We start from the raw sequence: 267,024 nt of genomic DNA, 5'->3' as shown, positions 1-267,024 counted from the left end.
TAATAGCATATGTGATTGTTTTTAGACTTGCCCTTTTTCATCGAAGATTTTATGTTGCATATAAACAACAGTTATAAAATGCAGAAACATTTTATTATTTTCAAGAGAGTGTACAAACATGAAATTAGGAGACGTCTTGTCAATACGTGTGTTGCTATTGGGAGTTATGACTATTATTTGGGTTTTTTTAAAGGCAGCATTTGTTATGATTTCTTTGAGCAATAAGTGCATAAGTCTCATTCGTTTGGAGCATTATAAGTTAACATGACAACCAAATGTTCCTAATGCCTCAGGGGTAGGATTGTTTTGGGATAAATAAAATACCCCCTAGAGTTGCCTTATTCTATTCTGGAAAAAAAAATAATTTTGGGAAAACACAAAGGAAGTGTTGGAAAAGTATGACGTTTCTAATATTTAACAGCAAATTTTTCATTAAGAATAACCCTCCTGTAATATTCACCAGCTTTGGGTTCTTTTTTTTTCTTTTTTTTTTTTTTTTTTACAAAAATGTTTTGTAAATTTTTTAAGTGATTTATACATTTTCTGTAGAGAAAGGGTTGTATTCTTCCTTCCAAATATATGAAATTTATGTTCTCCATTTCAGTTGAAAAAGTGACATATCATGAAATGAGTATTTGCTAAACCAGAGGAAAACCAGACACTCCATTGCTTTTAAATACTGTAGCATCCCACTCTTCTTTCTGATTCTCCTCTCCTATGTATTTCTTTTTTAAACTTATTTATTTAAACAAATTACCAAATGACAACGTTAGCTAAGGACCAACCTCATCCTGCAACTTCTTCCATGAGAACAGCTCTGCGTAGCCATACCTGCCCAGTCAGAGCCAGGAGGACCGCTCAAGCCAGGACTCCTCTCGTGACTGAGAGCTGCAGGATCAGGCCCCAGAGACGCAGCTGTATCTTAATTCTGCCTCGGAGTCCTCCCCGGCTGGGTAACCTGTAGGTACGAGGTCAGAGTTTTCCAGTGCGAAAATATACCAATAATATACTTGATAATATTATAATGTAGTGGTGCTGTAACAGAGGAATATGAACTATCCAGATCTGCTTTATTTAAAACCTAGACAAGGTGCTTTTTCCTTGAAAAGTTGAACTGTAAGTGCTATATTTACAGTTTCGGTACGAAAAGTACATAAATCGTATTTTTAACCCATAGTGCCAGTTAGGACCATGGTGCTACAAATACGTAAATGTGGCTGTAGATCAATGAGACTGTTCTCCTGTACGAACGTACACACGTGTAGCGTTTGCAGGAGCAAGGTCTGAAGTAGCAATCACTATGTAACCACCTTGGGGTCAATTCTACAGATTCCTGTCAAAATTATCAGCAGCGTTGGTGGCAGAGGATGGCCGAATTGAACCCATTCTTTGTATCTTACCGATTTTAAGTAAAATTTGTAAAAACCGGGTATGCTGCAAATTTTAGTTCAAAGCTTAATATTAGTTTAAATAGAGGATATGAAGGGATTGTAAATAATAAAACAAAAACAAGATTATGCCATCGTTTTGTACCAGCAGTTTTATGCTTCTTGACTATGTAATATACAGTATACATCAAATCATTATGGTATTTTGTGTGCCTTAGATTTCCATTTTAAAACTTGTATATTTTTGGTGAGCCGAAGATTAGTAAGAATTCCAGCTGTCCATACAGTCAGTAGTACTGTACGTTCTCTAGCTGTTCCATTCATGTATTTGCTATCTGAAACCCCTTGTCCGACACCACGATCCATCATTTACAGAAAAGATTAGTTTATCGGTTTCACTTACAGTGCCGATAGCTTTAGTTTCTATAATGCAAATTGAAAAAATCATTTATCATTCAGCGCTCCCCTGTGAATAACAGGTTTTCTACACAAAACTAGTAAGTTACAGAGCCTATCTCTGTACCTTTTAAAATGTTCAGATCATTAAAGTGGATCATTTTTACTTGGATCTTCCCCTATAAATGCCCATGTTTAACTTATGATTGGAAACTTTCAGATAAAAATGTTCCTTTGAATAACCAGCAGCTTCCCTCAAAGAAGTGAGAAACTGAAAGGTAGATCTAAAAGGACACCTCCAAACACAGCCCCTGGCAAGTCACTGCTCCCGTGACTGCACCAACAGACTTTCACTAAGTCCAGGTCTGCCTTTTTTGAAATGGCAATTTTAACAGAGAAAAATGTATTTTAACATAATAGTTAATGCTATTAACTGATAGGTGCTAAAACTCACAGTTACTACGTTATTAAGATTACTTACATGAGAAAAATATATCATCTATACAATAAACTTATCATTTGCGGTGCTCTTTCCTTGACTGTCACATAACTACTTTTTCAACGTGTACCCACCAGGCAGGTTAGCTGGCCACTTTTGTTTCCTGCTCTGGCACGTAGCAGGTTGTGATTTGAGAAGCTAGTATTTTCTGTTGCTGTACTGCGGTATAGAAAATGCAACTATTTACTGTTTTTACAACTGTGTGCTATTTATTGTAATATTTCAGAATATTTATCAGTCTTGTACACAGATTATGTTGTTTTGAGTAAGGTTATCATTTTGTAACAGTATTTGTCTCTTAAAATTTGCAAATCTGTGGGTCTCTTGCTTTCCTTTGCAGCCCACGCAACCACTTGCAATTTGCTCTTACCCCTTAATAAAGCCCTTCCAGGATGGCCAGATCAGGAGCTGGATCTAAAATTAAGGTAGCTGGCTAGGTCAGACCTGCACATGTTACTTGGTTTCCAACAGCTGCCACTATGCCCTGGGTGAAAATCTAGAAAATGGATTCAGTTCTGGGCTGGTGGTGGGGCGTGGTTGTCTTCTGATCCTTTTTCACAGTACGCCAGCAAAAACTGAAACTGTCGTGATCCAACAAGGGACACGTTTGACTTCCCAGAAGAAATGTCCCTCATCCCCTTCTCCACTGGGTCCAGTACCACCACTCCGCTCTGGAGGGAAGGAGTAGTGCAGGAGCCGGTTCTGTTTTGACTCCCCGAGTCCCTGTTGGAGTTATTGCAGCCATGCCCAATTAAATACAATTTTACTTGTGCAGTTTCTCTGCGCATACCAAATTGTAACATGCTATTGTGTTACAGGAAATAGAAAAAATTATTTCTATAAATATTTTATTCACAAGATCCAAAACACTTTTAAGAACTTACAAGTACTTGTGACTTTCTAGCTGTACCAGTTGTATTCAGATATATTTTTTTTTTAAGGACTTTCTAAGCTAACTTTTACATAGGAATAACTGCTGTTTAAAGTCCTTATTGTACCTATGACAGTGCTTCTCTGTACTGAGAACAGGAAATAACTGTAGTATCTTATGCAACATTTTATGTTAAGCATGGGTAAATGACGGCTTCTTTAATACTTAAAAATATTTGTAACATACAGCTGTTTGGGGTTTTTTAAAGACCTTTTTAATATCATTGCAGTGTTACGTTAAATTTGGATCCTGTTTATGTTGCTGCAGCCCCATTGACTGCAATGTGCTCTTTCATCAAGCTCATTAAGCTTTCCTGCAATTTTTGTATTTAACTGGATGGATATGGATACAGTTGACCAAAGTCTGTGCTGACTCAGACCGTTGCCACCCTTCCCTGATTAATAGGTTTTGCAAGGACAGATGGAGAGAGATTTGGAGTAAATGTTGTACTTCTGGTTAAACACAGAGGTTATATTTTTTGTAGCATAAGAAGTGATTCGGGGTCTGTAGAGAGACATAACACATTCACATCACGTTTCAGGCATGCAGGCAGGTCTATTTGCAACTACGTCAGGGCTTATGCTCTTGACAGCTTTTTTAATTTTTCTTATCTGATAGGTTGTTCAGTGAGAGATGTTATGGAAGCATGCTAACAAAACTGCATCTTCATGTTTTTGTATTTAAAATGTAAGGTCAGTCTTGCCCTTCCACTTCCCATGAAATTTCTCTCATGTTGAGATTAGCTCCTTTTATCGAGCAGTCATCAGCTTTGTAATCCATTTATATATACATTATTTTTCTCCTTTTTTTCCACAGAAATCCTATAGGTTTGGGTTAACAGGAAGAAATAACCATGCCCTCAGACATATGAAAAACTAAATTGCATGTCCACTTCCACGCCTTTTATACGTAACACCAATTACATTCAGGCAGTGTTGAACAAACTCTCTTTCAGGTTTATTGTGGTCGCCAAAATTCAGATCAGGGTCTTTGTGACATACCTTCCATAAAATGGTGGTTAACTTCTTGTGCGAAAGGTGTCAGCCCAACTGTGACCTGTGACGCTGTCTATGATCTGATCTTAAATGACACAATTGGAGATGAGGAGCAGTCCAATCACATTTGGAAATTCTGGTTTTCTTCTGCATTTCATCAGGTGTTGATTGACTCTGAGGAGGAAGCGTAGAGGGAAGATCTTTCCATAAAATTAAACTGTAGAGAAAGTTGCCATTAATTATTGTGGCACCGTGGTGCTGCACTGCAATGTCTGTCTTACAGATTGTTTCTAACCAGCAAGGATGTTTTGTCATGTCACACAGCTGTGGGTATATGTACGAATCCATCTCTTTCCACAGTTCCTCCGGAGACAATGATCTCTCCTTTGTTTTCTCTCTGCCTGTGGTGCTTTAAGGAAAAAAAACAGAGTGGAGGGAGAGAACTGGTCACCCTTTCTTTAATCTGTGTAGGCAAACGAGGTAGTGAGCACTGCTGTCACCACCACTCTGCTGCTCCTTCCCATGACCAAGTTGGAGAACGTGCAAAGCTGATGGGCTGCACAGCAGGAGTAAGTCGCAGGCAAAGCTGTGAAGGTACGGTTAGCTTTTGCGACAGCTTTCTCTGTACGCATGTTTTAGTTGCCAGGGTACTTCTTTATAATGACACTTTTTTTGGTACTTTGAACTTTAAGTTTGTAAGCTTTTTGATTTAGTCTGTGACACATTTATGTTCTACTTTAATCTTAAATGGAGCAGCCAGTGTTGGAAGTCCTGAGGATGTGGCTACTTAGTGGAACAGTACAGAAACTGGCTTTGTTGTCTTCTGGAATAGTCAGACACTCACAGGTTGTCTATGTGCTGCTCCGGTATGTTGCTGCAATATTATAATTGAATAAAGAGTTTTATACTTAAGGTTTTCTCAAAGACCAAGGATTTCTAATAGTAGTATCTAATCAGGCACCAGTATACATATGGATCACTTCAAGAGTGGTTGAAAATACATTTTTCTATTTACTGTATTAATTTCCTGTTGTTTCAGAGGAGTGAGCAAAACACTTTAATACTGTCATTTACATCCTTGACTAAATTATGAAGACTTAATTCTACATAATGCTGTGTTGTCTCCCTGAAGAGCACTGATTTGACTAGTGTTGATTAGTAGGTATTGCTTTCTACTCTGTACAGACAACATCAAATACTACAGCCACCTTTCTCACTCCATGGTCTCTCTATGGATCACCTGCTGTGGTTAGCTGTTGTCACAGTCAGCGCTAGATCCCATTGTAACCTGCTGCTTTGAATGCTTTAAACGCCTGTAACTACTTCAGAAGTTCTTCCTATTCCCCCCCTCCCCAATCTGCTGCAGTACTCGGCATTAGCAGTATAGCTGTCAGCCTGCTCGTGAATTCTCCACGCGCCCTGTCGCTCCCTTGTGTGTAAATCAGCCAACCTTCATCTCAGGAATATCATAAGAATTTATTCTCCTTGTGACTCTTCCAAAAATCAATTTCTTTCAGACATCTTTTATTCTATTTACGATAGTTCGGGGCGGGGGGGGGGGGGGGGGGTACTTCATGTTCTCTCATAGGGACCCTAAAATTTTGCAGTTGGATATTTTTTTCATTCCAAGAATGAGGGATAATACATTATCTGTCACAATCAGTGTTTTCTTACTTTTTAAATCCAATAATCAATTTTCCAGTTATTTTTCAGATTTCTTGATGTAATTGTTGCACTCTGTTCATATATCTACAAGTAGACAAACAAAAGAGGCTTTGCAAAACTAGAAGACTGCTCACCCCCGAGAAAGGAAAGTCATCCCTTCTCAGAGTACAAGATTTCTGCTTCTGTTGCTAGCATCTGCGTGGAATGCCCTCTTTTCTTTTGAGCTACTCTACCAGCTCTGCTCAAATCTTGACCTAAGACAGATGCTGCAGACCCTGCACATTTACAAGAGTATGAGTGTTTCTTTGCATCTTCCGGTTATGTCCCTCTGCAAAGATCAGTCATAGTCCTTGTGAGAAACCCAAGTATTGCGTGAAGTTAAATGCCCTAACTGACATAGGACTGCTTGGAAAAGAGGGGAAGAATGGGTAGTATTTTCTTTTTTTTCTTCCTCTGCAAGTGGAATTGATTGAGCTTGGGCAGAAAATAATTAAGGAATTAATGCCTTTTATTAAAGGGTATAGAGGTGTCAGCGTCACTGTTTTCCTCTTTCTGAGACAGAAATACTTTAGGATGCTTTTTTCAATCCAGTTTCCCAGTTCATCATCCCGACACTGTTTGCGGTGTTTAACCACATACTCGTAACTTCAGTTTTTAAAGATACAAGATGCTTCTCAATGTTGTATCCTTAATTCTCCCCACAACAGTATCTTTTTCTCTTTTCTTTTACTGGACCATTACATACGTATTTTTTCCACACATGCTTACATTAAAATGCTAGAATCTTCCAACAGCATACTTGCAGTGAATGCAAGGCTGGGGTGCTAAATATCTTAATGTGAAGGTGACTTGCTCCGTTTGGTGTGACTGATGAACAGTGCTGTTTCCAACACTTTACACACCTTTCCAGCTTTCCTCACAAAGTCAGAGGATGCAGGTGTAGACCTCAAAAAAATAGATCTGTAAGAAGGGGGATAGATTTGGCAGATAACCTACAGAGAGTTACCAGTTACAGCAGATGAACGGTGTTCCAAAGAAGTGCTGTTGCAGTGGAGCAAGGGAACTGCTAGTTTGATGTTCAGTATTGCAGTTGTTGCCACAGAACATTTTAATACTGTTGTGGAAAGTTTTGTGAGCTGATCAATATTTTACATGTATATCTGTATTTTTATTATAATATTGTAATGGAAAAGGGTCTAGGGTTTGGGAGTTGTCTTAAAGTAAGAATGAAGGCCCTGATTCTCATTTATACTACTGTCCTGCGCATCACATTAAAAGGATAAAGGGTCCTTAACTAGATGTTGGTTTAGCTTGCATCCTTCGGAGTACCCCGTTACACTGATGATGGTATGGTCATAAGGTCAGCAGCATAAATCAAAACCGTTATCAAATGACTGAGTTGTGCAATCATCTGAAATCAGTTTAATGATATCCCTATTGTGCACATACTGGCCAGTAACATCCAGATTGTTCTTAGTTTAGAAATACAGGTTGAAAAAAAAAAAACTGGCTTGGTTTTTATCAGGTTTTAAGTATTCCCTTACATTGGCTGTCCTCTTCCCAACATTGTCTACAAAGAATGTGGTAAAAGATTTGTACCCCTAGAGAATGGCCTGGCCAGAAATCTTACAGAATTGCCAATAATACTATTTCTAAGCTTTGGTAGTTTTTCTTAAAATACTTGCTTCTCTATCGTAACTTGATCCCTTTTACTTAATTATCTAAAATGAGGTTGTGACAATCTACTGAACTCTGTTCTTTTCTCACTTGAGACCCAACAGGGTGTGCAGTATTGTGTGATGATGTCACACTGGGGTGAGTTTTGAGACACAAAGCTAAAAGCCAACGCTTTCTGACTGCCCTAACTGTGGTGATACTTGACAGTGAAACCGCTGGCACCGCCCTGCGTGCTTGAGTCATGCAGAGCTTCCCTTGCTGCCAGTGGAAGCTTTATGTAAGCCTCGAGCCCCGCTACACTGCAGTTATGACATGCGACACAATGCAAACTTCTCTTTCAAAAAAAGTTTGAAAAGAAAAAGTTATTTTCTTTCTTAAATGTCTAAGCTGCAGTGATACTGGAGAGCCTAACGGGAACAGATTTCGTACTAACTTTGTGGATGCCAATCTGATCTAATGCGACTCAAAAGGCAGTGTCTGAACTTCATGAATCGCTCGTCCTCAAAATGAGAAAATAACTGTAGGCAAGAAAAACAAATGTGATCTCCCAATGCCACTAAAAGAAAGCCAGTTCTAACCAGTACAAACATTCAGACATTTCAGTCTTTAACAATTAATTATTCTATGATTATTTGTTCAGTTTGGAAGAGACAGCTCTTCTTAATGTGACAATATCCTACCAGGTCACAAATACTGTTCGGGATTTGCTGTTGTAAAAAAGAACATTATTATGTAAGGACAAACTGTACTGAAATGCTATGGCTAATGAATTTTTATCTGCTTTGCAAAATTAGAAGATTAACAGTATGCCAAAGCAAAAAAGAAAGGCAGCATTTTCCTCCTCTCCTCTTCTCTGTCTTTTCTCTCTTTTTCTTTCTTTCTTTGGGATGCATTTGATATTTATTTTTCAACTTTGAATTTGGGGTTTTGGGTTATTTCCAGTTACCAACCTACTGTATTTAGATCTGGAACGTAAAATTAACTTTTTTAAACAAAAGATGATGTACAGGGAGAAAAAAATCAGAAAGAAAAAGCACTTCATTATGTCACAGTATTTACAGGAGAAAGTATAAAAATTACTTCTTTTCTCAAAAAAAAACACATTTGGGGCCTGATTCTTTCCTAGCATAACTGAGCATAGCTCCATGAGGCTGGTGGAGCTGTGAAGGGTTATGCTAGCTGAGAAACTGAACCTTAAAATCTTCTTTGCAGACAAGGGAACCCTTACCAGCAGTACTTGAAGACTTGTGAGTTGTGACTGCATGTTACTTGAAAGATCTAATTAAGCTATGTTTTTTGGTGCAAGCAGTTGTTGTACATGATTTCATGTTTATGTAGCAAGATGCATTGAAATGTTGATACTAGTATTGAAACATACATGTAAAAATTGTTGTTGTGGAAATTGTCTGTTCTGTTCTATTTTTCTTGTGTGTCTCATCTGTTTAGAACGTAAACTTCTTTTTTTTTATTGTCCTAACTGAATAAGGCTAAATGAATACTGTAATTGAAAATATATTTTAAATCTTGTCATGAGTTTTTAAAAAGACTATTACAAATTGTATCATTCCTGATTACACAGAACTTTGTGGGTGGTTTTAAATAAATTTTATACTTCTATTTTGCACTTAGTCGTCTAATTTTTCTTTCCTGCATTTTTTATGCATTTCTTCTTGTCAAATGCTTTGAGAAATAAAAGATGTTTTCCTAATACAAACAAAAACAAAGTCATGCTGAAGTACATAAAGACTAAAAATTTAGGCCAGCAGAGCCTGTACCATCCAACTTGCAGCAAAGTTAATGCCCTGCTTCATAATACAGCATGTAATGCTGCATATATGCCCCATTTTAAAACCGTTACATGGCTTGAAATTTTAGACAAGCAATTTAAAAATTACAATTCTAAAGCTAGAAATAGTCTAGTCTTGCAGCGTATCTGAGGGTGCTGAGAACCTCATCAAAGATATTCTGAAAATAGCAAGGAAACTATTTTTGTTAACTAACAAAAATACTAGTCTTTTGATTCTGTATGTTGTAAAACATCTTTTTAAGGAAGCAGTAATAAAATAATTACTAATAAAAGTATTTAAATTTTATGAGCCATTTTCCCCTGCAGAAATTTTGCTCTTATCACTAATAACCGTTGTTGCATGTAGAAATATATTTATGAATTAACTCAGCCCTGTAGGACTGCAGTAGGTTCACCCAAGTCAGCGGGGTTTCTGCATTGGAAAGGGATGGGCATAAACCATCCTGCTCTCTGGTCCCTGTCATCAGTCTGCCTTCGCTTCCTGCAGGACTGACCTGGCCCAGGCAGAGCCGTGCAGCAAGAGAAGCAGCCAGAAAATTCTGAACATCATCTTCTGACTAGAAAGGACAAAATGGTTTCTGAACACATCTACACTGCATCTCTTTTTCCTACCAGCCCCAGCTGGCAGAGCAGGGTTTATAGGAATAATCTACTGTGGCTTTTAATTCTCATCCAGTGGAAACAGTCCAGGTTTTATTTGATTCAAATCAGAGGGTAATTTTGGTTTTTTTCCCTCAAGACAAAACAGACCTCAGCACTAGTCCACTTTACTATGTGACATTTTGGTGCAGAACAACAATACTAGACAGAATCCCTGTTGTCTAAATGTGAAGAAAAGGAGGAATACAACTCTGAATGTTCACATTTGCTGCTTTTCTTCCTCCAGTGAGTGCAGTCACAAAAGCTGCTGTTACAATAATCTTCCTGACAACTGGAATCTCCTAGTGGGCAGAAAAATGCTGTTCTCAGGCTTTGATAATTCCCTGGTAATAAACTGCATTATATGATCTGGTGCATCTAGTTCCTGGGAGCCGAGTGCAGTAATCCAACAGGAAGGCCTTTACCCTCCTATGTAATTTGCTGCTTGTTTTAGAGGATAATCATTACCGTGTTTTTGTAGCAACAGCTCCCAGCTTGCCCCAGGCCTTCTCTAAAGCATACTGTCTGAGCTTTCCGCAGAGCTACGCATTCCACGGTTTGATGTTGCAGCACAGGTGTCTAAGAAAAGGATGTAGATTTTTAATGGCACTTAGAGACTTGGGAGCGGACCCAAGAACATCATTATCGAGGGAAAGGCATTGATGAGAAGCAACATTTTCCAGCCCCTTTTCAGGTACTGCCAGCCAACTGCATATTGCCTCCCCCGGCATTTCCACTGCTTACCGTGTTCGCAGCAAGAGCTACATTTCTTCATACATGATTACATATAGAGATTTTAAGACACAGCTTCACCTGTAGCTTGTGGGAAAAACACCAAACGAAATTTACCTGCCCTGACATCGCAAGGTTGCCAAACATGAGTTTATCTTGTAGAGCTCAACACCTAGAGGTGGCTTCAATTGCTTTCTTGTTTTTTGGACTTCTTATATAAATTGTATAGGTAATAGAATATTGATGTAGTACAGTTGGTTGCTTTTATATGAAGCTTATGAAGCCATAGCCTTAAATTAGGATACTTACTAAAACAATATTAATTCTTAACATTTTAAACTGCAAGATAAACTGTTTTGCTAATGTTAGCTACAGTTACACATCTCTGCAGTATTCTAACACCTGCTAAAGATCATAGAACGGCAGGGTTTGACTGCTGTTGGATAATGCTAATGCTGATTACTATTGTCATATATTATTATAGAATATTAGTTTACATCTTCAAAAAGGGTATTCATTGAAATACAGGACTTCCTGTGAATTTTCTACATAAGAACAAGCATCATATTCAAATGTAATTTAAGCACAAGATAGTGCTTCAATTAGTAGTGTTTAGGTTCAAGAAATGTCCTAGATAGTCTAAAATAAAACAATTACCACCAATATCTATCTGTGTTCTCAATCTAAGGCACACTGGAAAAATATTTAAAATGTGGAAATTTAAACCCAGCTATTTCAATAACCATTGGATGGAGCACCGTTCCTAAGATGGGCCTCTTAATTCCCTGTCCAGTCTGCTTACTTCTGGATACTCTTGCTTTTATGATATACACCAATTATACAAAATTCTTAGCAGATGAATTCTTGAAAATATCTTTTTACACAAGGCCAAAAATTACTTAAAATCCCCACTGTCTCACGTGTACATCTCCATTCATTCATAACATAACTGGGTAACACTTTGCTGTTTGATCCTGAAGTAGTCCTGAACTGCTGCTGGAAACATTATGACTTAGCCTTATTTTTCAGCTCAGAACGGTAAAACTTTTGCCTCCTGTGGCGTAACAAGTCAGCAGTTCAGTTTCTTGTGACCACTTTGTTTTACACATAGACTTCTGGTTTTGCATCGTGGTGACTGACTCCCTTCACTTGAGGAACTCCTCAGGGAAATGAAGTACTAATCCTGCGCTTCATCAAGCAAGCCCATCTATAATAGACCCCAGCTCGCTACCACAATAGCGGAAAGCCTTGTAAGGATTCATCTGGGTTACAGCTGCTACAAATCTGAAGGGTGAGATTTGTTGGGCTGTTGCAAATTACCGTGTTCTACGAGGGTAAGAAGCTATAGGTGGCTCAGGTGTGCCACTGCTTAACAACCGTCTTTAGGCTGTAGCTCCTGTAAGATCTGACTTGCTATGTGGTAAAAAAAGAAAAAAAAAGAATGCTGTACTGTAGAGTGCTCACCAGCAAGCCTTTCAAGTGCTAAAGGCTCTGGATCACCCCAAAGAGTCCAGGCAAGTATTGCCTTTATATGTAATTTCTATTGTATCTGAGCGAGTAGTGGAGTTTTAGTGTTGCTCCGTTGCCCTCTCACACTGAGAGAGGCATTACTTGGGGCTGTTACTGCACACAGAAGTTCTCAAGATGTTCCCTGCTCGTTCTGTAACTTGCTGTGGTCCACAGCAAGTTAAATCTCTGAATCCCCTACACTCAGCTGTACTGCACTGGGAGTTATGCCTGCCGGTCCTTCAGATCAGTGGCCTGTGCTCTGCTATGGGAAGAGGCTAAATATTGCAGGCAGCAGTGGAAGGGAAATAGGTTCTCAGCTCTCAATCTTCTGCTTTTCAAGCAATGGAGCTAAGATTTTAAAAGCAGTCAGGATTTGTCTTCTGATCTGTCTTCTTTATTGCCTGTCTATAGAAGTGCTTAACTCCATCTTTCATATAGCTTTGGTTACCCCAAGATTATAAGGAGACAGATGAGAAATCCTTTCTCATATACACAATCAAATCTGATACAGCCAGAAAAACAGGGCCTTCCTGAAGGTACCAAAGACTCTCCCAAAGCGCTCAAAGACAAGTCAGCTTGGTTAAGAAGAAAGGAAACCTTAAAACCTGTGCTCTTAATGCAGGGCAGCTATTCCTGTGCTCCTTGGTCGACAGGAATCACGCCTCTCTGTCTTCCATAGATCACGAGGAATGATACAAACGTTATAGTTCTCCCTAGACAGGAAGCCTCACATTAAACTAAAATCCATAAAAATATTTTCTCCTTCAACCAACGTTAGGTAAGAGCTATCCTCTACTCCCCTAAGAACTATAAGACTCAGGTAAGTACTTCTGATAAAAGTCAAATGTTAAATGGTTAACCAAAAGCAAAAGTCATAAAATTTGAAACCAAATCTGTCCGATTAAATTCAGAAATTACTTTACTCCTAAAAGATAGTTACATTTTCCAAAAGGAGATTTCCCCCTTTTGCAAGAAATGTGTTTCTCTGAAATTTCATATTAACTACGATCATCCAAAACAATTTTCAAAAGGGTTTCCTTCTAATACATCTTTTCAATCATAAGAATGTTTTGGTTTTTTTTTTAATTTTGAACTGTCAAATGGGAGTATTCAGAAGAAAAAAAATGTATATTATACTTGGTTAGGAAAAAAATGTTTAGTTGCTTATATAAAATCACGGTGCCCAAGCATCAGTTCAACTGAATGAGAGCCAAGCTTTCATGGGCTTGGCAGAAGAATAGCTGTAAACAACATAGACCCTGCAGGCCTCTGTGTAGGGATGTGAGTTCAGAACTGAAATAGAAATGTTTTCAGTAGTTACCTCACTAGTGGTGAGTCGCCCCATTAACAGGGCACCGAGACAGTATTTAGGTTACAGTTCATCTTGGCACCGCTGACAATCTGTTCACTCTTCTATTTACCTCAGAATATCCTCTAAGTTATTAGCAGAAACATGTTAAGAGTTTCTTTTTCTTATTCTTACAAAAATATGTCTCCTCCTTGAATCTAATCTGTGTTCCACATTTTTCAGCTGAAGATTTTTATGTGTCACTTCAGCTTTTTTTTTTTTTTTAATGTAACCACAGAGGCTGTGGAAGGCTTTATGCCATAACTGCAGCCAACAACCACAGTTCAGGTAACAGCAAGGCTACATTTAATAGCACGCATCTCTTCTGTACTGCCACTACCATTGCCTGCACCAAAGCCGTTCTGTAAGAAAAGACCTTCATCACTTCCATCCTAAAGAGCCGTTTCCTTTCCAGCCCAGCTGCCACTGTGGGCAGCACTGTCCTATTAACAGACTAATTTTTCTACATAATTTTTTGCCTCATCTCAAATATTTTTTCTAAAGATGGTACTGTTCCTCTAAATATTTTTATTTGTTCATAAATTAATTTCAACTTTGGACATGACTATATTAGGATGGGAGTTGCGTCAGTTCTGTGTCAGAACCTCTTTGGAACTAAGCCAGCCTTGTTACACGCTCCTTGTCATACTCTGCTTGGCCATCACAGTGATAATTAAAAACCTTTTTGTGAACTATATCGGGATGTATTTCCAAATCATATCATGCACAATGCAGCTGTGGAGTACCAAGAAGTGCATTCTACCTTTTATATCATTCTGTAAACCTCTAAAGACCTTGAAAGCTTATCTAAGAGTGAATTCTTGGAGTTCACTGGGGTTTCTCAGTGAAAGTATGCCTTAGCCCCCCTGCACTACCATCTGTCAGCACCAGGAGTAGTGCCAGATACTCCACTAAGGCTAAATTATAGCTATGAGTACCTACTAACCTTAATAATAAAAGGTTTTTTCTCTGCCTGGGAAAGACATTCATCCCATTTACCTTCTAAATTCTGTGTAAATAAACATTGTACCACTTACTGAGATCACAGTGGGATTAAGTGCTGTATTCAATCTGTATAAACTACAGCAAAACGCAGAAACCCTTATTCTTGAGTTAGAGATACGAGGGGCATGAATGTGAGAGGTAGTAAAATGTGTTATATCAAGACTGATCCCCTAATAATTCCACTGTGTCAAAGCTCTGCATGTGATACCAATGCAGACAGCTGTGCAATGCTCTGTAAAACATTCTAGGATTCAGCCCTCTAGGACATAGGGTCAAACTTGAAATTAGGAAGGACCAACCTCTCATCAAATACATGTATTTTTAATTTAAATTTAAGGAAATAGTTACAAGTGCATCCAGTCGCACAAACATATATGACAGACTAGAGATGTGACAGAAATCTGTAGGACTGCAATTTTTTAACCCAGGGTGGTAAATGTCCTGATGAAAATCTACAAACAACCCATTCAGTAAAAGTCCTTACATAAAAATTCTAGAAACAGACCTTTTTCAGACTAGTATCTCCAACTACTTTTGCAATATCAATAAATGCTAACAACTTTCACCGAGAGAAAATTCTCTGAGCTCTCTGAAAGCACAGTCTTAAGTCATTTTATTCAATCACTACCAATTCCCTTAGACAGCAAACTTTACCAGTTAAATATATTGTATGTGATGTTCATAGATCACAACACCCCAGGTTGGAGGGGACCTCAAATACTCATCTGGTCCAACCTTTTGTGGAAAAGGGGAGTCTAGATGAGATTATGTAGCACTTTGTCCAGCTGTGCCTGGAAAACCTCCCATGATATGGACTCCACCACATCCCTAGGAAAGGTTCTTCCAGTGATTGATTGTTCTCACCATAAAAAATTTCTTTCTTATATCAAGACGAAATTTTTTCCCTGTGCTCCTGGTGTGTATTAGCTTAAAAATAATTTCAAATTGTTTTATTTATGCTAAAGCATTTATGCTAATTTAAACTTTGTCAGAAGTCTATTCTCAACCCACTTAATTTTGTCCCAATATAGTAGACCATAAAAGCCTTTCCCTCCTTACCCTGGGACTCTTAAAACAAACACGCAAATAAGTAAATAAATAAATGTTATTTGCAATCTGCTAAGCCTGATTGATTTAACTCTGTGATGTCCCTCCTATGTTCTTGAAGGGTCTAGCCGGTTCAGAAACACTTCTGTCAAATAGTTTATATAGCAGTAGGTAATAAACTTATGGTACTGAATGTGTCATGTGTTTGGGAAAGTGTACAGCTGCAGTACATATGACTACAATCATAAAGACTACAACAAATGTTTGTGCAAGAAAAAAACCTACAATAATTTGCTCAGAAGGTTATATGCTGCACTTGGCTCCTACCACTTCAGTGTCAAAGAAGCCATTAACTGAACTGTTGTTATAATCAGGTATTCCTGGATATCTAGAAAGGTAAAAACATGTTTGAATCTCTGAATTGTCTTTTCTCACCTTCTGAAGAGAATACATATATAAAACCATCAACAGCTACAAAAAGCAGGTTCCAGTAAAAACACACATAGATCTGAAAGTTAATTCAGGAATTGAGCAGGGTGCATAGAAACGTATTTCCAACACACACACACAAAAAAAAAAGATCTTTCATCACCAGGGTTATGTCATCAAAATTTACTGAAATAACCATCTCCCTGTAACCGGCAAAGGTCTTACATTTAGCTAGACAGATACAATATGCCCAGTTACTGATCTTTATTAGTTTTCTGCTCAGTAGCTTCATGTTTGGTATGAAACACTAATTCCTGTGTCTTCTCAATTGTACAGATTGTCAAAACTACGTTTATTAGAAGGTTATAATTTCTCCTCCCATTAATTCTCCTAAACACATAGTATGAATATAGTTAAATCCGTTTCTGGTTTGCTTCAAGCAAAAATAAGCCTCTTCCACATTTTCTTCTACATTTTTCTTTCACAGCATGCACGTAACATGCCACAAACTAGTTTTGTTCTACCTGCTGCAGGAAAATATCACAGTGCCTCTGTTACTGCTGTACAGTGACAACTGTTTGGTAAGTGCTTAATTTTTGGATAAAGGACACTATATGACAGGTGTTCAACCATAATGTACTTATTATGGTGTTGTGTCAATAATGTATAGTGATTTATTAAAGAGTAATAGTGAAGCAATCTGTGCTAGTGTAGGTAATAGGGGAACTTGCCTCTGAAGCACGCAGTTCTTACCGTCTCCTTACAACCAACCTTACCCATGTTCTCATTTTCAAAAGAAGGATAAGCATTATAACAGTTTCTTGTTTCACTGTACTTCAAAAATAGGACGTCTACTTGTCCAAGGATGTAAAGTAGAACTTAAAGGCATTTCTAAAGGCAATGACAAATACTATTTGCAGCTGATACCCAGCCATTCCTTTTAGATTGCAAAACCCCTGCAGCACACGCTTCTGTTTTGCAGTAAGTTTATGATACGGTCACTGTTATGAGACACCTTAGGGGCACTTTGAAGACAATAAAGATTTGTTTAATGACAAATGTGATTATTTTTCTGTTTCTTCAACGTCTCAGGGATCTGAAGTTGGACTAATTAGTCAGCTTCAATAAGGCCAAATGTGTTTGTATCTCTGAAATGAATTACAGGTGGGTTTTTTTTCTTTCTCAGCTGAAGGTGAGATACTGCACCAAACAACAAATATAACGTGGGAAATGATACACACCAACATCAGTGCAGGTCCAAAATTTACACCATATGTAGAAACTGTACAATTTCATATTCCTTGAGCTAATGGAGAAACTATCTCAAAGCAAGCCACACACTAGCTTTTTGAACTCCCAGTATGCTCATTAGAGTCCTCTGCTACCCATTTCTCAGTCTGCACTCCACCTACACCCAATATCAAGATCAGCATGTTTCTACTTGCTACTTCAGTGTTTACACTTTTTGGTGTATTAGCTTCTACAGTGCTGAATCAGTAATGCTGGGCATTGTTGTGGTAGTGGAAAATGTATATATTTCTGTGACTGTGTTAACTGGCATACAAAGAGGTGTTTCTGAGAGCTCTTTTAGTCATGGACCCTTAAAAAACAAACCAAAAAGCTGCTAGGTTTAAAGCTTTTTAAACAACAGTATTTCATCAAGTACCAAATAGGTTCTATTCAAAGGGGATATACATGTTTTCATTCCAGAAAAACTCTGGCATGTACACCACTGTGGAAGCTGACATAGACCAACTTCATGGCTTTCCTGAGCAAAGGTGGGCAGCTGAGTAGTAAAGGCCAAAGATCTAAACTATTAACTATTTGCACTATGAGATTTTACTACTATGTAACATCTCCTGATAGCAAAGTTCTTTTCTTTGCCCTTTTCCACTCATCTTTGTTAAATGTACTGATTGTACCAAAATACATATGACATTCTTTGATTATAAGTTCTAAAAATTATCACTTCTCTCCACAATATCCCCAGCTTGTTCTTAACTCCCGTAACCACTAAGAAGGCTACAAGCAGCATATCCTTTACGGTTTTTGTAACGTGTATTTCATTTGTATCTTTTTCCCGACTTGCACCATTATTTTAAAGTAACTTGTAGAAGTATCACAGAATCGCAGAATCATTAAGGTTGGAAAGGACCTTCAAGATCAAGTCCAACCGTTAACCCAACGCCACCAAGCCCCCTAAACCACGTCCCAAAGCGCCACATCCACACGTTTTTTGAACACTTCCAGAGATGGTGACTCCACCACCTCCCTGGGCAGGCTGTTCCAATGTCTGACCACGCTCTCGGTGAAGACATTTTTCCTAATCTCCAGTCTAAACCTCCCCTGGTGCAACTTGAGGCCGTTTCCTCTCGTCCTATCGCTGGTTACTTGGGAAAAGAGACCAACACCCACCTCACCACAACCCCCTTTCAGGTAGTTGTAGAGAGTGATGAGGGCTCCCCTCAGCCTCCTCTTCTCCAGACTGAACAATCCCAGTTCCCTCAGCTGCCCCTTGTAAGACTTGTGCTCCAGACCCCTCACCAGCTTCGCTGCCCTTCTCTGGACATGCTCCAGCACCTCAACGTCCTTCTTGGCGTGAGGGGCCCAAAACTGAACACAGGAGTCAAGGTGCGGCCTCACCAGTGCTGAGTACAGAGGAACGATCGCTTCCCTGCTCCTGCTGGCCACACTATGTCTGATACAAGCCAGGACGCTGTTGGCCTTCTTGGCCACCTGGGCACACTGCTGGCTCATGTTCAGCCGGCTGTCGACCAGCACCCCCAGGTCCCTTTCCGCTGGGCAGCTCTCCAGCCACTCCTCCCAAAGCCTGTAGTGTTGCATGGGGTTGTTGTGACCAAAGTGCAGGACCTGGCACTTGGCCTCTTTCAGACTTCTGCCCCTTTACCAATTTTGGATGAAATTGTCCAATGTACTTAAAAGATGTTTAGAGAAAAGACAGAACATGGAGCATTCACTTAAGCCTAGAGTTATTTTAAGAAGCAAGACTAGAATTGCTCACTTTTTTTACTGTGATTTCCATTACAACTGTTCTTCATCACAACAGCATGGTTTATCTTAAAAAGAGGATAGAGACCTAAAGAATTCAAATGGAGTCATTAGTGTACTATAAATGGCAGTGGCAACATTTGTCAGCTATGGTAGCAATATATATGTGGAAAGGAGAAAGTGCATGAAGTAATGTTCTACTTGAGGTACAGGAAATCAGGCTTGTGCTTTCCTATGAGCTTCTAAGGCTTTCTTTGATCTCTTTCTTAGTGATGAGAGCATCACTAAGAATTAGGCATCCTCTGATAAAAAGGCCCTGGGCCAAAAGACTGAAGAATAGAGTTACTTCATAAAATTCTGACATTTGCTGACAATTTTTTCCTTTACTACAAATTTGCCACTTTCTTTTTAATTTATAGCGTGGGAGAGAGCCCTGTTACCTTTTTAGCCTCTAATCTTATTTCAAGGTTAAAGAGTACAGATTCTGCTTTAGTTAACCAACAGAGTTGGATGGTGTCTCTTCCTTACGCCAAGAAGAGACATGAGCAAGGTTTAAAATCTGTAGACTTAAAAGAACTGCGCTTATCAGAGTAAAACATCTAAACCGTCATGTAACTTTCACTATACTTTAAAGGGCTAAGGTAGATCTGTCTTTGTATATTACCGAGTACCAAATGCTGGCAGAATTTTACCTTCGCTTGGCGGTCTGGCGGTCTCCTGCTTGTTTCTCTATTGCCCTCCTACAGCATAATCCAGCCAACTGCAAGTGAGAGTTTAAAGTTTTAAACTCACTCTGGAGTGAGTTTTATTCCATCACTTTGTTTTTAATTACAACAAACAAAACACTTCAAAGTCCCATGTTCATTTACCAAGCGTGTCTTGTTGACTTTACTCTCCAATGTTAAATAATATCCCACATGCCTGTTTCATCTCAAAGCAAACCTGGGTACAAAAACTATTTAAGGGGTGGAAGGCTTGTTGTCCTCCATCATCGAAGGATGAGAAATTACTGTTGCCTATGAACTACTGAACTACTTACTGCAATGATTCCTGGATTCAATTTCTGTTTCAAAGCATCTTAAGTGCTTTGATGAGTCCCTCTGGCGAGTCTGCTCTCCTTTCACCTCAGATGATCCTGTTAACCCCACCACATGTATCAGCCTGAATGCTTGTGCGCATAAAAACAACTATCAGGGGTTCAGGGCCTCATGCGTGGCTTTGCTTCAATCAGCGGGCTACCCACTTCCTACAGTGATAAGGCACTCATGAGGTGGCGCGAGAAGCGTCTCACTACTGCTCAGCCTGACGCCTGCTACAAGTCGTTTGTGGGGCAGGGGAAAGGGTCGAGCAGCCCACCTGCGGCGGTCGGAAGGGACCAAAGGGGAGGCACCGCCGCGGCTACAACATCGAGGCCCAGCTGCAAGATGGCGGCCCTCCAGCCCCGCCCTCCCTCCGCCTGTCTCGGCCAAGATGGCACCGGGGCCCCTCCCCTCGCCTAACTGCCTCTCCGCACGCGGCAGGCATGGCGCGCGCCCAACGGCCAGCCCGGCCCCGCCCCGCCCCGCGCCTGCGCGCATGGGCCCGCCGGCGTCGTGCGGTCGCAGGCCGGGACGTAAGCGGTGTGCGCCACCGCCTGCTGCCGTCCGCGGGGGTGGGCGCGCCTGCGCAGTGGGGGCGCGCTCGGTGCGGGAGGCTCGGAGGGGCTGGCGATGGCTCCGGCGAGACGCCGCTCAGGTACCGGTGGCGGCGGCGGCGGAAGGGGCCCGGGCGGAGCGCGGAGGGCCCGGCGGCGCCTGGGGTGGGGAGGAAGCACGGCGGGCACGGGCTTGCGCTCAGGCCCGCATTGTGTGCCGGGGGCGGCGGGAGGAGGAGGAGGAGGGGCGGGCGGCGGCCTCGCCGCGGCGGGGGGGTGGGGAGGTGCCTGCTTCCCGCCCGCCCGGCTTGCCGCCGCCACGCCGGGCCGGGAGGAAGGGCCGGCGCTGCGCCGCCTCCCCTTTTGCTCTGTTTTCCGCTCCTCGGCGGCGGGGCCCGGTTTTGCGGCGGGTATTTGAGGCTGCGCGCGCAAAAAAAAAAAAAAAAAAAAAAAAGGGGGGGTGGGGGTGGTTAGCGGTGCTGAGCGGGGTTAAAGTTGTTTTTGGAAATAATGGTGGCGGGAAGTAGCGGGCGGTCCCCCGGCGGGTGCGGCGGGAGGGAGGGAAGTGGCGGCGTGGGGAGGCCCTGCCATGATCGCGTTGTGAACTCGCCCTTGTTCGAGGCGAGGGAGGCTGGACCGTGGCTGGAAGCGTGCGTTGTTCGGCAGCCTAGCGATAGCCCTAAGGAAGATCTCATAATGAAAAAATAAAAATTCTTCTTCGTTCCGCAGCGTCACCTTAGTCTTCGTTGGAAACGTGAATAAATTTTTGCGTTGAAGTAGCGTTAGTCCCATTGTTAAGACGGGGAGGGTGGCGATCGTGCCTTAGGAAAATATAACTTGCCTTGCAACTTTTTGTGTTCCCCGCTTTTGATGCGTGTTGCCCACCAGGTTTAGGGGTGTAAAGATAATCTTTCAACACTTTTTTTTTTTCTTTTGTTTTTGACCCAGAATTAAACTAGCCTGATGGTATATGTTTCAAAGATTGTAGCTGCGCTTTATTTTAATAGATTGCAGTTATAGAAGATAGACACCCAGGAGATTTTGCCTTTCGCCATGGCTCAGTTTGGAGGACAGAAGAATCCCCCTTGGGCTACTCAGTTTACAGCCACTGCAGTATCTCAGCCAGGTCAGTTTACATATCACTTAATGTTTGAACCCTGACATCTAGTAGATTTGGAGATTCCGTAGTTGGGTATGCAGTTAAGAGTGGCACCATGCTAACTAACTTATTTAAATTCTATTTAAATGGGTTGAGTTGGGAGTTTTTCACACAATAAAGACATTAAAGATCATTGCCTAATACTAGCTGTTGGGTTAGTCTTTTTTAATGGGGTGAGAAGTAAAATCCCACGTGAATTTTCATTGATTCTCTTGGTCAGTAAACAAGATATTAAGTTACTCATATCCAAGGATGTGTAAATCAAATTACCTTTCATCAAATTGCATCGCTCTAGATTAGATAAGAGCACTAACAAGGTATTACAGATTTTTTTAAGTGCTGTCTGAGTTTCATTTCCTGGGCAGCCTAAATCAATGTTTACAAAGTATTTTGCCTTTACTAGTATATTGGACATCACATAGCGAAGAGGTCTCTGAAATTTGCTGCTTGGATGGGGAAGGGGTTTTTTTGTTTGTTTGTTTTAATGCCAAGTTAGGACTGAAAGATCCCTATAACCAAAGGTACCTCCCTGATAATGATAGAGGGTTTCCTTTGATTTAGCTAAGAAGCCTTATTTAATCACAGGCTAGTACATTTAAAAACCTAGCTGGCTAGATTTTCATGTTTCACATTGTTTTATAGCATAAAAAGTTTTGAGGCAAGAATGTGAGGCTTGCTGCATGGTGAATCATGGTGCTTCTATTTCCAGTTCTGGGCTGCCTTTTTGTCTCGAATACAAAGTGTTAATCCTAAATATTGTAGTTTCATTGTCTGATGTGAAAAGGCTTCAACAAAGCTGTGGTACTTTGAGGATTCAAGATGTCACAGGCAGTAACCTTGTTGAAGAGATGTCTTTCTAAAGAGTTGTATGTTTTTTGCTGTTGCCCTTTGCATCTTGCTCCAGTTTGATATGAAGTTGAATGAAAGACCTCCTTTGTCAGTGGTTTTACATCTGGGAGCTTAGCAAAAGTTAGGGAAGACTGCCATTATTTGGAGGTGCATGTCTGGAGGGGAAAAAAAGAACAGAACAAACCTTTCTCCTGACTTAGTTTTCTTCCCTGAAATGAATCCCCCAGCTCCAGTTCTTGCTTTGGGCACTGGTCCAATCTGTGTGTGTATCCTCAGGGAACTGCCACCTCCATTCCTCCATGTGTTTCACAGTACTCGGTCCCAGTGTGCCTTTTCCTTTTCCTCTTCCTCCATGCCCATTCAGTCCTACTCTCTACCTAAACTGTTGTTGTACCTAACCAGCCGTCTGCAGGACGTTTTGCACTGAGTAGCTTACACTTCCCATAAGCAAATGGCGCTACTCTCCTTCTGTAAGAAATTGCTTGACAGCTGGAAAGGGTCGGCATTGTGAACACAGGAGAGATGAACTTTGCTTTTGGTTCTTGTGTCTGGGTGATACCTTGGACCCATCAAAGGGTGGCAGCATCTTGGCTGGAGTATTCTTGACACGTTGGCTGATGTGACAGTAGTGCATCAAAAATAGTGGTGGAAGACTGAGGCCCAGCTTTGATGGCCTGTTTCAGAGGGAAAGCTGCATAAAACCTGCTGTAGGGGAGAAACTGGCAGCCATCTTAGACCTTGATGAGCTAGGACCAGAAGGGGGCCCTGGAGAAGAGATGGATGGAGCAAGGACACTAGAAGCACACACCAACTTCTTACCTGTTTTCCTATTCCTATGACTCTCCTTTTGGTTAGCCTACTTCTGAGCTTCTTTAAATTAAATGAAGTGCAAAATTTAATTGGGATAGGACTATCCAGCATCAGTTGCTGTGAGAGATTTTTCACCTGTGCAATGAGGACGGTATCTCTGGGGATTTTTATCTGTTCGTCTGATCCAGCAGCGCCTGACTCAAAACATGAGAGCCATTAAAGACTAACATTTGGTTGCAATTTTGTCTTCTTCCTGTGCTAGCTGCACTTTCCTTCATGTTTCTAGTGTCCCTCTTCACATTGTAGTGTCTTCTCTCTGGTCTCACTAACGCATTTAGCTCATTGTGTCCTTCTGTGCAGTCCTTTCCTGTTCCTACTGCAATACACAATCACCGTGTCTGTCCTTTTTCTTCCCTGCCTGTACTAGTGAATCCGGTCCCTGGGATTCTTCCACCCAGCTCCGGTTTTAGTACCCATGTACATACTTTGTCCCCTGCTTTTTTTATTGTCAGTGTTGATTTATAATACAGAACACAGGAAAATTTTTTGAAAGTATGCAGTGCTCTTTGCCCTGCTGAGGGGCTGAAGAGCAGTCTTTAGTGTTGAGCTGGCTGCAGCTAAGTAGTCACCTTTCATGCACTTTTCAACATGAAGCTATGACTGTCCAGCCAGGTTGCTTGCCTGATGAAGAGAGAGGCTGTCAGGCCTCAGGCATGCTGACTAGCATGTACTGCTTCTCACCTGTGGCTGCGCTCAAGAAGTTGTGCAGATTGGCTTACCCTTGTGAAGCTCAATTTTCATAAACTGATTTAAAAGAACTACATTTACCAAACTCTTACATATTTTCAGAGGGTTGGCAAAAGGTGGGTTTTTAAGATTTTTTTTTATATATATATATATATATATATATTTATGCATGCCAGCTGCTTTTATCCAAGTGCCAGGTTCCTTCCCCAAAGCATCAAGGTGCTTGGGTATGGGGGAAAGACATGTTGGTTTTTATAACACAAGCAACATGATACTTAGCTTTTTCTTAAGCAGCTGTCAAAAGTGGTGAGTGTTATAAACCCAGTTTGATAATTGCAAAAAGGTAATTTAAGGGTTGGTTGGTTTTGGGAGGGAGGGGGGGTGTATTACTGACTTGGATGCTGTCTTGGCCATCCGTGGTGAAGAAGTAACTATATGAGTTAAGGTTCTTAATTAAGGTGTGACACTTCAAGGTGGGTTGTAGAGTGACATGCCATGTAACGAAGGGTTCCTGGCATCCCTTTGGAATAGCTTACTAATTACTGTCTGTGCCTGCGGTATTAGAAGAGAGACGGGTAATTCCAGGTGTCAGCAAAGATCTATGTGTGAAGGGAGACTCCTACTTGTAACACAGTGAAATTGTTTCTCTACTCCTTGTCTCATGGTTTCGTGCATCACATGACTAACACCAGAATAAAGTCCCTGCTATGCTGCTTAAGCAGTGCTAAAGCATAAATTAAATCATGCCTACTACAGAAAACGAAAGTTTAAAAAATTATAAATTATAACATTCCTAGATAGCACAGATTGCTTTTTGCAAGTCCTCTTTATACTTTTAACTATCATCATCATGTGCAAGTTCCTGAGACGCCTGCAAAGGAGAATCCCCTCCTATTCTCTCAGCTATTGATTTTTGACATGTCTTTGGTTTGTATAGCAGCACTTGGCATATGCTGTTTTCAGGGTTAAGATTTCTGACTGCATAGTGAAGTGCATTTTTATAGAACTGTAGTGAAGGGGAAGTCCTAGCTGTGCTGTGATCTGTCTGATTGGCGTTGTCATCTTTGCTATCTCAAGACCTTATTGCGTTACAGTGAAGAACAGTACACCTGATGAAAGCAAAAGTACCTGAAGCTCAGTGTTATTGCTGGTGGTGACTAGTGAAAAGTGTAAGACTAGGACAGGGATGCAGGGGAGTCACTAAGAAATAGTAGCTGATACACAATTTTCTGGCTTGGTGTAAACAGATGTCCTGTGATAAATACCCTGAGCCTGGTTTCTATTGTGTGCCTGTTAAAAGGAATTTTTTTTTTTACTAGGTTCTGTGGTGTTTGTATTGCAAGGGTGTTAAGCTTGAAGAAACTTAAACACCCAAGGACCCAAACTCACAATTTCTGACAAATGTGAAAAGTGTCCAAAGCCCTGGATAGACTACTCCTTTACTGTAATCCTAATAAATGTACATTACTTACCAAGGAGATACATGCAGCTGCATGTATGATTAGAAGATGATTCCCTAATCCTAAAGGGCCTCTGGAATTTAGAAGCCGCCTAGGACTCCAGTTTCTACCCAAGCCGTTTCAGATGGATGTGCCATGCAGTATTTGGTGCGAGTGGAAGTTGTTTAGACTGCCTGTGAAGGAAGGCATCTCCATCACTGTGCTTGCTGAGATAATTACAAACGCTAAGAAGCTATTGTTTGTCACTGCAGATTCTTGTTGCCAGTAATACTAATATGGCGGTCAGATGTCAATTCCACACTCAGTCTGCGATTCATTCTCTGTCTCTTGTTTTTCTGTGTGGTGTTTTTTTTTTTTTTTTAACTAGTAATGCAAATACAGTCGCCTACTTAATCAGCCTGTTTGACTGAGATGATTACATAGTTGAAAGGTAGACAAATTAAACTGTTGGATTACTTCAGGGCAAATTGGTAGGAACAAGATACAGCTTTGAAAAACTTGTTACTACAGGTGTTAGCCTACGAGGGGATCTCGGCAGGCTTTTGTCTTTGCCCTTTGTTAGTAAGTTGACCTGCAGTATTGTAGATGACATGATACCCAGGTAATATTAAATGATCATAAAGTGATGGTAGAGGTGCCAAAAAAAATTCCCCCCCCCCCCCCTGCAATGGACAAAGTCTTAGGGTGGGCTGGGAATTGTTTTGAGATAATTATGGTTTCTGCTAGAGGGGAAATTGTCATAGTGGAAACTGAAGAGCGGAGTAACCCCAAGATCTGGTTTTGGGAGCAAGCATGTTAATATTTTTGTGGGTATACTTGGTACTAAAAGTAGGAGAGAACTTGTGAAACTCGCTTGATGATGCTTCCCAACTCCACCCCCCTGTGTTGGTACAACATTACAATAGAACCTTAGACTGAATGACAACAGCTAGTGTAGTCAAACAGATTCAAAGATAATAGCATGAAGTGGATTTGTGTGCTAATAGGAATTTCTGCTCAGCATGTGGAAATGAGGAAAGATGAATGCATTGGTTACTTGCCTTGAGTGAGCTAGCAAAGCAATGCAGCCAAGAAAAGTGAAAGTTGTCCCAGGATGCAGCAGCAGAGCATTTTCATTAGATTTGAAGGTCTGTTTAAGGTGTGTTATGTGAGGCATTGGTGAGGTTCCAGACGAGAGTGTGCTTCTGGATGGTCAAAAATGCATGTTCACATTGAAGCTGACGGACAAGCAGGAGGCAAGGGGATCAAGAGAATGGAGGGCCTGTCATGGGAGAAGCCTCAGATTTGGCTTGCTTGGCTTCTAAAGCAACCCAAATGTTGGAATTTTCCAGGGAAGAAAACATACCATACTGGAAATGCTGTAATTTTGCTGCACTACAGAAAGCTTGATTTCACTATTAAAACAGTATTACATATTTGATGCAGATCATAGTGATGGTGATTATTTTCACTGTTGCTTATATATTTCTTTCATGTTTCATTCCAAAATTGTAAGATGCTCAGAGCATCAACTTGCTTTCTGAAGATTGTGCTCTGCCGGAAAGAGCCGTGGTAGGGAGGATTACCGTATTCAGGATTTGCTGAGTTGGTTACAGCTGCATCCCTGGGTCAGGAATGACTGCTTCGTTTTGGATCAGTAAGAATAGTGTGGAGCACACACTCTGCAGGAAGAATACTGTAAATCTGTTCTTCATTTCATTGTGCCTCTTTAACTGCTTTGGAAGAGAAAGGAACCCTGTTCGACTTGAATGTTCTTCAGTTCTGAAGGTTGCCGACTGACCTGTTTTTGCTGGCAATATGTTTCCCTGCTGAGTTTCTCTTTGGTTTTATTTAAACATGTGGACTAGACTGATAGCTTGATGAAGTGATGTTTGATCGTGCAGCTGCAGATAACTTTTTTAAAAACTCCTGCCAGAGAGGGAGCAGGTTTCCAGATATGTTTGCAGTTCTTCACTCAGGTTTGCGTTGTGCAGGGTTCTTTGTCCCTAAAAGTTCTGTCTGTAAGGCATAAGCATATCTCATTTGGAAGTATCGTATGCATAAGAAGCATAGCATGGGGATAGCTGCTCCTCATAATTTGCTTAATCTTCTGCAGTGAATTAAAAGCTGATATGACAATAAAATAAACTAATTTTTTGTTCCAGGCAGTTTGAGTCTGGGCAGCACAAACCCTTCCTAGTAAGAGCTGGAGAGAGCTTGACTTGGTCCCTTTATGTGTGGGGGCCGATTAAACTCCCTGTTTTTATAAGGCTGTTCCTTCTCTGTCAGCCTGCACATCTACAAAATCCAGCTCACTTGGGGACAAGGACAGTACTGAGTGAAGCAAAGCCTTGTGCGTTTCCAGAGAACACGTTCCAGAAGCCTCTGTTTCACAGCTGCTATTACAGTAAAGATTTCTCTTGCCTCAGATAGAATGGAATAAACCTCAGCTGTTTAAAGTTGCTCTCAGTGCTTATTGTGTGTGTTCTCTTTTCAGCTGCTCTTGGTGTACAGCAGCCATCGCTGCTTGGAGCCTCTCCTACAATATACACCCAGCAGACGGCATTGGCAGCGGCAGGCCTAACTACACAAACACCAACGAACTATCAGCTAACTCAGACAGCTGCTTTACAGCAGCAAGCTGCAGCTGCAGCAGCTGCGTTACAGCAGGTAAAGAAAAAGGAGCATTTGCTGTTGACTGTATGAACTTTAACAATATAACCCAGTGGCTTTGTGAAGCTAAAGAATTGAGGAGAGAAGCAGAATGGGAAATGGTGAACATTGCTGTATAAACCTGTTTAAAAAACAGTGGGATTTTGGGTCTACAGCTATTAATATTGGCATTAATCTATGAAAGTGGGAATTTTGGCTATGGAGGTACTGACTTTTAGCTATGGAAAGCCTTTAGGGAAAAGGAGCTTCGCTGCACCTGAACTGAGAATCTCAAGTTCCAAGTATCTTCCATCACTATATGTATTCTTAATAGCATTTTGCATGATTTCATACTGTGCCCTAGATACTGTGTCAGGCTTAACAAAAATTTGTGATTTTTATCTAGAAAGTGTACATCAGAGTCCACTCTAAAGGCTAAAATATTTGTTATGAAAGTAATACATGTTGATACTATTAGTTATGTCTTGTATTAGAATTGTTAAATGTGAATAGTTTCTATCTAAAACTTGCTTAGCAGATAACTTGTATTTGGTATTATCGGGGTAATAGTACTTCCTGTTTATGAGATACTTTGCTTTTATCTGTTTCAGCAATATTCACAACCTCAGCAGACTCTCTATAGTGTACAGCAACAGGTTTGTCTGATTCTTACTGTGTACATCACAAATAACTTTAAAAATAATGTTGGTTGTGTGTCTTGTAGGGTATGTCTCCAAAATCATCCTCGTATGGGAAGTTCTTAAAGAAACTAAGTAATATTTTTTTGTAGTGAAAGAGAGCTTGAAGTTCATAATCTTGGAGAGATGTATCCAGAATGGAAGCCTGCCTACCTTCATGCAAAAAGGAAATTTAAAAATACATACTATTCCATGTGTACACGATTCCTGCTAAACTTTGCTCTAAACAGGGCCGTGTATTTTAACTGCTGGAAAGATCCAAAAAAAGTTCCCTTTTGCGTTTTTTTTATGGTCTTTGAACTTAACTGGATTTTGAAAAAGGATAAAAGGACATGGAAATTACAGGCCTAAGCTTCTCCAGCTGCCAAAACTTTTTTTGATATTGCTATTAATTTTCAGTTACAAAAAACCCCAGCATTTCTACTTACTGAATAAACCTGGAGTATGCAATCTTAAAATTAACCACATGAGCACGATTTTATGCATATGCAAACTGCTGAAATGACCAAACCACAAAGGACTATTAACTGACTCAGATTAAGCAAAAACTCTTACTTGTAAAGAGGAGGTAAAATTGTACAATTTCCTTAAGCATATAAAATTAATTTATAACTTTATTTATTTTAAGTTGCAGCAACCTCAGCAGACCCTTTTAACTCAGGTTAGTTTGGTTTTATTGTTTGGTCTTCATCCCCAAACACAGATAATGCAAGAGTGCAAATTTGTGACGTCTTGGGTAGTTTAATCTGTAAAATGAATGGACGTTTTGTTGGTACAGGTTTATTTTATCCAGATGTTAAAATATGCATAGCCTTGGTTTCAAAAATTAATAGCAACCACTTTTCCTTAATCTTGAAGGGAATATATTATGTTGATTACATCGTAATTTTGTTTGAACTTCAAGTGTTCAGTTGCAGTAAGTAACAAACTGGAAAAATCTTTCCTTTGAGAAGGAATTTAACTTTCTGTGTTAACAGTATTGCAGTATGTGCATAGAGAGGTTTAAAAAGAATCTTGCTGAGCTTGACAGGTTTAAAACATGCAACCATTTAACACTAAGTTGCTCTAGTTCTGTTTTCACTTAACCTTTTAAACATGCCTTAGGAAGAAAGGTAAACACAGGTTACTTAATTTCGTTATCTTACTCTGTTCTGCTTTTGCGAGAAGGCAAGCACATGAATTGTTGAGTTAGGGAAGGGTTCGTGTTAGCCTCAACCATTACTGACTTCTAACACTACAGTTGAGATATAAATGGAGAATAATCTCTGAGCATGTATTCCTAGCAAAGTTAGGAACTCACCTCCTCTTCAGGCCCACTGTAAAACAACAATGCAGTCTTCATTTTTGTTCTAGACAATGTGTATATCTCGGGGAAGTTGACTTTTTTAAAAGAAAAGGATAAACAAAGCTAGTCTTCATTCAAAGTAGAAAAATGTAATCTTAAACCAAACAAACAAAAAAACCAAAAACAACCCTTCCACCTTCTGAAAATCTTGATTCAGAATATTTGCTTTAGAGGCATTTTAAACCCCTGTCTACATGGGTAAAGGAACTGTTCCTTGTAGCTATGTCAGCTGGTTATAAGATTTATAGTTTGCTTTGTTTTGCTTACAGCCAGCTGTTGCACTACCTACCAGTCTTAGCCTGTCTACTCCTCAACCGGCAGCCCAGATAACTGTTTCTTATCCAGCACCCCGGTCAAGTCAACAGCAAACCCAACCACAAAAGCAGCGTGTCTTCACAGGGGTAGTTACTAAACTGCATGATACATTTGGTTTTGTGGATGAAGATGTCTTTTTTCAGCTTAGGTAAGATATACATAGTTGCCTGCAGATGTACTCTGTGATACCCTCACTAAATAAAAGGTTTAGATGATTGCTTTCTAATTCTGTGACTCCACTGATAGTGCCTGCAGTTAATATGGTTTTTCTGTCAATACTGAAAGTCAGGTGGTCAAAAATGTTAATAGACACTAGATCTGATGTGAATTTTTGAGTTTTCTTAATGTAAAACCCAAGCTGGGAGACTCAGAAGGTACTGAGCTCCTTTATAATATGAAACTGCTTTGTGGGTGATTAAATGCATGTAATTTGCTATCTGCCTGTCTAAAATCAGCACTGTTTAGGGAATTTCTGTTTTGGGGCCAAAGATGGGAATTAAATTCCTGTGCATACTTTGAACTGAAACATATAGTACTTTCACTGAATTTGGGGGTAGATGCTGTTCCTAAAAGCTTTTCTTAATGAACTTTATCTACTTTCTCTCAACTCTAAATGTAACTTGCAAATGTAAAACTAGCTAAATAAGACTCTCACAATACGTTTTCTGTAATGTTTGCAGTGCTGTTAAAGGAAAGACACCTCAGGTGGGTGACAGAGTTTTGGTAGAAGCTACTTACAATCCTAATATGCCATTCAAATGGAATGCACAAAGGATCCAGACACTTCCAAATCAGGTATATGGGGTTAACCAGTCTAACTTTTACTGACTGCTTCTGGTTCAAGCTCACTCACTTTCAAGCTCACTTGTTTTCTCTTCTGCTGCTAGAACCAGACGCAAGCTCAGCCGTTACTGAAGACACCTCCGGCAGTTCTTCAGCCCATTGCACAGCAGACTGCATTCAGTGTTCAGGCACAGCCGCAGCCTCAGTCCTTGTTGCAGGCACAGATATCAGCAGCTTCAATCACACCTTTGCTTCAGACACAGCCTCAGCCATTACTGCAGCAGCCACAGCAGAAAGGTGCTTCCTTCAGCGTACAAAGTTTTTTGTAGTCCTTCTGGTGCTTAGTGTGTGATTATTACTTTTTTTTGTTAGTCAGAAGATTGAAGCAGTAGTTGAAATACTATGGAAAGGACCCTAAAGAATTTTCAACTTGAATATGCATCTTCCTGCAGCTATGTGCAAGGCACATTGCCTGCAATAGCTCAAGAATCACCTGCTTTTTGAGATCGCGATGGACTTCTGTTCATACGAAGATTTAATAATCTGAAAGCAGATTCGGTGTAGTTTTTTATTCTGACACTTTCACAGAACAAGTTGGGGAGTTGAAAGTATTAATGTCAGCATAGTTCTTCAGCATCTTCTGCGGGTTTCGCACAGTTGTGTTGTTAAAACTGTTGTTTCTATATTTGTGTTTTATTTATTTGTTAGCCAAGTTGGCATTTGAGAGAAGAAGCACAGCCAAACATGGCAAATGTAAAACAAAGGTCGTTGTGGGGTCACTTAAATTTTGAGTGGCTGAAGAATCCGTAGTAGGATTGATAAGAAGATAAAATTGGGACATTGTCATCTTACCTGCAGTAGCAGCAAGGGGAGAAGATCTTAAGCTATTGCCTAAGCAGAGCTGTCGGATAAATGCTTATTACAATCTAATATAGTCCTAGCTGTTCATCAGTGTTTAGTAACGTTTGCTTCATTTCCCATCAGTTGGTTAAATGTCTTGAGACAGCAAAACTATGTGTTGGGGGATTAATGCAGCAGTATCATAAATAGATCTAAGAATAATTTTTCAGGAAGCTAATTGTTTTCACCTATGAATAGCCTCAAAAATAAGTTCTAGGTTTTCTTTAGTTCAATGAGTAGGTAGCGTATCTATCTTTAAACAAATTACTTTTACAAGAAAAGGCTTAGATATTTACGGTGATAACTTCTGTGTGCTTAGATTACATCAGCTTACATCTTAAGAAGATGCTTTTAAACCAATTTCACTTTTTAAAATAAATATTAGAGTCTCAGTTTGTATCAGTGAAGAAGAGCATAGGTCTTGAGTTTCTTGGGGTGGATGTTATTAATCAATAGATTCATTTGACTCTAGAGTTAGTTTAGAAAATATACACCAGTGAAGCAACTGTAAATCAACAGTGTTTGTAAAGCAAACCCTATTATGTATTCATCTTGCAAATTACTGTTTCAGGTGGTTTGTTACAGCCCCCTGTTCGTCTAGTTTCACAGCCTCAACCAGCTCGAAGATTAGACCCACCATCCAGATTTTCTGGGAGGAATGACAGAGGAGGAGACCCTATGCCAAACCGAAAAGATGACAGGAGGTATGTTGTAGCAGACTAGACTATAATCAAAGCATTCTGTAAAGCCCTGTCTTCAGAGCTGAGCTTCTTGCTCCAGAGTGAGTCAGTGATACACACAAGTGGCTTTACCATTAGGTATCGGTGAAGAGTTCTTTCTGTGTGAAATGAAGGAGTTGGATACAGTCTCTCTTGTAAAGAGACAATGTACTGAAACAAACTATGAGGAACTTCTCTCCTTTTTCTGCGTCATCTCTGACAAGTCTAGTTTCTGTTATGCTAGAAAGCTTTTCATGTTAATCACCATGCAAAAATATTTGTGTCTTGTATGCGTTTTTGAAGTCGTGAAAGAGAACGAGAGAGACGTAGGTCCCGGGAAAGATCACCCCAGAGAAAACGGTCCAGAGAGAGATCACCTAGACGAGAGAGAGAGAGGTCGCCTCGAAGACCGCGACGTGTTGTTCCACGTTACACGGTTCAGTTCTCCAAGTTTTCATTGGACTGGTATGTTTATGGTGCCAGATGTTTGCCTATGTCTCACCTTAAATGTGGGCGCGGATTACTGTGACTGTGAGCATTGTCAACCCACGTGTGTGTAGCGAGTGTTACATGACAATCTTAAAGGTCAAATATGTAATGGCTGAGAACGTTGTACGACAAACTTCTTCTAGATTATTATATTTTTGAATGCTACTGCAAAATAACCTTTGTAACACTGTTGTTTAATAAATATTCCCTAATACGCAGGCACCTTTATCAGGGGAGTGTTTGGTAGTTAACTTGTTTTTAAACTTTAATCCACGACTCTCTAATTTAAGAATGTTTCTCTTTAAATTTTAGATATATATAGTATTAAATACACAATGGTTGTGTTTCCTGTTAATATACCTCTTAATTATGTGCTTCTTAAGTGGTTCTTTTATTGCTGTATCTTTCAAATTATGTTGTTTATTTCAGCCGTAGCTGTGATATGATGGAGCTGAGGAGGCGTTACCAGAACTTGTATATCCCAAGCGATTTCTTTGATGCTCAGTTTACATGGGTGGATGCTTTTCCTATGTCTAGACCATTTCAGCTGGGAAACTACTGTAATTTCTACGTAATGCATAGAGAAGTAGATCCTATAGACAAAAACGCTGCTGTCCTTGACCCACCCGATGCTGATCATCTGTACAGTGCAAAGGTTTGTATGGGTTTCCAGTATTATGACTATTCATTAGATTTTTTTTTTTACCAGTAGGGTGAATAAGTGAGTGTAACTGAACTGAAAATATTCTACAGTGATTTGAGCAAAATACAGCATTTTAAACTTTTCAGTAAAGGGCTAGTATGTAGAGTTTGAAGAATCATGACTGAAATTCAGTTTGGTTTTTTTCTGTTACTAGAGTTGTCCTAAATCTTATTTTTACTGAGGTGTCTTTTTTTTTCATTCTCTGCACCCAGTCACACTGATCAGATTATAGGAAAGCAAACCAGCTCCTGAAAGATCTCTGAATGTATTTCTTAGGCAATTCATTCTGGACAGTTAATGGAGCCCTTTTCTTCCCTCACGGGTCCTTTCTGTGCAGTTTGTGCTCTTCTGTTTAGTGGTGTCTTCTTCCTTTCTTCTTTCAGATTCATCTCAATACTGTATTATTTTGTTGAAAGTAGATTGACCATATATGGATTATCTGAATGTCAAAAAATGCTGCATCAAGGGCTGTAATGATGTATAAAAGACCTCTGTGTCAGTGTCTTCCTAAAACACGTTCCATTTGAAAGCTCTTTCATTAAAATAGATCTGAGATTTCTAGGTCAATCTCTTTTAGAAGTACTTGATGTTAAAGACAGGTTTAGAAACAAAACTGTCTTTAACCCCTGTATTTCTGAAAGACTTTACTTGCCTTCTGTGTATAAAAACTTTGAAGCCTTGGCTCACGTGTCAGATGTACTGGTTTTCTCCGTCTGTTGATGCAGAGCAAGAACTCTTTCAGAAGGTTAAGCTTCAAAATACATTCAGTAACTGAGGAATAGCATCCTGTTTCGTAATATTAAGCTGTTTAGGTTATAAAGCAACCTTGTTAGGTTTGAGTGGGCTAATGGGATGCTACAGGTGTAGATGAATATGTTGGTCAGTTCTCTTGTGATTGTGACAAAATGGAAGGAGTCAGTTACTGAAACAAGAAATGTACTCAGTGTGCGTCTTGAGATAGGATGTGGCATATAGCGACGATATGCGAAACATGTTGCTTTCATATGCTTTCAGTTGATTCGGTTTTCTTTAATAAGATCACGCATTGCATCCATATGGGACAGAGGGAAATGGGTCCTTGGCAGACAATTTAACACTCACTTCTACAATTTTATTTTACCTTTACTTTTTCTGATCTTTTTTGTGACATTAAGGAAAAAGTACTGGTATGTATGTGTTTGCAAGTTGTGGTCATTGTTTACCAGTCATAATGGGAGACCTTCACAAGGCTGATCTGACTTGCACAACAGGTGATGTTGATGGCTAGTCCTAGTATGGAAGATCTCTATCACAAGTCATGCGCTCTGGCTGAAGATCCCCAAGAACTTCGTGACGGATTTCAGCATCCTGCTAGACTTGTAAAGGTAAATATGCTTCAATGCCAGACACTTTTGGCAATAAAGGTTGGTTATAGAGCTTTAAAATATTTGTCAATAAGGGAGGAGTTTGTAGGCAGCTAAATGATGGCTTCATTTTTCCTCTGAAGAGACCTGCTTTATATGTCAATTCCTTTTCCAGTTTATAGGAGCTCCATCTTGACTGCTGTTCATATTTATGGCTTTCTTCAACTTAGTCAAACTCAAACAATAGATATTTGGAGAAACTTATTTATATAAATAACTTTGTTAGTCTTTTTTTTACAAGCACTTAGACCTTTTTTAAGGGTTCAGCTCTGAAGAGAATACAAATGAAGCAACAGTTAAGTAACCGTTGTATTAAGAGAAATTTAACTATTGTTAAACTGAATAGCCTGTAAGTGCTATGGTGTTTCAGGACAACGCAGACTTGTTTTCCAATTAAACTCCATCATCTTAGAGCCAATAGGAGTACTTGTAGTTATAGATATAATGCTCTTGTGGTCATATCTTTTGTAGCTTTGCTTTATCACTTTTAAGCAGGAACCTCTATAAACCTCTAAGACACTTGTTTAAATTAGTATCGGTTTGTCTTTTTGTGTTAGAAAGCTTTTAATTGCAAAGGAACAAGCCTGTACCAATAACTTGATCGAAAGTCTTGCAAACAAGAATGAGTGATGATGTTTTAAACCTATTCCATTTCTGAAATAGTCTGTGGAAAAAAATAACTGAACTCTTTCTTGACTGACTTTCATTTTCAGATTTCAAAATAATGTGACAGTTTACTCACGGATTTCAGTGTGTGTGTGCGCTATGAAATATTCTTTGCGCTTTGGGAAAATGACTCTTTACCCCTAGCAGGGGAACATTCAGAAGACTCTTTTTGTCTAGTTTTTAGTGGGTATGAAAGGCAAAGATGAAGCCATGGCTATTGGAGGACACTGGTCCCCATCACTGGATGGACCTGATCCAGAAAAGGACCCTTCCGTGCTGATAAAGACGGCTATTCGTTGTTGCAAGGCTCTTACAGGGATTGACTTAAGTGTGTGCACACAATGGTAAGTACTGTACTGCAAAGTACACTGTAGAAATACTTGTCTGTTACCAGGAGCTTAAAAATAAACTGGAAAAACCTCTTTTTCTTTGTCGGCTGCTCTTGGTAGTGCAGGTAAACTACTCAAAGGCTGTTCCGTTTTGTAATAAGCTTGATTGGTGCCAACTGTGCTGAATACTGCATTAAGAACTAATTAAAAACTCTGGATTTATTTTGACATGTTATGCTGTAATTTTTTAATGAATGTGCATTGAAAATATTTTTCATTTTGTGCATAGCTGGAGAAGATCGTCAAGAGAACTTCATTTCATTGTTCTTTTGTTATAAATAAATAGCCGTTCGTTATATAGCCATATTTTCTCTTGAGGAGTTTTTGTCCTGTGTTTAACACTCATTGCAGTTTTACTAATACCAGGAAAGCCTGTTGTTTGCTAAATTTAAAGTGCTTCAGCAGCTTCTATTTGCACATTAAACCCTTGTGTTCTAAAGAACAAGTTATATAAAAAGAATTTTGTCGGTTTTCCTCCTTTTCAATTGTGACACCTTTTTACACATGTACTGAAAGAGAAAATATGGCTTCCATAATTTTTTTCTTTAGATAAACTTCGAGGTCTTGCAGCAAAGTTTCTTTACTTGATGTGCTACAAGTGATCTAGGCTCTTTAAAATGTATTGTAGAATTTTTTTTCCAACATGCTTCTTCCCTTGCAACAGGTACCGTTTTGCAGAGATTCGCTACCATCGCCCTGAGGAGACCCACAAGGGGCGTACAGTTCCAGCTCATGTGGAGACAGTGGTTTTATTTTTCCCGGATGTTTGGCATTGCCTTCCCACCCGCTCAGAGTGGGAAACCCTCTCCCGAGGATACAAGCAGCAGCTGGTCGAGAAGCTTCAGGGTGAACGCAAGGAGGCTGATGGAGAACAGGCACTGAACGCTAATCCCTTTTTCTATTTCTGCTTCTCACAGGCACAGGAACACAGGCACAAAATGCACACCACATACTACACAACATACATACATAGGAGGAACATAACTGGTAACAATGACTGGTAAACCAGCTTTCAGCAGTGTAGTGAATGTTGTTTTTTATTTTTATTTCAGCTAGTTCACTAACTTTAAATGTGTATGCTGATATCACAAATGGAATTAAATTGTGCTTATGATGCGCAGAAAATTTTTTACCATAGACGTAGTTGCTGGAATCTGGGACCAGTTGTTGAGTGAGATGCAGTTTATGAATAGCTGTCTTGAAACATTTTGCCATTTTCTAAAATTGCTAAATTCTCTCTTGTGGCCAGTTCTAATTGTGGTGTTTGAAACTGAACAAACACTAGTCTGAAACATCTGAATTTCAGGCCATGTGGCTGATCAACATCTTGGAATAAGGGAAGGTCTGACTGAACAAAGAGTAATTTTGGGGATTTAAAATCTGGGGGAAGATCACACACTGTGTGGTTAATGGAGACCAGCAGTGTCTGTGTAACCCCAATATTGTTTGTGGTGTTGCTTATCACCCTTTTGTGTTCCAGAGATCTGGCTTGTATTGGCTGAGTGGCACTGTGATCATTTATAAAGTGGTAGAATGTGTGTGTGAACTTGTCTAAATAATAACTTTAGGAGAAGACTATCTGAAACAGTTGTGACCTTGCACAGATCAGCAACAGAATTTAAAAAATAACTTAAATGCTTTCAAGCTTTCTGAATGATAATTTCTAAATTTTATTTGTCAGGATGAAGAGGAAAAGGACGATGGGGAAGCTAAAGAGATCTCTACACCTACGCACTGGTCTAAACTGGATCCAAAGACTATGAAGGTAGCTAATGCTTGTCTTAAAATTTGATTCCGTTATACGTTTTCATTTTTAAGGCACGGCCCAAAATACAGCAGTATATTCCCTTAACTGAGAAAAAAAACTTCCGTTGTGTTTTATAGTCCTTGCTTCTTTTCTAGATATTAGATGTGATATCACAGTATGCAAGTGTGACCCCTGATTTTAAGAAGTGAATACAGCTAATAGAAACTATTCTGAACTTTTGAACTTTGTACAATTGAAGTGTATCACACATGATACATTAAATGGAAAATGAAAGTTCTGCAATCTGGTTGTAGCTACGTGCATTAAAAATGTGGGGTCTAAAATACTTTAATGGTAGTTTAAAAAGGCAATAATTACACAGAAATATGTCAGGAGGCATAATAAAAAGTTTCCTTGAAAGGAATAATAGTAATAAACTATTTTACTGTAATAAAATCCCTGCCCCTGTGAAAAGTCCCACAAAAGGGTTTCTTTAAGAACAGAACTTTAAATGTAATATGTCTTATTATCAGTAAATACTAGTGGTTTTCAATACAGATCTAAAAAATACAGTTGACTTTTTCAGTGCTCTTAATTTTTACTTCACCTTTTCTGCTAATCACATGTATTGCAATGTCACTGGTTGATACCACTTACAGAGCTTTTATTTACCAGGTAAATGACCTTCGCAAAGAATTAGAAAGTCGAACCCTTAGCTCTAAAGGACTGAAATCTCAGTTGATAGCTCGACTGACAAAGCAGCTGAAAGTAGAGGAGCAAAAAGAAGAGCAAAAGGAGCTAGAGAAGTCTGAGAAAGAAGAGGAAGAGGAGGAGGATAGGAAATCTGAAGATGACAAAGAGGTTAGGTTTTGGACATATTTGGTTTAAGTCTTAATAAATATACATAAATACATAAATATTATGTATAAAAATTGTATAACTACATATAAGTATAAAAAGTGTAGGAATACGGCTAGTTGTGTTGGCTGTACTGGGAACTCTTGCTGTAACTGGAGCTGCTGAATTGGAATGAAATTTTGGCAAGTTTTGAATTTCTTCATATCAGCAAAGTCAGTTGAAACTGCACTAAGGGTGTGTGAATTAATGTCAGACCTTAAACGTAAGGAAAAATAAATGCCAAACTCATGGGAAAAACTATGCTCAAGAACAGGTGAACACACTTAACAAGACCTTAACTTCTTAAACCTACTTGAAAAGCTTCTGCTTAGTTATACTGGCTTTTAGTAGTGCACATGCCTTAGGGAGTTATTGGGGAAATGGGAGGAGGGCAGCTTCATGTCTGTAAAAGGTTATAGTGTCTCAAACTGTCCAGTTTCTCCACATGGCTAATGGTTTTCTTAGGTTTGTTACCCTTTTATGAAGCTTTTATTTTTGCTTTTGGATAAAATTCCTGTGTATTGAAGTTTCTCAGTTTTGCAGTTGGTAGTTTCAGTACTACTTAGTCTGTTTAGCTTTCATGAGGATAAATGAGATCTGTGCAATAAGGCCAAACAAAGCTCAACCGTAGAAAAGGGACGTGAGTGTCTGGAGAATGTATTCTGTCTTAGTTTCTTTTAAACCTGCCTTTTTTTGTATTCTTACCTGCTAACCAAGATGGCATGATGTGAAATTTTATATATCTTGTTGAGGGAGCAAAGGCCATGGGCTTGCTAATTCTGTCAGCTGCTGCCTTCTCCAACAGCATGGATGGGCTTCAGCTACCTTGGGGTTTCTTGCCACAGCTTTCTTTTAGGGGAGGGAGATTTGATTTGTGCTTGCTTCTTTAAAAAGCACAAGCTCTGCCATGACTCTTTTTTTCTAGACTCATAAGACTTTAATATTTCTCTCTTGACAATCAGTAAGCTGCTTGGTATTTTACCTTTTTTAAACTTTTCTTTGATTTGCATCAGTTGTATCTATAGATACTGCATTTCCTGTAATAGAGCTGAGTAAATTGTTATCCAGTAATTGCTAAAGCTGTGTTGGATATCTTTGCGAAGATGATGCACAAAAGCCTTTACACTTCCTACATAAGAAATAAGACAGCTTACTGTACAGCTCTAAAAACACCCCTAAACATACAAAAGGCCCCTCAGGATCCTTGACTCCTTTTCCTAGCTTGGATCCTTGACTCCTTTTCCTAGCTTGGATCCTTGACTCCTTTTCCTAGCTTGCATGCCATTTCTTGAAGTGAACTAGCCTGAGTCCTTCCAATGTCAAGTAAACGTGCTGCAGTTAGCACCATAAGGTAGCTGTAAGGTGCTCGTTGCTCTGCGCGTTAAACAACACTGCATGTCCTGCTTTGTGTTGCTCAAGTTTCTGGTCGTCTTAGGTGAGTGTTGGCAGTGGACACAGTATGCGTTCTGGAAATTCTGGTCTGTGACTCCTGTCTTCCGCATTGCATTCAGCAGCTTAGGCTTTCCTTCACTTTCTTTAAAGTAGTGAATCCTAAAAACGAATACATAGGCTGAAACTTCAGCATTGGAATATGCAGTATGTTATTTTTTTGCCTCTTTTTTTAGGAAGAGGAAAGAAAACGTCAAGAAGAAATGGAACGTCAGAGGCGGGAGAGACGATACATCTTGCCTGATGAACCAGCAATCATTGTACATCCTAACTGGGCAGCAAAGAGTGGAAAGTTTGACTGTAGCATTATGTCTCTTAGTGTTCTTCTGGACTATAGATTAGAAGATAATAAAGAACATTCCTTTGAGGTAATTTAGCTACCTACTTACAGTTAGCCATTCTAGTTTCTTTTTAATTCTGTGTGATATCTGCAGTATTCTTAAATTCTAAAAGCGTATGATAGCGGATAGCGCAGCAAAATGAAACTTAAATAAGTTAGTTTCTGCGATAGCTAGAAGAACTTGTCCAGTCTTTGGTACATGGTTTAGAATAGCGGTATAGTCGCTGTATGATATCCAGAAGAAATGTGCAGGTTTTCAGGTACGGAATTGAGTTTCTAATTTATACAGCTAGTCTAGGTCCTAAACTACTGCAGTACAGGAAAGAAGCATTTTTATAAAGTTGTTTAAGTTTTCCATGACTACATTAAATTCTGACGTGGTGAAGGTTGATAAGATATATCGCACCTCATAGTTATTTGTGTACAAATTTTTAATATATGTTCCAAAACTTGTGGTCAGTTCTCCCTTCATTCTTCTTTATGTGCAGGTATCATTGTTTGCAGAGCTCTTCAATGAAATGCTTCAGAGAGATTTTGGTGTCAGAATTTACAAAGCACTGATTTCTCTCCCAGAGAGGGAGGACAAAAAAGACAAAAAAAGCAAAAAAGATGAGAGAAAAGAAAAAAAAGAAGAAAAAGATGATGAAACAGATGATCCAAAACCTAAGAGGAGAAAATCTGGAGATGATAAAGACAAAAAAGAAGATAGAGAGGAAAAGAAGGTCTGCAGCTAGCTCATATGAAGTACTATCCTGTCTGGATCAATATTAAACTGTTTCTCTTTGAATGTTACTTTATTGCTTTCGAAAGCTCAGGTCTTGTAATGTTAGTTAATTGTTTTGACTTGTTGATCTATTTAAATACACTACAATCATGCTCTGTAATTTTAAGATTTTACAGGGGCATTGGGGGTATTTTAACATTCAGCTATATTGCATAGATTTGTATTTTGTTTTTAAGTGACTAGGTATGAACACATACAAATTTTCAATGAAGGATAGTGAGGTTTTTACTTCCCTGTTTTTTAGTTCTGACTGGATAAATTGTTAGGAACTTATTTTACAGAGGGAAGATAAAAGGAAAGATGATTCTAAAGATGAAGAAGAAACTGAAGATGACAATAATCAAGAAGAATATGACCCGATGGAGGCAGAAGATGCTGAAGATGAAGATGAAGGTATTTTGAATTAAGAATTTTGTGGCTTTCAGAAATTTTTTTTATTGCCACTGAATATGTTCTTTCAAGCTGGAGAATGCATTGGAACTAGAGAATTTGAAATTGCATTATTAAACTAATTTTATTGTAGTAATTCTGACCAGATCTACTTAAAATGTAAGTGCCTTTCTGCTAGGCGTTGTATGAACATAGTTAATATAAACTAGTTGTGGTACGCAAAGTAAGGCATGCATATAGAAGTGGTTTTATTTTTTTCAGAATGCAGACCACTCGCAACTCCCATTGAAGTCAGTAGGAGATGTGAGTATTCAGCACCTCTGAAAAACCAAGCCACTTTTAAGTGCCTAACTTCCTATTCCTCCGTTCTGAAATGTCATTCTGCTTTTATTAGGCCAGAATGTAGCGTGGGGTCCTCTTTACATGATGTTACGAGGAGTTGATTTCTGTTTGGGTGGAGTGGTGTTTGCATGAAGAAATGAGGATAAGGGGCTGGGGAACTTTCCTGTCTCCAGGGAGCAGCAGTAGCCCTCTTTCTCTGTTCAGAGATTCAGAAAGGTGTTAAGACATGGTGTATGCTTTTTGGTTTGTACTTCTTTGGGGTTTTTGTCCTTTTATGGAGAGTTTTTGCTAGAGATGTGGGTTTGAACTGCTTAGGTGTTGCAGTCCTAGCATTTTCTAACCAGCATTTTCAGTTGTATTTTTGGCAGAGTACTGCACCAGCCTTAAAAAATCGATGCTAATCTGTAGTTTCCAAAATAACTCTTACTTGCTCACAGTCTGGCTGTGAGAGTGCCCGGAGATTGTCTGTTCTGTACAAGTGCTGCTACTTCCCATAATCTGTCCTTGTGCCGTTCCCGGTCAGAGTTGCTGAGAACAATCCAACATGCCATGGAGGTGCAGGAGAAAGCTGTTGGTTCTCAGAAACATGTTGGCAAAATTAGACAAGTGTTGCGATACATAGTTTTTTCCAAAGTTTTCCTCACAAGAAAGGTGAGCTTAAAGCTGAACTTGGCACATGATTCTCTGACCAAAGACTTGCACCTGAGGTACAGAGCTGCATGTCATAATCCGTCCCTGCAGTTGTCATATTCTTCTTTCTCTCTTGATTTTAGGTTTAGTTTTACTGTACTGTCTACCTTTAAACGAAAAACCTGCAGTTTGTAATTCACATCTAATAAGCGATGTGATCTGTAACTTTGTGGAGAATCTAAATCATAGGATCAGTAATATCTCACTCAGACATGAGTATAAACACGTCCTTTTAATTTTATAGTTGATGGGGATTTTATGATATAAAATATTTGAGAGTAAACAGTACTGATTTTGTCCTCATAGGAGTGACCATAGTTGAATGCAGACTCTGCCAAGCTTCATTAGGGAGAATTGTGGTAATTTCCTGCACACCACTTAAATAGATAGTGGTGTTGGCGGAACTCATTTGGCCTAGTTAGCATTTATTTAAACTCTTCTATCCTGTGTGTGTGAAAGGAACACGGCGGGGAGGGAATGACAAATGGCTTATGTTAAAATAAGACCAGAGAAAAACCAAAATCGGGCAGGAGTCACTCAAATGCCATTTGTTGTTTGGTTTTGGTGTTGTGTTTTTTTAGGGAAATACTATTTCAGATATTTCGGAGTTTACGTGCACTTTTTTAATGAACATGTGTACTTTGAGATAAGTTACACAATTGTTTGCTGTGGGTATGTTGAGTTTTCTTTCTGTTTTACAGACCGGGATGAAGAAGAAATGAACAAACGGGAGGACAGAAGAGAGGGAAATAGGCATTGTAAAGAGAGGTCGTCTAAAGATAAAGTAACTAACACCTTTCTTAACAACTACATATAATCTTGTGAGAGGTGTCCTAATTAGAGCTTAACTTTATTTTCTTATAAGACCTACTTACACTCCTTGATTCCTTCAGCACTTCTGGACTGAAACTTTGTATATAGAAGTTAGGGAACATGTGACAGCTTTGGGTAAGGTGCTTACAACCTCCTTTCATTTACATTTTTAAAGTTCATTGGGTGAAGCTATTGGAAAAAGTTTTTTATATAAGATACTGATCTGTCTGAAAGATGTGAGTACTAATGCTGTATGTGCACGTAAGAGACAGCAGATGTGATTATTTTATCCATTATTTTCAACTGCTGCGCTCTTCCATAAGAGAAGCAGAAGCTTAGCTTGGTTGATAAACTGGCTTTTCAAATTGTGAAGCTTGGAATTATGTGATGTTTTTACATCTCCCTGCAGTAAAATGGGTGCTTTTTGTGTTCCGAGGCCAATAGCTTGCCTCCACAGTTCAGATTAAGGAACAGCCTAAGTTAGATTTGTTACGCTTAAACTTTCCTTATAAACGCAAGAACAAAACACGTTTCTGATTCTATTTTGCCTTGAAGAAAAAAATTGAGAGGAGATGTAGGAATAGGAATAATGGGCAAACACAGACTGCAGAACTGCTGTAGCCGTGGGAGCTGGATGCTCATTCATTACATGTTTATGGGTATTTCATTTGGAAAACAACTGTTCAGTAAAATACTTGATTGGGAGGAGAAGGGATGTTTACTCTTACTTGTTTAATTAGGTTAATTCTTCAAATTTTGTTACACACTAGCATGAAGAAAAGGGAAGCGTGTCTAACAGATGTTACTGTCCATTGTGCTGTAATTCTTTTAAATATTTGAGCTCAGTAAGTACGTGCTAATCATGTTAATCACTCAACTGAAAGTAACAATAAAGTGAACAGAGGAAAACTTACGTTAACTGAAAAATTTACTTGTTTTTAGTAGATGATGGGAAAATGATATTTTAACTTCCTAATGATACCATAATGAATTTTCTGTAGGAGAAAGACAAGACGCAGATGGTAACTGTTAATAGGGATCTTCTGATGGCTTTCGTTTATTTTGATCAAAGTCATTGTGGGTATCTTCTGGAGAAGGACATGGAGGAGATACTGTACACTCTTGGACTACACCTGTCACGAGCTCAGGTTTTGTATAGTAATAGAAATCTCTTTGAAAATATTACAGGAATGCTGTAAGTGGGAGGAATACAGGTTACCTTCTAAAGGCTGTTGCTTACGTACTTTACCCTGATTGTTATGTAGCCACTCATACTTACAATTAAATACTAGTTTAATCTTTTGTAAATGGTCTTGGAATGAAAAGTTGAAGTTTGCAGCTCTTAATATGCCCATATTGTATATGTAGCTTTTGTCTCGAAATTGTATCTCTTTGCTAGCTTGTTTTCATTTTAAGACCCAGTATGTTAAAATTCAAAAAGCTGTGCAATTTCTCTAAGTTTTCCAAGTGAAAACATTCTTGTTTAGGTAATAAAATGTCTGTGTATTAAGTAACACCATATTTCTTTCTCTGGCCATGTTTTAGGTCAAGAAGCTACTTAATAAAGTCGTGCTTAGAGAATCTTGCTTTTACAGAAGACTAACAGATACTTCTAAAGATGAAGAAAATCAAGAAGAGTCTGAAGAGCTACAGGAAGATATGTTAGGTGGGGGGTTTTGTGTTTATTTTTTTTTTTAATGGCACAAACTTCCAGAGAATCATTTGTGTGAATGATAATGAGAGTTCTGAGATACTTGTTTTCTTGGAGAAACTAATTCAGGTCTGCAGGAAACCTGCCAGCTTCTAAAAGTAAATCTTGGGCAGTTCATAAATTACAGGCTTCCAAGTCAGGAGAATCAGTGCTGTAGGGAGTACAACAGAGCCTGTTTTTTGAAGACAAATTATTGCAGAAAGGAGGCGTAGAAGAATGTCAGGAAAGAGCATGCTTCTTTTTGGGGAGTGGGTGGGGGTGGGAATTGGGGTAAGGAGAGAGAAGAGGAATGTGTGGGATAGACCAGCAAACTTGAATCTATATTTATTCTTCTAGGAATTTGTCCTTAAGAAGTTTTTGAGGTTGGTCACTAGAACTGAAAAATTGCAGAATGATAATTTCCTAATGCTACTTCATCTCATACAGGAAACAGATTACTGTTACCATCGCCTACTATAAAGCAAGAATCAAAAGCCATAGAAGAAAATGTCGGCCTCATTGTGTACAATGGAGCTATGGTGGATGTTGGGAGCCTTTTACAGAAGCTGGAGAAGAGTGAAAGAGTGCGGGCAGAGATAGAACAAAAGCTTCAGTTACTAGAAGAAAAAACAGGTGGGACATTACTTTGAAGGTGGTACTCCAATGGATGCAAGATGCTGAGACTTTTTAAGTAGATAAACCAATCTGAGTAATATTCCTGTTGTAAATTTCTTAGCTATTTGCTTACCATAAACTTTCTATTTTCTATTTCCCAAGCCCTTTGAACTGGCACACCAACTATTGTTGAGTATCATTGTCACCATGCTGAAATGCTTTTATCTTTTTTATTCAAGTTGAATGTAAGACTTCCAAATGTAGTTAGAATTGACTGACCTTTTTTCTCCCCTGCCCGCCCCGCCCCCCCCCCCCCTTTCTCCTCCCCTAAGACGAGGATGAAAAGACCATACTACAACTGGAGAATTCTAACAAAAGTCTATCTACGGAGCTCAAAGAAGTGAAAAAGGACCTTGGCCAACTGCAAGAAAATTTGAAGATTTCGGATGATAAAAAATTGCAATTTGAGGTTCAGCTGAATAAGACAATCAAAAATTTAGCTACTGTTATGGATGAAATACAGAGTGTTCTTAAACAGGTTAGAATTGTTTAGTTCCATTTTGATTATTGTATGCACGCTTCCTGTAGACTGAATTATCAGAACAAAAACTTCAGAATAAAAAATTTTCACATGAACTGAGGGCAGTAGTATCTTAACATGGAGAGAGAGAGAGATATGATGCTCAGTGCAATACAGATTATTTAAAGATAACAAATAAAATGTATTGACATGCTTGAAATGCATGTTCTTGACTTAAATGTTTTTTTTTAAATGTATAAAAATTAATGGAAATCTCAAACCATCTTAATGTTTTCCTGTCCGGATCTTGTCCATCCCCAACAGTCCAAATCTGCTCTTCTGTTTGATCAGTTAGGAGTAATTTTTCAAGGCAGAACTTAAGTATTTCAATTTATGTGCGGGTATTTCAGTAAAATGAGTTTTAAGCAAACTGCATAATGCTCCAGAACATTTCCATCCCTGTACAGAAAGATACTTTCATATTCCCTGGGAATGCTGTAGGGACCTGTTAAGTAAGGCTGAAATAGAAGTAGGTTATGAAGGCTACTGAGTGGCAAACTGGTACTCTGAGGGAGCCTTGCTTCTCCTTCTATCTACATTTATTTTGAAAAGACACTGTAGCATCTACCAAAGCTCTAAAAATGAAACAAAACCACACGCACAAAAAAAACAATGTAGAAAACTTGACAAATGTTAGAGCTGCCTTTTTTCCCCCTCACCTTGTAGGATACAAGTGATGCATCATGTAAGCCACTGTAGCTTATTAAACTGGCAATACCTTGCAGCTACCTGTCATCAGTATCGTTATGCAGTCCTGTGCTTCACTAGCTGTTGTAGACCTGCTACTCCACCAGAACCAGGAGCTGAAGGCACTGCATAACCCTCTTTTGCCGTGCTCTTAGCTCAGTTAAATAGCCATGCTCATTCTGTCTGGTATTTTTAGAAGAAAACGTCTTCTAAGCCTGGTGTTTTCAGATGGCTTTTGACCAATATAAGTATTTTATGTTTGAATTGTTATGGTAAATTATTATCCTAATTTAATGCACTTTGCAAAAACTGTTTTCACGTACTCTTAAAAAACAAACAAACAAAAAACAGCGCGGGGGCGGGGTGGGGGGGAGAAGCCCAACAACCCCCAAACGTTTAGACTATAAAGTGAGGCTTCTGGGGATGTTTTTTGTACTTTTCAGAAGTGCTTAGGTCACATTCAATTTCTGCCCCATCAATTTTTCAGGAAGATATTGGAAATGCAAATTGCTTATAACTAAACTGAGTAAGCTATCAGTTCGCATAATATTTAAAGTTGACACCAAACAGTGTTGTTGTCTCATGCTGCTTTACAGTTCACATGAGAAATACCACTTCTAGAATTCATGTTACCCTCTCCCTTTTTTCTTTTAAAGGATATTGTGAAGAATGAAGATAAAGATCAGAAATCCAAAGAAAATGGAGCAAACGTATGATAAAACTGCTGCTGTTTAGAAGAATGGTGTTACATAATGTAATATAAATCATGATACCAGAATGTATGGGAAGTGATGCATGTTTGATTTTAGTAGTATAAATATCTTAGTTCCAAAAGATGTATAAAGTTTTATGAATGTGAGTGTCAGCTTCTGAAGATTGCTTGTAATTCTTAGCATTCAATTTGAGACACTCCTCGAGTGAAAATAATTTTGCATTGCAAAATGTTTTAGGATGAACTTTGTTATAGTTTTAACCCTAACAAAGTTCATCAACGTAATGAACAGTAGCAAGTATTTAATTACCAAATGTTTTTCATTAAAGTCTAGTGAAATCAAAATTTTCATTATTTATAGAATTGCCATTTTTAGGTTTTTATTTTTATTTCGGTCTAATTAGTCTTTTTAAATTCGAATATAAATCACAAAATAGCATGCTGCTTAATTTTGCAAGTAAAGATTTTTTTTTTTTTAAAGAAAAAGCTTCTTGGATTTTTTTTTTACTTGTCACAACTTTCTTTTCCCTTCCAAATGTAACTTTTTTCCCCAAAGCTGCTTGTATTAAAGCCTAATAATATACAGTAGTTCAGATGAGTTAAGAAAGCAATAGAAACCTATCAAAATACTGATAGGGTTGCAAGATTTATATGAAAACACATGGACCTGTTTTAAATGTATGTCATTTGTGTTCCTTTAACTGTTGCTATCTTTGGATTAATATATATGCTCCTTTTAAATAACAAATGCAGTGTATTAAAATGTATGGTTGGATACCAGGCCAGTAGATGTCAGAATAATGCCTTACATGGAGAAAAAGCTACCATTGTAAGCCGCCTTTAATTAAATTTGGACTTCTTTCTTAATATGTGTAATTACTTCAAAGACTGTAGTCCAACAAAAGAATGGATACACAAGTATCAATACTGCATGTTACAGATACAAAGGAGCAGGACACAACTTGGTTTGTTGAAAGTGGGTAGGATTGCCTTCCTTTGTGTACCCAAATCACTGGCGAGCGAAACTTAAAAGTTAACATGACATCATTGTCAAAGGCAACTTGTTCAAATAATGTGAAATATGAACAATTGTATTTTGGTGCAACTTCTAGGAAAATTAAGGGTTTTGAAGGTTGGGACAGAAGTGTTTTCTTGCAGAAATGGTTCATTTTAGCAGACCTTTTCTTTTTTTAGCCTAGATGTCCTAGGTAACTAAATACCTGTTAGGAGAGTCCAAGTGCCATAATATGTATGAATAACCTACATGGAAATTCATGTAGCTTTACTGAGATGCACATTAAAATGCCTGAATTTATCTTCAGAAGAGTCTAAGCTGGTGCTTTTATCACTTAGCTTTCTTGGCTCTTTTGGAGCTAGACAAGGAAAGTATCTTTTCATTAAAATAACATGCATAAACTTCCCCCTCATTCATCTCAGTTGAGTCACTGTATAATATCTTAACTGTTCACACTAAAGTAGGAAGTACTATAAAAACACTAATTATTGCATATAAGTACACAGCAAATGCATGCTTTGTGAATTGAGAGATAACATCTCAGAATGACTGAATGAGGATGGTGATAAATTTATCTTTTGGAAAGCATTATCTGTGGTGTACAGGTGGTGTTAAATTCTTTTGTAATCAAATTATATTTTTCACCTTTACCTTTGTACAAATTGTTGACAGCATGTTTCATTTTTTACTTTGAGCACCATTTATTTAAATGGACTCGATTGTGTTTGAAATACTTTGTTCATGAATTTCAGCAGTACATGTGAACATGAAATAATTCTAGAATTCAAGGTAACATCTTTTTAGGCACACTGAAGCATCTGTTGAAATATTTTGCTGGGTTGTTTTTACCTTAAACTGCTGAGCTGAAAGCAGTTGTTGCAACAAGCAGGCCTCATACGGTATTTCAGTGAAGTGGCCCTGTGAGCTAGTTGCTGGAGCGATACAGATTTTTACAGTATTTAAGAAAAAAGTGTTTGTTAGAATGAGCATAATCCTTATATTGCTTTGATGTAATAGCGTTTCAGATACTATGTACAGTCTGCATTTATGTTGGAAAGGAAATTAAAAGGGTAAAGAATAAAGGAAAAAAAAAGAATATTTTTACAGCCTACACAGAGCTTGACCAGTCTCTGGAAGCACAAATAATCTGAAGAAGAACCTCTACAGCCTGTTTAAGTTGCTTTACCAAACAGCACAAGGTTCTGTATATCCCAACATCAATGCTGATCATTAGCTAAAGCTTCTTGGTAATATTCCCTGAAAGGTAACTAACTCTTAAGAAAATTGAATAGAGCATCAGTAACGGAGGTTTGGAGAAGCACTTTTCTGTCAGTTTTACTTTAGGAACAATGTTTTTGCGTTTTGTGTCCACACTTCCCACCTCACGGGCTTTCCACTTCTCAGTCTTTCATTACAAATCAGTTGCTGGCAAAAGGCTAGTAGAAGTGAGCCTAAACTGGGTCTTACATCCAATTTGTAGTTTTAAAGTCATTGTAGATGCTCTGTGGAAAGTAGTAAATCTCAGACTGCCTTTTTCTGTAGAGAAAGCACTGCTACAGCAGGCCAGTAAATGGAATCTGATCTCAGTTTATAGATACTTCCCTCCGCATTTGTATTTTGTCTAGTACGGAGGAATCAATGAGTTAAACCCTTACAAAGTGATACTCAGACTAGTGGATGTGTGTATAAAGCTAGGAAGAAAGTTCCAAGTGATACATCTGCATGCAAAATAGTCTAGAATAAAGTAGACTCTCTTGAGGGTCCTTTTGCTTTTGCTCTGGTAATGAAAAGGCAGAAGTGTATGGTTTCAGTGCTACATAGCAACAGTGGCAAATAGACCAATAGTGAATTTTTGCCAAAGTTTTTTTGAGGATTGCATGCGGGATAATGGAGCTGCTTCCAGCACTGCTGCATGTTCTAATATGATGAAGACATGTAATGTTTTCTTGACTCACCCAGTGCTTGATGCTTGTGCCTGTAGTGCCTGGGCACTGCTGCAAAATCACTTCCCAGTTGTTGCTTGGTTCATCTGGTGTCCTCTGGCTCAGCCCGGGGTGCCCTGAAGTGTGCAATGGAGAAGTTGGAATTCTCTGTCTCGTGCCTGTGGGTTTCCACAGATTCAGCATTTACAACTCAGTTATTTCAGAATCTAACATTATGAAGCCTCGTACTTTAACATAATGTTTTTTTCAATGTTTAACTGCTTTGAGAGAGATGAATGGCTTTCAGTCCATCTTTCTGCTGAGTAATGTACTGTGTGAATATCTGTTTGGACTTATGTAACACAGTTAATTTTCACTGATAATTTTATGAGGAATGTGCACAAAACGTGTTTTTTCTCTTGCTTCTCTGTAATCTTTGTGTACCCAGGTCAGGTTCTTACCTTGAATGCATTTGTTCAGTGCAGTTTATACTTAAAAATATAAAATATAAAATAATTAATTTTGAGTGACTGAGTCTTATGGCCAGCAATAGGTTGCAAAATGTGTAGGTAGCACAGTTAGTACACGTATGCTAATATTTTCCAGAAAGCAGAAATAGTTCAAGTAGAAATTCAACTGGGACGTGTATGTTGCCATGTAGTGCGACAATAAAAATGGGCCAAGTGATGAATACCTCTACTCAGCTATCAAAACTGCCAGTGTTTTCCCCCCAAACTTTTGTGTTTCTTATACTGGGTCTCATTAGATGTGTTTAACAAAAGCGGTTACAGTAAAAAGCTGTAATAACAAAATGCATTACTTTCAAGCAAAAATAATTTTCATTTTTTATTCATGCACTATATAATCCATGGCGTCATGATACAAAGTATAAATTTTGAGTTTGGGAACACACCAAATATTGCCTTAAGTCCCATGTTTTGTAGTGTTTAACTGTGGTTGGGAATAGTGCTTTTGAATATCTGGATATCTGATACCTGAATTTGTATTGAAAACACATGACACTGCAGTTGTATGCTGCTTTTTTTTATTTTTTGTATCCTGCTGGTTTTTAAATTGTTCTCTTTAACAAATGGATTCTAACTTGTCCTAGGAGTCAGGTCAAGTACCCTATGGTACATGTGAGAACCAGTATCAGGTGTGATTCAGTAATCCTGCAAGCTGTTGTATCTATCCCAATATTAGTTCAGTTCTCTTTATTCTCTCTAAAATGACAGCGGAATAGTGGTGCCGAGCAGATTTATTTGTTGCGTGCTGCAATCTGATCTTTTGAGGCGGGGTTATGAGGTTAAAACTACTAGAGGTTTTCTCTCTAGTTCCTGCAGTACTTTACTACACTCAGACCATTTACAGAGCATGTTAAGTCATGGGTGCATGTTGAAATACTTTGTTGATTGAAATTGTTCAGTGATGTCCTTCTGTTTAGAACTAATAGTCTTCCGCATCTCCCCCAGGCTGAGGAAGGTGCTTGCGTAGCTAGCTTTTATTCTTGCTAATAACTTGGTTGGCAGCGTCAAGGCATGTTCATGTGAAGTTCCCATAGGCAAGCAATCTCCTAGTATGGTGAGGTCTGACCATTTAATTTCTTTGTGGGAGGAAAATTGTATGGTCTGTGTGGTGCCTCTGAAAGTCCCTTCTCATATGCTCTAGAATCTTCCACCTTAGCAGATACTGGAGTGTGGTAGTGGTCTTTTGGAACAAGTAGGTAATGATAGTCCTGGGGCAGGGGGCTCAGAATATTTGGAGAAAGTACTCGAGCTGGATTTCAGCCAAGATGACATTCCCAAAGCCACATGTTTTGATAGGAAATTGATTCCTAGATTATTTTCCCTCAGTCTAGTGAGGGGCACAAGTGAAAGGATCCTGTTGACCAAATCATTGTTCACATTTCATCACAAACAAGCAGCTGAGTAGAAGGCAAGAGTGGAGAGGAGGAACGCTGCAGAGAATCCCAGCCTAAACTCTCCCCACTCTGCTTTTCAGCAAATATTTTTAGAGTACTAATTTGTTTTGTTATTTGCTTGCAACCTTTTTAGTGGTATACAGAAGCATTTGTTTGAGTGAATTGTTTTTTTTTTTTTTCCTGTCTTGCTTAATTCTTTTTGGTCTCCCTGACGCAGGGTCGTCCGGTTACATTCTTGTTTTGTCATGCAAGGGGCAGAAACAGCTGGAGAACAGCAACCTTCATTTTTGGTCCCTTTTTAGCTGGACTGGATGGTAGCCAGCAGATCTGCATACAAAAAAGCAGAAGTTGCTGCCACATATCCTGTAGAAAGGAGAGAAGTACCTTGCAATGCTGGTCTCAAAAACTACTTGTCTCGCAGACCAACCTGATTTTCTGTAAAACAGTCCATTGCATGCGTGCAGAGGAAAAGTTAAAGGAGAAGTAGGCAATTTTCACTGAAGTATAATGTCCGTGTGGGTTGGGGAGAAACGTTGTTACACCTTCAGCTTGGCTCTAACAGAAATGAGAGAATTTTGGATGTTCTCTTAAACATCTGGAAAGACTCCTTTCTGTTTCACAGGAGTTAGTCTAGGTCTCCCATGAGAGACTTTCCTTTTCAGCTTGTGACCTGATGCCTTGTTTTATCAAAGTACTATTCAAGTAAATTAGGTACTGCTATTAAGTACATTACATTAAATGTAACTATTAGAACGTCCATGTTAAAAATTGTAAAATCTTGGGGAAGGGTTTCCAAATGCAACTTGAGAGAATTCTTAAAGCATTTGTTTACAGGGAAAAGCTTATACTTGTCAAGCATCATCTCTGATACAAGGAATCCCTGTATAACGTGACTAAACAGATGAAAATGAGGATTAGCTGCTTACCAATATTGAACCGGATTTTCTCCCTTAGTGTCTTTCCTGAAATCAAGCTAATAACCTCTCTTTTTCTGGGGTGTGGGGGTATCTGCATTATACTGAGGAAAGGAAAAATAGATGACGTTTAGTACTGGGACACTTACGGGTGGCAGCACATCTATAAATCCTCTGATTATCTATGGGGTCCATTAATATGCTTGCAAGGAATATGCAGTCAGCATTTTCAGTCTTGTGATTTGGACATGTATTGATGGACAGCACCAAAGGGCACTTGTGAGGGTAATACAATGTACAGTAATTGTGATCCATCGACAAAACCAGAAGTTGTGTAGCGTGACCTTCGGATAGCAGGGGCTCAGAATAGGCAGGATTGATAAGAGATGACTCTGCAAATATTCTGAGCAGTGAATTCATTCCGATACCTACTTCATGCTTCAAGTTTCAAGAAAAGGAAAATTAATCCACTTTAGGTCTTTTTTTCAATGAAGACAGTTTGAAAAAAGATGATTCAAATGCAACCTGCAATTCAAGAACCTACACGAATTCCCTAAAGAATGCACTGAATTGGACACAAAATTGCTCTGTGAGCACCAGGTTCCAAAGCAAGAAGTGCCCTTATCTTGCTTGACAAGGATTTTCCACAGTAAATGAGAAGATGCTTTGCACAACAGGAACAAACTGCACGAGGGGCATGTGAAAACTCTGCGGAGCAGTGCTGAAGCGTGGCCGGTGTGTCTTTGCACCGGTGCCTGCCCTGCCTGCTCTGCCAGGGCCTCACTCCATGAAAGCGTAATCTGAGACAGCTTGTCCTGATCCTGGGGGAAGCGAACACGGGGGTGGGGAAGGAGTCTTTTGTCTCTGAAACTTCGGTGCAAAATAGAGGCAGGTTCCTCCAGGTCAGAGTGGGATTTCCTGGAGGGAGACTGCCCCATTCTGGAGCAGCAGGGACGGAAGGGGAGAGCTGGGGCAGGGCTGACCACAGTGGCTGCAGTGCACAGCTGGTGCTGGTGCCCTCCGGTGTCACTGAACTTACTTGCTTTCATCTTGAGTATTTCTTATTTTCGTCACTGCCTGCCTGTGTGATCCCGGTGGTGAGATCTTCTGTGTTTTGCAGAGCTGCTGGTTGATTCAAGCAGGGTAGCCTGAGCTGCTCTCAGAGGCTTTAGCAGCTGGAAGTACCAAACACCACTCTCCCACGGCAGGTAACTTCTGCCTGTGGCATTTTGTGATTAGCAGTGTCAGCGTAAATCCCGGCAGGCAAAAATCCTGCATCCGGGCTGGCAGAAAAGCAGGAAGCAAGCAGGGCATCGCCACCGCAGCTTTCTCTGGAGGCACAGCCTCCCCATCAGTACAGACACTGGGACAAACCAGGTTTCAGCTGCTGGTAGTCTGGTTTGAAGTCAAGTTGGTGGTGACCTGGTGAGTCACTGCAATGTAGACAGAAGCACTCGATATTTACGAAAAACCAGCAGGTGTGCTGGTTGGGTTCAGTGTTTTGTTGTGCATAACGTTGTTTCCTGGAGGAGGCGACTGGATATAAAGTGTCCAGAGACTTGATACTGCAATGAACTGGAAGGTGCATTCATAACCAGTGGAAGGCTAAATTGGTTTCTTTCGTCATGAGCGTTTTTAGACAAAAGATGATGCACAGAAAGAGCGCTGAGGCTGGGTGTTTCGGATTGACTCGGCACAAAGATTTCTCTGAGAAAGAGCTACAGAACGTGCTGCCACTGGAAAAGGTAAAGGTAGAGGGCACACAGCACTGTGGGTGGGGTGATGGCTGCCCGGGAGGGAAGGCACTTTGCTACCTAATGCAGACATGATGCTCTGAAGTGAGCAGCTGCTTTTAGTCTTAATTCTGCTGGAAATGTTGGCAAAAAAAAAACAAAACCCACAAACAAACTACAAAGGGATCTGCTAAACCTTTTCTAAAAATGCATGAAAGTGAAATTGAAGGAAGATCTAAGAAGAAATCGGGCTCAGACACATTCAGGTTGCTATCTTAAATATGTAATTATTCACATTAAAAATTCAGAAGGTGAGAATTTTGCAGAAGATGACATATTTCAGCACTGTCTTGTTTCCCCTCCCTTCATTTAAATTTGATTTATTAACTTTCATGGGATATATAAAGAACAAGCTATCAGATCTGGCAGTAGTAACAATGACAAGAGAACAACCTCGAGGGAAATTCCTTGAGTATTTTTTAACTAGATCATACTGGTGGGTATTTAGCCATCATTTCCGTTTGCTACCTGCGATTAGTTCATATTCAATTAACGGTGCTAGTGACCTCTGCAGTCTAATGAGGCCAGGCTGTAATCAAGGGCTTAGTCTATACGTAAAAGTAGAGCTGCTGCATTATCGAGTGCTCCTAATGCAAGGCTGCCATGAAAAGTCCTCTGAAACGCTAGTGGTTGCAGAATACACCATCCAGCATGATAATTGTGGTTCACAAACAGCAGATTAAATTTCTGTGTCTGGTGTTGACTGCTGCCTCAGATCTCTTCAGTTTTTACTCAAGGCATTGGTTTTGGTCAGTAAATCCCTTTAACTCTTTGCAATTCCTAGAGCGAGGGCAGACCTAGGTTATGCTGGGGTCATTAATCCTTGAGTCTGTTTTACCCTTGGTCCTGTGGGGCTTGTAGCGGTTCTAGCTGCAGAGCATCCTGGAAGGCTGCTCTTTTCTGACTGACCTTTAGCAGGAGGAGACAATATCATGGCACTTCTGTGGTTCTTGCAATTTTTTGTGTGATTTTGACATGGTTAATTAGGATTGTTCTCTGTTGAAGGTGATTATTGGAGATACCAAATTCTAATTACCAAGCATAACGCAGGTAAGTGATAAGCGAGCAGTGTAGTCCTTGCTTTATGTCAGCTGAGATGTCTGCTTTAACCTTTTGATGCGAATCGCTTGTGCTTTAACTTTCCTGAAACTGAAGGATCGGAAGCATTGGCAGCCAAATCAGGAATGCTGTTAACAAAGACCGAGTAGAAGATGCTGAAGTGAAGACGTAGAGCTGTTCAACCCCATAGTAACTACCAGGTACTTGGCGAAGTACGAACAAATCCCTTTTCAGTTATATTTCCAAAGGTTATTAGGATTTTCATAGCTGTTGTTATCTGAGAGGTTTATTGTTATTTTTCCCTGACTGTAGCTCTGTAATCCTCTCTGTCCAGGGATAAATTACAGTTTTAAGTTAGAAGTATGTTTTACCTAAGGCAGAACTGGATATAATTATATCACAAAAGCTCTTTGTTGAAACTAACTAGCAGTTCTTCAAGTAAAAGTGCTGGTTTGAATTCTTTCTCAAAGCATTAAATTTATCAACTTTTGGAAGACTTGAAGAATTCTTAATGTTCTGTTTCAAAATTTTTAACAGGAAAATTTCTGATGTCCTTGGACAGCTCAACCTCTTTATGCTTCTCTTAACACTGGCTTTAGCATAAATCACATAATTTACTTTTTTCTCTTTCTGGTAGTTACCCTTCTTTCCCGATAATTTGTATAGAATAGCCACTCCCTGTTGCAGCTACATTTTCTGACTGAGAAAATTGATCTCTTCATGCAGTCTCATTTCTCGGGCACTCTGGTAACTTTAATTGAATGCCTTTGAAGAAGCTTCTTTCTGAATTTCACTTTTTCAGACATTTGACATTGAAGTCATGTTTTCATGGGTTTGCTTCTGTTTCTGTAAGCTTAACTGAAACCAATTTGCGATTTAAGTGTCTTTATTTAGGTAATTTTCTGGTTAAAATCGATGTATTCTGTGCCTTCTCTTCCATCAGTCATCATTATGAACATTTTCCGCTCTGGAAGACTTTTCTGCCATTCCTTGTATGTATTTTGCTCTAGGAAAGCAAGTGACAAGTTAGACAACTAAAATGCAAAGCTTTCTTGGGTTTTGCGTTTTAAAGGAATTTACAACATGTAAAAATGAAGCTATTGGTATCACATTTGCTGTCTTTAGAGAGAGAGAGAGATTTGACTAGTGTGTTTGGGTTTTCTTGTTTGTTTGGGTTTTTTTTTAATCTACCTGTTTTTACGTTGTTCTTTGCAATAATGTGGAATTCAAACCACCTGGGTTTCTCATGCTTCATGACTAATGGCTGGGATATTGGCAACCAAGCAATGTCCTAAGTGGGTCTTGGGAAACATTTCCTGCAGCACATAGCAATAGCAGTGTCTGCAAACTCCAGTAGTGTTTGGTGAATTTTCAAAGATATCTGGGGGCACCAGATGTCAGTGATGGGACTCACTTGGCCTGCAGTATCTTTATCCTTGGCCATGGTACATGAAAAGTGTTGAGACTGAGTTTTCAGACTCATGGAAAAAATCAGCTGTTGTGATTTTTTTTTTTTCCTTTTTAATCCACAATCAGTTGTTTGCTGGACAGTAAATAAGAAGCAATGGGCATGCAGTGCTAATTTTGCCAAGTCACATTTCAGTGAAGAATCATACTAGAGTCTTTGAGATGCTCCACTCCCTGTTGCACACTGTTTTTAAAGCCCTTGGCACTCAGGAGTCCTCCTCACTGTGGTATCTCAAGGAGCTTTCCTGGCAATTGCTAGTCATCAGAAGACGCTGTGATCCCACAGATTTTTGTGTTACTCTTTTTATCCCAGCAATTCAAATGAGGTTTGTTTTAGAGAAACATATTGGGCTGTTGAAAATCCTGGCTTTATGGAATAGACTACACCTTGACTGATGTCAGCCACTGGAATATTAATCAAATAAAGGAAAAATCCGGTCCCAAAAACTTAAAGAGTCACAAACTGTCCTGCTCTGTGCTATTGATTCCCAGGTGAAACCCAAAATGTCTTTCTCTTCCCTTCTGAGGGGGGTCCCAGCTCTGGTTCGCCTGGTACACCTGGGACTGGGTAGGAGCAGTTATATTCTCCTCCTTGGGGAATGGAGGGGAAGAAGGGAAAATCACGGCAATTCAAATCTTTCTCAGAGGGTGAAGTACGGGCTAGTTTAAAAAAACCCTTTTCTTCTTGATCTGATAACTGAACAGGCTCTGTCAAAATGCTAACATCTTTCTGTCGGACCATCTCCTGTGCTTAGCTGAGTTGTTCAGTCAATTGTTAGCCAAACGAGGGGCAAACTGCTCCTTCCCACCTTTCCTGTACAGCCACGGGGGATGCATGCAGGGCAGGTGGTGGGAGCAGAGTAAGGGACTCTCACCTGAGATTAGATACATTGGAAATACTCGATTTGAGGGCACTGACCTCCAGAGCCTTTGAAGAGAGAAACTGGGGTGATCAGTCCGGGACAGTGCATCTCAGTAGCTGCTTGCTTGTTATCCTTGGTCATAACCAGCTCGTTTCTGTCATCCCAGCCTGCTTTCGCCCTTGACTGCAGCATTTTCGATGTGCCTGAACTGTCGGATTCCCTTTTTGTGGTTCCTGTAGGGTAGAAGTGAACAATAGAAAACTGAAACATTTTTGCTTAGCCTTCAGAGGCATTTAGAGGATGAATTTGCTGCCGGTTCAGCATGTCTGCTCCAGGCTACAAATTATTCGGAAGGAAAGCAAAGCAAGCCCTGCACTTCCCAGTTAAGCTAAGGCTGGAATTGGCATGCAGGCTGTGAATCCTGAGGTCCCGTAACATGTTGATCACCTCTCTTAATGAGAGGTCTACTTGTTGGTTTCTACTGAGCCTTTAAATCCCTACTGCAGGCTGCAAATTTATCTCACTTGGAAAATATGCTATTGAAGAGTGACATTGAAAAGACAGTACACTTTTCTGTGAAGTTGTAACCAAGGTGGTAGGGAATTAAATAATAATAATATAGGGTTAGAAAACAGGTTTGTGAATTTATAGTAAGTTGTAGCTATAGAAACGTGTCATGCACCAGCAATGCTGCTCAGGAGTCCACTCAACCCTTTCTATCTTGATTTAAATATCAAGGATTTGATTAATTTGTAAAATGTGATTGATTGTACATATTAGATCAAGATCAGGAGTAGTATGTTCTGTTCTTTAACAAATAAAAGACTAAGGAACAACTTAGTCAATGATATCTGAAACAATGATGTAGAAGTGTAATTTTCTTGTCTTAAAATGAAGACTTTGGGATGAATAATTACTTACTGTGCCAACGGCCCGTAAAGGTTTATTTAGTGTTGCCAAGTTCAAATGCACTTAGAGGGAAAGGTAATTCTGGCAAGGAATTCTCGCAAGGAATCGCGACCACCGACCCAAGAAACCCTCCAACCCAAAAGATCAAGGAAGTAAAAATCTTAGAAATTATAGTAAGCATGCGTAGCCATTTACATGATAGGCGAGGAGTCTTTAACCAATAACTACATAGAAGGATAATGAATATGTATTAACTATGCATTTGTACATCTATAAAAGATTGTTTCGTAGACTGATTGGACGAACTTGATTTGGGAAAACTACTCCTCGTGTTCCCGGCGCTGCCTGCCTTTTAACACTACATTGGTGTTACGAGGTTTATTCCCGATTTCGGTGACAAAGTGTTACGTTCTAGCCATTTTTGCTGGAGGTATTGACTGAACTGGGATGAGATCAGATGAGGAATTGTTTTGTGTTCCTGTTGTTTGTGCATTTGATGGAGTAATCTGATAGGTCTAGATCCTCACTTCTCTTTCCCTTGTATGAGTCTCTCCCAGAATTTAAGGAGAAAAGAAGCACTCAGAAAAGGAGCTAAAAAATGGGCAGAGATAGTCTCTGAAGCTCTTTAATCTTCGTGGCGGGGTGGGGTGGGTGTGTGGTGGAAATGGGTGTTAATGCTAATTCGGTATTCAGACAGAATCCCGGAATCCCTGTGATAGGAGAGGGGGTGGAATTGAATCTCCTAAAAAAGGTTCCACAACAGCTTGAGGAATAAGGAGTAAATCTTCCGTTGTATTTATGGTCTGCAATTACCTTCGCGGGGGGGTTGTAGGGAACTGTATTTGTTTCCGTGTGATGACTCCCAGGTGTAACTTATTTAGTGACCTCTGCAGTACTGAGACGTGGCTCTGCAGGCACTGGCCACCTCACTGTGTAGGTCCTCACATGCTGAGCCTCTCTGCATGTTTGTGCCAGCTTTCAGGAACAGTTTTGAAGTGCCACCTGCAGAACCAGTACACCTGAAGTCCATCTATAACTGTGTACTTGAGTATTCTTTACTTAGCAGTTCTCAACCTTGTTTAAAATGAGAGCCAAATTACTTTCCAAAATGGACCTGGCAAGCTTTTAGGGCAGGTTTATTTTCATTTGGATGATTTAAATTTGTTCACAGCAATTCATGTCAGTATCAGCATCATTCTGCTGCATGTCTAATGAAGCTGCAGATGAAATTATGGCCTTGTGAGTAGCTGATTCCTGTTTTGCCTACAAAAGGTCATGACTCTGGAGTGGGTGTTGTTTGTCAGGCACTCTGTAGTTACACGCAGGAACACACAATCTTAATGAGGATGGCAGCTCAGCAAGAAGCTGGGGATTCATGGGCTTCATGGGATTCCTTTCTTTTGCAGTCCCTTTCTTCCAGCGTCTTTCATCCTGCCTCACAAACAGGGATGTAAGTTTGCAAGTCAAAAGAGAATAATTTTGTACTTCAATGGCGCTGGCTTCTGTGAAGTGTAACTCACAGTATGTGGTCATATTTTTTATTGGACTGTTTAGGATTATTTAGAGTTCTGCTCGTTTTTATTTTCTTTAGGCCTGAAAAGAGTGGATGACCTAAAATGGTGCTTTATTTTGCACTGCTGTGTATAGGCTGCCAGAACACGAAGAACAGTTTAACTGAGTTTTTAACTGTTTTATTCTCAAACACTACTTTTAAAGTTATTTTCAGTAAGGTATCCGATTCAGAATTTACTAACTTGCATATTCTGTTGTAATCGGATTTTCCTGTTATCACAGTTGTTCCAGTGGTGACTCTGTTGATATATTTTCAGGAGGAAAAAAGGAAGGAATCATTTGTAGTCCTTGAAGGACAACTTTTTATCTACCTTACTATTATTTGCTTACTAATTTAATTGTCTCCGTGTAATGGCTATGTAAACTTTATATTATTTCATAACGTTTAGCACCTAATTTTAGCTGGCATTCAGCCCTTGCCACTAACTTTAGATGAGGTGATACCCCTGTACGTTTCCTGCATTTTATATCAAATTATTACTAAAGTATTAAACCTGTATTATAAAAGCCTTTTCTCTGTTTAATATGTATTGCACTAAACCAAAATGCTATATTCAAACTACTGATTGAATGCACAGCAGCAAGGTACAAGGTACTGTAACGTTCTCCGAAATCCTGATGCATTTGCCAGATCTGCTCAGATTGAATTACCTCAAAGGTGTAATCTGCAAAAGCGTTTGTGCATGCAATTTTTTTCACTCTTTTAGCAAGTAGTCACACTGTTTAACAGGTACCACTGAACAGGAGTGTATAATTTTTTATAATAAGCTCCATTCAGTTTAATTTACTCTGAATTTTTCTAAGAATAACCTCTAGCAAGATTAGTTGTGAAGAACTTGATAGGTATTGTGTATTTCTCAGCACTAAAAATTTTCAACAGAAGAAGCTCTTTTGTCTTTTGAGTGAGAAAACAAAATTCAAGAGAACAAGCTGAGTTGTGCTATCCTCAGTCTTTTGAATTACTGCACCTTGAATCCTGAATGGCAGATCTTAACTGCCTTAATGCTCTTTTAAGATGAGAGTAATTTGAACAGCGTTAATTTTTGCTCTGTCTCAGTCAGAAAAGACAACAGTTTGTGTTAATATGTAGTTAATGAAATAAACTGCATTAATTAGCAGTGCTGCCGCTATGGTCACTGATACAGTTTCAAAATCAGACTTCATTTCAAGGCTAGTTTTAGCTTTTCTATACTGCCATCTTGCTTTAGGACATGTCCACTCCATCACTGAGAGAGCACCAGCTCTAACAACTAGCCCGTACAGATGGAGTTCAGTTGTGAAAAACATGTTACGAAAACAGTAACTATTTATTTGAAGGTTGAAGAGAAAACCAATAGTTTTACCATACATATGCTGTTTTGCATGGCCTCATTAACAGTATGATGTAAGTGTAACCTTTTTTCTTTAACTTGATGTAACCCAAGAAAACTTCAGAGCTAATAGAGGTCAAAAGTGCCGTAGCATTGGGTTATGGAAAGCAGGGTGATCGAAGTGGGGGGTGAGCGTGGCTGTGGGAGGCGCAGGTACTGGCATCCAACTAAACCAGATGACTGGACTACTATTTTATTCCTGGCCTATCCTACCTCCTACTCAAAGCAGGGTCAGCTGTGGGGTCAGACCAGGTTGCTTAGGGCTTTATCCAGTCACATCGTGGAAACTCCCCAGGATTGGAGACTGCACAAGCTCTCTGGGCAACCTGCTCCACTGCTGCTCTGTCCTTAAAGGTAAAAAGGTTTTCCTTACAGCCAGTCTGAACCTCTCCTGTTCCAACTGATGCCTGTTGTCTTTCATCCTCCCACCACGCACTGCAATAAAATTGCTGTGGTACTTGCACGAAGTCTTTCTTGCTATCTGTTTTTTTGGTGGTTTTTTTTAAACATCAGGTTAGACAAATGTAGGTATCTGCATTTCTAAAACAACACGCATTCAGATCCAATGCCAATTCCTTACTATCTTTTATAAAAACACTCCTGGGAGAACTGAAGTAAAAAGATGCTAGTAGCGTGTATCATTAATGTGACTCACACAGTGATATCAAACTGCTACCAAACAGAAAGCTCAATATGCAAAACCCAACAAACTGCCTTCATTGGTGAGAATACGCTGAAGCCCTTGGGAATACTTAATATATGATGTGAAACAATTTTTTTTTCCTAGTATGCTTTATCTTATACTGATGCATCAGCAGCAATCCATGTTCCATTCACTGGCAGTGCACAGCTTCTCCATAAGCAGCTTGATTTGTACTGAAGCAGAAAGATTTCTGGGCAATGAAACACCTGAAACTGCAACTGCTGTTTGTTTAGCAAACTCGGCCTGTTTGGAAAGCTGAAATGCTGTTTATTTGAGAAACTGAAATAAACTGAACCTCTGCGAACTTTATTCTGCTTTTCTTACAAAAAAAAATCGAGCTTTTTTTTTTGTCTGGTAGCAATATTTTTTTTCTGGATACTGGATTTCTCTTTTGTGGGCTATGGACAGCAATATGCTGAGTTTCCAAGGTTGAAAACTGCATTGAAATTACAAAATATTTTGCTTGTTCCCAAGAAAATACTGCAGCAAAGCTAGCCTGTCATTCAGATCACTTGCTCAGGTACTTCATGGACTGCATAATTTACTTTTTTCCCCTGGAATTGTTCTACAATTTCAATATCCCACAGGCACCTGCTCATCTCTGTAATTTCTGTTGGAGGCTTCACCTCAGTCTGTGAGATCCAACAACCCAGTATCTTCACAGTAAGGGTCCTGCTAAACCGGCTTTTGAAAAGATTTTACTGTAATAGAGTAGAGGTGCTCAGTTCCTGTTTGTCTTCTATGGCTTCCTTTTGGCTGAAATTTAGATGAATTGAAACATGGAAAGGGTGTTTAATAGTGCCAAAGCCATGGAGAAAGGTTTGGGAACTGTGGACTAAGGTCCTAAAGTCCAAACTAGTGCTGTTTAATCTGCAGTGTCTAAACAACTCCTCTGAGACCTTCTGTGGTGGTAAAGATGCTGCTTATCATCTCTCAACTGGTTTTTGATTTTTTGTGGTTTTTTTCTCCTGTGGGCCATAAATTCCAGACCAATGAAACAGTGCAGAAACTTATTTTCTAGCACAGGGAACATCTTTAAAGTTGGATATCCATTTAGGGAGAGTGCAAGGAAAAGTGGCTGTACACATCCATCAACATCACAAGCTGCTCAGGCAGGTGTGAAGTTGCCCGTATACCATCAAAGCTTTGTTTTCAGTTAAATTAAAAAAAACTCCTTGCAGTGGCATATGCCCTGAAACAAGATCTGAGGACTGCTTTGTTTCCACCTCAGTGTGTGATGGTGGCTGCTGTCCTCACTGCAAGCCAGGGGCCGGGGTCTGAGCAAAGCTACAGCTGCACCAAGCTCTCTGACAGCTTCTTCTGCGGTGTTGTGGGATTTGGTCAAGTGTTGACAGGGAGTGAGTTGGACAAAATAGCTGTCATGTGTCCCCTGATTCATGGTTTGCTGGAAACCCTCTGCAGGGTCTATATTCTCTTTTGAATGGCTCTGTGGGTGCTGTGTCTCTGAAAGACGTATGTGACTTCACTTGGATAGCATGTGAGCTGAAGACAGGCAATGTGCAAAGAAGTGAATTTTGGTCCATCCTGGGGAGGGGATACGTGACCGTAGGTATATCTGACTCCTGTGACTGTAGCTTTATATTGTATAATTTTGTGACTGCCTTTTGTGTGACAGCACATTTCCAGGCAAAGGAGCTGGCCCTGGGAATACTGCAGCAGTTGCAGCTGACCTTTAGCTGAACAGGCCCAGGAATGTACAACTGCACAATGATGTTTTATACAGTAAGTCTTTCACTGTGTAGGTAAATACCTAACCAACACCCAGTAATGCTTTCCACTTAGAACAAAGCTTTTGACATTAAAGAGCTATTTGGATGGTCTGAGATTTATGGCAGAGGAGAGGACAGGGCTGGGAGCAAGGAAAAGGCAGAGCTGTTTTAGTGGAGAAATGCCAGTGTTGCGAAGGGGCTTTTTTGGACCAGGCCAAGTGGAAAAGATGTGCTTGTGTTAAATTCTTGTAGCAGTGGATGGCACCACCTGCAGACAGTTAAAGGAGTCAGAGACGTTGCCAGTGACTGGTTTATCCCTGTTCTGTTGTTTGGCTCCACAGGCTAGTCATTGACAAGTTTTGCAACTTACCTGGGATTATTTCATTTTGTGTTATTTTTATCTCCCTGCAATGAAGCTTTTGAATAAATCTCTCTTTTACGATCAAGACAGATGATGAAGACATGATGCTAAATGCTGAAATGGTTAAAGATGATCTTCCTTGCTATCAGCTGTGTTGGTTATGTTCAATACCATATGTGAATTGACTTAAAAGGTATCAGCATGCTACAGTATATGAAAAATAATGACCCTGAGTGCTGTTGCTCATAGTTCAATTTCTCTGCCAGTTATGCAGTGAACAGCAGGAGTGCCCCAAAGGCAGATGTGTTTACATGGTTTTGCTTGTTGGCTATTTTGCCAGCTGTTGTGGGTGAAACACAAATCTCCACTGGATAACTTGCCTGCACTCGCAATGGAAAAAAAAAAAAAAAAGAACAGTAGAAGAGCTGTTTTCTTTTTAACAGTCTGTTTGAAGCTGCATGCTTGCTCACGTGTTCGGTCAGCACCTTTGGAGCTTGAAACCTGTTCTTGGAGCATTTAAATGGACATGACAGTGGCCTCGGTAAGTGTTGAAGGGGTTGATCTCTCTGAAGATCAGAGATACACGTTTCAATGGCAAAAACTTTCCCACTGTGCTTGGCTTAAGGAAAACTGTACCACACTGCACCTGTTTGTGTCTGCTGTGTAACTTGTTCCTATCTGCGGGCTTGAGCCAAGACTGCAGGAGAGAGCTCTTGCCTCTCCCCTTGAATCCTGCTTTGTTTTCACCGTACCTTCCTGTGGGGTTTTTTTATGGCTGTTGAAAGAAAAGATGAATGTGGGTTGCCATTAGCCCTAAAATTAGAGTAAGGATTTAATGGCTCTTGGCTAGGATCCTCAGAAAGCATTTATAGGTCATGTTTTTAAAGGTTCCTAACACTTGCAGTTGGGACTAGACTTTTGGGTGTTGTCAGGAAGGCAGAAAAAGTGGTTGGTTTTTCTTTGTGTTTTTTTTAAGTTGCATGGCATCATCCTCTGTTTGTAAAGATCAGCAACTGAGTCCAAATGGAGGACCCTGTTTGCCTAATTGTCCCGATTTGGGAGTGTCTGTTCTTGCAGGAATCAGTAGGTATGGAAATCTGACATTTTCATGGGTTTGTAGCTTCTTCTTTAACATCAACTAAGAACAGTCAATGACCTTAACTGACACTTAACCATTTTGCTTCGCTCTTTGGGAGTTGTACAAAATAATCAAACAACAGAAAGATATTGTCTGCTGTTCCTAAGAGCTTTTGTTTGTTTCAGTAACAGATTAAACATGTTACAAGTTTTGACAGTTTTAATGCAATTGAACTATTTACTCTTTGCTTCAGTAAAAGGATGTTTCCGGTAACAGGATTTAGTACACAATATTTGTGCCAAAATAAGAGTTTCCCTGTTATATACTTAAAATTGAAAATGTTTTAATGATCTTAACTCTGTTTTTATAATCTAGATAGAATTTCTATTCTTTAATAAGGAAACACCTTGTAAAATCTTCATTAATGCTCAAAAAGTGTTTTGATACAGTTCCCAGCTTCCTATAATTTTCTTATTAACTTTTTATTCCTTAAAATTTGTCTTGAATTATAAAATGTAAATTTTGCTAGAAAATGTGACCACGATGTGCTCTAGTCTATAGAAAAGCAGCAACCTTGCAGTTCTAGCAGACCTGTACTTACGGTTTTCCTGGTGCATTTCTGCAAAAAGTGAAGTACATCAAACATACCAGGGCGCTCATGCAAAGAGACACAGGATCTGTGGGATCTTTTGTATGTTCAACTTAATAGAGCATACTTCCAAGATAGATCTTTCCAGTTACATAACAGAAAAGTCAACCTTCTATTTCCACATGCTGTGGCTTCTCTGTCTCAACAGATGTAAGTGGAATCATAGAAAGGAGTTTATTCTTGACTTGCATTTGGGTTTTTCTTCTGTAATGAATTTACTGTTAACCCTTTATTGTTATATAAATTGTTTACCTGAACTTTTACGAAGTAAGATGAACGCTAGTGTAATAAAATGCCTCTCTGTTCACATCCTCAGAACTAGCCTGGTTTTTACTCAGATAAAACTTGTCTTGTATGTAATTTTTCTTAGAGCCAGAAGATGAAAAAGTTCTGCAATTGTTAAACTACTCAGTGAAAAATGGTAAAGCTCACATTACAGAGATGGAACAAAAAATCACCTTGTGCTAGTCAAGAATACCCAGAAGCTTTTCTGTGCACTGAGTTTTGTTATCCGATGCTCGTATTACAAATGACTTCCCCACATTGTGACCAATATGTGCTCCAGAAGTGTATTCTTGGGTTTCAAGTGTCCAGGTAATGAGAAGAGTTTGAATAGACAGGTAAACTAAACTAAAGGATAATAATACATGAGTACTGGCAAGCTGCCTAGATTGGCATTGGTAAACATGATTCTGTAAGAGCTACGGAGCGTGAAACGGGAACTATGCTGTATTTAAATGATCAAGAGGATTAGCCTGAGTTCATTGACTGCTGACAGGTACCTTGCACATAGGCATAAGCAAGACCTTCATAAAAAACTATGTGGAAACAAGGAAGATGATTTTCATCAGATGATTTATGTAGAGTAGGGAAAGGGGCAGGCTCTTTTTTGAGCCGTAAAGGGACAGATATTGAAGATCTTTGACGGGCATGACATTTTGGTGATTTTTGCATCAGGCCTATCAGACATAGCTTGTACAAATTGTTAAAGCTGCTCCCTGTGCAAATCTAACTGATGCAGCTTCTATGTATTTCCATAAAACTTGGGAGAACATCTGAAGTGCAACTGCAACAGTTGTTTAGCTATGGAAAACAAGTAACGAAGTTTTTAATAAGAAATTGATAGACACTTGTAGGGTGCCACCTGGGCCTTTTTGCACATTGCTTATCAACGTTACCAATGATCTAATTATTGCTTTCACTATTTCAGATTTTTTTTCCAAGTGGGGTGGGAATGATACCTAATATTGATAAGCCAAAGATAAATGTTAACCATTAAGCTGAGTAGCTCTATTGTGTGAATTTAGCAAGACTGTGTAAACTTGCATGCCTTACTAATCACCAGTCTCTGGAGAAGGAACTGAAAAGGGGACTTCAGGAACTGATAAAAGAAAGGTCTTGCCACAAGGAAGATAATAAGAATTGGAGAACGCTACCAGCATGAAATCAGCGAAATTTTACAATACCTAGGGTAAAGGCAAAGGTGGCAAGGGGAGATCACGACCACCGACTCAATTGAGGAGCTATGCAAATTACACAACCCCTCCTTTCTAGGAGCATGCATGCTAATTTAAATATGTGTAACCCATAGCAAGTGCTATAGTAATCACTAATCCATGAATGTAAAGTTGGGCGGTTTTTTTTATTGTTTTGCTGATCATGGAACAATATAAATATGCTGTAGTTTCTGTACCGAGCTAAGCTAGCTTTGTGGGATACCACCTAGCTTCCAGCTTTGTGCAAACCTGCAATAAAAGGAATACCTTGACCCTGCGTGTAGATTGGCTTTGCATACCAGGTACAGATCCCACTTCTCGGGACAACAATATTCATGTTGTTAGCACGTGTGTACTCTGGCGCTATTGATCTACAACAATCATTTTAAATAGACTTGGTGTTTGAACACAATTTTAGGGGGATTTTTTTTCCTTTCAGTATCAAGCTGGCTTTTGCTTAATGCTTTGTTTTAAATATTATTCTGAAAGGGCCTTCCCTGAATGGAGACATGGGATTTGAGGCTGTGAGACAGATGCAGACAATGATAGCAAGATAATAAAGATACTGAATAAATTCTGATTACACTTGGTGTTTTACTCCTTAGCAGTTTGGTGCTCTGCAGGAACAAAGGGTAAAACTGGCAACAGCAGAGTGTGCCTAGAGCAGAGACTTGAGACAGCAAACTATTCACAAGAGTTATTACTGAATGCTGATGGTCTTTTCCCATACAAAAAGAAAGCTTGTAATGGTTTCTGCACCTGCAAGGAGTATCCTAGCAACATCACTGAGGAAACTGTATGCCAGGACTTTTTTCTGAGTGCTTTTTGTTGAACATAGCAGCAGTTGTAAAATAAAGGTCAAGAGCAATTTAAGCTCTTAAAAGCACTGTTGCTTAATTCATTTACTCAGAGAAATGTTTGTGTTGTAGTTTTCTGCCTAAAGGATAAATATCGGATTACAGAGTCATCCAACAGACTATCCAACCGAAGTTTAGTTAAACGTGAGTATCAATCTAAGATGTCACTTCATACTTGCGGGGAAAATTGATGTTAGCATTTAACTCTTGTTTTTTCCTTGTGAAGTAACCAGGAGTCCCTGCTGCCTTCTGCCTGCTCTGGCAGCTAAGGATACCCAGGGGCTTTCTGTACAACACTGAACAGGGAAGCACAGACCACCAACAGGCAGTGGGAACAGACCATTGATCTAACTAAAAAAAAAAAAAAACCCAAAACCAGAAGAAAGCCTTTTTTTTTGTCTGAGAAGGTGTATGCGGTCATTGTCTTACTGTATGCACAGACCTCAGGTGAGTCCCTGTTTTGTGCTTTGTCATTAGCTTTCAGGGAAAATATTTGTTTCAGGTTTTCCGACATCATTTACTGGTACTGTGTCGAAAGTACTTGCTGGGCTTGCTCTTACTGGCCGTGCCATCTTGCGAAGGGGAGAGGCCAGTGTTTATCTTTGTATTTCATGGATGGGGGTTAAGGTGAAGAACTAAGACCCTTTTTAGCCCCCTGAGCTGGGGCTGCAGAGTTACTGTGGGAGCTGGGCCATGCTCTTAGCCGCTCAGAGCGTCATGCAGAACAGGGACAATGCTCCTGTCTATCACCAGGAGAGATGGTGATGTAGCCTAAAAAATGCATGCAGTTGTAACAAGTTTTTGCCCTCTGCAAAAGTAGATCATCTCTAGTCTGGAGCCTGGTCTAAAAATGGAATTTTTACCATTTCTATTCAAATTTCTGTGCTAGACAAAGCCTGTTGCTAGTTTTTTCCCTGCATTCTGACTCGGTGAAAGATTTTGTACTTGGTAAATGTCAATATCCAATCATCTCTTAGCTACTTAGAGAAATACAGGTTCTGCATGGTTTCATATGTAAACAGTCATCTGAAAAGTCATCAGTCATCAGACATAATTCTCTCTCTCAGCTCCCTGTTTATTAAGCCAGAATTTAATACCAGACAAACTAATGTGCTTAAGGTAACCTTCTGTTTCCTTCATTAGAAAGGCACTTGAAAAATGCTACAGCCATTTCCCTTCCCTAAGAAATATTTCTGAGTAATTTGCCAAAGAAAATTAGCTGAGGATAAGGTGTTTGTTCTGAGGTAACACAAGAAATTTTCAGTGAAAATCTGTCAGAGCTAATAGAAAAAATGGAACACTATTCCATTGAAACAGTTTGTTGGTTTTTTTTTTTCCCTGTCTCCTTCTGAACTTCAGGTGATATGACCCCTGTTCTCATGAATCCTCTCTTGCAGTCGCACTCCATTTCTCTGTCAGAAGGAATATGCCGTACCATATCAGACATGAATGCAGATCATGTGATGGTCACGCAGGAAACTTTAATGGAGCAGTTAGTGAAAAATTATCCAGGTAAAGTGTTCATTTCTCCCTCCTTTTAAAAGTGACTGTATCATCAAGCTTGCATTTCTGATATCATTTCTGATATTGGGCAAGTGATCACTGAATGTTTACAAGCAAAGCTGGCAAGATGAAAGAATATAAATTAACAAGCAACTGGTAGAATACATGAATGTGTATACTACCTTCATTAATCTGTGTCACTAACGTTGTTTTGAATGTAATCCTTTTTACAGATTTTAGTAAATCTTCTTTCAGAGTAAGAGAGGGAACTGAGTGCAGTAGAATGTTCACAGTATGCCCTTTCTAGAGAGGGGGAAAGTATAGATGAAGTATGTAGGTGCCAGACATGGAACAGCGTAAGATACACTGTGTGTCAGATCACAAAGACTTTGAGTCCTCCTTTAAGAGACAGGAACATAGCTGACTTTGATGGCAAAGAGACTGCGTAGGAGTCTACATCTGGTGTTTGCTATCAAAAAAACTAACTGGCCTCAAATTCAGATTAGTTGGGTCACATTCCAGCTGAATGAAAATTACTTACACTAAATGAGCTTTATTCCTTCTCTTCTGATGGGGTAGCAGCCACTTCCCTTAAAGGCTGTGTTTTCTTTTCAATTTGAAAAATGTTCCATTTCCCTTAGATCCTCAGGTGCGCGTCCATGTGTGTGCACGCATGCGCGTGTGTGTGTGCATGGGCGTGAAACTTTGTAAAGGCTCATTATGGCCCTCTGCAGGAGGTTGCTTGATTTGATACTGAGCGTCCTCTTTTGAGTCTTTATAATATTATAGCTCTGCAAATGTTCCTGGTTGATCTGGTAGGCATTTTCACTAGTGGGAAAATTTTTAATGCAACCTCATAAACTGGCCCAGAACCCTGCCAAGAATGTGATGTAGTCCATATGTGCACTGAGACAACCACACGGTAGCATTTTTAGGTCAGCCAAAAGTAGCACTTTCAAAGTCTGTAGGGAAAGAGTGTATTTCTTGCTATGTTTTCATCTTGCTGGAAGTTTTCATTCTTGTGGGCAGATCAGCAGAAACCTGGGGCAGTAGATCAGATGTCACTAGACTAATGACTCTGGGACTGTGACACTGGAGGGGAAACTAGCAGCTGAGACCAGTCTCAGTGAGGTAAACTTTGGTAGCAATTGTCATTTGTCAAAATTATACCAGAAGCATCAAGCGAGAGTGATAAAAGCTGATGTTAAATAACCTGCCAAGAGAGAAATGCTTTGAACAACACACTGTTTGGCTTGTAGCTGGCAGAAGATCTCTCTCATGAATATCATATCCCAACAGACAGAGAGTACAGCCTAAGCTCCGTCACAGCAATGCTGCAGAGACAACCAGAAACACAGCTGGCCTTTACCTTCTTCCTCAGGGGTGACCTTGCTTCATCAGTGAGGAATGGCCCTGTCAGAGTTAAAAAGGGGTTTACTGATCTGTAAGACACCAGTGGAATTGCACCTACCAGAGCCTTCACTTGGCTGGGCCAGGAGGGCTCTCCCTGACTCAGGGCTGCAGCCTGTGCAGAGTCCAGGATTTGGGGCAGCCCTCGCTGCCCTCCATGTGTGGACACCGCTCCAGAGTAGGGCTGTCCCTGTTCTGCAGGGAGCCCAGGGGTGTGTGGGGGGGACAGCTGGATGCAAGCACAATTGCTGGCTCTGAAAGCTCAGTTCAATGGTGACATATTAAAAAAAAATAAAATCCTGCCTTTTGTCAGGTGATACTGGACACTTTCATGTTGAAATTGAGTATGCCCTACTCAAACTTCTTTCATAATCCTGTAAATTAAGTACATTGGGTATTTCATGTTCAGTTGCTTCCAGATCTATTATATGTAAGCTATTTTTCAGCAAGCTCCCATTTTATTTGGAAATTTATTTCTGATTTGAAGTATCTATATATTTGTTGCAGGCATTGCTGTTCCCTCCCACAGTATCTTATATAAGATCCTTGGCTCTCTAATTAAAGAAAGGAAAATATATCATACAGGAGAAGGATACTTCATTGTGACTCCCAACACATACTTTATCACAAATGATGCCAGAGAAGACAATAGAAGGGTCTTGTTGGAGGACAGTTGTTACTGTTCATCGCCTTCCATCACTTACGTTGTAAACACTGAGCCCTGTGCAGACCTAGTGAAAGAAAACATTCCTACGGTATCCTATTACAGATCCTGCCATTGTTTCCCTGACCAGAATATGCTCTGTGGACAAAGACATCAGCAGCTAATGAACCATGAACCTAATGGAGGAGGTAAGAAAGGCTGCAGTGAATTGATGCCTTCAACTCAAACTCAAGGGATCTCCACATCTGCTGAAAACCATTCCTGGGACACCATCAAATCCCTGACATCTGTGAAAGTGAAACTGAAATGTAAAAGGTTTGGCCTTGGCCTTTTCTGGAGAAGTGCTTCTAAAAAAGAAAAATGTAAGAAGGAGTACTCCACTTTTTCAGCACAATTTCCTCCCAAGGAGTGGCCAGTCAGGGATGAAGATGACTTAGATAATATTCCACGTGATATTGAACACGAAATCATCAAGCGCATTAATCCTACTCTTACAGTTGATAATTTGATTAAGCACACAATATTAATGCAGAAGTTTGAAGAGCAGAAAAAATATCTCAGTAGGGGTACCTTGGCTGAAGTGTCAACAGTCAGGCAAAACCATCTTTCAAAAGATTGTGCTCAAAAGACACAAAGTAAAACAGCAAAACACACCAGGAAAAACAAATCAAAGAAAGAGAAGCAGATTAGCAGAACCAACAGGAAATCTCAGGTACATGAGCTAACATCCCACAATGAGAAGCTGGAAGAGAACCTTTCACTGCCTATCAGAAACCAACAGCCGTCTGATGTACCAGTGGAATCCCATGTCATATATAAAAAACAAATTATGAACCCTTTTCAGGGTCTGTCATGGAGACACAACTTTTATGCAAAAGGGTACAAAGGTATTATTAACAGACAGCTGAAATCCAGGACTCAAAAGCAAGAAAGGGCTTTACAAAGGCCATGGTCCTTAGACTCCTCAAAAACCTTTGAATATGAAACTGAACGGCTGGCTACTGAAACACAGGCTTACAAAGCTAAGCAAAACAAACTACTCCATAATAACAGGTCTTCCCTCCAACTAAAGAAAGACAGTTTAAGTGAAAACGTTAGTTATCTGCAAAGCAGTACTTTGCAAATAGATGATAAAAGTAAATACTTTCTGGAGAGTAATATTCCTGAACAAAACAGCTACAGAAGAACAGTAAAAAAGAATCCTGCGGATATTCAAAAATCTGCTCACTCCTACACTGCTGATAATGGTGTGTGCAAAGAAGAAGAAAAATTTTCATTACATCTGAAAGATGAGTATTGCAGGTGCAAAGCTGACACTGTATGTCAATTATTAGATCAAACAGCAAATGAATTTCAAAATGTCTGTCTTTCAAATTATACAGCCAATGTTAACCTGGTAAAAAAAATTGGTGTGACATACAGACAAAAGACTGATAAAAAGAGTGAACTTGTATTTAAATATGACTGTGCCAGCCATCCCAGATCAATGAAGCTGGAAAGTGAAGGATTTACTGAGAACTGCCATCTTCTGTACCAAAAAGTACATGATGGTGATGCCTGTAGCTCATTACATCTGCATGACAGTTTTGAACGCTGTGAACCACCTCACCTGCCTCCTGGCCATGATTTTTCAGATACAAGAGATTGGAGTAAAGCTGTGCAAAAGCTGGGGACAGCTATGTCCCTAAAAAACTGTAAGGTTAATACTTATCTCGCTCAGTACAACCCAACTGTAAATAAGTGTGACTCTGGAGAGGATGGGTATAAGGAAGGTGCTGGTTTTGCAGAATCAGTAGATGGCTCAAAAGAGCATCCAAAAACAGGTTTCACAGAACTAAGTAGTTTGTGCAGTCAGGTTGTTCTGACAATTCACAGAAAGGAAGAAGAAAATGGCCTTACTGAATGGGTGGGGGTTTCAGCTGTAGCAGATTTCTGCCACACCAATGAGACTGACTCAGAGGCTGACACTTTGCAGAACTCCACCTATGAGACAGGTGAGGTAGTGGCATGCTGTGCTTTGGGCTTACAAACCAAAGAAAGAAGAAACCTTTTGGGAAAAAAAGATCTGTTTTTTAAGAATGCATGTTCTGTGATATCAGGACAGAAACACTGGGAAGGGACAGAAAACCACAGCATTACAGGAGACAGCAGAATTGACTCCCCAAGGTGAGAAAAACACATGTAACTATGTTAGATGTTTGATCTTCAAATTAACAATCAGATTTATGCAGAAATGTTGCTGTAAACTATAACCCTCCCCAACAAACAAAATTCTTATTATCTTTAAAAACTTCATTGTTATGTCCTGGAAATACCCAAGCTGTATAGTTCTACCATGTTTTGTTATGGGAACATCCCCTCTAAATCAGCTATACAAATGCTGCTGTTTATATTTGGCATTTGTTTTCATGAGGCAAGAAAACAGCATGAGCTCTGCCTTGCTGATGGAGATGTCCAAGTACAGAAATGTTAAGAAACATGGTGATTGATAAAGTCCTGTTAGCAGGCTGGTTCAGTTCGCATTGATCTTGCCATATGACATTATGGATATTGTCATATTTTCCCTAGTTGTGAATGAAGAATAAAAAGTGCTTTATAGAGGTGTTAAATCTAAATTTAAAGTACAAAATGCCATCTGACTTGCTAACGATAGACATGAGAATGTGTACATCACTTGTGCTGGAAGCTTCTGCTTCCTTTCATAAGGATACGTTTTGCCTGTAACTATACCTGAAAAATCCCTTAATGAAAAACAAATTGGTATGAAATAGTTTTTTATACAGTTGCATGTGGAGCAGACCTACAAAACTGTTAACTGAATTGGCAAGAACATAAGTTAAAATGCTGTGAGGGAAAAATCATATCAATTTTTTAAATAGCATCACATATTCTTAAGATCTTAAACGACTGGTATTTAAGTGCAATTAAACCATTTGAGTTCTTATTAGATATGTACTGTCACCTTGAGAAGCTAGTATATGAAGGAACAAATGACATATAACAGTTTTTAAGGAAATTCTGCTGATTTTTTTTTTCCCCCCTTAAGCAGCTTTTGGCTGTGTACTCTTTCAAGCACACTTCTAGTGTATTACTTGGACATGAACACTTGAAATCTGTTGGACACTCTTTAGTAAACTATATTTTGATTGTTTGTATTAATGTCATCTTGTGGTACCAGAAACTAAGCCAACTCAGTTTATTTGTAGAATGTGAAGTCTGACGTCTTATAATTCTGTTATTTTAGATGGACTGAAAAGATCATAGAATCATAGAAGATGAAGCTTCCTGCCAAATTCTGAAAGTATAAATATTAATGCAAAGAAGTGGACAAAGTGGAAGGACAATTGCAACAAAATTCCTTGCTTCAGCTAACTCTGGTCATGAATACTTGATTTTTTTTTTTTTTTAATTATCTTTGTAAACTTTCCCTTTCTAACAACATAACCATACCATAAAAGTGATCAGTCACATCTGTGAGGCCTTCTCTAAATCAAAGCTGTTAGTTATCAAAACTTTTGACCGTAGTATTTGGAGAGCCAATGTATATTTCTGTTGCTCTCATCTTTAATTAGTTTTTGTGTCCCTGTGATAATAAAAATGAGAATTGATATACTTCATTCAAATCACACCATTAACCTAGAAAGGGTATGTGTTGCTGTAATAGGAACAGTATCAGTTGCACCGGACTGTTTTACACTGTAATTCCTGAAAGTGTTTTCTACTTGTGCCACAGAAATAACAGCACGCTCCATCTCTCCTCTCAGAAAACAAAGCAAACGAACTAGATTGGCACGCACCTTTTTACTACAAAAATCGCTTGAATCCTCAGGTTCTCTCCATGTATCGTGAAGAAATCTCAGCTGTCCTTCTGAATCTACTTGGTGTGTTTATCTGGCAAGCAGGATTTAGTCTTTGCAAATTAAAGTGTGTTGGTGCAGGAGACAACAGGTAAGGTCAGTGGCATTGCTTAGAGAGGAACCCTGCTGCAGGCCGGCAGGCCCCCTCTGCTCCTGACCACCCCTTTCATTCTCTTAAGGAAACAACATCCTGGCAGCCTTCAGGATCAGTTTACAGCTTTTAGTTCAGAAGACTAATTTTGACGACTTAATCCTGATTTATTCCTGTAGCTAAAAGCGGATGGTGTGCGGTTCATGATGCTAATCACCAAAGGCTTGTGGTCCTTCTAAATCTTACAGAGGCACTTGGTCATACCGTTATTAACTATGTTAGGCTCTTTTACTATCGAAAACTTGTCTCCAGTAGTTACGGAGACAGAAGGCTAAAGTTGTAATTACCAGTTTTTAAAGTTATTGGAGATTTCTTTTAGGCAACGTGCCTCTGGCTGTGAAGAAGTGGAAGAAACTGCGTCTGTGCTGTCTGAGGCTGAGCAGAGCCCTGCAGCGCTCTCTCCTGTCCGCCTCAGTCCACGGCCGGCTGCAGTCACGCCGGTTCCGGGATTTTCCCCCTCAGGCTTGTCCAGAACTTCTCTGCCCTCAGCGCCTCACGCTGGCCACTGTCTGCCAGCAGCTTTTCCGCTTCCTTAAAACCCCTCCCAGGGGTTACACGCGCAAAGTGGGTACAGCATAACTCAAGCCCTCGTGGAAACGGCGCGGGTCGCCGTCTCCCGGCCCGCCTGATGGCGCTGGCCCGCCCGCGCCCGTCATGGCGGACTCCTCAGGGCGAGGGCGCGGAGCACGCCACGAGCTCCACTGCGTCTTTGGCGCAGGGCAGGCTGGGCCTTGCAGTCCGGGGGAGGGGGAGCCCCGAGGCATGCTGGGCCCTGGAGTCTGGCGGCGACGGCGACTGCCTATTGGGTGCCGGGCGACGGTTGAGCGGCGTGGCCCCGCCCCGCGTTGCCGGGGCAGTGGGCGGGTTCTGCTTCTGTCACACAGCGGCCGGCAGCGGCGTGGCGCGGCGCGGTGCGGTGTGGCCGGCGGGGAGCGGAGATGCCTGAAGCCACCCGGTTTAGCGCCAGCAGCGGGGCCGAGTCAGATCCTGAGTGCCCTATGGAGACCGAGTCAGCTCTGGAGAGCAGTCGGCGACGGCGCAAGGTACGGGGGAGGGCTCCGGGGCCTTCCGCGGCCGGGTACGGCCTGGCCGCGCCGCCTCGCCTCGCCTCGCCTCGCCTCGCCTGCACTCCGGGCCTCGTGTCCGGCGGGTTTCGCCTCGGGTCGCTTCCCCCCTCGCCGCGGTGGCGTGGGCCGAGGCGGGTCTGCGCGGCGCGGCCACGGGGCGTGCCGGGCCGGCCGGCCACGTGCGCGGCGGCGAGGCCTGCCGGGAGGTCGGCGGGCTGCACGGCCTGCGGCGCCGGGCCACGGTCCCCGCCTCGTGTCGGGACGGCCCCGCCGGAGGGTGTGGGCCTGCTGGAGCAGGCGTGTGGCCGTCCTCGTCGCGCAGCGGCCCGGGGAGCCCTTTTGGGTACAGCCTGCGTGGGGAAGAGTCCCGAAAATGAAGGCCTTGGTGTCTCGTGGTCAGGAAAATGCCTCCTGGTGGCACCTGCGCCGCGGCAGGGAGGGCTCCGTTGCTTTATACGATAATAACTAGAACATAGGCTTTTAGTTGTAACAGTTCTGTAACATCTTTGGTGTTTCGCGTCGCTTGGATCATGTGCGTGTGTTTTCATTTACGGCCGTGTTGCTCTGTGCCTTTACCAGAAGGAGAAAAAAGAGAAGAAATCTAAACGCCATGACAAATCTCGGAGGAGAAAGGCTCAGATGGATGAAAGTGAGCAGTCGGAGGATGACGTTGATTCCCCGAAACTCAAGAAATCGAGGACTGGAGTTAAACAAAACGGTGATACAAGAGAGGAAAGCCCGGAGAATACAAGATTATCTTCCTTAAATGCTAAATCCACCCGCAAAAAACGGCACAGCAATTCTAGTGAAACATCAAGTGGTGATGGTGACAGTGAGCAAGAGCAGGTAAAACTAAATGATTGATTTAGTTATAGTGATGTGTTTATCTTTCAACTCCTGGATTGCAACAAGGTTAAATGTAGAACGGGTTATCTTTCCTTTTTTTTTTTTTTACTCTAATCAGTGGAAAGACTGCTATAAATTTCCAGGTTTTAAAGCTACTTGAGCTGTCCTTTCTGTCGATTCTTTGCAAATATGTTAAATTATGAAAGACCTGAAGTTCTAGATCAGCGCACTTCAACACTTTGGTACTGTGGTAGCTGTTGGCAGATGGACAAGCTGCAGTGAGATGGTGCTTTAATATGATTCAGCATCACTAGATGTGATTGTAATTGCCACAAATGTAGCTTAATTGACTTCTTTTTGGTATTATGACTACTTTGCTAGTGAAAAAATAATTACTTGGTTTTAGCTAGTGGAAAAAGAAAAGTTGTGGGGTTTATGTATCATCTTATTAAATAGTAATTGTTAATATGATAAGATAGTTCTTAATGTAATAAAATATCATGTTGTAACAGTTGTGAAATCTTTTTAAGCCTTTCTGTAAGAATGTTTTTATTTTGTCTGACTATTTGTATTTGATTTAGGTTTCTTTAAAATTGCTTGACATGAACCACTTTTTTTTTTTTTAAGGGAAACACACTTGTTTTGAGAAGTCTTTATACCTGTATGTTCTGCTGCTGCTTGGTCTTGTTTCATGTTTCAGTTGATGCTTCACAAAGCATCCTGGGTTTCCATGGTTTCCAGGCTTAGCATTCTTTTCTTACACTTACATTTTAACAGTACGATGATTAAAATGCTATATGGAAGTGATACATTACTAAGTAGGTGCGTTTGATGCTCTACCTTGTAATGTTACTCATTTGGGAATCGATTTCTGTGTCTGTAAATCACTGTGTTGTATTAATTGTGAAGTAGGAAATACACTAGATATCAAGCCTGAATCTTGCATATTACAACATAATCTGTTAGGCCATTGGTAATTACTTAAAATAGAATGTTAAAATTTAATTATGAGTTTTCAGTGTTTTAATTTGGGTCTTTTGCATATACAGGGTTATGCCATTAGATATGAAGGTCACTTTTGTCTAACTTTGAAATATTAAGTAAAACAAAGAAGGCTCTTTAGGTGCAGCTGTGATACTGTTACTGAAAATGTGACCCTTGGGTATGACACCAGTACCTATGCCATTACCCTGAATTTTCTGATGGTCATATGATATTCACATGGAATGTTATCTGATTTATTGTTCACCTAACAGGAGATGACTGAAGAACAGAAAGAGGGTGCCTTCTCCAACTTTTCTATTTCCAAAGGGACTGTTCAGCTTCTTCAAGGTAAATTTCTTGGCATGATGTGACCACAGAAAGTAAATTGTCTTGTGTTTTTACGCTCAACATAATAGATGAGCTTTGAGATCTGTTCAGCTTGTGCGTATGCAAGCACAGATGCTATGCAGAAGGCATATTGATTCCCTACTCTAAATACATCTTTGAACATAGACTTTTCTGTTTGCAGTATTGCCCAGTTCAGTCTTTACAGTAGAATTTTAAATGACATAAAGCAAAACAAAAATAATTCTGTGCGAGAATTTTTCAATTAAAAGTTATTTCAGTGTGAGTAAAGGAAAACCAGTTATATTTAGTATCTTTGACATTAGTTTGTGCATGATTTAGTATGGATTAAGAGAAGAATAGAAGTGGTTTTGACACATTTTATTTGAAAGGAAGAGATTTTCATAGTTAGGTGGAGAGTATTATATAAATTAAGCCACACTACTTAAAGGCTTTTATTAAAGGCTGGTAACTTCATCTGTCCCAGCTAGAACTATGTTTGGTGGTATGAAGTGGGAGAACAAAATGTACAGTCCCAGGGCACTCTTTATAGATGACCTCTGTGGTTAAATAATTCAGCAGAGGTGATGACATAGTCCTGACTGACTTTAGAGTTGATGGAGGTTCTGCTTGGGATAACTTCCTCTGAAGAGCATGCAAGAACATTTCTAAAATGATCGTATTAAGGAAGTCTGTTGAAATTGTCACAGCTCGAGGAGTGACGTACCTGTTCCCTGTGCAAGTGAAGACCTTCGACCCAGTATATTCTGGCAAAGATGTAATTGCTCAAGCACGAACTGGAACAGGGAAAACATTCTCTTTTGCTATTCCCTTAATTGAAAAGCTTCAGGGAGACTCACAGGAAAGAAGAAGAGGCCGTTCACCGAAGGTAACTATTTTTAGTTAGAACGCTGATTTTGCTTTCTCTTATGTCTGAGTGATTCAAAATTTTAACCTGCTGGAAAAGTTCTTCAAGTTTATGCAGGGATAAGCTAACCTACATTAAAGATTCTTTGAAAGTCGTGTTTGTTGGGCTTTGCCTGCATCCTGTGCTGCCTCATACTCTCTGATCAAAAGTAAAGAGCCAAATAGCTCTATCCACTTGTCAATTCCTTTTTCCGTTTACAGAGAGACTGAAACTACAGGTGTTCAATGTGTTCCTATTCAATTTTGTTCAGTCACCTTATCTGTTCAGGTCCAGTGGTTACTGGATGCTTGTTTTTCTCTCAAATTAGCAGCAGATTAGTGACTTTTTCTGATTGATAAAAGCTGTCTACTTAAACATGTTTGTTTAAACAAGTAAATGGTGGGACGTTTTAAAAATAGACTTAGTTTTCACTAGGACCACCAGCAGCTATTGAAGCTTCTGCTCCAGAGAATGCAGATTCATTATGAGCTGTCCGCGTTCTGCTAGGGAATACCATGTTTTTTCACCAAATTCTTATGACACCCTCCAAAACTAGATAGGCCAAAGCTTATCGTATCACCATTAATAGTGGGCATATTTTATCAGTTTATTTTATCTTGTCACCCATCTAATAGATTACCTGAAACTCATTCCAAAACTGGTACTAGCTGTTTTATTTGCATCTGCCCATCATGTTGGCTAAGAACACTGGCTCTAGATTTGGCACAGTCTTGCGGAGAAGGGAAGGCTTTCTCCAAGGGAGTCACAAGCCTTAAAGATTTCAGGCCTCACTCTACCATACTACACTACTACTTTCTTTTTTGTAGTGTGTTTTAATGTTGAAAGAAGTAATAGGATAAGGATTTTAAGGTTCTTTTTGTCAAGCCACTGATGACAGGTTTAAGAGCAGTACTGCAATCACATGTTAAACTAAATCAGTTAAAACTCCTAGCTAGTAGCTTGTCCATCACCTGCAGTGAAGTTTGGTTGCTTGGTCGCTTCTGTGGGAATATTGGCACAGGCTCCAGAGCCATGCTGAGCACCAGCTTTGCAGACTGAACATATGTTTCCCTGAGTCACAGGGAAGCTGAGAGACTGTTGATCGCTTTTTCTTACACCTTCTCGCAGGACTGTGAAGCATTACTGAGCATGTGTAAAAACCTTTTATTATCCTTCAGTCATGTACTCAAACAGCACATGTGCATGTAGAAAAAAAACTTGTAGCTGATTTCTTGATAACAAGAGCTAAAGTTAAATAAGATTTAAGTATTTCCTGTCTATCACATTTGAAAAAAAGTTAACCCGTCCTAAATGAGTATGTGCTGAAGAAGATTAATGTTATGAGAGCCTTAAGCAGTGTGTTTCTGTAATCTTTGCTTAGATAACTATTTAAACCAGATTTTTTTAATTATGTAAATGGTCAGACCTAGATTAATTATTAGAAGTGTAGTGGTTTCTTGGCAGAAGCCATGTTGAGAGAACACGTGTTTGTCTTCTGTCTAGGTACTAGTTCTTTGTCCAACGAGAGAGCTGGCAAACCAGGTTGCCAAAGATTTCAAGGACATCACAAGAAAGCTAACAGTAGCTTGTTTTTATGGAGGAACTCCATATAATGGACAAAGTAAGTGACACTTATCACTAATAACTGAAATGTCATTTGACTGACATGTTTGAGGAATGCAGTTGGGTCTTTCCAAACACACGCTTTTGACTCAGGAACTGGAGAGTGTTCATGGGGAATTCAGTAGCTCAGAATGTATCTTATGGTGAGAAATAACTGTAGCACTCTTGTTTACTCATGCACTTTAATTTAAAGCGAAAGAGATTATACTGTGTGTATACAGAGTATTTGGGTTTAGGTTCTTGTAAACATTTATATTTTCTTTAAAAAATGTTTAGTCTTAGAGCTGTGAGTGGGTGTTGGGGTTTTTGTGTGATACAGGATATCTAGAGGATTTGTAAGGTAGAGAAGAATTTCTATATTGTGATGGTGTCATTTACTGTCTTGATGGTTGTAAACAAGGCAAATGAGAGCAGGAATGAGAATAAGCTCTTTCATTGTAGTGTATCCTGAGACATTAGGGATAAATTTTTTTTTCCCTGCAGAACTTCAGGAAGGAGGTGATTTCAGTAATTGGATAGTCAAATAAAGAAAAGTTTTTTTTAAGTTTCCAGTTAAGGTAGACAATTTGGGAAGAGCTAACTATTTCCAAAGTATGTTAAAAGCAGCTTTTTGTTTTGCCAGTTTATTTAAATCATGGGGAGAGGGAAGGGAGATGGGAAAATTTTTTTTCATTCAGGAAGAGCAGTAGAGCTTCTACTTTTTTTTTTTTCTCCCAAAGTTTTCTCCTCCTGTTTATCATTTGTTCTCACATTTGTAAGGGGAGTACTTATGAATGGTTTAAGAAGCCTTTGTTTCATTATTACTTAGCTACTATGTGTTTCTATTGTATAGACTGCTCCCTAGTTCACTGCTAATGCCTCTTCTGCTCTTTCCTGTTTATCAGTTGATCTCATGAGAAGTGGCATTGACATTTTGGTTGGGACACCTGGTCGAATCAAAGACCATCTTCAGAATGGCAAGCTGGACCTTACCAAGGTGAAACATGTTGTACTTGATGAAGTTGACCAGATGCTGGACATGGGATTTGCTGAACAAGTGGAAGACATTTTACGAGTTGCATACAAGAAGGGTAATCTAGATATTTAAACAAATAGTAGGAAATATTAGTGATAATTTAGCCTGCTAAAATTCAGATATCTTTTTCTGCAAGTTGCAAGGTGGCTTTGATTAGAAATGACTGAATACTATATATTGTAGGAAAGGTACTGTGAATGCGGTACATGAGGAAGTGTGGCGAAAGTGGGAATTGTTCATAGGACCTTTGCAAAGCTTAAAATACAGTACCTAGGGGTCTGTAAATAACTGTCTTTGATACCTATCTGTAAGTTGTACTTGGACTTCGTCCAGTTAAATGAATTAGAAGCTTTTTACCCTTTTCACCACTTGGAAATAGACTGGATTTTTGGTTATAGTAACTTTTTTCCTAATCCTGAGAATTATGTAGACTTTCTAGAGTATTTTTTTCTCCAGATATTAGTAGTGCATACATTTAAAAAGTAGAATTGTCTTCTTTATTTTATATACTGACAGTTGACCTCATATTTTTAATAATTTGTATAATTGACTTGTATACATCTGTAAGGTGAAACATACGAAGTTTGTGAAATGGTGTTCTGTGTTTTAAGATTCTGAAGACAATCCCCAGACGCTACTGTTTTCTGCAACTTGCCCACATTGGGTGTATGATGTGGCTAAGAAATACATGAAGTCTAGATATGAACAGATTGACCTTATTGGAAAAAGGACTCAAAAGGCTGCTACAACAGTAGAAGTGAGTAATGTCTGATGTGGAATGTTTTCAGGCCTTTTCCCTTTTCCTTTACACTACAAACAGTCGTCCCATCCTAAGGTACATTACCAGGGTTATGTTGCAAGTTGTGCCTTATGCTTAAAAAATAATTCTCAAAACATTACAGCTACTCAGACTGTTTCTAGGTTTAGGATCTGTCTCTCTTCTCACAGCATCCAGCAGCCTTATAGACATCTCGGGTAGAGTGAGGATTCAGTTAGCAGTTTTGTTGGTTCTCAGAGAAAAGCAGTATCTGATTTTGTGCAAGTACGAAGCAAAAGGCACATATTAACCATCAACATGGCTCTTTCAAATCACCATAGAAAGCACAGTCAAATTCTGTATTCTGTGTACAGGTTTTTTTTCAAACTTCCAGTGGTATCTCCGCTCACTAGGCCTTGGCTTGCTTTGCGGTAAATAACATAGCAAGGAATACAATACACGTATGCCAGAAACCTGAATTAATTACCTTGATAAAATAAGATACTGTTTCCGCTTAAGCATGGCTTAACAGTTACTTTGACAGATCAGTTGGTCACAACATAATTGTATCCGTGGGATTGAAAGAATGTTAATTTTGTGCTTGAAAAAAACTTTTAAGATACTGTATTTATTTGTTTCACTTTCTCTGACATAAAGTTGATAGAACTGGGATAAAATCCTGCACCCTTGACTGTCCTCGAGAGAAATCGTATAACATCTCCTGTTTTTTTTTCCCCCTTGCTTTAAAAAAGCAATTTGTAGACTGTCATCTTTTTTTTTCCTCTTACTGTAACTATTTTGCTTAATGTTATACTAATCATGGTGGATATAAGTGCCTTATGGATTTTATGTGTTCCAGGAACATGATTTAGCATATTTTGCCAATCAGGAAACTGTATTAACTCTTTAGTATTTCTGGATTTTTACAGTTTCAAGTGTATTAAAACAGAATCTTGTGTTTTTATGTAAGCTAAACACTGGAATTCTTTTCCATAGCATTTGGCCATAGAGTGTCACTGGTCTCAGAGAGCTGCAGTTATTGGAGATGTCATTCAGGTCTACAGTGGTAGCCATGGGAGGACCATTGTCTTTTGTGAGACCAAAAAGGAGGCAAATGAACTGGCTCTGAATGCTTCAATCAAACAGGTATGTTATCATCTGTATTAAGTAACAAAACCTGTCAGAGATGTATCAGCTCTATGTTGATACCAGACCTATGCTGAGTAAGTTTTAAAGTGATTAAAACACTTGTTATTGCTGAGATACAGGACTTTCACAATGTTTGGATTTAAAAAAAAAAAATCTTTGAAGCTGTAGTTAATTTTTTTTTTAGGACTATTTATATTTTAGTCCTTTAATTGGTAGTGGGGGAAATTAATATATTAAGAGAGACTAAGAAGCAACACTGTTTTGGAAAAGATGTCTAAATGAATACTAAGAAGGCCTGAGAAAGTTGCTGGTGACTATTTTGAAACAGCTAAGCCTTGCATAGATGGTGTGGATGACAAGTTAGAGCATAGTTGTTTTCACAGGTCACAGTAATTAGAGGTGGAGATGACACATGTTGCAATTCTGTTTTCCTACCTTTGTTAAAGGTCTTTGAGGTATATGAGTAAGAAATACTGAGTAAATATTGTAAGACACCTAAAATATAAACTCTGGTACTTCAGTTCTTCTGTGTCTTGTCAATAACAAGATGCTGTACCCAAAACTGACACATAAAATGGAGCACTGTCTTGGATTTTGGTACAGTCCTACAATAATACTGTTTTTCAGGATTGCCAGTCATTGCATGGTGACATTCCTCAGAAGCAAAGAGAGATCACGCTGAAAGGTTTTAGAAATGGTACATTTAAAGTTCTGGTTGCCACTAACGTAGCTGCCCGTGGTTTAGATATCCCTGAAGTTGACCTGGTTGTACAAAGTTCGCCACCAAAGGTAGGAGATAGTTATGTTACATGTCTTGTATAGTTTTGTTTTCAAGTAGTAAATGCTATCAGGTGATTGTATTCACCACACAGAGTATATCAGCATTGCATTTAAGGGTAAGAAATGTCCTGATATATAGAAGTAATTTCTTAAGAGGATTTTTTCAGACTGCATCACTGCCTAGTATGTTTAAAGATGGTTGTCTTAAAATGCTTTCTTTTAAGGCTGTTCAAAGCTTCTCCCTTCAAGGCCATGTATGGTGATTGCAGCCTGGAAGCAGTGGGAAGTGAAGAAGGCTGTTTGTCTTGCAAGAACGATTCACTAATTTGGGGCATATAAGAGGGGGGACCCCAACAGTGAGAACACTGGCTGAGTTAAGAGGGTTTAAAAGAAACAAGATAATTTTTCAGTGAATTTGCTATTAGTATCTTAGTAACTGTGCTCAAGTTGATATGCAAGAGAGTGAGTGGGACTGTTCTAGAGGTATACACACTCAAAATGCTTTCTCATGTTCTCTGTGGTGATGCCAAAACAAGACTTAGTTGACCCGTGCTCATGGTTCTGGCTTTCGAACTGTGATTTTTAGAGGGCTGTGGAAAAGCTTATTCACTTGACTTTAGTGAAACAATGGATTTTAATTTAATTTTCTGATGCAGTTATTTTGTGTTGTTCAGGCTTAACTGTAATAGCTTCTTCTATGTTACATGAATGCAATGAATTGATTAAGTTACTATAAATTAGATAAGTCATAAGGCTATTTATTTTGTAAAGGATGTGGAGTCCTATATCCATCGTTCTGGACGTACAGGGCGAGCTGGACGGACCGGGATCTGTATCTGTTTTTATCAGCGAAAGGAAGAACATCAGTTAAGATACGTGGAACAAAAAGCGGTAAAGTAGAGTTTTCTTCTAATCACGAGCACTCAAATGTAATGTGTTAGGGTAGCGTGTAAAATCTTCATGTTTTGTTCAATAGTCCAATTACAGAATAATGCTATAAATCATCCAGTTGAGGTTCAGTTACCTTGCAGAGTTCGGGTACCCAGTCAGTTACTGTGGAGCAGCGAGCGCACCGCAGATTATCATGTCCATGCTTTTTCAGCAAGTGTCACTAAGATTGTACCTGGGGAAATGAGAAAAAAGCCAGCAGGATTTCAGTTTAGTGTTCACCCTGAATTATTGTCCGATTAGTGATTTCTGTATGTATAGCTTTACTGAGAACCATTACTTCCATTTTTGCACTTTGCCCACTGTTCCATGTTTGTTTTCTTGCCAACGAAGTATTCATAATACTTAATTATGTGTAAATAAATGAGTAAAATATTGAGTAAAATGATTTAGTCTCAGCACAGAAAACTCAGGCTTATATTTAGAAAGGCTGTGTAACTTGTACTTATATCCAAGTAAACCATACTAAAATTAATTTGTAGGACTTTTTTTTTTTTTTTTTTTTCCTGGAATATGCCAAAGTGGTCTCTATTTCAGTTGAAGGTCACTGGATCATTTAAACTTGGTACATAAAAGGCTTTTAAGTGTCACCCATTTCCCTGTAAGCTTAACCTTGTAATTTCCACTAGCAAAAGTTGGGAGTTAAAAGATGAAAAAAGGAAGAAGAATAATAGATTTAAATGCTTGTTTCACTGGAGTACAATACTGTTTCTTTAGAACTAAATTATTTATGGTCCGCAACTTTCATCTGTATTTTGCTTTTTAAATTTCAGGGCATTACATTCAAGCGTGTTGGTGTTCCTACTGCAACAGATATAATAAAGGCTTCCAGCAAAGATGCCATCAGGTATGTTCAGTGACTCAAGCCCTGTTGTATCTTGCTCTTTCTGAAGGGCTGTTTGGATTGCCCATTGCTGTGTCTCTGAGCTCTCTGAACTGATCACTATTAAAGTCTTGGACTGGTGTTCAAAAAACGTGTGGATGTGGCGCTTCAGGACATGGTTTAGGCGACACAGTGGCGCTGGATTAATGGTTGGACTTGATGATCTTGAAGGTCCTTTCCAACCTTAGTGATTCTGTGATTCTGTGCTGTTTTTCTTCTATTCCAGAGCCTAGTAAATACTATTGTATAAGGTTGGTTTTGTTTGTTTTTTTTTTTTGCTTTAATTACTTAGGTGTCTGGATTCTGTTCCTCAAACTGCTATTGAATATTTCAAAGAATCTGCTCGGTTCCTAATACAAGAAAAGGGACCAGTTAATGCTCTGGCTGCAGCTCTAGCCCATATTTCAGGTGCTACTTCCATTGAACAGCGTTCCCTCCTGAACTCGGATGCGGTAAGGCTGTATGGCTTAATGTTTGTCTTGAAGCTGAAAAACACAGTACACGTCTGTGGTGTTTGAATAGAGAATCAGTTGTCTCCTTATGATTTTGTTTATGGGAACTGTATTTAAGCCACTAGGAACTACTAATTTAGTTAAAAGCAAGAATATAGTGGCTATAAATCTACTTGCTCTCCTGTAACTGTATCCACTTTAAAACTTAGTTTAGAAATTGTGAATTAGCAGGTTTTTCCTGTCTGATAGATGTGCTGAAGCTTATTCCGCTGAATGAATGGAGCATGCCCAATTTTTTACTCTTTAGGGATTTGTTACAATGATACTACGCTGCTCTGAAGAAATTAACAATATGAGCTATGCTTGGCGAAGACTGCGAGAATTGTTGGGTGATGATGTTGATAGGAAGGTGAACAGAATGTGTTTCCTCAAGGGAAAAATGGTAAGCTTTTTTTTGTGTCTTTGATACTGAGCTCTTCTGGTTGTAGCCTTTTCTCAGCAATTGTCAGGGGAGATATTTGGTCTTTTTTTCATTGTTCCAGGCTCTGTTGATAAGGTCATGACTCTGGTAGAAGGATGGGCCTCAGTGTTTTTATTAGGGCTTAGGCATCTCAGAGGCTTAGGGCTCTGCTCTGCTGACATGCTAAGGTGGTAGTATAATGCAGTATATAGCATGGCTGTAGGGATAGAACAGGTAAAAGGCGTGAACTGTGTTTACGGTGCCTTGATGAAAAAATATAGAAACAGGATTTGGTAGGACAGTCAGTACTGGGAAAGATCACAAAGTTACTTTTTGGGTTGTGTACTTGACAGTGTTGCAATGACTGTAGCAAAGCTTGCTGAGATGGCTATTTTGAACAAAAGGGATCCCCCTCACTGCTCTTTTCTCAGAATTCACGTGTTTTCACAAGGATGCAAACGTGTCTGTCCAGGATTATTTGTGGTGACACATAGGATAAGGAATGCTTGTGTCTTGCTTTTTGTGAGTTGTAAGGCATTATTGCTGATTTGCTCTGTCGTTGTGGTTTTTTTTTTTCTGGGTGTATTTTTTGATTCTCAATGTACCCAGATCAATAAAACAGAACAGAGACATGCTGTGATATTGATGACTTAATTTGCGTGCTGTCAACACATGCCATTCTCATATCTCTTCTTCTGCTGTTATTTTTTGGTGCTTTCACACACCTACATTTCCATGAATACTTCATTCATATCCATGTAAGTTTCCAAATGTTATTACAGAGAATGATTCAGTTTGTGTTTCCCTGTTTTTGTGTGGTTTAAGGTGGTGTGGGATGGGGAGAACAACAGACAAACTAAAAAGACCCCAAAACTGAAGATGAGTTGGGAGGACACTTCAGAGGCAGATGTTGAATGAACTTTTCTGCAGAGATTTGTCATAGAAGCATTAAGATTGCTATGAGAGCAGGTAGAATGGGTGCCTTTTGGGAGTACCAAAAGGAGAGAAATGTAAAAATGGCAGGTGTTGGTGGCACCGTGTTTGGCAAATCATCAAAATTACAGCACATCTGTATGCTAGTTGGTAAACTAGAAAGCCTAAAACAAGGGACAACCTGCACTTGAACAACAGTGGTTTTTGGTTTTGTTTTGTTTTTTGTTTTTTTTTTAATAAAAGCAATTCTTGTGTTAGGTGCTGTCTGTATTCCCTTCTACATTGCATCTTTGTGTAAAAGTTAACCTGCATGTCTTGCTGTATGAATTTCACACATAGTTCACAAGGTTTCTTGGCCAGAAACTTCTGATTTTAAATTTGACTTGAGGACACTTCTTTCTGTCAGTGAACTATTTTTACTATTTCCATCTCTGAAATTTTTTTAATGCATCCTTCACACATGATATTTGATGTTGCATTAATTGGTAATATTTGTTTTATTGTCCTTGCCTGTGCCCCTTTATTCACAGCGTTGTTCTGTATTTTATGTGTAGAACACTATCCACGGATGGTTTTCCCTACATCAGATGTATAATATTCAGGATCCAGATTGCTCATTCAGATAAAGAATAGCATTTTAACATGTTAATTATGTATTGTACTTAATCATTCAAGTAGTTTAACTTCAGATTTTTTTGTCTGAACCTAAATATTCAGTTTACTGGGGGTATACATTTCTTAGTACAGATTAAATCTTCTGATTTGAAAGAATTTACAAAATTACTAATGCAGAAGCCAATACACCACAGTTTAGGATGGAGGAGGTTATAAGCTATTGTTAAAGAGCAAGAAAATGTGAATTGGAAGTACTGGCTGTGCAGAGGAAAAAAAAATGTGTATATCTGAGGGAAACATTAAGGAAGTACAAGTATTGGTGTTTTGAGAAATATTGATGCAACTCTTTCCATGTTCGAAGATTTCAAAGTATCACAAATCCCTATTAAAAAAACCACTTGGAAATGTAAAACTGTTCTAGTACATAGATTTGTAGGCTCTCATTTTTTTTTTAGTTGCAGTCAATTAAAAGGCTAGACCTGTATCCATTAAAATTATTCTCTCTTTCTAGGGTGTGTGCTTTGATATTCCTGCAGCAGACCAAAAGGAAATAGAGGTACATTCATTGAAATTTCTGGTTACAGAAGACTGTAGATGAAACTGGCTGGACTGGGTTAAGCAGAAAACATTATGTTGCCTGTATTCTGCCTTTCCTAGTGGCAAAAGGAATGTCCTTGAAGGAATTGAAGAACAGAACAAGCATACAGTGTTCCTTTCCTAAAGTATACCCCGTCTCCAAAAATCTGTAGCTTGAAACTTTTGCACTGGTGTAAACAATCTACCCCTTGTTGCCTGCAAAGATTAATCCAGCAGCAGTAACAAGTGTCGTTACACTATAAAATCCCCTTTTTTCTATTCCTTGCTCCCCATTCTTTTCACCCAGACTTCTCCACAGGAAAGTGAATTCCAGGTTTTTGCTTGGCAGAACTAGTATTCCCATGCCAAAATACCCTAGATTTCCAATCTTTCCTTCAGGTATTTCTCCCTATACCCTCGTGCCCTAGCATTCACTCCTAAAACGATGTTTGGTTCTGGATTAGAGGGGAATTGAGGGGAGGGTGTGGATTTGTGATCAGTAATGATTACTGTGGTATTCTTAATGAATGAAAGGTGGGGAAAGAGTTTACTGATGAGGCTGCTCTGTAAAGCTCTAAGGTGGGTTTCCATTCTGTTCTACAGTATTGGAGGTGTACTCAGACAGCTGTAACTCTTTTTGAAACCAGTATTGACAACTTTAGTTAGAATCTTGAATCCCCTGTATTAGCTCACAATTTTGCTTTTTCAGTTGAGCGAATTTAGGAATTATGAAATACCCTGTAGTTGCTTTCCTAGAATTTAACTTGCTATGTCTGGCTTGATTTCAATAGGCAAGATGGGAAGATTCGAAACAATGGCGTTTGTGTGTGGCGACTGAGTTACCCGAGTTAGTAGAATCACAGCGAGGAGGAGGAGGAGGTGGAGGAAATGGCCGAAGCTTCTCAAGCTCCAGGAACGGGCGGCGTGGTAGCTCTGGTAGAAACAGATTCAGAAGCAGAGGTCAGAAACGAAGTTTTGACAGAGCATTTGATCGTTAACTTCAACAATCCAGAAATGGAAAAAATGGGACTGCAGTATTTTATATTACATTAAAATAGGCTGTTCCTCTGTGTTTGTACCACTTGGAAAAATCAGTTATTCAGATTTTTTTTTTTCTTCTCAGTACTACTTTGGTCATAAAGAAGATCCTGTTCACTTTAAAAAACACAAGAAAAAGAAAAACCTTACTGTTTCCTTTCTTTATCATATTGCCATCTCACCTGTAAGACCTAAATCTTTATTCTAGAATATGTCTGTCGCATTCAAAACTGTAGCCTGGCCCACTGTATAATGTATAGATCCTCACTGCTGGTCAAACCTGTACATTTTCCAAAAAAATAAAATCTTATTTTACAAGTTCATATCTTATGTTAGAAGGTTTTAAAAGCGCGTTGGGCAAAGGCGAGTAGCGTCGTTATATATATATTTTGAGTGTGTTTTTTATGATACAGGAGGCGTGTACACGCGTTTTTACATACCCGCGACCGGTTGCGTCGCGGCGGGAACCCCGTGAGGGGGGAAGCGGTACGGCGGTCGGGATCCGGTGCACGGCGCCGCGGGGGCGGAGGAAGCCGGCGGAAGGGGCGGGCCCGGGCCTGCGGTGCAGCGGCTGCATGGGCGGCGTGTTGTGTCGCGCGGGGCGGCTCGGGTTCCCTGCGGCCCGGGCGGCGGCGGCCCCGCTCAGCGATCGGCGGCGGCTGGGCTGGCTGTCCGGCGCCGGGGCGGGCCCGCCGTTGCTGTTGCTGCTGGCGGCGGCGCTGCCTCGCGGCCCGGTCCGCCCGCCGGCCGCGACTCACTTCCTGCGTGCCGGGGCGGGGCGTGGGTCCTGGGGCCGCCTGTGCGAGACGAGCAGCAGCGCGGCCGCACATCTCTCCGGGGAGCTGCCTGCCGCCATGCCCGCCGCCGGCCTCGCCACCAGCCCCGCCGAGCCGCAGGCGCCGGCGGGCGACGAGTCCCTCCGCCGCGGTCGCCGGAGGAAGGCCAAGGTGGGAGCGGGCGGCTGCGCGCCACGTGCCGCCGCGGGTGCGGCCATTTTGTTTGGTCCGGCCCGGTCCTGCGGCGGGCTGGGGGGGAACCGGGGAGCGTCCCGGGCACGGGGGTTCAGGCGTTAAAGCCGAATAACGATGCGTTGTCAGAGCGGGCGGGCGGGCGCGGGAGGCGGTTCATCCGCCTAACGCCTGCTTTCCCTCGGCAGGAGGAGACCCAGGAGAAGAAGCTGAAGCGTCGGGAGAAGCTGAAGCGGCGTGGTAAGGCCGAGGGCGAGCAGGCCCAGCCCGAGGAGAGCGGGCTGGCCGACGGTGACCTTGAGCCCCCCCGGCCCAAGAAGACAAAAAAAATCAAAGAGAAGAGCAATGGTCTGTCTGGAGGGAGCGAGGACTCTGAGCATACGGTGAAACCATGCTCTGCTGTAAGCAACGGTGTGACATCCCCGGCAGCCCAGAGCACGTCTGTTGATGCGGCCACTGGAGAGCAGGACGGTGATGCAGAGGTAGTAATGTTCTGCCCACAGAGCCCTTGTTTTGCTTAGTTAAAGTCCCACTGGTAACAAGCAGGCTTAATAACACATAGCAGGTGCTGTGTGGATACATGGTATGTGAGGGCTGTGGGAGCATTAGGCTGTGTTCTAGGCAGTCTTTGTCACTGTTCCCCATGGATTTATGGCACCCGGTCCTGGGTGTTGGGGAGTGCTTCCATCATGCTTGTTTCTGCCCCAGCTGCAAGTGGGTGAGTGAAGCGTAGCAGTACATACACCAACACGTGGTAGCCGTCTCTCCTTGTCACGCTTTTCTCCCCTCGTAGTATATACCAACCCGTTTGGAGTAGTTTATCCTGCAGTGGAGGAGGTTAGCCTGCAGGACGCAGTTTCCACACGTTAGCTCATCTTTGCGTAGCAGCCTGTTCTGTGTCTTTCAGCACAAGGGTTTCTCTGTGCTGCATAGGCAGTCATTGTCCCATAAATGTGCACTGCTTTGTGCTCTAACGGTGCTTTCTCTGCTGGCAGGCCCTTCCAAGGAAGTACTTGGCAAGGTGTCCCCTCAGGGAAGGTCACAGTTATCCTCATTAATTCCTGCTTCTGGAGTTCTCCCTGTTTGGATTTCACCCTTGGCCTTGAACATGTGTGCGAGGGGGTCCCAAAGTTTGCCTTCCCCTGTATAGGGCCTTCTGTGGGTAGTTTTCTCTTTTGTTTAAGATGGGAATGTGAATCAAGAGAGTGCTTTTTGTACATTGGGTGTAGATGTGGTTTCTTGGGTCTTTGAAGCAGAAGCTAAATAATGAGTTTTAAGGATCTATTGGTGTGCAAAGTTAAAAAGCTGTTCGCGTGGTATACCAAATAGGTGTAATTTAGAGGGAAAGTCCTGCTTCACCCAGTGAATTGTGACACCAAATAAGTTTTGCTGCGAAAACCAGTTTTTTAATGATTTCAGTGGACTCCAGGTAAGGTTTTTAAGAAGTAATTTCTCTTTCCTGGCTTGTCAAGCATATGTGCACGATGCTGTGAGATCACATGGAAGGGGCGGTTGTTCCCTTTCATTTGCCATGGGTCTTAAAAGGTGGTGCAGTTATATTTGAATTATGGATGAGATAGCAGTAGTTGTGTAGGAAGACCTTTGACAGGAAGTCTTTACTTAGGACTGATGTGAAAACGTCAGTCTCTCACACTGACTGGTGCAGTCTGTGTCAGTGTGCCTTGTCTTCTAATACAGGGTGGCTGGATTCCATCATGTGCCTATGTAGGGTATGTTATTTGCTTATCTCTTAGGGATAATAAGTTTTTTTTTTTTTCTTTTTTCCTGTTAGGAGCTGACAGAAGAAGCAAAAGAAGGCGCCTTCACCAATTTCCCTCTTTCCCAAGACACCATCAACCTTCTCAAAGGTTAGTTAATGTGACAAAAGAAATTTTCGTAAGTATTTGTCCAGAATTGCACTCTGTTACTACTCATGGAAGCAGAGACAGAAGCCACAGCTAAATTGTCCTAAATTGTCTTACATTTATTGTGGGATAAGAACATGCACATGAGTGGTGACTGTAGGTTCATAGAATCTACTGTTGTCAGTAGGAACAGAGTTTCTGTTTTGTTCCATTTCAAGTTCAGTCATTTTGAGGTGAGTTTATTCTTCCATGGCATGGTTATTCTTACATATACATTCTGGAGACAGTGTTTCTTTCCTCATCAGTATCGTTTTACTTTGTGTATCTTTATTTAAATTCCATTACCTGCTGTCTACAATATCACTTCTTAAATAAGTGTAATGGTGTTTCCCATATGAGGACTATTTGGCTCCAGTGAACAGATTGTCTCTGATTATTGTCATACTTCTGGGCATTTTCATCTCTTCTAGATTAGTTTTGTTGTGGACGTAACCACTGGAGAGTTCTTGTTCTCTGTGTTGCGAAACAGTGAGATTCTTGTTTCCCAGACAAAGTACTCCTAGTTGCTTTACTTTTTTCTTGCTCAGAAGTTTTTCTTGGATGGATTGTTTCAATTCCATTGTGCAAAATCTCAAGTTTTAGAATATCTTAAAATAAACATCCTCACCTCCTCCCTTGCCGTCAAAACCAACCTATGGCAAAATCTTGGGCTGTATTGGAAAAAACATGTATGGTTGGTGTTGTGTCGTCCCCCCCCCGCCCCCGAGTTGTCTTATGCCAGACTTTATAAAGAAGTCTTTATTTCATTGTGAATACTCAGCTGTTGTGTTTAAGGGGGAATACTTTTTGATCTAGAGTAGAAGAGAAGACACACAGGTGTGTGTTTCTTCTAACTTGTACCTTCCGTTGTGGACAGGATTTGACGTGATGTGTCCTACGTATTTGGGCTAGTTATATATGGGGGCTTCTAATAGTTTGTGCAGCTTGCAGTAGAATCAGCACCTTTTAATGAAACGCCTTTGGATTATCTTACAGCTCGAGGTGTAAAATACCTGTTCCCTGTGCAAGTGAAGACTTTTCAGCCCATATATGATGGCAAAGACCTAATTGCTCAAGCTCGAACAGGAACCGGGAAAACCTTTTCGTTTGCTCTTCCACTGACTGAAAAACTTCAGAGTGTCTCGCAAGATGGGAGAAGAGGCCGTGCACCAAAAGTAACTTACCACTTGAGGGTTAACACCAAAACCTTAGAATATGGCAGTTTTCAAAAGTGATTTTTTAATTGCTTTGGGACTTCTTTCTCCTTTATTGGTGTTTGTAATACTGAACACTTTCCTAAGCTGAGCAGCTACAGTGTGACAGAGATTTTGCAGCACCACAGTGATAAAACGTTTCATGTTAAGGGTTCCTTGTGACTGCATTTGGGAGAATGGTCAGGGCGCTGCAGTAGTAGCTAGTGGACTTCCAGACTGCTGTCCTCAGGAAGTAGCATGTGGCCTTGGGTTTCAATGCCCTGCCTCTTCTGAGGTAGCGGTTGAGTCAGCTGGACTTGTCTCTGTTCACTGAGGTTGTTTCTCACTATAAATTCAATGGTGATCGCTGAAGGCTTTTGGTTTTTTATTTTTCCCTCATGTCTGGAGATTCAACTTGATGGATGCTAGTGGTGTTTACATTTCTACTTAAGCATGAGATGGAATTGGCAACCAGATACCTGTGATCAGATACCATATTCCCACACAAATGAAGTGTCTCTGTTTATCATTGGACTGAAAAAATGTTATAGTCTGCAGATTTGTTGCCTACTTCATACTCCTATTTTATTAACTTTAAAAATGATTGTAAGTTTTAAAATCTTATTGTCTGAAAGATTTCTAGAGAAGAATTCAGCCCTTGGCTTTATTGTTTTGTTCTTAAAAGAAAATAGAGGGGGGAGGGATGGATATTGGAGGAAGGAAGGTAGGTGGAGAAGGAGGGTATATGGCTAGAGTGTGTCATGCTATGTATCTTTTCAGATCTTACTATTCCAGATTGCTTAGTGAGTGTTCCTATCCTTTAACGGTGAACTGCACCTTCATTGTCCTTGGTAACGTTACTGAAGTGTCTATTTTCTCTGGCATTAACTTAAGAAAAAAAAATTTGCTGGTCTATATCCCAGTTATGTTGTAATGCTTTGCCTTGTTTCCCCTCACTGGCTATGAAACCAGGTGGTTTCATAGGAGATGGCAGGAAACATTGCTGGGATGGTGGGGAGCTGTGGGCACCTGTGCAACCAATGTACTCCCTTTCTTATTCTATGAGCTGTTTGGTGTGAAGTAAACCCTTTTCTCCTAGCACTCTCTCCCAAGCGCAGCTGCATTTTTGTCTCTCTTCACTCCTTCCAGGTCCTAGTTCTTGTTCCAACCAGGGAACTGGCCACTCAGGTAGCCAAAGACTTCAAGCATCTCACCAGGAAACTGTCAGTGGCTTGTTTTTATGGAGGAACTCCGTATAAAGCACAGCGTAAGTAAACACTAAGGAATTACACCTGGGTTGGAGTTGACTTTCTCCAAAAGCATTCCATGAATAAAACTGGCTTTTTTTCCTCTTCAGAGTTTCACTTCGGACAGAAACCATGATATTGCTTTCAAAGGAAGCATACAGCCTGGGTTGAATTATTTTAGTTCCAATAAATCTTTATTTAAAAGAATGATTGTAGGTCTGTGAAGTGACTAGTGCTTTTAGTTTCTTCTTTATTGCATGTTTGTGTGGTTTTTCTGTGGAGATATACTGGGACGAGACGGCTGTCCAAGGAAAAAGAGACAACTGTGTATGTGTGTGTAGCTGTGTCTCTCTCCAGAGGTAGCTGTGAAAAAGAATTTAGCTGAAAAACTAAAGCATTTTTCTGTGATAAAGCTCTGGAGGATTCTAATACCAGCTAATGGCTGTTTGGAAATCGGCCTGTCTTGCCGTAACTTTGCTTGTGGCTTAGCTGGTATTCCTGACAATAACCTGGATTGCCATTAAGCTTACTTGTTTGTTACTTGGACTGGATGTAGTGCTTTATGCAGACATTAAAGTGAAGGGCAATAGCTTTTTGGTTCTAAAATTAGAAGTGTTACTGTGCATTCTGACACTGTCCTTGTTTTTCTGTCTTTTCTTCCAGTTGACCTCCTTAAAAATGGCATTGATATTCTAGTGGGAACTCCTGGACGTATCAAAGACCACATTCAGAATAGCAAGCTGGAACTTTCCAGCGTGAAGCATGTTGTTTTGGATGAAGTTGATCACATGTTAGACATGGGCTTTGCTGAACAAGTGGAAGAAATCTTAGGATTTGCTTATAAAAAAGGTAAATTCTGACATTGGGAGAGGAACAGGGGACAATGCAGAAAACACAATTATGCTACTTTGAAAACTGCTGGTGCACCCCTGACTTGAATCCTTTGTGCAATGCTGGTATTGGACCTCAGAGAAGAGGGTGAGGATCGGGTTCAAAGCAAGGTGACAGGTGGCTGAAGGGCTGGAATGGCATCTCTGGAAGGAGATGGGGGGGGGATGTTAACACACAGCACCTGCTATGTGTTATTAACCCAACTCCCTAAGCCCTAGTGTTCCTCATCCTGAGAGAGGTGACTGAGCATACCGTTAGGGTTATGGTATGTCTGTGTGCTTGTCGTCACACAAAGTTGGCAGCTAGGGAGTATTTGCTCTTTTCTGATATAATGGGCATTCAGTGAAGGCACCAGGTAGCTGGTACAGAGCAGAAGAAGGTTATTTTAATAGTGTGAAATTCCTTGCCACATTGTACTAATGCCAAAAGCTTTGAAAAGTGACTCGAATTACTGGAAGTAGAGATATCAAGGATTACGAAAAGCAAGGGTATTGCTTCTGGCCCTGGAAGCAACAAAAAGCTGATTGCTAGCAGCGTTTCTTCACATCTTTGTTAACTGTGCTTGACTTTGGAGAGAGTATATGAGCTTCATGGATCTTGGGTTCGACCTAGTACAGCCACTGTCATTTTTACTTGACTGTTACATTCTTCCCATTTCTGCAGAGCTGTTCTTTGTCCTGACAGCCAAAAGGTACAGATAATCTTCCTAAAAGGGAAATCTGTATAGGTTTTGGAAGAGTTGTCATAATTATACAGTGTTAAAAGTTTTCTTCAAAATGGGAAAATAAATTGTAGGGAATGATAAGCGTTCTTTTGCAGTATGTGTTTCTTTCTGTCTGTTCCTGTGGAGCTGTAAAGCTTGTTCAACTTTTTCAAGAGGCTGTTTGTTAAACTGTTTTTACCTGGGGTAATCTATCTTGTTTTATAATTCTTTCCGCCAGTCTGCAGAGTGTCCTTTTTAGCCTGCCTTTTTGTTTGCACATAGCCATACTGTTCACAGCTAGTTAGTATTGGAATACCACGCAAGGAGGGATTGATGCAAGAGTTCTTTCAGGTATGTGGGAGGACGTCAGGCACGGTCTAAGCTATTTTTAGCAGATGATGTAGAAATGTGTCTTGCACTTCTCGGGCAGGATGAAGGATTCGGTTTGATCCAGTTAAAATTACTGTAGTTTTGCCTTTGGTGTCTAAAGGGTATTAAAAATGTTTTCATTGCTTCTAAGTTTTCTTCTTGTAGCTGACTTACTGCATATATAAGCCTCTCAATTCGAGAGCAACTCTTGCTTTTTTATCAGTTCTCAAGTTTCATAGTCTGTTGTGATGACTGAAATAGGTGGCCTTTCCTCCCAGGTTCTGAGAACAACCCCCAGACACTGCTGTTTTCTGCAACTTGTCCACGATGGGTGTATGATGTAGCAAAAAAATATATGAAAGATGAATATGAACAGATTGACCTGATTGGAAGGAAGGCTCAAAGGACTGCCACGACTGTGCAAGTGAGTGATTCTGCTGCAGAGCCGTGCAAGTCCTGAGAGCATGTGGCCTGGATGAAATGGGTTCTGCATCGGCTTTACAAATGGACGTGTGGAATGACTTTTCACATGATTGACCCGTGTAGTTTGAGCAGTAGTTTGCAAGTGTAAAAAAAAAAAAATTATTTTTGCTTTCATTTTCTGTCCTATGTGTGGCTTAGATTAAACATAGATGTTTATCATGTTTCTTTCCCAAACAGCACTTGGCTATACAGTGTCGCTCATCTCAGAGAGCAGGAGTTCTTGGGGATATCATTCAAGTCTACAGTGGCAGCCATGGGCGGACCATTGTCTTTTGTGAGACCAAAAAGGAAGCAAATGAACTGGCTATGAATGCTTCGCTCAAACAGGTACTGGCGTCTGAACGGAGAGCAGCAGTTAAGGATATTCAGGGGTTGAATGCCCTGAAATAAATACGAGGTTGCAACTGTGTGGGTGAAGTTGTTTCTGTGGGTAGTTTTATGACATGTGAAAGCTGCTTCTAATTGTGATTATGAATTTACTCCATTGGCTTTAAAAATCATGCAGGACCAGATCAATGGAAAATACGCAGCTTATGCTGAATAACCAGGAAATAAAAATAATGGTAATAAACAGGAGCTAGTATAGCACTCTTTGGATTCCCATCTCTTAATGGCTTTTACTTTGAACAGTCAGTTTTCAAGAAAATCTGCCTAATGTGGTAGAACAGAATGTTCTGTTGTCCTTGGAAGGTCATTTAATAACTTGTTCAGACCTCAGGTGATCTGTTGAGCAGGTTTTCTACGCTTGCTTGAGTTAGCACCCTTTTTCTGAGCGTGGGGAAAGGTACTGGATTATTTTCAGAGAAAATCCTGTTTGATACTAAATACTAATCTGTGGTCAAAGAGCAGTGGTGGGAATACATGGTTTGCCCAGTGTTTGATAAATATCAGATACCACCCGCATTAAAATCTTTCAGCAACAATTCCTCTCTGCTGGACCTGCTGCTTTCACACTAAATCAGTGACTTTGTTCTTGTGTCAGTATGTGACGCGATTTTCTCTTATGCTAGTGAGTTGTGCTTTACTCTCTTGAATTCTGAGCTTGTGACTCTCCTCTTTCTCCTTGTCAAACACTTGGTCTCTCTCGTGTCCTATTAAAAGTGGAGGTCATTCAGTTCACCTGTAGGGTTTGGGAGTCCCCTGAAAACCTCCCTTCAGCTTCTGCCTGTTTTGGGATGGCTTTCCAGGGAATGGAGCCAAGTCTCCTGCTAGCTCCTGACGAGCACTACTTAAGTAAAGTTGCTTCCAGTTGTTCCAGTGGAATTGGGAGCTGAAGTGGGCCCTTGTTGGTGTGGCACGTTGCAAATTGTACAGTCTGCTGTCGGTATGCTACAAATAATAATGTTTTGGTAAAACTACTGCTTGTGAGTATTAATTGTCCCAGAGAAGGATCAAATCATGAAGTAGGTTGCCTTATATGGCAACCTTATATCAGCTGTGTAATTATTTTCTGTTGCTCTGCACAGTATTTTGGGTTTTGTAATTAAATGTCTTTAGATACTGCAGCCCAGACTCCTCTGTTAAATCACATGTTAATGGTTTGTTTCGCTAACAGGATGCCCAGTCATTGCATGGTGATATCCCACAAAAACAGAGAGAAATTACATTAAGAGGCTTTAGGAATGGTGTGTTTGAAGTTCTGATTGCAACGAATGTAGCTGCCCGTGGTTTGGATATTCCTGAGGTTGACCTTGTTATACAGTGTTCACCACCAAAAGTAAGTGATTAGGGGAGACAGAAATGGTAATTTATTTTTTTGTGGCAGAACAGTGGGTTATTCCTTTGTTTCACCAGAAGTATGTTCTGACTCACAAATAGAGTGGATTTTTTTGTAAATGCAGGCCTAGAATTTCCTAGTTAAGCTTTTATATTTTGAGCTTTGATTAAAGTAAAAGTGATGTTTTTTGGTTACTCTGGAAAGTTGTAAGATAGCCTTTGACATTTTTTCAGTATTTCTGAATCCCTTCTGAACGTTGTTGAGTTTCATAACAGTTCTAAAATACTCCTGCTCCCTTATTCTTCTTTTGGAACTCCAGTGGAGCTTTTTATTCTAAAAAAAACCCCCTTATGTCCATAGTGTTTGTTAAACCTGAGGCAGCATACGTTGGGCAGGGTAGCATACGCAAACCCGTGTGGTTTGTGTGTAGTTACAAGTTTGGGTATAGAGACATAATGTATTGCTCCTTAGGCTTCTGAATTAGAATTTAGCTTGCATTTTCTCTCTTACAATGTATAAACGTCAACAGTTTAAATGACATAAAGTTTTCTCATGTTACTCTGAATTTCTGCAGGATGTTGACTCGTACATCCATCGTTCTGGACGTACGGGTCGAGCTGGCCGGACCGGGATCTGCATTTGTTTATTTCAGAGAAGGGAAGAAGATCTTCTGAAACAAGTTGAGCACAAAGCGGTGAGTTGTACCTTAGTCCTCCGCTTAATAAAATTAAGCGGCTCTTAAAAAGACTCTGCCACTCTTAGACTTTGTAACCATGGGCTGCTTATGAGTCCAGCATGGGACTCATGGCCTGTAGTCCAGTAGGCCTAAAATGTTGGTATTTGGTAACTGTTTGTAAATGCTTTTGTATCAGCCTGTTCTAATGTCTCATGAGTTTTCCCATGTTGGCAGTACTGTGTTGATGTCGGCAAGGCAGACTGTGATAGGAGTGCATGAAGGTGGCCGTGCCTCGTGTTACAATCTGCATGTAAATTGGTGTAAGTTAGCTTCAGATTAACAAAGGCAGGAACTTAAAAGCTTTATTCTAGCTTTAGAAATAACTGAAGTAAGACTGTGTTGATGTTCTAAACAGCAACCGGAGGTCTCAATAATGTGATTTAGGTAGGGCTGAGTTGTAGAGTGCTGAAAACACCTTTAACTGTTATTTGTTTTCTTGATTTCAGGGGATTACATTTAAGCGCATAGGTGTTCCCTCTGCTACAGACGTAATTAAAGCTTCAAGTAATGATGCTAAAAAGTAAGTTTATTTGCCTGTTCTTAAAAGAGGTCTAGAGATCTTACCAACAACAATGCTGTTACTGCAAAGCTTTGAGGGATCAGACCATGTCAACATGTCTTTGCCTGTGTTGTAAAAGTCAGCTGGTTTGTATGTAGACGCTGACTTGTTTTTATAAAATTATACCAATAAACCTCTGTGTGCTTGAACATAGACCTTTTCACAGAACATAGTATTTTCTAAGTTCTTGCAAAAAATAACCTTTTTTTATTTCATCAGAGATCAATAGCAGAACAGGGAATTACTGTCATGCAGGGAAACCTATTTTGTCCACTCGGATGATGCAGTAGCAGTGTGTAAAGTGCAATACTTAGGATAATGAGGAGTTATGCTGCAGTAGGGAGGTTCTTGTAGCTCTGTCATGTGTTTCTTTGTGTTGTTTATTCTCAAGGATTGTGGTTTTTTTTTCCAGGCAGCTTTGTTTGCCTCTGCTGCCCATTGGTGGAAATTACATTGACAGAGATGATTATAATTAGCAAGGATTTGACCAGTGTAGAGGAGATCGTGGGCATGGTATTGGGTTCACTGCATACTGAAAAATGTTGGGAGGTGCTGATGTACCAAAAATAGCATTAGAGAAGTAGCCGTTCGCGGTTTCCCAGCTTGTTTTCGCTGCCTCTCCCAGAAATAACCAATTTAATCAGCTTTCACTGAGAGCAAGAAGTGCCTTGCCCCAGCCCATCAGCGGCATTGTAGTGGTTTGCTTCTCTTCCTTGTGAAGTAAAAGCAAGAGATTCTTGGGTTTGCTGGCAACACTTTCTTGTGGATTCTTGGGTATGGCCTTAAGAATGCTGATATTTTAGAGCCTTCCCTTGATGTTTTTATCCATGCTTTCAAATGTGCCACCTTGTACGTCCTCAATTTTGAACGCACCTTTCAAGATGCTTGGCTTAATGAACAGAGAAGGTGGGTATTCAGCATCGTGAAGGTGTGGAGTTAAATGAGTGGTAGAGAAGTGTAAGCGTGATAGCCAAGGCCTTTAGAGATAATTTGTTAATCTCGAAAGCTGTCTGAAATCTATGTCTTAAACACGACTGCACTTCACACTGGCCTTTGCTGTTAAACTATCGTTCTGTTAAACTTTTGTTCTCACTGTGTAGGTTGTTGGAGGCCATTCCTCCTTCTGCAGTAGACTACTTCAGAAAATCTGCTCAAGAGCTCATAGACGAAAAAGGGGCAGTTGCTGCTCTGGCTGCAGCTCTAGCCCATATTTCTGGGGCATCTTACATACAGCAGCGCTCCTTACTCAACTCAACTGCGGTAAATAACATTATACTTGTATTAACAAGAATGGATAAATTAATTGCTTGAGTCCAGTCCAAGTGTGGCATCTTCTCTGGTTCCTTCAGTAGGATTTCTGAATAGCTGTTATCCCCAGCTTCTGGTTTGTTGCTCTTTCCCTACCTGAAATCAGCTCTTGGTGGCACTCTGTGGGAAACCAGAGAAACTCAACAGCAGTTAGTAAATTTTCTTGTAATGAGAGTTAAAAGAATATCTCCAGAAATCTAAGTGACAGAAGACTTTGATGCTCTAAGAGAGTTTAACAAATGAGATTTTACAAGCTGGTAGATTGGTTCATGCTATTGTAGTTTTCCCTTTCCAGGCAGTGTTTTACATTTCTGTAATATTTCAAGTAAGCCTAGTATGTGATTACCTGATTTCAAAGAGATCTTGGCAGAAGAGAAGTACAGCCCTTCCTTTTTCTGATGCATTTAGGGAGAACTTGGCCCAGTTCGTTGCATGGTAACACAGTTTTGGAAATAGCATGTGACTAGGCTGTGCTGCTTGTATCAGTTGGGAGGTTTTTTGACCCCTTTTCTAGCCGTAACTTTCTGTATGTATTGAATAAATATGTCTCTGCTTTTGGCTAAAACGCAGAAATGCTCTTGGCCTTTATATCAACATACAATCCTAGGTTAAATGGATGCCCTCAGCTTCTTAGGAGGCTTTTAGTTGCTTCGCTTTTGGGAAGCGGATTTCTTAGGATTATGATCCTACATTATGATAACAAGTTGTTGCATAGTTCATTGGTTAGCAAATTACAAGCTGTCCAACCAAGTTCAGTCTTGTAAACGTTTTTCTCTGTTTCCTGAAGGGCTTTGTGACCATGGTGTTACAGTGTTCAATAGAAATGCGTACCATGAGCTATGCCTGGCGAGGACTGAAGGAACAGCTTGGTGAGGAGGTAGATGCCAAAATATCTGCAATGCGTTTCCTCAAAGGGAAAATGGTAAGATGGCCCGACCTTGGGGAAGGAGGGGCAGGGTGTGTGTGTGTACACACATGGCTAGTTTTTGCAGTGATTGAGGCATGAGTTCTGAAGTACCGTTATACAAATGTTGATACCTCGCTCTATACCTACTCAATCTCATCTCTCAGAAAATGGTAACCCATCATAAGACCCCCGTAACTGCTGCCTATGTATACACTATAACAAAAACCCCTCAACCCAAAACCTTATAGCTAATTGGTTATTTTAAAAGACACTTATTTGAATGGATATGTTGCTCCTAAATGGTAATGCAGGAATTCTCTCCTTAAAAAAAAAAAAAAAGGCATCAGAAATATGTATATTGTGGCAGTGGTTCTTGTGACCTTTATTCTTTCGTTGTAAACTCGTGCTAACACTATATACCACTGCATTGAAAAGATAGCTGTAGAGCAGGGCAGTGGCTGCCTGCCTGACCTGATCGGTAGGTACAGTATTCGCCTGACTGTCAGCCTGGCTCCTGACACTTATCTCCCGTGCAAGTCTGTTCTCAGAGAGCTTGTGGTGCCAGACGACGCCTGTCCTTCAAACAGGCGGGCTGACTGCAGGCAATGCTGCTGTCAGCACAGAGCATTTGAATCTGCATTTGGTTTTGCACTTCTGTGTTTTAACTGCTTTTTTCCTTCGGCTTATAAAAAGCTTCTCCCAAAAGACAGTGCTTTCTAGCATTTCTGGTTTCTACAGTTAGCATGTATGAGCAGTGGCAGGTGCTGCCTGTCTGGGGCTATGTTTCTCTTTGTCTTGGATATATCTTTGGAAAGCAAATGCCTCTTTCTTTTTTTTTTTTTTTTTTTTTTTTTTTTTTTTTTCATTCCTGTCATAGGGGGTGTGCTTTGATATCCCTGTCGGTGAACTGAGTAACATACAGGTATGTTTTTTGTAGCCAGAATTGGCTTTGGGACTTGGTGATTTGGAATTTGGTGATTCACATATATAGGATTGAATATAGGGTGGTTTGGGAGGGTAAGGTTTGTTTTAATACAGATGTTCCATAGACAACACAGTCATTAGAAAGAGCATACCACAGTCCTTAGAAAATACCCTGTCATCTTTCTCACTTCAGTTCTCACTATCTTACATGATTTCATTAAACAAAATCGTATGTTCTCTGGCTACTGTGGGTTTTGACCTCTCCAGTGTATTTGAGAGTTAGCCAGTTTTCTGTCAACCATTTGCTCTTGTCCCTTTGTGATCGTTTGTTCTTTGTCACAAGATTACGAGTTGTCTCCCAAGCGGGATCTGCCGACCTGTGTTGGCGAGGGTGGGGTTTGTCTGGAAATGCCTTTGCATTCAACGTTGCTTTTAATGATACAGGGTACCTTGGACACACCTGCGGGCATATAAAGTCTCGTTAACACTGGTCTTGTTTCAGGAACAGTGGAAGGACACCAGGCGCTGGCAACTGTCAGTGGCAAAGGAATTGCCTGAGCTGGAAGAGTACCCCCAGGAGGCAGGACGAGGCTTCTCCAAGTTTGGAAATGGGAGGCAAGGTGACGGTGGCTTCAGGAGAAACAACTGGTTTAAGAATGGAAACCAGGGACATGATTTTAACAGGTCACTTGATTAACCTCTGGTACAGATACAGGACTGAGCTGATTTTTATCAAAAAGTAAAAGCCTGTTAGACATTCCTCTTTGTCTTTATTCCTTGATAAAGCAGCCTGTCTTTGAGAATGGCTAAAACTCATGGTTGCTGAACTGACTTTTTTTAGGAAGGCTTTTCTTTTTGCCCAGCAAACCAGCTGCTGCCGTTTTCTTGCCATTAAACTAAATGCCATATGCATCTGGAGGGGTGGGCATTTCACCGGAAACTCGGCGCTGTGGGAAATCGGTGCTCTTCCGAACATGTAGTTACTGCACCCTGCTTGTTCAGCAGCCCTCACTTAAAAAAAAAAAAAAAAAAAAGTTCTAAATCCGATTTTTTTTTTCAGAAAAATTTGAGAACAAGCCCCTCGGCACCCTTCCTTGAGAGCGTCCCGTGGGCGCTGGGGCTCTTGGTGGCTGTGGGGGTGCTCCCGCTTGCACGTCTGCCGATTCTGCACACTTGGCACCGTTCGCCCTCAGCCCCGTCACGGAGGCTGTGGGGAAAACCGCTCAGAATTTGAAACGGCCGGAGAGGGGAGCGTGGGGAGCCCCCGCCGGGGCCGCTCCGCGCTCCGGCGGCGGGAAGAGGGCGCCGCTGCCGTCGCCATGACGGCGGAGCGCGAGGAGGAGGAGGGTGGGGCGGGGCCGCCCCCACAGCGCGGCAGTGGTTGGCCGGTGGCGCGTCAGGCGGTGGCGCGTGTGACGTGGGGGGGGGGGCCGGTGGAGGGAAGATGGCGGCTGCAGCGGCTGGCGGCGGGTGGGCAGCGGTGTGTGAGAAGTTCCGCACCGCCCGGACGCTCTCGGCCGTGGAGTCGCGCAAGGACCCGGAGACCGAGCCCTACCGCTCCAAGTATAGCGCCCGGGCGCTGCTCCAGGAGGTCAAGCAGCTGCTGAGCGCCGCCGAGGAGGGTGACGAGGCGCGGCTGCTGGCCGTGCGGCGGGCCGTGCTGGAGTACGAGCTGGGCGTCAACCACACCGACACCGAGGAGCTGTCGGCCGGCGAGGAGCACCTGCAGCGCTGCACGCAGCTTCTCGAGCCCCACCGCCTCTCCCCAGACTGCGTCTCCCTCTACATACAGGCCCAGGTGGGCCGGGGCTGTGAAGGCCGAAGGGGTATCGGTGGTGGGGGGCTGTGAGGTGTGCGCTGCCCTGGCAGCGTGCGGCCCGAGGCTCTGAGCGGGAGGCCGGGGTCTATCTGGGTGGCGTCAGGCGGAGGGGGGTGCTGTGTCTGTGGGCCGTGCTGCGTGGTCTCTGCAACGGGCCGGAAAGGGGGTAACGGGGGTTCGTGGCACTTCGATCCCCTGATGGGTATGATTTGTTTAATAATAATAATAAACGTCAGGGCTGTGGGCCTTTATTCCGTGCTCAAAGAAATAATTCACAGGTGAGGGCTGTGGAGGGATGCCGTTCTCTGTCAAGCTTGCTGCTGATGCCTCTGGGTGTGCAGAGCACTTAACTGTGTTCTCTTAATAGAAACTGGGTGTTGACAAAGCAGTGTACTCTTCAGATAGACTGAGACAGAATTTGTGAGAACTGAGCAAGATGAAATTAGTAGAAGACCTCAGTATGTCCAGAACTTATTTGTGATTCCTTACCTGGCATTGGTTGTCAAAGTAAAATTGGGAGATGCTTTCATTTATGCAGTATCCCGAAAAGGTAGATTGTTCTCAAAAGCTGTCGCTTGTTTGCTGTTCAGCCTTGTGGTTTATTTCTTAATCTATTATATTTCATTTCAGATGAATGAATGATAGTCTCGTAGGGTTAGAAGTAATAATATTAATCTCTTTATTCTGAAGCAATACTGTTAACAAAATTGGTTCTTACCATATGATGATTCACAAAAGGGCATTTGCTCAACTGCTTCATCATGGTAGCTGCTGTATATCAGCTACCTCTAGATATCTACCTCTAGACTTTAAATTAAATAGAGCAGTTGTTTAGATGTCTCTGTCAAAAATGGCTGCTCTAATTAGAAGAGGCTTGGTAGTACTTCCTTGTCAACCATTGCAAAACTGTCAAGGAATTGTGTGTTCATGCGGAAAGGAGCTAGTTAAACAGTGACTTGTCTCACGTTGGTTAAATTAACAGTCGTCTGGAATTTGTGAGGTTACACCTGCTGGTTGTCGTTCAGCATGATGCTTTGGGTACACCGCTACGAATCTATTACTCATTATAAGATTGGAGATTACTTGAGAAGCCAGTCAAAATAAGATAACATCTTCCCAGTGTGTGTTGCTGGGGAGTTGTTTTGTGGCTGAGGACCGGGGGTTCCACTGTGTTTTTGAACTGGTGTGTTGGAAAGTGGTGGAACTTTTCTCCATGGGACAAATGCTGTCCTTTGCATGGGCTTTCCTGTTCAGGGGGCCCTTAGGAAACAGCAGAATAAAGTTTATGTGTTACCTATGTGAAGTGCTGTGGTCCAACAGAAGACATGTCTGCTATCATCAGGCATGCAGCTGAGAGCGATGATGATAAATGAGCATGCCCTCGGCTTTCTGTCCCAAGGACTATAGAAGACTTGAGTATTTAACACAAAAAAAATCTGATATGAAAGCAGTAATTGTCAACAGTGGCCATACTTCTCCATCGGCGTGGTCTAGGTTGTATGGAGTATGTTGTCACAGCACTGACTTCTATTTTAAAAGAAGGAGCATTCCTTTTTCCTGCTGTGCCTGTTTCTGTAGCCCTGGTTCTAATTTCTGAGCTTCTGCATGAGGATGTGTATCACAGTATCGGTCTAATTAAATTTGGGCTATTCCACTGCTCAGCTGTGGGCAAAGTATTTTTTCAAAGAATTAAATTAGCACATCAGACATGGATTGTTATTAATGCTTTCATCTTTATTAATAAAATTAGAGGTACTTTTTTGTAAAAGGTGAGTTCACAGATGCGGTAACGTTACTGTGTATATTGCTGTAAAAAATTTGAAGGCAGGCATCTATAGCTTTTGCATCTTAATGGTTCTTACAATCTCTTTTAATTGTTGAAAATATACACGCATTCATTCCTAGCATATCTTTTTCCAGTTAAATATTTCTACAGTCATGACAGCAAATTTCTAATGGTTCTTTTTATGATACTGTATATGCTATAAAAGCTGCACGAATCTGATGCAGGACATACTGTATGGAAAAAGTTCATTATTTGAATACACCAGTCCTAACTTAGCAGAGTAAACACAGAAAATTGCAGTTTGTTAGGCGAATTCTGTATGTATTTGCCGCTGCGTGATAACCTTCCTTTTTGAGCAACTGGCAAAAAAATGGGTGGGCGCAATTTTTGCTTTGTGAAATCCATTGTATTAGAACACGTATACGTAAGGATAAAGACTGATAAATTGTTTGGAGAAAAAGTGTAATGTAAATGGAACATAATGGGAAAATAACTATCTTGTTTTTCCTTTTACCTTTAGAACAATCTAGGTATCCTGTGGTCTGAAAGAGATGAAATTAAAACTGCGCAAACTTACTTGGAATCTGCAGAAGCCTTGTATAATCAATACATGAAAGAGGTACTGTGTTAATTAATGTTGTGGCAGGTCTTACTTTCATGTGCCACTCATAGTTTTAGTAATCTTTGAAAAAGCATACGATGGAACTTGAGTTTCTGAGCTCTGTACTGGCTGCTATGATATTTCTGAAAAATTATATGATTTGTACTGCTAGTGTAGGAAGAGGCAAACTAGAGCATCACTTGCTAATTTCAAAATGGACTTACGCAGGAAAGTAATTTTGCTCAAGAAGTAATGGCCCTTTCTGAAAGCTCTTCTGGATTGATAATCCAAAGTTGAAGCCAGGTAGAATTAGCTTTTAATTAAGACTGTTCTTAATCTTGGCTTGGAAATGCTGTAAGTTGTCAATCCATTGCTTTCAGTGGGAAGAGGAAACAAGACTAATACTTGCATGGTTTGCTCTGACTGTGCACAGTATTTCATAGAGGCAAGTAGTTTAGTTCCGTGTCCAAGAGGACAATCTTATAAACAGCTAAACCCCTCATGCATATTAAATGACTTTTTGAGTTGTGGATTCTGCTGTGTATCAACAAAGACTCCCTTGTGCTATTTTTAAGCTCTTTGCAAAGCTCTTCCTACACTGACTTGCCTCAGGGACAGTTAACCAGTGAGCTGAAAACATTTGTGGCTTTAAAGGAGCAGTATCTGTGTTTCAGGACAGCTACAAAGGTTGGACAGAACTTAGTGTAATGAAATTGCAGTTCAGGTTTTACATGAACTTGGTTTATAGCACGGATTATTCTTGTGGAAATTTTAGAATAGGTTAGTCTTTATCGGTTGGTTACTGCTGTATTGCTACCGTTGTAGCCATGCTGGTCTACAGGGATAGGAGAGGTAGGTAATGGATCCAGAAAAAAACCCCACTTGTGCTGAAAAGCTTGCCTGTTTATTTTCTGCCCTCTGGATTGGTTGGTCTGACTAGAGATACTACATCTCTCCACAGACCCTTTCTCTAATTAATTCCTGGTGTTCAATTTAGATATTTATACCCAGCCAGGCATGATATTGTTGGCTTCTACATTGCCTCTAAAAGATTCGGCACTTGTTCCAGGGATTATGGAATTGAACCGGTACTACCATATATTTCAGTGGATTAGACAATACTTCCAAATGCTTCACATTTTTACTGTGGGCTTTTCTGAAACTGTTCATTTTTGTTAGTTATCTGCATGCATTGCTGGGTAATGGCTAGTGAATAATCCTTCTGGGACTTTGCTGCCTGGCTAAGGTACACGTACATGACTGTCAATAAGCCCACAGCAGATCTTTTTTTGCATTTTTTTTCCACAACATTTTTTTTATTTGACACTTATATTTCAGGGCATTATATAGTCAAGCATAACTATGCCTAAAGACTTTCTTTTAAAGGAACTACAGCAAAAGACTGTTTTTGTGGTAACTTTATTAGACTTTTGTCACGTTTCTCTGAAAGTACTGAACTGTATTTGGCGTATTCTGCAAAGAATTAACAAAAAAACCCAACCAAAAACACAGGGCATGGGGGAGCCTGTTTAACTGTTTTACGGTTTATAAAGAGGACTTGAGTTGCTTGCAGTGCTGTTTGATCTTTAGGATTTATACAACCATGACAACATTTGTCAATCACAAATTATGAAAATGTGAATATACTTTTCTTAACAGTCTATATTTTTGGGCTGTTGGGAAGCCTTCCTGTGTGGGAATCTTTGGTAAACTGTTAATGATTGAGGCATTTTCCTGAACTGATGGATTTAGTCGTTTCCTAACTGTGTCTAGTTAACTTACAAATTGGAGGGGCTTATTTTTTTCCCCCTAAAGCAACTAGAGCAAAACCAAGGCAATTGCAAGAATAAAATCAGTTTGGTAGAGATAAAAGAACCTTTTACTTTCTGCTCCTGAATGCTTTGGGTTTACATATATTTTAAATTTTTTTCCAAACAATAATTAGCTATTGTAACAACATTTTTCTTTTAGGAAAGCTGTTTGATTGTTTAATGCACTGCAATGAAAATCTGAGGGTGCTAAACTTCATGGGCAGGAGCTTGGGTTAATAAATTCCACCTGGAAAGGAGAGTTGTAGAACTCTTCCTAAGGATAATTAAAGGCATAAGGCATCAGAGGGTAAATCTGTAGATATGGGAAGGAGGCAAGGGTCTTGCTTACTGTGTCATTTCAGTTGCTTTCTTTGCAGGAGTGGCTCTAGTCTTGTTCCAGTATATTCCAAATGTTGTTAGAAGGTTTGGGAGCCTCTGAAAGGTTGTAAGCCTTTCTATCTAAAGAAAACAAGATGGGGGGTTTCAATTCGCGTCTTAAGAACTAATGAGGTATAAACAGAAAACCCTAAAGGTTAAAAGATCAAAGTATTTCTCTGGACTGCTTTTTATTTGTTGCCTTACTTTCTCTTGGGCTAAGAAATAAATGGGCTTAGGAGAGGGCTAGGGAAGTTGCCTACTAAGCTGGGCTCTGTTGCTAGCAGACATATTGAACATCCTTCAGGATGCACTGTGTAATGGAAAAAAAGCCACTTTTAGAAAGACACCTTCATTTGAAGTGTTTTAGAATTGGCATCTGAAGTTATTCACAGTTACAAAGGAAGTTAGATAAGCACAGACTAGTAGAACTTTGCCATAAGCAATGTTAATCTGTTGGGCTTGCCAGTTATGCTGACTCTAACTTTATTGACAGTTGTTTTAAGGCAAGGTTGAACAGACCGGCAAGCTGCATAGTTGTCACTGTTCTGCATTCATCTCGGAAACTAATGTCACAGAATGCACAAAAATAAGTTTAAAATCAGAGTTACTTCTATGTGCACAGCAATGTTTTACTTTCCGTTCCTGATGAGGGAAAATAAACTATTTCGTATGTGTCATGAAATCTATCTCAGGATTCTCACAGAACTCATGGTTTGAAAAACAAAAAAGCATTTCTAAATGTAGTAGTACACATCATTAATAGCTCGTGTGTAGGTCATGCCTTATATCAAGGCTTAGCAGTTTCATTCTCCAAAGACGTGGCCTGTTGTCTCATTCATATATTTGAGTAAACAGTCTTACCAGGTGGTGAGTAAAGGGAGTCATTTCACAGTGGTACGTCTTTACAGCAGGTCTGCCGAGCAGTCTCTGCACATAATGTTCTTTGCAGTACTTCCTGCAGGATGTTTTCTTCTTACTGATTAGTGCAGCTGGACAAATGAATATTTTACACTTGAAGGCATGCTTAGTATTAAAGTGATGCTTTAAAACCATTGTGTTAATGTACAAACTAAAGATACTGAGTTACAGTCCTGTAGAATCCAGGTTGAGTGTTTCTGGCGCAGACAGCGTGCACTGCTTCTGTAAGCAGAAGTCTCCTACAAGCTGGAAGCCTTGTAATTCCATGTGGAATTTTGTCTGTCTTCCTCTACATCTCCTGAGCTTTGTGGAATTGCTCCAGAGATGTGACATTCAGATAGGTGTAGGTGCATTATGTGAAGTTTTGTTGAATTTGGGCTTGAAAAGTGGTAAATCGTGTGCAGCCAGAAGAGGGAGCACTATGTTACAAATGAAGAGAAATGCAGTTTACTGAATGTCTCATGCACTCTTGCAGGATGGAAATCCTCCCCTGGATCCCAGTGAACATTTCATGGCAGAAGAAGAAAAACTTACAGACCAAGAAAGATCCAAAAGGTGGGTGCGTAACGGCATACCTAGGTTATGATTACTTTTTTTAATTTATGAGGGTGTATTTGGAGGGGGGGCGCAGGTAGAGAAAATCTAAAGAGACTGTTGTTTTTTCCAGATTTGAAAAAGCCTATACACATACTCTGTATTATCTGGCACAAGTCTACCAACACCTGGAGATGATTGAGAAGGCTGCTCAGTATTGCCACACTACTCTTAAACGACAGCTTGAGTATTGTGGCTACTACCCAGTAGAATGGGCACTCAATGCTGCTACTTTGTCACAGTACTACCTCTCTAAGGTAATATACCTAATCTTTTTCTGCTGTAATTATATCACAAATGTAACTATCAAGTAAGACAGTTGTTTAAACAGCTGTTTGAGACAGGGCTCTGTGTCGAATTAAAAATGTGCTCCTATAAAACCACAAGTTATTTTCTGACGTGAAACATCTGTTAGTTTTTTCTGAAGAAGACATAGTGGCTTTCCTATGCGGTTGTGATGGCAGTGGGAAAAATGAGCAGGGGTGTAGACACAAGGAAAGGTCTACAGTTTATGAAGTATCAGCAGTGACGTGACATGGTGCTCTTAAGGAAAACTTGAAGGTTATAATCACTTAAATTTAAATTGTTTCTTGTAATTATATTGTTGTCTTACAATAAAGAGTTTAAAAACAAAAGCATCTGAGGGCCAAAGTATCACACATTGTACGGTTCCTATAAATTATTGTCCTTTGTACCTTCACACGTGCTTAAGACTTGTCTGAGCCTATGTGAACGTTAAAGCGAATACGTAAGACGGTGGCTGTTTGCTTCCACGCATCTGTGTTGAAATGCTTCAGTTTTATTTAGGAATTTCTATATTCCAGACTATTCCAGTGCTCTTTTCTGATGCTTAAAAGACTTCTGCCATGCCTAAACCAGTTAATGCTAATTTCAATAGTAACTTGTAATTTCCATGTCTTTTTGATGCATTGATAGCACTAAGCATTAAGTAATGCGCTGCCAAGTATGGGTAAAGGAATCTAAATCTCACCCATAATGTTGACTTGTGTGTCCAGCTTATTCCGACTAACACCCTGTGATACAGTTTTTACCACAAGACGTCACTTCCTTTACCGCAAGGAAGCGATAGTAACATAGATCAGAACAGCGAAAATGTTCACAATGTGTCTATCTAATGTTAAAATATTAATTATTAAAGCTAATATTAAAAGCAAGCCTAGCTATTGTAGCTGTGGTAGAGAGAAAACAGTTGGTTAGAAAATACTGTATTCAGTAGCAGATGTGGAAAAATTGTGTGTTTTCTTCCAGTCTCCAGGGCAATATGCTCCAGACCCTCTCGGTTCTGTCGCTTCCTTTGTGTTCATGTATCTTTACTATCTGAGGCGAGGGGTGTAGCCAAGCTGAGCGCAGTGCTTGGGCTGCTTATACTAGTGATAAATGCTGCCATTTTTGTTTCTCTCAGCAATGCTTTATGGAGTCCCGACACTGTTTAGCAGCAGCCAGTGTCATCTTTAGCCAAGCTGGACAGGTGCCATCTGCTGAAGACAGTAAGTTCATATAAAATTTTTGAACAAAACATTGTGTATTAAGCATCACTGATATGTAATGTTAAAAGTGAAGTCTAACAATAGGTACAAAACTTATCCCAGTGTTAATTTCCTAAAATCTTTTTAATGAACAATAAAGTGGAACATTTCTGAAGAGCTGCTTAAGATTGGCCTTGATTAAACCCTGTGAGGAAAAACTCACGTTCTTGTTGACTGGTGTTTCAGAAAGCATACCAGAATAAAAGTGAAATTTAAACCGATACCCATTTCAATAGTGGCAATGTCTCTGTTCACCCTTTTGTTCTTGTACATGTGCTTCAAGTGCAGCTTGCCTTTGCTTCACAGTGATCAGAGGGCAGTGATTCAATGAACCAAACCACATGCTTCGTGGAATAGTTTTAAAAGAGGGAGGGAAATTGCAGAACACCAAATCCAGAAGTTACTTGCATTGTCTTTTGTTGCTGGATGCTGCAGCCTCATTAATGGCTATTTTTGGAGTTGTAGCTCCCCTCCATGTCATTTCGGGTATTGATGCAAAAGAACAACTGTGCGGTTCAGTGTGAAGATCAGTAAAAGACACTCAGAGAAGTGACCACAGTTTTAAGAACCTGTGGTTACATGATAGTGTCAGTACATAAAAGAAATCCTCTATTTTCGGCTTAGTCTTTGCTTATCTGCAGCACAGCCTTTTACATTCTGTGTCTTGGGCAACTGAAAGCTTCGAATCAACAGAGCTTTAACTCGTGGAGACTGAGCAAGTGCTCAGGGTGGCCCCTGTGTGAGTTCATAACTCTCACTTTGAACGGTGAATATATTGGCTAACTTTTAATGGTTTGAGCTGTTTAGAACACAAGCTCTTTAGTCCACTGATGTTGTTATTTCAGGTTAAAATATAACCTGAATAGACACAACCGAGTTTCATTTAATTGAAGTTCAGTGGCAGTACATTAATTAATTGCTTTTAGTATTTCTTTTAGCTCAAAAATACAGAACTCTATGCAGTTGCTTTTCTTTACTATTTAAGTACTTAGAGGGTGGTGTCACTCATCCTGAAACTTTCTAGTTTCAGGGAAACGGGGCTGTCAAGAGTCAGGTTATGCTGATCTAGGCTGTTTGAAAACGGTATATTATGAAATATTCAATAGGTCTGAAGCAGTGTTTGTAGGCTTCCATAGCTACCTGACTGCACGGTTGTCAGAGTTCATTTATATGATACTTAAGCAAAAAAATGATTAATGTTTTCAGTAGTTGAAACATACAGTCGGTTACAGTCTCAAATCCGGGTGTGAGAGTGGAAATGATAGATGAGTCCTGTTTTTAATTGTACCTCATAGACTTCTTGCGTGATGTTTGGGCAAGTCAACTAACTTCTGTCTCGACTTCCTCCCACGCCAAACAGAAGTAGTGATGTTTGTGTTTATTTCAATGGAGTGAATGTTTCTCCTATTTTCCCTTCTTTTTCACAGTACAGAGAGATGGGCTGTGGACTTGAAGATGATTTATGCAGAAAGTTTGAAGTTACAGAAAGACTAATACACAGTCAGCATTGGCCACTCCCAAGCACATTCATTCTGTTGTGTTAATTGGTATATAAACAAACACAGATATTTAGTAAAGGTGCTTTTTCTTAGATTAGCAACAATTGATTGTTTGATTGGCTCTAATGAAAGATAATAAACCCAGTAGATCTGAGTCTGAAGTTGGCACTGCACTTGGTGAACAGGAATGCTACCATCCCCTCATTGTTCAGCTAACTCACTGCCTTCTGCCCAGAGACTGGGAAATGAGTTCTTTTTGAAATGCGTTCGGTTTCTGAAAACCTTATCTCGATACATCGGCAGTGCTGCTACTTAGGACAGTGGAGAGACTGTGGGGAGAAAAATACAGAAGTTGTAGAGCTAATAAATCTTATGTTAGTACCAGGTAGATTAACCAAAGGCAGTTTCCCCTACTTTTGTTCCCTGTTTTGGTAGCAAGTCTGGGGCCTGCTGCAATACAAATACCCTGACCATCCTCAGAAACAATTACTGGACAGGCAGCCTGAATCTCAGGAAACAAATTGTCATGATTTCTTTCTCTTGTTACAAAGAGACATGAAAATCTTTTCCAGTAAAACACCTCCAAGATCAAAGGTCTTTTAAAACATAGATTGTGGTCTTCAGGGTTTTTTTTTAAGAATTCATGCACGACAAATCCATGTTAACCTAGATGTGTCCCTACCAGAATGACAGTGTACAGAATTAGCATATAAACTAATGTGGAGAACATATTTCTGTCTCAAACAAGTAATGTATTCTTTGCATGTAATATTGGAGGTTCTTGCTGGAATACTCGAGTTCTCTTAAGGTTTTTATGTGTTTATGTCCATTCAATAGATGAAACGGAGCAAGACCAACAGGACCTTCGACAGCGAAAAGCTGAAATTGCAAGATGCTGGATTAAGTATTGCCTGAATCTCCTGCAAAGCGCTCGGAAATTACTTGAGGTAACAGAGAATCTGTTCTGTAGCTGTCATTTTAAAAAACGAAACACAGTCTATTTTGATGTCTGTTAACAGGAAGCAATTCATACTTGGTAGCAAATGATGAACAGTTGCCCAAGGGATAATACAATAAATGCTTCAGTGTAGCAGGTATTTCATAGTAGGCTTTGACTTTAATGCAGCCCTTGGATAGAAGCACAGGTAGGAGACCAGCTCTCTAGCGTGATCAGTGCACTGCTTGTACAGCAACTTCTCAAATTTCCCTCCTCTCAGCTGCATTTTCTTGTGGCTTGATTTGGCAGATTACTCTTTATTTAACTGCTAGAAAGTTATATGCAGCAGTTTTCTGTGCTGGTGTTCTCATTCATTCAAGCATTTGACTCATTTAAACATTCACTTCATTCGTGTAATCATTCATTTGAATGCTTAAACTCAGCGTTTGCTGAAATGCTTTGCAGAAGCGGAGCCTTTGGCTTGACACTTGGGTAGGGAGACTAAATTGTCTTAGTCTTATGTTTTACAAAGTTGAGCCTGTAATTTACATGCTGTTTTGTGAACGTAAGGTCTAATATGCCAGTGTGTCTTCTCTTCTGTCTCATTGCTAACTAGTTTGTATTTCAAAGGTGACTTGTAAAGAAAATGATTCAGGGTAAGTCGCTCTCTGTAGTAAGCCACATGCATTTTTAATGAGTATGCTTTGTCATTTCAGGATAACATAGGAGAGCTGGATCCAGACAGGCAATTGGAACTTAAAGCCCAAAGGAAAAAAGAAGAGGATGAAAAAGAGAAGGGCAGGAAGAAAGCTGTCCTTTTTGGGACGAGTGATATATGTGACTCTGTCTTAGCCATGGAAGAGAAAGTGAGCAGTGTATATCCTTTAGATTTTCAAGAAGCCAGAGAAATCTTCCTCGTTGGTCAGAACTATGTTCAGGAAGCAAAAGAGTTCTTTCAGGTTGATGGTTATGTTACTGACCATATTGAAATTGTTCAGGATCACAGTGCTTTGTTTAAGGTACTTGCTTTCTTTGAAGAAGACTATGAGAGACGTTGCAAAATGCACAAGCGTAGAATAGACATGCTGGAGCCTATATATGCAGACTTGAATCCACAGTACTATCTGTTGATTAGTAGGCAGCTTCAGTTTGAACTAGCCGACACCTATTATGAGATGATGGATTTAAAGGTAGCTATTGGTAACAGGCTAGAGGAGCTAGACTCCCACACAATTAAAAAAATTAATTCTCTGGCTCATTTAGCAATCAAATATTACGAACTCTTCTTAGATTCTTTGAGGAACCCAGATAAGGTGTTTCCTGAAGAGCTTGAGGAAGATGTTCTTCGCCCGGCAATGGTGGCTAAATTTCATATTGCGCGACTATATGGTAAGCTTATTACATCGGATAGCAAAAAGCAACTGGAAAATATGCAGACATCATTGGAATATTACACATTTCTGGTAGACTATTGTGAGAAGTACCCAGATGCCGTCCGTGCTGTTGAAACTGAACTAGAACTCAGTAAGGAGATGGTGGGTCTTCTTCCAACAAGAATGGAGAGGCTAAGAGCAAAACTCTGTCCCTTTATATAAATACTTGCCTTGAAGGAAATGTGCACTGTTAAAACAGTATCTGTCAAAACCAGTGCTGTCAGACAGCTTTGTACTCATTGATAGACTCAGTTGTCTATGGTTCGGCAGTGCACCTGGAGCCTGCAGTAGTGTAACTTTGTGAAAAACGCCGAGCTCTCCTGTTCAGTAGCTCACCCACACTAATGGTATAAACTTTAAATGTGACGTGAATGTCCAGCTAATGCTTTGTATAGTTTGTCCTGTATGTAAATATAAACCTTTTCTCCCGTAGGGTTTTTTCCTTTGGCGTATGGTTCAGTTTCTAAATGTAGTGCTGTATGAAAACTGTTTCTTTTAAGAGAATCTGTTTTCTCTGGGAAAATTTTTCTAAGAAACCTGAGGCACGTTCTTCCAACTAGAATACTTTTTATCTCTTCTAACCTTTGTCTCCAGAAAACTTGATCTGTATGACGGGAATTTATGTTATTTTCAATATTTATTCTGTATGTTGCTCAGTGTTTTCTTTGTTCCCCTGTTAATCAAAACCAAGTTGATGGAGGCTCAATAAATGGACTAGCTTGGCTACATGTTTTTTCAGAGTCCTTAGAATTCTGTTTGCTCGTGTCTCACTAAGATACGATATACATTACAACTTTGGCCAAAATAAATAGCTGTGCAAGTGTTTCCACGTGAGTATCTTCAGCAAAAACACGTGAGCAACTGAAGTGCCAGAACCGAGAGCAAGAGAGTGGCAAGCTTTCCTGCTTGTGGTGGGAGGAGATACCCCGCTCTTAATACACTGTAGAGAATTCACAGGGTAAGAGGCAACTCCAGACAGTTGCTGAATACAGCTCAAAGGGCTGGGATGCCATGGGTGGTTTCTCACCTTGTGTTGGTCAGGGACCCCAGGTCCTGTCTTAGCAGGAGCTGCAAGTAGGGACCTCTCTGAAGCTGCTGCAGATCCCAGCACAGCAGAGGCGCTATTCAAAATCTGCCTGTGTGCCATTGATTGCTGACTTCTCTTAAAGCTCTCCTCATTGTCATTAAGGACCTGCTGACCTGGCAACATTCCTGGTCTTATACAACCTGTTGCCTTTGCCGCCTTCTAATTTAGGCACCTATTTACTCTCTGTGGAAGACCAGGCCGCATTTTTGACCCAAAATGTACATGGAGGTTGTCTCTGTATTTCTGGTGTCCGTAGAAGGGTTATGCACCCGGACCTGTTCTAGATAAAGTGTAGGCTGAGCACATTGTCCAACTGTGTATTAAGAGAGCACGTTCAGAGGTGCCAGGGGGTATGGGAAAGTGACGTGACAAGGTGACGGGGTGCGCAGTAGTGTACTGCTCCGTGCACCAGCAGTCTTCGCGCCGTCAAGTTCACGGGAAGACGTTCACAGCAGTAGGGGGCATTGAAGGAGAATAGTTAAAACAACTGGATCCTTCCATGAAAAGGAGGAGGGGAAAAAATGACGTTAACTTGGAGGGTGTGAGGGGGAAGCATGTGCAAGCAAGAAGTGGTTGTACATCTTGAAAGTGTGGTAAAAATCTTTAGCTTGCAGAATTCTCCACAGAAGACTTCTAACCACAAACAAATAGGCCAACAAATGGAAACGAGAGGCAGCAACACTCAAAACAAGACCAGCTACCTGCATGCATACAGAGTAAGGGAGAGAGTGTCTGCATGTGCATGTGTGCGGTGTTTCTGTCTTACTAAATAATTGTCAGCCTCTAGGAGTTTCTCTTCTGCTGTCAGGTCTTTAGTTTGCTTTTTCTCATGGCCTGAAGTTTTCCCTGAAGGGCAGCCCATAGTTTCTCAGTGAAACAGTTCTCAGCAGGCTCTACTGTGCGTTATTTTTGTCTATGATTTCAATTAAAGCTAGTGTGCACTTTTACTACTAACTTACAATTGGAAAGTTGTTTTTTTTTCTCAGGTTTAGCTTCATATTTGAGTAGAAGGTGATTTCTCCCCGCAGCCCTTCTTGTATGCTTTATTATTCCACCTATAAGGGCCTTTGTGCAAATCTTTTAAAGCAAGGATTGGCTCGTCGAACTTAGTTTACTTGTAATTTGGGGAAGGACGAACACAACACACTACACTGTGTGGTTCTTTTAAGGCCTGTCTTTTTAAGGAAACCTTTTGAGTAATTCCTGTTTGTTCAATGATTTGAGAGAATGAACTTAAGTAAGATTGTGTGTTTAGTTTAAAAAAAAAAAAAAGTAGAGGGCGAGCTTGTTGGATTAGGCAGCAAAGCTCCCTTCAGGAATGTTGAGTTTTAACTGTGAAGTATGTGAGGTCAGGCATTTATTTCAAAGATTAATTAAAGATTAGATTCCTGTGAACTCCATTTAACCTGCATTTCTATTCCTTTTTGTACAGCAAAAAATCTTACAACTGAAACCTTCCTCTGTTGTTCTACGAGGTTTTTTTCCTTACCCAGCATAAAGCAGCGAGGTTTACAAGAAGCCTGTGTTTGTGCAAAATTCGTATCAAGTACAAGATCTCCTCAACTCGGAGGCTATAACCTCAGCATACTTCTTCAAGTAATGCATAATACTCGGGAGAAGTAATTTGATTTGATTAAAAACACAGTTTTGTTTTAATTGAAATGCTCTTAATTCTCATGCTGGCCAGAGACATGGTATGTGTTAATAGAATGGATCGATTGGGAAGGTTATGCTGTGCTTAAATATTTCAGGAGGGAAAAAAAACAGTTCCTTGTTCTCAATCTCTCCCTACAAGCCCATCAAAGGAAACTCTTTCTTTTTTTCCCACAGGGACTGGACCGGAGGAGAGTGGCAGGAGGCGACAGCCTTGTCCTTTGCCATTCTCCCCTCTTAAGCCAGCTGAAATGCTGGGGGAATCGGGCAGAAGCAAGCCCTCACTTCCCCTTTGCAGCAGGAAAGCAGGTCCCCCGTGTTGCAAGGGGAGCAGCGGCAGTTGCTGCCTCGGTGTGGCAAAAGCAAGAGGTCCCTGGGCTGGTTTGCTCTGTTCGCTTACCCAAAGGCTCCTCTGTCGGGAGTTTTGGTCCTGCCCCGGCACAGACTCGTGTGGCCCTGGCGAGGCGGATGGTTTCCTTCTCCATCTGCAAAATGGAGATGCCTCAGGGTATCAGTGCAGCGCTCACGCTGGGTGTGATTGCTGCTGCACTTCCACGTCCGGAAATATTGCAGGAGCCTGATTAAGCTCGACATCAGGCAAGGAGAAATAAGGCTGATCTTGTTAACGCGTGGCTTTACGCATCTCAGTTTTGTTTGGTGTTTTCACTCAGCACTGAGAGTGCAAAGATGAGCTTTACTTGTGTGTTTCTTTTAAAAGACTGAGATAGCTGGTGTTACCTAGATGTCTTCCGTGGACCTTTTCACTATAAGATGCCCAGAAATAGTCCTGCCAAGGAGGGCTTAGGCTAGACTGCCGGCTCACGAGGCCAACCCTTCTGTAGTCTTGAAGTTACAGAACTAAAGACTGTTATGTTAAAATCAAGCACGTAAAGTTGTGGTGAGAAGTATTTGTCAACTTTCTTTCCTCTTCAATTGCAACATCTTTGGCTACTTTAGAGCTCGCCACAAATGACTAATGTAGATTTTAAATTTGGTTTGAAAACTGCTTTTACATACTTCCAGGGAACTCTGTCCAAAGTGCCTGCTAGTTCTTTTTAATTTTGCAGTTTGGCTGGTGGTTTCTAGCTCTTCCTTGTCACGGGTAGGCGTACAAACAGTCAGCGGTTTCCTGATGAAGACTCTTTGTCTGGCTGCCTTTTTTCCAAAACCATTGTATGATTGTGTCTTTACAGCTGAAGGTCTGGATGATGTGCCAGAGAGACTGCTGGGATACTAAACACAGCGCGTTTTGCAAACAAGCTGCTTGCCTTCAGAATGTAAAAAGACTTTTAAGTATTTTGTGCATACAAAATGCCAAAACCTCAAGCACTAGACTTTTAAAATATTGCTAAAACCACCTGAATTATTAAGGTCTTTGGCACTAAATTGTTATCAGCCGCTTATCTCTAAACAAATGCTCGATACCACGGTCATTTTCCATTCTGATTAGGAATTAGCAATTGTCGTTATAAAAGAGACGTATGAGTTGACATCAGAGAAGGATGCAAGGATTTCACTGTTTGAGGTTTTTAATGCAATTTTCTGCTGAAACGACGAATTGGGCGAGTGATTGAGTGAAGGATCACAGTGGGCATGTGATGGAGTGGATGGAGTGTTAGTCACTGAACGCCATAGAGGAGTACAAGCGCTTGCGTCAGCTGCTCTGAGATCTGTGGGTGAAATGCGTGGGGGAAAAAAAAAAAGGGAATTAACAAGATGATTTCCTGTACGTCAACTGTCTTGGAGGGGAGCAGGAGCAACTGCTTCCCAGGTGGGGTCTCAAACTGCTCAGAGTGTTGGCGATGAAATTCCTCCTGCTCTCCTGGAGCCCATCTCTGGGTAGCCAATGGGTTCAGCAAACACCAGAGAAGTTTCACAGCAGCCCACGAGAGGATGCAACCAGGTGGGCCCAGAGCCTCCTTCTGCTAGAAATCCAGGACTTTTTAAATCGCAGAGGTAGTGACACCTTAGAAGCCATGTCTAGTGTGGACAGGGAGACGAAAATGGTGATGCTGGACCTGATTGCCAGCACGTGGTCTGCAGGCTACAGGAGAGGAGGGGGCAATAAAGAACAACATAACCTCCTGCCGGCAAAGTTTACTCTGAACATCAAACATTTGCTGATGGTTTCTGCGCAGACACCTAGCCCTGACGCGTGTCCCACACTGCTACCCCTCCTGCCTGTCCACATCTGGAACTTTCGTCAAATAGCTTTCAAGTCTTTTTTTATTTTAACTTCTCCATGAGCTTTGCCTTAGTGTTTTCTTACGGCACCCAGCTGCTGGTGTTACATAGGGCTCATGGAAAGACATGCTTCGCTCTCTACACCGTAAAGGCACAAGGTATTGCAAGGGTCTCGGGTCTCGTTTCCCTGGCTGGCCTCTCCTGGCCTCCCCACTGCACTCTTTATTGGAATGTTAGATGAGACGAATCCTGCCCCAGGCTTCGGCTTTCCCTGCTGGCTAACCCCATCTGAGTCCTCTTCTGCACGAACAGAGATGAAAAAATAGAGCTGTTACAGAGCCTGTCTCTGAAGTAGGAAAGGCAAAAAATGCCTTTTTTCCTAGTTAATGGAAACTGTGTTTTCTAAAGGGATATGTTCATCTTAAAATCCCCTGTGCTGCCAGTTTGGTGTGTGCTGCTTCGTGCCGCAGCAGCGTCCACCCCAAGAGCACGGAGCAGATCCTTCAAAAGGGGCTCAGTGGGCTGGGGTGTGCCAGTCCCACCAGGGAGAAGCTTCCACGGCAGGCTTGCTTTTCATGCCTTTCCTCATTTTTCTCTTCTGCATGTCACATTTCAAAACAAAAGGATATTTCTACTAAAACAAACATGCTTCAAACTAGTTAAAAAAATGCCCAGCTCCTTTGGTCAATAAGAAATAGAAAAAACCTGTTCTCTTTAATTTCTCCTCTTTCTCCAAGAACTCAGTGAAGATCACAAAACAATGGTAAAAGTTTGGTTAACTGGGGTCCAAACACCAGCTCTGCTCCATTTTACACATGGGATGGGAAAAGCAGATCTGGTTCATGGGGAGATCTCCAATGGAGTGTCCGTGCTTCCCATTCCTTTTCATCTTCCCAAATTTACTGATGCCCTTTCTCCCTGCACACAGCGTGAAGCTTTCATGTGGCACCGGTGGTGCTTGTGCTTAGAAATAGGTTCACACTCATGCAGGGAGTGGAGGCAAGGTGAGCTGCTTGAGGTGGATCTATGGGGGAAGAGCCCAGGGTTGATAAAAAGCATCTAAAAGCTGCTGAGCTGCTCACTTTTGTGAGGTTGTCCTCTGCTGGAGAAACCATCTTACGGGAAAATAGCTGTGCCTAATACCCGGGTAACTGAGCTTGAACCAGCTACATATGCGGCAATGCTAACTGGTTTGCAATGAAAAGATGCTCACAAAGAAGCAACAGAGGAACAGGGCACCAGGCTTTACTTTTAAAACATCTTTGTCCCACCACCCTTCCCTCCCTAGTTAATTCCTTGTGGTTTTAGGGGAGTTTTCCCAAAGAGCAGCTGTGTGAAGGGGACTCCTTTCCCGCTCGCTCTGCTGCACAGGTCCTGCTCCCAGCAAGGGCCGGGCGCTTCCACCGCAGTGCCGGTGCTGCTCTGGGATGAGGTTTTAAAGAAGGAAGGATGGCTACTGAAATCACCTCCCCTAATCAGAAACCAGAGCTCAGCTGCTGTGTCATGTCTTAACAAGTTGTTGCTTTTAAATTATACTCCTGATTTTGCCAGCCAAAACCTGCTGCTCTGGGCTTCAGCGCGTGGAAGCAGAAAACGTTGCACCTCCCAGCACGAAGGAAAGATGCTTTTTGCCTCTCGAAGGACAGGCCTGTCACTCGGTTAACATTTTTGGCAGAGGCGAGATCGCTGATGGGGAAAGGTCATTGGCAGTTTCCCGTCAGTCGGTGGCTGTGTTCGGTGTCAACACAGCTGTGGCTTTCCAGGAAAGATCTCTCACCGTGCATTTGTTGACCTTCATCATGGGAAAAAAACGAGGAGTTGCTCTTCTGTGTGATCTAGATAGCAGCGAATGTCCGATTTCTACGTGATGCACGTGAGCGTTAACGATTTCTTGCAAGATCTGAATCTTATCTTCACGGGTCAGGTCCTGATACTGCCCTCGGAGGCGAGGCGCTGGCACAAGAGGCCGAGGGATGCCATGTACTGCCCTGCTGCGCGTGCCATGATGCTCCGGGTACACGGGCCAACACAGGGGCCAGGCGCTGTGCTCAGACGCGACCCAGGTTAACAATTCATCTTTGCTCAGGGCTGGATTTAGAAATCCCCCCAGGTCGACCCAAACCTGCCTCTCTGGGTTGCCAGCTCTCTGCTATTTTGAGGCAGGATATATTTTTGCTTTCAGTCCCCAAAGGTTGGTTGGTTGAACGTGAGCTGGTGGCAGAAAGCACCCTTAAATCTAGGTGGGTGGCCTGCCTGGGGGGAGCTCGCTGCTGAGAGGGGTCAGGGTGATTTCAGGGTGTTTAACAGGGCAGCTCGTGGGTAGTCTCTGAGGTGGATCGATGTGCTCAGGGCCCTTTGGACGTCTAGGTCTGATAGATCTTGTCCCACCTTAGCAGCAAGTGTTGGGGAAGAAACCTGTTCTGCCTTCCCAAAAAGGTGAGATGGGCAAAAAAAATGCTCCTCTTGTTCAACCCAGCTGCCATTCAGACCCCCTCTCCTTTGCTCAGCCTGGTCTCTATTTTTTCTCTGTTGCCATCATTCTCCCTTTACTCCCTTTTCAAGCTCTGCTCATAACAGGTGTAGCCTTTCCTGTACTGGCTGCTCCCCAGAGCAGTGACATGTACAAAATATGTATTTCCACTTTCCCAGCGGAGCACATAAAAGCTGAGCATCGCGGGCAGGGCCCAGCCCTTTGGAGCCTCCGGCTGCCCCAGACAGCTTTGCTGCTCCGCTGGGGAGGAGTGTTCGAGGGGTGCAGTGGTCAGCCTGGATCCCCCCCCGAAGCCAGGACCAAGCTTCTGCCAGCCAGGACAGGGGAAAACCTGGCCCCTGAGAGCAGAGTGACCCCGCAGCAGTTAGAGTTTATCTGATTTCCGAGCCATTATGAATAAGAAACTTCCTTATCGGGACCTTGCCGTCTGGACGGATACTGCCTCGCCTGCTTGCCTCGATGATAAGCGCCGGGACAGTGCGTGCCCGTGCACTCCTGGGAGCCCATCCACTGGCCAGCTGCTTGTTGGAAATAAAGGCTGCAAAGCAAACCTGCGCTGACAGGCAAGGAAAAGCAGCAGAGAGAGCAGCCTGACGCAGCTATGTCGGACCATTCCTTCGGACCAAGCTACGGTGACAGCGTTTATCTGGGCTGGAGCAGGGCAGGGGTTGGTGTCCACCAAAGAATTGGCCAAAACATGCCCATGATACCCCTCCGGGTTACTGAAATGGGCTCACTGGGATTTTTTTTCCCCTGCATCCCCTATCGTCAACAGCAGGATGGATGCCCTCACACCAGGCACTCCTGTGGTGTGGTCCCCGATTAGTGATGTTACTAGGTTACTCCTTATTCCTGAAGCCCATTGGGAGATAAAACAGCCCTGAGAGTTACGAGCTGTAACTCGAAGTTCATCATTAGATTTTGAAGTGTTTATTATAGCTTAGGGGGCTATTCCCAGATATTTCAAGCACATAAGGATGAGTGCACAGTGCTGGGGCAGCCCCCTCCCTCTGCCTGCCCCCCGCTCCCCAAATTAATGCCTTAGAAAAAAGCACAGCGCTTAATCTGCTTTGCATGTGATTTGAAAATAATGGCAGCGCTTCAGTGTGGTAGTTGTAAGGAGAGTGAGGGGTGGGTGGGAAATGTTTATGCAAAAACATAGGTGAGCAGAGATGGTGACATTTCCACCGTGTTGCTACGATGTTTGAAATCCTCTCTCTGGCCTCAAGGTGAGCGCTGCGTTCTCAAATATCCGCCCCTCGTTTCTTTTCTTCTTTTTATAGGCTTGCTTATTCTGTTGGGGCATTTAGTCTTCCAATATATACACACAGGATCTGTGCAAGATGAATATTATCCTATGAATCTTCCTTGCAGTTTATGTGAGGTAGATTTGAGAGAGCTGACCTAGGTACAGTGACTGTCCTCTCCTCTGGATTTAAAATATTAGACTTAAACACCCTCTCTCTCTTAAACTCTGATCCAATGGCACGTTTCAAGGTTAACATTCCAGTGTGGTACAGCTTGTGTGCAGTTTTCCATTTCAAGTGTGTTAACGTTCTGCAACTTGTAGCCTTCTAGCTCAAGATGAGATTTTTTTTTAATGCGTGCTGATTATTTGCATTTTATGCACTGAGTGGCTTACAGAGAGGTAAAAAATTGCACAGCGTTCTTTGTGCACCCCACGACACTCCGCAAAGGGCATGCTTTCCTGTTAAGACTTCCACATCCCAGATCGTCTCTGCTTCAGATCCAGGTCTCCAGTACCGCTTCCACATTTGCTGGAAGGTGGAAAGCTCTCTGCTTGCCAAGCGCAGCGAGGTGCGGGCACTGGCGGAGAGCAGCAGGACAGGAGGAGATGGGCAGAGGCTGAAGCTCCCCGCAGGTTTCTGGCCCCCATTACGCAGCTGTACATGAGATGGGAGAGCGGAAAGTTTGCTTTGGTCTTCCCATGGTTACCAATCGTAAAGCAATCTCATTTCCTGAGGCGTGCCGCTGCTACAGAAGAAAATAACAAAACTGCGTGGCAAAACTGCCAGCTCTACAAGTTCTCCCATCGGTTGATGATGACGAGACAGATCGCCTTGTCTCTGTGAGATCCCCCTCCAGATACAGAGGTTTTGCAACTCCCACCTTCCCCGGGCGGCTGCCCCTGTGCCTGCAGGATCCCCGGCCCCCCACGACTGTGCCCGCTGGTGGGCACCGTGCTGGCCGCATCCCGTGGATGCCGGGATGGAAAAAGCCCTGGGTTGGTGGGAAGAGCTGAAATATCCATCAGAGGGGTGCTTTCCCACACGGGAGGTTGTTTGCGCACGCTGGAGGGGTGTGGAAAGGTTTGGTGCATGCCTGTGACCAGCGGAAAATGAGAGGTGTTATTGCAGGAACGGTTTCCGCAGCCTTCAGCAGGCGGAGGCTGATAGCCTCCCCACATGTGTTCACCCAGCTTCCTACTGACGCTGAGCACTGCCTTAAAAAAAAAAAAAAAAAAAAAGAGAAGAAGAAGGAGTTATGTGAAAAATAGACAGTAGAAATGAGGCTGGTAGGAATAACTGCTGCATGCGAGTCCTTCCGTGCCTGCTTGGTTTGAGTCTCCTATTTTTCTTGTGCCAGCAAAAAATCCCATGTGCAGAGGTTCATAATAAATCGCATCGATGCTGAACATGCAGATTGATCCCTTGGTCTGGTGGTAAATCCCAGCCTGGAGAGGTGAGCTGCTGGAAGGGTCTCCTCTGTCACTTGTGGGGTTTTGGTGGAGCACCGTGCTCCGGGGAAAGTCACCGCTCAGCCCAGATCCCCACCGGAGGCCTGCATGGACTTTCCACCACGTAAAAATAGATTTACCACAGACGACTTACACTATCAGCTGCAGCATCGTCGAAGGTGCTGGCAGCACGTTAGGCCCACACGACAGTGCCCCAGTTAATCCAGCAGCTAATGGTATGACTAAGAAAAATCCCCATCGTTATCTATAACCTCGTTGTTTGTAATTTATTCTTAAGTGAACTCAAGCCTGGTTTAAAGACAACTAAAAGGCAAGCGAAAGGTATGAGCTAGCTGAAAGGCAGCTTCCATGTATCTGTCTATGTAAAGGCTTTCACGGCTTTCCAGACGGGCTCCTTGCGGAGCCACATGCTGTCCAAACCTTTGCCACATTCCCTGGGATGCTTGCACCACACGGCGATGATCTGGCTGAGCAAATCTGCTGTGCCCTTTCAGAAAGGAGCTGATGCGTTTCTACCAGAATATATTCTCAAAATTAATACATTTTTTCATTTCTACTGTGAATATCTAAGATCCTGCTTCCAAAAAAACCCCAAACCCAGTATAAGGTTCCAGAGATAATTCACTTTTGTGGAAAAAGATTATTTCCCAGTTGGTGAAACTTGTACCGACTGCAAGCAGCCAGCTCCTAATGCTCCTGGTGGGCTGCCATGGGCTTGAGGCAGGGAAAATCACTACCCGTGCCAACGCAGAAATGCAGTTGCCTGGAAGTTGGGGGACACGAAGTGCTCCTTTTTCTCTCCGGAGGAAACAGCAAAGGCCCTGGAGTCCTCTGAGCACTGGGTAGGCGCTGGGCAGGACACGCACCTGGACCACAAGTTGCCAGCAGCACACGCCTTTAGTCGGGCTGGTTGGTCCCAGGTTTGCTTTTTGGGCAAAACTGGAGATGAGGGCAGTGGGGATTTTTTTTTTTGGAGTGATGGAGGCCGGGAGACCAGAGCACTGTGCTTTTCTGTACATGTCTCACTCCTGTCAATCAGGAAGCAGTGACGCAGGTTATGGGTTGGGTTTGAGGTTTTGGAAACCTTTTCTAAAAGTCGATCTCCTTGCCCCGTTGTATTTCTGAAGTGTGAAGCTGTGCTGAAGGCTGGTGGTGAGCGGGGGGATGCCGGCCAAAATGCAGCTCCTTATCAGATGTAACGGGAGGATTTTCCTGGCTATTTGTTTAATCCTCTTTGTGGGATACACAGCACAAGGTAAAACGGGGCGGTTGTTCTCTCGGTAATCCTCTTTCTGGGCTATGCAGTGTAGGCCAAGTAGGCAGCCTCCGAATTTTGCAAACTGATCTTCTTCTAGGGGTAATGAGATCTACTCAGAAAACCTGTTGTGCTAACATTTCATTTTCTGGAGGGCGAATGGTAAGAAAAGGTGCTTTTTGCTAGTGGAGCATTTCTGTGTCCCTTCCCCAGCCCCTATGAGAAAAAGACTTCATAAAATAAGTCGCTGTATGTGGGTATACTTTCAATACATGTATTTCAAGATATTATTTTAACCGGCCCTGTCATAGTTACAGACAGAGTATGTAACAGTTCCCATGTCATAACTACTACGGTCTACTTTCTTGGGGAGGCAGGAAAGGAAACTAGTTGTAAGTATGAGGAAATTAAACGGTTTAGTCGGTACAATATTGCAACAAACAGCACTAAAACAACTAAAAGGAAATGTTGATTCATGGTGACATGTACCCTGTGGATTTCTTTCTTGTGAGGCAGAAGCGCTTTTCAAACATGTAGAGTATAATCTCTACCCAAACCAAGGCGATGGACAGTGACAGCCTTTCCTTATGTATCTGCCACTCAGAGGCTGATCTTTGAGAGATTATGGCCTGCCTTTTGTATGTTGTTTATTTGAAAATTATTCAGCTGCAGTTGTTTATTTTGTTGCCACTGTTGTTATTAAAAACCTTCTTAATAACATGCTAAGAGAAGGAAATAAGTATGAGAAAGGAATATGCTGTAAAAGAAGCAGGAAATGATACCCATGAGATCTTTTTTTCTCTTACAGAGGAGTGTAGGAGGTAGCTGAAAGTCATCTAGTACGTTATGGAAATACACAGGGCACTAGAGAAGTGTAATTACAGAAAGATATTCCCAAGAAACTGAGAAAAAATAGATAAAGTGCCAACAGGGGAAGAATGTGCCAGGAGGCTTCAGAGCAAATTAATTACATGAGACCAAAAGGAAGGACGAAATGCCGCTGTTTTTACCTTTACTTTGTGATCGTTATTTTCTCCTCTTGGCATTTTTTGAAGACTTGCTTTTCAGTGACAGCTCTGATCAGGCATCTGGGGGGCACCAGAACTGAAACCGTGGGTTTATGTAACCATGAGCTGTGTCTAGGAGATGCCTGAACGATCTCAACTGCAGTGACATGCTCCAAGAGCCTACGTAATCCCCAAATCTGGCGGCTTTTGGTACACCTTGAGTTTCCAACCTCCCCACCAAAACTCATCCCATCAAACTCGAAGGGGCTGAGCTGAGATGAGCAAAGCCAAAGGGAGGTTGGCCCTGACCCTCGCTGGATCCAACAGAGAAAGGAAGGGCACAGGAGCCAGCTCTCCGCTGGGGTGGCTTGTCCCCTGGAGATCTTGAGATACCTCCACCAGCTTCAGGGAGAGCTGAAGGTGGCTGAGCCTGTGGGTTCCCCGGGGACATGCTGTGCCTCAAACTGGGGATAAGCCCTGCTGTGATGTCAACGTGATGCGGTGGTTTCCCACGGGCTTTCCATTTCCAATTCCCATGGACTTCCCAGTGCTGCATGCAAGATGTGCACGACGTCTGTGATAGCAGGGGTGTTGCTTGGGGGTATCAGTAGCCGCTAAAAGAAAGTCTGCAGGGTTAATTTACTTTTTGGCAGTTGAGCAATCAGGGCCACACAAATTACTTTCTTCCGCTCCTTCAAGCTTTACTAAGTGCTCATAAAGTTAATAGGTCCTGGTGAATAACGTCCTGGTCCCAGTGAATAACACACGGCTGATTCGATCAGGTGCTCCGATGCAGAAGGCAAGGTACAAGAGAGTGAGGTGCCGACCCGACTCCTGGTCCGCTAACTGCATCGAAGAGAAGGGGCCCTGGTTTTATATGCCCACTGGTGGAGCCAACAGGATCCTTCCTCCCATGGCAGACCCATCCCTGTAAGTTCATGTACTGCACGTTTGTCATTGATGCTGGCACCTAAAAATGTCTGGTATTCCCGTCTTGGTGGTCCTGCCACAGCGTGGCTCTCCCACGGGAACGTGAGGCTTTGGTGTGTTCACTTAAGAGATAATAATAAAGTTGGAACAAACTAGCTGCCACTCTGCATTTCAGGTTGAAGAGATACCAGGAGCTGGGCGACATATTCCCGCTCTCGGATGAGGAGTCCGGCTCTGGGTCTGATGTTGTGGTGGAAGTGGAGCCAGCCTCCGGGTCAGGGCTCGGTGACAGCGATGGCTTCTCTGAGGCGAAGCTGCCCACCTTCCTAGCGGGCCCACGAGGCGGCGAGCTGAAGCGAAAGCTAACGGAGGAGGATTTGCTCCTGTAGGGCTAGGGACATCGGCCTCCTCGTGAGGGCAGTGGCCTCCCTTGCCCCTTCCCTGGTACCTGACCCGATGCGACGGCCACGAAATGGTTTTCAACCGACTCCAAATCAATAAAAACTTTGCCTTAAAATCTTTATTGCTTTGATTCACTGAAAAAAAAAAATCTTTGTTCGGTGTGAACTCGCTCCTTGTTTTTAGTGGCCGTGGCAGCCATCCCGCTTTGGGGAAAACAGGTTTCGAGGGCCCTGCCTGATCTGTGTGGATGTTACTGTGCTCCAGGGGGAATAAATTAAAAATCTCTGCGCGGTGGGAGTCGCCTGCACTTTTACAAAACTCAGCTAATCACGTAAAACCCGCCCGAGCGGCTGCCTCGCACCTCCTTGCCTACATTTCCCTAAAAAGCGCAAAATCTTGCTAAACGTTTTGGGGCCACGGCAGTTATCTCCTGTCAGCGACACCCGATCCGCGCGCTGCCGCCTCCCGGCCGCTAGGCGGCGCTCCCCTCCTCCCCCGTCGCGCCGCGCATGCGCCGTCGCAGCCTCGACCCTGCCCGCCTCCGGGCCGGCCCTCAGCGGGCACAGAGCGGGCGGCGCCGGCGGCGGCGGCGGCGGGAAGGGGGGGGGGTTGGGGGTGGGGGTGGGTGTGCGGTCACGTGCGGCGGGGGGGCGTGGCGTGGCGGGCTGTAAGGTCACATGACAGGGGCGCGGGCCAGGGCGGCTGGTGCTGGTGGCGCGCGGGGCGGGAGTCGGCCGCGGAGGGGCACGCACCATGGTGAGTGCGGGGGGACCGGCTGTTACCGCGCCGTTACGCGGGCCGTTACCCGCCAACCGCCGCTCCGCGCGCATCTGCCGCCTGAGGCGGCGGCCTGGGCTGGGCTGGGCCGGGCTGGGCCGGCCCGGGTGGCGCCTCTCTTTCCCCCCTCCCTCCCCACCTGTGGCTCCGGGCTGTGCGTGAGGAGAGCCGCCCCCCCCGGGCGCGGTTTGCCCTCCGGCGCCGCTGGTTGTCACTCCCTTCGCCCCCGGGCCGGCCGCGGAGCGCCCGGCGATTTCTACACCCCCCCGGCCCCTCCTCCCCGCCCGCCTGCCGCCGGCCTGGCCGCCCCCTCCCCGGGCTGCGTCACGCGGCGGCGCTGCTCCCCTCCGCCGCCGCCTTGCCCCGAGCTGCGCCCGGGCCTGGCGAAAAACAAAGGTTTGGGGTGTTTTTAAGTATAATGTATGGATTAAGGCTTGGGTTGTTCTCCTGCCGCGCCTGTGTGCGGACGCGCCCTCCTCTATACGAGGTTTAGTCGTGAAATTCGGCTTCCATTTTTCCTACACAGCTGCTGTCGGAGAGGCTCTGGGAAAAGTGCATGTGATAGTCCTGGAAACATCCGTAAATCTTTCAGCAGTCTCGTAAGGCAGCGCTTAAAATGACAGCGGCTGGTAGTAATCCTTCAGGGCTGGTGAAATAGCGGCCGCTTTCTGCTTAGCAGGTGTGGCCTAGGCGAAGTGCCTGGTGTGCTGTGATGTATAGATTTGAAAAAAAAAAATGGTTTAAAGAATCTGCTAGATCAATGCACTTTGAGTTTCTGAAGTCTGTGGATTCCTTAACGTGTGCCTCTATCTCTGTTAGACATGCAAAAGCTTTTAGGGCTCCATGTGAAGCTGAGGCTGGGATTTCTGCACCATGTATCAGCTGCTGGGAGTCCTGCAAGTCCTTTAGTACAACTGTACTTTAGCACGTGAGGACTGAATGCAGATTAATTTCAGTCCTGGTGTAGCAAAATCTTCAGCGTCTGTCTTTTGCATGAAATCAAGAACATAGCGTAGCGTTTGGCCAGCTTCTTAAAACCTTAGTTCTCTGTTTTCTTAAGCTGTACTTCTTGTTTTGCATAGTTTCCCCACAGCGGTATCTTCAACAGCAGCCGGGGGAGATACCAGCTGTGGATTTCTTTATTCCATGTGTTCTTGTCCTCTCTGGATGAGGTCATGGCTAATCTCTATGGGGTACACTTGACATATTCATACACAGTGTCTTGAGAAGTGATGTGTTACCAATGTTAGTTGTGGCTGACTGCTTTACATGGTGGTACAGCTTCATAATTTGGAAGACACCGTGAGACTTGTATAATGTTTACTTAGCGGTAATGTGCTTCCTTGTTGCTGGGGGGGGGGAAGTGCAAGGCTAATCTGGAGAATGAATGCAGAATTTCTGAGGAAAAAAATATGGACATGCGCAAAAATAATCCATGTAACAGCTTAAAATAGTCTAAAGATTTGGAATCTTTGTTGAAACTTTCTTCTTTCTCTGTCCCCCTTCCCTGGGAGCCAAAAATCAAGAATGGTTATAGTGTGGAGTTATTTTAAAAAAAAAAAAAAAAAAAAAATTCTTTCTTGTTTCAGCAATTAATGCAAATGTGTGCTTGGGAGGACCATTCGGTCTTAGTTTGGCCACCTTGTTGGTCATCTGCTTCTGCCTTCCTGTGAGAATGTGAAGTAGATATAACTAGGTTTCAGTTAGTTATATACATATTTGTGGATTGAACTGGGGCCACTTACTATCTGAACAAATACAAAGTCAATTTAGTCTTGTGTGAATCGCTGTTTTATAGCTCAGAATTGCATCATGTCTTTGCTTGGTTTGTACGGGTAAGCAGAAAGTCACTCAATGTTCTTACTGGTAGGCAGCAGCATTCAGATCAAACTTTTCTTCTAGACTTTTTGATATTAATGCTACGTTTCAAACTTCAGGTCCCCAGCATGTCCTGAAATGTGTTCTTACTCAATTTTTGAGGATAAATTGGTGAAGTGAGAATGACTGTTTCATGTATACCAAATCCATCTAGTTGAAGGGGATGCTTTTGCTTGAGAACATAGCGTAATTTCTCCAAAAACCCCCAAAATCACACTGAATTAGTGAAGTGTCATCTGCTCTAGTACATCAAAGCAGATTAGCGCCTAATTATTAGAAGAAAACGTGGGGGTTTGTGCTAATCTTGTTGAGTTTCCCATAGAGCTGCTAATGTGTTTTGCAGCTTCTTTTAAGAAAGGTTTGTGCAAGGTCAAAGGATGGTCTCTCCTAGTTCCTCGTGTTCGGTGCTGGTCAAAAGTTCGTGCCTAGGGAATGCTGTTGTAAGGCGAGGACAAACATTTAATTCCCATAATGGATTGGTGCCTGCAGCAGTATTACAGGTAAACTTCTAATATGCACTCTCTCTGGCGCCAGAGTTGTGTAGATAGCATAGATTGTGTAAAGAACAACAGTCTCTTGAACCTGCTAGCGCTGTCTTCATTTGCTAAGAGAACTATGGGGCTTAGGAAGAGGCAGCAAACGGAAGTCCCTATCCCCTTCGCCAACCTGGGGGATGCTCTAAGCCTTGTATTATACACCCTTGTTGTTTCTTTTCACCATACTTTGCTCTGTTATTCCTCCATCTGATTGTCCTTGTTACTGCTGTTGATGCAGTAAGTTATAGTGGGTATAAAGCAATACATAGTTTTTGGCATAATATCGGAAATCCTAAACAAGATGGAATAAATTTGTTAACAAGATGTTTTTTTTTTTGAAGTGTAGTTTGAAAATGATTGATTTTTTTCTAAAGTGAAATCAGTGGTTGGAAAATTTGCAATGACAGAAACCAAAGTTGTCTTTGGTTTTAAAACAAACAGTAACATTTTAAATATTCGTTAGTATTGTAGTGTAGTGGTAATAATGATAATGACACTGTGGGTTTTTTTTAATGAACATTATATTTTGTAAGAGCTGTTGCTGACCTGATTTCAACTATTTGCTAGATGAACTGTCTTTTGTCATCGCTGTTTCTTGGGTCTCTAATACATAATGGCTTTGAAACTTCATGGAAGCACAGATGTTTTTCCCCCAATGTATAGTATACAGCTGCAAGTAAACACCACATTTAAAATGGAGTGTTCGCTGTGTAGTAACTTAATCTAATTCTTGTTATTTCAGAGTTTTCTTGGAGGCTTTTTCAGTCCTGATTGTGAGATTAATGTTATTCTTAATGATGCTGAAACACGAAAAACAGCAGAAATCAAAACAGAAGATGGTAAAGTAGAAAAGCATTTTCTTTTCTATGATGGAGAATCTGTTTCGGGAAAGGTAATTTTTTTTTTCAAGTGACTATATTCTGTACTGATTCTAGTATGCAGATGTATATAGGAAGTTAAATGAAAAACTGATACAAGCAAGAGCTGCAGTTTCAGCTGGTGGTGTTATTCAAAGAGGAAGCAGTGTTTTCCTATATGTGGTCATTTATCAGTTGCCTGAATGACTACGGTTAAAACCGAATGTTTTGAACAGTAGGTGTTTATTTCTTTACAGTCATCTTGTATTTATGAATAAGCTTTTTGTGTAGCCGTATGCAATCCTATCATTGCGTCTGACAAGAAAACTGTTCCCAACTGGATCCCTTGGCTTCCCCTTCCTCTTGAACTCCAAAATCCACAACCTGACACACGTAACAGTGATTTTTGGCTGGTGCAGCAAACCTGCCTTGCATGCGCTGAAGCTAAGGCTTATGTTTTATACCCTGAAGTGGTTTCTGGAATTGCATCAGAGGAGCAACATACTAAGTTCAGCTGGCCGCTGAGTCAACAAGAGGAGTTCTTGTTGGGAAAAACATGAAGTTGAGATTGCCAGAGGGATTCCTCTACTTTTAGTATTGCACTTAGGAGCTCCTTGCCATCACTCTGGTTTTACTAGAACTATTCTCATTCTCTGAATATTTCTGTTATGATTTGCTTTTCCTCCAAGAAACTTGAGCTAGGTATTGGGTTCTGAGACTGACTTCTAAATACCTACTTTGATCTTGACCAACCTGTTGTCACTGGGTATCTTCCTGCTCTTAAGATATCTTTCCATGCTAAGATCTCTCTTCTCTAGAAAGATCCTTTCATGGATGTGAAACTCTGACAAGATGGGCCACAAAGTCAGGAAACCGAGGGCACTAGTGTTTGTATGTTCACTGGCCTGAGCGTTTCTTGCTGAGCAATGCCTGAGCGTTGCCTGATGGGTTTTGGCTAACACAAGCACAGTGGGATGAGGAGGTTTGGAAGACCACTAATTTACTGGACAACTTCCCCCTACCTCTCTCCTTTTCAGCGCAGATTATGCAAGTATTGTCCTACTTGGATATCAATGAGGTACTGGATTTTAAGGTACAGGAGTTTCTCTGGACGTCGCTACCCCATAAGGAAACATATATGCCTAATATTTACATGTTTCCATAGAAAGTAACCTTATGGTTTTCTTGTGAAGCAAGGTCTGATAGTGGGAATCAAATTCACAAATGCAGATCTTGATAGTAGGTTTCATTATCTGTTATTTTTCATTGACTTCTTTAACACCAGTACTTAGCTATCTGCTGAGGAAGGGACTTAAGTTCACTTGAATTGAAAGGAATGCATCTCATGGCAGTTCTTTTTTGGACTTCCAAATGTGACTATCAGAAGATGCTTTGAAGTTGTCTACCTTCAAAGATGGCAAGGGGGTCACGACTGGCTTCTGCGAATTCTACTGAAGCTCTGGCTTAGATTCTTAATTCTGGGACTTGAAGGTTTTAAGTTTACCTACTAAATTCAGTCTCGTGGATGATTAAGTTTTTCTTAAATGCTTTAGTAGCACTTGGGTAATGCTTAATTTCATAATCAGCTGTTTGATTTGGTTGCCTTCAAGGTCAGATAGTGCTGTTGAGAAGAGGTCTCTTGTTTTCATAGGCATGTAGTAATGTAGTGTCCTTTTTACTAAGATCATGTATTAGAGTGAAAGTGTTGAAAAGTGTTAACTGGTGTGGTGTTTTTTTTGCCTTGGTAGGTGAAAGTCTCCTTTAAGCAGCATGGGAAGAGACTAGAGCACCAAGGAATTAGAATTGAATTTGTAGGACAAATTGGTGAGTTTTGAAGCTATAAAAGGGATGTTAGGTACGTGGGGTTTATGGAACTTTGCACTTGCAACTGTCAGCAGTTTGGCTCCAAGATTGCAACCTGATGGGGTTAGTGGATGACGAGTGCCAAAGGAAGATTATATTCTACTCATTTTAACACAAGTCATGTACTAATTTGTGCTAGTCAGAAAATTATTGGGAGGGAAGATACATACGTGTGAGGGAGAACTGGGATGGTAAGTATCCCATCTGTCTCAGACCGGTTAAGAGTTTAAGAACCACTGGTGACTTCTAAAAACTAAACTTGTGACCGTGGTACACATGGTTTCTGCTTCATATACTTCAGACTATTAATTTTTAACTTTAACACATGTCTTCCCTCTGACTATAAATGATGAATGACCCTGATGTAAAAAAGCGAAATAAAAGCACTTTTTTTTTTTTCCCTGCATGTGCCTTGTTTTGCATGTATTTTAGGTTCCAAGCCAAAATATCAGGTATTACCTACTGTGCCAGACTTCTTAATTCTGGTCTTTAATTCTGGTTCTGCATAGAAAAGAAATTACAGGGCAGCCTATAGGAAAACGCTTCTAAAATAACTCTTTTGTTGTTGGTTTTCTAAAACATAGTTTAATACTGTTAACATAAAATACTATTGAAGCTTCAGAGGGTCTGTGCTTTTTAGCAAGATAATGTGGTATTGACATTAAAAATGTAATTTCCTTATAACTGTATCTAAGCCTGGTTAGATTTGAACTGTAAAGAATCTTGATCATGTCTAACTTCTTACCACTCAAGGTAACCTCTGCACCCGTAGACTGATGCTAAAATTCCTTCCTTCTGTTAGAGAGCTGTTCGCATTATAGTCCCCCTTGGAAGTAAATCTTCATGTTTCAGCTTCATACAATTGACTTTGATTAGAATTTCCCAAGTTCTCTATTTCTGATCAGTCAGTAGGCTCTGAACCCTACGTCTGAACTGTTATGTAGCAGGTATGACTGAGTTCTGACACCTGCTGCTTCATGCTCTGAGGTTTTTATCAGTGGAGCTGTAAAAGCAAACTTTCGGAGTAAAGCAGCAGTATGATGGGAACGAGGCATTTAGAGGTAGGGGAAAAAAATCGAGCTCACGTATGTCAGCTTCACTTAGTCTGTTGTCTCCTAATAGCTGTACAGGCTGTTTGTTCTTCATCTACTCTGCATAAATTTTATTCTCTGAATGACTGTAATTTGATGTAGTGTTACTTGAATTTTGTGTGTTTCTGGAACTTTCTGTTGTGCTACCATTTAGAAATCTTCAGAGTTATGCAGAAGTGGTTTAAGCTACTGCTTTTTGTACTTGTCCATGTTTTCTTTCATCCTTTCAAGTTCTAATATGGTAATACAAAAAGCATCCCGGTGTGATCTGTCTCTGCACTACTTGGAGACTAACTCCAGCTGCATGTCAAAGACATATTTTAAACCAGCCCTTCAGAATACAACTTTTCCGACTGGCACAAGAAGTATTGGATATGCAACACTAAATAATTTTTATATTCTATAGATACTTGTCATAGCAAACAAAGTACACCTTAGATAATTAGTAGTTGTATTAGAAAATAAGCAGTTACTAGTTAGTGTCAGTTTTGGCAAAATTGGCAATGATAAACTGTGGAGCTGCTGTGTTTAGTTAATTTTTTTTTCTTTTCTGCAAAGCTTCAGTCTGTGTAAAACCAGCTACCACTAGTGTTCTTAGCTGATATTGTCAGTTGTGAATTGTAGAGGAGCTTCTCTTTATATACTGAAGTGTTTGGATTTTTGTATGGTAATGTTAATTTTTTTCTAACTTTCTAAGTTTTTATCTTGGTGAGAATTGCATGACATAGATCTGGGGGTGAATAACAATGACGCTGGTCTGGGGACAGGAGATACTGTTGCTGTAAAACTGGTGCATCTATGCTTATGTATTAAGAACTTGTTTCCAAATGACTGATTATGACCAGTGGTCATAAGCCATTTGATTGTAGACTAGTAGTAATAATAAACCATTCGATAGATGTTGTTAATCTGTAGGAGACCAGTTGGGATTATTGGCCTGTCCTAAATGAGCCAGTCTTGATGTTGCTTAGGTTTTTGTCCCTTCAGCAATAAATGCTGGAAGCCAAAATTGGGCAATGCTAATTACAGAGAATGCAAGGCAAAGAAGTACTTATTAAAGCTAGCTAAACTGTCATTAAAAAAAGATGCCATACTAGTGAAGCTTCAAATATGTGTTCTGTTCATTTCAGTTAGCTCTTTAGGAGTGCTTACTGTAGGTTGCTGAAACTGCAGGTAACTTTGGAAAACTGGATAAAACAGTTGGTCAAATAAATGTAATTTAAATCAAATTAATTGCTTTTGTTTTCCTCTCCCACCTGTTCCTGCCAAATTAGAGACAGTTTTGTTTGCTGAAAATAAACACTGAAACATGTTTTCCTTTAAATTCCTCAACTTTAGAACTCTTCAATGACAAAAGCAATACCCATGAATTTGTAAACTTAGTGAAAGAACTGGCCTTACCTGGAGAACTGACCCAAAGCAGAAGCTATGACTTTGAATTCATGCAGGTTGAGAAGCCATATGAATCCTACATTGGTGCCAACGTCAGACTGAGGTTTGTAACTGTTAAGCCTTCTCTGCCCTCCTCCACTGCAGGAAAACCATGATTTATCACTCATGCTGCCCGCTCCCCCTGCTTCCTCATTTTGGATTTAAAATCAGACAAGTAACAGCCAGTAGCTAGTGTGCCTTGATTGGAGTTGTTGAGATCATGTTATAATGTAGCCTTTTCTACTTTATTTCGAATTGCTTAGTGTTGGTTGCATAGGTAAAATTCTTTCAGATCGATCAAGTGAAGACAGTCCATGTCTCTCCTTAAAAAAACAACAACAACAACAAAACCAACAAAACCCACCCAAAAAAACCCAACCCCAAAACCAAACCAACAAATCCCTCCCCCAGCCAAACAAAACACCCCGCACATTTCTATGTATAAGTGTTTTGTCTTGTGTTTTGGTGTTGTCTTCTTTTCTGCTTAGTCTTAAGAGAATGTACTCTTGTTTTTCAAAGAATACCCGTACTTCAGAACATAAGGGCTTTTACATATGCAATTCTGAATAATTATGGCTAACTCGGTGGCTTTCTTCCTAGGTATTTTCTAAAAGTGACAATAGTGAGACGGCTGTCAGACTTGGTGAAAGATTATGATCTGATTGTTCACCAGCTTGCTACTTACCCAGATGTAAACAACTCCATTAAAATGGAAGTAGGCATTGAAGACTGTCTTCATATAGAGTTTGAATACAATAAGTCAAAGTAAGTGTCACTTAGAACAAAACACATTCAAGTAAATATCTTGGGATAAAAAGGTAGAGTATGTAATACTTGATGAGCAACCTGGCATCTGGAGACTTAAAATGTAAAGCAACATTTTCAATGATTATTTTGTTGAGCTGTTTGGTTACTAACTAGCCAATGGCCTTTTTTGAGGAATACTTGTCTGTTCTGCCTTCAGGACTAATAGGAAGGTCACTAGCGAATATTTAGGACTTGTTTTCTGCATTTATGCTTTTTCTATGTAACTGTAGTATTCCCTTTACTAATACTGCAATGATGGAAAGGTGATAATTGCACTGGTCTGGCTGAGATGCTTAGCTCAGTGGGGAAGTAAGCTCTAAGTCATTAACAGGCAGATAAGGTAACTGCCTGTATAACATGTATTCAAGAAGCTGTACAAGTTGTGTTTACTCTTTAATGAAAACCCCCACTCTCTTCTTTTAAAGGTATCACTTAAAGGATGTGATTGTTGGAAAAATTTATTTCCTCTTAGTGAGAATAAAAATTCAGCACATGGAGTTGCAGCTGATCAAAAAGGAGATCACCGGAATTGGTAAGAGGAAGCCCAAAAGAAATGGCAACTTGTATGCTTAGGTTGAGCCTTATGCAAACCTTGCAGCTTTGGCTAAACCAATGTTGCATGTGCTTCTTTCTTCCTGGTGTTTGACTACCATTTGCATTTTGTGCTTTGGTAATCATACTTAGTAGGCAACCTTGTCAGTCTGTAGCATTGCTCTGGGATTGTGACTGTTGGGCTAGCTTCACAAACGTGAACCATTTTAAATGCAGCTTGGGCATAAATACGCAGCAGCTTAATCAGCCTTGGTAGATAATGAACAAGAGAAAATGTATAAAATGCATCCTGAAGACCCCCTTGCTTCTGCAGAGATTAGCTGGTAAAGTGGGCTTGGTAAAGATTAGCATGAATATGTCATGTTCTAGAAATGTGTCATTTTCAGTCAGCCTAAAACTGATATGATGGAAATATCAAGAGGCTTTGAAGCAGAAACAACTTGATTACTGCAGATCAGGCTTGTACGCACTGGAAGTAGGAAGGCAGCAAGAGGCTCTGGGTCACGACTTTATTCCCCAGTGGCTGGGGCCCTAGTGAGCTGCTTGTGTGGAGAATGAGAAAGCCTCCATAGCAATAAAGGAAGGGCAGAATGCTCTACTTCATTCTTCGCTATAGTGACTAAATTAGGTACTCTTGTTTCTTCATCCTAGGCTGTGGAGGAAGGCAGCTCTTGTGCTGGGTGATAGCCCTTCAGGTTTCTAGTCTGATCATGGCATAGCAGTATCTGTCGTTGGCACTGCCCACCAGACAACTGTTTCACAGGTCCTATGCTGCATGCTTGTCCCTTATTTAAAGCCTGTGTAGCCAGGGCTCCTTTGAAGTGCTGGCTACTGCCTCTTCTGTGGCAGCGTGGGGAGGAGAGAGCAAGAATTAGATGCTCTGCCTGGGAAAGGGTTTTGCTTGCTTTAGCTGTTTGTAACTTATATGCAACACAAAGGCAAAAAGTGCAGTGTTGTGTAATTTCAATACTGCAGGGTAGAAATTGCTGTGATGAAGCTTTGTAAGTGTTTAAAACTGAAGTTTGTGTTCTCACGGCAAAAACTTGTTTCACTAGGACCCAGTACCACCACAGAGACTGAAACCATTGCAAAGTATGAAATAATGGATGGTGCACCAGTTAAAGGTAAATAACTATGCTTGTCTTAAAAGGTAAACGTTTTGATTTAAAACTATATTTAAAAAAAATCTGGAGAAGAGATGACTTGTATAAATTTTTCTTGGAGAAACCACACTTCTCCTTAGGTTGCTGAAATGATAGTGGATTTTCCTATTCAAAGCAGAAATTTGTATTGACTTGGGGCATTTCACTTGGGATCCTAGTAATTCTTACCCTTATTTACCATTGGAAATTCTATGACTGAACTTTTTATCACTTCAAACCTGAGTCCATGGTGTAAACCAGCTCTACAGAGTTCAAGATACTGATCCTTTTGTCTTGTCTGGCTACCATGCTTCCACTGAGAAAGTGTTTCCACTTTTGATTTCACACTTGCCTCTGTGCTCAGTGTTGTTTTTGTGATGTTTTTTGGTGTGTGTCTTTTTTCTTCTTTAACCAAGGGAGGGACACAGACAGTGCTTGGGGAAACTGCCTTTATTTTGCATATCTTCTGAAACTGCATTAATGACATCTGGTTTTAAGGAACTAATTGAAACTTTCTTTTTTAAGGTGAATCGATTCCTATAAGACTGTTTTTAGCAGGCTATGACCCAACTCCAACAATGAGGGATGTGAACAAAAAATTTTCAGTGAGGTATTTCTTAAATCTAGTGCTTGTGGATGAGGAAGACAGACGATACTTCAAACAGCAGGTATGATTTATAAGAATCTCTTTGCAGAATTATCTGGCCTGTTGTACATGCCGCTTTGAATGTTCAGCACATTAGAAACCACCTGTGCTTTATGTATGGCATAAGCATTTCTGCTGGTGAGTGTATTGGACGCTGTATAGAAGATGTTACCTTGCAAAAGGGAGTTAAGGGGGATGATGGATACTATTTCAGTAAGGATAGGATGCTCAGTGCCATAGAACAACCTTGCATTGTGACATCCAGACAAAAATGAACTACAGGTGCATTTGTTTGCTTGCTTTCTTAAGTTACTGCAGCTAGATTTCTCCTCCCAGCACTAGCCCAGGTTCAAAATTGCAAAACTATGATAAGGGCTAAGACATTTGACTGAGAACCCAAAAAACGTTGAGGTCTTGCTGAGGAAATGAATAGCCAAAAGGGTCACCGGAATGAAGCTATGTGGGTTAGATCAGAATCTTCCTTTTAAAGAATAGACAAGGCATATGATTAAACGTGGACAACAAAAGGTAACTGAAGCATACAGTGGCTATGATGTGCTTTGGATTTTGAGAAAAGGAGGAAGGAAAAACTTCTTGAACCCTTCAATACTCTCAAAGGTGCTAGTAGGATTGTTAAGGAAGAGGTGACTGCTCAAGATTTGATTAAGGTAAGTGTGTTCAGGCAGTAACGAAATATGTAAATGTAATTGTGTTGTCTTTCTGTTACTTTACATATGTACTGCACTGTTCTGTAAGTAATGGGGATGCATTTTTTGTGATACTTTTTTTTCCCCAAAAAAGTCTTTGCCTATGGGGAACTTAAGATACTTGATGCTGCTGGCTTAATGGTAAATGGTGTTTTAAAAGTGTTTGCTTCCTCAAATAGGAAATAATTTTATGGAGAAAAGCTCCCGAGAAGTTGAGGAAACAACGAACAAACTTTCACCAGCAATTTGAATCTCCAGAATCACAAGCATCTGCTGAGCAACCCGAAATGTGAACTGGTATAAGGTGAAAAACTTTGCGATGCTTCAGCAGGTTAACGATGGCAGCAGCCTGTGGGAAAAGAAGGCCAAAATTCCCATTACAACTGTCTTCCTTCATCTTGCAGTGCTGCATTTACCATACTACTAAAGCGTTCTTCAGTTAAACATTCAAGTATGTATATACATTTAAAATAAAGCGCTTTCTCAAACACTGGAACTTTCTTAAGCTACTATTTTATACTGCACATTTACTTTTATTTGATAATGTTATATGCACTTGGATATGCATAAGCTTAAATCTAGTTATGTCCATGCATGGTAGGCTGGTAAATTTGATTTTTTGCTGATCACCTATACAGTATAGACTAAAGCATTTCCCTTCTGTTATGTTTATTGCATGTTTCTTTCCAATGTTGCTTATTTGCATTTGTTTTGAAACTACAGTAAGATACAATTGACTAAATCACACTAAAAATCAAGGTTTATGGTGAATTTGTCCTAATTACTGTGTTAGACAGGGTTTAACTGAAACTGCATGTCTGTGCACTATGACTGTGACAACTGTGGAGCCATCAGATACCTTAGCAAGGTTTCTAAGAAGCTTTGAATCTGTCAGTAGCAAAGAATGTTAGGAAGCATCTTTGCCCTCCCTCCCCCAATTCTCTCTTTACCGTACTTCTCTAACCCTACTGTTCGAGTCACTCTTGACTGGGGGGGTTTGTTGCCCAGTAACTAGTGACTGTAGAGATGTTGTCATGATTTCACCTTCAGGTGGTGAGAAGGTAAAGTATTTGAACATAATTATCTCTTACTGATGAAATAAATGCTGGCAACCATATTGATTATTTTGCAAATCCATGAAACTACGTGGTTCCTCCTGGCTTCATGCTTCCACTGCCTTCACAGTCTTGTCTCCTCGCTGTCCTGACATGAGGGGCAAAATGTCCTCGAAGGACATAGTCCTCCTAGTCCATCTGGGCCTGTTCTGAGGGCAAACAAGCTTTTTGTGGTCTCCTGGAAAGGTATTTTGAAGCCAGGCAAGCCCTGAAACTGTTAGAAGCTTGTCTGGCACAGCAGATCGTTTGTCTTAATCATCTCTTATGCATTTAGTGTTTGAAGAAATAGCTTAAAGGAGTTAGCCTTCATCTATTCATAACTGAGCATGTAGTCTGTTATCAGACGCGTGGCTTGGGCATAAAACGAAGCCTGCTGTGTGGAAGGCTACTTGCGCTTGTAGTTCACTTTGGCCTTTAAGCCAAGACTTCTCAACTCCGGTGCAAGTGTCATTGGTAACCTTACTTTATGAGTAAGTAAATAACCGAATTACCTTTCTGTAAGAACTGTTTTATTACTGTGGCACTTTGATAAAGCGAAGACTCTGTGTACTTTATGCTAGGATACTTCTAATGCGGCTGTCTTTGAAGGAGAGCAAATTTAACTCACTCATGTAAGTGCCTGTTCAGAAATTTAAAGAATAAAGTAAAAAGCCAAATATTTTCATGGTCACTTGCATGTTGTAATCCGGAAATGATTCCGAGAGAGTTTGAAAACTTGATTGTATTTAACCAGCCTCAGATTGTGCAACCATGTATAATAAACGGGAAACATACTGAGCTGCTCTCTGAATTATTAAAACAGCTGTATTCTCACTAACGTCTGCGTCGTCTTTGTTGATTGGCTCTGCCTTTTGCTTCAGGGACAGAGGGACGGAGGCGCCCGGCCGCGGCGGCGTCGCTGGCGGCATTTCTACCTTGTAGCGCCGCGGCCGCTTCCGCTGCTGCAGGCCGCCGGGATGAGGGCGGTGCTGCGCATGCGCGGCGGAGAAAGAGCGGTCGTCCCGTCGCCGCGCGCTGACGCGCGAGCCGTGCGCCGCCGCCGCTGCCCTTCGCTGCCGATGAGGCGGTGCGCGTGGCCGCTGCTGCGGCTCCCGGCGCGCGCCGGGCTCGTCCCCCGCCATGGGGGAGCCGCTGCCGCCGCCCGGTTGCGCCCAGCCGCCCCATCCTCCTCTTCTTCCTCCTCAGTCGGCGGGGACGGCAGCTCCCGGGCCCCCGACACCTCTCTCTTCGTGCCCGTGCCGCTGAAGCCCATCGGTGACGGGGCCGAGGAAGATGTGGGCGCCGAGCTCACGCGGCCCCTCGACAAGGGTGAGTGCGGGCGGCCGTGAGGCGGCGGCAGCCGCTGGGCAGGGACCGTGAGGCGGTCGGCGGGAAGGGGCGGTGGGGGCCTGGCCCGCCCTCTTCGCGCCAGGACCGCGGAGGCGTGCAGCTCCTCTGCCCCCGCTTGCGGGGCTGGGTCCTCGTGAGGGCTGAGAGGAATTGGCGGGCCTTGCCGCGCGGGCTCCTGGGCCCTCTGGGCGGGCGTCGTCTGGCCTCCCCCGCGGGTCCCGCCGCGCCGTTCGGCTTGTTTCCCCGGAGTTTTAGCTCTTGAGAGCAAGAGAGTTTTTCCCCGAGTCTTGTCTGACCGGTGTAGCTGCGCGTGCCCGCGAAAGTGGAAGTGGGATAAAAGCTGTCAGGTGAGGTAATACAACCCTTAGCGTGATTTTTACTAAGGCCCACTAGGCGTGCCTTGTGTGGAGAAAAAAATCCGTTGACCTAGTTCCTCCACTCTCTATTTCAGTCAGGATAAAGGTGCTTGGTGTGGGGACAGGTCCCCCAGGTAAACTGAAATCTTGTGGCATTCCCGAAACCGTCACTGTATCTGAACTTGAAAGTCATAGTTTTGTCAAGTACTGGTGTTTTAGAAGAGCATCGTCTGTGTGTGAATGGGCCTAGATCAAAATCGGGCAGAACATTCAGTATGTCTAGTTACTGGCCATCAGTGTTAGAAACTTAAGCTTAACTTTCAGTTAGAACAGTGCAGGTCTGTGTTTGTTTTCTTGGGTTTGCACATCTTGAAGTATGAGCAAGTAAATCTTAAGTGTGGGTTTCTGTGTATCAACTGGGAAAGCTGTGTCAAGAACTTTCTGCTTTCAGTGTTATTAGAGCTGCTGAGTATGTCAGAAGCGGAATGTGAGTTTGGACTTCAGTCCTGAAGTAAAATAGTATCTTTCTCAATGTTTTATGTTTCTCTTTTATGTATCTGCTCGGTATATATCCTGTCATTTTACTTGACACATTTTTTGGTGGAAACAGAAGAAATTCTGTTGTTGACCTTTAGATGCTCTGCACTTCTGTTCTTTGACGTCTTTATATTTAACTATATCTCAAGAACCACGGAGTGAGTTGTAACTACTTTTTCAGTGTTTTTTTTAATTATAAACCATACGTCCTGTTCTCAGGAATGGTCTTAGTTTATCTAGCTGTGCCAGAACACTATATTTAAAGACTTGATAAATAAGAAACAGGTTCTTGCTCCTTTTGATGTTTGGTGATCCCAAAGTATTGAGGGTGTAAATGGAGATTTTTTTTCTTTATATAGTCTCCTAATTAAGCATATTATGTAGCATATTATTTGTATTAACACCAGGTGTAGGAAACATGGGAAAATGATCTTAACTTGTTCAGAGCCCTTGAGAAAAGAATACTGGGCCCTGACAGCTAAAAAGCCTGTAATGCAAACAAAATCTGTGTTGTTTTCAGACTTATCTTTGAGTGTTGGTTTAAATTAATAGTGCATTCCTCAGATGCCAATAAATACGAGTAGTAGCATCTGGTACGTTACTTGTTGTCGTGTTTATTAGATGAGCGATTATGTTGGATTTCTTCAAAGTTACAACTAAAATGCTCTGGAAAAATAAATACAGATTCTGTTTGGTCTCTGCTAAATTGTTAAGAGAGAACGGATTGGCTAAAATTATTTATGTTCTCACGGGTGAAAATTAACTACTTCAAACAGCCTGAAGTTCTTTCATGTGAGGCTTGCAAGGAATATCAGCCAGGTGACCAGTATGGTGCTCATCTGGCTTGTTGGCCTGTAGCGCTGTCAGTAGTTTTGTATTTTGAAACCCGTTAATAGTGTTAAAGAGGAAACTGAACGAGACCTTCCTTAGCAAACATCATCTCTTCTTTTTTATGGAATAAATTGTCTTCCTCTGCTTCCCTGCCTCAGATTCTGACCACATGCAGTATCATGCATCTGTTTTTTTTTTTATATTTTGGATGAAGGTTGTCTGTCAGATTCTCCTGTCAAATGCTGAACTAGATTCAGTAAACAAAAAATTGTATTTACAGGCTTTCTGATTACAGCTTGTGAAGAAACTTTAGTTACTTACCGTGTACGTAATTCCGGTGTGAATCCCCTTTTTAGCTTGTTACTTACTGAACTGAGGCAGTGCTTATAGTTTTCACACTAGTCAAACACTATCGGTATAACAGAAGCCTTTTTATAAGCTTACTTTTGCAAAACCTTTATAACAAAACTTGCTGCTTAATGGCATGTAGTGGAATTCATTCACAGCTGCACCTGCTTTCTACGGCTTCATAGGAAGGTGGATCCTTATGTACGGTGATGTATGCTTTCAATTCTGGTGCATCAGATAGGTTACAGTTAAAAGGAGCTTTGCTGTTGAGCTTTTCTTACAGATACTATGGTAGAATATGTCTTTCTGTAGCCTTTTATTCCTTATACATTAGTAATGCTTCTGATACATTTGTGTGATGGTGATATCCTTGTGGTGAAAGCCCAAATGCACAGTGTTATGGGTAACAGTAGAACAGTATGAAATTCCTGTATGATGGAATGATTTACGATCTAAGTAGGTGTTGCTAACCCACTTGTATGATTGCGTCGTCAAACAAGTTAATTGTTGCATGACTGTCCAGGGAGCAGTTATGTAAAAAAAGAAACTGTGGTGTTAAATTAAATAGGAGGGTGAAAGGGACACGAGGGCTGCTCATGCATACAGTATCAAAAGAAAAGAGTGTAAAGAGCAATGAGAGAAGATGTTGTAAAGGTAAGAGATCTGCTATCAGTACAGATGTTGAAAGATTGGTGCCCAGCTTCAAGATCTTCAGTACCAGGCCTGAATGTTGCCAAGTCAGTGGGCAGCACAAATCGGGTATAGTTTGAATGTGGGCCTCCTGATATGGAGATGATCCAGTAACGATTTTTAAATAAATGTAAACAGAAAAATCCATTGTATGAAAGATCAGCACTTTGTGCTGTGTGACTTCACAGAATCCTTGATACAGTTGTTGATTTGAAGCCCTAGTGCTCAGTTGTCATACTGAGTGTCAGTTCTGTGGCTTCAATTGCTAGACCGCAGGGCTGTGCTTGCTGGTGAGAAATATAAGCTAGGAAAGACCAGGTTGTTGTCAGCAATTCATGCATCAGAAACAGGAGGTGCCTGAACAAGTGGGTTGGTTAGATGCACAAGGTCACTTGGACTGGAAGATAGAAGTCTAATAGTTCTGGAGAAATTTTAAAACAGAGCAGTTCAGCTGCCCCAGTGGTAGCATGCAAGCGTACTGAAACGGACTGTTGTCATCTCAGACGCAGGAAAATGACTGAAAAGTCTTCCTGCAAATAGGGCTGAAACACCTAAATGAACCTGATACATCGAAGGCTAACTGCGTAATTTCTGAATTTAACCACAGAGTCAGGCCGTCTTTTTACACAGAACCCTAAAAAACGCTGCCGAGGAGTCAAAGTCATTGAGGAGTAAGAGCTAAAATACTGTTCTAGAATGAGGAAATGGTAAAGAAAGGGAAATGTTAAACAGGGGTGAATGGTAAAAAGGGTAATGATAGAGGCAGGTCACAGATCCCCTGAGCGTGTACCCTGATTGCTAGCTGTTGCTGTAGAAATATTTAGTACCACATGCGGTTGGATTAAGCTAATGTGGGCATGTCTAGTTCGACTGCAATGCCAGCTTTGTTTTGTTTTGATACACCTTATTGTTAAGACAAGTGTTTGTGCTTAGGAAGGATCGTGACCTTGGATGTTGAGGGCTACGATGATCCCAATGTGGTGTTGCCTTGGATAGTAACAAATGTTATAGCATTGACCTTTTCATCTTGTAACAAAGCCAGTAGGTTGTGAATTTAGATACATGGCTGATGATGTGTTAACAGTTAAAACTTCTTGCGGAAGCTCTGAAGAGAATTTAGCCCTCTGCTTTCATTTAATGTAGTGTTTTCTGACCTGTCTTTGATTTCTGGGCCCTTAAACATTTTCTGATGAGAGTATGGATGCCTAGGTAGTAAATCTAAGCCTGCTGACAATCTTTCTTCGTTACCTTTGTGAACATTTCAGACTGTAAGTTAATCCTACTGTAACCATGCACAGGATATGGGATGTAGCCACTGCTCTTGTGCTTCTGGCTTTGTCTGCAGTTGAACTTTGCCATATTCTTGTCAGCTGGTGATTTTCATTATGTAAAGTGGGTCATCTCTGTTCTAGAGTGTGTTTTTTTAGAAAGAGAGTCAAGGTTGATCTTATGGGAAGCTTTCCATGTTGTGGCAGAGACTTCAAAGCGTTATGGAGTTAAATGCAGAGAGTAGGGCTTGGCAGTGTTGTGTTCAGTGACTTGTGCTGGCAGACCAGTGGTGTGCTGCATTATATATCAGTCCTAGCATTTCATAGTACAGGGTTTGTAGACTTGAATTTTGAGAATGACATAAGTTTATGGGTAGGCACTCATGATATTTGCTAGGTTGGTGTGAATTTCTGATCTGCTATAGATGGAGAGGGGACACAATTTTGCCACTGCAATTTAACTAACACTTAATAAATGAGATAAATGATTGAGTCCCAAACAGGATTCCAATTTAAGTTTACAATTTATTAAACGAATAGAGGCAAGCAAACAGTGCTGGGTGCGCCGGGAGTCTCCGCTCCCCCAAGACGCACACCGTACAGTTCCTGTTCTTGGTTTATATCCTGTCTGCTAATACATATTCATAAAATGGGTTGGTCTTTGCACATAAATTCCAGGAATAGGTGTGTTTTCTTCGGCACATGCGTTCTTCACCTTTTGGGGTCTTCATGACTCCCATCTGGTGGTCGGTAGATAAAGTAGGTAGTCTTAACACTTTGCGGTTATCTGCAAAACTGGTTTATACTAGTATATCGGGAACTAACAGACATATATCAGGAAGTTACAAATGTTCTTTCTTTTATATTTCTTCTCCTTTTTGTGGTTATACAAGGACATGCACACTCATGCTGTTTTAGCATTTTCCCATATCGACACGAATCAGATAAACACATTTCACAATCCCTCGTCTTCTTTTTTTATGGTATTGATTCGTGTTGTTGTTTCCAATCGGGTCAATACTTGTCGAATTGGTATCAGTTTTGGATCTTCTTTTGTTTTTATTATCATCAGGGAATGGGTTTTCTCATTCCCTGGTTCTGGATCAATAGGTACTGCTGATATTTGCATTCCTTGTATATCCGAGTGTATTAGTCTAGTAAAACAAGGTATTAAACATGGAATTATTAACAATTCTCCACATATCCCCAATACAATTATCCCGATTTTAGTAAGCCAATCGCCACTCATAAAGTTTCCCCATAATCCTCACAGATTGATTCCATTCCAAGTTTGAACTGGGACATGTGCAATTTTCTTCATTTCTTTTACACGTTCATTTACAGCTTTTCCCTCATCATCAATTTCTAAACAACAATTACTAAGATTAAATTTTCCACAAACACCCCCTTCTTGTGCTAGCAAATAATCCAAAGCTAAGCGATTCTGATACAAAGCAGTTCTCATTTTGGTGTTTTGTTTTGCAATTAATCCAAGTGCATCTCCAGTTTTATTTACAACTATTTCTACTACAGCTTGTAACCTAATTATTCTAGTAAGCATATATATTGGGGTCCTGTAGCCCCAGGATCCATCTTCTGCCCATGTAGCTGGATCATAATAGGCAATGATTCTCTCAGGAGGCCATTCATTATTTTTCCAATGTCCAATCTGCAGGCTCTGTTTATGGCATCTTTTTCTTACCTCATCAGCTTCAGTATACAGCTGGATTCCTAGTCGCTCTCCCCAATTTATGGGTAACAGAAAAAAACTAGGTCTTATAGTTCCTAATACACAAGATCCTGTCCATTTCTTTGGCAAATATGCATATGCTAGTTTGCCACAAACCCAATAATGTCCTTCAGGAGTTGGCCAACCATTTGGTATATTTGTTCCATTGGTCCAATTTTTAAATTGATTATTCAGTTCCAGTGGGCTTCCCCACTTATCCCAGCTATTCCGAGTTTCATTCCATAAATAACCTCCTTCACACTCCAGTTTTACCCACTTGTCTTCCATCTTCTTTCAGATTTTGCCAACAACTCCTTCCAATTATACTCGTTTGGAGGACCCATTGTTGTTTCCTAGTACCTTTCCCATTGTTTTCCAAACGTGGGGATTACTTATGTTGCTCTCCATAGCTTCCCATGGCCATCGTTCACCTTGATTTGTTCCACCACAAACATAACAATTAGTTATTTTCAATGACTTAGCAATGTTTTCAGCAAGATTTACAAATAGATTTTTAGCAACTGTGGGAATTTCATATTTCACTCCTGTTTCTATTTCATGATAAAATGAGTTAAATAACAGTCTATGCTGCACCGATTCTTTTGCCCTTTCTTTTTATTTCAATACTAATAACTACACCTGGGTCTTCTCCAGGTCCATATATCTTAAGTCCAAGTTTGGTTATTTTTTTCTGTTTCCAAATTTCTAAATTTATAAGGGTTAAATTTACTAGATTACAGGTATGGGCTGTACAATTACTGTCTGTTTGTACCCTTGTGATTGAAGCTTGTAAATTCCCACATTGACTATCCCCAGCCTGCAGTATCCCAACATACACAAGACCATCCCCTTCTTCCACATAGGTGTGCCGACTGATATCTCGCTGTTTGACTAGGTACATAATCAGGATTTATTTGGCATTGATATCTACCTGGGCAAATGTATTTTGGTTGATTACTATAGTACCGTCTCCAGTCTAAACTCCCGCAATTAGTGTCTAGATCATCATCTATAATATCGCATGCATCAAAAATTACCGATACTGATGTGCTCAAATTGGCTATAACCTTACTTATTCCAATTAATCTTCCTACTTCTGAATTTGTTTTCATTTCTACCCAATATTGATAAGGGAGTTCTTTTGGATCATAGCATACGGTCCTGTTGCCTTCTCTACATAGAGCGTACTGGGTTTGGTTATAAATGCAGGTTCCTATTTTCTGGCCTTTACAGTCATAGACAGTATGATACACCAAGGTGTGGGAACTTATCCGTCCCCTTCTAGTGGTTACTACACATTGACTACAGTTGTTTGCCGTAGTCAGGGTCAAGGAACTCTTCCCAAGTAGAACTAGAAGAGGTCCGGTCAGGGCCATAGTGATCGGCGGTCACAGCCCGAAGGGGTTGCAGCCCTTCGCAGACCCTTTTTAAGCCGCAACACCAGTTCCCCTCCGGTCTTGCCCTCTTCCTTCCTTTAAGGGGTGCTTTTCTTAGTACCCAAATTAATTGAGAGCTCGTTCCTTTCTCTCAATTTATAGAAAAAGAAAAACTACTTGATTAAACTGATAACAATAAAATCTAACCCATGGTAATTTTTCTAAGGGGGTGGATGTTCCACAGCGGATGCACCTAAAGTCTATATTATTTCTTAAACTATGTTCTTGTCTTCCTCTTGGAGAGATAATATACTTATTGCACTGAGAACATTTCGCTCTTACAAATAAACAACACCTTCTACACAAAGGACAAATTCTAGTTCCAGCTCCTTTTTCGAGTTTTAAGAAAATATTATTCTTTGCTGATCCTCCCATACACTAGTATATTTGCAAAACTGATCCCTGTTGTTAATTGTTTTTCCTAATGGATATCTACTCAGGAGTCTCCCTGTTCACCAGTTCTACAGGAGTAGCCACAATAAAATTCCCACAGCAACTTAGCTTATACTCTTTGATTCAGACCTCTTCAAGTTCGTCTGATGGTTAGCTTCTTCGGGTTCAGATGTGACTTTCCAATCCTTCACTGGACCTTTCATTTGCGACACATGTGTCCATCCTTTTTCAGCAGTTCTCACAGCTGTTTCTGTAGTTAATAAAACAAGAAAAGGTCCTTCCCAGAGGGGAGATAGGTTTCCTTCTTTCCATGTTTTTATTAGAATTTTATCTCCTGGTTCTAACTGATGAATTGCAAATCCTAAAGGTAGTGTTTGGGCCACCATCCCAATCTCTCTTAATTCTTTTAATCTTTTTCCAATGGTAATTATATATTGTTGGATACTATGATCCTCAATTACATTGTTCCCCAGAGGCATTCCTTGAAAATAAGGCATGCCATATAACATTTCATATGGCGATAATCCAGTCTCTCTGTATGGTTTAGTTCGTATGTTTAGAAGTGCCAGTGGTAAACATTTCATCCAGGGCATTTGTGTCTCAATCATTAATTTAGCCAATTGTTGTTTTATTGTTTGATTCATTCTTTCTACCTTCCCTGAGCTTTGTGGGTGCCACGGAGTGTGGTATTTCCACTGAATACCTAATGATTGACATAACAGTTTTATTATTTTAGAAGTAAAATGTGTGCCCTGGTCAGAATCAATGTACTGGATTATCCCATATCTAGGTATCAAATGTTCCAATAAAATTTTTACCACCATCCGTGTCGTAGCTTGTGCTACAGGGTAAGCTTCTACCCACTGTGTTAAACGATCTACTATTACCAATAAATATTTTATCCTCCCTACCTTAGGCAATTCAGTGTACTTTCTCAAAAGGTCTGTAAGCTGTTTTTCTCCCTCCCGTGGCTACTTGTCGAAACACCTTCTTATTTACCTTTTGACAAGTTAAGCAACCTTGTGTAATTTGCTTTGCTATTTCAAAAATTCCAATACAGCCAAATTGTTTAAGGAAATGATCACTTAATGCCTTTGTACCCCAATGTGTTTGCGTATGCAAACGTTCCAATATTTGTCTGGCATAGGCTTTTGGCAACATTTCTCGCCCGTCGGGCAATGTCCATTTTCCTTGTTCTAATTTAGCTCCTATTTTCTCCAATTTTGTTTGTTCTTCTGGGGTAAACTTCTTCTCTCTTTCCTCTTGTCCTTCTTTGCTGGTGTCATCCTTTGTTTGTATGGCATTAATTTTGGCAACTTTAGTCCTCAAGGCTGCTTCCTGGGCCTCTTTATCTGCTAAGTTATTTCCTCTGGTTCGGTAATCTAATCCCTTTTGGTGTCCCCTCACATGTACCACTGCTATCTCCTTCGGTTCTCTTAACGCCTTTAAAATTTTTACTATTAATTCTTAATGTATTAAATTCCTCTTATGAGTATTAATCAAACCTCTATCTTCCCAAATTTTTCCAAAAGTGTGGACCACCCCCTATGCGTATTTAGAATAGGTAAATATAGTCCTGCTTCTTCCTTTTAATAATTCCAGGGCTCTGCATAGGGCATACAGCTCACAAGCCTGAGCTGACCATGATGGACTCAGAGGTCCTGATTCCACAAGTTCTAAGTCCTTATTAATTATTGCAAATCCCGATTTTCTCTTCCCTTGTACCACTCGGGAGGAGCCATCTATAAACAGCGCTTCTCCATTTTCCAACTCAGTATCTCTTAAATGTGGTCTCACCTTAGTCTGGGTCTCAATTACCTCTGAACAGTTATGTTGTAATTCCTCTGATGGTTCCCCAAACAAAAATTGTGCTGGACTCTGAGCAGAAGTCACTCTCAGTTCTAAGTCAGGGGAGTCTATTAGTATTGCTTCATACGTTAGGATCCGGCTGTCCGTTAACCATTTTTCCGCTTTTTGTTGTAAAACATTTCTGACATTGTGTGGGGTATGCACCTTTAAAGGAGCACTAAAGGTAATCTTCCTAACTTCCGCTATTAATAATGCTGTACCAACCAAAGCTTGGAGACAAGCAGGCCATCCTCTGCTTACTGGATCAAATAACTTAGAACAATACCCCACGGGTTTTTTGATTCCTGCCCAGTCTTGAGTAAGAACTCCATATGCTGTCTGGCTTGATGTATTCACAAAGAGATAGAAAGGTTTTTCTAGATCTGGGAGGCTCAATACAGGTGCTTGTATTAATGCCTTTTTTATTTCCTTGAATCTCTGATCATCTTCAGTAAACCACTTGAGTTGGTTATTAGTTAATTTTTCATATAGGAATTTTACCTTTTCACTATAATTTTCAAGCCATGGTCTACAATATCCTAATAATACCAATAGTTGCCTAATTTCCTTTTTAGTTTGTGGGGGTCTTAAGGATAAAATCCCAGATACCCTGTCAGGATCTAACTTCTTCCTTCCCTTACTCAGCCAATGTCCTAAGTATTTCACTTCCTGTTCTACAAACTGTAGCTTTGATCAGGACACCTTTAATCCCTTTTCCCCTAGAAAATTTAACAATTTAATGGTGGCTTTTCAGGTCCCCTCTTCAGTTTCTCCTGCTACTAATAAATCGTTCACATATTGTAATAATTTCACCTCCTTGGGTATTGTGAAATCTTGTAAGATTTTCTCTAAAGTTTGTCCAAATAGATTTGGTGACTCCGTAAACCCTTGTGGTAACACAGTCCATCTTAATTGTTGTTTTTGTCCTGTTTCGGGGTCCTCCCACTCAGCACTCTGGTGCTGGATTATTGGTTGGACTTGATGATCTTAAAGGTCCTTTCCAACCTAGTGATTCTGTGTCTGTGTGATTCTGTGTGAAAGGCAAAATAATCTCTGGATCCCTCATCCAGAGGACAGGCCCAAAAAGCATCTTTCAAATCTATTACACTATACCAAGTATGTTTGGGAGATATATGACTCAATAAAGTATAAGGATTTGCCACCACAGGGAATTTAGTGATTGTTCGCTGATTTACAGCTCAAGTCCTGCACCATCCTGTGTGACCCGTCCGGTCTCTTTACGGGAAGAATGGGCGTGTTATGAGGTGACATACATGCTTCTAGGGTTCCTTTTTCCAAAAGTCTGTCAACTACAGGTTTTAATCCTTTTCGACCCTCCATAGGTATAGGGTATTGCTTGATTCTAATTGGGTGGTGCAGATCTATTATTTGAACGCTTATGGGGTCCATTTTTATCTTTCCAGTTTCCCCTTCTTTATACCACACTGAGGGGTTAATAGTTTCTTCATCCTCTCGTGTTAAAGTGTATAATTTAATCTGCAATTTGTCCCCTTGACTCTGAATGCTGAAGTTTAACTTCAAAATCAAATCCCTTCCTAATAAATTGTATTCCGCTTCAGGGAGCAACAATAAATCATTAAGACAAATTTTCTTTTCTTTTTCTACTTCTACATCTTTCAAGATACTTACTTTAAAAGGCTCTCCTTTTGCTCCTACTACTGACATATAACTCTTCCCTTTTTCTGTTCCTTTTGGAAGTTTTTGAATGGTTGATTTTTCGGTCCCTGTATCCACTAAAAATAAAACTTCCTCTTTATGGGGACCAATTAATAATTTTATCAAGGACTCTGTTGATGTTGAAGTCCCCAGAAGATATAGCCCCTGACACCCCTAATCTTCTTTGAACATTTTCTCATCTTGTTCCCGCTTACGGCAGTTCTTCTGAACATGTCCTCTCTTGTTACAGTAGTAACAGATGGGAATTGTAAATCTTTCTTGATAAGGTTGTCCCCGGGGTGTCTGCTCTATTCTTTTTTCCCTTTTCTCTCCAGACGGAGTCTTATTTTTCTGACTTTCTCTTACTGCTGCTACAAAAATTTTTGCTTTTGCTTTTTGTTTTTCTTCGTCCCTCCTAACATAGACTTTCTGGGCTTCTCTAAGTAACTCCTGTAATCCTCTTTCTTGCCAATCTTCCAATTTTTCTAATTTCCTTCTTATATCTCTCCCCCCCCCCCCCCCCAGGATTTAGCTACAAATTGTGTTCTAAGGAGTGCGGTCCCAGCCACTGTATTCGGATCAATTCCAGAATACATTTGTAGGTTTTTCCTCAACCTCTCCAACCATTCTGTTGGAGATTCGTCTTTCCCTTGTTGTTCATTAAATGCTTTATTAATGTTTTGCCCTCGGGGAACCGCTTCCCTTATTCCCTGTATGATTAACGTTCTCAAATCCCTCATATTTTGTCTTCCTTGCGGTTGTTGATGATCCCAGTGGGGATCCACATTTGGCCATTTCTGATCTCCCGGGGGTCCTGCCTGATTCTGTCTTTCCCAAATTCTCATTCCAGCTTGCCTAATCATTCCCCTTTCCTGAGCAGTGAATAAGATCCCTAAAATGGACTGTATTTCTTCCCAGGTATAAGTATTGGGGCCTAGGAATTGGTCCAGTTTTTCAGCTACTCTGAGGGGATCATCTAATAGGGTCCCCATTTCTTTCTTGAAATTTCTTACATCTGTGGTATTTAATGGGACTGCCACAAACCCGATGCCTCCCTGATTACCTCCGAGGGGTACTTCTCATAAGGGATATAGAGAAGCTCCATCACATACAGTAGTCCTACTTCTCGTACATGCAGCCGGAGGTCGATCTAATTCTAGTGCTGTTGGTGGTGGAGGTAGGGGCAACGGTGGTACAGGTAGAGGTACTACGGCCACCGGAGGGGGAGCCACCGGCGGAGATGGATTGTTAGGCTATGGAGGTGGTAGGTTATCCAGTGGCTCCCATTTATCATCTTTTTCATTTCCCTTTTCGTTTTTATCTCCTTCTTCTTCTTCCTCAAACTTTTCATCTGTTTTTAATGCAAGTATTGAGGCTGGAAAAGGACGTAAAGTTCTGATCCATGATCCTGCATAATCACTTTCCTCCTGACTAAAAGGTTCCTTTGAATTAACATATATATTTAAGGCCTGGCAAATCCAGTCTTCAAAAGATCCAAAAACAGGCCAAAAGACATGTGGCCTTAAAGGCTTCTTCGGCCATTCAACCATGCAATATAGAACCAATTTTAATTTACTTTTTCTTTTTCTGGGGCCCCTTTCATTCCAATTTCTAATCATTATTCCTAATGGACTTTCTGATGGTATGTCTGGTAATTTGCTCCCTTTCTTCTAGCCCTGGGTTTTCGATTTCGTCGGACCCATCTAGGAATTTTACTGTGGCAACTCCTACAGCCGTTGGTTACCAGTAAGAGAGTCTTGCAGGGGGTTTAGGACCTATCACCCACCCACGAATCCTATAGAAATCACTTCGGTCCTTCACCGGCCAAGTCCCTCGTGGGAGATTGGAACCGCAGTTAGAAGACCTCCACAATCGCTTCGGAACTAGGTTCCGTCTCAGTCACACTCTTACACACAGAGGCAACCGAATCCCACCCAACCGAACGGTATACGCCTTAAATACTTACGACTCTGTCGTCTTCGTTTGGATCTTCGCGCGCAGAATTACGGGCAAAATAAACTACTGCAGCCGGCAAGGGAGCTCATAAAAATTAAATTCTTTGCTTGCGCCTATTCAGGTTCAGGATGGTGTTAGTCCTGACCCGATCAGGAGCTACCAAATGGTGGGGCGCCCCTCCTAGATCAAGTCAGAATTCAGGAACCAAGACCATCCCGGACGAGCCCCCAATTGAGGTAAATGATTGAGTCCCAAACAGGATTCCAATTTAAGTTTACAATTTATTAAACGAATAGAGGCAAGCAAACAGCGCTGGGTGCGCCGGGAGTCTCCGCTCCACCAAGACGCACACCGTACAGTTCCTGTTCTTGGTTTATATCCTGTCTGCTAATACATATTCATAAAATGGGTTGGTCTTTGCACATAAATTCCAGGAATAGGTGTGTTTTCTTCGGCACATGCGTTCTTCACCTTTTGGGGTCTTCATGACTCCCATCTGGTGGTCGGTAGATAAAGTAGGTAGTCTTAACACTTTGCGGTTATCTGCAAAACTGGTTTATACTAGTATATCGGGAACTAACAGACATATATCAGGAAGTTACAAATGTTCTTTCTTTTATATTTCTTCTCCTTTTTGTGGTTATACAAGGACATGCACACTCATGCTGTTTTAGCATTTTCCCATATCGACACGAATCAGATAAACACATTTCACAATAAACTAAATTCAAAGTGTACATTAGTAAATACAGTTTTGTTGCAACTCTGAACTTGCCTTTCAGGGGAGGGAAGGCATTTATTGATAACTTTATAACAAGAGTTTTTATACAAACAAATCTGAGTAATTTATGATATATATGAAGACAGTCTGTTAAGTTTTCTTCTCTCCTTTATTTAACCTGAGAAATAGGAAGAATACTGCATCTGGTTTGCCTGATCATTCTGGAGAGTGTGTCTTGGAAGCAGTGTGGAGGGAAGAAGGTGTCTCGGGATGTTTAGTAAAAGTTGTCACCAAGTGCTTTAAGCAGATTTACTTTTCTCATGAAAACCTGCTGTTTCCTGATAGATGCTGATACAAAGCCAACAAAAAACCAGCCCAAAACCTTAATTGGTTTGTTCCATAACATGCTGGCTGCAGGTTCCCACTTTTACGCTTTCCTCTCAAATACCAGGGTCTCAAATACTGACCTCATCTTCACGGCAGTTCTTACTCTGCTACAGTTTCAGATTGTCCTTTTCCACAGTAGGCTCAATCATTGATTGTCTTTAATTTAGGAAGAAATCATTTGAGTCTGTTCAGCATGGCAAAAAGACTCACTCCCTCCAGAGTAATGAGACTGTAAGCCATGATGTTCGGGGCAGCAGAATTGATTTAATTTTGAGCAAACTAAAAAAAAAGTTACTCTCTCTCTGCAGGTGAAGTTCTAAAAAACTTAAATAAGTTCTACAAAAGAAAAGAAATCCAAAGACTGGGAGCAGAAAATGGATTAGATGGTAAGAAAATGTTCTAAGATTTTTATTTTTTTTAAATGTCAAATCTGTTTTTATTCTGAAATGGTATTAGGTAGATCTTATCTTTTATGGGTCTCACAACACTGCTAGTTTAGGTTGTTTCTGTCACTTGGTTCAAATAAACTTTATATTGACTTGTAATATTTCCTGTTAAGGTATAGCTTTTTAATGGACTACGTTAGTGTTTTATTGGGTGTTTACAAATATGGTTTAGTGATCCCACTCACATTTACTTTGTTCCTTTTTTTTGCAGCTCGCCTGTTTCACCAAGCTTTTATAAGCTTTAGGAAATACATAATGGAATCCAGTTCTGTGAGTGCTGATTTGCATATTATTCTCAATGATATATGCTGTGGTGCAGGCAAGTATCTGGAGTGCTTGTAAAACAAAATACACATTTTTTTCTTGTTTTTGACCTGTATGCTTACCTACCCCCCTGCTATGCTGTAAAAGAGGTTAAAAATCACTGCTTCCCTGTCAGAAACATTTGTGCCCATCCTATGGAGTTCTGTCCTTAAATCTTCTGAAATGGAAACAAAAGAGGTGGAGGTCATGGCAAGAAGCAGCATGTTGTTTTATAGCATCAGTTCATTGCTGAAGTGAAAACAGTACTGTTCCATTTATTCCTCTCTTAAAAATTCAGCAGTCACTAGGGGGCACTTGGGGAGCTTTCTCCTGGCTAGGTGGCTTTAAGTACTAGGGAACACAGCTCTGTGACTGTGCCCTGTTTCCCTGTGGCACTAATGGAAGTGAGTGTTGTTTGCTTGCTTAACTAACGGCTAACGGAGAGGTGATGCTAGCTAGTAACAGCAGAAACAGCTTTCTCCGCAGTTTTGAGCTGCAGAACCTTGGTATAATATGTGTGTTTTTAATGATGATATGATGATAATGTAAAGGTTACGGGGCCATTAGTTTTGTCTTAAAATGTAAATGTGTAGATTGTAAATATTTACCATCTTAGGAAATTGAAAATGTCTTTTTATACTAGTTGTGCATAAAATCTTCCACATGATTTCTTCACTTCCACTCCTTATTTACTTATATATAAGCATTGTTTATATATGCCTTAAAACTCACATCTATAGGAGTGTAAAGGGTTGTTTATGGTGGCTGTTTTGAAGTTTTTTAGTTGAGTTTTGCTTGTCCAGAGGGGATAATTGAAAATACTACAGTTTTTAAGTCCTTTAAATTTTTCCCAATAATTTTGATTCATTGAATTCTCAATTAAAAAACCAAAACAACAACAACCACCACCACTGCCTTTTGTGTGTGTTTGATAATAACAGTTTTTTAGATCCATATAATTCTCTGAAATTCTGTGAGAGCCGGACAATTGGAGTGTGACCTGAAATGAGACCTTTAAGGCCACATGTATATTCTGCAAACATTCAGAAGACTGAATTTGGATGTCGCTTCTGAGTTGACTTTTCTATTCTTGTTTTCTTACCTAGGGATTGGAGACTCATAATTCTGAACCAGCATCCTAAATCTTAGTAGCTTACGGAAGTGGCAAACTATTCTGTTTTTCTGTGTTTATTCATAAAAGCATTTTAGAAGCTTTTATTTTATTCTATTCCAAGGCAGCACATGAATTTAGGAAGAAAAGGCTAAAGTCTTTTTAGGACAGAAAAGCTATTTTTCATCCAGCTTTTCCATAGCTTCTCATTTTATTTAGAAGTTCTATAGACATGTAGGCCAACCAGAGTGAATATACTGAAATAAGATTTTATTTTTTTTTTTTTTTTTTAATGCTGTTGTATTGGCATTACACTGCTTAATGAGTCCCTGTATTCATGTTAGTTTACCTTTCTGCCATTGAGATAATTGTTGAACTTTGTAGAGAGCCAGAAGTTGAAAGAATTATGTGTGTGTGGTGGAAGTAGTAGATGTTTATTTTTTTTTAAAGTTTATTATGAAGATACACACCTTCAGACAAGTGTCCAAACTTTCTTAAAAGGGTTTGTTTTCTAGGTCACGTGGACGATCTCTTTCCATTTTTTCTGAGGCATGCAAAGCAGATCTTTCCGATGCTGGACTGTATGGATGATCTGCGCAAGATCAGTGACTTAAGATTACCGCCCAACTGGTCAGTGTGTTTAAGTGGTTGCAGTGTTTTCTTAGTGTCATAGAATTTCACAGTCTGTGGACTTAAGCTTTATGATATATAATTGCACTATATTTTCAGTTGCATTTCTCTGTTTTTACAATAATTTGTGTCAGGAACTCCTATCTTTGTTACAAGGTGTACTGCAATCAAATAAAAGGAAAATAAGATTATATCAGCTATGAAAGCCGCCGCGTTGGTATTTGCTTTCCAGAAAGCTGTCTTCTGGCTGTATCTGTTTGGGAGGTAGCACGCCAAAACGTTAAAATGTTAATATACCCAAGGAGAGAGATCGCAGTAATGAGAATTATCTTGAACACAATGTGTGAATTCCGCTCTAAGTATTTGAAAGCATTGTGTGATTTAGAAGATGAATATGTAAGACATAGTAACCTCTTTATACTGTCTTTATTGAAGAACTTGATCTTTCTGCTTTAAAGACACATTAAAAATTCTTTTAATAAGTACATGTTTAAGCTAATCTGCAATTTCTCCTGAATCAGTATCCAGAACACCAGATAAATGTTCAACAACTCCGCTTTTCTGTGTATGTTTTAGGTATCCAGATGCCAGGGCTATTCAGAGAAAGATAATATTTCATGCTGGTCCTACAAACAGTGGAAAAACTTACCATGCTATCCAGAGATTTTTGTCAGCAAAATCTGGAATATACTGCGGTCCACTAAAACTTCTGGCTCATGAGATCTTCCAAAAGAGTAATAATGCTGTCAGTATGTTATATTACTTACGTACATCCTTAGTACTGGAACAGCCTCATGAATGCATGTTTGTAAAGTATTCTGGTTGCTTAGGGTAGTCCATGAAACAGTGCGCTTGAACGGGTGCCTTTGCTTTGCAGTAGTGGCAGCTCATGTGAATACCAGTTGTGCATTTCTGCGTTAGGCATGCAGAATGGAACATCATTGCCCCAAACAGAACATCACTTTCCCCAAAGTGCATGCCGTGCAATCATCCCTGTAACCTGTCTTGAAAAAAGTAATTTTTCCCTCCCTGGGATTAACCAGGTTCTGCTATTAGCTTTTTCAGTGTGGAAACTGGCTTCTGCCCATGACCTTTATTTTAGCTTGTAGGCAAGAAATTACCTTTGCTTAAGGGGTAATTGCTCCCCTCAACCTTCTGCTTCAATGTTTAAATATTCAATTTCACTCAGCCATCTAATAAAAAGTTCTGCAGCTTCAGATGTGTTGAATTGAAGAGCAGTGGCCTGTATCAGGTCCCTAGCGGAAGCTTTCATTAGTACTTTTTTAAATTGCTTCCAGCATCTTTTTGAAGGCTCCGCACCAGGGTGTTTCCAGCTGCACAGAACCACACCAGTTCTGAAGCATTACAATAACACAATAACACATCACATGTTAATGCAGCATAGTGTGTATGTCCGGTAGTGTTAACCAAATGATCTTCCGATTTCTCTTTTTTTGACAAGTCTGATTTAGAATTTGTAATTTCTGTTACTGATTTATCAAAGCAACACATAGGAAAGATTGGCCTGTCCTAGGAGATGTCTGTAACGTGTACTGTGTAGCGAATGTGGATACCATGTACTGATGTTCCTTGTTAGTAAAGTTACTGCACTTTTTTCCCCACGTGTTTAGTGTCCGGGAGGACTTTTCACTTGGCAGCTCATGGATCATACATAGCCCTGGAGGCTTAAACAGGGCTTCCTGCATGGCTTTACAGGTGGCTGTAGATATGGATGGAGCAGCCATGTGCCTGAGATTTGGCGAGTGTAGAGCTGACAGAGGGTGGTGGCCCCTGCTGTCTCTCACAGCTAGTCCTCGTGAACTCTTGCTGTGTGAGTACAAGGCAGCAGGTGGGACACCCAACAAGGACAATCAAATGAACTGGAGGAGGCTGGAGCTTGCAAGGCTCCTTCACTGTTGGGTCTTGCTTTATGAGCCCCTTGTACTACAGCTCTTCTGACAGTTCCTTTGTTGCAGATGTGACAGCTCTCAAATGCTCAGAGGAAGATGGAATCTCCTACAGGAGTAGGGGGGCATCTAATTACAGATACTACCTCTTCATTGTACCCTTCAGTCTGATAGGACTTAAATACAGGGCACAAGTCTCAAAAGGCTAAGTAGTTATTTTCTGGGTAGCTTCCATTATACTGTCTTACAAGCTACTTTAATAAACTGGTTTTTTTTTCCCCTTTGCAAAGGGGATTCTGTTATATTAAAGAAACTTAACATGAGTTTTCTGAATTCTTTTAGAATGTGCCATGTGATTTGGTGACAGGAGAAGAGCGTGTGTATGCCAATGAAGATGCCAGACAAGCTCCTCATATTGCTTGTACCATTGAAATGTGCAGCACTAATACCCCTTGTATGTATACATAATTGTTTTGCTCATATCTATGGCAGCTTTATGTGTATTAGCGCTTGGACTCTGAAGCTGAGCTATTCCTTTTCACTCTTACTTGAACAGTTTCTGAACTGTGTTAAAACAGCTAATAAAACCTGGGTCATCTCAGAATACCTTCGGTGGTAGGGGATTAACTTGATTTGAGCAACCTTTTTTGGAAAGCCTTCGAGTTCCTTCGTGTGTTGTATTGCTGTTCTAGATGCTCTTCCTAGGTGCATCATATTTTTCTTTTTCGTTTTAAGATGAAGTTGCTGTGATTGATGAAATTCAGATGATCAGAGATCCTGCCAGAGGGTGGGCTTGGACAAGAGCCCTTTTAGGTAAGCTTGTTTGTGTTGACGATGAACTAGTTTATTGTGACTAAAAATGGCACGTTAAATTCAAGCTTAGCAGTCCGTTTATTCATAAGTGGTTACGGTATGTGATGCAAAATGAAAGCAAGTATTATGTCTTCTTACAGCAAGTTAGAGAGATACTCTGCCTCAAAGGATTTGTCTGTATGGCAGCAAGTTACCTGTCATGTTTTACATAATGAATGTTTTTTAAAAATTTTATTCTCTAAGTTACACAGATGCCACTTTCAGTTTTGCTTCCTTGGATAATACAGAGTCTTTGTCTTGTTACACCGTGCTGTGCTTTTACATTGATTATTTTCTAGAAGTATGCTTTTTGTTCAGTTAAAACACCATCATTTTTCAGAGGTTTCATTATGAAAAGATACATGAAGAGATAAATGTATGGCAACATGATGATCATTGAATATTTCACAGTGTTAATTTCAAATGGCGCATTTATAGAGCTGTACTGATCAGTCAAATTCTTAGATGAATGCTTTTGATAATTTTAGAATTTTTCAAGAGGAATTTTTGAAATTCGCATTTCTTCAGATTTTGAACAGAAGTTTGGAATCTGATTCTGCCCCACCCTTCCCATCCTTGCTTTTGATGCCAAGTTTAACAGGATGATTCGTCACACTTCCCCTACCTCCTATTTTTTTCCCTTTTTCTATTCTGATTGCATTAGACACGTATTCATAATTTTCGAAGGTCATGCAGAAAACGAAGCTTTTCGGTTCTGCTGTGGTTTGGGAGTTTGTGAAACCTTAGTAGTAAATAAAAGATACTCAAAGTTTTGCTCCATTTGTTCAGTGTTTGAGGGTACCTCTTGTTTTGGCTGAAAGGGTTCAACAAGGTATTAGCTGCTCTGATTATCGTACTAATGGGTGTCCAATCATCACTTGCTGATGTGAAATCCAAGAGCAACTCTAAGGATATAAGCCCTCATTGATGTCTTTAGCAAGCAAAACGTAATTTTTGGGTAAGTTAAAAGTCAGCTAAAGCTACTGTTGTCTATAAATATGTAACATTTTGAATTTTATTTCAATGGATTTTGTTCAGGACTCTGTGCAGAAGAAATCCATGTTTGTGGAGAAGCTGCTGCTATTGACTTGGTGACAGAGCTCATGTACACTACAGGGGAAGAAGTTGAAGTAAGCTTTTTAATTCTGTAAAGTTACAGAGAGAACATCAGGTTCTCCTTGCTGGAAAACAGGCAAAAATTTAGGGTCTTTTGGGGTTATCACTGATCAATCATATTCTTTCAGGAGTTCTTGTTAAAATGTTTCTCAATTTCTGTAAAGCAAAGGAGTTGTTGCAAAGTCATTTTGGTTTTGTGTGGGTTTTTTTGTTAATAGGGGTATTGTTTTGCTTAAAGAAGGTAAGTGCTTTGCTGAGTTCCCCTCAGAGAATGCTACAGCTGTTTTAGGGGCTTTCTTTACAGTCCTGTTTTTCCTGGAGGGCACGGTGCCCTCAAGTTTGCTGAGGTTACTGGATCTGTTGATGATTATTCTCCATACGATGAGGAAAGGAGTTAAAAGAGCTAACACCTCCAGAAGAAAGTAATCAAAAGATCTCTGAAACCCAACTTTACTGTCATAAATATTTTTTTTCCCTTGGGAAGATTCCTTTGTGAAGAGTATTTAAAAGCATAAAATTTGGTCATAAGAAAGTCCAGCCTGCATGATTTCCTGGTGAATTAGCTGTAGCTTTATATATCTGTGTGTGGTGGGTGTGTAATTATGAAAGGGGACCAGTTATAACATTCAGATGACTGAGTGAAAACAGACTCTGATTTCTTGATAGAATTGGTACACAGCTTGTATACTTCTTTTCTTGAATCTAATTTACATGTAAAAATATATAGTTCTTCTGTTTCTTGAAAAGGCTGTGTAGTTTTCAGCTTGGGAAGTGCTACAAGTATGCAAGTGCATAAGGTGTATGTCAGCTTCTCCCCAGTGATTTATCCCTTCAGGACTGTGAGAGGTCCCTCAGTGTTACAATCAACTGTGGTAATAACCATGCTGGCTGGTATTCCACAGGAATTTTTCATTTAGAAACACATTATGTTTGACAACTCCTTTGATTCTAGGTCCGAAACTACAAGAGACTCACTCCTCTTACTGTGCTGGATTATGCCTTAGAATCTTTAGATAACCTCCGTCCTGGGGACTGCATTGTCTGTTTCAGTAAGAATGACATTTACTCTGTCAGTCGACAGATTGAAGCCAGAGGATTAGAATGTGCTGTCATATATGGCAGTCTGCCACCAGGTAAAGCACTCTTCCTTTTATTTTTAAGGGAACGTTCTGCTTCTTGCTGCTTTCTTAGAAAAACTTTTAAAATGAAGCAGTACAAGTTTTCCTAGTTTTGCATCTCTATATAGTTAGAGAAAGTAATCAACTTTCGTTGCCTGATGTTTTAATCTTGGGATTAGACCTTTATTACGTACTTAATATTGGTCTTCAGATACATGTAATTAAATGAGGTCTATCCACAGCTCTGGGAATGATTTAAATCTCTCCGTCCTCCTTCCCCCAACAACAGCCAAATATCAATGGAATACCAATATTTTTTTTTTTTCCTCAGCCTATTACAAAGACATCAGGCTTAGTGATAGATTGTTTTTGTTTTGTAAGAAGAGTTTGCTATGTGAAGTGTTTTGTCATTCTGCTTTAGGAACAAAACTTGAACAGGCAAAGAAATTCAATGATCCTGATGATCCATGCAAAATTTTAGTTGCTACAGATGCAATTGGAATGGGACTCAATTTGTAAGTATTTGGAGCAGGTTATGGTATGATTTTTTTTTTTTTTTTGGCAGGTGTGATACCTGCATTGATTTCCTTACTTGTTTCTCCCCAATTTGCCTAATTTGGCTAGGTATCTATTTAGATATCACAGTACAGACATTTTAATTCTGAGGTCACTACCTCGATCAATTTGATTGGGTAGAACTAAGGTTTAATTTTAAAACTGAAGAATTTCAGTTTCGAAAGAATTTCGAAGAATTAAATGGCTCACTTGGCCCAATTCTGTGCAATAGTAGGCACTGCTAAGATCCTTTTGATTCACTGGGGTCAGATGTTCTAGGTTGTCAGACTATCAGTCTCTTGCATTTCTGAAATGTAGAGCAAGTTCAGTCCTGTTTCAGATGTATTTTGTTGCTGAAGGCGATGAAGTCACGTTGTTACAAATTATGGAGGCAGATGATGATGGATGGACTGGGACCCCATTAGAACATGATTGATGTCTATAGGGATGATGATTCTTCAGCAGCTAACCAGTAGTCTTATGCTGCCCTTTTTAATATGCTGTGTCCACAAGTCATATCTGTGGTCCCTTAATTTATAGAGGGAAGAAAACTATTTAAAAAAGTGTGCTTTAGTTCTTCTGTAGTAGGTCATATATTGGAATTAATTTGCAAAAAATGATTCCTCTTTGTTTTTGTTCAAATATTTCAGGTGTATAAAAAGAATAATTTTTAACTCTATAGTAAAGCCAACTGTCAATGAGAAGGGAGAAAAGGAAATAGACTCAATTACAACCTCTCAGGCTCTACAAATCGCAGGCAGAGCTGGGCGTTATGGCTCATCCTTCAAAGAAGGAGAAGTCACTACGATGCATCGTGATGACCTCATGCAGCTGAAGGAAATTCTCAGTGAGACTGTGCGCCCCGTGAAGGTGAGAGGCTCAGTACTCAGTTTGTACGGCTGTGCTCTGGAGCTGTTTTACTATATTCTGATCGCAAATTATTTTTCCTTGTGTCTGTTTACAAGTTAGTAATAAAAATGGATTGTGTCATGCTGGAGTGACTCTGAATATATGTCCCATTTGGAGGTTTGCAATATTTCATTTATATTGAAGCTGCTTCTTTAGGAATTAAAAGCTCAAACACAAAAGTTCTTAAGTTCTAGATAAGTGTGATAAATAAACTGGATTCTGTAGAGTGCTTTGGTTTCTTTTGTCTTTCTAGTTTTTGTTTCTGATGCACTGACTTAGAACAATATTGAGAATTAACTGAAATTCTTTTTCTTCATTTTCCCTTTAGGCAGCTGGCCTACACCCTACTCCTGAGCAGATAGAAATGTTTGCTTATCATCTGCCTGATGCCACTCTATCCAATCTAATTGTAAGAATGATAAAAATATTAGCTTCCACTTCAAAAATTAAGCATTGTTTATAGTCACTGCTTTTGTGTGAACATGCACTTTGGGAACCTAACAGCCAGACTTGTATGTATCTTTTATCAGTTGGATTCTTCTCTCTGCCATAGCAGTGACTGCAAATATGTTTAGAATGCTTAACTTTTCTGTGTTACAATAAACTTGAAAGCTGTTGAAGTCTGTAAATATGTTTACATGTGTTGAAGAGTGTGCAACAACCTATTCTTTTCACCTTTCCTGTGTTTTAAATGTAGACTTTTTGGTCTGAGGCTGAAAATATTAGAGATTGAAATTTTGGTAAATTGATGTGAAAATTTTTGGGAAACTGGGCTGGTTGTGTCAGGTTTCTGTACATCTGAGAGCGACTTGATTTTTTTTCATGATTCTGTGGTCTTTGTGGTAAAACAGTATCCGCTTAACTTTGAGAAAATAGATTTTGTGGGATCTACTTGATCTCATCATTAGCTGGATAGTAGAATTCATGGAAGTGCCTAGATCTTTTTAAGTAGAAAATAAGCTTCCAATACTGTATTTAAAAAATAGTATCACGGGTTTTAGTACACTGAGAAATTCTTAGCAGCTTTCATGGATTTAAATGCGCATTACTGTTCTCTGCTGATGTGCGGTTATATACAAAAGTGTATGATTTCTAACCTTGAAGTAAAAGATTATACTTGGAGACCTCCTGGAAGACTTAGGCTGGTAGGGTAGCAGCATACCTTTAAAATTTTACTATTGAGAGTTTCTGGGCTAGCATAGAAGTATTAAGATAAAAAAATCCATGTTGTTATTGGTGACTGAATACTTAAGAAGGTCAGTGTTTCTTTAAAGATCTTTTAAAAAAAATCTTTCAAAGATTTATGCTAGAGAAATAAATTTGGGGGCCCATAAAAATTCTCCCTGCAATGTGCAGTGGCATCTCCCGTTTCTCCAAATTGTGGATATATTTCAGGTATTCTTTGCACTCCTCTATTGCAATACCATACTTAGCTTGTGATTTCTTTCTTCCTAAAATAGATCTGTTCCTGACACTGGGCTGAAAATACCTCAATTATGGAATTTTATGCTGTAAAGTTAGCTTTTTGGGTCATGCTAAGTGACAAACTGGAACAAGTTCTAAACATACTAGTAACTGGTTCCTGTGATGGTGTTCTTTGTAACTAAAGCGTACACTTCCAGAATATTGTATTTATTACTTAGGAGACTAATTGAAAATGCTCATAGGTGTTATGTCTTCTCTTCTGATCCTGTTTTAGAGAATTTAATGAAAATCCTGTTAAAAGAGCAGAGGGAACTCCCCTGCCCCTTTTTTTATTACTGTGGCCAAATTCAGTATTTTTAACCGTTCTTTCAGTATAACTAGCCTTTGAAACAATGAATCATTTTTTGGTTTGGTAATACAAAGCTTAACAACAGTCTTCTGTAATAACATCCTCTTCATTTGTTTATATTTTCACAGGATATTTTTGTGAGTCTCTCACAAGTTGATGGCCTTTACTTTGTCTGCAACATTGACGACTTTAAATTTCTAGCAGATATGATTCAGCACATTCCACTAAATTTGCGCTCACGTTATGTCTTCTGCACTGCACCCTTGAACAGAAAAGAGCCTTTTGTGTGTACTACGTTGTTGAAGGTCCGTTATTTTTTTTCCTCAAAAAATGTGCTATTTGTATTGGAGCAAGTGGGTCTTGGTGCATTGATACTGTATCTAGGTGCTATATTTATTGTGGGTTTTGTCATTAGATCATTTGAGAGCATTCTTAAAGTGCTCGCAGGTAGTAATATAAAATAGCTGGAGAGAGAGATACATATTTTTTTTAATTGTATCCTTCACCATGTTTATTGGCCAAAGTCTTTAACTTCTGAGAACTGATTCTTATTTTATGATGTGAATTAAAATTTGGATAGCTCTTCTGCTGTTTGCCACAGAGAATCTTACTGCTTGCCTTGCAGGTGGTCTTTGAACTGGGAGAGATCAGAATTGTGTTACGTAGTCACTTGTGCATTGTTAAGCTTTGCACTACAGTGTGTCTAAAAGTAGTCTTTAAAAACCAAGATGTTAGCTTGTCAACAAAAGAAAAGAATGTGGAATTAAGTGTGGTTGCTGATGTTATAATAGAGTTACACAGAATTAAGACCCCAGGAAATACAGTGCTGTAAGCTGGTCTCAGAATTACGTCATTTCACTTCTCAGGCCTGGACGAACTGTTTTCCACTCCCCCGGAGTGATTATTTTGAGGAATTTGTAGTCACCTGATTTCAGTTTTTCAGGATTAATAATTTTGTTTGGGACTGTGACTTTGTTAGTATTGCCTTTGTCCTCTTTTAGAGACCGCATTAAACATTTTTATTAAAATAGTGTAAAAATGAAATGGATGTAGTGCCCTTAAGTCACAGATACTAGACCTGTGCGTTTCAAAAAGGGCTAATAATGTTCTTTAAAAACGGAGTGATTGATTTAAAGGGTTTAAAAAAAGTGCCTCATTAAGAAAATGCTGAGCATTCAGTTCCCAAGTAATGAAGGTGCAGAGGGGCATAATGTGATGTTGGAGGGAGGTAGGCTATTGTGAATGCCTGCGTGAATTTAAGCCCCTTTCCTTGGCAAAAAACCCCACCTTCTGGTATCAGGCAGTTAGGAAGCAGTTATTCCAAGTCATCAGTGCTCCTGAAAATTTTAAATTTAAATCTTATTTGGCTCATTTATCTGTTGGTAAAAGAGCTGAGATGTCTAGGTTTCAGAAGGGCTGATTTCTAGTGCAGATTAATCTGTTTGGGTTGTGAATAGTGTTTTTTCTTAAGTCAGGGAACATGTTTAACATTTCCTCAATACTGGAGATTCTGAAACAAGATAATTAACAGAATAGGAGCAGGAGAAGAAAAAAAGACAAAGTTCATCTGCTTTGCTAGATGAAATCATATGCCTTCTTCAGTGTTACGCTTTTCTGGATAGCTCTGTACTTTTATTGCTTAACTTTGTGCATGGCCCATGGACAAATTGTGTTAATGAGGCCCTGGAAAGGAGAGGTGACTCCTGCGTCGAGTAATTAAGTAAAAGAATGTGTGGCACTTTGGGCTGTGTAAAACAAAGCAGGTATTTTCTGGAGTATTCTATGTATACGGACTCAAGAGAATTTAACTAGTTTGGGATTTCTTCTTTCCTGACTGAGGACTTCACTGAATCTGTTTGTTTTTCAGTTTGCAAGACAGTTCAGTAGAAACGAGCCTCTGACATTTGACTGGCTCTGTCGGCACACCAAATGGCCGTTAGCTGCTCCAAAGAACATCAAAGAACTTGTACACCTTGAAGCTGTTCATGATGTTTTTGACCTCTATCTGTGGTTAAGGTATTGTCTTTGTGCTTGAAAATTATTTTTTCCTAGTATTTATGACTTGCAGTCCTAGAAAAGCAGCGTCTTCAAGCCCGTGTGTATGTGGTGCAGTATGGGCTCCTTTGGCCCTTTAGAGGACCTTGACAAATGCAAGTGTAGCTATGTTGTAGGAGCAAGTCAAAGGTTCTGCAGAGAACAATTTGTGACTGACAGAGAGAGAAAGTTAGAAAACAAAGGTGATCCTGGACTGGAGCAACTGAAATGCCACTTCAAATACAGTGGCCTTCCCATGCAACATGTAATAATTTTTTTTTTTTTACTTTACATAGTATGTGTCTCATTTTTGTCCAGTCAGCAGTCCTTTAGTAAAAACGTTCAATTCTGTGTTTTTTTGCCTCTCCAGTTACCGCTTCATGGATATGTTCCCTGATGCAGTCCTTGTAAGGGATATTCAGAAAAAACTAGACAACATTATACAAGTTGGTGTCTGCAATATCACGAAGCTGATCCGAGCTTCACAATCTGCAGCTGCTCCTGGCGCAGCAGCAGTTGTGTCAGACGACTTTCCTTTTTCAAGGACTAAGAGGGATACTAGGGCAGTTTCAGACCATCATGGAGCAAAATCCACAGAGGCACTGTCTATTGCAGTGGAGGTTCCGGAAGGAAGAAGAGCAAAGAACTTGAAAGCCTATCGGTCTGCTACAGGACAGGAGGATCTGAAGAGCCATGGACGTGGATCTCTTGCCAACAGATTGCTGCGAGAGGGACTTCTAACACAAGAAATGCTGAGACAGCTGGAGAGTGAGTGGCAGGATCAGCACAGGAATGGTAGATCTGGCCTTGGTTCAAAAAGAGATGATCAGAATCGTGCAAAGGAAATGGGGAAAAAGAAAAAATAGAACCGTGTCCTAATTCTGTTTAGTTTTTATTCATAAAATAAAATACTATTTTATTAACTTCTTTGGCATTTCATGTTTACACTGCTGCAGCTCCTTGATGTTTTTCCTTCTCCTGTGACCAGTTCATGAAGCACTCAAGAGAAACGGACTCATAAAAGCTCAGAGGCCATAAGTTTGGTTTTACCAGTCAGCTGTACACTTTTTCAATCATGGTGTTCAGTGTAAGTGTATGATCCACTGCTATGTGAAAATTTGGACTTGATATCTTCTTGCAAGATATCCTCACATTGTTAATAAACATCAGATGTTTCACTGGTAATGAATTAGCTACTCATTCCGTCCCTTCTGAAAGGGCAGAGTTTAACAGATAATGAACAAGTGATGAACAACCTGGCAGGAAATTGGGTCAGAATGGTGATAGGAGTCATGCGCCTCTAACCTTCTTGTCCCGTGAAAATGTGGAAGGAGGCGAAAAGCATTTGTGTTAATGCGTTGGGGAATGATGAAATTCTGGCCACAGGAATTTTTGAGTAAATTCCAATTCTGTCATCTGAGGGCTAATTACTGAAACAAAGCAAAATCTGCCCTTGCTCTTTAAATTGTATTCTTTCTCCTAGGAAAAACTCATCACGTTGATTCATGCAAAGTTTGGAGGAAGGGGAAAAAAAAAAAAAGTTGGATTATGATTTGGGGGGGGAAGGATGAGATGTTAGAGGCGTAGGTATAATTTATTTACTTTTGAGAAATTCAGATGTCTGTTTCTCCTGGACTTTTCTAATTCAGTTTCCTACAAATTATTTTGTTCTGTTGCACTTCATAAATGTGTTTTTTTTTTTGCTTCACATACCATTTTGTGATATCTGAATTTTGAGAGGAGACCTAAAATATTTTACTTAAGCTCATACAGCAGCTTATAGTTTAAGTAACAGCCTGTGGGTTGATATTGGTGCCAGTAGTATTTCCACATACCTATTTTATCGTGGCTGTCCTAAACTGGAAAAGTTAGGTGCTTACCACCTGGAGAAGGGTTTAATTTGTTGGAACTAAGTTCTTGGGCAAAAGGACATTTTTTTTTGTGATGCAGTGTCACTGGATAATGTTTAAGGCGGTGCACGACCAGGCTATGCCTCTTTCATACACAGGCAGATGCTTTGTCATTTGTTTTTAGTGTGAGCAGCTTTAAGGTACGCTTTTGAGCTCCCAGTAGGGTTACTGGAGAGTGGAAAGAACAAGATGCTGAAACTGCTGTGTATTCACAGAAATGGGTTTCAGTGCTAGGATATGCTGGGGCCCCCTGAGGAGAATAATGCTGCAGCAACCATATCTCTGGGGTTGGCTATATACAAATCTGCAGATCCTGCCTGTGTTAATATTGGGATACTTGTAAAAGCCAGGTTAAATTCCACTGGATCAAATACCTGACTTTCTAAAATGGTCAACCACGTATTTCTGCAGGTTGAAAGTTGGCTCTGAATCCCCTTTGCTCCTTTCTAGTATCAATCCTTTAAGCTGCCGTTCAGAAAGAAGTTTGAATAATGTCTTTGACAGCTGTTTTCTGTGTATTTCTTGTACTTTTCCCCCATTATTTACTAAAAAGCAAGCAGTGCATAAATGTTTCTAGTCTACATGATCTCCTGCTGATTTCAGTACCAGACTGGTGGGGAGGGAAGGTTTTAGGTCCTATCTGCAAACCCCATCTTTCTTTCCTCTCCCAAGAAAAATTGAGCAGCCATGTATGTGTGGCAATGGCTGCGTGAATGTCATGAATTTTCTGCTTTGTGGACGAGTAAGTCTGCTTTGCTTTCCCAGAGTCCTGACAGCCTCTGCTTCACAGCAACATGACTTGCACAGAATGCGAGCTTGCAATTAACCCTTACAAATATACTCCATTTGAAACTATACAGATTGTGTGATGTGGATTACGTGACTCAGTGGTATCAATTACCTCCTTGTGTCCTTTGCACTTGACGGACTCAAAGGGAAGTTGCAGTTGCTCAAGCTTGCACATGGGTTTTGATAGCATGCATTTGCCCACTTACCTCTTCGACTGCAAACTCCTTGCTGAATCTGCAAACCACTGTTTAAAACCACACTCGTACAAGGATGACTCCTCTGTTTTCTCTCCCCCAGTGCCTGTGGGCTTGGGTTGCAGGAGACCTGCATTGCTACTGTACTTTGCTTCTAGTCTGTTTTGATAAATTTATCCTTTAATTGTATGCTAAGCTGCATACTAGTGTATATTTTTGAGCAAGGGAAGAGTGGCTGGGACTTTGGGGGATAAGCCAGCCTTGTGTTTGAGCAGCAAGCCTTGCAATAAGGAAGCTAAATGACTATAAGCATTCTTTTTAGTATTTTGCTGAGATTAGCACTTGGCTTAACTCATTGCTTGTTTCCATAGTGACTCCATAGTAACTGTTTTAAGAGCTCTGAAGTTTATTCAGGCGTTTCCAGGCTGACTTTTTATGAAAGTTTTCTTTTCTTCTGAGCTAATGGTGTGGCTGTCATTGACTCCCGTTAGAATGGCTGCCAAATTGGTCCCATGTGGTACAATCCGGACTGGTGTGGTGCAAAGCTATGCCAGCTGCACATTTTTAACGTGCCCTGTGCAAGCAAGCCCCTGGGGGAGGATTGAATGGCCTCTTGCTCTTCTTCACAGGGCTGTGCCGAAACTTTTTAAACAACATCAACAACATTGTTCACTTGATCTGGGAGTCACATTTGCAAACCTGTTTATTTCAGGTTTTCAGATTTCCAGACTAATTTCAGGCATTCATGTTAGAGATGTTTGGAAGTTTATTGGTTACACAATTTAATTTTTTTGTGTTTATTTGTTATGCTTCAAATGTAAAATCCTGATTGTAACAGCACTACTTGGTAAAAGACTTCTTAAACCAATGTGCTCTTTTCTGTCTGTGCTGTCTCCTTCTCTTCTAAATAGTGTCTATCTCTGGAGTGGATTTTCCAGTCAGTCCCCTCAGGTGTTCTGCTTTACATTGCAGCCTGATGTTGCCCTAGGAGGGGCGTATGCAGGATGAATGCAGGGACCCCGCTTTCTGTTCTGAGTTTTGATGAACTTGTGGGACTATAATGGGGAACAAAGCTGCTGCTACTGGGACAGGAAATGTGTTCTAAGGGTTGGTCTTGGAAGCATAAGCTGTAACGAAGAAGCATTTCTCCTGATGACTCACCTGTAGCCTTGTCTGCTGTCTCCTCGTTAACTTGGGTGCCAAAATCAGCAACCAGTGTTGCCACTGCTTCTGATACCAAAGATAGATGCATTCTTCCAGCAATAAAATGCTCATTAATATGGTACCTCTTTCTGGAGGTAGCTGGTGTGTGTTTAGCTGATGTACTTGGACGTTTATGTGAATTTCCCCCTTTGTAGCTGTGAGCTCCGTTTCTCTGCAGGCCTTTGACTACAACGCTGTGGGAGGCAGATGGGCTATGTGAGCACCAGCTTCTTCAGGATTCTCCATTGTGCCTTGAGACAGGGTTCGGAGGGAGAACTGCAAGAGAAGAAAGTAGAGAGGGGGCTATTATAACTTTGAAGTCTTGTTGGCCCTTGCAAAGGGGGAAGGGGGGGCTTGTGACTAACTTTTATTGGGTCCAGCGCTAACAAAGGGAAAAAACAACATTGTCTCAAGCCCAGTTGGAGCTGATCTGTTCACTTGGTCCTGGATTGCTTCCCCTGTACTGGCTGGAACACATACAAAATGGCTGTAACGTATTTGGGTATTGGGCCCTTAGTGCATTGAACTGCTGTCTGTGTGGAAATGAGATAATGTCTTTTCTTTTCTTGCACAACAGCCAGCCTGAAGCTAGGATGCACCAGGGATGAGTGAACAAGTTACGCAGTGATTCTGACATGTCAGGTATTTAACAGAGCTTGCTGCCAGTTTAGTAACGTTTAGATCTTTGAGACCCTTTTCCAGTGGCATCTGTTAGAGAAAGAAAGAAAAGAGAGAATGAAAAATAAATCTACTGTATTACAGACACAATGAGCTCTGGATCAAAGTGGGATGGAGCTTGAAAGGTGATGTTTTCAATTTTGCTGGCCAGAGGGGTTGTGACTCGGGTGGCATGGGTAAACAATGAGGAAAGAGACAGTCCCTCTGGGAGTCAGTGTCTGACTTAACGAGCCAGCAGTTATTAAAAGATGAATACAGGAGAAGTGAACCGTGCTTTCTGGCTGGTAGTGTGACTTTTTTCTTCTTTCTTTTCTCTCTTTCTCTTGAAGATCAAAGGCCTAATTTTAGAACAAGCCCTATTTATGGACTGTTTAGTCATTCTGTCTGCTTTACTCTTGTTCTAGAATAGTGGAAAATAAATACACGTGGCGGGTTCTCCCAGTGTCCAGAGATCATCTCTGATGCAAGGCAGGAGAGGGGGGGGAAAAAAAAAAAAAAAAAGGAAAGAAAAAGACCTCAGCCTTTCTTAGCAGAAGTTCTGTACAATTTGTTTCTGCAGAGGGAGTTCCCTTCCCCTCCCTCAGCTCTTTTTGTCAGCCTCTAATCATGAGGAAAGACTAAATGTAACCTGTGACTGCTCCTGATGTTCAGCAGAGGTATCTCCTGATCCATGCCTTCTTGATGTGCTGTAGCTGCCAGGACTGGGCAGAGTCCTCTTCCTGAGACTGGTGCTGAGAGTCGGGTGTTGTTTGGTGTGTCTCTGCATTGTACTCCTGTACCTACAGCCCAGCATGATGATCAATTGTACTTTCTTACAGTAGCATGAGATTGTTGGGTCCACTTTCAGCTATGAATTGATATAACCTGAGATAGTTTTCTGCTAACTGGCTGCTTCAGCCCCTCTCTGGACCTGTGTAGACAATTTTCCACTACTGCTCGGTAGTTCCTTGTGTTTCCTCCCATTACTTGGCACCCCCCATCCCTTTCCATCTTCGTCTTCTCCCCCTGCCCGGAGGCTGTTCTTCTAATTTATCAAAATAATTTTTAATGGTAATCTTTTTCTGCAAAATTTTGTGTGGCAATTGTCTGCCAGTGCAGTAAGTGTCCTCGGTTCCCACTGAAATACTCAACAGTAATTGGGGGGTAACTACACCAAGTGTAGCTGTAGTTTGAGAGTGAGGCATTCTCATGGGGTAATTGGAGGCTCTTTTTTTTTTTTTTTTCTTTTTTGTTTCTCTCCTTCGTGTTAACATTTCATCCACTTTCCTTCGGATGACGTCCAAGTCTGTATCATTTGTTTCCAAGATTTTGTCATTGTATCATGTCTGTATTCAGAATGAGCTTTTCAGAGTAACAGTTAAAGGCTGTGTCAAATTCAGATCTGATGGTATAAGGAAGCCGCTATTGCTGTAGGCACTCTGTGCTGCCAGTTAAAGGTATTAATCAAGTGAGGCAGTTTGATATAAACACTGTTGGCTGCCAGGTAAATCTATCCCCTCCCCAGGTTTTGCAATACCGAGGATCTGCATTGGTCTGAAACTTTGTCTTCAGGAGGGGTGAAGGGAGAATAATCTGTAGAAAACCTCTCTGCTGGAAATTGCGCAAGAGGTATTTCAGCTGGGGGCAGGGGTCTGTGTGTCTCTTCGCTTCTTTACACGGCTCAAGCTTAATTGGAAAAAAGCCGCAGATAAGGGTGCACTGTGTGGAACTGGAGCGGAGTTAATTCATGCAGAAGAGCTTGTCTCGCAAGTGAGAGTGCTGAGCAGAGGGAAGAAACCTCCTAAAATCCTCTCTAACTTTACAGATTTCCTGCAGCACTTTGTTGCGTGCTGTGCTGGTGGGAGCTTGTCAGACCCCCGGGAGCGAAGCGGGGCGAAGCAGGGCAGGCTGCATAGCAACTACATTGCGAAGTGGTAACAATTCCCAAGTGGGACAGTAACAAAATCGATTTTTCTCCCCTTCAGCTTGGCAGCTCTCCAGGTGCCTGCTCTAGCACAATGAAGTGTGTAGCTGGGGAGGGAGGGACTTTGGGTTGGTGTGGGGGGTGATACAAAGAGACAGAAGTTTAATCATTTAACTGATCACACTGGATGGATTTATTTCTGGACTCAATTTCCCAGGAACTCCACTATCTCACCCTGGGGGAAATGCCTCAGCTGAAGTTTCTCTAGCTCCAGCTTTGTGAATAAAGACCTGTCGCTTTGGAGTTACTCGCAGCAGCTTTGTCACTACTGACTCATCCATCCGCTTCAAGAAAATGTTTGCCGTCCACTTGCTAGCTTTCCATTTCACAAAGCTAAAAGAGGATCAAATAAAAAAGGTAAGATGCAGCATTAGCTGATTCCTATTTTGAGAACTGTGTTACTTGGATACTGTAGGGTCTGCAGTAGGTAATGCAGACTAGATGATGGCGTTATCTACTAAAGGCATACAGCCAGATGGGGTAAGAAGTATTTGGACCCTAAACCATCTGACAAGTGTGAAAATAGGTCTGGTTAGTGCTTTTCCCTGCACAGTTATAAGTTCTCTTCCAGTAATGGAGCAGATGATCTTCGGTGAGGAAAAGTGGTGCTTAAACTTTATCCGACATGGTGTGGTGTAGTCCAGAGGGCAGAAAGGAACCTCTTGCTGAATCGCTTTGCAAGTGTGGCATGAAGGATGGGATTTCTAAAGCTGAGTAGGAATTGGAGTCACTCACATTGTAGCAGGGCTAGGGAAGACTCCCGGGGTCTTTGGGCCAGGTGTTCTGGGACTCAGAAGACAGTTTCAGCTAGTGTTGGTGTGGAAAAAGTGCCTGTGCCTCCTCTCTGATTGTCCAAACCGGGTTGATCACTCTGATGTTTATAGATGTGACCTTTAATTACAGTCAGAAGAGCTCAAGATGGCCCAGACCTGAAGCCATCAGTACTGGGGCTGAGCTGCCTAATGGTTGCTCTTCCCTGATCTACTTTCATGGCCATGCTGTAATGGGTTTTTGGCTGTCCATCATAAGACCATGTGGGACCTGTAAGCTTCTTGGGTCAGAGGTCCTCTGGTTTCTAGACATTTTCTCTGCGGGTCCTCTGTTGTCCTGTTGTCTCCATTGAGTGCTTTCTGGTGGCCATTGCTGCCAGGGTCTGTCCTCTTGTTTTCCAGCCAGCTGGAGGGCGGGGATGTCTGCAGACACGTGGCAGTGCGGGAGATCCAAGGTCCTGGTGGGTAGATCCACCTGCACTGCTGAGCTCATCAGCAAAGCGAGCAACACTGGGCTGTCTTCTCTGTTCCCTTGCTTAAACATGGAGTGGCTCGTTCTTAGGGAGGGCTTTTGACGCTAATTCGTATTCTAAGAGAGGTCCTGGTACCTCAACAGTCAGATGTCTCTGACTGTCTCTTGGTCATAGCCCTTTCATCCCCAGGGTTTAATATGATCAGAAGGGGGCCCCAATGCCCTTTCCTTGTGTGAGGGTCTGATCCAAGATCTCTAATCTAGACAATGCTATTTATTCTTACTTTTTACTAAGAAAGGGAGAGACCTTGTGGAGCAGTGCTTGGGTGGAGTGGGCTCTTCAGAGAAACATCCAGAGTGTAGTTGAGGGAGGACTTCCCTGAAGTGAGGACAGTGGAGAGGAGGCTGCAGAGGGATTCTGTCAAAGCAATTAAAAAAATTAAGTCTTTCTGCTAGCTGCAAACTAGCCCTGCCTGAAGGCAAGAAACCACATGCTTTTTAGAGTTCGCTTTTAAGAAGCCCAGGGTAGACTGTATGGAGCAGAGTTGAGTTCTCCCTAATTAGAAAGAAGGAATGTCTTCCACCTCTCCCTCTCCAGGTTTATTTGCTCTGTGGTGGAAAGAACAAGAGCCTCCCTGCCATGAAAACAGTGCTGTTTCCATAATTGAGGCAAAGCATTTAAAAACAAGCACTGTCCTTGTGCAGTGCGAGGGAGATGGCGAGACAGTTTGCTGGTGCATGGCCTGGCCATTCCTGTGTTTACAAGCAAATGGTATGTGAGCAGGCCCTTGCTCTGGTTGTAAATCAGGCTAGAGAGTCAGCAGGCTTTCCTGGGCTCAGCCTTATCTATTTCCTCAAAGAGGACTGTCTCCTCCTATGGTTGTAGATAAACAGGGTGGGGAATGCAGTTTCTATGGGGAGCAGGGAGCTAGTGCATGTTTTCTGCAAACAGATAGGTTAATTTTTATTACTGTGGGTTTTTTTTTTTGTGTGTGTTTTTTTTTTCCACAGGGACTTCTGTCACAAAGTTATTTGGGTCTGTGTGAGAGTGCGTGAGTGCTTTATGTCTCCAGTTGTTTGGTTTTTTTTGTAGGCCCAAAAAAGCAGTGCTGGTCCTTGGGTTGAGATTGTGGATCCTACACAGTGACGGGGCCTCAAAAAAGCCTTAGAGGAAATCAAGTGCTTGTGCAAATGAGGGCTACAGAGAAAGATCTAAATAATGGCCTTTTCAAGGCACAGCTGTATCCAAAGGCAGCTGCTGCTCCTTGCCAATTGCATCTTGTAGTTTAAGAGTTTCTCCCCTGTGTGTATATGTTTTGCTGTTGGATAAGTGTTGGAGTTACTTTAGGATCCTGGCTCTTTCAGGTGGGTCATTGCTGACCATCAGTTTAAAACGAGACTGTGAATAGGTAGGTAGTTTGTGCCTCATTAAAATAGGTGGCCAGTCCAAATTGCAGAAGAGGCCGGTTTGTCTACAACCTGTGTTCTGCTCTGTTTAAACAATGCTACCTTTTAAATCCTGCCTTGTTGCCAGTGGGGCCTTGTTTTGTGCGTGTTCTCCCAACCCTCCAGACCTCCCTGTGTAAATGGGACTGATGAAATGCTCTGAACAAATAAAGCACCGTAATAATATAGCCCATGGTGCAAGAGCTGTCTGTACTAGCGAAGTGTTGGAAGCTGTCTCACCTCTCTCCCCTGCCCACTGCCTCTGGCCGGGAGTCTCACGTTGTGGGGAGTAGGATGTTAACACAGATTACCCTCCAGGCAACATCCAGCTGTTTGGAGCACAGAATTATTATGCCTGCATCATGTTTGTTCATACAGCACCAAAGTCTGGCTCCCCAGTGGAAAAGCGTTTGGATGTTGACAGATTCTTATTTTGCTGCGTTAATCCTTGTTGTACCCAGTTATGTAGTTTCTAGGCCACCTTACTTACAGCTGTGTATCCAGCCCTGTGGGTAAATGTCAGACCAGGCAGTGTGTGGTCCTGTAGAAGAAAACCTTAAGCTTTGCACTGGTGAAGCTGTACAGAAACACTGATTAGCTTCTCTACTAGTTTAGCTGAATGAGTGTCTGCTACTTCATAGATGCTTTTGATTCCTTTTAAATTCATCTGGCTTTTATTTCGATGTATGCAGCAGGTTATAGACCCTTAAAAAAGGATATTGTTTGCACCCAAAAATGTGTTTTAGATGTAATCCTAGAATCACAAGAGAATGGAGGGCAGAGCTGGAGTGAGAAAAAGGCTTTGCGCTCCAGCCTGGCATGCCAACAAAGTTAATTGTCTGTGGAGTGAAGCAGTAGCTGAATAGATGTTTTCAGGTTGTGGCTGACACGCTTGGGTACTGATGGCATTTTCTGGACCTGACTCAGAGAGGGCAAATTCTCATCAGGTCGAGACACTTTACAGTTCTAGTTCATTACATGTATAGGAGGAAAGGATGGTGTAAAACAGCTTGTCTGGGTCTCAGGCAAGTCTCATGAGCTTGTGTATGTTGGCAAGTTACTGAGACATCAGAAAAGATGGCTAACTTTTTGACAGTAATTCACCAAGGCTGCATTAAACATTTGCAAAACAAAGTTTTTGTAACAGTAAATGTTCTGATGATGTCCTGGAGGTTGCTTGCACTGACAATTGTGGGAATTTAAGTGCTGAGGTCAAAAATCAAATGAACCTGTAGAATCAGAGAGGTGGGGTTTGCGTAGGTGGTATGCTCACCTTCAGTTTGTTACATATATGAAAGGAATTCTTTTGTCTCCTTAAGATCTGTTTAGCCTTATGTCCACCAAGTGAGTGGGAATGAGCATAGTAATTCTTGTTCAGCATAATGCAGGGGTGCTGCTGGAATTGGAGTTCGGGATTTTCAGATCCTTCATGCCAAACTGCACTCCTCGTGGTTAGAAAACTAGTGCAAGTAGCTAGGAAGTTCCTGCATTTTCTCTGCTCACAGAGATAAAGGAAGCCTCCCCAGTACACGTAGGAGAGTCCTTCTGTAGTGTGGAAGCAGTGCTCACCCCAAGGCAGTTGCTGAGCACTGAGGAGCCTGCATGCCTCCTGAATAACACCTTTCATCTTTCCAGGTTGACAGGTACCTGTATCACATGCGTCTGTCCGATGATGTCTTACTGGACGTGATGGCTCGTTTCCAGGCTGAGATGGTGAAGGGCCTGGGGAGAGACACGAACCCCACGGCAACAGTAAAAATGCTGCCGTCATTTGTGCGCTCGCTTCCGGATGGCTCAGGTGAGTTCCCCCTGCTCCATCACAGCAGTGCTGGTTTAGGAAGATGGTGGGTTGCTGCCAGTACTCAAGGACAGCAAAGACACAGGGCAGCCAATGGCTTTGGGTTACTCCGTATCTCATGTCGAGAAAGCAGGTGCCTATGGAGGAGACAACAGACAACTTGGGGGAGTGCTGGCAGAGGGTTTTTTCCCTGCACCAGGTGGATTTTGACCTAGTGTTGCGTGTTTGAGGAAAGAACCTAGTAAGCGCTCAGAAAACAACCTCTTTCATCTCAAATGTGGCTGTACCTAGTGCAGGCCTTGCTGCAGGAGCTGTGGCTGGACACGGCAAGGGCAGCCTCTACAGCTCAGACCCTGCAGTGCAGTGTGCTGCAGGTGTGAGGATGTGGGCAGTGCTGTGGCCCTGGCATTCATGGAGCTAGAGGGAAGGCAGGATGCTGCAGTGAAACCCCTCAAATTGCAAAGTGGCAGCAACGTTGCGTTCCCGGAGCTGTGATCCCCTCTCGGCCTCTGACAGCAAACTCTGCACTGCTTTCTCTATTGGCCCAAAAAGTGATCCCCTCCTGCCCTTCATTGCCTTCTGCATTGAGAAAATCTGCTTCTGGATGGGGTCTACCAGGAAACAGCCTGCTCTGCTTCTGCAGCTGATCCTGGTTTCCAGTTGCCCCTGAAACTTAAACAGAGAGGGAGAAAGTGCAGCGGTGTCCTTTGGGAGTATGTGAGGTGAGGTAGGATCTAAAGGCCTGCCTTGTTCGGAGAAGTATGCACATCCAAAATAACTCTTCTGGCTCAGCTGGCTCCCAGCAGTGCAGGCTGACAGAAAATTATGTTTTTCACAGATTTAACCAAGTCTATGAATTTGTGCAGGACTCTGTGTCTGGCATAGGTCAGGACTCAGTGTATAACAGCTGTGCAGAAAACTTAAGCTAAATGTTTGCTTTGTACCTCATTTCTACAGGACTTTATTCCTTCTGAAGGTAATTTTCCTGCAATTAGATGAGAAATAACAGCTTTAATGTCATAAAGAGAACATTTGGAGGCTAGTCCCTTGAATGAGGTGTGTCTGAGAGAAATTATATACAATCCTCTCAAACTACCTGGCTGGAACTGGGCACTCTTCCTTTTGCTGCTACCTTCATCTAAGAAAAAGAAGTATTAGCTTAACCCTTGCTATCTTAGTGACCATCACTGGTCCTGAGGTCTCACATGGCACTGACCCTGTCCTGAAATAGCAGGGAGCCCCTGAGGTCAGGAGACTTGGAAGGTTGCATGTAGTGTCGTCACTGTTGCAAGACTTCATGTTCCTCGAGGCCATGCTTTCCCGGCCTGTGTGACCTTTCTGCTGTGTCAAGGGCGTGCTGCAAAGTCAAGCTGGGCTATGTCTTATTGGCACATTGCCTATTTTAAGTATCACATTGATTTTTCTATTTTTGCTCTTTTGCAAAATCCTTACTTTGTTTCCAGACAAAACTTCCAGTGTATTTAAACACCTCAAACTTGCCTGGATTTTCCCATTTGCAATAGCAATGAACTTCCAGATTTTTCGGTGCCCTCAGTGTAGCTACCTGAAATGACCCATATGGAGCATCATCACTTTTTAATCATTCAGGGATTAATGGTCTGACTAATGTCACAGTTTACTGAGTAACCCAATTTGCCTCCTCGCCTTTGTGATATCTGACTGTGGTATTACAGGTAGAATTTCCTGTTTGTTTCCCTTTCAGGGTCAGATTTGATAAAATTTAGTCAGGTGTTTGTACTGTGGAACAAAGATCACGCAAGCCTATGCACATATCACTACATTTTCCTTTTGGGAAAGGCCTTCTCCTGTGTGTGGGATAGATAATTGTTTTATTGTAGCAGTGAGGCCACACTGTCCTGATCTCTGGCTAGAGAAGCATGTGTTTGAGCCAAGGGTGCTGCTGACTGAGAAACAGAATGTTACTTCTACAGAAACACCTAAAGGCATTTGGAAATTATTGTGTTGGTTGACTTTGGGTGGCAAATTAGTCTTGCCCCACTTGGAAGTTGACTTCTGCAGTAGGGCCAAGTCTTAACATGTGACTGCAAATCCTGCATTCTTTACTGGATGTAGGTAATGCTCTCAAACTCCCATTTCCCCATGTTTCAGGTGTACGGTTTTGCAGCTCCTGTATGTTCTGGTTGGCTTTGCAGTTGCTTTGGGCCTCTCTTGCCAAGAAGCTTATCCCACTGCAGCTTGAAAACATGCTGTGGTGGAAGGAGCAGGGCAGGCAAAACCAGACTGCTAAATAAAAATGAAATTAGCTGCCACATAGCAAGCTAACAGGAGGGACCTGATACCCTTGCTTGGGGTTGCCAGCTCTCAGCCTTCCTGGTGATGCTCCTGGGCCCACAGGGTAAGGACCTGCCATGATGGGGTAGGTGAGGCAGGGGCCCTGGGCTGTGGCCTTTGGCATGGCATCTGGGCCATGCTTCTCGGCCATCACCGGTGATGGTTGCCCACTTGTGTTGCAGAGAAGGGTGACTTCCTTGCTGTTGACCTGGGTGGCTCCCAGTTTCGTGCCCACCAGGTGAAGGTGTTTGATGACGGGAAGCAGAGCAGCCAGCTGGAGAGCAAGTTTTACCCCACACCCAAGGAGGTCATACAGGGGAATGGAGCCGAGGTAGGGCACACAGGGTCTTCTGTGGTGGTGCTGTGCTTGAGTGCATGCCTGCTGGAAGCAGCCTGATTCTGTCCTCTCCTTTCTCTTGCAGCTCTTTGATTACGTTGCTGACTGTCTGTTAGACTTCATGGAGACCAAAAACCTGAAGCACAAGAAATTACCTCTTGGCTTTACATTTTCTTTTCCATGCAAACAGACCAAATTGGAAGAGGTAAGATGCAAAAAGGAATATTACTGGCAAGCAGAACCCAGAGAAGCTATTGCATGGGAGTGTTACCCTGTGGCCTTTTTGTGGTGGTCATGTTTACATAGCTCTCTGAAGAAGGCGTGGATGACCATTAGCATTTAATTAGACTTGACTACCATTCAGACACTCATTTATCACCTCAAGGCAACATGATCTTTAAGCTAAAGCTGTTCTCTGTACTTAATTAGTACCCAGTTCCATAGTAACCACATGCCCTTGTATGAAGACTGCTAGACTGTAAAACACATACTTTTGTTTCCTGAAGCATGTTTCTTTTTTATCACTCTCTTTCAATTTCTTTTTTACAGTTGATTCTAAATAGGGAAGACCTGTACCTGAGCTGTTTGAGAGAGGCTGTGTGGGGAAATGAAGGGCTGGTTGCAATTATTTTGTGGTCTCTTATTCTAGCCTCTCTTTCATTTTTAGGGATCTGTGCTTTGGGTCCCGGTCCTGCAAATGCTTTGTGCTTAGTGCTGTTCGTTTGTGATGAGCCACACATGCTTTAAACAAAGCACAGGGAGAAGCATTTTTAGGATTGGGACTTTATTACTGGACCTGTTTAGTTGTGTTTGTACTGACAGGCACCCCAAGGTGAGATGTTCTGCTGTGACTTATTTGGGCCCACATTTTAACGTGTGGAGAGCCATAGTGGACTTCTCCACAGGCTTTGGTCTTTGTGGCAGGTTTGTATGCTACAGTTGGAGCTTTTGGGTCACTGGACTGTTACTTTGCAGGGGGTTCTTCTTTCCTGGACGAAACACTTCAAGGTCCGAGGCGTTCAGGACACAGATGTGGTCAGCTCTCTGCGCAAGGCCCTCCAGAAGCATAAGGCAAGTTTTGTACGTGCAGGAGGTAAACCTGATCAGCCCCAGATTATCCTCCTGGGAGATCAGCTCTTGGTGTGTGAGTTGTTTTGGGAGTTGTCAGACATCCTTCAAGGACAGCCAGTAACAAATGTCCAACACGGCTGTATATCTGGTAGATCTGTCTCTTCCTTGGAGCTGAAGCCATGGGAGGGGACATACAACTCAGGCTGCCCCAGATCAGTCTAACAGTGATGGCAACTGCACACTGATAAACTGGACTGGCCTTGACGGTGGACGAGTATGGCCCCACTGTCTGTCTGAGCTAAAGGGATTCTGTTGTGAACCTCTTTGGTAGGTAAGATGTGGGTACACACTGTGTTTCATAGCCTGGCTTGTGGGATGAAGGTTGGGAGGGGGAAGCTATTGTCTCAAATTGGCATACCTAACACTGCCAGGGCTTGCTGGTCCACTTCAATCTATGAGATGGGCTGACCGACTGTAATTTTTAAGGTCAGCAGCAAGACATGATTAAATGTGCCCTCAAACTAGTGTATACTTTTGAATAACACTGTGTTTTAATATTTTGAAAAGCCTTGTTTTTCAACATGTTTGGTGCTATGGGTAGCACCATTCAAGAAATACAAAGCATCTTTCCATACCTTGACATCCTTGTAGTAAAGAGGAAATTCTGTTTTCTCACACAGTGAAAAGCCAGCCTTGATTTTGGTTCACCTCTTTCTCTGTATCAGTCTTTCTGTAGTTAGCAGGAACAAAGGATATGAGACTTCTTGGGTGAAGTCCACCCCTCTGCTAGTTTTGGCATCGGAGTTACAAGAATCCTTTGACAACTATGATTTTACTTTATCAAGTTACCTCAGTGTGAAAGGAAAACTGCACAGCTTTGATGGAAAGGCTTTTTACTTGAGTGTGATATTGGTGCACAGCCTTGTGTTGAATAGCTGCTTTTATGTATGTATATTTTTCTGTCCCATTTGGTGGGATCTGCTCAGGTGGTAGGACATTGTCCTATCATGCAGCCCATAGGGACAGATACATAGGTGCTAGCACATCACAAAATTCAAACTAATAACATGTTGCTCTTCTGGCAAATGAGGTTGGATTGGGAAAAAAAAAATCCTGCAAGCAAAAATCATGGCTGGCCAAGCACTTGGGAATTCAGAGATGTTTGTTACTTTACGGGGCTGTGGGAATAGTGTTATAAAAGGAAGTAGTGTGTCTTTCAACTGAAGATCTTTCCTGAACCAGGCCTTCAAAGTACCGCCCGGGGAGTATGTCTGCATGCTGTTGCTTTAACACACAGGAGGCTTTCTGAGCTTTTTTTTCTGTTAATCACTCATCTTTATGCTATTAGGACATAGATGTTGATGTTTTGGCACTTGTCAATGACACCGTGGGAACCATGATGACTTGCGGATATGATGACCAGCGCTGTGAAGTTGGACTCATAATTGGTAATTTTTTCTGTTCGCTAAGTAGTTTTTTTCCCCTGTCATTTGTTTAACCCTAACAAATCTAGAGTAGAAGGGAGTGTCCCAGTACAGGAAAGAGCAGGAAGAAAATGAAAAAAACAATGGTCAGATTTTCCAGCCTGGCTGCCTTCTGTAAAGCAGCTGTTTTTATGCTGATCACATTGCCATCAAATACCACAGTCCCCATTTTGTCTGGGTTCAGTTGTGACCAGCATACTAAACTTTTCTGCTGACTGTATAGAAAATTACTGTCTGTCTGTCCAGAGAAAGCTGAATTCCTCTCACGTCTGGTAGTTAGGATCAGCTACGCTTTCCACAATGTCTCTGCTTTGTGCACCGTGGTGGCTTTTCTAAGGCACGTAGAAGTACATTTGAAAAAGAAAAAATGTTTTTAAACAAGTCAAGCTTTATATTAATTTCCAGGTTTTTTTTCATTCACTGTGAAATGATTATTTAACAAGTGCAGGTGGCTTGATATTAGCATCCTGTACCACAGGGTTATGTATTTATATTTTCTTCCAAAGACAATATACTGATTTATTCCCAAACATGTGGACTTAAACAAAAAGCAAACCTGGAACAAACAGGTAATTTATCCACACTGTCTCCAACATGCACAGGGACTGGCACCAACGCATGCTACATGGAGGAAATGAGGCACATCGATCTGGTGGAAGGTGATGAAGGGAGGATGTGCATTAACACAGAGTGGGGTGCCTTTGGAGATGACGGTGCTTTGGACGACCTCCGCACAGAGTTTGATCGGGAGCTCGATCTGGGATCTCTCAATCCTGGAAAACAATTGTAAGTGATTCCCTGGCTGATTTGCCTCGGCAGTCTGAGTTCTCTGAGTGCGTTTCCAGTGTATGCCAGGAGCCCCTTTGGAACAGGAAGTGAACCTGAGTTGACTTGATCCTGGTCCTGTCCTATCCAGACCTTTCTCTTCTGGGAAGGGTGGGTGCCTTTCACACCTCCCTGTCCCAGAGGCCGAGGGATTGCTGCTGCAGTTGCTAATATGTTAATGTGCTGATAGGTGGTTGCTCTGGTATGATGCTGTGGAGGGATAAAGAGAGGAGGAAGGTAAACAAAGGGCTTATTTAAAGCCTGGTTCATCAAAACTGCTTTTACTGGCTGAGCTGCTCACAAGCCTTTTGAAAATTCTCTTTAATCACTCACTTATTTTAAGGGGCTGTTGCTGGGTCCTGGGACCTCAGAATGGCATCCCATCTACAACTTCTCTCCCAAACCGCTTTTGTACATGCCTAAATGTGATCAACCTGCATAAGAACGTAAGATGCTCATACTTGAACTTTTCATAGCTCTGGCTAGCTGGTGAATACCTGTAATGCTTCCTGTGCCCCATTCCAGGTTTGAGAAAATGATCAGCAGCCTGTATTTGGGGGAACTTGTAAGACTCATTCTCCTCAAAATGACAAAGGAAGGTCTACTCTTCAATGGGAAAGTGTCAACAGCTCTGCTTACGAAGGGCAAGATTGAAATGAAACATGTGTCTGCAATGGAAAAGTAAGAACCTGCAATATTCTGCTTGAGAATGACTGTTAGTCTTTCACAAGCACAGCAATGGTAATGAACATATAGTTATAATCTGTGAGTACTGGGAAAAATCCTGAACTGTTCACCTTGATTTTGCTTTTGCCTAGGATAAAAGTTGATCTTTCTGTAAGTGGGAATTGGTGGAAGCTAAAGTTTTTGCAAAGAGCCACAGTAGCAAATCCATTGTTAACAGATGCAGGTTGTTTGAATAACCACTTTGGAGACCTGAGTACATGGGATGATTGTTGCCGTTTTCAGCTTCTGAGATGTAGGAATACTGGCGTTGTGGAGTTGTAGTACAAACTCTGGATCAGCTAATGGAGCACTACATGGAAAACGGACAGATTCTGGTATTTTGAAGAGGAATCTTGGTCCTCATTGTTACTCTAGGAATAATTTTCTTTGTTGTATGGAGTGAGGCTGTACATCTGTTCCTGTGCTCTCCTTCTATGGACTAAATATTTTATCCTGTTCTCTTCTTGGCTAGCTAATTGGTATGTCTCACCAAAAAATGAACCCCAGGAAGCAGGCTCTTAAAAAGCTGGTCTCTCCTCCAGGTACTTTTGGGAATAGTTCGGGAAAGACATTACTGGTTTATGGGAACCAATTATGATGCTGCCTGGTAGGTTCTACCCTGGTCTCCACTCATTTCTTTTTAAGCCAACATGCAGGTATTGATTTCTGTGTTGCCTTAATATCCTTCCATTAGATGATGTATTCTTTTGTTTTGGGGTAGATATAAGGAAGGTCTGAGCAACACAAAAGAGATCCTTACAGAGCTGAATCTGTTTCCCTCTGAAGAGGACTGCATCGCTGTTCAGCATGTCTGCACCATCGTTTCCTTTCGCTCGGCCAACCTCTGTGCTGCCACCTTAGCAGCCATACTGACCCGACTGAGAGAGAATAAAAAACTGTTAAGGATGCGAACCACTGTTGGGATTGATGGGGGACTCTATAAAACCCACCCCCAGTAAGTAACTAAAGAGGATTTGGTAATTGCTGGCCACATGTTGGTATTGCAAAGAGTCTTCATCTGCATATATGTGCGGATTTTCAGAGAACTGCTGGTCTTGCTGCAGAATTGGGATAAGATCTGGTGGAGTGCAGAGGATCATACTGGCTTAGTTATTGCAAACCTGTCTCAGGAGCTTTTGAACTTGGGGTGGGGTGGCAACAACGTGACACATGGGACAGTGGTGTCTGGGGAGGAGCAAATGATTCCTCAAGTGACTCCTGGGCCTTTGGGGCACTTGTAGTTCACTGTGGGTTTTTTCTTTTCTTTCTTTCTTCATCCTCTCCCCTGTTTTTGAACCTATGCTTTCCCAAACTGAAACTTTCCCAAACTGGATGGAAGTCTGATTCCAGATGGAGACTCTCACCCTCTCTGTGATTGTGACTCACCACTCTTGCCTGGCTTTACTCCAGTGCTGCTCTCCCTTGGCACTGGCACTTGTTTAGAGGTATCTTCACGTTCCTGTAAGTGTACAGGTTCTTCAGAATAGACAGAAATCAGGTTCATTGTACCTGTCTCCTAGGTCAGTTTCTGACCTTGTGCTCCTCTTGACTGTGCTTCAGCACTTGTGCTGTAGGTTGTGTGCGTGCATGTATCGGAAGTGTATGTGAAGTAAACCATGCACGAAATGCCTCCGAGAGTCTAAAGAAACGCTTTGTTCCTGTAGATATGCCAAACGTCTGCACAAGGTGGTGAGAAGGCTTGTCCCAAACTGTGATGTTCGATTCCTCCTGTCTGTGAGCGGCAGTGGGAAGGGGGCTGCCATGGTCACAGCGGTGGCATACAGGCTGGCTGCTCAGCGCAGGCAAATCGATGCCACTCTCGCACCGTTTCTGCTGTCCCTGGAGACCCTCAGAGAAGTTAAGAACAAAATGAGGACTGAGCTGGAATACGGGCTAAAGCGAGAGACGCAAGCTAGCGCCACAGTGAAGATGTTACCCACGTATGTCTGTGGGACACCAGATGGAACAGGTGAATTCCATTTCCTGATCACCTGGAGGTGGTTCAGGAAAGTTGCTTGTCTGTTTTCTGGGGGGAAAATGCCAATTATTCTGGTAAATGCCAGGGTAATTTATGTTGGCAAACGTGTGCTTCCTGTGATGTTACCTGGCTAGCCCTTCAGTCCCATGCTAGCAGACTGATGGGATAAATGCCATAGGAAGCAGTGTGCTATCACTGGCACAGATGAAGTTTCGTGGGCATGTGTGGCAGAGTATGCCATTCTGACTGGCAAACGTGCTACAAGAAGCACCGAAATTGAATACTTTTCTTCTCTTACAGAGAAAGGAAAGTTCCTTGCCCTTGATCTTGGTGGGACAAATTTCAGGGTTCTGCTGGTCAAAATCAGAAGTGGGAGAAGAAGATCAGTGCAAATGTATAACAAAATCTTTGCCATTCCTTTGGAGATCATGCAAGGGACGGGGGAAGAGGTAACCTCTAAGGAATGTTTAACTGATCCAGCCAAGGCCCATTGCATGGGATTACTGTGAGATTTATATGCTTTTTTTTTTTTTTCCTTCCAGCTCTTTGACCATATTGTCCAGTGCATAGCAGACTTTCTGGAGTATATGGGAATTAAAGGTGCTCGACTGCCTCTGGGCTTCACCTTCTCCTTCCCATGCAGGCAAGCCAGCATTGACAAGGTAAGAACTGCAACACAGAATGGGTCAAATGGCAGCTGTGCATCTACTTGGTAAATGACATCATTTTGGGAGAGGATGACTTGTTGGTTTGGAGAATGCAAGCAAAAAACTATTCTTCTAAATTGTTTCTTCCAAGTAGGACTTTACAAGGTTGAAGAGAGAGAGAGAGAGATGCAAATTAGTCTTTGGAGAGAATATTTCACCTGTTTCATGGGAATTTTATTACTCTAGTGTGCAAATTAGTTGCGTTTCATGAGAAGATTATCCTATATGCATATGGGAGGTAGAACTTTCACCTCTTGTATCTGATAAGAGATGGATGTTACTTGCTTTTATTCTCTAAAGATTAAACCCTTATGATAACAAAATGACTACATACTTTTAATAGTCCAGGAATCTCTTATGCTGCCTTAACTCTTCAATTGCAAGAGATAACAGACGCCTCCTTCCACTTGGCTCAGCTACAATCCCAAGGTGTTTTCCTAACTGTGCTGCACAGCTTTGACTGTATAACTTCTGCACTATATTAGTTTCTTTTTGTTAAGTGTCAGTGGGCTGAACTGAGCTCGCTTGTTCAGCTTGGAAGGGTTGGCTTTTTGACAGAGATCATATCTTCATCTTTCCAGATCTGATGTGAGGAAAGAAACAGAATAAAAAAAATTAAATTCAGGAAGAAATAATGCTCAATTATTTTTGATGTATTTCCAAAGAGGGGCAGTGGCGGTTGTGGTGCTTAATTCTAGTCAAATATGTAGGTTATTGGGGAAATGAGACACTGCTATTTTATTTAATATTTTATTTAATGTTTTCGTGTCCTGGTGGGTTTCCCAATAGCTTCTAAGTCTAGAATCTAGTCTGCTCTGTCTCAATATTCAGATCACAGTTGAGACTATACCAATAGGACTTGGCTTTTTGTGGGGAGACCACTCAATATGCATTCCAAACCTATGGCATAGTATTTAGGTCTTGACAAATTATAACGAAAGAAATTCCACAGCAGTGGTGGCAAACTGAGTGAGACACATCTGTGTCAGGGTCCCATAGTATGTTGCCCTGTGTGTTTCGTCTTTCACTGTTGCTCGAACTTGAGTTGCTTTTTTTTTTTTTTAAAGAAGCTTTTTCTTCCAGGTACCCTATTTTTTTCTTATTTGAACAGACAGTCCAGAGCCAGTTACCAAGTGGAAGACTAATTACTTCATGTAACCTGGAAATCTACTTCTGTCAGGCCAGGTTGCTGTCCAAAAAAGAAACAAATTAGTGTTGCCTGGAGTAGTGGGATCGTACAAGTGTCCTTCAGTAAATGAGCCAAAAATTAATTAGTAGCTGTTCATTAATGTTTGTTGGGTGTTTAATTATTTACAGCAAAAGTATTTTTTATAGTCTTTCCCCCACAGATAACGTAATGACTATGTACTACATAGTAATGACTATGTGCACAGGACGTGAGATGAGAAGGTTTTCCAAATGAGCCTGTTAGAAGGCACTGAGTTGGCAGTGTCTTGGTAAATAGCTGAGTAGACCTGGAGTCACTACAGTCTTTGTTACAGTTGAGTAACAGAGATACATGTGCACACACTCTACCCTAGACAGTCACAGTAACTTGTCCAGGGAAGGACATTATTAAAAAAAGAAAAAAGGCGGGGGGGAGGGTTGGAGACAAGATAAGACTGATGCTTGGAATTTAGTCTTCTCTCTATCTTCACTTAAGATTTGCTTTCTCCTCTGTTTCAGGGAACACTTGTGGGATGGACAAAAGGTTTCAAGGCAACAGACTGTGAGGGGGAAGATGTTGTTGATATGCTGAGAGAGGCCATCAGGAGAAGAAACGTGAGCTATTCTTTTCTGCTCTATTTGGTGTATTTAATACACCCTCCCTCTTCCTCTGAGACCCCACTAATGATTGTGACTTGTGTTTTAGGAGTTTGACTTGGACATTGTAGCAGTGGTGAATGACACTGTTGGGACAATGATGACATGTGGATACGAGGATCCAAACTGTGAGATTGGCCTTATTGCAGGTACAGTGATGCTGAAGTGACAACTGTAAGAAGAAGGCATGTATGCAGGTGCTAGGTTTCACACCATATTTTGGAATTTGTCAAACAACGTCTTTTATTTGAGTTTGATATATGGTCTTATTAGTCACTTGGGGTTCTTGGCAGATTTCTGTAGTATTCAACGCAGAACATAATAATACCTGTAGGAGATAGGATCCTGAATGTGTTGGACTTTTGATCATATCTCTTATGGTGCCTAACAAGTGTATGCATGGTAGAAGAATATGAGAACAGCAGATAGAGCGTTAATCCTTGTTTTGACAAGTGTGTTGATATTTACTGTGTAGCCAGGTCATAGGCCTTGGAACAAGAAAATATTTTAAAAAATCTTAATGAAATCTTCTTGGGCTTTCTAGATGATTCCCCCAGTAGGTTCCTCCCAAGTTTTCAGCCAGAAAGATCATGCTTACATCTAAGCATGTAAGATGTGAAGCCCCAGTTGGAAAATAGACTCTTCTGTCTGGCTAACTGCATCAGCTATGTCATTTTGTTTGGAGAACCGGTCCTTATATTAGTTAATGTAACCCATGTTGCAAGTGGTGAGGCCCTGTTCCCCAAATCATTTGCGACTTGGTAGCTGCTTGGCTGGCTGCTAGGCTTTTGGCAGTGTTTGCTTTTGGGAGCATGCTGTCATGCAAGATGATTTGTGGTGCATTACAACCAGACTGGTAGCAGTGACTTATCAGTGCTTGCCAATGACTTCCAAAGCCATTTGTGACCTGTAAGAGAGAATCTTCATTCCTCTATGCTGGGGATTTTCTGCGCGGGACCCATTTTTACTTCTGTTGTGGTAAATTACAGCACTCTTAACATTATTGCCTAGCTCTTGCCACTTGTGAGATATGGAGAGATCTTTGACATTTGGGATATGGAGAAGAGAGCTTTTAAGATGATCGCTGCAATCGTCTTCCATGTGTTTCAGCTGCTACTTCACTTTTCCGGCTGAAGCTGTGTCATTTCTTTCCTCCTAGGAACGGGCAGCAATGTATGCTATATGGAGGACATGAAAAACATAGAAATAGTGGAAGGGGATGAAGGAAAAATGTGCATTAATACAGAATGGGGAGGATTTGGTGACAACGGCTGCATTGACAACATCAGAACAAAATACGATAAAGAAGTAGATGAAGGCTCACTAAACCCAGGGAAACAGAGGTAAATGTGATGGTCCTGATGCTAAGAGCCTGATGAAGTCAGTCTTCAAGACACACTGGCTGCTTTTTAAAATGTGCTTAATGAATAATCAGAAAGGAAATTTTAATATTACACTTACATGGTAAGTAATGCCAATATCCAGAAAAAAACCAAAGATGTAAATTGGTTCTATTACCGCGTATTATTTTCACCTTAGGGCGGTTACCAAACAGCACAGCTCTTAAGATTTCCCTGCAACATGTAGACCTTGCTGTGTTCCTCCTCTTGGAGTGTGTTTTCAAAGGTAAAATACAACTTGTGCAAGAGGATAAACTGAACTGGACTGTTCTTTGTTTGGTAAAGACAGCTTTGATTACATATGACTCACTGGTGAATGCATGGTGGGGAGACACGGAAATGTTTCACTTCAGTGTGGACTCTGGCTTTAACACTATGTTCTGTTTAATATTAGAAGCTTTTTTCCTAGTTCTGTTACCTTTTAATATAGGTAAATACGTTGTAATTAATGATTGCGCTTGAAGTCACTGCAACAGATTTTTGGTGGTTGAAGGATGGAGTTCAATGGCTATTGCTCTGCAAGCCTTTACTCCTTTTTTGAGAGTTGGTAGGGCGTGTACATACCACTCATGTTAAATAAAGCTAACATGCAATGTCTTTAAAAGCACTTTTTTTTTCTTTTATAACACAACAGGTATGAAAAAATGACCAGTGGAATGTACCTAGGTGAAATAGTAAGGCAAATTTTGATCGACTTAACCAAACAAGGACTGCTGTTCAGAGGACAGATTTCGGAATCACTCAGGAAGAGAGGCATATTTGAAACAAAATTCCTATCTCAGATTGAGAGGTAAAGCTGTTAGATTTACATGGTGTCGTGGTTTAATCCCAGCTGGTAACCATCAAGCATGATTACACTTAGAGTGTTTCTTGTAGGACTTAAAATAGTACTTATTTAAAAAATAAAAAGTCAGTGATAATATGAACACTTCACAAATATGTTCTTACTTACATATCAGTGCGTGATCGCAATGGTCTTCCAGACTATTTTGAAATGCTTTCTACTGTTGAAAACCTTGGAAGGTAGTGTCTCAGCCTTGAGATCAAAAATAAGTCAGGTGGCTGATCTGGCTCAGCTCCCTCATGATGTTGGGAGTTGGGTGAATAACTACCATTTGTGCCTTCTGGAAATAGTGTCTAACATAGCAAAGGACGTGCCAGGAGCAAGTTTTCAATCTGAATTCGGACTGGAATCTGTCTTAAAACAATTGGAGAGTGTTAGAGTCGGAGAGGTGGTCTCATTTCCTTTGAATCGTGGCAGAGTCTTGGCTGTAAGATTTTCATTTGCATGCCTGCCAAAGCTTCCTCTGATGCCTTGCTGCTGTATGTGTTTCCCTCTGTGTAGCGACCGGCTTGCCCTCCTCCAAGTCCGGCGTATTCTTCAGCAGCTCGGCCTGGACAGCACGTGCGAAGACAGCATCATTGTGAAAGAGGTGTGTGGAGCTGTTTCAAAAAGAGCTGCTCAGCTCTGTGGGGCAGGACTGGCGGCTATTGTAGAGAAGAAGAGAGAAAACCGAGGTGTGGAGCACTTGCAAATCACCGTTGGAGTAGATGGGACTTTGTACAAGCTCCATCCACAGTGAGTGCCTTGGTACCGCTTTCCTTTGCTGTTTGCTCATTTCCACTGTGCCAACATACCAAGCTGTACCAGCTTTCTGCCGAGATGATAAAACATGAGAGAGGGGATAAAGATCTAACATATTTCCCTGCATCCTGTCATTTCCCTTGCCTAGACAAAGGATCACAAATTGCAAAGTCAAGTCCAGTTACCACTGGGAGGCTCTTTTCTCTGGGGTGATGAGTGAACTTACTCTTCTAATATTTATTTTCCAATGTTTTGGGGTATTTCTGCAGTATCTGTGTGTCCCAGATGGAAAGCTGTGTTGAGTTTTTGGAGTTGAGTCAAAATTTTGTGAGCAAGGACTAGAAGTAGATGCATTAGCTTTTAAGTTGGGAGAAGGGAGTCTCCTCCATGATCTCTAAAAGCAAGGCAGGGGGGGTGTCTGGCATTATGCTGAAGAAAATTAAAGTGGAGGAGTATCAGTTAGAATCTGATTGTGGGCAGAAATTTGTCTCTCTCATGAATAGGAGGAAAAATAAACAGAAAGAGATGCTGTGGAGAACCAGTGGAAGACGTTGGCTGAGGTTATGGTTTCTTCTTAATAGATAAATGTAAAGATCCTAGACCAGAAAGCAGCTGCTAAAATGTTCTGTTCTTCTCTCCCTTTCCTTCCAGTTTTTCTAGGGTCCTGCGGGAAACAGTGAAGGAACTGGCACCTCAGTGTGATGTGACTTTCATGCTTTCTGAAGATGGAAGTGGGAAGGGAGCTGCCCTCATTACTGCAGTAGCAAAAAGACTGCATAATGTTGGACAGAAGTAAAAATGAGAGGTCAAGTCATTTCAGCACTGCCAGGCGTGTGCACTAGAGATTTGCTGAGCGGTGATTCAAGATAGCTTTGCCAGACGCCAGTACACAGGTACCTGTTTTCAGGGAGCAGCTGGTTTTTGACCAATGAGGATTCTGGATTTTTGTCCTTTGGTAACTTGGATCAGGTGTTTCTGCTCCCCACTGGCATTATGTCTTCACATACCACAAACTACTCAGTTCTGTACTTCCTGCAATGTATCTATAATGCACATGGGAGAGTGAAAACAAAACAAACAAACAAAACAACAACAAAAACCCCAACCCCAAATGTGTCTTTTTACAATGGCTTAATTAAGCTATTGCACCGCAGCAGAGTTTATCACCTGTTTTTTAGGATTTGTGTGTGGTTTAGTTTTGGCTTGGCCTGGCTCAAGGAATATTGAGATCCTGATGCTGCACCTATCTAGTGGACATATGTGTTCAATGCTTCACAGGTTTTACAATTAATCTGCAGGTAAAATAAATTAATGGACTTTGGTCAGTGATGCTCCCCCACTTTGCTACACCGGTTGCAAGCGTATTGTAATGTAATACTTCCCTGAGTACTGGAGGCATGTTTAATAGATGAATGTAAAGGAAAAAAATACGATTCCACAAAATACCAGTTTGTGTCAAAACACATTAGTGCATGTGAGTGCACATAAACTTAAACCAACGCTGGATGGATTCTGACTGTGACTGATTCTGTTGATACGGGGGAAAGGGAGAATGTAGAAGCAGCTACAGGGTCTGCTATGTGTATGTCATGGCTACACAGAGAGTATAAAGTCTGTTATTCTTTGGGCTACCAAAATAGCTATGTAGAGAAAAAGAAAAAAATCACCTGAATTTCTGAAATTCTCCTCTTTGTTTTCCCTCAGTTATCTCCTTACCTGTTCATGAAAGGATAGTTTCCATTTTGTGGAAGGGAGTTTATCCTTGGTTTTCATTCTCTGTTGCTCGCTGCTCTGCCTGTCTGTAGACTGTTGTAAATAAATCTGTGGTGCGGTGAGCCTTTGCTTCTCTGTCTAGTGCCTCTTCTGAGTTGTGGGAAGAACATGCAGGCAAGTGGGAGCTTTCTTTAAACCTATCTATAACAGTACTCAGCAGCACTGCAATTATTATGAAGGTGGCTTGTGGATAGAGCCCATGCCCTTGTGTGAACGAATCTCCCTCACCTGATTTATCCATCTCAGAATAAACCAAAACAATAATATGGTACAGAGAAGCAGCAAATCTGCCTGCTATTCTCTGCTCTCAAGTATTCCTGTATCTCCTTTAATCCTCTCTTCTTGGGTATTTGCTTCCTTTCAGGCTGGCAGCAGATAGTGGGGCCAAGAAATGTGCTTTAAGCCTAGTTAGGTCAAAAGTAACTATTGTGCAGGGGGATAAGAAGTTGGGTTTATGTAATAATCTGTAACAAGGACGACAGTTTTAATTTTAGCAATGGCAAATTCAAAATTTGAAGCTACAGACCTTTCCTGTTTTGTAGTTTTTAAAAGAAACACATCAACAGCTTTGTGTCTGTGTCGGAATCACTGGATGGGTAAAAAATAGTACTTGGAAATAATTTTCACTTCTGAAGGAATTCCTCATGGTGCTGAGCTCACTATACTGAGCAGTTGGAAAGAGACAAGTTGTGAACTAATATTACGTTTAATGTTTTCCTCCTTTTGTTAAGAAACTTAATATTTTACTTTTTCTTTATATTTCAGAATCCACAGAGCTACAGAAACCAAAGCATGCAATGTAGTGGGGGCAAGGTTATTTGGAATGGATGTTTTTTCCTGGTCGTGAACAGGCTAAATTTGGAGGGGCTGGATATAGGAGAAAAAACCACCAGGTCTTGGGGCTCTGTGGGGCTTAGAATTAGCTTAGAATAGCTCTTCTGCACTGGCTCTTTCTCCCCATGGCACTCTGAAATCTTGTACTGTCTGCGTAGTTTTGGGTCCTTTTGGGGGAGTGGATTGTGCTAATCTGCAAAAGTGCGTCTATGGATGAAGTATGTCCCTGTATATCTGGAATGAGGCGATGTGAACTTGCGCCAGGATGGCCACGTGAGTATGGTGCAGAGTATCTTTTGCACTTTTATTCTAAAGTCTGTTCTGCACAACTGGAATGCAAATCAGTAACAAAATAAGGGAAACGCCTTGCGTGGATTCTTGCTTTAAATTTAGAAAGGAATCCTATAGTGCTTTGATTTTTCTTCTTAGTCTTTTTTGGAAATTAAATATTAGCATAGAGTCAGTTTACACCTCAGCTGCAGTTATTCCTTTTCTGCAGTAGATTAGGCCCACACAATAATATTTTTTGCATCTGCAGCTTTTTTCCAGTGAGTCTGTGGGTGTCGTGGAATCCGATCACATGAACCTGAAACTGCTCTCAAAGTGCTCGGCGACCTGCGGCTCTTGTTGAGGTCGCTAAGGCCCAGGACACGCATGCTCTTGCCTTTTCCACAGGCTGCTGGCTTGCTCCGAAGCCAGGCAGCTCCCACACGGCTCTGATACACATCTGCTGGACAGGGAGATGGCATCCAACCTGGGAAGGCTGCTGCTTTCTGAAAGGGAATGAGCAAAGATTCGCTGGGCAGCCCCGGAGAAGGAAGGGTTGGCCACTGCGGGATTTTACTGAGGGTACCAAATTCACTTGTAGTTTTCCAGGGATCTCATAAACACACTGATGCCTTGGCTGACCTTAAAACAGAACATTCTCCATTTGGTTAATGATGCAGCATCATGTTCCTGATCATGTCGACATATGGAAGCTCAAGGACTGTTGCAAACTTGCAATCTCCCTTGTATAGATTTTAAGCCGCTGAACCAAAACCCTTCTCTGCACATCGTATGTGGTGATTCATAGTTTAAAGCCCTAGCTTAAAATAAAAGTAGAGGCCTTCCATTAAATGTAACACAGTGTACCATATGCTGAAAAATATGTAGTACAATTCATGACATGAAGTTGTTAGTCAATTTAAAATAAAATTACATTCTTCTGGTTTCACATCTTAGACGTGCTTTTCTACTGCTTTTTGGATAGCTTCGTGATGCTTCATATCTGTGTGTTTTGTGGGTCTTCCCTCCAGGAAATATCTTTAGTACTTCTTGGATTTACTGATTTTGTTTTGATGCTTCTTGAAGACATGAATATCCTTTTTCAGATCTAGGTCATACATTTGATTTGGAAAGTTGAAAGATCTTTAAATCACAGGTGTGATAGAAGCATTACTGGGTGGAGGTACTAAGATATTTGTGCTTTTCAGAAAGTCCTGGTAGATGGTTGCAGTCACCCTTTCATCTGTGGGGGAAAAGATGATCCTAAATATGTCGGTTTGCCTGCTAGAGAGACATTTTGGTGGCTATAGGTTTGGACAGCTCTGGTGCTTGACTCGTAATCCAGGGAAAATGCAGTAGCAGCTCAGTGGTGACATATTGCCTTTGTCGCTCTGACAAAGTTCAAACGTAAATATAGGATCATCTGTAAGTCGTTCAGAAATCCTGATTAGCATAACCTCCCTTCTTGGGAGATCAATACAATATAGGATTAGCAGATTAGTGTAAAGGAGTTTGAGGCTAAACTGTAGGTAATACCAAAATGAAAGTATTGTTGTAATTTGTTTTGTTGTGTTTGGTGAAATGAGCTGGCTTTTGTTTGGGGGTCTCAGATACAATGTCACCGTAGCAGTCAGTGGAGAAGGAGGGAGGCAGGGAGCAGGGGAGACTCAGTGAAAGTTGTCCAGCTATAGATAAACTTACAGTTTCTCTAGGAGGGACCTCCACTGCCTTGCACTGTCATTGAGGGCTTATCCAGAGCATTCCTCAGATTTGTCAAGTGATGATTTCCGCCCCCCTTCCCCCTAAATAATAACAAAAAGACGACCTATTCCTGTACATGAGTATGGATGGCCTGTTGGGGAGAAAGTGGGAAGGGAAATCAGATGTGTGCTTTGTCCCAGCGCTGAATCCGCTCTAAAACTGATGTAAAGAAAGATATAAAACCACCAGAAATTTAATTAATGTTTTCCCCTCTCTCATTGATACTATCATATTGCAGGTGCACACTGAAGGTGCTGTAAACATGATGGGTCATGTCTACCTGGGAGGGGAATGCCAAAATAATTTTTATCTTGTTGCATGCTTTTTTTTTAATGTCCTCCAGATGCCAGCCCCTTCCCTACTCAGCGTTATGCTTCATCTGCACTCTGTGTCCGAGGGCCTCGCACAGCACAGGCACCTCTGGAGATAGTAAAAGCTGCGTGCTGTGAAAAGAGAACAGATTTGGTAAGAAACCTGGTAAACATGGGTTCCTCCAGAAAATCTTTGCCACTGGCACAAGGAATTGGCTACAGGAAAATGGACAAAGGGCTCCAGGCTGGAGGTATCCTTGTGCAGGAGTTGAAGACCCAAGTGCTGGGGAACCTTAGCGCACAGGAGCTTGCTGGAAGGAGTGAAAGAAGTTCCTTTCACCCTTGATCTTTCCTGACTGGTTATAAAAGGAAAAAACAAAACCCAAACCCCAAATTCTTTCTTTTATCTAGAAAAGCATAAGTTAAAACAAAGAAACCAAACCAAAGCTATATTTAAAAAAGAGAAGAGAGATGACAGGAGACTGAGACTGTTTCACTGCAGCTATATTTTCTTTTCTCCTTCTGTTGGGAAGGATAAAGGCTGTTTGGAGAAGAGAGGAGAGATGTGTGAAGAGTATGGCACATCAACAGTCAAAGCTTCCCCATAAATTTGTTACTGCTTACCAGAACAGCTTTGAAGTAAGTTATGATAGTGGGGAAAAGGGGTGACAGCAATGCAAGGTGTGTTATATTCAAAGCAGTGAATTGCAAGGACTATTGAAGAATGTAACTGAGTTAACTGGTTCATTTTTTTATTGTTCTGTGGACAGGATAAAAGGGGAGGGAGGCAATGTGGTTGCTACCTTACTGGCATCCATTTTCTTTGGACTTGGAGATGAGACGTAGCTCCCAGCCTCAGGCGTTTCAGAAATACAGGTTCAGTTCTCAAAACCACCAGTGTTGTTGATTCAGTTTACTTTTCTGGAGGGCTGCTTTTGTTGTTCTTAATTTGCTGCTTGCTATTTGGATGTTCAGCTTGCTAAAGGTTTCTATGCACCTGGGAAGTCCCCATTCCTACAGGGCTGGCTTGGCCAGTGCCAAATCACATAGGATGCTGGGCGATCTGCTTAGCTGTGGGAGGCCATTGTAGAGGACTGTCCTCATCATTGCAGGCTGCATCTCCTCCTGGGATGGAGGGGAAAAGGAAACAGGAAAAAAGGCTGTCCTCTGCTGTCACTGAGAGTTGGAGAGCAAGGAGATGTGTCGGGGATGCGACCTGTGGGGCTGAGTTTAGCACAGGCTCTCCCTCAGCAGAGGGGAAAGGCATTTTATGGGGTGAGCTGAGATCCTGAGACAGCAGCCATCTCTGGCTGCAGCTGCATGAAAGCAAAAATAAAGCACAGTTAGGATGCCGAGAGCAGTTATTGGAACGTAAGCGGTTAATGGAGCAGATTAGCTGGTGATGGACAACTTTGTCTGTAGAGGGGAGCTCTCTGCAGGAGGAGAAAATGGATGGTGGAAGGGCACAGAGGGAAAGTCTGTGAGGGTCTAAGCAGGTAAACAAGGAAGATGCTTTTCCAGCAGGCGTGTCCTGAATACTTCAAAGCGGAAAGTTACGGACGCTGATTTGGAAGCTGCAGCTGATTCTGGAAACAAATGGGATAAATACTGGCATGAGAAAAAAAAAAAAAAGTTGAAATGCCTGAAGGGCACATCTGCTGTGGCCAGCGATTCTGCAGGAAATGCACTGAAACCAGAGAGAGGCGAGGAAGCCGGACATAAACACGGTTCCCTGTGAAGCCAAATGAAAGCCATGGGCCTGAGAAGTGCCTGTGATAATGTGCTGAGGATTTGGCTTTCTTTCCTTGGCTCTCCAATGAAGTAGCTGTGTTTAACGTGGGCCCGAGTCCGGCTGTGCTGAATGAATTGTAAAGGTGTTTTGTATTCTGATCTTGGAACTTCTGCTCTAGAGACTTTTCTGTTGCTTTCAAGTGTGTATTTTCAGAGCAAGGGAGCAGCGCTGTAGGTCTAAAGACCAGTCTGTTGGTCTGAAATTTGAATAATCGCATGGTCATTAAATTTTGCACAAAAAGGAATTGACTCTAAAAACAGCTGATATGTTATCACGATAGAGCAATAGCAGTGCCTTCTTTCATCACAATGAAGTTACATTGTTAGAGAGCATAACTGACATTTTTTTATTGAAAGATTAAGAAGAATTTGTTTACAGCTTGCAAACAAAGAGGTTTTAATTCAACAAACTGCAGCAGGAATAAGCAGTAAGTGGCATTTTCATCTGCTGGCCGGCTAGTGCTTTAGCTGCAGAATGCTGTGGATAGAGAAGTATGAAGGAATTTGCAGCTCAATATCTGCCCAGTAAAGCGTGCACCACGCTGGCAAATACCAGAAAGCTGACAGGGAGAAACCTTGAGTGCAAAGAAACAAAGGGCTATAGTTAATACTAGCACCTTTTGGGAAGACGCTACGGTTTATTGGAGATAAGCTTCATGCCGCCTGTTGTGCAAAGGTCAAGGTATGGCATTTCTGAGGATGCTTTTGCCACGGAGCCCTCGGGATAACACCTGTCAACTCAACTGGGTGCTAAAGTAGGTATCTGGGTTATTTTTGTTTCTCTGGGTTTATTGCTTCATGGTCTAATAGACTCAGGAGCTAAGTGGTACTGGCATTTCAAAGTGGCATGTTGTGATTGGAAGGGGGTGCTGTGCAAGTGTTTGGAAAGCAGATCCAAACGAAGCACCATTGTTACCCGACTGCAGAGAGGCTCTTTTCCTCTTTAAATATATTTGGGATCCTGTTTGTGCTGGTGGTTGTATCTTACTGTCCAGACTGCTCTCCAGATAAAGCCAAGGGTATGTGAAAAATTCAGTTTTATTTTTAAGCAAATTCCTCTTTTGCAGTTGGAAATCGTTTTGGATTTATTGTCCCAGCTCTGGTCAAAGTTTAAGGAGTCCAAGTCGAACCCTGTTTTTCTGAATATGCAGTGCTGCAGCGAGAGGCAAAAATCCACTTAGGATACTTGGGGTGCTGGCAAAGTTCTGCAAGGAGGGTGCTTGTCCTACCACCCAGGAGAGCATGTGTTAAACCATGTGCAATGACATGCTGCGCACGGGGAAGGAAGGGGTTGACCAGGCTGATACTGAAAAGCATGAGACCTCCTCACCTGCACCATACCTGCATCCCTGCAGCTTCATGCTGGTGACCTGAATTAGTAGCATCTGATAATAAGGGCAGGTGATAAGACAGCTGAGGGTATTTTCTGGGTCTTGAATGTTGACTGATAGCCAAAACATGGTTATAGATAAAAGTTGTGATTAAAACACTTGTTTAGATCAATGTCAAATGTCAGAGTAGAAATATCTGTAACCCTGCTGGGAAGACAGAGATGTCCTGAGCGAGACCATGGGTCTGTCGATTCTGGGTCGAGTCCCAGATGGGACTGGTGAACTCATGGCAGCTGTCAAAGGAGCTTAGCCGGGGACGAGTGGTAGTGGCCTAAGATTTCGGGGCTTTTGTGAGGGTACTTTTGCTTTGCCAAAAATGATACCTTCCTCGGGGAAGGAAGGGTAAGACAAACAGCATGGGGTTATGTGTTGCTGCAGCAAGTACTGGGGACCACTGCTGAAATCTGGGGCCAGAGCTGTCAATCAGGAAGCCCGTAGAGCTGGGTTGGCCATTTAAAGCACTGAGATGACAAGAAAAACTTCTTGGTTTTAGATTAAAAAAAAAAAAGTGATTCTCCATCACACATCTCTCGTAGCTATGCTGTGAAGTCAGAGTTTCAGGTTTACTACCAGGAATGGGTCAGAGGGATGGCGCAACCTATTTAATTAAAATAAGAACTTTCTTTCTGACGCATGCATGAATTTTTGAAAATTGTTTATTCCCCCTCTACTTTCTTTTGGTGTGAAAATCTGGGTATGAAAATAGTGGTCCAGAACCTCTTCAAGGTTTGTATTTGGCCTGGTGTGGCAGGTTGACTGTGGCTGCCTGACGCCCACCCAGCCCACTCTCGATCTCCCCCTTAGCAGGACGGGGGAGAAAATAGGAGGAAGAAGCTCATGGGTGGACATAAGGACAGGAGATGGCTCACCAATCACCATCTTGGGCAAAGCTGACTCCACATGGGGAAAATTAATTAAAATAGATTTGGATGGTGAGAAACAATGACAAAATTAAAACAGCACCTTTCCCAGTGTAGAAGGGATATCAGTGTGCACCAGTATCCACCAGTACAGATACCTGTCCCGCTGCAGCCTCCCCAGGGGCCACAGGGGAGTCCAGCTCAGGGCAGCTCCCACCTCTCCTCACAGAGACCCCTCAGTCCCACTGCTGTGCCCAGGCAACGGGCACCTGGAAAGACCCGAGAGAGCCAGAGTGGCTTGAGGGAACAAATGTTGGCGTGGAGAGAGTAGAACCCTGAACAGGCCATGTAAATGCCCCAGGACCTGTCCAGGGCTGGCCTCATTGGGTTTCTGATCCCACCCTAACATGTTTCATGACGACAGCCTGTAGAATTGCAGAAGCCAACATTTTCCTCAGAGGTGCCGTTTGCATCTGCCTCTAGTCTCTGTTGAGACAGGGTTGGACTTTGGCCAAAAAAAGGGATCGCTAAATTATCACAGAGCAGCTCAGAATCTGCAGTTGCTCCTGGATGATGCTCAGCTGCAAGTTTAGCATCTGTGACCATCTTCCTGTACTGATTTTTCACATGAATATTTTGTATTTTCAAGGCCTGGTAGGTTCTTCTAATATGGATAACAAACTGTTAGCAGGACTCAGGTGTTTTATTGCATAACATTTACTTGCTAAGCCCTCCTTCCCTGTGTGCAGCAGGAATCCCATGGCACCACTGTTTCTTGGAGCCATGCAAGGGCCAGTGCTTTGCCAACACGTTCCCCATTTCCACCATTATTCTGGGTTACACTTGCAGTCCAGAACCTATATGCCCTAAATTTCCTCTCTCTTTTGGGGTGATGCTAACCGTGGGTCTGCATCTGCTGTATCCCAGCCGCTGGATGTGTTTTTTAAGGCAGCACCTGACCGTGGGACATGTGGTTTTCAAAGGCATCCTGAGGTTGAGGGGCTAGATGTGAAAAGCTACAGTTCTGCCTCCTTTCTTGCTGACAGCACCCTGTGATGACAATGTGACATGGCAAGCGGTGCTCCTGCTATGGCCACGTGGAAGGAGCTGAACGCCCTGGATGTGCCTGGCTGCTGCTGCTCCCCGCTGTGCAAAGTAAGTACCTGCTTTGCAGCCCTTCTGGGCTAAAGGGTGAGGATCATTAATTTGGTATGGGGGAGAGCTCTGTATCGTGAGGACATTAACCTCGCCTGGGAGGAGAGTCTCTTACGCTGGGTTGTGCTGGAAAAGGAGCACAAACCTAAAGCCTCTGCAGTTAATGCCTGCACCCCTGTGGGTTTGGGACTCATGATGCAAACTGTTTTCCGCTAGCATCAAAATGCTGGGTCAAGGAGAAAGACATATACTTTGTGGAAACTGGCCTCTTAGCCTGGGTTGAGAGGTATTGCCTTGTTTTGAACTGGTTATTAGTGGATAGCCAAAAGAGAGGGGCAGGTCCTATTCTCTATGCTGAAAGTACAAGCTCTTCATTACTGTTTTACTGCTTGTGTAGGAAAGACGCACTAGTTAAAAGGTTCCGATTTGGACTGTGCCATTAAAACCTTCTCAGCACAGTGCACTCAGTGCACAGAAACCAGCTGTTTGCCGGAGGTTAGCAACTCTTTGCAAGGACGAAGGATTTGCTTTGTTTGTGTAAGTCTTCCCACACAGTGGATGTTCTCAAGCTGAACTTTGATGAACAAACTCTATGATCTGTGAGTAGCTGAACGCCATTTTAGGAAAGCTGTCTCTATATAGTACAATACATTAGGTAACTGCCTCATCACTTAAGTGAATTGCTGGTTATGCAGACATCCTTTAACTGGTATTGAACTGCCTCTTCTCAAGACAAAAGATTTGAATTGAACAATTGCAAATACTTTAAACTTATCCCTTGACTTCTGAAATTTCAGATCAGTTTGTGTGCTATATTTTGCCCGTTTTTCAGCGCCTTTTAACATTTTTTTACTAGTATTGGAGATTTAGCAGAGTATCAGAAATCTGCATTTGTGCTCATTTCAGTTTGCTGGAGTCAAGAGATGTTATGAAATGAAACAAATGCTTCACCTCCTGGTCAGGAAAGGCAACTCATTGTCATTAGGTTTACCACTATAACACCACTACCCTTCTATTGCCTTATAAACTGAGTTTGTTGGTATGCTTCTGTGTGCATACAAATATATGTGTGTGCGGTCTTCTTTACATATGATGTCTTCTCTGCATCATATACATATCATATATGTATATGATCTGCAATAATGACTTATTACCAATGCATAGCAAAAGCGGTTGCTTGGTGCAGCAATTCTCACCTCAGTGGAAAAAAATGTTAAACTAATGCAGGGCCCCAAGTTGAGTCAGAAAACTGGGATGTTTATTGCTTTCCTTTGCAGACATGTAAAATGTAATTCTGGCACTGGGGAGAGAGAAGTTGCTGTGGTCATTATCCAGGACAGGAGGGGAAAGAAGGAGGAGATGAGTTTGGATGGATTACACTTGTATTTCATTTTTAGTGGGTAAGGGAAGAGCAAAGTGAGTGGACTTGCATTCAAAGTGCCCAGGGATGTGAGCTGTCTGGATCTATGTTGGGAAAACACAGTGGGTTGGAAAACCTGTTGACTTAATTCATTGTCACTCACAGTAATACATGACCCAGCACCTTGCATGGACAGGAATGCATTGTATTCTGTGTTGGCTGCCTATTTTTAACCTGACATTGCTTTAACCACACACTTCCTTGTCTGGGATGGATGAGTAACAGCAGCATGGCTGTTGGCAATCTGGGTGAACAGGGGCTCATGCCTGCACTCTCCAGAGCTATCACCGAGCCAGACATGTTGTCATGGCTGGGGACTCTTTCTTTTGCCGGGGGGCAGACGTCTGTAATCATCCACAAAGCATTTTAGCACAACATTCACTCCACTTTCTTTGGTGAGGAGTGAAAGCTTTTGGGGAAACAGTTCCCTGGTTTATCCGTCAGCCCCACAAGCAAAAGGGTTAGTCCCCATGCTGCTTTCAGGGATGCCTGTGGCACAAGGGAGACGGTGTTCTGAGAAAGGTGCCTCTTTGGTACAGCTGCTGCATGTTGGAGCTGTTGGGTGCACTGCTATGGGGAAGAAATCCATTGTGAGACAGTGTGTGGGGTTTCAAGTTGCTTTTAAACATTATAAAATACCAGAGAATAAGCTCCCCTCTGTAAAATAGGGAAACACCTCTCCTTGTCCCACTTAACCTCTAGCCAGCAGGGGAGGCTTGGATGCAAACAGTGCTGCTCATCCTCCCTGCAAGTCGTGACCCTTCGGCTGTGCTGCCTTTGGTGCCCACTCATGTGCATTGGGTTTTTTTCTCTCTTGAAACACTGCCCAAGAAACCTCTAAAGAGCTTAGAATTTTTAGCAACTTCCTCAGCTGCGTAGAGTAGCTCTGCTGTGCAATGTAGGAGCTAGAGCTTAAGTTTTGTGGCAGTGTGACTCCTGGGAGCTCTTTCCTCTTTTCTCCGCGTATGCAAGGCTTTGGGTAGAGAAGTCCTTTGCAGTGCAGCTCGTGCAGCCCATAGCTTTTGGAAGTATCATTTAACTAAAGATGGAGTAATCGGTTTTGCCCCCAATTTAATGAAGCTTGCCATCACTGAGAGGTTTAAAAAGAAAGTCAGCCAGGCCTTCCAGATAGTGGGGCTTTATCATAAGCCATGTATTTTGGGTTTGTGCTTATCTACTTTCTGGTTTGCACCTCTTGATTTTGTGGGGGTCATGTACTCTGCATCCCTCTGATGCTGAAGAACAGCAACTACTTCAAGGAAATAAAAGCAAACACAGCTGTCTGATGCTCAGACGTGGGGAGTTTAGACACGGAGCATCTCCATCTGCCCCATGAGTCTCTGTTCCCGTGTGAAGTAGTAGACAATGCTGCTCCTTTCCTGGTGGATTTACTTCCTTCTCCACTCTTCTCTCATCATGGCCATGGACTAGACATGGCTGCTTGTGGTCTTTAGTCGTGTAGTGCGCAGCTCACAGGAATACAGCCCTGTCTTTGGAGGTCACTGGGATTTGAGTCTTGAAAGCCATAGCCCTGCGTAGTGTCATTTGGCTCTCAAATGCTCATCTCAGTAAATAGTGCTGAACTCCTTCCAAAGGGACTACTTCATTAAAAAGTAGCTAGAGCAGCTCCAACAAAACAGGGCAGAATCCCTTGTTAGCCTTTGTGCCTAAAACACAGCTGGGTATTGCAGCAACCCTCTTGAGAGGCAGAGAACTAAGTATGTGGGATGATTTCTCAACATTATCCTCAACATCAGGTGGGCTCTGTGCCCTGTCCCCTCCCTGAGGGACCCGACGAGGGCAGCGTTGGGGCTGGGCACAGACCTGCGTGTGCTGTGCCCCTGCGGCACGCGATGACAGTGGTGTGTGTATGGTGGTGATGCTGCCCGACAGTCTGTATGTGTGGCCAGGCATGGAAAATGGTGTTAGCTTTTTTAATTAAATTATTTGAATTCAATTATAATTTATAATTTTGGTAGTATAAAAATATATTTATTTGTATATCATGTGTATAAAATAAATATAAAACTAAGTTATAAATTAAAAAGAAATACCAGCTGTTAGCCAGTCGTTAGCCCTGGCAGTCTGCAGCCTTTGTCACAGGAGGGCTGGAGAGGGAGACCCTGCTTTCCTGGGGCCAGAGGTGGTCATCCTCTCTCTCACCACTCTTGCCAGAGCAGGGCCCAGTGGTCTCACACAGCCCCTGGCTTCAAGCCCTGCCGGTGTTTGGGTGCAGGCAAAACCTGCGGCACTTTCTTGATGGTGGTGGTTAGCTTGGCGAGACTCACCGAGCCTGTCCTGGCCCTTTAATATCCAGTGCCTGGCTCCATGTTTCCCAGGGGAAGCGCTCATCTTTTTGGAAACATACTCCTGGTGTGCTGTACCAGGAGCATAAAAACCACTTTGTAAGTGCGTGCTGCTCTGTCTGCGCGTGGTGCGGCCTTTCCTGTGCATGGAATGAGCTCCCCTTGAGGCGTTCCTAGCTCATCTTTTTTTTTTTTTTAATAGGGAAAACATGAGATAAAGCATTGTGGCTGGCTGTGTGGTAGTGCCTGCTTGCTGTGCCTCCTGGCAAGGTGAAATTGCATAATGCATTTAACCTCATTCGGCTGAATTGCTTATCAAATCGATATCTCTGCTGCTTTTAGATTTTCTTAGTAGCTTCTGCACCAGGTTCAGCACAAACAAATGATGATTTCTGTGCAAACACGTAGTTTCCTACCCTGGAACAGGAACTTCAAGGGCTACTTAAAAATTCCCTTGTTAGTCAGAGGTGCTGTCATGAGCTGGGAACTTACTGTTTCTTAGGGATGGTGCTTTCTTTCATTTTGCTTTAAGTATTGTGAAAGGAAAATGCAATGTGGGAAAGGTAACTTTCCAGACACTTAAAGAAAGAACAACAAACACCACTGCAGCTTCACTGTTTTCTTACAAAAGTAGAAAGCATCTAGCAATGTGTACATCAAAACTACGTGGTGGGTGTGATTAAAAACAAAATCCCCTCATTGTATAGGAGTCAAATCTGAACACAGACTTATATTGAGAAGTAAAGGTGTAATGAAGAAATAGGCAAAGCAGAAAAAAACCCGCACCCTGGAGACCTGATGCACTGAATTACTTCAGTCAGTTGAAACACCTGAGTACTGTTAAACCTGGACAATAAGATTAGAGCGCAATCAAAATAGCTGCAAGTCATCGGGTGTCACGTTCAGCCTCCAGTAATTTGTCTTAAAGGACGGTGGCTTTCAAAAGAGCCTTGTGGATGCCTGGCAGCGTACATTAGGTGCTGGTAATTAATTGGCTGCTGAATTGATCTCTTCCAGTAAAACAGAAGGGAAAATGCAGGGCGAGATGGTAAGGAGGTACGAGAGACTCGCAGAGGCGGAGAGGAAGAGCTGGTTGGTTGTGCCGGGCAGCCTGTGCACAGCTCCTCCCGGGCACCCCCAAAATAACACCTGTGTGCTCACTGCTGACCTGGCAACACAAAGAGGGCTTGCAAATTATTTGGGTGTCCATAGGGATACTTAGCTGCCCTTGCAGCTCTGTGGTAGGAGGAAAGCTCACTCTTCCCAGTGCTGGTTACAGCATCAAAGCTGGTCCTGCGCCCTTATCCTTGCAAGGAACAGTTTAAAAATACTGAATGTTTAAACACTGTAGCTGTTTTGCCTTGTAACAGTCTTTTTCTCTAGTGGCTTTTAGGTTGTAGAGTTCTTTTTTTCCTGAATGCCGTGCTCAGCAACTGAAGACAAACCAAATTATATTTGCAATACTTGTTTAACCGTCCCTTAATTACTTTTGACTTCATCATATGAACCACCTCCTGCTTAAGTGTATACTTTATTCTTTAATTTATTTGGGGGTTTGTAATGTGTGTGGGTTTTATTTTCATTGCACAGAATGAAGAGGGCTTCAGAGTAGTGAGATTTTGAACTTACTTCTTGCTTTTTGTAGCTTAAAGGAAACCTGAGGCAGTTGTTTCTGGTGAGTTTTGAAATAAGCTGTAATACAAATGGTCAGTGGAGCCAAAATCCACCTTAATGATCTGTGACATTTTCAATTCACTTCTAAGTCACAGTTTTGGCAGATGAAGAAAAAAACCCTTGTCTTCCTCTTGCATGTTCTTAAGACAGGTGTCATGTTAAAGAGAAGACCATTCTTATTCATAACCTCTTGGAATATCTGGGCCTTCCCAAACTCTTATCTGGCTGATTCAAATTCCTTGAGAGCCAGAGGGGATGGTTTGAATTGCTTTCATTTGGTCAAAGATTAGTTGAAAACAACTTGAGCTTGTGTCCAAATGTTTTAACTGAGTGAGTAAGCATTCCTGCAGCAAGGTAACTGAGGTGAGTATTGTGTATTTAGGTGGTGTTCAGGTATCTGAGCTGGAGGGGGTAGAAGAGAAGAGCAGGGCTTGTAAACCTGGTGTAGAGGCAGCTCCATCAACACAGAGCCTGCAGGAGTTGAGCAGTGCCAGGCTGTGTTCATACAGCAACAAAAGGCAAATGTAAATGTACACGTGCAGAAAGCAACTTTTTGCTTCTAAATTTTGATCTGGGCTGCTGCAGGGCAGCTTTTTGCTGGCAGCCAGGACTCCCTTGGCCGTGCTGGGGAAGGAGGAACAGGGATGTTTTTCAGCATGGGGTGAAAGGTCTGCCATCTCCTGGGAGTAGTGGCTGATGGCATTGGGGTATCTTCGTACCCCAGTTAAGCTCGGGAGCCTCGGGGTTTGTACTTGTTAGTGGGAAGGGGTCTGGTGACATAATTCCAGTAGGAAAACCAGGAATGTCAGTGTAGGGGTTTTGGCCTTCTCCAGAGTAACTTACCCAACTTTAGCTGCTGTGTTCGAGGCTGTAGCAAGTGTGGAAAAAGGCTGCTAAGCCAGCCTGGGCTTTTCAGGGAAAGGAAACCAAAAAAGAGCTAGGTCTGTATTGCCTAGTGAAGCAAAAGCTGAGGACGTATACGGTTACTTTCCTCTGTATTTATAGAAAGCGAACACCCGAGAGCGAGGGAAGCAATTTCAGCTGAAAGACAAGGTTTACCAGCTGACAGATGGCTCAAAAACAGGAGCGAGCCTGGGCTGGGAATTAATGATAGTTTCTAATAGGCAGAAGAGGAGGAGCGTGGCTGGACAGTGAATTACATCTGAGTGAGGGCTCGGTCGGCCTCTATAAAGGATTGGGTGATGTTGCCAGATGCTGTAGGGTCAATGCCGCTCAGCCCCACGTTCCTGTGCTGCCTGTGAGCTCCAACTGTGCCTTGGTCGCAGGGCGATGCTGCTGCACCTGCGGTGAGGCAGCCCGCCTGCGCCGGGGAGCGCAGGCATGTTTGCTCATTAGCTTGCCAAACAAATGAGCAGGAGTAACACATGCAGATCAGTGAAACGCTTGATGAGAATGAGCTTAAAGCTAATGCGGTGAGGTGGAGAAGGAAATCCTGCCCACCCTGCCTGCAGCGACTAGGGCAGTCTAAAGGAAGATGTGTTTGCCAAAGCAGCTCGTGATTTTGGCCAGTGCAACTATTTAATTAAAGTAGCACTGAAAAGGAAGCCGGAAACTCAAGAAACAGGTTTTTAATTACTTGGACTTGGGTAGACAATCTCCATGCAAATCACGCCTCCAGCACCACCGCTGCTTGCCTGGGTGTGTGTTGTCCCTGCAGATGGACAGGGCGCCGGCAAAAACCTTGCAGGCTGCTGACACGTGTCGCGGTGGCACCTTTGGCCTTCAGCTTTCAGAGGAGCACTGCGTCTCTTCGCTTATGTGGATGTGGGGCCTTCAGAGGCTTCACCGTGGGTGGATGCCTCCTTGGGGTGCTGGGGAATGCACCCCAACATGGCAAAAACACGAGCAGCACACGCGGGGAGGAGAGGTCCTGTGTATTTGATGTGGGGATTTTGCTGACAGGATATGAATGTGGGATCCCCCAAAATACGCCAGTTGAAGTAATTATCCGCCTTTCAGGGTGCCCCGCAAGTCTCCCAGCAGCTCAGCCCGCAGCCCAGGGCGTCCGGCTGCGTCCCACTCGCTCTGGAGGAGGCATTGCACCGGGGCAGGGGGTGTTCGGTGTTAGTGGGGGTCCCTGCAGTTTTGGTGTTTTCTCAAAGATTTCTGAGCGAGAAAACACTTTTGGTTTAGGGTTTTTTATGTTTTTTCTCAGTTTGCTCTTCCCGTACCACAGCAGAATTTACAAAGTGGCGGAAAGCCCTTCAGCAGTCCCTCTCCAAGGCTGCTGTATGAAGACTCTTTGGGGTACGTCACGGTATGGCCCTCCTCTTCCTCGTCCTCTTCCTCCTCCCCGCTCTGCCTGCCCGAAATAACACCGAGAGCGCTTCACGCCGCGCCGCCGCCCCACGTCCCCGCCCGGCCGTGGGAGCGGGGCTGCGGGCGGGGCCGGGGCCGGCCCGGAGGAGGAGGAGGAGGAAGGGGAGGCGCTGCGGCGGCGGCGCGGCCATCCCCGGGCGCCGCATCGCTGCGTGCGCGGAGCCGCCCGCTGCAGCCGGCAGGATGATCGCCGCCCAGCTCCTGGCCTACTACTTCACGGAGCTGAAGGAGGATCAGGTCAAAAAGGTAGATTGAAATCCCCTGAGGGAGGGCTGTCCCGCTCGCCCCCAGGCCAGATCCCTTTTTAAAAAAAAAATTTTTTTTCCCCCCCTCCTCTTGGTTTTGTCGCTTTGTCCCCATAGCGACCCTGCTATGGGGAGAAAGGGGAATAAACCCGTTTTTAAGCCCAGCCAAACGGTCCTTCAGAGCATCCCTGGTGGGGAGCGGAGTGGGGTTTTGGTGTGGAGGCTGCCGGGCGTGGGTGATGCTGGCTCACTGCCGGTCAGGCCATGGAAACCCAGCTCGGCGAAGTTGGGGCTGCACGACTTTGGGGATGAGGGTGGTGGTGATGGTGATTATCCTTTCAGGCTTTGTGTGGGCACTGGCATCCCTGGAGAGGGGACTTCCTCTTCTTCCCCAGGGCATCTGTCACTCCAGCACGGGGGTGACGAAGATGAAGAGCAGGTAGTTTTTTAATTATGTGTCACTGCAGGTTCTGAATTTGCAGGAAGTGGTTGTCAGTTGTGCTTAAAAAGAAGAAGTGTTTCTATGGGCTTTTCTTTCGCTTTAGCGTTAGGCAACCGTTGCTGTATGGTTGGTATAGCCCTGGGATTTAGCAGTGCCATAAGGAAACGGGTGCAGAGGATAAATTAAAAAATGGCAGTTAGGTCCTGGCTGAGCATATTGCAGAGCTGTAGGGAGCGGAGAGCCTGCGGCTAGGGATGCAGGGACACAAATTGGGAAAATAATTGCAAATATCACCAAGCCCTGTCACAGAGCTGAGCTGACATCAGGAAGCAGAGGCTTCCCCTCTGCTACCTCCTGTGGTGGTGCTGCGTGACCCACCTAGGCGCATGGCTGAGCGCCTCCTGAAGGCATCCCTAAAATATTTTGGGGAAGCCTCAACAACAGCGTTAGCGGGGCTGATGCGTAGTGGTCTCAGGGCTTGCCCCAGCAGGAGGAGAGCACCTCCTCGCTTTGGACTTCCAGCTATGCCCAGGGAGATCTCAGCTCCTGTGTGTGGGTAACCCATCCTGCCCCGCTCAAGACATGCTCACCCATGCCCACTCTTCTGGGCAAATATCCAAACCCTCTCGGGTTGGGTAAAACCTGAGACAGCACCCCATATTTTCCACATCTCCTTCCATGGTTTAGGTCTTTGACTTTTCCGCCCAGTGGTTCTTGTGGGGAGCTGAAGGCTGCGCACTGCCTGCAGCTCTCTGCATCTTCTGGCCCCGCATACGTGGCTCTCCCTTTTCCCCAGGCCCCTTATTTTCTTGGAGGATTTGTAAGTGCTGCTGCTGGCACCAGGCATGCATGCCTGGGTAAGGCCTTCTCTGTCTCGCTGTGCCTGTTATATTTAGAAACCCAAGATAAGCAGAAGGGTGCGCGCTGGCCGAGGAGCAAGCAGAAGGGTTGCGTGGGGAAGGCGTGGTGGGAGCGTGCAGGCACGGGGGATACTCTGTGGTATTCCTAGGGTTTATTTATTGCAGGCTGGTTTGGCACCATGAGGGCAGCTATTGTCTGATGGCACAGGAAACTGTTTGGCCAGGGAGCTGTAAAGCATTCTTAAGGATCAATCTGGTTTTGTCTGAAGAATAAAATTAAAAAAAACAAACAAACCACAATTTGGGGAAAAAAAAAAGAAAAAAAAGGCAGGTTACTGGTTTTGGAGGATGTAAGACATCTTTTCCTGTTTATATGCCTTCGGAACGGATATTGAGCCCCCTCACTTTTGGCTGTCCTGCAAGGGAGGGTTTATGCGGCAGTCAGAGGCTCTGCCCCACTGCTCTGCTGCCCCACAGCTGCTGGGAGCCGGTGGGCTCCGCTCTCTGGTAGCCCGCGGGGCAAAGGGGTTTGTGTTCCATCTCAATGTGCCGCTTACGGGAATACGTGCCTGCATGGCTTCATTTCAGGTCCCTCCCTCTCCTCTCTGCTTCCGGAAGAGCGGCACTTGCTGCTGGTACGTGCTTGCGGCCAGGGGCTGCCGACCAAGGCGTTGCCCCGGCTCGCCCCTCTGCCCTGCGGGGCTCCTGGCTGCGGAGGCTGCTCCTCTGCCTCGCTGGTCCGTGGCAGCGATCAACTCAGCGTTGGGTGACACAGGTGGCAGGTCACCTTGAGGATGCTGCTGTGGGTTACAGGAGGGGTGTGAAAGGGTTAAAAGTACTGGCGAGGTGAATTTGGGAATGGATTTGATACCGGGGTCTCCGCTGCTCCAAGACTGAATGTCCTTCTTCCCTTGCGACCCCATTTCATCCTTTTTCTGGGTTCCCATCCGTACGTGGCACTAATGCTTAGTGCTGATTTCTATGGTGGGATCCCTGCCGAGGGGCACAGATGGGGCTGGTGGTTTCAGGCTGTCAGGATACTCTGTGTCTAAGAACTAGCATGTGCTGCTTCCACACTGGTTTTGCTGGATTTTAGATGCTCCCTTAAGTTTCAGAGTCTTTTTTTTCCACTTTGCCATTTCTGGAACATTTTTCAAGATGAGTTGTGGCGAGCGGGAGGAATAGGCAGGGTGGATGTGTAGTGTCGAAGATGTGGGTGGTTCTTCATGGCCCGGCAGCCCCTGCAAGGGAGCATTTTCCCATGAAACCACGCGTACATGCACTTGCACGTGACCCTGCTGTGCAGAAGCAAGCTGGTGATGTACAATGCCCTGTACCATTATATATAGGCATGTGGTTTTACTCCAAAGCAGGTTAAATTATCCATATGTTTTTGAAAACGTCTGCTCCCTGAACGTTTGTGATCCTTCAGGGGCAGCAGCTCGAGCTCAGCATCCTCGCTGTGACAGGACTTTGCACAGCCCAAGCCAAGGCCTCGATTTCTTTAAAAGGCTGACTTCCATCCTCAGGGGCATGGGCACCATGGAGCGTCCCTGGCACAGGGGAGCTTTTGTAAAACTGCCTTTAAGTGCCTTTGTTTCCAACAGGTTTGTACCTGCAGTAGCTGGCCCCAGCAAAGGGAGCCTCTACCTGTTGCCTGGTTTGTCTTTCAAGGGAATAATACCTTTTTGTTGTATTATCTGATGAGAGAAGAAAAAAAATCTTCCAATCCAAGAGTGACATTTAAATGTAGTTTAACCTTGAAAAGAACGTGATGGAATGGGTTGTAAAATGTAGCAACTGGCATCAAAAGCCCTGTAGCGGTGACCTGCCAGTATAAAGGCTTTTTAGGAACCAATCTGATAAATCATAAGTAAGCACAAACAGTTTCAGATGTCTAAACTACTTGTTTTAGCATGCCTTGGCTCCTGATGAATCTTCCTGGTGCTGAAAAGAGTATGGAGTATGATTAGCTCTGCAGAAAAATGTTTACATGCTGAAGGGTTTTGGTGCAAAGTCTGTGTCAGTAAAATAATGATTTCTGAAATTGTTGTGGGAGTGCTGTGTTCCTGGATACTATTGACTGTTGTCAGTGTCCGGGGAGCGAGGCATGCATTTAAGGAATGGCCCTTAGTGCTGCCCGTTTCATTATGTGCTTACAATTAGTCACAACTTCCCGTGGAGGCTGCTGCAATGGCTGGATTTTCAGAAACTTCTTTTCCCCAAGTACAAAAAGTGTCTTTCCTGCGTGACCAAGAAAAATTACGTGCATAAGGTTCAGATTATGAAATCCTATTTTAAAAAAATTCCTCACATATTCTCTCTGGCTGTTTTTTTTAAGACAAAGGAAAAAAAAAAAAGGGATTGAACCCTTGGAGGGCTCCCATAATGGCACTCTGGGAAGATGCCCTTCTTGGGGGAGTGGATCCGAGATGGCAGCTAAATAAAGGAGAGTTTTCTGCTCCTTGCCCACAGAACCGCTTGCCTGAAATTGTTCCTGCCCTCCGCCATCTCCCGGGAAGGACTGGCACCCGTCTTCCACGGGGCCACAGCCACAGGAGCCTCAGCGAGGCTGTGCGTCCTGCCGGGTGCTGCCGGCAGCTCCCGTCTCTGTCCCTGCCGGCCCCCCCCACTGCTTCCCTTTGGATAAGGCTGAGATTTGCATTCTGATCGGCTTTTATTGCAGGCAGAGCAGGGAGTTATTAAACCTCCATCCCATCATCCAGCCTCCAGTTCCTCCCCCCCCGCCCCAGTTATTTATGGCTATTTGCTGATGGTTTTCCCTCAGAGCGCTGTCGTCCCTCGGAGGGCTGCCTGTAAGCCAGCACAGGAGAGCAGCGCTTTTTCTCTTACAGCTGTGCTGCCAGAATGACTAACCCTTTTCCTGCCTGGGATTAAAAAAATTGCCTTTTTCCCCGCCTCCCCCCCAGTTTTGGAAACTCTAACACACAGGAGTGATTTTGTTTCAAACCCAGCTTTAGTCCCCATCTCTCTCCGCACCCCTGGCCCCGTGAGCCTCAGCGGTGAAGATGGCCTCGATGCAATGCAACGCAACGCGATGCAGCGCGAGGCGATGCTCCCTGCGTGCAGGAGGGTCCAGCCCAATTATGTAAGGGCGCTGACGGCGCTCATTGGTTTTCCACAGAAGGAAAAAGAGCCCTCCCTCCTGCTTTTCCTCGCTGCTGAGGGTAGCACAGGGGTAGAGGTGGCGAGAATGGGCTTGTCTAGTCCTGACACTACAAATGCCAAGACCTGCGTTTACAACAGGGATTTTGGTGGGGAGGGAATCCTTCAGCCCTGTTTTTGGGAGGAGGATGCAGCAGCGGGCGTTTGTAGAGGGGTATTTTAATTGCACGGTGAGGTCTGACTGTGTGAATGATGTGTCAGTGTAGCTTTCGCTGGGAGATTTGGGGAATCAGGCTGCTGAGCGGCAGTGTAGGCTGCTGAAAGCTCAGCCTCAAAAGAGGTGTGTTTGGGTTTTTTTTCCCCCTTTAAAAGGGAAAAACCTCATGCTCTGACATCATGGCTTGACAGTCTGCTGAAAAAAACCCAAAAAACACTATGGCAGGGTTTGCTGCGGAGGAGAGACCTTCCTGCCAAGCCTGACACCAGCCTCTGCGTCCGTCCGTTTAGGGCTGCAGAGAGGGTACATCCCGTACAGGTTTTTGTTCTTGGAGTGAAATGACACCAGTGATTGGCTGTGGTTGATGCTGCAGCAGGGCTGTCAGCCCATCGGGGCAGCACAGGACTCAGCTGGGATGTGGGGACCCAGCTGCCCTGGTGTCTCACATTTGTCCTCTGCAACGGAAAACCTGGCCTCAGCTCTTCTGCTGTTCAGCTCTATGCCTAGCTCATGGAGCAAACGCATGGTATCATGTTGTTGCACTGTTAACTTCCCCTTAGCGTCTATCTGATGATTGTTTTGCTCTTCCTCGGCGAGTGATGGCACTGAACACTTTGCAGCTTGTGCAGCCTCTGGCTGTGGCTCTGTGGTTCAGGCTTGCCTGGCCCCAACCCCAGCCCCGTGGCTCAGGATCAGGCCGGGTAGCTATGCCCAGCAGCGCCTTCCATCCGTGCCTTCTTCCCTCGGCTCTGTAAGTGCTTGGTCACAGTGGGAGGGCGTCTGGCTCGGAGAGATACGCTATCTTTGGTGCAGACCTCGACTACGTGAGGACAGAAGTACTTTCTGCAGGAGCAATTAAATTGGTGCTGGTTTTATGGTCAGTTTAGGGTTTAATTACGTTTTGATTGTCTGCATTTCCTTCGCGAATGGCATTATTCATCGCTTCCTGTCTCAAAGTCCCCCGTATATGCAGCACTTGCATGCACACATTTCATGTAGGGTGTTTTATGGTGGCATTGGTCCTGTTAGGACATAATGCCGTCCGAGAGACGAGTTGCTTACAAGGCTTCCAGAGCAGCAAAAGAGACGCAGGTGACCTTGGCACAGAGATGGCCTGGGGTTTAAAATGAGGTGGCTGTTCCAGTTTTGCTGAGGACGGAAAACATGGGCAGGGTTCTGTTTTCTTGGTCCTGCTAAGCTGGAAGCAAAAGTGATCCCAAAGGTGTGGCTTCGGTCTGAGCTGTTTGCAGAACCAAATTTCCAAGGCAGATAATGAAACAAGGCAAGAATAGACTGGCAGCTGAGGTAAAAGGGGTGGGACGTGCATTTAGCAAGAACCCCCCAAGGCCAAGTTGTATTTTTGAGACATCAAAGCACCTCTCACTCTTCCTGATGCTGAACATGGGTGTAATATTATGGAAAGCAATACTATTGGAAAACTGGAACCGCCTGCTTTTTCCAGGGAGGTAAAGAAAGTTCCCGTCTTGGGAAGCCACAAGGGAGAAGTCAACAACTTTTAATTTGATGTTTTATCTTGAAGAGGAAGACGCTACCTGCCCACAGCCAAGTTCTGCCTCTCCTGACCCTCTGGCTGTGATAGCTTTGGAGTGGGGTAGGGAAAATGGTCTGCTACACAGAAATAATTTCTCAGCCTGGGATGTAGCCCCAAAACCGCTCTGGCAAGTCCTTCGTAATGAAAGGCTTTAAATACTGGGCACCTCTGTGGACTGCAGCGACACCCACATCACCCCAGCTGGGACAAGGTGCCAAAAGAGGGATTTTTAGCTTTAGTGGTTCAGCTCATGGACAGTCAGGAGAGCTGAGAAGTGGGGCAAGGGCTGGAGATGATGGTGTGAGGCTGTGGGTCAACTGTGTTGTGTGGAGGCAGAGTGATGTGGGACTGGGAAGGCAGTAGGATGTGGTGGGCTTCAGCTCACATAGGTCACATTGCACTTGCACATTTTTCTTGATTTTGAGTCAAAAGACAAGGTAGGAAGTGTGTGGCTGCATTGTTGGCTTGGCCAGAGCCCCGGGGCCAAGCTGGGGCTATACGTTATTTCTGCAGTTAAAGGGAGGTATAGGCCCACTTGGGCACCTCAGGGCAGTCTTTCACTCCGTGGTGGTGGTTGTCTTTTTCCCCAGATTGATAAATACCTTTACGCCATGCGGCTCTCTGACGAAACGCTGATAGACATTATGGCTCGCTTCAGGAGAGAGATGAAGAATGGCCTCTCCAGAGATTTTAACCCAACAGCTGCAGTGAAGATGCTTCCTACATTTGTGAGGTCTATTCCTGATGGTTCAGGTAAGGAGCTGAGTATTTGTTTTCTGTGTTAAACATGGTGTGCTTCATGGGAAACCTGCTAGAAATACACCAATGCGCTACCAAGACCAATTTGCTTTCTGGCGAGCTCAGACATTTCGAAGACGGCCTCCCCTCTGTGTGCAGGTCTGTTCCCACAGATGCTGGAGGATTTTGTGATTCCTGTGTCAAACCCACTTTGATGTCAACAGAAGAGCCTTTCCTAGCAATCAGTCCACTAACAGTCAATCTATTTACAGTGAGATTTGTCTGTCAATAATTGGTACTTCACATAGGAAGGTTTTTCATTTATATAGTTCACACTCGTGATCTAGAGTCTTAACAAATACAGTGGCTTTTAGTCACTTGCTGTTTGACTCAGCATCTCTTCTCCTCCTTATTTTTTCCCCAGTGGAAGTGGGAACCCTTATAGGCTGAATGTGAGTTTCCTGGCATTTGTTTTGCTTTTTGTAGTCACCTCTTGCAGACTGCCTTAGGGCAAATTCGCAGAACTCAGGGAGGCTGCAGTGTGTGCCTCCAAAGCTGCTGCTCTGGTATACTGAGATTTTTCTATCCAGATGTAGGGTTCTTTTTTTCTGTGCCTGATAAAAGTGGCAAAAAGAGCTATCAGAAACCAGAAAGATGTTGTGTTGGTATTTGAGACCAAGATTGCCCCTATTACTTATCTGAGTGTTTATAGAAACCCCAAACATCTACATATAGAATATATAAATAAATTTATAAACAGTATATAATAGTGTTTATTATTTAGGGGTAACACTGGATTTCCTTCTCATGTAGCACGAGTTGCTTAACTGGAGTTTGGTGACTACCACAAATTATGTCCCTGTGTGCCAAAATCGGATGGTTGCAAGAACTGCGTAACAGAGTTACCTGTTTTTACAGTTAAGATCAAGAATTTATTGGGTGAAGGAACATGAAGCCTGGTGCTTTGTGTTACTTGGCGCTGTCTGGCAGGTGGAAATCTTTGACAGTTCTGCTTTGCTGTTGCTTTCTGCCACCTTAAGCTTTTTCATTGAAACGTGATCCTCTGCCTAAAAAAAAAACAAAGGGAGAACAAGCTTGAATCCTGTATTTCCCTTAATTTAGCGATGTTATGTTGAAATGTTGCATTGAAATTCGCAGCCTGTTGTGAAAGCCAGAAGCTGCCACACACAGCTGAGTCATAGGCAGGGGTTGCTCCAAGGTTTTGCAGGTGAGGTGGCTTGAGGGCTAGTGCGTGGAATCCCAGTATTTTTACCAACTCTGAAATCTCTTTTTTCCTTCATGCGTGTTTGAGTTCAGTTGAGTACAGACCTGTCCCCAGTAACCTGGTCTGTCAGGCACTGCAGGTTAGCAAATCTGAGCTGCTTGCAGCGAGTCAAATAATTTTGCAAATTTTTCCATGGCACAAACTGGGGAGACTTTGAGATGCGGTATGGCACAGGGAAAAGGGAATCTGCGCCCGGCCAGGAGAGGTGGGAGAGATTGCTGAATGCTGCCGAGACCGAGCGTCGGCCAGAGCAGCGGGTATTCGTGGTCCAAGCGTATGCGTGTCTGTATGTCAAGGCATTAGTTTCAGATCACGTATTACACACCTACTTAAAAAAGCAACCTTGTGTGCTGTGCACAGGGTGCTCAGTTCTTGATCCTGTGCCCGTTTGGCTCCTGCCAGCCTCTCCAGGACAGGCACACTGTGGGCAGTCTATTTGCAGCTTGGATTAGAGCAAGGCAGTGCTTTGCCCTAGACAAGTTCTGTGTAACAGGGTAATAATCCGTGTATGCATGTCCTGAGTGTCTCTTTGGGTAGCTGGTAGAAATGCAGGCAAAACCATTCTATTATTTGCCTAGAAAAGGCATGTTCTGACCCCAGGTATGAGCAATATTTGCTGTGGGTGGGTGTCATGGCATTTCTTTCCCTGACTCACCTGCATGTGCCTGCCACGTCTGGCTCAGCCGTCGCACAGATGCAGCCAGGGCAGACACAGAGCCCCCTCCCCTCTTCCTCCAAAAGGCGCTTGGGAGGCCCTCGCGGATGTGTCCGTGTCGCTGTGCCCAAAGCGTGGGTTCGGCTCCCGGCCGACAGCAATTTCTGCTGTCAGCTGTCCCTCCGTAGAAGCCAGAGGCTGAAAGCCTGCCCTTTTCTCTGGCCTGTCTCTAATTACTGCCTTGTAAGCTCTTTCCTCTGAGTCTGATTATTATTATGAGAGCTGACTATTCAGAAAAATACTGCTGTTTAGTTTCAGATCTGTGCTCATCTATTTTATTAACAAGGAGCCTTTGAGTAATAATTTTGGATGCTCTGGAGAGGTTGGTGTTAGCAGAGCTTTTGCTTCATTCAGAGTTGTTTAATTTATGAAAGCCACAAGATTTTTTTTGTCCAGAGTGCCCAGAACAGTATATCAAGCTAATCCAAAATACTTTCAAAAGATCTTCCTAAATTAATTTACAGCGGTTTTGATTGCATCTTGGTGTTATAAAGCATAGATTAAATGCTGCTGCTTACGTTTAATTCCTGAGGTACTCTGAAAGAAAGCTGCTACTTTGCGTATGGAAAACTTTACATTCTAGTTCAGAGTTCTTTTTTCTTTTTAACTGAAAGGGATAATTATTTATAAATATTACCTTGCGATTAACCCGGCAGTGCTGGAAATCAAACATGTTAATATCTTAATTTACTGCTGGGGAAGATATTTCTGAAGTGCATTATTTGTTTGAGGTATGTACTAAAGTGCATTTAGGCTTGAAAAAGGGACATCTGGTCCAGTGTTTATTTTTCCAATAATTTATGGCTTACCTTCAACAAATGATACTCGTAGGATAAAGCTTATTCGGTATTTGGCTTAATGAGACACTTGTGGTAAATGCTTTCCTTCTGGTCTTGTTGCGGTGAAGCGGGTTATGAGTTACTGAATTTCTTATGCTGAACCCAATAGAGGGAACTGCATCTACAGTTTGGATATGTTCATGTTTTAAATGACATTCGTATTGGAGAAAACTGATGTTTAAAGCCACTCTGTTGAGAAACAGGTAGGGAAGCGCTGCAAGATCTGTATTTCAGCAAACTCTGAGTTTGCTCGTGTCTTAAGCAGCAAGAAGAAAAGGTTGCATTGAAATGCAAAAAAAATTAGGAGGATTGTTGGGATTTGAGGGCTCCCACTGTCGTGCTGCTACGTTTTTCTGTACAGAGCTTTGTGGTTTCGTGCATGACAGTGTTTTGTTTGCTGTATTACACTGAAACCTTGGAAAACCGTAAGGGCTTTTCCAGTGTCTTAGGCTGTTCTTGTGAGAGGTCCTGCCCCAAGGGACGCCCTGTCCAGCTCATCAGCTTTGCTGAACAGGATGGGGCTCCTGGAGGTGCACGGGGCGATGAGGAGGAGCCGTTTGCTAAGCTAGATTTGAGGAGCTTTAGTCTGAGATTGGGCAGAGTAATCTCAGAGGCAAGTCTGGGCCTGTAAATCCTCATGGATAAATTGCATACCCCATATTTTGGTGACAGTGTGGGCTCAGAAGGCTCGGAGAGCTGAGTCAAAGTTTGAGGTAACACATCAAAAGGTGCTGGTCTCCCCAGCTGTTAAGAGGTCTTTCCACATTGAATTTAGGTAGAAATGGAAAAACATTGATGTTGGGAACGGCCTTCCCAAGGTTGTAGTTAAGAGTTGGAAGGCAGAATGAAAAGAGGCTGAAGAGCGCTGCAGGATGGGACTGGGACAAAGAGCGCTGCCCACGGGACAGTGGGCAATACGCATTGGTAGTGCAGGATGTGGGGGGAGGCAGCTTGTCCTGCCATGGCGTGGGGTGCTTCTGACACTGCAGAAAAGCACAAATTGATGAGGAAACCAGGATGAGAACGCGCCGTGCACCTCTGCTTCACCACCCTCCGAGCAGCCTTGGTGATCCCGGGGATGCCATGAGCAGACACAAACACTTGCAAAGAGCCTCGGTGATTAACTGCAGCCTGGACACGCACTCCTGTGTGATAAGTTGTGCACACTGATTCCCTAAATATTATCTTTTCACAGACTTTAACGATCTCTGTCTTTGTTTGCTCCCTCTTTGATAAGGCAAGATAGCACAAGCGGTTCAGTCAAATATATTTGCCTTGCTCTCCAGGGTGTGCTGAAAGTGTCATTCCTCGATAGCCAGACCGGGTGTCTCAGTTGCCTGAATTATTCCCTGAAGTCTGTTTCTCTGACTTTTGTTATCTGACTGCAGTTTGCAGTAAATCTCAGCTTCCGGGGGAGAAAGAAGTGGTTCCTGCTGTAACTATGTTTGTGTGTAGTTTGTTGATTTTAGAGTAGGGCACAATCCAGCCACCATGCACTGCCAAAGTGACACAGGTTCATTTACAGCAAAAGACTGATCATCAGTGGTCTGGCATACCTTCATTTTACTCTCTCTGGTTTCAACATCTTTTCAGCTTTCTCCTGAGATCTTTGCTCTGCCAGTTTCATCACGAGACCTAGATACAAACTGTCCACTGTTAGCCCATTCTTTTTGCATAAACCCTCATTGCAGTTGCCTGTGTATCAATGGTGGTCAGTGCTGCTGCTGCAGCAACTTCATGTTAAATTGTAGGGAATCAGGCTGATGCTTCACATGGACACCCTGCAGCTAGAACTATGCATTATTTTTCACAGAGCTTGATGTTTACCAGATTTGTGTTGTGTACAATTTTTAATCACTTGTCTCTTGTTTTCCACATAGAGAAAGGAGATTTCATTGCACTGGATCTTGGTGGTTCTTATTTCCGCATTCTGCGGGTGAAGGTATCGCATGAAAAAAAGCAGACGGTACAAATGGAAAGTGAAATTTATAATACACCTGAAGATATCATGCACGGCAGTGGAACACGGGTAAGCACCTCTTCCTTAGGATGTCTCGCTAAAGATTAGCTTCTTTCACACTGCCATTTTAGGAAAACACTACAAGAATGACCTTAGCATCTTAAAAGTTGCACCTACGGCATGCACAGAGCTCTTTGTCGATACTGAAAAAAATAAGTAATAGTTAGTGTAACAGCATGCATGGGTGCTGCAAACCTGCTGTCATTGTGTGGGAGACTTTTGGCTGAGTTAGGGGAAAAATGGCCTAGAAATGAAAATTCTCACTTGTATAGTAAAGTTACTTTCCACAGGTAGGAATGGAGAGCAGGAAAACAGCTTAGTCTTTGTAAGCAGTGAGCCTGACCAGCCCTGCAATTGTAATGTTAGATGAGGGATAGAAATACCCATGACAGCCACATATCTGTCCTGGCAGTCCGAGCAACTCAGCATTCATGAAAAGTATAAGTACATTAGAAAAGTTACAGGAAACTGATAGAATGTTTTGGCACAACTTCGACTTAATTTTTGCTGAATAAATGACAGTTTGTTTTTTTTAGTGTCCCATGTTCCAAGACTAGAAAATATTTGGATCCGTTTACTTGGATTTCAGATTGAGTTACTTGGAAGTGTTTATTTTCTTTTTATGATCAGGAAGTGGATTACAATGAATATTTTACTGACAGATTTGTCTCCGTGTCAGTGTAAGACAAAACAGGTAATTTTCACTGTTGGAAAAAGCAAGGTTTTTTACACTTTTTACTAGAATGAGGTGCTATTTAGGAGTATGAGAGACCTGCAGGAAACTTATAGCTTGTTTCACAAGAATAAACAAAAGAGGAAAAAAAGAAAAATTATACAAACAGCATTCCTAAATATATTTTCTGTAGACGCCTTAATGCCCTTAACATATGTATCTAATGACTGTTGCTGCATTCTTATGCAATAGTGAGCATAAGATGGCAGTTGTGGCTTCTAAGTACCACTGGTACAAGCATCGCTGCGATATCTGAACCACAGCAATAAAATACCTTTGTAAAGACTTTTCCTAATGTTACTCCTTTGTTATCTGGCCAAAAGGTCATGCAGAGGCTTTCCCAAGAAATGGGTTTGGAGGGGAGCCTGAGCTGCCTGTTGCTGGTGGAGGCAGGGAAGTTGGGTGGGCTGCCCGGAGGCAGGTTTGGAGCATGGGCTCGCTTGTCCATTGAGGGGTGGCAGGAGCTGGAGACAGACAAGCAGCATGGCTGCCCACACACCCAGGGAGCAAGTGTCTGTCCCAAGGAGGCAAGGCAAGGCTGACTTCAGGTGAGACTTTGATGGAGACATGATAAGGGTAGTAGGGAGAAGCCAGAAAAGGAGGCATCAGGTCTGCATTTTTTCTGGGGCTTTGTTGTGTTTACATTTTAATTTTTAAATATCTGAAGGCTATTTGGCTGCTGGGAACCAGCAGTGTGGAGCTCGGGCTGATAGGCTTTGTAATGGCTTTTAAACTGAAAGAGAGGCGAGCGAGGCTTCCACTGACCCTGGGGGGGACAGTCGCTCCCAGTATTTAAGTACCAGGAAAAGAAGAGGAGGACTGGAAGCATCATCAGAATTGCATCCGGGTTCGAAGTTGTCCCATGACAATATCCAACCGCGACTAAAACGCTTGCTGTGAGACTTCAGAGGGAAGCATGGCGGATGCCCGGGAGGCACACAGGCAGGTGATGATTTGGTGCTTATGACTGATGCGTACGGTTGAGGCTCTCTGAAATCTCTGAGCTAGATTAGTGGAATACTTGGACTGAACAGCCCGTGTGGGGTAGGCTACTAATATGTTTTTCAGCAAGCTGTGAGTTATACTCTTAAAGCCTAATACATAATCAGCTTATTGAAGGGATTACCATTTACAGCTTCGTGCCTCACTAGCATGGTTCATTTTGATATTTTCTGCTTCATTGCATTCAAACTTCTATTTGCGCCCATCTGTCAGGCACGGGCTGACAGCTTTGCCAGTCAGAGACAGTTCCCTGTCAAAGTCAAGGGCAAAACTCTCATTGACTTCAGCAGTGTAATAGCAGGTCTAAAATGTGTAAGAAGCCTGTCTTCCATGTCAACTCAACGAATAGGAGTGTGCCCGAGGCTTGATTTTGGTGTTGCTTTTTGTGTTCTGCTGCCGCTGGAGGTAGGTTATAGGTTTGTGGCTGTTCTCCCAATCTGAAGGTGTGGTTTCCTTGCTCCTTAAATTTTCCTCATTCAGGGGCTTGGGCTTGAGCTTGAGCTCAGATCTTCAGTTGCTTGCTGAAGCCTGCTGGCTGACAGCCAAATGCATCCTTGTGGAGACTTCTTGGAGCCCAATTTGAGCAGGCAACTTCATGGCCAGAGGAAGTAATGAAGCCTGATATCATATTGCTCAGTGTCTCGTGGCTATATCGCTTCAGGTCTATAAAGGTGTAAAACCTGGCTGTCGCTTTCCTCTTGGCTGCGATGTTCGCTCTGTCCATCTCTTTTTGACATTTGATACAATACTGGGCTCAGGCTGTTCCCTACCGCGCAGTTGTGGGTGGGCAGGAATTTGGATTTTTCCTCAATCTGCCTGCCCTGCTCTAATGAAATCCACGGGAACTTTGTAATGTTGTCTCTACCGCGCTGTCAGAGTTATTTGGCATTTGTAAGGTTTGGATGTTAATATGGGCATGGGCACATACAGACGCTGCCTTGAGTCTCCTTAGGAAAAATCTTACTACTGCTAAGGGTAGCAAAATTAATAAATGCCTCTCTCTTTCTTTTTACCTTTTGAGTAGCGCCTTCCCTCTGTGCTTTATTAAAAACAGTAGCACAGCCAGACCGTACATCACTGACTAGACACTGCTACCATAGTGTCAAGAATGTGGCTAATAGTTAACTGCACTTGCCCGTGCAGGCTGCGGCACGGGTTATGCTTGCGCGCCCCGCTGCCAGCCCAGAGCCTTAATGACTCACGGTGCGTTGGCTTGCAGCGAGCGTGCGCGCTAGCTGACGGAGGCGAGCTTCGGCAGGTCGTGCCGGGACTGCACGGGCAGACGCTGGCAGGTGCGTGGACTTTCCGGAGTGCATTGGGAATGGCAAGGGATCTTTTGCAGTCGGACTTAAAAATCAGGCCCTGACTCTTCTCTATGTGGTTGTGGCTCATTGCATAAGAGCGGAATTTTAGTAGCAACATCCACAGTCAATATTTCTGCTTCCTGCTCTCTGAATTCCTGAGGGGTTTGTGGTTGGCCCCTGCTTATTGTCTGTAATCCTGGGAGCAGCTGAAAATTTAGTAGGACTGAGTATTTAGCAAGATACTTTCAGATGGAAAGCGTAATAAAAACGTACGCTCCTGTTGTTTCTGTGTTCCTCCTGGAGAAGTTGTCATATTTTATTACTTAACTATAGTTCTTTTTGTAACTCCTTTTTCCTTCTCCCTCGTCGGGACAGCTGAAAGCAGTCTTACAGAAGTGCAGCAGCCTAGGTTGCTTTCCCATGCTGTTGCACTGCGTGCGCTCAGTGAAATGTCCTTGGTTTGCCCAGGACAATGAATGGCAACGTTTTCCCTGGAAAACTACTGTACTTCTGCTTAATCAAATCTGACCTCATTTTAGGAATGAGTCTAAGGTGTTCTGTTAAATTGTAACGTTACAGACACCACTTCTTCATCTGCTTTGAACAGCAAAATATTCCTCTGTTTTTTTGTAATTGCTACAGCCTGTCTGTAGTGCTTTCCCGTGTCTCCGAGACTCTGTAAATTGTTCTTAATAAAGCTGCGCAGGCTAATTGCAACCAACAGCTATCTTTTTGTACTCCCTCCCAATTATCCCCAATCTTCTGGGCAGTTTTCCTGGCGTCGTCCCACCAATGCTGCAGAGAAGTTTGGTTGGTGGTGTTTGTTTTGGGTTTTTTTTTTTTTCCCCAGGGAGTTAAAATGTGAAGCACAATTATTATCTTATGGGGAAGGCAACGACTTGTTAACGGGTTTGACATCCATTGCTGCTATGGGTCAGTTCAAGGCACATCGGGCTTTTTGGTACTGGTAGATACAAAGGTGTGCTTTTCTTGCTTCATTGCCAGGGCTTCATTTTGGCTTTGAGTGTTGCAGTCTACCTGCAGGGCTTTCCAAATAGCTTGGTGGGAGAGACATCCCCCATCTTCGTGCCCACACACTCCCTGGCACGCCCGGCCACCGGCGAGCATGCATGGTGCCCTTGTGACAGGGCACCGCTGAGGGGCCGTCGAGGTGGCTGGGAGGAAATTGGTACCTGCAAGCCTCGTGCAGGCTGCCTGCTTAGTTCTGCATTATAAAAAAATGTAGAAAATGTTCCCATTTCGAGTTGTTTCTCAGAGTGTGTGAAATATTTAGACAAATACCCTGGGTTTTCTTTTTGTCTGTTTGTTGTGAGCTTTAGGAATAGGTTTGAGAGATGTTGTCCTTCTGGGTGGTTCCTGCAAAGCGCTGGCTTCTCTCATCTCAGCAGTGCTTGAGTGAAGCAGATGTTCATCTTCTCTGCGTAGCTGTAAAAGTGCTCAATCACATGTGGGACTGTATCCCAAGTGTTCTTTTGAGATGCTTCTTCCTGTTACTGAAAGGTTAAAGGAAGATTTTTGTTCTGATCAAATGTTCAGTAGAAGGGTTATGGCAGGCTCGAGAGCACATGCTGCTTGTTTCAGGAAAAGTGTTTTTACATGGGTGTGAAAGACCAACGTATTTCATAATTTATTATTTGTTAATATAGACTGCCTGAGAGTATTTTCATAGCTTTGTCATTTAAATATGCCTTAAAACTTGGAGCAGATATTTTCCCCTTTCCCCTCACCCAGTACAGTTTTCATATGCAGTTTGAAATATTTTCTCCCTGAAACTGTATTTCTAATCATGGTGGTTTTATACTTTCCTCTTTCTTATAGCTTTTTGATCATGTTGCTGAATGCCTGGGAGACTTTATGGAAAAACAACAAATCAAAGACAAGAAATTACCAGTTGGGTTTACATTTTCTTTCCCATGTCGACAATCCAAGCTGGATGAGGTAAGAAGATTTCCACGATTTTCTTAATTTGCAGAAGAGCTACCATGTTATTAAAACACAGTATGAAAGCAGTATCCCAGACAGGTCTCATTTTCGGGATAAATGAGTGTTGTATTTCACTGTCAGACTTCAAGTTTTTGTTGATGTTCAGACTGGTTAATAGATGACAAAGAGGCATCTGATGTTTTGTACTGTGCCTCTTCATGAGCTCCTCAATATTATGGTTTACCATGTAAACACAGCAGCAGTTTTCCCTGCCTTGTGTGCAGACTTTTTCACCTCTCTATGGGATGTAACTGGGAGGGACCCAGTCCAGTGGCGTTCGCTCAGACTTTGCTGAACTTCCTGACTGCAGGCACTGATTTGGATCCTCCTGCCTGTGCAGTGGTGCTGAGCCATGCCACCGTCTGGGTGCTCAGCACCAAGGGGAATCGGGCAGAGCACCTGAAGCAACATGCTTTAAGAAAGGATGGAAATAGCCTTGTATGAAGTGACTGATGAGATTCCCATGACGAGGATGCTATGATATTTTCCTTCTTTTGCTCATTGTATCACCAATGACTCAGCAGCCTCCTGGTGCAGCATTGCTATGGCAATGGTGTAGCAAATTAATGCAGGGAAGTTAAATCCACACAAAATGCTAAGAGGTTGCACTGTTAAAGCATGACCTGCTTTTCCAGCTTGCAAGTCTCCAGGTTAGCCTGATGCAACAGCTCCCCAGGTGTTGGTACTGAGGAGGGCCAGGTGAGGCACGGTTTATATTACATTTCCTACTTCTTGAGCAATGCTGAGAGCTGAAAACAAGGGTGTTTACTAACTCAGGGTCTGAATGTAGACAAGAGCAGAGCGCTGCCTTTTCCTGCATCAGTTGAGAAGAGATGAGTTGATTTTGGTGCAACTCTGCGATCTGGCCGTGGTCCCTGGTAAGGCTGAGACTACCAACTGCAGTGGAGTTGTGCTGGGGATGAGAGTGTGAATTTGAGTTGCCCTTGTGAAAATTTGTTTAACTGCATGAAAGGCACTTGTTTGCAGGCTGGCTTGCTCAAGCCAGCCGGGATGAAGTCATGCTTGTGTGGGGCAGTGGCAGGCAAGGGAGCACGTGGGATGGGCTTGGGGACACCTGTAGTGACTTGGAGATGAGTGACGCCAGAGTTGACTCTCTGAGAGTTTTTGTGATATTTTGGGCATTTGAAAAATATGTTTTTCTGGATTCTGTGTGCCAGATTTGTTCCTGGATTGCTGCTTCTGCGAGGCTGTGCTTGCCTGGGTGCTGGTTTCTCATGCTTGGTGAGCAGGAGGAGGCAGGGTGGTCCCTGATTTCTCCGAGAGTGACAAGGTGGCACCTCATGGTTGGGTCCCGCTCAACCCTGCTGCGCTCCAAGGGCTTCTCCCTGCTGCTGAGGCCTTGCTGGCAAAGCAAAAAATCCTTCCAGCGCACTGGCTGCTCACACTGAGAAGAGCTGCTCTTTGCCAGTGTGGCTTGACCTGAAAAGATAAAAGTTATGTGGACTGAGAGGTCTTTTTGACTATTAAAGCTGTGCCTGCAGAGTGGGGTTTGCCCATGGTTTTCCTGTGCAGCAGCATGGAGCTTTTCTAGGTTTCTAAATGGTGCTGATGAGGATGGAACAGTGGCAAAACGAGTTTGTGGTTCAGTGGTGGGAATACCTCCTGGTCTGGAAAGAGCTTCCCTAATCCCTCTGTCCCTTGTAGCTTTGGGGCTAAATGCTATCCCAGTTGGGAGGGTGAACATGCACAAGACTTGGTTGATTTTTAAGCTGAGATATGGGCAAACGTACATCTGGGCAATGGCTGCTTGTGCCTTTAGGCTTCAGCTTTTCTGGTTTTTGGCTTCTTGGATTCCTGTTGTGATAGACGTGAATATTGTGATGGGTATGAAAAGCTGAGCTGATTTGAGTTGTCTCGATGCTCTTTTGTTTCTTTTATTATTGCTTACTTATTTACTGAATGCTCTGAATCAGCTAGGCATTATCTAAATAGAGAAAAAAAAATCAGATGTAGTCATTACCTTGGGGGATTTTCAGGCTCTTTATGACAGTTTGCAGACAAGGGATTCAATACCAGGATTTCCTTTTTGATCCATGCTGTAACTCAGGGACATACATTGCTACATTTCCAATATTTCCATTTGCCTCAACCCATAAACACAGTCCCACCGTGAAACAAGCCCGGACAGTTGGGACTCCAGGCAGCAAATGTGCAGCAGTCTGATCCCCACTGCAGCCGAGTCCTGGACATACAAACATCACACCCCTTCTCTTTAGTCAGTCCCGCGCAGTCAGCTTTTTTCTGAAAGCAGTCAATTTCCATGGCCCAAAGGGATTAAATGGTTTTCCAAGAAAAACTGTCGAGGAGTAACGGAGAGAAGAGTGGCTGAAAATACAAAATGCAAAGAAACTATTTTCTAGCAAGGGAGGGGAAAACAATTTCCTATCTTTCAGCTTACTGTAATGAGAATCAAAGACCGCCAGTTGTCTCAGGTTGGGTTGTTAGGTCGTATAAGAAAAGAGAGCTGAAGATGCATTTGAAGTATAAAATATTGTTTTTTAAGGGGAAAAAATGAATTTGTGTCTTATGGTGGCATCTTGTTGAATATTGCTCTCTTATTTTATCAGGGTATTCTGATAACTTGGACAAAGCGCTTCAAAGCAAGCGGAGTGGAGGGAGCAGATGTTGTGAGGCTGCTTAACAAGGCCATCAAGAAACGTGGGGTAAATTATACTTCGTTCTTTTTTTAACTCTGTATCATAGCAAACTGGCATTTGTTTGGCAGGGACCACCCTTCGTGTCACTGACTTGAGCGTGTGATTATTCTTGCACGAAGATGGGTGGTCTCGCCGTTTTGCTGGGAAAACAGAGCAACGTCAGTGTTGCTGTGCGGAAGCTGTGATTTTCCTCGTCGCACAAAACGGAGTTACTATGTTGTGGTTTGTCGCAGCGATTTTACCACTCTCCAAAAACTGTGAAAGTGCTGTGTGTCAGTGCTGCAGCTTTTCAGTGACACCAACACGTCCCATTCCTGAGAAACTGCGTCTCATGGTCTGGGCTCATCAGAGTTGTGCAACTGCCTTTCCTGGGAGCAGGAGAGGAGCAGAGTAGAAAAGAAGGGGGATTTCAAGCTCAGTGAGCTGTGGTGCTCCCTGCAGTTTCTCAACACCGATTTTTATAGAGGGTGAAGGTGACCAGTTTGCTGATTTAAACAAATAAAAAGGCACTGAGCATGAGCTGGAATGAATTTGGGTTTGCGTAATGCTTGCAGCCAGGTGATATGTTGATTACTAAACATACAAATTAATTGGAAACTGGGCAGTATTTTCTCTGGGCAGTTGTGGACTCTTAAGAAAACCTGAGTTTTACTGTCACTGAGCAACATTAATATAGTCAGTTACTATCATCAGACTTGGTATCAGGTAGAATAACACACTGAAGAAGCTGGAAAGGAATGAGTGCATGTCATATCTTCACTTGAAATAAAACTCCTAGATGTTCTAAGTGAGTTCTATGAGAAATACGTAACTTGGGAATATTTTCGAGATTGACTCCTCAAGCAACTGCATCAAATTCGTCCATGATGTTTAACTGCAGAGGTCCTCCTTCCCTCATGTATAGCCCTTTTCTTTCCTGCCTAAGAGTGCTTATGTGAGAGCAGGTCTTTGCTCTCTAGAATTACGCTACTGCTGTTTTATTGTTTGCCTGCTGCATTAGTCTGCTCTTATTGTCATCTTTGGTACGTGGGGTAGGGAACTGGCAGACGGAGCAGGTGATATTTAAAAAGATGGCCTGTGGTATTCAGTCAAATTATTTGTCTGCTTGTTCCTTGTGAAATTAGTTGATCTAAGCAAACTGGTGATAAACACAAGCAGTGTTTACCAGAGAAGCCATATGGTCCAAGTAACCTTTTGTTCCTCCATCAGGACTACGATGCAGATATCATGGCTGTTGTGAATGACACCGTTGGAACTATGATGACCTGTGGTTTTGATGACCAGCGTTGCGAAGTTGGATTGATCATTGGTAACGCACATTGCTGCTGCAGCATGCACATGACTTTTCTCCCTTTGCCTGGCCTGTTTGGTTAGCACCTTCTGATGTCCTTTCCCTAAAGGCACTGGCACCAATGCCTGTTACATGGAGGAGATGCGGCACATCGACCTGGTGGAGGGGGATGAGGGCAGGATGTGCATTAACACGGAGTGGGGCGCCTTTGGAGATGACGGCTCGCTAGAAGACATCAGGACCGAGTTTGATCGAGAGATTGACCGTGGATCCCTTAATCCTGGGAAGCAGCTGTGAGTGAGGCAGTTATTTGTGAGCTTTTCTTCTTTTGTTTTCCACTCTGTGCTCCCTTTTCCACCTGCGTTATGAATTCATCAGTTCAAGAAAGCTCAGCTTTGTCCATGGGGAGGCAAACTGCAGGCTGGGCCGGGCGATGCGGTGGCACAGCTAGGCTCTGCCTCCCAGCGTTGCCCATGGACAGGTGGGTGACTCCTGCTGTCCCCTTCTGCAGGTTTGAGAAGATGGTCAGCGGGCTGTACATGGGGGAGCTGGTGAGGCTCATCCTGGTGAAGATGGCCAAGGAGGGGCTGCTCTTTGAGGGGAGAATCACCCCTGAGCTTCTCACCAAAGGGAAGTTTGAGACGAAGCATGTTTCTGCCATAGAAAAGTGAGTACTTCTCCCGTTTTACCCCCTGGGGTTCACAGTGACTCTGAATGTTAATTTTTTGGCATCTCTCTTTGTTTTGTGGGGAGATGTGCTGCGCTGGGGGTCCAGCGCAGGTGCAGAGCTGGCATGTGGGGACCCCCAGCAGGCAGCCTGTGCCCTCCTCCCCAAGATTTCTTCCTCTTTCTGTGTTGGGAGGAACTATGAAAGCCTACCAGTCTGTGCAGCTACAGGGTACGCACTGTGCTACCTCTCATCCTCCTCGCAAAACCTCAGAAGCTGCTACCCTGCAGCTAAACATGGGAGTGAATTGGCTTAGTGCCTCCTAGCAAATACTTGTGTTGCTCCTTGCTGTATCCACGGGATCGCTGGGCAGAAAGAAAACAACCGTGACAAGGCAGAGCATTCAGTCTCGTAGGCAGTGCCGGGTGCTACATGGCGACCTCTGAGCTATGTGCCAGTTGGTTTCTTATGGTGTCATCACCCCCTTTGGTCAGTACTTACTGGCTCTTCCCCCTGCGTTTTCATAATTCACATCACTGGGATAGTTTGTACTGTAGTCGTTGGGCCCGCTTTTCTTTTCAAAGTGCTGCCGATTTTGGTACATATGTCTAGAGGCACTGTTGATTGCAAGTGCAACGCCAAGGGAACAGCCAGTAACTTCTACAATGCCTGTTTCCCCCTGCCCTGTTTTACTCCTGTCCCTGCAGACCGACTTACCTGAACAGCTTTCCATTAAATGTGTGTGTTCCTTCGTCTTAACCACAGACGCCTATGTAATGGACCTGTGTAATGTTGAACAACAACGAGAAAAATGCAGTCATTGAGAAATTCAGTTATTAAGAGCAAAATTTGCTCTGAAATCCCACCTCACTCCCTGAAGAACGCCTTGTTTATAAGTAGGGGGCACATTCATGTGCAGCTTCAAATTTCTAGCTGATGCAAGAGTCCTTAAAATGATGTATGGAGTGCAGTTAGTAATGACAAGATATACTCCTTGTGTTTTTGTCTGGAAAATGACCGAGCTGGACATGGATAAATTTTGCCTCAGACTGGGTGCTAATGTGGGAAAACGCAGTGCAAAAGGCAGAAATTCAGTGAGGTTGTAAAAGCCTGAAAAGGGACCCATTAGGATGAAATCACTAGACAGCCTTTGCTTAGGGTTTTGTTTTTCACGCTGGCCTTAATTTATTGAGACATATGAGCGAGCGAGCGTGGGATTAGGTATACGCTCAGGCCTGTGCTGAATTGTGGGGCTGGTGCTGCTTGCTCCAGAGGGGAGAAGCTGTTCGAAGTCTAAAGCATCAGTGTGATGAAAAAGCATTTAATTCCTCTAGGTCTGTACAAGTGCTTGGAAGTTGCTCACTTTCTTAGGGGTGCACTGAAGGAGCTGGTAAGGGGTTGCTTCTGTGCTTCGGGTCTGGTGCTGTTGGACCACCTGCAGCCTGAGCTACGTGCTGTGCTCCTGGGGGACACCCCAGCTCTGTGGGACAGGGCTGGTCCTGGTCCCACGCTTCGTGCTTTTGCTTTCGAAGTACAAGGAGCTCGTTCAGTACAAGACTTGGTCTGACCATCTGGCACAACGAAAACGTGGTCTGTGTGAAGAGATTATTGGATGTACCTGTTGCCTTGTAGGAAATGGACTTGAAGGAGGGCAGGCTCTTGGGTGCGTACAGGACTAATCCTGCCCATAGGCTGGCTGCTGTAGTACCCGGAATTGCATATTTTGTAGCTGGCATGTTTGCACCAGGCTTTAATGGAAAGCTGTTTCTATCTGTGAATGAATGCATATTTAGAGCATTTTATTTCAAGCCTCATGGAGCTTCCAAGTCCAAATCTGTAAGAAATTTTCTTTCAAACCCCAGGCAGGGACACCCATAGTTGGATGCATCTCTGTCCTGCAATATATAGCTCCCCCACTAAGGAGTACCCTTTATTGCTCTCTCTTTGTAGGAGCAAAGAAGGTTTGAACAAAGCCAAAGAAATTTTAACCCGCCTGGGGGTGGAGCCATCCCACGAGGACTGCATCGCCGTCCAGCACGTCTGCACCATCGTGTCCTTCCGCTCGGCCAACCTGGTAGCCTCCACGCTGGGTGCCATCCTCAACCAGCTGCGGGATAACAAAGGGGTCGGCCGCCTCCGGACCACCGTGGGGGTCGATGGCTCCCTCTACAAGATGCATCCGCAGTGAGTCCCTCCGCTCCTGCCGTTAACACTCTTCACTCACCGTGGCCTCTGCTTTGCCAAGGGTCGAGCATGTAACCCTAAGATGCCGCTCAGGCATGCGGTTTGTGTGTGGGATGAGGCACCCGAAATGTGGGCATGGGGGTTTGGTCTGAGATGGGGAGCTTAGTGGAAAGGACAGATGTCTTTAAGTGAAGGAGTGAAATTTGAAAAAACCAACAAAACCACAAAGAAAAGAACCAAAATTGGATACTGCAGTATCAGTGAAAACTAAGGTGGTCTGAGTACATACTTTAAGGGATCTCAATAGACCTCTTGGAAGGAGACTTCCTTTGTACAAAATATAACATTATGCCCATGGATTGGGCTTTGAGGAGACCTGCACTAATGCACCTTGATCTCCATTTTCAATTTAACTCTGTTGTTTTGAAAATGACTGCTGAACTCTGCTGTTTTCAGTCTTTTCTGCTGAAGATATACCTGGAAAGCAGGGGGCAAAAATGGTGCTTACATTTCTGTGGCCTTTTAAAAGCTGACTTAGTTTTGTTTTTCCTCATCTCAAAAGTTACATTTATAATCAAACAGCTGTTCAGATTTATGCAAAAATCAGAGAGGAAGTTAAGCTCTTCTGTTGTGGTTGTACCTGGTCCCGGTAACAGGGTTTGGTATGAGTCTTAGTGTCAAAAATAACCCAAGTGCCCAGGCCCCAACGCTGTGGGTGTTTGGGAGCGGCTGCAGGCTTGTGTGTGCTGGGAGAGCAGCACCTGTGTAAGGGTTTCCAAGTTCAGAGTTGAAGAAACAGAAGAAATAGGCAGTGTGCAGGTGTGGTTTATGCACACATGGTAAAAGGCTTTTATGTAGTAAGTAATGACTGGTGATACTGTTTTCAGTCCTGACTGGAGGATTTAGCTGTGGGTACTGAAGGGGAGCAGAAACACAGCATACAGGACATACCTTGATATTGGAGTTGGCTGGGAGGGCTGAGTGTTGTTTATGGGGAAACTTTTGAAAGGATAAAAACGTTTAACGTTTCATTTTCGGTTTCCCATTATTTTTTTGAAAGAAAAAATATTTTCCTTAGTTAAAGAAAAACAAAATTTTGACAAAAAAATTTCAAAATAGCATTCTTGGAATAGCTTTTCTAGATGGGCAGGTCTAGGGTGTGTTGAGATAATATATACGGGTAATTTCTGTTTCTGAACTGTCTCCCCAAACCACCTAAACCAGTGAGTTCAGGACAGCTTGATGACCCCAGGAGGGGAGATCAGAGCAGCATTGGATCCAGGGGGTTTCTCTCATCTAGGGTCAGGTTCAGGGGCTGAGACTCTGATGCTCCCCCCTGCTTTTTGCTGTCTTTTCTTAGAAGTTCAGGAGAAGAGACACCATAGAGTGAACTGCGCTTCCCCAGCAGTTTTCCTACTTGGGAGGCTGTAGCTAACTCAGGCATGGTGAGGCTCCTCACTCCCCTTGCAGTCAGTCTGTGTTGGCAGCACAGATTTTGGGGGCTGTGGGGGAGGCAACGCAGACAGTGAGCTTGCAGCCTCTCCTCCCCACAGGTATGCCCGGCGCTTGCACAAAACCACCCGGCGCTTGGTGCCCGACTCAGAAGTGCGGTTCTTGCTGTCAGAGAGCGGCAGTGGGAAGGGAGCAGCGATGGTGACGGCGGTGGCATACCGGCTGTCGGAACAGCACCGGCTCATCGACGAGACGCTGGCCGAGTTCAAGCTCACCCATGAGCAGCTGTTGCAGGTGAAGAAGAGGATGAGGGCGGAGATGGAAGCAGGGCTGAAGAAGAAGACTCATGAGACTGCCAAAGTGAAAATGCTGCCCACCTTCGTCCGCAGCACGCCAGATGGGACAGGTAGAGGCGTGCCCTTGTTGGAGTGAGGGCACCGGCTTGGCTGTGGGGTACCCCAAATGGGCTCCCAGTGATGGCGTTTGGGTTTGGTGGAGCGTGAGCAGATGAAAGAGGAACTTCCTGAGCTGTGCAAAGGCAGAAATCCCAGCCCCAAGCAGGGCAGCCTGTGCTGCCCTCGTGCTGGTTGCTGGCAGCCTGGCCCCATGTCCTTGCCCCAGGGTGCAAGCAAGCCAGGGCCTGAGGGAAGAAAACCACAGCTGGGCTCATAACCCAAACCCATCTAAACCCTGTCCGCACAACTTGGGTAGTTCTTTGCATTTCAGGGCTGCTGGCCAAATTTCTGCTTTCTCTCAGGGAACAGTTGTACGGATCCAGTTTCCCTTGTTGGTTTAATACAAAACAAAACCAAAAACCACACACACACAAAAAAAGAGATGAAATAATCAGAGCAGCATCTTCCCAACTGATAGTTTCTAAGAGATTTTATATCGAAGTGCTTTCTGGGGAAAGCACCTTTTAAGATTTTACTTATGGTTCTTTAAATACACACATATTCTTTTACAGAGAATGGAGACTTTCTGGCACTTGACCTTGGAGGGACAAACTTTAGAGTTTTGCTGGTGAAAATCCGCAGTGGTAAAAGGAGAACAGTTGAGATGCACAACAAGATCTATGCCATTCCTATAGAAGTGATGCAGGGAACAGGAGAAGAGGTGAGTATTTGTGTTTCTCTTTTGCAGCACTGCTACTTTTAAAATACCTTCTTAAGAGTGCGTAACATGTACAACTTCAAATGCATGACTTTTCTCTTCACAGCTGTTTGATCACATCGTTACCTGCATTTCTGACTTCCTGGATTATATGGGGATAAAAGGCGCACGTCTTCCTCTTGGCTTCACTTTTTCCTTCCCTTGCAAGCAGACCAGTTTGGATGCTGTAAGTTCCTTGGTATCTTTTGAGTCTCCTTTTGTGCTTATGCTAGGCCTGATTTCTCTGCCTTCATATCATCTACATGACACTTACAGGGAGATTGTACAAGGGGAGGGTTCATGCTCTGACCCTGACAAGTGCAGCTGCTCCTATAAATAGTTCCTTTAAAGGTAGTAATGCAAATGCTGCTCAGCCCATGGCTGTGACAGATAAGGGCATTTAAATTTTCCATGGTGGTGGTATCCCTTTTTTAAGGTGTCATGTTTTTTCTGATCATATAAACCTGCTGAACTGTGATACTCCCCTGGGTTTGTGAGCAGTAAGCACAAGTCCATCGCTTCTGCCAGCTCCTGCTCCCCAGCTGATCTAGTCTGACCGGATGGAGCAGATGGACTAGGGCCTGCTTGGCTCTGTCACCCTAAGGGTGACAGTGTAGCCTGCAGTGTGTCCCTATCAAGTGTACTCTTTTTCTCTTTGCTTTCATGTTTAACTTCTTCACTGCCATATACTTCCACCAACTCCACCTGTGCAGCTGTGAATAGTTTCCTGACTACTTAGCACTTTTTTTGAAGGCAGACATATTTTCTGTCACACTTTTTTTTTTTGAGTTTGTTTCATTGCTCTGGAAATGTGGAGACCAAGCGTGATTAGTAGTTTTAGATGCATATTCTGCATATATAAAGAGATACTCCTTTTCATAGAGACTCTTCTGTATAACCTCACACTAAAGCGTTTGAAATGTCAAGTGTACAGAATAACATTTGAGTCTTAGTGAACATAAGATGAATATTCATATATAAGGAAGGAGAAAATAGGCAGTGATGGCAGGAGCAGCATTCGAATGTCCAGCTCTAAAATGCTGTCATCTTGCTGATGATAGGAAGCTTGGTCAAGCCAGGGAGACATTGGAGTGTGACTAGAGAGAGAAGACAAAAGTTGTTCAGCAAAACGTAGCACCCATGTTGGTGAATACTGGAGAACCTCCTCCTTGAGCTGAGGGCTTCTACGAGTCCAGGTACCCAGGTAGCCATAAATATTCATGGCCACTTGCTGGGACCGTAGGGTCAGAGCTGTGGTGTGCAATTAACCTATGGTCACCTGTATGAAGAGCTGTGATTTTGTGCTTTTACAGGCTGGGAAGGTGGGCAAATGCAGGGAAGTTATCAGATAGTCAGGAAGTTATCAGGTAGCTCAGTGGTCATCCCTTAGAGGATTGTAGGATTTTTGAGGCAATCTGTAATGCACCAGGAAACTTGATAACCTGTTGTCTTTCTTTTTAGGGTATCCTTCTCAATTGGACAAAAGGCTTCAAAGCTACAGACTGTGAGGGAGAAGATGTGGTGTATTTGCTTAGAGAAGGAATTAAAAGAAGAGAGGTGATTTTTTTCTTTTGGTTTTGTTTTCTTTTTCTTCCTCTACATCTCCTTCCCCTCTGGACTTGACAGACCTCGTGGATCAGGCTGGCTCCTTCTTGCAGGGTTTGCGTGCCTTGAGAAACAGGCTGTGCCTTCTGTCCTGTGCAGAAGGTGTTTGCCTTGCAGCAGGTCCAGGTACAGCAGCCCCCAGTGCCACGTGGCTGTGCTGGCTGTAATGCTGGCATGTAGCCTGACCACCATGTAGGACAGACTAGAGGGTGCACAGCAGATATGGGAGAGTTCAGCCACCAAACTGAAATTGCTACTCAAAATGAGCCACACCGGCGATTTTGTTTCATTATTTGTTTTTTCCCCCAAGGACTTCTAACTTGCTAAATTTGGCAAAACTTTCAAGGCTTCTTTCAAACCCTGTGGCAATTTTCACTGTATCAGAGCATGGAGAAGGCAGGAGTTTTCAATGTCGTGATCGCAGGAATGCACCTCAGTGCACCCTAAATGACAGTTCCCTCCTCCCCAACCCTTGATCTTGAGAAAGCCTCAAGCAGCTTAGCTGAAACTTTCCAGGAAAGGAGAAAAAGTAGCCTGAGGAGAGCATTAAGTTTAGCAGAGTGTTATCAGCAAGTGAAAAGGAGGTCTTAAAAACCTTTGCTACTGGATTTGCTACCCCACTGCTGTAATACAGAATGGCAATATCCCTCTACCTTGTGCCTACATACGAGATCTGTACTTAAATATACTTAAGCCAAAGAGAACAGCCAGGAATATACTTTCTTCTGATGACATAGTCTATCGTGGGTAGACCATGCAAGGAGCCTTAGCTATCTGCTGGCAGATTAAGTTCCTATTTCTGTATGTGTAAAATCAGGCTGGTACTTTCAGTTGTTTGTTTGCAGTGTGTTTTGGCAGCATTCCCAATGCTGTGCTCCTTTTGTGTCCCCTTTGGTGTGAGGGGTTGCTGCAAGCCCAGAGCTCTCACTGTTTTGTTTCACTCTTCCAAAGGAGTTTGACTTGGATGTGGTGGCCGTGGTGAATGATACGGTGGGCACAATGATGACTTGTGCTTACGAAGACCCAAACTGTGAAATTGGACTCATTGTGGGTATGTGTTAGAGCTGCTTTTTATTTGGCACTTTTTTGTTAAACAGCACATTGACACATCTATCTGTATTCTCATGGAGATACCCCTGTGGTTTACTGAAATTATAGTGCGGGTGTCCAGGAGTGAAAGATTTTGAGATTAACAGCTATCCCTTCAAAAGCAATCTGCATGAAGGAATTAAGAGCAAAATTCAACAGCCAGCTTAGTTCTGTGCACAGTCAGTTGACGTAAGCATGGGCTGTAATGCTGAACAAATCCTGCCTTGGGAAGCAAGCAAAGGTGGGCTCAGGTAGCCTCACCAGCTCCTGGAGGATCTGTTACTTTAGTCTGTAAGAGTTTCCCTGCCAGGGTGTTCAGGTAGCCCACAACTTCCCTTGAGCATGTGGTCTCCCAGAATAAACTTGTAAAGCACAGCCACAATTCCCGAATGGCATGTGATGGAAAGCTCTGATAGACAAAGTGCAGCGACTGACAGCTCCCTTCCCAGCAATGAGGCAGCTGAAAGAATTCCACAAGCAACTGCTGATGGCTTTGCAAATGCCAAGCTCGGGATGCCTGAGGCACGGAGGCAGTGTGAATTCCCAAAGTTCACCAGAGAAATGAGTTTTCAGTGAGGGAGAAGGGGACGAGGCACCTGCAAGCTTTAAGAACGCTTTCAGTTGTGAGGTGGCTTGTAGGAAAATAAAACACCACTGATTTCTCCTCCAGACAGCTGGAAAGTGTCCAGGATGAGTCAGCACAGTGCAGTGTGGGTAGGAAGCCGTGTCTGCGCAGCTCCGTGGGTGGCGTGTTTTCAGGGACAGAGTTCCCTGCAGGAAGGAGAGCATGTCCTTGGGGTGCTGAGAGCATCCTCTGAGGACCGTCTGCTCCAGCCCTGCCAGTTACGCTTTCCAGCCGGCATGTCTGTGTGCAGAGCAGAGGGTTGGAGGTGGCCTGGGTACCTCTGGGATAATGAGAGTGAAAGCCCTGGGGCTGTGACAGCTCCCTCTGCCCTGCCTTGAATTGCCTTGGCCAGACTAATGGTGCTTGCTGAAGAGCCTGCGTGAGCCAGCAGTCGCCCTGCTCTCACCAGAGCAGGGAGGTGGGTGAACTTTCCTGCTGTTGCTTGGCAGGAAAAAATATTCTTGCAAAAGGGGGAGTTTATGTCACGCTGGTGCGCTGTGTCTGCCCAGTACCGCTTCTGCTGCCCGGGAGAGACGACGCTTTGAGTCTCCACCGCTGAATACTTTGGAAACTGCCACTAATGAGGTCAGGTCTCTTTTTCATCTGCTGGCAACAGGACATCATCTAAAAGTCTAAGAGCCTGTATTTAATAGGTATCCACAAATTCAGACAGCCCTTACTTAGCTTGTTCGGGATGACGCGACCTGGCATTGGGAGGTTGGGCAGCGCTAATGGTCCCCAACTGGGTTCGGTCTGGTTTGGTCCTGCAAACCTGGGTCTCGATCTGCAAGACCAGACTTTCCCCCACAAACTCTGTGCTGTGCTCAGCTCCCCTGCAGCAGGGGAGTACTGTGGGAGGACCTATTTTTGCTCAGACTTTATTGATATAGGACCATAAAAAAAATCACAAAGGAAACCTGACTTGCCAATATAATTGATGCAGGATCTGTGATGCAGGGTTAAATGAGAGTTCGGTAGGCAACTTTTGTTCCAGGTAACAGCAAAAGCTGCCTCTCTTTGCTAATAAAGCTTAAGGGCCTCTGTGTACATGGAGTACATTTAATTGCCACGCTCCTCAGGATCCCCTTTAAGCAGAATCAGATACGGCATCATTTCAACATGGAAGTTACCTTCCTGCCAGAGAAACTATTTAAGCAATTTGAATCAGAAAAAAAAACAAAGCAAGAAGTAAAAAATACCCTGCAATTCACTGGTAAAACCCCTGGGGTTTTCTTTACCTCATGCCTCAGAACTTGCTGAGGTTTTCACTTCAGCAAATTTTCCCCTGAACTTTGTGGGTCCGTGGGCTTTGTGGAAGGTGGTTCCTAACTTCAAAATCCAGCTACCTACTTGCTGTGGTTTTGGGTTCGGAAGCACGTGAGGGTTGGTGTGCCATAAGTGCCGCACTGCTGCTCCTCCCTGTAGCATGGGATGCTCAGCTCAGCTGACCTGGGTGAGCCTCTTCTTCTCTGAGCCACCCAGAGTAGTGCACCACAGCAGTAATATTCTCCCTCAACTCAGGATTATTGAAGATTGGGATTTTTTTGTGACATTTCAAATGATGATTTGACTTCATCATTCAGAAAAAGCGCATTCAAGATCCCCCAGAAGGTTTTTGTCAGGGCTGTCGTGCTTTTCCTAGTGTTGTTTTGTTCCAAACGAAGAGTAATTTCAGTATTTTCTTCTTTCAGGAACTGGCAGCAATGCCTGCTACATGGAAGAGATGAGAAACATAGAGATGGTGGATGGTGAGCAAGGCCGGATGTGCGTGAACACGGAGTGGGGAGCATTCGGGGATAATGGATGCCTAGATGATATCAGGACAATATATGACAAAGCAGTTGATGACTATTCACTAAATGCTGGAAAGCAAAGGTACTGTGGGATAAATGGTGTGCTAAGTATAAGCCAGGCTGCCTTAAGTGCTTTTAAGTGAGAACTGGATTTCTCCCAGTCAGAGAAGGGTAGAGGTTAAGAGTTAAAAATGACAGCAGCCCTGCTATCCTGTGGAATCTCCCTCTTCTGTGCTTTTCCTGGTCACCGCTTTTTTGCGGCTTATTTGTTGCAATGGGACTGCAGCAGGGTTTTTGGTGAGAACTTCAAGAGTCTTGAAGTTATTAAGAGACCCTTTTTCTCATCCCTTGTTGTACTGAGGAGGTTAAGATGGCTTGTCATTCTTTTGCTCTTGGTCTCAGTTTAATCTCTTCTAGCTGAACTCTGTTTGTAGAGGGCTCTGCCTCTAGAAATCCTCAGCCTAGACCAGCCAGCATGGTTGGAGCTTGGAGATGCTCACTCTAAAGCAGTCGGGACCTTTCTAGCAATTGCAGCCAGGTCTTACTTCAGGCAATTTTCTGGATGAAATATGACATGTTAGGAGACCTGCCTTTCTTGGCCCTGGAGGTTGGATCCCATTTTGGGGGTCCGGCTCTCATTTGGGCAAGTGTTTCCCTGCCCCCTTCAAGAAAAGGCCGACAAGGAGGTGCATCTGGTGCTGATGAAACTGGCTGAGACTTCTGCATGCCCAGACTGCAATTTTTCGTAATTTCTCTGCAGCAATGCTTTGATGCCAGGAGCTATTAAAAAGATTTTGTGACTAGAGCAAATCTGCCTTGAAAACCTGGGGGATGCAGACAAGCTGGCAGGTTCCTTGGGAAGCTCTTTAGAGGTTAGGGCTCAAATGGACCCAAAGAGGTGGATGCTGAGCGAGCCTGGTGCAAGTGGCAGAGTTGGCACGGAGTAAGCAGCCAAAGGCAGTGGTGGAGGCTGCCAGGGGGAATAATTCATTCCAGAGAGAGTTAGGCACTCAAGAGGGAGGACACTGGCAGGGTACAAGCCTGAGAGCGCTCATAGTATTAAATGGACTACGTGGCCTGGTTCCAGTGGGATGGCGTGCTGGGCTCCACTCAAGCCAGGGCAGAAACCCTGCTTTATAGCTTCAGGAGATGAAATAAAGGATGCATCACTGAATGAACTTTTCAATAAATGGAAGAGTGTTCAGCTGTCATCAGTAAGGACACAGCTCAGTTATGGACTCCAGAATGCTCTGTTCAAACCAGGATGATGCTGGAGGGGAAGGAGAGTGAAGCTGACTCCTGCCTTCCTCAGGAAGGGGCCCTCCTACAGGGCTGCCCCGTACTGGTGCCGAGCATCGTTTATGGACCACCACTTGTCGTGTGCAGGGAGAGGTCTGCCGGTGACGATATTCCCTCTCTTTATCCTGGGGGCAGGCCTGCAAGTGGGAAACTCGGGTCCTGTGTGCAAAGTAGGGGGCAAGAGGGGTTCAAAACAGCGTGGTTCCTCCCTGTGGTTTTTGAACTCCTGGCTCTCTGCTGGAAAGCAGGTGCTGGGATTAACTGAAAACCAACCCTGGTCCCCCAGCTTGCTAGTTTACAGGTCAGTGATCCTGAGAACATGCCGGACATACCTTTTCACATCTTTTACCTTTCACAGGGTGTTTTGCAGCACAGGACTCCCTTAAAAATGCTGCACTCGCAGTGACTGTACCTTGTGCTTTTCCTGTAATTTTGCTGTACAGAGCCACTGAGCTTTTTCTGTTGAAGGTCTCAGCTGTGCTTCAGGAGGGCTCCCAGACTCTGTGCAGTGGAGATGAGTTTTCTGTGGGGTCCGCTCAGGGCTGTCACTGGGGATGCATGGCAAATTTGACTTTCATCTGAGCACTGTTCTGCTCTCTGGTGAAAAGGTTTTCCTTTCTTCCACCTGGGAGCAATTCCAGCCGTCATTAACAACAGCCTGGCTTGGAGGAACATGATAGTTTCACGGTAGAAATAGATGAAGTGTCTGTAGATGGGTTCACAAGGCATCCCACTGAGTGTTCATGCTCTTTCTTGCCCAGTTTTTCTAGTAAAAGTCTCTTTTGTGTGAACTGTTTTGCATATATCATGTCCCCAGTGTTCATGGGCAGGACCCTTACCTGGCTGATAATGCAGCTGTGATGCCACCTTTGCAAATGCGAGCAGTGTCCCTCTGAGCGGTGCTGCTGTTTTTCATTGCAGATACGAGAAAATGATCAGTGGGATGTACCTGGGGGAAATAGTCCGCAATATTTTGATCGACTTCACCAAACGGGGGTTCCTGTTCAGAGGCCAGATTTCAGAGACGCTGAAGACCAGACATATCTTTGAAACCAAGTTTCTTTCTCAGATTGAGAGGTAAGAGGGATGCACAGGAGGCTGTTCAGGGGGAACTAGTGTGGTAACGCTCATCTGGTGACACTGCTGGAGGGGAAGGGCAGCTGGAGAGCATTGCTTCGTTCTCCAGAGATAATTTTGGTTTCAGTGAGAGCCCTGCTCATGTGTAGAAGGGCTTTTTACAACATCATCTGAATTTCTAGCAATGCTCACGGCTAAACCATGGGCAGGGCTGTCAAGGATTCCCTTACTGTATAATTTTATTTGCTGGTTTGGAAATCAAGCCATTTTCCTGTGCCCCTTGTATGTGCATAGCTATAATTGTTGAACTGAATGGACACTAACTGAATGAGCACTTCTTTACTGGGTATTTTTGTGTCTTTATTGCTCAGACTCTGTATTTTAAAGTAATCTCAAAGCCTGTTGAGTCTTCAGGTAGGGGAAAAAACCCTCAAGTTGGTCATTAAAATATTTTCCTGAAATGCCCTTTGGTAAGAAAAGAGGGGAGGCAATGGAGTTCTGGACTTGGAGCCTCCCTTGCTGCCTGTGCCCCTCTCCTGCGCTGCAGCATGGTGCCAGGGTGAATGAATTTGCATTCCCCGAGGTCTCTTGCGCTGGCAGTAAGGGCTGCTGTCTGGTGTGGGTGCATGGATGCAGTGGGGTTCATGGCAGTGGCTTGACTGAGGGAAACCTTTAATTTTAATGCTGTGCTCCTCTGCTTCTGCAGTGACAGGTTAGCCTTGCTGCAGGTGCGAGCCATCCTCCAGCAGCTGGGGCTCAACAGCACCTGCGACGACAGTATCATTGTCAAGACAGTGTGTGGAGCGGTGTCGAGGCGAGCGGCTCAGTTGTGCGGCGCCGGAATGGCTGCAGTTGTAGATAAAATTAGGGAGAATAGAGGATTAGAGCACCTGGAGATAACGGTTGGTGTGGATGGGACTCTGTACAAACTACATCCACAGTGAGTATTCACCTTCTCAGCATTTATTGCCTGCGATCTGTAGTGCGTTGCTGTAGGTCCTTTCTCTTGACGCACCAAACTGGTGTCAAGAAGGACTTGTGAAGGATTCTTGGGGCTGTGGCAAACTGAAGGGGACGCAGCTTGCCAAACAAGTTGGAAACCATGCATCAAGGGAAGGATCTCTTGCCTATGCAAAGACAATCACAGAGCAGTGCTGAAATGCCTGGTGCCCCTTTGGAGGATGTTTCTGTTCAGTGTGCAGAGGAGATGGGCTGCTGTGAAGCATTGGCAGGCGACGGCAGGAGTCTAAAGGGCTGGTGGCAGGAGGAGGAGTGGAGTAGTGCCCATCTCTGGCGGGTATGGAGGGAGACGGGTGGGAAGGAGACAACTGTACGTGGCCTTTTCTCTCCCCTTTGCTGTGGTAGTAGCGATCCAGGTAACGCCACACAGAGAGGCAAGCGTGGCATGCAAGTGCCTTTTTCCTCTAACTCCCACTGCTCCTAATCTTCAAATCCACCATAATTTCCAGGATTCTAGTTCCTTCCCCAGCAAAAAGGGGAACACCACAAAGGTTCATGGTGATGCTACGCTCTGCAGGTGTTGCGGGACCTCCTTCACCTGCTGCCATTGTTTTCTTTCACAGCTTTTCGAGGATCATGCACCAAACAGTCAAAGACCTGGCACCCAACTGCGACGTGACCTTCCTGCTGTCGGAGGATGGCAGTGGGAAAGGGGCAGCGCTCATCACAGCAGTGGGATGCAGGCTTCGCGATGCCGAGCAGAACTGAACTCCACAATCCCAGCCCCGATTCTGTCTTGTGAGCACTTTCTCATAAAGCAGCGACTGCATAGTCAGAACTGGTAAAAACCCAGAACTCACTGCTTTATCGGGGAAAAAAAAATACAACTAATGACATAAAAAATAGGATACAAGATAGAATGTGTGCTGTTAATAATATCTCCTGTTTCTGGACCCCAATCTGCATGTTTCTTATTCACCTTGTTGGTACCTTCCCCATCTGTAGGTCATGGGAAAATCAGTCTGTAATTTCTGCAGCTGTCAAAAATCGGTTGTTGTCTGAGACGAAATTGCCCCCAAGTGATGTGCGTTGAGAGCTACCATCGCATCGTACCAAATGTGTTCTTTGCAGCATCCCTGTTTAAACGCACTGCCAGCACGCTGACCACCAGACCTGGGTGTTGATGCTTTTAGCGAAAGGGAAGCAACAGTTCCCTCCTGCATATCTACCTGCTGTTGTTTCGTCTAAAGCGATTGTGAAAACATTATGGTGTGTCAGCACTGTGCACGCACGTAACTCTATAGTGGGACTTGACAACGCGACTTACTTGCTTCCTTGATGCCTGTTTTGTCCTGGTAACAGTAAACGCCCTTGTCCCACAAATCTGGTTCCACTGGTATTTCCCATTGCTTCTGTGACTAGTGTTGTGTTACTGGGCGAAATCTGTCACGTTTCGGCAAGAAATCCCTAAAGAGTAAAACAAAGTGGTTGGTGATTGGGGTAATCCAAATCTCCAGACTTGGGAAATCGGTAGATTTATGGTCCGTACACGGGCTGTGCTGTATTATTCTGTTTAAGAGTTCTTATAAAAAAATATTTTCTATCTCTTCTTGTTAGTCTACATCGGGGCACTGCAGCTGCCCTTCTACCGAATCTGCAGCCAGACAGTGTCACTCGGGTGTGTATACTTCCGTCTCTCGCCTTAAATGGGTATTTGCTTCCACACAAAGCTTTAATCTTTGATACTGTTAGGCAGCCAATCAAGCCACAAACACTCAGCTAGCGTTAGTGATCAGAAAGGAATACGAGGGTTTGATTTTGATCTTGCCTTTGAGGACCCGGGTGCATAAACTAAACAAACCACAAAGCCAAAATCGGACCCAACTTATTCCAAGGACTAAAGCAACAGCAAAGGTCATATACACTTGGTGTATCCTGTCCTCTGTCGAGTCAATGCCATTATTATATTTGCATACCAGTTGCGTTACTTAAATTGAGGAGCAGTTAGGAAGGCAAACGTTGAATAACATTTGCAAGTCACACCACTTTCTGCAAAGAGGGAGACCACACAGTAGTCCTTAATTCCTGCTCTTCTACCAAAAATGAATTTGAGATGTCTGCATGGTTTCCCCTGCTGCCTTTTCCTGCAGAAAGTAGATGGAAGTTTGCAGGCCACTCTTCTTTGTCCTTGTTCCACTCCCCTAAGATTTGGATTGCCCTACCTATCGATAACATTTCAATATGCATTATGGTGCACTGTGAGTGAATGTTGTAAAGTAACATGTGAGTCACAAACAGTCATTGCAGCTTTAAGTGTGCGTCTACCTGAAAAATTGCATGCCTAACTGGTTTTGCAAAGGTAGAGAGTCTTTTTACTTTGCGCACTAGTAGCTCCAATACTAGTGTTACGTGATACTTGTGAAAATATTAAACTTTTTTGATGTGCGTTAACTGGTGTTTAGTGGTTCTTTCTGGAAGAGGTGCTGTTGGCTGGTGGCTTAGTGCTTTGGGAAGAGCTATTGTATAGGGAGAGCTGCAACCTAATCCCAGTGGTGCCTGCGTTTTGTGTGTGTGTTTTTATTCCCGGGCATTCGGGGTCAGATTTCACCCAGGTCCCCATGCCTCGTGTTTCCTAATGTGGTTCAGCAGAGGCACAGAGCTGACAACGCCCAAATCTTAGGGCACATGTAGTTTGTCCGGGTGCATCTCATGCCCTGTCTCATGCAGGGGGATCTGCAGTGCAGGAAAACCTCAGCCCACTGCGTCAAAGCCAATGTGATTATCTTAGGCTTTGCCAGATGCAGAGGGATGGATACGTTACAGTTGCTGTGTCCCCGCAGAAGTCTGATGCACGTCAGAGTCCGTAACCTCCCTGTGTGCGTAGGGTCAACGTTTGCAGAATCACAGTGTCGGGTGCTCGTACACTGCTGGTTTGCACATCCTGTGTTGGAGTTGTATATGAAAGCCCCTTTTGCATACACTGAAGTAGTGCTTCTTCAATAACCCATCCTACGTTACAGCTTGAATAGTCTCTGACACCCTTGATGTGCAGCTATGACCCCAAATAGGAGACAGAAGAAGGTGAGAAAGTTTTTGGGCACAGGGGACGCATTGTATTTTAATTGCTTGAAGGTTTGCATATCTTATGCCTGCCGTCGGCAGTGCTGTAGGGGTGGTGTGAGCCATGCCTGGGGACCTGGGTTCGGAGCTCTTCAGCATCTGAGGGCTAGGCTCAGTGCAGGGTAGAGGATGAATGAGACGTGGAAGTTAAACTTGGTCTCAGGGTGACTGTGAATTTTGGAGATGCTGGCATAGGTCGTTTTGTTTATTGGATCCAGCTCATAACAATTAGGGAGTGAGTTTGTGTTTCTAACAATGCAGCTTTTCCTACTGTGGACCATAGGTGATGTACTCGATAAGACACGACAGTTCTTTTCCAAAGGGAGACCTGGTGGGATTTCCATTTCCAGACTACTTCTTACCCCTAGGAAACTGTTCCAAGTGAATCACAAGCTATAACTGTCCGAAGAAATGTCTCCAATGTTATCCAAGCAATGACTGAGATGTCTCACTTAAAGCTTTTAGGCTTGGTGAATAAAATCATAGTCCTCTTAATTGTTAAGCTGTAATTACTGCAATATGAACACAAAAATCTTATATTTCCTGGGGAAAAGACCATTTGCATACCACTGTTGTAATGTCATCCGCTCCTTACTCCTCTGGGGGTTCTCTCAGAAGCCTTTTGAATGGGTTTTAAAACAAGCAGACTTTGTTTTGTTTTGTTTTCTTAAGAAAATAGCAGAAGGCAAAATAAAGTGTTTCTGAACTTCTGAACCCCGTTCTGTGCTTTTTGTTCGTTCCTTTGCCATAAAAACGAGATTCTTCAAATGTTTTTCTTTATTGGCTGCAGGGCTTCCATTGCTGCTTAGAGCACGAGTAACTGTGCAGAGGAGGGATTTATTGCTGACCTGGAGGTGTTTTACTGCTGCATGGTATTTAATCATGTCTATATTTATATGAAGAATTGCATGTAGTTACTGTGGAGCATGGTGTTCCTGTTACCTCATATATCACAGGAAATAACATAGTCTGCCTTGGCATCCCTTCCAGTATCTAACGAGGGCTCAGAGCGAGTCCTTCAGGGTACGGGGAGTTTTGCTTGTAACCTGAAGAAGTCATCCTCTGCTTTCTGCACTCAAACAAGAGAGAGATGCCACGAGCTGTCAGAAAACGTCGGTGCCTGTCAGGGACTGCACAGGGGAGACAGTGCCAGCCTGTGCGTGACACCTTGGCATCTGAAATAGGCTCTGCCTGGCTCTTAAGGTGTGATGGAAGATGGGATGCTCGAGATCGGCCTGTTTGGTCTAAAAAGTTCCGCATTAGAAAGTTGCAGGTTTTAAAGGGTTTAAAGGCCTTACAATCACATTGACTGGCCATGGGAGAGGTACAGCTTATGCATAAGAAATAGTGAACTCTGTGTGTAGGTGTCCTTCAGTTCCTCGGAGCAAGAGTCTTTGCAACCTCTAGCCTGATCCCAGAGATGTGTGCCTTTACAGAGTGTCCCTCCCAAATTGTTTTGAATCCTTTCAGAAGAAAGACTTGGTGGTGGCTGTCTGTAAATGCCTCTTACTGCTCTCCCTCTTGCCCAGCGGTGCAGTCTTGGGAAGAGCAGGCTGGCCAGTTAAGAGGGCTGAACAGATAACATCTAGACTAGAAACTGCCTGCTGGAATGATTTAAAATAATGAACTTTTTAAGAAAGGCATACAGCCTTGTGGTCTGTCATCCCATTAGCGAGACATGTTTGTTGGGCCTCTGTGTAACATAATTGTTCTCCACAGCAGCCAGGGAGGTGAAGAAGATTAAGTGGAGAAGGAAGATACATCTGCTGGTTCCTGCATTGAAACAGACTTGGGAAAATCATATCCCTGAGTAATCTTTCAGTTCAAGCTACGAATCTTTTCTCTGAACTTACTGCAGAATTTAAGCCTGGCAACGCTTGGTAGTTTTGCTTTCACAGAGCAAAGGGGAATATTGCAAATAACTGGATCTTGTCGACACTGCAGGAGCTTTTTGTATTCTAAGGTACGGCGCTCTGTGTTATGTACCAACCTGTCGTGAAAGGTGAGGTTGATTGCGAGGTGACACATACCATACCAGTATTAAATGCTGTATTACTTTTATGTAAATGTTTCTATTTCAGCTTCTCCTGTTTTGCATGCCTGCACATAATGCCCCAGGCTTCCAAAATGACATATTTCAGCCTTTATTTTCATATTTGAGAAGAGAAGAACAGTGACGATAAATATGGGGTAAGTCTGGAAAGGGAAGATGAAGGGACTATCTGGGAAAAGACGGCGATGGGCCAGACTGCAGTTTGGACTAACAGGAGGTAAAAGGACGTGGATTCACATTGGATCCATTAGCCAGTGAGCATCCCACACCTGGCTACTGACTCCTCAGAGAGCCTCGCTCTCCAAATTAGGCACAATTAACTGTGAAGTTGGAGGAATCACTTGGGCATAGTTTAATAGGAAAATGACATTGTATTTTGGTACAAGGTTCTAGAAATCCACGCAGTGAAGACATCTGAAGGAACTGTTTCTTTCTTTTAACTGATGATAAATGGTGCTGGTGAACTTGCAGGCATGAAAATCCCAGAATTCAGAAAATTTTCAGGGCAGGCTTTTCAGTCTGGATGTGTTAGTATTTGCCTTTGTCGTAAAGAAGCTTTGCTCCGCAGTCTTCTCTGCCTTTGGGCTGCTGAGCCGTGGGACTTAGCTGCCCATGCAGCCCTGAGGGTCCATCTAAACTGGGCCAGATGTGCCCCAGCCTTTCTGCTCCATCACCTCTTTTCCAGATTTACGTGTCTTGGTGGAACAGAAAGCAGGAGATCGCTATCTGGAAGAGTCAAATTGATATTCTACTGATTGGCACTGCTTGAGGTCTCTATCGCTGCTTTTTTGACCTCATGGGCAGAAATCTCTCTGTTGTGTGTTGCAGTTGTTAGTGTAAGGGAGGGCTGAACTTGCATCTATAGCTGGGTGATATTTGGACCTACATGGATATAAGTGTTATCAGCGGACTGCTTTCAATGCTGATGGCATCTGAAAAAGTCACACAGAAAACAGTTCCTTCACAAAAAAGACCTGCCTCAGGCTTCTACGAATCTGCTGCTTTGAAGTGATATATTAGAATAGAGCCAGAACCGGGAGGAGAAAATCAAAGCGTTAGCTGGGTGAGGGTAAATGATGTCTTCTCTTTCTCATTCAATTGAGTTTCTGTGTTGAAACTTGTTGTTCCTGACTTCCTGTGGGTTGTCTGGTAAAGAGATGGGGACGTAAGTTTAAGTTTGTCTTTCTCAGTTGCTTTTATGCACGGACACCACCGGAAGGCTAATTTGAAGCCAGAACGAAACCTGTAAATGTAAGAAAAGAAATTAAATGGTGAGATGATCTTTTTAATTGCGCAGAGAAAGAGCAAATGCATGACCTGGTTCTACCACAGAATGACCATGGAAATAAAATGTTTCTGTTGAAATCAAAGGGGTGAGGAGATGAGCTAAGTGTATAAAACGGTGGAGGGAAAAGCAATAGGAGTTTATGATCAGATTTCCTTATATTTTAAGTAAATATATAAGATCAGTGAAATGGCAGGATGTTTGATGTGCTCAGTAGATGGTGCTGACCATGCTGGTAACAGCATTTTTGAGAAACACAGCATGTGAGGAAAATACCTGTGTTTACCCACGGGAAGCTTTTTTTAAAAAAAAATTTCCATAATTAAATGAAGAAGCTGTCCGCTTTCTGAGAGCAGAGGATGTGTTTGGGTGTTTCATGTCAAATTCAGAGTGGCTGAATGGGCTGCAAAACTGCCACCTTTTACGAGCTTACGGGCAGGATGCCGTTTGAAACGCTCTCAAGGAGTAAGCCTCTTAGCACCACCAGAGTTAGGCGTTTTGCTGGTGGAGTCCCAGTGAAATTGCACCGGAGGTGCTGGAGGAGGCGTGCCGATAACCATTTACTACCCTTAAAGCTCTCTGCGCACGCAGCTTAGGCTGAAGAGAGGTGCGGGTTAGGGAGAGGTCCGGCAGTGGGATGTGCAGGCAGGAATTGGCATGGAGCCCCACAGGGCAGGCAGAGCAGCTCCCCAGGCCCAGCGTCCCGCTGCACAAGCGTCCCGAGAGCAGCCCGTTCTCAGCGCAGAGCAAGAGAGACATCTCTTGGCACGACGAGGTCGTGCTCTCCAGCTGCTCGCTCGTGGCAGTGTGCCTGGACGGGGGTCTCGGCAGGTCACCCATGGGCTGTTCCTGCTCCCCATGGGGTTGAGCCACACGCCCGCATGGGGGGCTCGGGGCTGCGCTGACGGAGGGCTGGCCCGGGAGGAGCGGGTGGTCGAGCCAGCCCAGCATTAGGTGAGCAGATGCGTTGCAGGGATTACAGGTTCCTCCCTCGGAAATAAGGTAGTCTGCATGTGGAAATGGGTGCAAACGTGGCTGCGCTGATCATACGCCTGCTGTCTGCACTTCATTCGGAGGCAGAAAATCTTAACGGTTGAGTAAAAGTCTCACTCGCAGAGCGTGGCTCGTCTCACATTATTAGCAGAGTAACTTAATAAATTAACTTGTCTACCTGGCCTGTTGACCGCAGTTGAAAATCACAGTTGTTCTCCCCTCCAGAGATTTACACTATTTCAGATGGAGATTTTAGTTTACTCTGTGCACGCACGTGCACGCTACTCACCTTTGGTTAAGGCAGCAGTATATGATGGGGTTGTACATCGTCGAACTCATGGCAAGCAGAAAGATTGCGAGATAAACCTGCTGAATGTACTTCTGCTGGTAGATGTCTTCCTTGAAGCTCCCCAGGATGAAGTATATGTGGTAGGGCAGCCAGCAGACAGCAAAAATGATCACAACTACCACCATGGTCTTCACAAACTAGGAAACCAAAAGCAGCGTGTTACTTCTGGGCTTCTCTGCGATCATCTGAGCTTGCTGGGGGAATGGGAAACGCTGCTCTTGTTTTGGGTCTGTTTTGCCCTCCTAAAGCGCTGTGTATGGTACGCAGACCTGGGTTGCTAACGGCACAGAAACCAGCCCTGGTGATGGAAACTGGGAGCGGGGAGGGGGTTAGAGCAAACGTGTCCTGGTGCACCGAGTGGACTTTCTGCAGAGGAGCTGCTTTGCAGCTTCATCGGAGAGATGTGGTAGGGAAACGCGAGATCTGCTGTTACACCGAAACCTCTCCACCCCGTCCAGAGTTTTTCCCTGGTTTATGCTGCGACGTGCGGATTCACGGGACACCTTGGAGAGTAAACTCTCTAAGGGCTGCTGGGAACTGGCCTGCTGCCTACTGACATGAGCCTTTCTTCCTTGGAGGCTGGCTGAGGCATTGTAGATAATTTTTTTTCATCCTTGCTGGGTGATGCCCTTTACCCCCGGCCCCAAAATATTTTGTATTTTCATGCCCAATCCCACAAGATTTTGCATCAAATGCAAGCTCCGTTTTGGAATTGGAGCCAGCAGGGCTGGTGTGCTGAGGGTAATTATTTTTAAGTTTCACTTCTGACCTTTTTTTTGGCATTTACTTGGTGTTCATAGCAGACTCTGTTAAGGTGGTTGCCTGGAACTGCACTGCTCCACAGAGTAATTCCTATAATGCTGTATGCAACAAACATCACCATTAAAGGCAGTAAATAAATCAACACGATCACTGCAATGTGATACCTGAAAAAGAAGAACAAGCACGTTTTCATAGTCAGTATGTCTCTTGAAGGGCTCTCTCAGAAATTGTCTTTTGGATACGTATGTCTGGTTCCCATTAACTTCAACCCTAAAGCATACAGAAGCAGAAATTTTGCCTACAAACATCATTTACAGGGAGTTCTGTAAACAGCAAAACCTCATCTCTCTTGTGATGATTAGGCCTTGGACTGAATTCACTGCTCTTTCAAGATGGAGTAACATCATTTATCTCTTATCAGAGGGTTACGGTCCATGGCCATCTGCACTGAACTTTGCTATCCCACTGCAGTCAGGAAAGAGAGACGTCCGAGACTTGTGGCCATAAAAATACGAACCTTTAAATCACAGATACGGAGACGGAGTATTGCGAAAACTACAGAGTAACCTGACGCATGCAATAGTGCCAACAGCTTAATTCAGCAACAGTGAAAAAACCTGCATCAGGGACTACAAAATGTAGCCGGCTGCTAACAGGGTGCACAAAGCAGGGAAGACTCCAGGTAGCGAGGAAGGAATATTGCCTGCTTATAGCATGCAGAAGGCGAGCGGCTGTCATTGCTGTATCTGTGCTGCTGGCTGGTTTTATTGGTGTGTGCGCACGCAGTTACGTATCGCCAACGGGCTACGCGGTTACTGCTCCAGCTGAAAGCGCTGGCGTCTCCTTCAGCTGTATTTTAGCTCGGCCCTTCCTAGCTTTCCGTGTCACCCTGCAAGCTTCTGCTGGTTCCCTCATGCTGGGGTTTGATTATTTTAAGCAACCACCATTCACGGGGAGGGAGCAACCTGCTCGCTTGGTTACAGCGGCTGTCAAATTAACATAAACAGTGTAAAAACGAGGATTAGGCAGGAGGGGTCTGGCGCGCGCCGCTGGCGATGACCACAGAAGGCTGGGGGCAACGGGTCTTTCTCAGTATGACAACGCGCTGGGGTTGCTCGCCACGTTACCGAGCGGGGTCGAAATGGGCGTTGGGGTGCTCGGTGGTGTTTGCACCGCCTTGGGGTGGTTGCAAATATCAGAGCAGTGCCTGCCTATAGAAAAATATGGTATGTGTGAAATGGGGCAGGTTTGTCCCTGCCCGTTTCCCACCTTTCCCCGTTGTCCTCAGAGCGGTACCTCTTTTGAAGGTCTAATAATACCCTGTGTGGAGCGCAGCAAAGCCCTTTCAGAGTTCCCATCCTGGGCAGAGGAGGAGAGGATGGGAGCCTAAGCTTGAGCACGGGGCAAAAAGAAACTTTTAGTCTTGTAGTTTTGCTACTTTTCTGCAAAGTTAACCTGTCACCAGAAAAAAAATCCTCTGTGGTTAAGGTTCTTTATTTTGGTCAAACTTTTACAAATTTACTCACTTCATACCCGATATTTCTCAGGCACTGGCAGTCACAGTAGTGCATTGTTCGGTCACTTTTTTCACTTGTTTCTGTCATAATTATACACACTTTTCCTGCAGAAAAGGATTTTCCTTTGTTCTGAAGTCTAGAAATCTTGAAGGCTGGTTTTACTCAACTACAGAGGATTTGGAGGACCCACAGTCAACAGAGGAACCCAGTTCTCAATTTCTTTGTTTTTTCCTTGGGTTTCTTAGCATTTCTTTTCCTTGGTATTTGGGCTAGCACATGAATGGCTGCACGTGGCTTTTTCTCCATGGTCTGTATTGCAGGCATTTGTCCCAACAGATCCATCACTCAAGATGATTTCTGGGGACCGCTGCTTCCACCTTCCTTTGTAGGAAAGCTCCTGAAACCTGCAAATCTGAGACTGTTCAGGGAGAGCGAGCTGCTGAATGAAGTGATTTAATGTGTTCGGGAGCTGCTGCTCTTCAGCTGGGGATCTCAAAACGAACTCGCCCCGTTATTTCCCACGTTCAGGACCACCCTTTCCAGCCTGCAGAGATTTTGTCGGCGTGCTGGTAAACTCTTGTTCCGGTCCTTCCCAAACAGTGGATGTGGGAGAAATAAACCTGGTTCTTTTCATCTGAATTAAATAGTCATCAGCGACTTTTATATAAAAGGGATTATCTATTATCCCTCCTTCTCAACCGATATTGTATATATTGGTATATTGTGTTCCCCAGCATGTGCCACGGGCTGCCAACCAAGGAGCCCTGGGAGGAATGTCACCCAACATGGTGTGAGCCTGATTTTACTCTTTGTTCTTCTGTGACTCTGGGGACAACTGACCGCCAGTGGCTGAACACGCTGCAGCTCAGCCAAACTTACGTGAAGCTCCTGGAACATATTAGTGTGAAACCCCAGTTAGTTTAGTAATAACTAACCGCAGGAGGCATCCAGCTGTCTGCCAGAGATGAAGACCGAGAAGGGAAAAATGTCCCTGGTGCACATAGCTGGGCAAAAGCGCTCACAGTGAAGAATGGATGCGGGGAGTTTAGCGCTTGGTTTTAGTTTGAAAAATTGTTTCCATTTTGTTAATCGATTTGTTCCTTTTCTGCAAGTTCTTCCATTACTACTTTGTATAAATATGTTTTACTTGATAAATTTCTCAAACTGCTCTGTGTATCATGTGCTTTGAATAATGATTAATCACAGCAGATCCCCTAAATGTGGGGTATGGCTTATTTCATCTGTCTGAACAATCTTGCTTTAAAGCAGGAGGAAATTGCTGTGAGGGTTAGGAGCTTTTGGGAGTGCAGATGTGTGCCCAGATAAGTCAGTCTACAAAACCTCAGGATGTTTGAAACGTGCTTCTCTCTCTTTTTTTTTTTTTTTTTGTTTTGTTTTGCTTCCCCTACAAAGTGCAGCATAATTTTTAGTTAATTATGTGGCTTCTCAGCATTAAAGATACCCAGTTTCTTCCTGCCTGATGGAGGGAGAAAATCCAAAATCTTTGGAACCAGGATTTATTGCTTGTTTAGAGCCTTTTTGCAGTGGTTTCGCTTAAATCCACCAAGCCGGTGTCTGGGGTTTCTAGATCCTGTAGCCAGTTTTCAAAGCAGGGGAGGATGCCACATCACCCTTCTTCACCCCGAGTCACGATCACCTGGCAGCTTTTTTCCGCAGCTGGCTTAACCTGAGCTTATATGGGCTGCCCCAGACACGTATTCCCCTGCTGTGTGGTTCCCCAAAAAACCTCCCTCTTCCCCTTCCCCGGTACTGCCTGTAGCCAAAAGTTGGGAGATGAAATTAATTTCATAGTCAACTTCTGCACGAGTCGGGAGGTTTTTTTTTTTGTTTCTCTTACGTGAGCTGGTGCTTGGATCCGACGTCGTCGGGCCAGACGACGACGCATTTCGTCGTTCCGTTGTCCGTCATGATCTCGGCGTAGAAGCACTGCGGGAAGGCGAGCCCGAATGCCACCAGCCAGATTATCCCTATGATGACTCTGGTGCTTCCAGCAGAGAGCCTGGGCTTGAAGGGGTGAATTATCGCCACGTACCTGCAAGAAAAGTAGGTAATGCTTTTACAGTTGTGTTGGTAAACTGTACAACAAATATAGCAAGTGTAAAATCTCACCAGGCACTATGGTGGGCTTTATTTATGGAGATATTTTGACAGGTTCCAGGCTACGAATAATTGGAAGGAGCTAAATCCTTTCTAAAGAGAATGATTAGTCTTAAGGCAGAATATATTAAACCCGTGTGGATGGATGCTTCTTGTGTGCGGGGGACGCAGTCATCTGTGCCTTTTGCATATGGTCTTTGCAAGTGTTCTGCTTACTTTTAATTTTTCTTTTTTTTTTTCTTTTTTTTTTTTTAATTAATTTTTCAAGTGCTTTGTGTGTTTCAGCTGAAATTTTGTGCTGTGTACTGTTTGTGTTAGTTTGGAGTTATGCACTATTTAATACCACGCCCTTCTCTCCTTCCTCAACCCCCCAAAAAAGCCACAACGCCCCGTTCCCCCCGAATTATGTCAGTCTCCTCTGATGCCCCGTACCATCATCACGTCAGCAGGCTGGGGTCTCGAGTATTCTTTACCCTGAACGTTTTCCCACCGATTTTTAGCCGTGGAAAACCCTTGTGCCATCCACCTCTGCCTGTAAACGCTCGAGCACTTGTGCTTGCGGTGGAAGGGGAAGGCTGACCCTTTCGTCCCACACCTGCTCTGAGCCCTCACGGCACATATGACTATTAGATTACTTGCCAGCCCGGGCTGCTCTCTGGTTTTAAGTTCCCCGTGTAGAAATGCATGGCATCGTAATGAGTACATAATCAATTATGCATTTCTTGTCATGCTTTCCATGCT

General features: G+C 42.5%; 11 protein-coding genes across 13 annotated transcripts in view; 10 read left to right on the top strand and 1 right to left on the bottom strand.

Annotated features, from left to right (window-relative positions):
* Positions 1-21,209: 21,209 nt before the first annotated feature.
* Positions 21,210-48,515, top strand: CCAR1 (cell division cycle and apoptosis regulator 1; the record flags this gene model as incomplete). Of its 2 annotated transcripts, XM_082002456.1 has the most annotated exons (24): positions 21,210-21,835; positions 28,211-28,383; positions 28,977-29,021; positions 29,692-29,724; positions 30,678-30,871; positions 31,404-31,518; positions 31,611-31,803; positions 32,978-33,110; positions 33,429-33,590; positions 34,044-34,269; positions 35,568-35,681; positions 36,564-36,730; positions 37,440-37,650; positions 38,457-38,540; positions 39,198-39,383; positions 41,045-41,236; positions 41,697-41,930; positions 42,274-42,385; positions 44,116-44,198; positions 45,229-45,375; positions 45,773-45,893; positions 46,365-46,550; positions 46,865-47,070; positions 48,456-48,515. In XM_082002456.1, exons 1-24 carry the CDS (start codon positions 21,763-21,765, stop codon positions 48,513-48,515), a joined length of 3,450 nt encoding a protein of 1,149 aa, XP_081858582.1. In that variant the 5' UTR covers positions 21,210-21,762. The 2 variants fall into 2 exon arrangements, with proteins under 2 accessions (XP_081858582.1, XP_081858583.1); XM_082002457.1 differs by lacking the exon at positions 28,977-29,021.
* Positions 48,516-71,522: 23,007 nt separating this feature from the next.
* On the top strand, positions 71,523-77,039 carry STOX1 (storkhead box 1; the record flags this gene model as incomplete). Its single annotated transcript, XM_082001950.1, has 3 exons — positions 71,523-71,702; positions 73,611-75,933; positions 77,012-77,039. The coding sequence occupies exons 1-3, from the start codon at positions 71,555-71,557 to the stop codon at positions 77,037-77,039; spliced, it is 2,499 nt and encodes an 832-aa protein (XP_081858076.1). The 5' UTR covers positions 71,523-71,554.
* Positions 77,040-78,713: 1,674 nt separating this feature from the next.
* On the top strand, positions 78,714-93,113 carry LOC309407009 (nucleolar RNA helicase 2-like; the record flags this gene model as incomplete). Its single annotated transcript, XM_082002404.1, has 15 exons — positions 78,714-78,818; positions 79,422-79,688; positions 80,945-81,020; positions 81,728-81,906; positions 83,428-83,545; positions 84,432-84,617; positions 85,174-85,319; positions 86,316-86,465; positions 87,096-87,257; positions 88,020-88,139; positions 88,970-89,043; positions 89,372-89,531; positions 89,839-89,973; positions 92,051-92,095; positions 92,907-93,113. The coding sequence occupies 15 exons, from the start codon at positions 78,714-78,716 to the stop codon at positions 93,111-93,113; spliced, it is 2,130 nt and encodes a 709-aa protein (XP_081858530.1).
* Positions 93,114-93,728: 615 nt separating this feature from the next.
* LOC309406884 (nucleolar RNA helicase 2-like) lies at positions 93,729-107,760 on the top strand (the record flags this gene model as incomplete). The annotated part of the gene is made up of 15 exons (XM_082002237.1): positions 93,729-94,100; positions 94,310-94,603; positions 95,914-95,989; positions 97,022-97,200; positions 98,368-98,485; positions 99,129-99,314; positions 100,707-100,852; positions 101,089-101,238; positions 102,467-102,628; positions 103,203-103,322; positions 103,811-103,884; positions 105,024-105,183; positions 106,019-106,153; positions 107,016-107,060; positions 107,565-107,760. The coding sequence occupies 15 exons, from the start codon at positions 93,729-93,731 to the stop codon at positions 107,757-107,759; spliced, it is 2,412 nt and encodes an 803-aa protein (XP_081858363.1). The 3' UTR covers position 107,760.
* A 725-nt stretch (positions 107,761-108,485) lies between these two features.
* On the top strand, positions 108,486-120,547 carry KIFBP (kinesin family binding protein; the record flags this gene model as incomplete). The annotated part of the gene is made up of 7 exons (XM_082002238.1): positions 108,486-108,860; positions 111,188-111,286; positions 114,851-114,930; positions 115,043-115,226; positions 116,393-116,477; positions 118,853-118,962; positions 119,669-120,547. Exons 1-7 carry the CDS (start codon positions 108,507-108,509, stop codon positions 120,545-120,547), a joined length of 1,791 nt encoding a protein of 596 aa, XP_081858364.1. The 5' UTR covers positions 108,486-108,506.
* A 10,780-nt stretch (positions 120,548-131,327) lies between these two features.
* SRGN (serglycin) lies at positions 131,328-134,217 on the top strand. Its single transcript, XM_082002236.1, has 3 exons — positions 131,328-131,774; positions 133,564-133,711; positions 133,887-134,217. The coding sequence occupies exons 1-3, from the start codon at positions 131,684-131,686 to the stop codon at positions 134,098-134,100; spliced, it is 453 nt and encodes a 150-aa protein (XP_081858362.1). The 5' UTR covers positions 131,328-131,683; the 3' UTR covers positions 134,101-134,217.
* An 8,340-nt stretch (positions 134,218-142,557) lies between these two features.
* On the top strand, positions 142,558-146,825 carry VPS26A (VPS26 retromer complex component A; the record flags this gene model as incomplete). The annotated part of the gene is made up of 6 exons (XM_082002141.1): positions 142,558-142,610; positions 143,147-143,311; positions 143,779-143,885; positions 144,961-145,029; positions 145,573-145,715; positions 146,580-146,825. The coding sequence occupies 6 exons, from the start codon at positions 142,558-142,560 to the stop codon at positions 146,691-146,693; spliced, it is 651 nt and encodes a 216-aa protein (XP_081858267.1). The 3' UTR covers positions 146,694-146,825.
* Positions 146,826-148,573: 1,748 nt separating this feature from the next.
* Positions 148,574-176,642, top strand: SUPV3L1 (Suv3 like RNA helicase; the record flags this gene model as incomplete). The annotated part of the gene is made up of 15 exons (XM_082002011.1): positions 148,574-148,823; positions 163,330-163,407; positions 163,679-163,786; positions 165,397-165,511; positions 166,088-166,256; positions 167,761-167,872; positions 168,154-168,231; positions 169,309-169,400; positions 170,339-170,519; positions 170,926-171,019; positions 171,710-171,929; positions 172,297-172,377; positions 173,871-174,047; positions 175,610-175,758; positions 176,147-176,642. 15 exons carry the CDS (start codon positions 148,574-148,576, stop codon positions 176,640-176,642), a joined length of 2,400 nt encoding a protein of 799 aa, XP_081858137.1.
* Positions 176,643-182,807: 6,165 nt separating this feature from the next.
* Positions 182,808-202,045, top strand: LOC309406905 (hexokinase HKDC1-like; the record flags this gene model as incomplete). The annotated part of the gene is made up of 18 exons (XM_082002267.1): positions 182,808-182,870; positions 186,837-186,999; positions 189,495-189,643; positions 189,735-189,854; positions 190,625-190,720; positions 192,069-192,168; positions 192,807-192,990; positions 193,555-193,710; positions 194,477-194,710; positions 195,420-195,724; positions 196,034-196,182; positions 196,276-196,395; positions 198,127-198,222; positions 198,314-198,413; positions 199,424-199,607; positions 200,299-200,454; positions 201,010-201,243; positions 201,901-202,045. The coding sequence occupies 18 exons, from the start codon at positions 182,808-182,810 to the stop codon at positions 202,043-202,045; spliced, it is 2,754 nt and encodes a 917-aa protein (XP_081858393.1).
* Positions 202,046-219,315: 17,270 nt separating this feature from the next.
* LOC309406904 (hexokinase-1) lies at positions 219,316-254,958 on the top strand (the record flags this gene model as incomplete). Of its 2 annotated transcripts, XM_082002265.1 has the most annotated exons (18): positions 219,316-219,378; positions 226,165-226,327; positions 231,032-231,180; positions 236,050-236,169; positions 238,803-238,898; positions 240,102-240,201; positions 240,293-240,476; positions 240,695-240,850; positions 242,801-243,034; positions 244,588-244,892; positions 245,454-245,602; positions 245,706-245,825; positions 247,100-247,195; positions 248,195-248,294; positions 250,649-250,832; positions 252,971-253,126; positions 253,833-254,066; positions 254,710-254,958. In XM_082002265.1, the coding sequence occupies 18 exons, from the start codon at positions 219,316-219,318 to the stop codon at positions 254,852-254,854; spliced, it is 2,754 nt and encodes a 917-aa protein (XP_081858391.1). In that variant the 3' UTR covers positions 254,855-254,958. The 2 variants fall into 2 exon arrangements, with proteins under 2 accessions (XP_081858391.1, XP_081858392.1); XM_082002266.1 differs by lacking the exon at positions 238,803-238,898.
* Positions 254,959-260,182: 5,224 nt separating this feature from the next.
* The window catches only part of TACR2 (tachykinin receptor 2), a gene marked incomplete at its 5' end in the record, with an annotated part of 9,720 nt that continues 2,878 nt past the window's right edge, over positions 260,183-267,024 (bottom strand). The window contains 4 exons of the mRNA XM_082002010.1: positions 260,183-260,502; positions 261,827-262,023; positions 262,656-262,812; positions 266,024-266,218. Of these exons, the coding sequence (XP_081858136.1) occupies positions 260,307-260,502; positions 261,827-262,023; positions 262,656-262,812; positions 266,024-266,218 (745 nt within the window). The 3' untranslated portion in view covers positions 260,183-260,306. The remainder of the gene's footprint in view (positions 260,503-261,826; positions 262,024-262,655; positions 262,813-266,023; positions 266,219-267,024) is intronic.

This window comes from Phaethon aethereus, assembly GCF_964289735.1.
Source record: "Phaethon aethereus genome assembly, chromosome: 7".
NCBI classification, from domain to species: domain Eukaryota; kingdom Metazoa; phylum Chordata; class Aves; order Phaethontiformes; family Phaethontidae; genus Phaethon; species Phaethon aethereus.
The sequence above is the reverse complement of the archived record's forward strand: the minus strand, read 5'-3'. Positions and strand labels throughout refer to the sequence as shown.

Bases quoted from the DNA above. Each gene is read 5' to 3' on its own strand.
- SRGN (XM_082002236.1), top strand. From the start codon at position 131,684: ATGCCGGCCAAAATGCAGCTCCTTATCAGATGTAACGGGAGGATTTTC. The intron at 131,775-133,563 runs GTAAAACGGGGC...TGATTCGATCAG, and splicing joins TGTGGGATACACAGCACAAG to GTGCTCCGATGCAGAAGGCA. The intron at 133,712-133,886 runs GTAAGTTCATGT...TCTGCATTTCAG, and splicing joins CCCATGGCAGACCCATCCCT to GTTGAAGAGATACCAGGAGC.